General features: G+C 37.2%; 1 protein-coding gene and 2 pseudogenes across 7 annotated transcripts; all 3 read right to left on the minus strand.

The window, feature by feature from the left end:
- Positions 1–15,781: 15,781 nt before the first annotated feature.
- Positions 15,782–240,409, minus strand: ANKRD28 (ankyrin repeat domain 28). Of its 7 annotated transcripts, none has more exons than XM_037845379.1 (29): positions 240,090–240,409; positions 193,547–193,619; positions 176,031–176,114; positions 142,977–143,055; positions 101,603–101,673; positions 96,181–96,381; positions 94,729–94,816; positions 80,458–80,600; positions 78,199–78,411; positions 65,168–65,246; positions 64,214–64,328; positions 62,868–62,950; positions 61,372–61,435; positions 59,223–59,291; positions 56,658–56,798; positions 39,516–39,627; positions 38,728–38,754; positions 38,111–38,185; positions 34,991–35,192; positions 32,470–32,557; positions 32,091–32,208; positions 31,327–31,546; positions 27,026–27,113; positions 26,853–26,936; positions 26,048–26,193; positions 24,810–24,892; positions 24,302–24,384; positions 23,251–23,342; positions 17,391–17,677 (listed from the first exon to the last, which is right to left on the minus strand). In XM_037845379.1, exons 2-29 carry the CDS (start codon positions 193,562–193,564, stop codon positions 17,391–17,393), a joined length of 3,153 nt encoding a protein of 1,050 aa, XP_037701307.1. In that variant the 5' UTR covers positions 193,565–193,619; positions 240,090–240,409. The 7 variants fall into 7 exon arrangements, with proteins under 7 accessions (XP_037701287.1, XP_037701307.1, XP_037701293.1 ...); XM_037845365.1 differs by lacking the exons at positions 193,547–193,619; positions 240,090–240,409 and adding exons at positions 177,240–177,281; positions 177,806–178,757; XM_037845398.1 differs by lacking the exons at positions 193,547–193,619; positions 240,090–240,409 and adding exons at positions 177,240–177,281; positions 177,878–177,956.
- Positions 139,496–142,561, minus strand: LOC119510058 (annotated as a pseudogene).
- LOC119541438 lies at positions 148,879–150,042 on the minus strand (annotated as a pseudogene).
- Positions 240,410–288,358: the final 47,949 nt, after the last annotated feature.

Consider the following 288,358-nt stretch of genomic DNA (forward strand, 5'->3'; position numbering starts at 1 on the left):
TCTTCCTCTAGTAATTTTTGGTATAGCCCTTTAGTTCGAGATGCAAAAGAATCTATCCACAATCTACAGTTACCTACCAATCCCAGGAATTTCCTTAGCTCTCTTTTTGTTTGAGGAAGAGGCAACTCTACTATGGCCTGGATTCTTTCTGGATGGATTTTTCTTTTCCCTTCACTTATGAGGTGGCCTAGGTACTTAACTTCCCTTGCTACAAATTGCAGTTTACTTTTAGATACCCTTAATCCTTGATCCCCTAAAAAGTTTAGTAGCTTTTTCGTAGCTTGAGCCACCACTTGCCTTTTTTTACCCGATATTAATAGATCTACGTATTGCAGAAGGGTGATTTCAGGTGGGACTGGAAATTTTTCCAGTACCCTCTCTAACTCTTGCTCAAAGAAATTGGGGGACTCTGTAAAACCCTGAGGTAAGACCATCCATCTGTATTGCTGCTTTCGCCCATTGAAGGGATCTTCCCACTCAAAGGCAAACAGGTCTCTACTTTCTGGATCAAGGGGACAGGCCCAGAAGGCATCCTTTAAATCTACTACACTAAACCACTTATGATGGAAGGGAATTTTACTCAGGAGAGTGTAAGGATTAGGAACTACAGGGTGTCGAACCTGGACAATTTGATTAATGGCCCTTAAATCCTGCACCATTCTCCAGCTACCATCTGGTTTCTGAATGGGGAGAATGGGAGTATTAAAAGAGGACATATAGGTTTCCAAGAGTCCATCTCAAAGGAGACCCTCATGATGGGTTGGAGTCCCTGTCTTCCTTTAAGAGGAATAGGGTATTGTTTCTGGCACACGACCTCCCCTTCCTTTTTAAACTTGATTTTAATTGGGGGAATTCACAACCCTCCCATTTCCTTCTTTTACCCATACTTCCTCCTTAATGTCTTTTTCATCTTCTTCAGTGAGCAGGGCCAAAACCTCAATCTGTCCATTCCTTACCTCTAAATCCAGTCCCATAGGTATTATTAGGTCTCTTCCTAATAAATTACTCCCTCTGGGATGTGCAACAAGGGAGCTATGATTTGATTATTTTCCCAACAAATGTTAGTAGGCTCAAGAATGGGAACTTTAAATCCCTCCCCTTTTACCCCTGAGATGGTGAGGGAACTGCCAGAGAGCCTGGCCCCCTTTGGAAGATGATTTACAGAGGAGCAATCTGCTCCAGTGTCTACCAAGAATGTAATTGCCTCTTGATATGGGCCCACCTTTAAATTTACTAAAGGCTCCCGGTGGGCTTCTGAGATGAGGAGCCTCTGACTCTCCTAGTCTTCAAAATTCATTAGGGGTATAACTCAACCCTCCTTCTGTAAGTCTGGGCACTCCCTTTTGAAATGGCCAGGTTTTCCACAGTGATAACACCCTGCAGAGTTCTGCATTCTCCTTGCTCCTTTATTTAAATCAGCCCAGCCCACTCCCTTATCTCGCCTCTGTCTGCTTCCTCCAGTTTCTGCTTCTAATCTTTTCTTGACCAAGTGGTCAACAGTGGCTATCATGACTTTAGCCTGCTGCTTTTGTTTTTCATCCTCCCTTCTTACAAATACTTTCTGTGCTTCCCTTAATAACTCCTCCAATTGCTTATTCATCCATCCATCTATTTTCTGGATCTTTTTCTGAATATCAGGCCAAGATCCCTTCACATAGCTGACCTTTAACATTCCCTGGGCTACAGGGTCATTAGGGTCCATACCTGAATATTTCCTCACTTGATCTCTCAATCTTTGTAGATAAGCAGAGGGAGACTCATCTTTCTCTTGACTCACCTCAAAGGCCTTATCCAAATTTTGAGATTTGGGTACAGCCAATTTTATTCCCTCTATAATGAGGTCTCTGAGATCCTTCATTTGTGCCCTATCCTCTTGATCATTATTATCCCAATCGGGGTCAGTACTTGGAAATTCTTCCTCTGCTGCCATCACCCCTTGCCCTCGTGGGTGTTGCCTTTCCCATTCTTTCATAGCTGCCCCACTCACCATTCCTCTGTCCTCTTTCATAAAGAGGATGTTTAATATGGACATAAGTTCAGACCACGTGTATAGGCTAGAGCCTAGGAACTGATCTGTTTGCTCAGCCAGCCCCATTGGGTCCTCTATTAGTGATTTCATCTCCTTCTTAAAATTTCTTACTTCTACACTCGTTAATGGGGCATTTACATACCCAACTTCTTTTGGCCCCATAGGCACCTCCCTCAAGGGGTAAAGGGATTCAACAGGGTGATGTTCCCTTACTCTCTTTCCTTCAAGAGTTTTTGGAAATGGAAAATTCTGTATATCCCTTTTGCACTGTGTTCTTTCTTCAACCATTGATGGGTCATATCTGGTGGGGCAGTTGGTGCCAATGGGCCTCCTGGTTCCCCTGGAACCCATGTGGACTTTATTAGGTCCTCAGACTCTAACAATCTCTGCCCTGGGAGAGGAGGGGAATAGTAGGGAGGAGGAAGGCTTAATAAGGGGTCCCAGGGTTTAGATTCTACCAACTCATCTTCAGAATTTGGATTTTTATCTTTCACAGGGTAGAGGGGAGTTTTTTTGTTCTTTAGCCAACATGTGGCATAATCAGACTCCTCATTAGAAAAGGGTTTCTTCTCATTAACATAAATTACAAGGTTGGCCCAGAGCCAGTCCTCCTCTGTCCCATACTTTGGCCAGAATACATCTGGCGGTGAAATGCTTTCTTCAGTCCAAATGTAACAACAATATTTAATCATTTTCTTTTTGTCCTTTCTCTTGGTCCGATCGCTACTGGTCCAATATTTTAACATCCTACCTAGTGGACTATCTGGAGGGGTGTCCCCAAGGGACTCTCTAGGTGCCCCCTTTTCTTCTTCCCCGGCTGGCCAACTGCCTCTATTCCCCATTCTGAGTCTTGTCTGGGCTTCTTTCAGTTCCTTTCGCTTCGTCCGTCTCTAGCCCTTTCCCTCGCGGGAGAAGGGAACCGCAGATTGGGACTCCACACTCGCTCCATGCAGTATGTCGCACGTCTTAGTCACACAAGCAGCTCCAAACTCATCATGAATTCCCAACCACCAAGGTAATATAATATTTCTTTCCTTACCTTGGTCTGTGCACGGAGTTGCCTGGTCAACCAGAGGCAGGCTTTTCCTTTTCCCCCTTTTCTCATCCACAACTGGCAGATCCAAGCGTCTGGTCTCAGGACCTTTAGCTGCTGGAGATGGGCCCCCAATGGCGGAGTCTGAGACCGCTCAATCAGCGGGTCGTGCCTTCCCTTTGTCCACCTCTGGGGTCCCCATCTGAAGCTTCAGATCCCGGACAAGCCCCCAAGTTGTTGGAAATAAAGCAGTTAAGGGAAAAACGCTCACTCGGTTCTGGAGGAGAAAAGAATTTATTTACAATCTTGCAAGAAAGGGCACACAGCCAAACATGTGGCAGGCTGGTGCGTCAGAGGAAGAGAATGGCGATCTTTAAATCTCCTACTCCTAATGCGCAAGTCCCTCCCCTGTTTCCCCATTGACTGGGTACTACAGAGGTTACAGCCTATTCGAGAGAACTAATTCATCTTTTGAGATTTTAATTTGTACAGCCTATCCAAGAGAGCCAACTAGCTCATTATTGAGATTTTGAACTGATCAGCCTATCTGAGAGAGTTCATTCAGTTTAAAAAAAAATTTTTTTTTTTGCTGGGAGTTCCCGCCTCATATCTCTACATTCCAGTAACCATGGTTACTTTTCCATATAAGGAGCTGGCAGATTCTCTCTTTCTTCCCTTTATCACAGGGCTTGTTTAAGCTGGTTTTGCCTCCATTTTCCTTATTCCATGCTGTCTCTATGTGAAAGCTAAACTTACCCATTTCTTACAAATGTGGGGGGTGATTTCTGTTTTTGGAATTCTATTCCATTGATCTATGTCTATTCTGATGCACATACCACTCTGTCTTGATTACTACAGCTTTGTAGTAAGTTTTGAAACTGGGGAAGTGTGAGTTCTCCAACTTTGCTCTTCAAGATTGTTTGGCTATTCTGGGTCCTTTGCATTTCCATATGAATTTAGGATCACCTTGTCAGTTTCTGCCAAAAAGGCAGACGGAATTTTGCTAGAGATTGTATTGATCTGTACACCAGTTTGGTTGAAATATTGACATTTTAACAATTTTAAGTCTTCCAGTCCATGAACATGGGATGTCTTTTCATTTATTTAGGTCTTTAATTTGTTTCACCAATGTTTTGTAGTTTTCAGAATACAAGTCTTGTATTTCTTTTGTTCAACATATTCCCAAGCATTTAATTCTTTTTGATGCTATTGGAAATGGAATTGTGTTCTTAATTTCATTTTTGTTCAATGCAAGTGTAGAAATACAATTGATATTTTACCTTTTTTTTTTTCCTGATACACAAATTTTTATTCAGGGCTTGCTTACATAGTGGGAAGTTGGTGTAGAGATCATGATGGCTCTCTCACGCCAGGCGGAACCACATTCACTGGGAAGTTAATCATGCACTTAAAGAAGAAGTGGCCGAGCAAGTTATAAGGGTTTAAGACAAAAACATTCCTAAGGGTGGGAGAGCACAAATGTGGGCTTTGTAGATAACATTTGGGAGCCAGGAAGCAGATAAACTAGATTAACATTTGATGGCGGGAGATCTGGGGTACATTTACATCTTGCTCTTTAGTGAGACCAAGTTTCTCGTTTCTCACCTCCTGCCTACTTCCTATTTAAAATTACATTTTAAGGTAATTGACCATCTTCTTTTTACTGGTTTACAAAGATGATAGGCTAAACATTAGCTGCCCAGGTCATGCAGACTGCTGTGCAATGACAAGTTCCACAGGCCTGTTTTGCTCAGGCCAGGGGTTGCCACAATCTACCCCCCACAGTAATCTGCATTGACCAAAGGACAAGCATTACATTCACAACAGCAATATAATAAACAACATAGTATTAATATACCAATACAGAGAGATAATAAACCTATTAGCAAGTGGCACTATGGCTATAATGAGTTCCACCATTTAGACAAGAGGATCATTAAATAAATGATCGATACTTTGTATGTGATTTTGCATATGATTGAGTGTGTGTTACATTTTGTGAATTATTAGGCACATACATACAACATTGAATATTAAAGCACAAGTACTGCCTGGGGCTAAAATAGCTAAAGGATAAAACTACCAGGCAGTCTGTTTTATTCTATATCTAGTTTATACCATTTCCTAATTTTGACCACAGAAATAAATTTTCTTTTCTGCATCTTTTTGTATTCATTCAGGTTTTGTTCCACATTTTCTTTTCTCCTTCATTCTGAATCAACCAGTCATTTAGGACAAAACTACTTTTTTTTTCCTTTTAATAAAAAACATCCCTTTTATACTTAAGTTACCAAAATAATTTTGGAAACTGTTTTTAAAGCAAACATTTTACAACATACCATTACCATTAAAATTAAGCTTGTTAGAATAATGTTAAGTACTCAAAACACTTAAGTTAATGCATTATTGAAACAGTAATACACAACTTTTTAACAAGAATTAACAGCACATATAGGCATTAAACTAGATGGCTGAGTGGTTTAACAATATATAAGCTGAGTTTTCATTAGCAGAGAGAAGAGTTTCAGGTGAGGGTTTTTTTTTAAATGCCATATTTTTTCCCCTGCAGGGACCCCTTTGGGGTCAGATCTACAGTTAGTTTGGGGTTGCAAAGTTACACATACAGTTCCCTGGGGGATGGGGATCCAGGATGGGAAATACAAATAACCTCTGGCATCCTATGTAATTCTAATACATCATGGGCTTAGGATTTTCAACCAGCGTGGCTGCATGGTCCAGAACCAGAGCCAATTGACCTTAATTTCCCCGATTTCTAGTGTTTGTAGCACAGGTAAGAGCAGATTATTATCACTGCCTTGCTGTGGCTTGAGAGCAGCTGGTCCCTTATTTGAATTCATAAGGCCTGCATGGGCCCCACAGCTACCATTTCCACAGCAGCAGGAGCTGCTGCTTTGGGTCTGGAGTTAATGCTGATACAGTCTTAGGGAGTTTTTATCATCCTTTAAAAGGTCATTCACTCTTTCAATTAACCCAGATGCTATGGGATTATAGGGCAAGTGAAACATTCAAAGGACATTATGTTTTGTAGCCCAGTGAAGGGGGTCCCCCTATCACTGTTCATGTGTGGGGACCCTGGAAAAAGGCACTTAATTTTTCTAAGCTATGTATTGTAGCTCATTGGTTGGCCTTGCCCACTGGGAAGGCCAGCAGCAGTCCTGTAGCCATATCTACAGCAGTGAAGGCATATTCTGCCCCTTTGGACAGAGGAAGGGGGCCAATATTGTCTACTTGCCACTAGGTGACAGAGATCTGGTGTCCCTGGTGCCCAGTTTTCTGGCACAGCCATTCAGCCACTTCACGCATCACAGGCAGCAAAATTTTGCTAGGGCATTTGCTTCTATATTATCTGGCAACAAATTGGTGTTGTGGGCAGAGACATGGAAAACAGTTACCTTACACTTGCGGCAGGCAGTCCAGATGTCTTCCCACCAGATGGTGTCAGTACTGGGCTGGACAGTCACAGCCATCCAGGTAGCAGACTGCCCATGTGCCGATCCATGCAGAGTCAGGTGTATTTCCTTGTCCATCAGTGGTGGGCACGGGAGGAGCCACCTCGGGAAGATCAACAGGAAATGGGGCATGCTGCTCTTCCACATAGGAGACCAGTCCTAAAATTTCATGCGTCTCTGTACTTAAAGAGCTATTGTTAAAAATGATGCATCGTAGGAGGTGGGCTTTCAATTTTGTCAGTGTGCTCACCTGAACACTTCCCAAATGGGGCTTGTTGATGGTGTCCTGTATCCACCCCTGTATGGGTATGGTCATCCATAAGATCACTGGGCACCTTTTGAGTTAGACTTTCAACTTGCAACAGAGCATTATAAACTGTGCACAACTGCTTTTTCAAAGGGCTATATCTGAGTTCTGTACCCTTCCATAGTTGGCACCAGAATCTAATAGGTACACATTTAGCCTGTTGCCTTTGCCACAAACCCCACCCAAAGCCAGTATTGGCACTGGCCACATCTAATTCACAGGGTATATTAGGTTCCACCCCCCTTAAAGCCTGTGCTTGCATCATAGCTTGCTTAGCTTTTTTAAACATAGCCTGCCATGGAAAATCCCATTCCCATGCTTTTTCTTTTCTAATTAGGGTGCATAAAGGTTTTAAAATTTGTACTAAATAAGAGTATAAATAGTTTCCAATAACCTAATAAATCAAGAAAAGCTATTAATTGTTTAGGAGAAAGCAGTGTGGGATAACTGTATTTTAACGACAGCTGAAGGAATAGCCTTAGTTTTACCCAACCAGACAATGCCCAAGAACTTGACCGAGTAGTCAGGCTCTGCTGGAGGTTTCCACATTTGAAGGTATCCTTGTGGAAGCACAGCAAATGTCTATTGTTGTTTTCCCCACGTGAAGGCGAACACAGGCTGACTGGAAGAATCTAGAGGAATACTGAAGAAGGCATTAGTGAGACCTAACACAAAATGAAACAGGCCTAACTTTGTGCTAATATCTTGGAGCAATGTGGTGATGTTTAGAACAGCTGCAAACAAAGGAAGGGTTATCTTATTTCTCTCTCTATAATCAAAAGTCATTCTCTAAGAGCCAATAGACTTCTTTACTGGTGGGGCGGGAAGCTCTCTGCACATATCGCATGTTTGAGCAGCCCTTTCTTCCAAGGTTTTAGTGCCTAGCTTAATGAAACTTTGTTTCTTAGGTAATTGACTCCTCATGGGATAAGTTCCCTTCCTGAGACCACACTACTTTGCATTGCTTTACCAGCCAATTAAAAAGTGAATGGGTCTCAATCTTAGCTCCTAGCAGGTACTGCTGCGTGGGGAAGGGTACCTGGAGATTGTGGCAAGTTTGTGCATCTCATGCCTGGTAAGCAAGGTGGTATCTGCGCCACTATACCACAGCCGTAGCAACCAGTTCACCAATGGCTCTCTAGGTTTTTGTCAATACTGGTTACTAATATCTCAATTTGGCTGGGAAAAACTCCCGGGACAAGATGAGCACCTTTTGATCAGGAGCTGCTGCTATGGGGGTGGCAGCTGCCCTGCCCTCTTCCTTCATCAGGGGATCAGGGTGTTGAATATTCTGTTTTAACCTTCGTTGGACCAGAGGTTGAGCATGCTTATTTTCCTCAGCTTTAATTTCCCAGTCAGACTGGGCTCATCATCTTTTGATGAGAAATCAACAGGGTCCCAATTAGGGGAAGCTAGCATACACCTAAGTTTCCCTTTGGGCAGCTTATGCCCTCTTACTCTACTGTGCTGGCATGCCAGTATTTCTAAACTTTCATTCAGAGTGTCTTTCGATTCTGCTTATGCTAGCCTCATCTTTTTCTAGCTTTAATTCATCCTCCAGATGGTGCATGGCTGCCTTAGCTACTAAAGCTTCCTCAGTAGCAGCGCTTACAGCTTCTAACAATGGCCAGCCTACCACAGCAGCAATCTGGCCCTTTTTTCTTTCTGAATCCCCAGTGCTCCTGTGGCCTGTTGCAGGATGGCTACTAGTCCACCTGGAGAGGTGCAAGCACTGTTGTACTCCCTTGGCAGGCCCCATTCATCCAGGAGGGTAGCCACTCCTCCCCACATTGAAGTTCCAGGCCACCTGGTATCCCTCCCAGAGCCAATGCTCCTGCGGCCTGCTGCAGGATGGCCATTAGTCCAGCCAGATTAACATTTCCGTACTCCCTCAGCAGATTCCATTCATCTAGGAGGGTAGCCACCCTTCCCCATATAGACATCCATTCCCTTGGCGGAGTGGGCATTCCTCCCCACACAGACGTCACAGGCCACCCTGGTATCCCGCCTGGGGACTTCTCCTTTTCTTTCCCCAAGGTCATGTTGTCAGTGTCTGGGATTTCTTTAGTCTCCAGGCTGGTGGTTATTTGATCCTCCTGATAGGCTCCGCCAATTGTTGTGGCCCTTGAGGGCTTTGCCAGTCCGGAGGCCAAAGACGACACAGGGCATTTTCTCATACATGAACTTATATTCAGGGCTTGTTTACAGAGTGGGAAGTAGGTGTAGAGAGCATGACAGCTCTCTCATGCTGGGCGGGTACCACATTCACAGGGAAGTTGACTACCTGTTTATCTTTTATCCTGCAACCTTGCTGAACTTGTTTGTAAGTTCTAATAGGTTTTCTTTGCGTGCACATGTGTGGAATCCCAAGAATTTTCTACATAAAGATCTTGTGATCTACAAATGACAGTTTAACTTCTCCCTTTCCAATCTTTTAAGTTTTCTATTTTTTTATCCTGCATAACTGCTCTTGCTAGAACTTCTAGTATGATGTTGAGTAGAACTGGCAAGAGTGAACATCCTTGTCTTGTTTCTGATCTTAGAAGAGTTCAATCTTTCACCATTAAGTCTAATGTTAGTTGTGGTTTTTTCCTAGAAGCCCACTATCAGGTTAAAAAAGTCCTTCTATTTCTACTGGGAGTATTTTTATCAGGAAAGGTTTTAATCAGTACCTAGAAGTAGCCTTCCAGGGAAGATGGCAGAGTAGGGAGCTCTAGGACTCAGTCCTTCCAAGACAGTTATTAAACAGAATTTTCTGCAATAACTGTTCTGGGGCTTCAGAAACCAGAATGTTGTGCAGCATCCATGGAAGAGTGGGAGAAGAGACTGATAAACTACAGCAAAGAATAGTGAGTTGCTTTCTCCATGTGGTGGCTGCTGGTGCCGTTCCCCCACTCTTACAGCAGGCCACCTTGAGGTCCACTCCCTGGCTAGCTCACTCCTGGCAGAAAGGGACATAAAAATCCTCTTCCCCAAAACAGGGCAGGCATTGTCGATCACTGATCATGGCTTTTGATTAGTGAAATTTGGATTGCTGGGTCCCAGCTCTGAGTTTCAACCTGCCCTGGACAAAGACAGCAGAAGCCACTGTTTTAACCCTGCCCTGAAAAGGGGCAGAGGTGGCAAAGATGTAAAGATGCAGGGCTTCCTCAGGGATACAGAGAACAGTTAGCTGAAGGGTTGCACTTGGTAGGCAGGCCAGGAAAGCGCACTTTGAGGAACCATCAAAGAGGCTTTCAGTGTCTGTGCTGGTCTGGATGTATTATGTCCCTTAAAACACCATTATCTTTGATGCAGTCTTGTGTGGGCAGGAAACATATTAGTGTTGACTAGATTTTAATTCTTTGATTGAGTGTTCCCATGGAGATGCGACCCACCCAACTGTAGGTGATAACTCAGATTGGATAATTTCCATGGAGGTGTGGCCCTGCCCATTCAGTACGGGCCTTGATTAGTTTACTAGAACACTATATAAGCTCAGACAGAAGGAGCAAGCTTGCTACAGCCAAGAGGGACACTTTGAAGAATGCACAGGAACTGAGAAGAGAGTAGCTGCAGATGTGAGACAGTTTGAAGACAGCCGTTGAAGGCAGACTTTTGCTCCAGAGAAGCTAAGACAGGAAAAATGCCCCAAGAGCAACTAAGAGTGACATTTTTGAGGAACTGCAGCCTAGAAAGGAACCTCCTGGGAGAAAGCCATTTTGAAACCAGAACTTGGGAGTAGACGCCAGCCACATGCCTTCCCAGCTGACAGAGGTTTTCTGGACGCCATTGGCCATCCTCCACTGAAGGTATCTGATTGTTGATGCATCACCTTGGACACTTTATGGCCTTAAGACTGTAACTGTGTAACCAAATAAACCCCCTTTATAAAAGCTAATCCATTTCTGGTGCTTTGCATTCTGGCAGCATTAGCACACTAGAACAGTGTCCTTCCTATGTTAGATCAAATACAGACAGCCTTGCAAGAAGGATCTTCCAGGGAACCATCATACAAGTCAAATAATGACAATTCTTTGGGAATAGGGTCTTGAAAGAACTCTGTTTTGTTCTCTCTGGTGACTGCTAAGCTGCATCAGTAATGTGGGCTGCTAGTTTTCAAGGCTACTGCAAAGGTGGAGAATGGAGTATGGAACTAATGAAAGTAAAATGCCATAAAGTTCACTGTTCTTACCATGATTCAGTCATTTTTCTTGAATAAATGCTCTCTAGGTTGTTGCCAGCCTTTGGTTCATTTCCAGAATTCTGCAAAAGTTGATTCTGACAACTTTTGCCAGTGTTTTCACTGCTTTTATGGAGGAGTGAATTTTCAGAGGTCCTTATTCTGCCATTTTCACTGACATCCAGCAAAAGCTTTTTGACAATTTATAGCATCTTGGGTCCTATTCCTTTTACTTCTTGAACTGCAGGTGATGGTATTCCTTCCAGTGCTCTTAACAGCTCATTGATTACTCAGATGAAAGAAGAGACCAAGCTTTCCCTCAGAAGGCCCCTTTCCTTAAATTCTCTTCGTTCACATTCTCTGATTTGGCATTTGCTACCATGTTTTGAACCTCAAATATTAGAAACACAAGTAACTTTTCTGAAATGCATGCTAAGTCCTGCCATCTTTGTGGAATATAAGTAGGAAGTTAAATTTTACTGTTAATATAAAAAAAAGCATTTTGATTGTTTCTACTAGTACTGAGGCAGTATTATGGTACCTGCTTTTACTTTGGATATCAGAAATGATTTTTTTTTTTTTTGCAGTTGATTATGTTAGCATAATGCCCATGTTTTACTGCCATCCTATTCAACTCTAGAGGTGAAACAAGTTACATGCCATGGAGTTGGCATTCTAGTCAAATGATAAATGATGCTTGGGTTAACCTATGACATACTTTTGGGTTACGCTTAGCAGAATCCTGTTTGCTTTCATGGATTAACTCAACATCACTCTTTCACCTTTGTTTTTGAGTTGGGTCACTTCAACATTTTCCACTTAGAAAAATCTCTAAGTTATTCAGTTACTTTCACGAATCTTTTGTCTCTGCAGAGCAATCACAATCTGATATTTTCCATGTGTGTTTCCCCCATTAGAGTGTAAGCTTCCTGAGTGCAGGGACTTCATCTTGTTCAGTGCTGTATCCCGGTGTATCCAGTGTTTACCACAGTGCTTGCCACAAAGTATACACTCAAGAAATGTTTGCTGCATGGCTAAATGTCTCAAATGTGAAAATTTAGTTTTTTTTCTTAAAGTTTATAAAAGAGTAGAGAGAAAGAAATATTTATGTTGCTGGGTTTTCAAATTAAAGAAATACTACCTCAGCATGTACTTCAATTCTAATTATGAGTCAGAAGGGAGTGTAAGAGGGCAAGAGCCATGAGACAACCACAAGAAAAGGAGAAATAGTACACAAAAAGGAATGATACCGAGAGATGGAGAGTTTTACAAGTGCTGGGTGAGGGCAAGATGGAGAATGGATCTAGATAGAGCAGAGAACTCTATATCCGTCAGATTTTTCCTTTGTCTTAGAAGTAGTCATTGGCAAGCTCCTGATCACCAAGCTTTACTTTCTACCTTCCTTTACATTAGGCTCTGCTTTGGAAGGGATGGTCACAGTAAGGCACACGAGTGGGGACTGGTGCTACATTCTTCTGAAGATTGTGAGGCAAGCAAGAGGCTGGTTCTCCACACTTGTAAAGCACATAATCAGTTTTGAACCACAGAGGAAGAACTTTCCAAATTAAAATATATATTTACATCCCACTGTTTTATATCTGGACTATCTATACCAGAAGGGATACTGAAGAAGGGAAGGAGTAGGCAGAAAGTAATGACTACTAAGCATGCCCAGTGAAGACACTGGCACACTCACAGGCTCATCACTTTAGAGCTAAGTGAATTGTGGATGCTTAACTCAAATTGTCCTCCCTACTGAGAACATACTGCTCCATGCCACTAAATCAGGCTTAGCCATGTGACTTGTTTGGGTCAACGGAATTTTTGCAGATGTGACACATGCAGAGGCATGAGCCACGTTTGTATGGTCAGCCTTGCCTTCTTGTGCATCTAGATCACTATGAGCCCATCTCCTATACAACTTTTGTATTCCAGCTCAGGCCCCAGAATGAACAGAGAAGGAGCAGACCCAAGTCCAACTCTTAGTGAGTAGCCAAACCCAGCTTCAGCTTCAGCTTGAAGCAAAGTCACCCAGCTAAGTCAAAGTCAGACAACCTGCAAAGGCATGAGAATGATTATTTTAAGCTGCTAAGATTAGGGATGGTAAGGCAGTAATAGCAAATGAAACTTAAGTAGATGTTATCCTCTTAGGCACCATCATGAGGACAAATTGTGTCACTTCCTCTTTTACTGCTGTATGACTAGAGCCTAACATAGTTCCTGGCACAGAGCAGATGTTCAATAAACATCTGTTGTGGTCAGATTTGTACCAATTTCTTCCAAAAATAGTGACCCATGAGAATAAAACTGAAAGGAACCTGTATAATTGAATAGTCAGGTGTGTATCTCAACTTAAAATCACTGAATTCAACAAGGACCAGAAAGAAGGTTAGAGCTGACTAAAAGCACCGACTGTGGAAATGACTGCCTGGATATAAATCTAGGCTTCATGAATTACCAGTCATGTGACCCTAGACAAAAGTTACTTTACCTCTCTATGCCTATTTCCTCAACTGGTAAATGGCACTATTAATAGTAACTACCTCATAGGACAGTGGAGTGGATTAAGAGAGAGAATGCAAGTTACAACCTTGCCTGGAACACTTGATAAATGCTGTGTAGGCATCTGCTATTAATATTATTACCTGCATAAAGAAAGACTATTTTGAGTAAGGTTAGTAAAGTCCTCTTCACCTGCCCCTGTTTATATCTATTTGTTCTTACTTCTGTTATCTAATCTCTGAGCATATTTACAATTAGCTCTTACATGTTTTCATGACCTTTATATGCTCAGGAATACTAAGTTCTAATGTCCATTCCATGTCAAACCTGCCCCCTCCACCAACATTTTAAAGAACTTTTGGTTCCGTTCTTTCGTTCCTAGAAACTCATTTGACACCTCTCTACTGCCCAAATTTTATTTGTTCCTCAATGTCCAGCCTAGATGCTATCTCTTCCATGGAGCTTGTTCTGATTCTTCCCTCCACAAATGATCTTGTTCTCCTCTGACCTTCCTTACCACCTCTACTTCAACTACACTTCATTATTTTCTTCTTTCAGGTATATATACTTTACCCACAATCAAACTGTTAGCTCTTAGAGGGAATACCATACTTTCTAGGCTCACTTTCTGCCCATTCTCATCCATATCCAAGTATACAACAGGCAAGCAATAAAAATTTGTTGAATGAATATATTTGAAAAGCCCATTTAGATAAGTGCATTCAAATTCTAAAACAGCCTTACTGAAAAGTAACAAAATTCTTTAAGAAAGGTTTTAAAAAACAAACTATGCCTACTTGTCACACTTGAACATTAACGGTAAGATAAAGGAAAAGAAGCTTGCATGTAAAACACGTAAAAAGGAAAGACACTATTTATTGCATTAAAAATTTTTATTTCATTTAAAAGATCAAAGATAGGCCAAATTAACCCCTAAGTTTACAGCTACACTTAAGAGATCTCCTGAACTAAAATACTCCTGGATCTCCCAAATAAATGGCACTGGTTTGAGTTGAGTGTCTCGTTAAAGGAGGTCATTTGTTCATTACCAGTGTTTTCTCCAAAGTAGTTGTACAGCAGAAGCTAATATTAACACATTAGACATTTCAGATGTCAACCTTCATGTAGAAGTTAAGAAAGCAACCGGGCTTTTCTATTCCGTGTGAGGATAAAAAACACTGGTAGCAGTTTTCTACAGAGCAGGGCCTGGGTACTTTTGACATACAAGGTGTAACAATAAAGGAACTTACTGCGATGCTGTGTTCACTCAAGCTCATATACGTACCCTGACATTAATGTTGTTCAAATACTATTTGGGAGCATACTTCGGAATTTCCTCTTATCAGCTGCAGACCAAAGGAGGTAGGTGATCAAGCTGGGGGACAGACTATGGCAAGATGTGATTATAAAGCAATGAAATAATTTTCCTAGTGGGCTAGCAATCATAAGAACTACCTCCCAAATGTTTTCAGTAACAGCATAATTTACGTATCAGGATAAGTCCTGGTATGTGTCACGATAAATTAAAAACAGTTTGTTACTTTATAGGTACACCTTGGATTTCATTAGATGTGGGAAATCTAACAGTGTGTCTAAGAAGTCCTTCTGGAAATCACTTCAGCAGATGAGTCACACTGCCCATAACAGAGAAGACATGGCAGAGGGTGTGAGATCCATCCTTCCAACACTCTCTGAGTTCTTTTGGAGGACAGACCTGGGCCCAAGGACAAAAGTTACCGGAAGGGAGGCTTCAACTCCATCTAAAGAAGACCTTTCTAACAGTCAGAGCTGTTCAACAACTGAATGGACTGCTTGGTGAGGTAGAGTCACTGGAAGTGTTCAAGGTGGAAAGATCACCCTTGTGGAAGGGGACTCCTGAATTTCTTAAGAGGCTATACTGGATGAACCTCAGGTATCTTTCAATTCTAAGATTCTAGAAAATTCCCTCAGGGAATTCAGAGGAGAATTCCTAAAAGGAAAGAGAAAGCACACATATGTATACTTTTAGAATCCTCTTGAGGTGTTTTTTTTTGTTTGTTTGTTTTAAAAGGTACAATAGAAAATGTAGTTCACTGTCTTTAAAATGCATATTAACCTTCCTACCACTAATAATTAGGAAGGGTTCATATGACTTTTTCATATTATAAAGAAAAGATGGAGGATTACAGTTATAATTCTGTAAATATCTCAGAAAAAATCCTTAAAATCTACTAGTCAATGCCCTAGAAACTTTGAAGTTTTTAGATAATATGCAGATACAAATACATTATTCATTAAATACAATTCACATCTGTGTTTTATTATACTCTAAAATATACAGGAATCTTGATGTACTGAAAGAGTGCAAGTAAATACAGTATTCAAGCAGTCACTATTTCTATGTACATGCTCATTAATTCTTCAAAAAAACCCACAAAATTATCAAATAGATCAAAATACTGTTCTGTGTTTTCACACTTTATATTCAGAAAAACCAGCTGCTAATTTACAATGTCATAAAGTTTCCAGTTTCACAATACAAAAAGGATAAATTGAAATTGGATATCATTTTGTTGCAATTTATGCAAATTTACCCAGACCTATAAGACCCCCTACATGTATGATATCACTTTCCCTGGAAAAGTGACAATTACAGTAAAAGCAGAACCATATAAACTGTTACTTAAAAGCCAAAATGTCAGCCTTTTCCCTCTCTTTATTTTGTTATTTGAAAGGCAGTCTTCCAATTCTGTAGGCAATTGCTTCTTTTCCAAATAGTAGCATGCTGCAAACAAAATTTAAATCTGAACAGGATCTAAATGTTGCCCAAGATAGAAATGCCTTCCAAGACTTATGAATAACAAGGGATTTTTTTTTCATTTTGATTCTTCACTTTTCCTAACTCGATCAACATCAACAACGAAAAACCTCCTGACCCGCTGTGGAGGCACAAAAATAACATATGAAAAAGGTGTACCATCCAACGTAGTGAGGTTGAAAACTCCACTCCTGAGGACCAATTCTGCTGCAATAGGGTGAAAATAATCTTTCTGATTTCCATGAGATTTTGTTCTTCTAGGAAATTCTTTACATTTTTAAACAAAAATAGCTCAATTTTAAACCCAAGCCATTCAAAACTGGGCAACAGCCCCACCCCAACCCATCTCATGTCTGTCACAAGTATTTTCACCCTGACTGCACCCAGTCAGCTGGTTTTCAATTCTAACATTATAAAAGTTGGAATTTTAAAATTTTTATGTAAAACAAAAAAATGTAAAAATACATCTGCTTTCTTTCATGGTTTAATACTGTAATGGAAGGCTTTTGGATGTTTTCTTTTAAAAAATCAACATTTAAAACCAAATCTTAGCTTCAGTTTTTCAGAAACATTAGTTTGGTTTAAATAATGTCTCATTTCACCTTCTCCAGTTTCCACAAAATGGCATTTTATTTTAAAAGCCTTTAAGTTATTTGGTCCTTTGGCAATTTGCTGTGCACATAATGCCTACTGTACCAAATGTTTATTGCCTTTAAATTCAGTTGTAGTTTAATTAGATAAAATTTAAATCTAGTGTCCTTATCTCTTCTTTTACAAGTGTTGCTTGTGTAAGCAGATTGAGGTGCACAGTGTCCCAAATTATTCCTGGCACTGCAAAACCAAATTACAATTTTACATCAAAGTATTTTGCTCTGCTCAAGTCTATTTCAAGATTCTAGAAGCTCCTTTTGCAAAACTTGCCTTTAAAATTCTTCTTCTGAATGTCATCACATCTCTTATATTCACTCACTTTATGATCTTTCCTTTTAGTTCAAATTTGTATGTGAATAAGAATGTGCCATTTCCCTGAAAAAGCACAGTTTGAAGTTTTAGTGTTAGAACTCCCTCTTTGGACCTCCGGCTCAGCCTCTTAGTAGGTCTCGGAATCAGAGTCGTTGAGCTCATCCACATCGGTGTATAAATACTCCTGTTCCCCACCAATGTTGTTGAAACTGCAATAGGAGCTAGGTTCATTCCTCATGATGGGCAAGGCTTCAAAGCTGACTGTTTTTGAGGTGTTGGTGTAACGGTTAATGGCATTGAAAGTTAGCGATGATAAAGGGCTATTTGATGAGACAGGCATCATGGTGGCCAAAATGAGAGCCAGGCAATCAGCCACGTCCTTATTTGGAGCACAGGCCAAAGCTGGGGTATATCCTAGAATTAAAGATAAAATTTAAAAGTAAAATTTCCTGAGATTACAGAAGAGGAAACTGAGGCCCAGAGATGGAGGATTTCCCCAAGACTTCACAACTTATCTATACTACCTCCTTCTGAATTCATAGGAGATATTGGCCTAGAATGTAGGAAAAAAAACACAGATTGGCAAATATTGAGAATGGTGAGCAAAGGCTTACTGTTAAATCAGTTATACAAATCCTTACATAATGAGAAATCAAAATGTCTGCAGATTCATGATGAGGCTCTGAGTAGGTGCTCAAAAAAACACATGTTGAATGATACATGGCTGTCAATTTAACTTTTCTTTTGGAGTCACAGTCAAATAAGTCCACTGAAGAAAAACAGTGGATAAATTATACAGGTGAACTTTTAAAATTCTTAAGTCAAGACAAATGTTTTCTTTCTAAGGACTCCCTTTTTTAGCAGAAGACTGACCTTAACCATAAGACCCGACAAAGTATCAATACAGCAGAGGAAGGCAGCATTTGGTACCTCAGTTGGTACAAGGCCAATCTTGAGAACAGAGTGGGAGAGAAGATTGTGAGAACACTGTGTGTGATGCCAAGTTTTGATTATACTGTATGGAACTTCATTATTTTAAGCCATGTGAAACCAGTAACATATTTAGCAGCAAATGACTATATTTTAGTCTACAGCTTCACTGTTTTTGCACATCTAGACACTGTTTTCCCTGTCATTACATTTACTCATGTTTTAACTCTCACAAACATACATGCATTTCTTTATAAAAAACACATTTGTTTTTTAAACAGCTGAATGATTTACCACAAAAAATTTGTGTGACCACCATTCAGGTCAAGAAAGAGAATATTATCAGCATATCAGAAGCTCCCCATGTACCCTACCCAATCACTAACCCTTTCCTCTTCCACAAAGTTAAGTACTGTCCTGACTTATGCTGCAATCATAGCCTTGCTTTTCTTTCTACTTGTATTCACAGACACTCTAGTTTTGACTTTTTTTTTGGAACTTACTATAAATGGAATCATACAGTCTGCATTCTTTCCTATCTGGCTTCTTTGCTTAACATTATGTATGTGAAATTCAACCTTGCTGTTGTATATAGCTATAGTCTGTTCCTTTTCATTGTTATGTAATATTCCATCACATGATTATACCACAGTGAAGTTACCCATTTTCTTAATGGGAATTTGGTTTTTCCAGTTCTCCTATATATTTTCTATTTTCATCCATGCTATTAGCCTTGAGAAAGCAAAGATAATGTCTTTTTTCTTCATAAATTTCCTATTTTGTAAAGGGTTAAAGGGGAACAGCTGATGCCCTTGCAAGCTTGGCCAGAGTGGGTAAAGCATGTTCATATTTTTGCTTAGTGACTAGAAGAGTGTGTCACTGCCCACATTTCTTTGAAGGGCTCTTCAGAAGATCTGAAATGTGCCTGCTACTGTGGCTGCAGACAAGCAGAGCAACTCATCAGACAGGCCATGATGCCTAAGATGAGAACAGGGATGGGGAGTGAAGAGTGCCTAAGGAATGTTTCCTAGTCAGAATATGACCATCCAAAGGCTCCTCTCCTCTGCTTGGATTCGGTAAGGTCAGCTAAAGAGAAATGCAAGAGAAGCAAACTCCTTGAGAACAAGGGTCTTGTCCACCCTATGTAAATACAATATGTTCTACCTCCTCCAGAAATCCCATTGAAGTATCACTTGACTCCATTCTTAAAGTGAATATGAGGGCCTGGATATTCTGGCCCCTACTTTCTACTTAAGACTACAGAGACCAATCAATCTTCAACCCCTGTTGTTACTGGAGCAATTTATAACTCTCACTATTTTGAAGTCTAGAATCAATTATAAAATGAGATCAGTATATATGGTACCATGATTATTAGTTTCACACTGTACAAGTATTTAGAAGATACCCAGGTCACTAGTGACCTTCATTATGGTCTTTTATCATTCCTTCCATTTCTTACAAGGGCTAACTCAGATATATAAAATCTCAAAACTGATCAACACAGACTTGCCTATAAGCAAGTGTTAGCTATTGATACAGTCTCACATGTGGCCAGGTATCTTACATGGGTTATTACCAATTTAGGCTCCTAATTTTAATCTATATAGTAGCTATATTTTCATAAATGTAACATATTGATAATAAAAATTTATTTTAAACCTCGATGAGACTGAATTTGTCTTGATGCGTGATGTCACCGCTTTCATGGATTTTAATGCCACATATGCTGATGATTCCCAAATCTCTATGTTTAGTCATAATCCATATATACAATTGTTTAGTTGGATGTTGCAATGAATTTTTCTCATGTCACAAAATGAACCCAGTTCTTCCTCCTACATTCCTTTTTTCAATCAATGGCAAATCTATCCACACAGCTCTCCAAGCCAGTTGGCTGGCATGTAACTTCCTCACTCCTTCACCATACCTTACTCTTTCACCAAGTCCAAATGAATCTACCATCTTAAGATTTCTAGAAACTGTCTATATCTTTTCATCCACAAAGTTTTTATCTTAATTCGCTCCCCCAGCTCTTAAGTTATTTCCCTATTCTAGACTTGTTCCCCTTTAGAATAAATGCTATTTTCCTAATGCATAAATCCACTGCTGCTTGATTCAAAGGACTCTGGACAGCCTAACTTAATATTTGCAATCCACTGTACTGCAAATATACAGTAGTTGCAGTATTTTAGTATGCTACCTTCTGTTTAGAAAGCTCCCTCCCCACCTTCTACTTGTTCTTTAGATTTTGGCTTACAAGTCACTTTTTGGGGATACCTTTCCTGATCAGGAAAAGACAGGGTTTGAAGATCCTCTTACGTGCTCTCACAGTGTAGGTTTACTCCAGTGAAACTATTTCAAGTGCAACCTAACTGCCTGTTTATACTCAACTACGAACCATGTCATCTCAGAATCCTTCCATCTTCAGAACTTAGAGTCGTCCTTAACGACTCATTCAACACAATCACTCATTCAACAAATGTTCACTGAGCACCCACTATGTGGCAGGCACTCTTCTAAGCACTTAGGTTACATCAGTGAATGCAACTGACAAAGATCCCTGTTCTTATGGATTTTATATTTATTCTGGTGGGGGAAACACACAAAAATTTTAACAGAAACATATAAGTATGCCAGAAGATAAGCTCTCTGGATAAAAGAGAGCATAGAACAGGTAAAGAAGGACTGAGAATGATGAGGGAGGGGATCACAGCAAGCTGTATTATAAACAGGGGAGTGAAGCTTCATCAAGAATGTGAAATTTGAGCTAAGAGATGAAACAGGTGAAGGATTTAGTCAAATAATGCTCGGGGTCAGAGTGTTCTAGGCAGAGGACTGGCCAGAACAAAGACAACAATGCACACATATCCCTGGTGTGTAGGGACTGGCATGCAGAAAGGAATGAGAAAAGGGAAATGAGGTCAGAGAGGTCACAGAGTGGGGAATATATCATGGAGGGCCTTGTAGGTCATTATAAGGACTATGAGTAACCTAAGATTCAGAGGAATAATGTATTTCACATATTTTAAAAGGATTTAGACCAGGGTGGTAGTGGTGGAGGAGAAAAAAAGTCAGATTTTGGACATACTTTGGAGATGGAATCAATATTACACACAGATTGTATGCTCAGTGTGTGTGAGAGAAGTTAAGGACGACTCTAGGGTTTTGGCCCTGAGCAACCACAAGGATGGGAACTGCCACTGAGTGAGAACGAGACAACTGTGGGAAATAAGAAAATCAGCAGTTCAGTCTGGATGTGACAGGCTGGAGCTGTTCATTAGATATCCATGTGAAGTTGTCAGTTAGGCAGGTGGAGATACAAGTCTGGAGAATATGAGAGGTCTGGGCTGGAGATATAAATTTGGGAAATCTAGAATATAGGTAGTATTTACAACTAACAAACTGGATAAGCTTGCCTAGAGTGTGAATATAGATCAGGAAAGAAAAAAGAAGCAAGGACTGAGTCCTATCCTCCGATGTTATTAGGAAGTTGGGGAAAGAGGGAGAAACTCTGCAAAAGAAACTGACAAGGAATAACTAATAAGGTAAGAGGAAAATCAAGAAAGTGTGGGGTCCTGAAAGCCTAGTAAAGAAAATACATCAGTTGTGCCAAATAATACAGGTCAAGTGAGAGAATTGAACCGACTCTCAATATTGTGGAGGCCACTGGTGACCTTGATGAGTATTTTGCTGGGTGGTGGGAACAAAGGCCTTACTGGAGAGGATTTAAGAGAGAATGAGAGAAGAACTGGGAACAGCAGTAACAGTCAACTCTTGAATAGTTTTGCTGCAAAAAGGAACAGAGAAATATGGCAATAGCTGGCAGGGTAGTAGGAATAAAGGGTTTTTTTAAGATAAAGAGAAATAATGTTTGTATACTCTGGGAATAATCTAGAAAGAGCAAATATTATTTCAGGACACAAAAGGGAAGAACTGCTAAAAGTGATATTGTCAAGTAGGCAAAAGTGGACAAGATCTAGTGCATGAGTATAAGGGCTGGCTTTAGATAAGAAAATGGCACTCCTCTCTCTCTAGCTAAGCCAACTTGAAAGGTGAAATCACTGCCCTCCCCGCTATGTGGGATCAGACACCCAGGGGAGTGAATCTCCCTGGCAACGCGGAATATGACTCCCGGGGAGGAATGTAGACCCGGCATCGTGGGATGGAGAACATCTTCTTGACCAAAAGGGGGATGTGAATGGAAATGAAATAAGCTTCAGTGGCAGAGAGATTCCAAAAGGAGCCGAGAGGTCACTCTGGTGGGCACTCTTATGCACAATTTAGACAACCCTTTTTAGGTTCTAAAGAATTGGGGTAGCTGGTGGTGGATACCTGAAACTATCAAACTACAACCCAGAACCCATGAATCTCGAACACAACTGTATAATAATGTAGCTTATGAGGGGTGACAATGGGATTGGGAAAGCCATAAAGACCACACTCCACTTTGTCTAGTTTATGGATGGATGAGTAGAAAAACAGGGGAAGGAAACAAACAAACAAACAGACAAAGGTACCCAGTGTTCTTTTTTACTTCAATTGCTCTTTTTCACTTTAATTATTATTCTTGTTATTTTTGTGTGTGTGCTAATGAAGGTGTCAGGGATTGATTTAGGTGATGAATGTACAACTATGTAATGGTACTGTGAACAATCGAATGTACGATTTGTTTTGTATGACTGCATGGTATGCGAATATATCTCAATAAAATGAAGATAAAAAAAAATGGCACTTAAGGCCTTGATAAACATTTGTTGGAAGAATGAATTCTTTGTCTACTAAGATAAACAAAGACGGTAAACCGTAAACAAACTTTGGTTTAACAGATGATACTGGAATTCATGAGTCTCTCTGTTCATCTTTTATATGGACTTTTCCTGTTTCTCTTTGCCCTATTCCCTTTGCCACAAAATAACTTCTGTTCAATATTAATTTCAGTGCTCCTCTTCGACCAATAAAAAATATTTAAAAATTTACTTCAAATATGGAACATTAAAAGAAAAAAGCGTCTTCTAAAATGTAGACTGAGAAAAGAGAACAAAGAACCTACTTACCATTTTCATCTACTGCAAGCACACTTGCTCCTTTCCCCAAAAGTTCCTGAACCACCATTGTTAGCCCATTTCGGGCAGCAACATGCAGAGGTCTAGGGGAAAAAATTATATATATATGTACACATATATGCAAACAGACACAGAGACACAAACACACATCTGGTTGTCAGAGCATTTTTGCCAAGTTGTGAAAACCTGAGGCATCCAGACCTAACAGCAATGAAGACTGGTGAAAGCAGCAGAACCTCTGTGCAGTGTGCCGCCACACCTTAACAATGTGTTATAAACTCAGAATTGGGCCCCACCAGCAAATTCCCAAGATCCCCAAACTCTTGTTCTGCCTCTAAGATTCAATGTTTACAGATTTCACCAATTCAACATACCGCATTCTTAAGAATTGCTGTGTTTGAAGAAATGAGGTTAACAAATCCACAGAATATACAATAAAAACTGTAAATCGCAATAGCACAAATTCTAGTAGACTTTGAAAACAGCTTACAGGCCCCATGGCTGGGAACCAGTATTCTAAGATTTCTCTCTTTTTACCAAGTTTGAAAGTGGAAAAGCAAATGGAAACAGGGAGAGAACGACAGGCAATACTGATGAGTTAACTATGTCAGTGACCTGGAGGCTGGCTGCTCACATGATTGAGAACTGGATTTTTTCTTAAACTTCTTTAGCTTACAGACACATATGAAGCATCTTACCTTATTTACTGCTACTGTCAAAATGCCCTATTCCATTTTGTTTTCATAAAATACAGAGAGTAGTACTACTTTCCTTCAGAAAATTATGCACATAAATTGACTGAGGGGGAAAAACATTTTTTCTAATGTCCTAGTAAAGTTTCAATTCATAAACTTTTTTAGTAACATGACTTGATCATGATGATTTTAGAAATGAGACTGTCAGCTGTAAAAACTGTTCTTTACAACTGTTTCTATGACTAATGAGACTTATTTCAAAGTCGAATGTAAAAAACAAATAAGCCCATTTACCATTTTTATAACTATAGGTCACAATTATTTATACTAGGCAGTGAAGTACTCACGTTTGCAAGGCTGCATTGGTTGCATTGATGAGGTTTCTATCTGTTATCTTCTCCAGTATTAACAAGGCACTAGTTTCATGACCCTAAAATTATAGTGAATAACACCTGATCACCATTAAACATAAATTTATACACTAACACACCCAACTCTAGTCCATACAATATGTACAACACCATACATATTCCAGGAATTTTCTTGGCTAAAACCTTAAGTAGTTTGCCCAAACACGTGTTGGTAAGGTGGGAGAAGGGGGAAAGAACAAGAAGAATTAAGATTAAAAAAAACAATAATTATGTTTAGCTTTGTGTTCCAAAATTTACTTTTGCTTACTGGAGACTTTTATACACTATGGTCCTAACAAGTCAATGTTTTTGATCAAGAAACCTGATGTCAGTGATCATTAGAAAGGTTTGGTCCATAACTTTGTAAATTTCAGTGAAACGGAAAAACTTTTAACTCTACTATTGATAATAACAATGAAAACACATCCTGAAAATGTGTACACACCTTGCTGCAAGCCAAATGGAGGGCGGTGTTTTTACTGTTATCTTGTAAAGTCAGATCTGCACTAGCACTGCTAACCAGCATCTCTAGGAGGAAAAAGCACATCAATTCTTATGTTTACGAACATGTTTCTCAGCTTGCCAATTACATCACTATAAAGAAATGAAAATACAAAGCAAAAACATCTCTCCAGCAAGAACTTAAGTGCAAGAAAAATATTTTAATATATAACATATATATTATATTGTCATATAGCTCTATAGAATAATTTTATCATGTAGGCAACTAACATTTATTTCCTGAGTGCTTACTAAATGCCAAATACTGCTTATATTAACTTATTTAACCCTCACGGTAACTCTGCAAAATAGATACTATTATTTTTCTCACTTTACAAATGAAGAAACTAAGGAATAAGGTCACTTAGCTTGCAGATCTAGGACTCACTTTCAGGCAGTCTGACTCCAGAGCCAGTATTCTTAACCACTAAGCGAAACTGCCTTGCTACAAAAGAGACTATTCAATCAAGAAGGGCAAATGAAAACATTGTGGCCCTAAGTGAAAAAGTGGGTTGTAGGCACGTGTGGTGGTTTGAAGCCGTATGTACTTCAGAAAAATATGTTCTTAAACTTAATCACTCCTGTGAGTGTGAACCCATTGTAAGTAGGAACTTTTGATGAGATTACTTCAGTTAAGGTATGGACCAACCTCAATCAGGATGGTTCTTATCCCTATTACTGGAGTCCTTTATGAGTGGAATGAAATTCAGACAGAAAGAGATAGCCACAGAGAAAGCAGCCAGAGCTGAACTCAACGGAACCCACAAGAGAAAGGAGAGATGAGGAGATGCTGCCATGGGCCTTGCCATGTGACAAACTAAGGACCAAGGATCACCAGCAGCCAGTCCCAGAATGCCAAAGTCTTCAAGGAGAAAGCATTGCCTTGATGACGCCTTGATTTGGACTTTCTTTTAGTTATCAAAACTGTAAGCTAATAACTTCTTATTATTTAAGCCAACCCATTGCATGGTATTTGCTTGAGCAGCCTAGGAAACTAAAACATAGAGTAAAAAGGCTTTAAATCCCAGGAGTGGTGAGATACCTAGTGGAAAACACAATGAATAAGAGTCACAAGGCTTGGGATCTCAGTTATACATAGGCCACATGTATAAAATATATAAACGTGTGTGTGTGTGTGTATGTATGTATCTATCTGAAGAAATCCTTAAGTAGTTTATTTACCAACTGTATTTGTTTGTCCATTTTCTGCAGCCATCATGAGAGGTGTTTTCCCAGAAGAGTCCACAGAATTGACTTGAGCGTTATGGCTGAGCAGCAGCTGTAAACACTCGACGTGGTCTGTGAAGGCGGCTGCATGCAGAGGAGTTCTGCAATACAGAGAAACTGAAATACATGACTAAATCTGAATGCTATATACCCTAGAAAAAATTACTGCTTTAATTTATGACAAGCAATTTTCAAGGGATATATTAGGCTAGCCACTGCCTGCAAAGAAACAGGTTTAATGGAGTTTACTAATTTCTGCCACAGAAATTTGTGCTTTTGATAATATAAAAGGCCTTAATTAAACTAGAACTAGTATAACATAAAGATAAACTATAAAATTGCTAAAACAACATTATACCATTAAAGGAAATTTTGAAAGAAATAAATCCTGACCCTAATACTGACATCTATTACAACCACTGGGCTCTCTTCTAGCCTTCACTCTATTCCTTTTAGAGAACTGTTAACTCTATTAGCAAGAATCTTTGGGTAACAAAGGTACGTCTTAAAAAAACGGAAAATCTTTAGGTTTCAAAATAGTTTTAAAAGGGAGGAAGATTGGCTAAAAATCATAAATAAACAGAAACTCCCTTGAATAATGCAAAAATAAGGTTTTATAAAAATTTATACTTGCAAATATAAGAAACCAACTTTTCATTAATGATGGGTTCTCTGTAAAATCTCACACAAGTAGGCTAGTAGTGAAAATTTTTTTTTCCTTTTGAAAGTAAAACTATTTCCTATATAGTTGAATTCCTACCTTCCTTTTGAATCTGTAGAGTTCACAATGCTGGCACCTAGCGTATCAATTAACATCTCAGCAGCACCTTCATTGTCATTTATCCTGTGTGAAGTAACAAGGTGGTCACCCTCAAGCAGGGGGGTATTTCTTAAATACTCAAACCAAATTTGATTCATTCTAGTTTTACTTACACGGCACAATGCAATGGACTGAAGGCATTTCCTTCCATCTTCTGGAAAACTTCCTGTTCTAAAAGAAGTTCTACACAAGTCTCATGACCTAAATAAGTAAACAAAAAATCATATATTAAAACCAGTTCAAAGGACTCATAAACATCATAGTTTTAGGAGCTCCGGAATCTAAAGCACAATCTCAAGATTTGAAGTAGCTTCTTATGATAATTTATATACAAATGAGATTATTTTGTTCTGCAACTTGCTTTTCACTTAATCAACTATATATATCCTTCCATAACAACACAAATATCTTATTATTAAATGCTTCAAAGAATTTCACTGTATCAGAATGTATCATAAATGATCTAAGCTCTTTAATCATGGATTTCTAGTAATTGCTATTTTTTTTTTTCCTTTGTGATATTGTCAACAACGTGACAATGAAGCATTCTGGTTGATATGTTAATGGATAGGTATACTGACTACCAATAGTCATCAGGTCAACAGTTTTTAATAGCAACTTTGAAAAAGAAAAAATTCAGATCTCAGATTTTCTTAATCTAATTTTCAAAGCTAGGTTTTTAGTAAAATACAGTTGCTGTACTAACTGTTGTGGATATACTTGTTGCTTTTTTCCGTTTGTTTTGTTTTGTTTTTAATTAGAGAAGCTGTAGGTTTACAGAAAAAACATGCAGAAAATAGAGACTTCCCATATACCCCCCGTACACGCAGTTTTCCCTATTATTAACATTTTGCAGTAGTGAGGTACTTTTGTTACAACTGATGGAACAATATTATAATAACTATACCACAGTCCATAGTTTACATTAGGGTTCACTGTTTGTGTTGTACACTTTTTTTTCTTAAATTTTTATTCTAGTATCATACAGCTTCTTTTATTCTTAGTTACTTGGGATCTGCTTTAGGAACACAAAGGATTCATACATAGTTTCCTTATTTTCATAGTTTCATTTTGGCTAAGAAAGTGATGCTATGTTTTCTTTTTTAATCTTTATAACTGCTTTTACTAGGAAAAGAAACTTTTAGGAAACCTATAATCACATTCTATTTTTTGTCATTTCTTTTCCTTAACCCAGTGGTTCAGAATTAGGGTGATTTTGCCACTCAGGGGACATTTGGCAATGTGTAGAGACATTTTTGCTTATCACAAATGGCAGTAGGGTGCTATTGGCATCTAGAGGGTAGAGGCCAGGTATGCTATTAAACGTGTTTTGCAATGCACAAGACAGTTTCTCACAACAAAGAATTATCTGGCCCAAAATGCAAATAGTTCTGAGTTAAAATGTTGCTTTTATCCCATCTCTCTGAATGTTAAACTCATTACAAAGAAATAGCAATGGAAAGTTGTCCAATATTGATTTAACGTAACAGCCTTCCATTTTCCTGGTATAGCAGTTTCCAAGGCATGGTCTGGGGAATCCTGAGATGATAAGAATGCAGATATGGATATGAAAATCCAAAAATCTTATTTTAAGCCAGTCATTAAATTTCTCACTAAAATTTTTTAAATAGTTATTTTTCATAAAAATGTTAACATGTAATGAGTTTATCATTTTAAAATAAATTAATAATTATTTTTAAATTTCCCAGTTGTAATTTTGAATACAGTCAGTATCAAATGCTATAACCCACATAAACAAAAGTTCTTTGGGGTTCACAATAAGTTAAGAGTGTGAAGGGATCCTGAGACTGAGAGGTTTGAGAATGACTATCTTAGCAGAGTACAGTCTGAGAAAAGGTGGACTCTTAGGTCTTTTGATTACCTCCAGCAGTCCACTACTGGATGATATTAAGCTGACAATCTCATCATTCTGTATTCCAGTTTATGAAAGACAATGTTATAAAGTGGTCTCTTCATGTCTGGGAGGGATAGTCTGAGGATGCTTAGAGCTTCATAAAAATTGATAATGTTTTAAAAGAGGACCAAATATCTATTCTTAAGTTCTGTGACTGAATGACTACATACACTAAAATTTTGAAGCTTAGTGCGGAATGCCAGTTCTTTTCTAAAACTCGGTCATCATTTGAGAGAAAAGCTGTTTCCTGTTTTGTTGGACTGCTTCCCATTTTTTTTCTAGCTGCACAATAATTACCAAAGTAAAACCCTTTTACATATTCTGCTCTCAGAATGCCAAATTTATTAAAACAGGCTTTTGCCTAAAACTAGGTATTAATTTTAGACTACCTATAGAGTCTCTTATTGCATATTTAGCTAACACATTTAATTCCTTCCAGTTCAATTAAGAATCACAATTTTGCAACAACTGGGAAATTAAACACATCTGTTGTGATTTCTAAATGCAACCAGGCAAGTAAGTTTGTGTAAAATTTGGTCTCTTGTACAAAACGTGCTAAGAGTCTAAATTAAGCAGTGACAGAGTAAGAACTCACTTCAAGGAAACAATGCTTTTCATAGAGACCTGATAAGAAATGTTATAAAAGCAACTCTCCAAAAGACAGATACTGCTGAATATTTACAACAAAATGTTCTACCTTTTCTGAGAAAAAATACCCTTATTGCATAATTTGTCTAATAAGTAATTTTCACTGACATATATAAGCAGTAATAATCTTTGCTTCAAAGCAGCTTTATCTAACTGACTTCTTTTATAAACCAAATTCATATTTACGGATGTTTTCCCACTTTTAAATTAGATGTTTCAGGATTCCCTTATAAATGTCAAATCATATTTCAAAAACAAACCAAATTTCAAAAGCAAAATACAATATTTTCTCTGACTTAGGACTAATCTTTGGCTACTTCACATGCTAATTAAGTACCAATTCTAATGAGCTGAAAAGAAAAAAAGAGAGAAGTCAAAAGATTTTACAGTTTTCAAAACCATTATGGTTAAAGATCTGAGGTAGTAAAAATGAAATAGATTAAATTAAATCTTTTGAACTAGCAATACATCAATCTATTCAAACTTTTAATGGTACCATCAGTACTTAAGAGTTGAAGCATGGCCAAAAGAAATCAAAGCAATCCTCAAGAGCCCAAAATTTTCTCACAGCAAAAGAATGGAACTCCTAACCCTGACACAAGGATTATATGAAAATTGAAATAATGTACCTGAAAAATAATTATGGAAAACATTTAATTAAACTATAATTTTGCAAGATTCAGATTTCTCCTCCTTCACCACAACCTAACAATATTACATGCCATAATAGCTTCCAGTGAAAGACCCATGAAGCAGAAAGAGAGCAAACCTCTACTCTCTGGCAAGACAGGTAAATTTTAGTACAGATAATTATATCATTTTCTTTTTAATTGAGTGGCTAGTTATATAAAGGGACAATCTATATTTTTTATACATTTTGAGGTAAAGTTGTTAAAATAAGGAGCTACAGTTTTGTAGATATGCTGTCACAACTAATATAAACATTAATGTTACACTGAAATTCAAAACAAATTTTAAAAACCCTCAATTCCCCACTAGAGTCCTAAGCCCAAACTTTGACAGGCATGATACTTAAACTGTACATAATGTACCTGAGTGTTTCCTAAGATGATCAAATCTATGGTCCTACACTTGGAAAAATTAACATATCTCAACATGTTTCATTAAACTATTTTAATTAGTGACTCTTTCATAAGCCAAACTCCATTTTTAACATCCATACCTTAAAATTAGCTTTATGTTCTTTGAATGACCTTTGGTGAGTTGTAGAATGAATAACTGTGACTGTGAGCCTTTAGGAAGCTAAAAATGAGTCTGTTTTAACCATTTAAGTTAACTCATCAAAATTTCTACTTCTATGATCTACTAGGATTTTTATTCCTTTAAAACACTGAACACGCATGTTAGTGTCGATATAAGGATATTATCTTGTGATGTGCTCAGAAAACCTACCTGGATTTCAGTTTGGAATGTAATGTACTTCATTTCTCCTACCTTTTTCTTTTTGTCCCAATATAAGTGCACTTAAAGTAAAGGAATTTATCTAAATACAAACATACTATGTGAAAGACACTGGAGATAATATTACAAAAGCCTCTCGAAAATGAAAAATACTTATTAAAGCAAAGCTGTGAAAAATTTCAAACTTAGTCACGACTTATCTCAAAAACATCTTTGACAACTAGTATCTTGGCTTTAGCACAAGTAATGTAGTGAGATATAACTAAAGAGAACAATGTCCAAGGCTTGCTACTAACCTTAAACTTTAAGTATGTTTTTTATACATATATATATAAGCCTATCTTATTAGTATTCTAATGTATTATTGTTAGTTGTCTCTGCTCAGCACACAATAGGCATCTAATGTAAGTCTGTATCTGTATACTTAACCGTTGTAGCAAGCCCAGTGAAGTGCCGTATATCCATGATTGTCTACTGTGGCTGGATTTGCATCCACAGATGCTGCTGACTGCAAAAGGGCTCCAAGAACACCAATGTGTCCACAGGCAGCTGACAAGTGTATGGGTGTCCGGCCCCTGCTATCCCGAAGTAAGCACTTAGCACCATGTTGAAGTAATGCATCTACACATTCTTCATGGCCTGTAACTGCCTGAAAGAAAAAAAAAATTGCTTGCTAGGCACTACAAGTCAACTATAGATAATTCAAAATTTTTGAAGTCTGTATTTACCATATCCCCCCCCATTACAGCCATGTTGAATTTCTTCATTTTATCATTTTCTGAGTAAAACAGTATTTTTATTGAAAGCGGTTCAAAAAATTCAGTTAAAGCAGCAACTTTATATCAAAAAGAGTGATAGAACTAAAAAGTCAATGAAAAGAATGGCATTTCAAAGGTGAAAAGGTTAACACAAAAATGTATTAAGAAAATAGCTGAGAAAACTGTAAAAAGTCAAATTAACATAATTCTACTCAATGCTTTAGGGTTTTAAAAATCTGTCCCAACATTATTGTTCTCTGGATTAATTTGAGCTGTGTAGTGTTCAAAATTGGGGTTCAAAAGTAAGATACCAAAAGAAATAGTAAATGTTATTAGGTAAAAATTTAATGAAGAAAAATAACATAGCCTAGTTCAGTTCTGGTAATGAGTGGTCATAAGAGCTTCTTGAAAAGAAATGGGAACATTTCCACTTACCCCTCTATGCAATGCTGTCCGCCCCCATTTATCTTTGGCATCTACATTTGCTCCTTTGTTCAGTAGTGAGTAAACACAGTCTGTGTGCCCATTGAGAACAGACAGCATCAGAGGAGTCCTAAGCAACAACATGAATTGGTTCAGTGCTACCACTTACAACTCCACTCTATGAATGACAAACAGTATGATGGCCTGTTTTCTACAGATGCCTTGTGATACAACTTTAAAGTACATTTAGATTAAAAAAACAAAACAAAACAAAAAAAACGACAGTTGATGTTACTCAGTTATGCACTCTGACAGTTTTACTACTTACAGGGGTAAGAGTATGAAGATTAACAAACATCCTAAAAACTACTTAAAAATTAGTGAAACTTACTGTCCATTTCCATCTTGAATATCTACTGCATTCTGTGGTTCTGCATTTCCTATTAATAGCCGTAGGCATTCTGAATGACCATTTGTTGCTGTAAAGTTAAATTTAAAAATTTCAGTAATTATAATTAATGATAAAATTTAAAAGTCCATTTAAAGTACATTTTCCAGAATATAATTTTTGAAGAGTTTCACTCAGTTTAGTATGCAAGAAAGAAAAATGTCTAAAAGTACAACAAAGAAGATTTCTACCGCCTTTGGTGATAAAGTTAAGTATATACACATATAAATTTCTCATGGCGAATCACAGCAGGCATGTAGGCTGCCTACCCAGCAGCCATGTTTATCATCTGCCTTGCTAACAGAAGGCTCACTTTATTCAGGTCTCTGGTGGTGGCAATGTGGTCAAGGAGGGTGGCCAGCTTCCAGCCACGATTAGACTAAGTCAATCACAGCAACCCACTACCATATACTAGCAAATGGTTACAAAGGTGAACACATGGGCCAGTTCTGAGCACTGAGATGAAAAGTAGTCTTGAGAACTTCTGGGAATTGTTTTTATCTTTGACAATAAAAAGTCCCCTTTCTTCCCTGATTTTGGGTATGATTCTATAAAGAAATAGCAGTCATCCTGCAACATGAGTGCCAAGGCAAGCAAATAATGGAGAATCTGATCCAGAGCTCTGGTACCAATGCTAAATCAACCAACCCTGGAGCTGAGTCTATCTCTGGACATTTTATGTGAGAGACTCCCCATAACATTTAAGGTATTTTTAGTTAGATACTCTATTAATTATAGCTGAAAGAATTCCAATGGATACGTACACAATAAAAGAAAAATATGTTATATCAAAGAATGCATTTATGTGTTCAAGTACATAAAATTGGCAACGGTACAAGTAGAAGTGGCCTAAAGAAAACAATAAGCTTTTAAGATAAATTATATCTTCTAGTAAATTCAGATCCTGCCCATTATATGATAAAGTTTAAAGAAATACATAAACCACACAATGATGCAGAAAGGAATGTCTATCACCATTCTTCCTAATTGAGAGATTACTATACTAGTGAAAGCAAGCTGGGTGCCTAATATAAAATGCTCTGCCAGCAGCTCTCACAACTTAGTAATCAATAACAGTGTCATACCACTTGGGGGTAGTCCAAGGAGATCTTATTTGACTCTTCTCTCTTTTTTTTTTAATCAATTCACTTACCCTCAGTGTACAGCAGCTATTGAAGAGTTTTTCTGTCATCTAAGTTCAATATCCAAAACATCAAACATAACGACACTGTGGGAAAATATTATTGACCTCCAGGAAGAGTGATCTTTTCATGACTTATGAATAATAAGATGTTCCTTAGCAGATGCCCAAATTTGAAAGGCTTTATAGAAGAACTAAGGCTTGCATTTATTGAATTGATAGGCACTAACAGCACATGTACAGGGAAGCCAGACTGTATGGCATTTGTTAACCACTTCTGAGACTGGTTAGTATGTTAGCTAATTTCGTGGAGTGAAAAAAAACACTCCATAAAATTAGCTCTGCAAATGACCTGTGGTCACAATGTAATTTTTCTAGCTGTGGACTGATACATAACTTCACTCTTTTTCAGAATAAGATAGAACATGATAGAATTTAGAACTCTTATTCACACCATATAGCAGTTTACATACAAATGTTTATTAAGGTTGTTAATCCATCACTAAAATATTTGTCTCTGAACTCTGTTGAATACCTGATAGTTTCTGAAAGGCTATTAGCCAGTTTCCTAAAGGCAGGATGCAAGTTCCCCAAAGGACTAGAAATAAAGTCTAAGACCTATATCCAAATGCATTCTTAGGGATCACTTTATAAAAAGAGACTAAGTGAAATTAATCTAATCACACAAAGATAGTCTTATTGGGTGATGAAAAAAATATTTGGGTAGGATTTCTTTCTTCAGTTGTTAACAGTACTGGTTATTTGAAATGAACACTGCCTGGTATTTGTTTCACTACCTAGTAGTACTTTCTGTAAAGTACTTGTGAGTCTGCATCTGGTATATATATAGTGGTATATAGCTAGTACCAAGTCATCATGACTTAGTTACAGATCTTTGCATTTTTCACACATCTGTAATATGACAAAGTCACATCATGGAGTAGTTCTTGCATAAACTAGTGCTCTATAAATCTTGTCCGAACAAATGTTTATTGCAGTACACTGGTACAGAAAGTCACAATGCATAGCAATTGTTTAATGAAAGCATGTACCAATCCAAAATAACTTCCATCAGAAGGAAGGAAAAAATATTATTCTGTTGATAACTATTTCAGAAATAAGAGTGTTACATAAATCTAATTTCTAAGGCAAATAATGATTTTTTAATGACTATAATCTTGCTGTTGGCTTCTCCCTGAGAATATAATCATTCTACAATCTAAAGTCAAATTGTTAAGACAATTACCACAAATATTATATACTACAAATTGAAAAAGAAAATTAGATGGGGTGTAAATAAAATGTGTATAATATGTGGCATACCTGCAGCATGTATAGGTGTTCTCTTCAAAATGTAATCCTTTACTAAGATTGAAGCTCCCTGATTAATGAGTACATCCACACATTCAACATGGCCTTTAAATGCTGCAAGATCTAAAGGGGTCCTTCCACTACTGTTCCTTACATCAAGATCTAACAAAGACTGTACCAACACTTCCAGTGCTTGATGGTGACCATGATAGGCCTAGGAATAAATAAAAATATACATTAAAAATATGCATATTTAGACTGACTTTCCAAATACTTTAGAAAATGGAAAGGAAGTAAGTAAACTTGTCTTCACATTCTTACTATATTTGCACTAATCCAAAACTTCCATATTGAGAATTCAGAAAGTTAACTATGGATTTTTCTAATTAACACAGTAGGCTACAATGTTAGGGAATGGGTATTCAGCAAATAATACAAGTTCAGATGACAGCTGGATCTTTTCAGGAGTATACAATGCCTGGTTCATTGCTGATAGTCAAGGGATGTGTGACAGGGGTTCAATTCCAAAACTTGTGTTCTTAAGCACAGTACTGTGGGTCACATTAACTCCCTGATAAAATTTAGTATACTTAAAATTACAGAGACAGCAGGCAACAGTGCTTGAATCTTCTGATTTCTCAATTGATGCAACCACCCTCACCCCGTAACATGCTACATCTCAAAATTAATATTTTTTTAACGAAGAAATAGGTAGGCTGAGCCCCGCTTAAATATCTGCAACGTACCAGGCATTGTACCAGCTGTATAAGAGAGCAAGATTTGATGTTTTGTCTGATACCATTCTGACTTACAGCTTACCAGGTTGGTAACAACACATATGGACTTCCCATTGGGAACTGAAAAACCTGTAAAGCTCTACCAGTCTTGAGCTCTTACTTGCTTCTAATCTGAAAAAAAGATACTTAGCTAGAACAGGAAACTACAGTGCATCAAAGGGCTGTAAAGACATTTCTTGTGGAAAATGTCAAAAAGTAACAGTAAGAGGTAAAGTTGCTCTGGGCCTTACTGATCTTTTTGATGCTTCTGGGTAGCAAATATGGTTGATTACCTGAAGACTCAGGTGACTACAGATCACTGAACTGTGTTGTTCTGGGATCACATCTGATCTTATTCCTCAATACCAGGTTGATGAAATTATGCTACTAAAAGAATTAACTTCGAGAAACAATACATATAGAAGATAGTATAATAAGAAAAAGAAGAGAGAAAATATAGACAATTAGGAGCCATGATGATTTGCCACAGAGTTCTTCCCCTCATGGTGTCCCTGTATAGGACCGAGAGCAGAAACCCACACGCCTAGTACGTGCGAAGTCAGGAATCAACAGCAGGTTCCTTGAGCCCAGGCCAATGTATTTTCATTGTACCAAGCTGTCCTGGATAGGAGTCTTTGGAAGGAAAACCACTTCAAATAATTTCTGAAAACCTCCTAAGGATAAACACAAAATGAAAAGTGGTGGTATAATCACATTTCATTGAGCCTAATAACTAAAATTGTTTCCATTTCAACTTAAAAAACACTGATGCAATGTAGAGTACATTGTTAGCTTCTAAGCACATAAAGAGAAACTTGCCAAATTGAGTGCTGGGGAAGAGCACAGAAATGTAAATTTTCTAAAGAAACAACATTAGTAAGTTAATAAGATAGTCCTAGAGATCGCAGGACTTTTTGGAGCCTTAAATATGCTGATTATGTGTTGAATCTCCAAAAGGAGAAATAGAAACACTTTCAAACTTATTTGATCATGAAATCCTATTTTACTGAACATACTGAAGATCTAGTAGTGTTGGAAATGCATTGGAATACATTTCCAACACTACTTCGGAATATGATTAATGGAGCACTGCTATTTAATAGCTGTCAGATTAGAAAATTACTTAACTTCCCTGAAGTTCCAATTCCTTGTGTATATTACAGAAGATACTTATCCTCATAGAGTTTTTCAGATAAGGTATTCAAAGACTTGACAAAGTGCTTAATCTGGCATATAGTAAGTGCTCAAGAAATGACAGCGCTCTGATGATGATGATAATGATGGTGACACAAAAAGAACTGCCTTGTCATCTGCTCAGACTTCATTTCTTGCCACCAACAGCAAAATGGCTGTTTTCTCCATGCTAGTTTTGTCCTTTCAAATCAATTATTTACTATGCAAGTATAGAAAAGGTGGTAGTAATTCTAAGGACCCAAAGGGCAAGGAAGCAGGAAATTTCAGCCTGACTTCTTACTTATTTAGAAGATGATGCAAAGAGCTAGTGGTGAAAAAGCGACAAAAAGACAGCATAAAATTAAAGGTAGTGTGTTAAATGGTGAGAACATCTGTAGGGAGAATATTAAAATAAAAAAATTACACTACAGGTGAGAAGAAACAACTGAATAGATCATTGAACTTGTAAGGCTCCATATGTTAATTTAAGCACACACCCTTCTAATTATTTTACTATAGTTAAAATCACAGGTCTCACAAATAGCTAATGACTCATACCCATTCTCCCAATTCTCAAAAGTTTTATCCCCAACAGTAACATATTATGTTACATAAACAAATCCTTCTTTCAGCACAGAAAGAACTAGACTGGACACTGCCTGAAATTTTCTAAGGTAATTCATTCCCATATTTGATTTTTAAAGAACTGTCACATTCTCCTCTTAATGAGTGACACAGAGAGAAATATTTCAGCAGAATTTTAAGCTGGAAGGAACATTACAGATCATGTAGCCAAATCCTATAGCATGGACCAATGAACACATAGTTTGCATTCTAAGATCACAAAGTAAGGAAAAAGTTGTAAAACTATCACAGAAACTGTAGTGCTTATACCCTTGCTTAGCAGGTTAGAAGCCATTCCATTAGGGCAGAAGGATTTTTAAATTCACTGTCACGGGCATATTATATCCTTTAAGAGTAGGTCTTGGGAAACTCAAGGACCACTGTTTAAAATAAACCAGAGCACTAAAGAATTCTCTGAATTAAAAAGTTTTAAAAGTTTTAATTCCATGGTAATTACTACATAGACCAAAAATTCAAGATACAAGTTTGCTTCAATGCATTGGACAGATATTTTCAGTAAACCAGATATCAGGTTGGCAATGAAGGCAGTAGTACTCACAGCCAAGTGTAAAGGGCTTATTGTTGCTCTATTGTCTGAATCACTCAACATGTCTGTCCCCGAGGTTTCCATTAACTAAAAAAGAAAGAGACATTTTAAATATCATCAATAGCACTTTTAGATATATTTTGGCAGTTAATGCTTTTCCCCTCCAAGTTCAAATCCCTCATAGAGTAGAAATTGATACTTGAAAATGTATTTAATAACCCATTATAAAAACCTAACTCGGCAAGCTTAAAGAAGAGAACTGTCCTTAAAGTGTGGTAAGGACAACAACTTTGAGGGAAGGATACAGACTAGTTAGGGGGAAATGCTATTTAACTGCCACCAAGTAAGCACTCCCCACTGCATCTGTGATTTCTACCACCACCTTTGTTCTTGGGGCTAGGTAAAAATAGCTTCAGCACTAGTGAAGGTAAAGAAATAAAATTTACTTTCCAAATTTCCAGGTTTACAGGTGTTAGACCTCAAGAAATATAGCCATGTACAAAATAACAAGACTTGGAAAAGAAGGTTTACCATACAAACAGAAGAAATCTTATACTATTGTTTAGTCTATTCTCCAAATGTCAAATATAATATTCTGAATGGTAGGGGAAAAATCAGCTAATACTTACAACATCTAAGGGAGTTTCACTTGCAATCTGAAATAAAAATTCAAAACAAAAATATTTAGTTTACAAAGTATTAGTTATGTATGAAAGAGATAAATGTTAACTTGAAGGTTTCTACTTTCTATCTTTTAAACCCATTCTCCTTGAACTTTATTTCCCCTTGAAGGGAAAAAAAAGTTTAATATAATTCATAAAGTAAGTCCAAATAAAGGAATCTTTAACCTAAAGCATCTGTTACACACTTCAGTATCTTTTAACTCATCCCTTACTTTCCTTCTAGTTTAGCAAAGCGGGGTAAATGTTGTGTATATTCAGGAATGAGACCAAAGGTGAAATAAAAACTTACTATGCAAAATTAGACTCTCCCTTATCAGGAGGGAATGTGAAATGGATGGGCCTTTCAGAATTCCCTAAATACATGGAGGAATGCTTCCTCTCACAGGGACATTTATTTCTCACATAAGACATAGTCGCAGTTCTTTATAAACTTCTGGACAACATTTATTTGAGGGGTAGGGGAAGTAAATTCTACAGACACAGACATGGTACAATATATGGGAAAGACATAAGTATTCTTCTCCAAGGATCTAATTTCTTCCTTTCTTCTGTTTTTGAATGGGAAAAAGGAAACAAGAAATATCTTACTGAGGTTAAGTATGAATTTAAGACATACATGTACTCTGAAAATGTTAAAAAGCAAAACAGAATTTCTTATCCATTTATTTTCATTTGCATTACATTATTATAACGTAATTTGCCTTAACCCTTCCACAAGAATTCAGGATTCTTACCAGCTGAAGACACAGACGGTGACCATAAGCAGCTGAATAATGAACTGCATTGTATCCTTGCTTATCTCGGATCCCTGGATTAGCATCATTTCTTAATAAGTATTCCAGACACCTATATACAGTAACAACATATTCAAAATTCAAAATCCTGCACTTTAACTAATGATAAAAACACAGACTGAAATTAAAAACTGAGTTTTTCTTACACTTGAATAATGCAGAAATCATAAATATATCTATGCTATATAAATCTGTTATTTGAATGATATTGCCAAGAAGTATCATAAAAATACAAAATAAACGTTCACAGAGGAATCTCTGTTCAAAGCAGACACCTCCAAAGATGACCAACAGACTCAGTCTACATGAAGGCTATTTTTTACATAGTCTCTAACTATAATACCACCTACTCTATTCAAACAGTATTTGACAGGATTAAACTCTTAGTGGTGGTGAATTTGGGAATATTTTGGGAATATTACTGCTTATCTATCTAGAATACATAGTGAGTGGAATTTCTTATCAGGAAGCTCAATAAAGATGTAAAAAAAAAAAAAAAAACACACCAAGAAACCAAGGTCAGAATTCAATGACCTTGAAATAGAGGACTGAGAAGTGTGTAAAGAGAGTAAAAGTGGTATGCTGGTAACAGGGAAGAGGTTTCCATAAGATAAGCTTCATTTCATTCCTGTGCTATTTAAATATAACAAAAATAATTTTTTAATATTTTTTATTGTAGAATATAATATATACACAGAAGTGATAACTTTCAAAGTGCAATTAACAAGTAGAGAGCAAATTTCAATATTATAGACTACGTCCCAGTTTCAGTTATTTCATTATGAAACATAACATATATAAATAAAGGTAATATCTTTCAAAGTATGATTTAATAAGTAGATATATAGGAAATTTCCAAAGTTGTTATGAGTTATAGTATCAGCTTCAGTAATTTCCTTATTGTAAAATATAACATACTACAAAAAGGTATAGCTTTCAAATTATAATTTAACAAGTAGCTATAGAATAAATTTAAAAGGATGTTATGTGTTATAGTTCCACCATTTCAATTCATTCCTTCTAGCTATTCTAATACCCTAGGCAAATAAGAAAATTATATAGAGATTCAGTATTCATAATCCTTTGTTAAATTTCATCTTCTCCGTTGCCACCCCTACCCCTGGTTGATTCACTTTCCCAATCTTCAGGGATGTCTAGGCAGTGACCACTCTAACTTGTTCATGTTGAAAAGGCGTGTTGACATTATGGGATAAGGGGATGCATCTGGTTGATGTTCTTGAAGAGGCTAATGCCTCTGGGTTTTGGGACTGACTTAGCTGGCAGAGGAGCTCTCTAAATTTCTGAAGAATAAACTTAGTGTGTGAAACTTTCATAGAGTCTCCAATAGGTATCCAGATATTCTTGAAGGTTTTTGGGACTACCGTTAACTTAGGTTTATCATATTATGGTATTTGGCATACCTAGATGAAGCTTGCATAGCAGTAACCTCCAAGAAGCCTTTTGACTCTGTAAGAACTCTCTTAGCCACTGAAACCTTATTTTGCTGCCTTTCTGTTTTCCCTTTTGGTCAAAAGGCATTCTCAATCACTTGATGCCAGGGTCAGGCTCATTCCTGGAATCCATGTCCCACATTGGGGGGAGGGTGATGAATTTATTTTCAGAGTTAGGCTTATAGAGAAAAAGTCCGCATCTAAGCAACAAAAGAGGTTCTCTGGAGGTGATTCCCAGGCATAATTATAGGTGGGTTTAGCCTCCCCTTTACAACTGTAAGTTTCACCCAAGCAAGCCTCAATACCAAGGGCTTGACTTATATTTGTGTAATACTAATATGGTATTCCTATAAATTATAGTCCCTAGTATGCCATACATAGATTTTTCCCATATACCCTTCTGTTGTCAACTATGCTACTGTCATACCTTAGAAGTAGGTATTGTCATACCTTAGAAGTGTATCATGCAAGCACCTATCCATATTTGTGGTGCTGATCTGTGGGAAACATGCCTTTAAACAACCCCTTTCAAACCTATTCGCCTTCAATACAGCTATGATACTTATAATCCCATTAACAAACAATCGTCACCCCTATCCATTACCATGTTTGAATTCACCATCATTGTGCCAGTTTGAATGTACTGTGTCCCCCAAATGCCATTATCTTTGATGTAGTCTTGTGGGGCAGACGTTTTGGTGCTGATTAGATTTGCCTGGAATGTGCCCCACACAGTTGTGGGTGATGACTCTGATGAGATATTCCCATGGAGGCATGGCCCCACCCATTCAGGGTGGGACTTGATCAGGGGAGCCATATAAATGAGCTGACTCAAAGAGAAGGAACTCAGTGCAGCTGTGAGTGACGTTTTGAAGAGGAGCAAGCTTGCTAGAGAGGAACGTCCTGGGAGAAAGCCATTTTGAAACCAGAACTTTGGAGCAGATGCCAGCCACGTGCCTTCCCAGCTAACAGAGGTTTTCCGGACACCACTGGCCATCCTCCAGCGAAGGTACCCAATTACTGTTGTGTTACCTTGGACACTTTATGGCCTTAAGACTATAACTGTGTAGCCAAATAAACCCCCTTTTTATGAAAGCCAATCCATCTCTGGTGTTTTGCATTCCACAGCATTAGCAAACTAGAACAATCATTAACATATCTGAACATAAAAGATTATCATTCTCCATCACTAGCTACTGTCTATTAGTAGGCCCCCAATATAAGATACTGATTTTACATTGTTCAGATAGTTCATAGAAGTGATAACATACAATATCTCTCCTTTAGTGTCTGAGTTATTTCACTCACAATTATATCCTCAGGGTTCATCCATGTTGCCATATATTTCAGGACCTTGTTGCTTCTTACTGCTGCCTAGTATTCCATCGTATGTACATACCACATTTTGTTTATCCACTCATCTACTGAAGGAACCTGTTTCCATCTCTTGGCAATTGTGAACAATGCTGCCCAAGAACGCTGGTACACAAACATCTGTTCGTGTCACTGCTTTCAAATCTTCTGGCTATATACCGAGAAGTGGTAATTCAATATTCAGTTTTATGAGACACCGCCAAACTGTCTTCCCGAGTGGCTGTATCATTATACAGTCCCAGCAGCAATGAATATGAGTTCCAATTTCTCCACATCCTCTCCAGCATTTGTAGTTTCCTGTTTGTTTGATGGCAGCCATTCTTATTGGTGTGAGCTGATATCTCATTGTGGTCTTGATTTGCATCTCCCTAATAGCTAGTGAAAATGAACACTTTTTCATGTGTTTTTTTAGCCATTTGTATTTCCTCTTCAGAGAAATGTCTTTTCATATCTTTTGTCCATTTTATAATTTAGCTGTTTGTACTACTGCCACTGAGTTGTAGGAGTTCTTTATATATACAAACTATCAGTCTCTTATCAGATACATGGTTTCCAAATATTTTCTCCCACTGTGTCGGCCATCTCTTCACCTTTTTGACAAATTCCTTTGAGGTACAGAAGCTTTTGATTTTGAGGAGTTTCACCTTTTTTTTTTCTCCCCCCATTGCTTGTACTTTGGGTGTAAGGACTAGGAAGCAACCTCCTAATTCTAGATCCTGAAAATGTTTACCTACATTATGTTCTGGGAGTTTTACGATACTGTCTCTTATACTGACGTCACTGATCCACTTTGAGTGAATTTTTGTATAGGGTGTGAGGTAGGGGTCTTCTCATTCTTTTGGTCATGGCTATCCCAGTCCCATTTGTTGAAGAGACTGCTCTGTCCCAGTTCAGTGGATTTGGAGGCCTTATTAAAAATCAGTTGACCATTTATCTGGGGGTCTATTTCCGAACTCTTAATTCAATTCCACTGATCAATATGACTATCTTAATGCCAATACCATGCTGTTTGACCACTACAGCTTTATAGTAGGCTTCAAAGTCTGTAAGTGGAAGTCCTCCCACTTCATTCTTCTTTTTTAGTATGTTTTTGGCAATTCAAGGCCCCTTTCCCTTCCAAACAAATTTGATAACTAGCTTTTCTAAGTCTGGAAAGTAGGTTGTTGGAATTTTCATTGGAATTGCATCAACTCTGTAGATCAGTGTGGGTAGAATTGACATCTTAACAATGTTTACTCTTCCTATCCATGAGCATGGAACATTTTTTCCACCTATTTAGGTCCTTTTCTATTTCTTTCAGTAAAATTTTGTAATTTTCTGTGTGGAGGTCTTTTACAACCTTGGTTAAGTTTTATTCCTAGGTACTTGATTTTTTTAGTTGCTATTGTGACTGGAATTTTTTTTTTTTTTTTTTAAATTGCTTCTTCAGTTTGGTCATTACTAGTGTATAGGAACATTACTGACTTATGGGCATTAATCCTATATCCCACTACTCTGCCGAATTTATTAGTTCAAGTAACTTTGTGGTCAAATTCTCAGGATTTTCCAAATAAAAGATCATATCATCTGCAAATAATGACAGTTTTACTTCTTCCTTTCCAATTTGGATACCTTTTATGTCTTTGTCTTGGTGAATTCCTCTGGCTAGAACTTCTAGCACAATGTTGAATAATGGAGGTGACAGTGGGCATCTTTGACTTGTTCCCGATCTTAGGGGGAAGGCTATCAGCCTCTCACCATTGAGTACTATGTTGGCTGTGTGTTTTTCATTCATGCTCTTTATCATATTGAGGAAGGCTCCTTCAATTCCTACCTTTTGAAGTGTTTTTATCATTTGAAATTTGTCAAATGCTTTTCCACGTCTATCGAGATGATTATTTGATTTTTCCTTTTGATATGTTAATGTATTGAATTACATTAATTGATTTTCTTCTGTTGACCCACCTTTGCATGACAGTAATGAACCCCACTTGGTCGTTGTGTATAACTGTTTTAATGTGCCTTTGCATTCGATTTGCAAGTATTTGGTTTAGGATTTTTGGATCTATGTTCATTAGGGAGATTGGCCTACACTTTTCTTTTTTGTAGTGTCTTTATCTGATTTTGCTATCAGAGTGATATTAGATTCATAAAATGAGTTTTTCTTCCATTTTTTGAAAGATTTTGAGAAGGAATGGTGTCAATTCTTTTCAGAAATTTTGGTAAAATACCCCTGTGAAGCCATCTGTCCCTGGGCTTTTATTTGTAGGTAGATTTTTGATGACTGACTGGATCTTGTTGCTTGTGATTGATTTGTTGAGGTCTTCTATTTCTTTTTGGATCAGTCTAAGTTGTTCATGTGTTTCTCGGAAATTGTCCATTTCCTCTAAATTGTCTAGCTTGTTGGCATACAGTTGTTCATAGTATCCTCTTTCGTTTTTTTTTATTTCTTCGGGATCTGTAGTAAATATCCCTTCTCATTTCTGATTCTGTTTCTTTGGGTCTTCTCTCTTTTTCACTTTGTCAGTCTAGTTAAGGGTCTGTCAATCTTGTTGATCTTCTCAAAGAACCAACTTTTGGTTTTCTTTATTCTATTGTCTTTTTGTTCTTCGTATCATTTATTTCTGCTTTAATCTTTGTTATTTCTTTTTGTCTACTTGTTTTAGGGTTAGTTTGCTGATCCTTCTCTAGCCTCTTCAGTTGTTCAGTTAGGTCCTTAGTTTTAGCTCTTTCTTGCTTTCTGATATATGCATTTAGAACCATAAATTTCCATCTCATCACTGCCTTCGCTGCATCCCACAAGTTCTGATACGTTGTGTTCTCATTTACATTCGTCTCTAGATAGTTACCAGTTTCTCTTGCAATTTCTTCTTTGACCCACTGTTAGGGTTTGTTGTTTAACCTCCATATATTTGCGAAAAATCTGATTCTTTGGTGGTTGTTGATTTCTAGTTGCTTTCCATTATGGTCAGAGAATGTGCTTTGAATAACTTCAATCTTTTAAAATTCATTAAGATTTGTTTTGTGCCTCAGTAAATGATCTATCCTGGAAAATGTTCCACGGGCACTAGAGAAGAATGTATATCCTGGTACTTTGGGATGTAACGATCTATTTATGTCTGTTAATTCTAATTCATTTATCACATTGTTTAGGTTCTCAATTTCCTTACTGGTCCTCTGTACAGTTGTTCTATCTATAGAAGAGAGTCGTGCATTGAAGTCTCCCACTATTGTAGATGTGCCTACTGCTCCCTTCAGTTTAGCCAATGTTTGTCTCATGTATTTTGGAGCTCCTTTATTGGGTGCACAAATATCTATAAATATTATTTCTTCTTGGTGAATTATCTCTTTCATTAACATACAGTGTCCATCTTTATCTCATGATATCTTTGCATTTACAGTCTATTTTGTCCAATATTAGTACAGCTACCACAGCTTTCTTCTGATTTGCATACATTTTTTTCCCATCTTTTCACTTTCAGTCTCTTTGTGTCACAGGGTCTAAGATGAGACTCCTGTTAACAGCATATTGATGGGTCATATTTTTTATTCCATTCTACCACTCTGTATCTTTTAATTGGAGAGATTAATCCATTCACATTCAAAGTTATTACTGTAAAGGAATTCTTGAATCAGCCATCTTATCCTTTGGTTTTTAGTTGTTAGAATTTTTTCCCCCTCTTTTTTGTTTTTCCTTTAAGTTACCCTTACTCATAAGTCTTCAGTTCTGTGCTCTTCTCCAGACATCTCTCTCCTTTCTTTTTTTCTCTCAGCTGGCAGAGCTCCCTTTATTATTTCTTGCAGGGCAGGTCTCTTGTTAACAAATTCTTTCAGCATTTGATTGTCCATGAAAATTTTAAACTCTCCTTCAATTTTGAAGGAGAACTTGGCTGGATAAAGAATTCTTGGCTGGCAATTTTTCTTTTTCAGAATCTTAAATATGTCCTACCACTGCCTTCTTTTTTTTTTTTTTTTAATTCAGTTTTATTGATATATATTCACAAACCATACAGTCATCCATGATATACAATCAACTGTTCACAGTATGATCATATAGTTATGTGTTCATCACCACAATCTATTTCTGAACATTTTCCTTACATCAGAAAGAATCAGAATAAGAATAAAAAATAAAAGTGAAAAGAGAATACCCAAACCATCCCCCCATCCCACCCTATTTGTCATTTAGTTTTTACTCCCATTTTTCTGATTTTTTTTCAATTTTTTAACTTTTGTTTATCAAAAAATTAAAAACAAACAGGCAAACAACAACCAAAAAAACCCCACAACATTTCAAACAAAGCAATGGATTAAGGAAAACAAATAACCTAAAATAACTACTTTGCTTCCAGTATGTTCCTACCATACCCCAAGAAAATTAATAAACCATGTCCAAACAGAGGAGTAAGAAAAACAATACCACTGCCTTCTTGCCTCCATGGTGCCCATGCCAGTTTGAATGTATTATGTCCCCCAAAACACCATTATCTTTGATGTAATCTTGTGTGGGAAGACATATCAGTGTTGATTAGATTGTATGAGTGTTTCCATGGACATGCGCCCCACCCAACTGTGGGTGACAACTCTGACTGGATAATTTCCACGGAGGTGTTACCCAACCCATTCAGGGTGGGTCTAAATTAAATCACTGGAGCCATATAAATGAGCTGACAAACAGAAGGAATTCAGTGCAGCAGAGAGTGACATTGTGAAGAGGACCTACAGCCAAAAGGGACACTTTGAAGAAGCTGAGAGAGTAGCTGCAGATGACAGTTTTGAAGATGGCCGTTGAAAGCAGAAGGGAGGACAAATGCCCCAAGAGTAACCAAGAGTGACATTTTGAAGAGGAGCTGTGGCCTAGAGAGGAATGTCCTAGGAGAACATAATTTTGGAACCAGAACTTGGAGCAGACGCCAGCCACGTGCCTTCCCAGCTAACAGAGGTTTTCTGGATGCCATTGGGCATCCTCCGGTGAAGGCTCACTTTGTTGATGGACACTTTATGGCCTTAAGACTGTAACTGTGGAACCAAATAAACCCCCTTTCATAAAAGCCAATCCACTTCTGGTGTTTTGCATTACAGCAGCATTAGCAAACTAGAACAGTGCCCATTGAGTAGTCAGCGCTTAGCCTGAAGTTGTTTCCCTTGTATGTGGTGAACTGCTTCTCTCTTGCTGCTTTCAGTAGTTTCTCCTTCTCGTCAGCATTTGACAATCTAATCAGTGTATGTTTTGGAGTAGGTTTGTTTGGATTTATTCTATTTGGAGCTCATTGGGGATCTCTGATTTGCATATTTATGTCATTTAGAAGGTTTGGGAAATTTTCCTCAACTATGTCTTGAAACACTCTTTCTAGCCCTTTACCTTCTCTTATCTTTCTGGGACAACAATTCTTATATTTGTTCACTTCATGTTATCCATCCATCATTTCTCTGAGATCCAATTCAAATTTTTTTTATTTTTTTCTCCATTTGTTCTTTTCTGTGCTCACATTCATTTACTCTGTCCTCAAGTTCATTTATCCTTTCTTCTGCCTCTTCAAATATGCTACTGTACATCTCTGGTATATTTTTAATTTGAGCCCAAATGTCTTTTATTTCCATAAGGTCTTCTATTTTTTTAATTACTCTTTCAAATTCTTCTTTTTGCTCTTGTAGAGTCTTTTTGATTTCCTTTATATCTTTAGCCATCTCGCTGAAGTTGTTTGGAGATGTGTTTGTACTTCTTCAATTAATTGCTTCAAATTTTGTCTCTTAGGGCTTTTTATTTTTTTTCTTTTGGCTTATCCATATCCTCTAAATTCTTCAAGCACTTTGCAATTTTCTGTTGGCTTTGGGGTTTTATTTGTCTTGACAGGGTTATTTTGGTAAGTGCAGAATTATTTGAGCATTTATACGTAATTTGGTTTGCTGGAGTGCAGTTTCCCAATCCTATCAGCAGGTGGTGCTCTCCCAACCTACCAGCAGGTGATGCTCTCAAGTAGATCTTCCCCAAACTTCTCCTGTGCAGTGGGCAGAGTCCAAACCAGGTAGGGAACCAATCAGTGCACCCATTCTCCGTATGCAGTGGGGAATGCCTGTCCTGGGGCTGCAGTGTGGGCCCTGAGGAGGTAGGTATGGAGCCTCATCAAGGGCACCCCGCAGATGTAACATGGGCCTTGCCTACTGGTTCTCTGCCTGCCTTGCACCTGCAAGTTTCTGGGGTGTAGGAGGGGCAACTGATTGCCAGTATGGCGCCTCTCCCTTCCCTCCTTCTTGCTGTTGCACCAGGTTCCCTCATGGGAGCTCCCCGCTATCTGACTATGGCGGATCACCCCCCAGCAAACTGTTAAGGTAGGTGCATGGGAGTGGAGAGCTGCTGCTCACTCCCTTGCCCAGTGGTGGTTTTGCTGCTGCGGTGGGCCAGGAACACACTCACTGCGTCCCTCCAGCTGCCATCTCTCCTCTGTTTTTGTCGGTGTTCACTCCACGTACTGTGGGAGACCCTTTTTGGATGGTCACACCCCAAAACTGGGGTCCCTGGTGTCCTCTGGCCCCTTTCTACTTACTTACAGGGAGGAGAAGTCCATTCTGCCTCACCAATTCTGCCATCCTCTCAGAAGTTACCAACAAAAATAATTTTAAAAGGCACTATTAGGTTCATGATTTGTTACAGTAATAATAAATTTTATTTTTACACTAGGGAAAAAGAGAGTACTAAATTAGAAATTGAGAGATTTGCCTCTAGACCTAGATTGGTACCAGTGATCTTGATCTTGGGCAAACTTTTCCAATTTTATGGTGAAATGGCTTTTGTTCATTCAATTGATTAACAAGTACACAACTATTATCAACAGACATAACATCTAGAGAGAGGATCAATATGGAAACAGAGAACTTGAATAATATGATAAATGAACTAGACCTAACAAACATATATAGAACAATGCACACCAAACCCTCAGGATATACACTCTTCTCAACTGCTCAGGGATCATTCTTCAGGATAGACCACATGCTGGGTCACAAAACAGGTCTCAATTAATTTAAAAAGACTGAAATTATACAAGGCACTTTCTCTAATCACAATGGAATGAAGCTGGAAATCATTAACAAGCGGAGAATGGGAAAATTCACAAATAAATGGAGGTTACGAACAGACTCTTAATCAGTGGGTCAAAGTAAGAAATCGAAAGAGAAATTAGTAAATATCTCAAGACAAATGATAATGAGAACACAACATAACAAAACTTATGGGATGTGGCAAAGGCAGTGCTGAGAGGGAAATGTATAGCCCTAAATGCTTACATTAAAAAAGAAGGGCTAATATCAAAGATTTTACTGCATACCCGGATTAACCAGAAAACGAACAGCAAACTGTTCCCAAGCAAGCAGAAGGAAAGTAATAACAAAGACTAGAGCAGAAAATAAATGAAATTGAGAATTAAAAAAATAGAGAGAATTAACAAAACCAAAAGTTGGTTCTTCAGAAAATCGATAAAATTGACAAACACTTAACCAGACTGACAAAGAAAAGAAGAGAGAGGGTGCAAATAAATACAATCAGAAATGAGAGGTGGGACATTACTACTGACAATACAGAAACAAAAAAGATCATAAGAGGATACTATGAACAACTGTATACCAACTAACTAGACAACTTAGAAGAAATGGACATAAAAGTCATGCAAACTGGAAAGGAAGAAGTAAAACTTTCACTATTTGCAGATGACATGATCCTATATTTAGAAAATCTGGAAAAATCTACAGCAAAGCTACTAAGAGCAAAAAAACGAGTTCAGCAAAATGGCAGAATACAAGATCAACGTGAAAATCATTACTATTTCTATACAGTAGTAATGATCAAGCTGAGGAGGAAATCAAGAAAAAAAGATTCTTTTACAAAAGCAACTAAAAGAGTCAAATATCTAGGATTAAATTTAACCAAGGATGTAAAGGACATGTTCACAGAAAACTTCAAAACATTGCTAAAAGAAATCAAAGAAGACCTAAATAAATGGAAGGTCAGTCTATATTCATGAATTGGAAGACTAAATATTGTTAAAATGTCAATTGTGCCCAAATTCATTTACAGATTCAATGCAATCCCAACCAAAATTCCAATGGCCCATTTTGCAGGACTGAAAAAGCCAATTACCAAATTTATTTGGTAGGGCATGGGGCCCCAAATATATCCAAAAAGAAGTTGGAGGACTCATACCTCCTGACTTTAAAGCATATTACAAAGCTAGTGGTCAAAACAGCATGCTACTGGCATAAAGACAGACATACTGATCAACGGAATCTAATTGAGAATTCAGCAATAGACACATCTATGGTCACCTGATTTTTGACAAGTCTGCTAAGTCCACTCAACTGGGGCAGAATAGTCTCTTTAACAAATGGTGCTGGGAGAACTGTTATCCATATCCAAAAGATTGAAAGGGGACCCCTATCTCATACCATGTACAAAGATTAACTCAAAATGGATCAAAGACCTAAATATAAGAGCCAGGATCATAACACTCCAAAAGAAAATGTAGGGAGGCATCTTTAAAATTTTGAGGTAGGCAATGGTTTCTTAGACTTGACACCCAAAGCACAGCAATGAAAGAAAAAAAATAGGTAAGTGGGACCTCCTCAAAATTGAACACTTTTGGGCTTCAAAGGACTTTGTCACAAAGATGAAAAGGCAGCTGACTGAATAGAATATTTGGAAACTACATATCTGATAAGGGTTTAAAAACCAGACTTACAGAAAGAAATTCCACAACTCAACAATAAAAAGGCAACCCAATTTAAAAATGGGCAAAGGATTTGAATAGACATTTTTCCAAAGTGGAAATATAAACAGCCAGAAAGCACATGAAAAAATGCTTAATGTCATTAGCTATCAAGGAAATGCAAATCAAAACAACAATGAAATATCATTTCATACTTACTTAAATGCTCACTATTAAACAAACAGAAAACTACAAGTATGGAGAAATAGGAACACTTATTCACTGCTGATGGGGATGTAAAAATGGTACAGCCACTGTGGAAGACAGCTTGACGGTTCTTAAGGAAGCTAAGTATAAAACTGCCATATGATTCAGCATTCCAGCTACTAGGTCAATACTCAGAAGAAATGAAAGCAGGGATGCAAATAGACACTTCCACACCAATGTTCATACTGGCATTATTCACAATTGCCAAAAGATGGAAACAACTCAAGTGTCCATCATTTGATGAAAGGATAAACAAAATGCAGTATATAAATATGATGGAATATTATCCAGCAGTAAGAAGGAATGAATGCATGCGACAATGTGAGTGAGCTCACTAATACGAACTAAAGATAATGAGCAAACTCATGGAGTTAATATTAGAAAGCAGGTTACCCAAAGATCGAATGAGGGTAGAGAATCAGGAGCTGATGCTTTAATTTGTGCAGAATTTTTAATAAGGTTGATTTAAGTGTCTGGAAATCGACAGAAGTGATGGTCACACATTACTGTGAGTGTAATTAACAGTGTTGAATCGTGCATGTGATTGTGGTTCAAACGGAAGTTTAGGGTCCTGTATGACACTAGAAGGAAAACTAGAGGATGAAACATGGGATTGTATAACACAGTGGACCCTGCTGTGGAAGACGAAGGTGGTTAATTGTACAAATATAAGAATGTTCTTTCATGAACTAGAACAAATGTATGTCACTATTAAAAGGTTTTAATAATAGGGTGGTATATGTGAAAAAATACAATTAATGCAAATTAAGGTCTATAGTTAACTGTAACATTGTATCATTCTTTAATTAACTACAAAAAAGGAACTATACCAAAGCAAAATGTCAATAATAGAGGGTAAAAGGGGTATGGGATTTTCCTTTTGGAGAAAATGTTCTAAAATCAATTGCGGTGATGAAAGCACAACTCTGATTATACTGAGAGCCACTGATGACGTTAGATGGACTGTATGGTGTGTAAATAAAACTGCTTTAAAAAAAAAAAGGGTAAATTCATGTTTATTTTCTAAAGTAGGAGTATGTTCCAATGCATTTACAGTGATTAGTTTCAAATGTACAGTATTAATGATTTGAAATCATTTAACTATTATATGTGAAGTTCTTATCAAGCCATTCACTTTGTTTCTTTAATTTTTGACATTCACATTACTCAGATGGTTAGGTTTGGATAATAAAACAAAAGCTCTGAGCTGACTTATAGTGATACAAATTCATTCTATTAGCATGCCTTTCAAATTTTGCTAAGCAATATGAATTTTCCTAGGTTTCTTTTTGAGATAGGCTGGATAAGTATTATCTTTAACCAATGAAAACAATTACTGATGCTAAGGATAGTTAAATGAGTCGTCCCAAATCCTCTGGGTGAAATATGACAAATCAAGGACTAGATAGAGACCCATAGGTCTTCTACTCTTTGCCCAGTGTTCTTTCCATGCTACCACCATGTCTCATCATAGTGGTTAATGGGTCACAGTGATAATTTAACCTGGGTACCTATAAAATACTGATCCACAAAATTAATCTTGAAAATATGGACCTCAATTTTAATTTGCAAATGGGGGGTGTGTGTGTGTCTGCCTATTGTCATTTTTTTTTTTCTGGTTGTAAATTAACACTTGTTTTATAAAATCCAAACAATTAAGAAATGGAGATTCTCTGTAATAGCTCTCCTGCTCCTGACATATATATATATATGGAAAACCTGTAACAGTATTTATAGCTAAATAAGCTATACTTACTATTCTATAATTTTGTTTTCTTCATTTAATAACAAATTAAATATCCGTATACCAAGCTAAGTGTACAGTTTGAATCAGAGTACACTTCAAATTATTTAATTTAAATTTCTCCAACTCTTACCCTACCACTCATGAACTGTAAATGTTAAACATAGTTTACATACATAACTAACCCATACAGGAAGACTACAATGTATTAGGCACTATTCTAAGCAATTGATACACACCAATAAACTCATTTAAACCTTGTAAGGCCACATGAGATAGGTCAGACTATTACCCTCATTTCACAAATGGAATGGGCAGAGAGGTTAAGTAACTTGCCCAAGGTACCACAAGTAGCAGAGCCAGGATCAAACCCAGAGCTGTCTCATATACATATAACAAAATGAGTTTAACAAGGTCGCTGAATATAGCCATATACAAAAGTCAAATATATTTCTATATATCACCACAAACGAAATGAAATTTAAAGACATATTTATTTTGGCAATAAAAAGACCAAATACTTAGGAATAAACCTAAGGATTACAAGACCTTTATACAAAAAACAGTATGATCCTACTTCTGTAAAGTCCAAAATCAGACAAAAATAAACAATGCTATTTCAAATCAAATATGATCCTGTTTTTGTAAAAAATGCTAACCATCACGAGTGAATATATCCCAATGCGATATATCTATACATATATAAACACATTTATATACAATTATATGGATATGAAAAAGGTTATGGAAAGGCATACACTAGGTCTTTAACGACAATTCGATTCTGAGGGACATCCACAACAGGCATGTTAAATGAGCTGTACACACATACAGAAATACATACATTAATATTGCTTATCTCAGGATAGCAGACATGATGGGATTTCTTCCTTATATACTAAAAACAAAAACAAAGCAAAAAAACAAACCCAACTCCACGACTTCCCCATTCTCTTATATATACATTACCATACATGTGCATAAGGGGAGACCCTCACTATCTTGCTCAAACTCAGCCCTCTTTCTCTTTAACTGGCAAAGAGAATTTTAGTTATTAATATTTCTTATGTTTCTTGTATTGGCAACCATATAATTGTTTGCTGGAGTCTTAGTGTACAATAAAAACATACCAGAGCATTTGCTGGGTCATCACTGACTACAGCTATAAGGCAAGAATCAGCAAACCGGGGTGACTAGTACAATGAGTCAGGAAAGATTTCACGTATTTTATCAATATTTACTGAAAGCGAGGAAGGAAGGGCATAAGGCAGAATCGAATTGTAATTACTGTATGTCACTTCTGAACAGCAGAAAACCAAAGTCAGAAAGTCAAGAATTCCAAAATATAAACAATTTTTCCCAGGGAGATTTAAAGGCAGCAACTATGATGATGGGTGCGCACGCGTGCACGTTCATTAATGAAAAATAGTAATTTGAAGCTATGGGGGAGTTTTACTTCTTTTAGAAAATATTTCAGTCTTACTTTGGCAGAAGTATGAATTAATTATGCCAGATTCTCCTATTACCCATTCCCATTCTTGAGAATTTAGAAAAATTAATCAATCCTTTAATGCCACTATTTAAGCCTCCAAAACAATCACTGAAAAGATGCTTCTGGTAGCCTAAAATGGTTCCTGTAGCTTACAGCTTCCAGAAGGTTCCCAGGGAATGAATCATTGGCTCAGTAAATGATGGCATTAGACGGACTTCCTTAAAGATAGGAGACAGAGTCTCCAAGAAGCAATGCTACATTCGTTTATGCACATGATCTCATTTAATTTTCCCCAACACTCTAAGCAGATTTCATTCTAATTTTACAAATAAAAGAAATTTTTGCTTAGAGGATACTTGCTCAGGCTCAAACAGGTACAACATGGAAACCTTAAGGTTTAAACTCAGTCTTTCTGAAAGAAAGCTCATGTTCTTTCCAGTGTAATAGGTTGCTTAGTGTCGAAAATGAGAATTAAACGTTTAAATAATAAAAGTCACTAGCCTACTTGCTCCAAATAACACGAATTTACGTTAGATGAGGAAACTAAAGGCTTAATTCATTTTAATACCAGTAGTACACCTCTATAGAAAAAGTAAACTGGCTGAATACTCAATGTTATTGTTTTGTTTTTACATAAGAATTCAGATTTAATATAAATATCTGAGAGCAGGAGGACCATGAGGTAATCTGTGCATGTGGAAGAGGGTGAGGGAGGGGAAGTGGGTAGAAGAGAACCCTCTCAGTGGAACTTAGATCCCGCTGAGCTAGACCCCAATAATCAGTCTGTGGGAGCTCTGGTAAAGGACTGTAGATGATGATAAAAGTCATTTTAGTTATAACCTATTTTAAGAAAATCTATTAATTAAATCCCAAAATAACAAAATTGGTAAATTAGGGGATAATCTAGTTATTCAAGTTTACCAAAGTCTTTCTTGCAGATCTTATTTAAATAGCTACTATCCAAAAACATACTTTAAATAATTTGACTTCCCCCAAACTCTGTCTACATCTAACTTTTCTGGTAAATATCAAATTGTATAAAGTGATATATTCCTGCAAATAGAAAATATATTTTACTATTGCCTTCAAGATGTGAATTTTAGCCATAAATTTAAGGTAACAAAAAGTTACAGAAATGGCTTTGAAATTAGTTACAGAATTTGTGTTAAAATTCACAATTGCATATATCATCAAATTATACTTTTTATTTTGAGAGTAAAAAGTAAATATGAAAACACAAATAAATAGCTGTATGTTAAATGCAACTTCCTTCAAGTATATTTTCTAAAATCTTTCCTCAGAGAACATTATTTTTCCCAAAGGGCATTTTTACTCTTCACTGACCTAGACATAGGGGATAGATACCACAGGCATTGACTATTTCTTCTCTGTCTTCAACGAATTTATCTTCTTCCAGGAAGACAATATTTAGTCAAGTATTATAAACGGTTCTGATCAACTTAAGGTGAACATTACTTATGAAAGGGTTTGTACATCTCTTATTCTTTTGTTCTTAGTCATTCTTGGCCAACTTACTTACTTGGTCCCCTAATTTACTTAATTAAGCAATATTTATTACCTACTATGTGCCATGTTCTGCCAGTTCAACTACCCCTTTTTTGAGTACCAATTTATCCTTGCAAATCTGAGCTCTCTACCTCTGAGGGAAACTTGTATTCTAATCTCTGCGTGATCCTTTGAAGATACTGTCCACATATTTTTCTTCTCTCTCTTTCCCTGATATATTCAAGGCTGTAGCCTCTGGGAACAAGAAAGATGGAAAAAATATGGAGTAATATTAAGATGCTCTTTTGGCAGGGCAGACAAGAAGGGACCTTTATCTTTCTCCCACAAATGAGTTAGTGAGGCAGCTTGCTGAGTAGGAATAGGTTGTAATAATCATGATTTAGGAATAATTACGAAACCAACTGATTCCCCACACTAGAGACCCAGGGAAAGATAATCAATAATAAAAAATACTAAAAAAATATAAATTTGAAATAAAAATAGCCAGCCATATGGAAGATGTCAGTTTATACAAATAATAATCCTTCATTATCACCATGTGATACTTACTTGCCATCCGTGTCTGATGTAGCTGCATAGTGCAGGGGTGTGCAGCCTCTTTCATCAAGGTCATTCACACTTGCACCTGATCCCACAAGAGCAAACAGGCACTGGTAATTGCAGTTGGCAGCAGCATAGTGTAGTGGAGATCTTTTGTGCCCAGGTTAACATAAGAAAAATAAAAGTCAAGAACATACACGAGTAAACAAGAAAACATTTTACTCTTACTCCATTCAGTTACAAATATCACATTTATATTGAGCCTTTCAAGTCTTTCTTTTGGAAAGCTGGAGAGAAAGCTAGAAGGATTGGTAGAGAACCACTAAGGATAGAAAATGAGATTGAAGCACAGTTATTTCATGGTCTCTAGACAGTATAAACCCAATCCCTTGAGTGAATTGCAGATACCCTTCATATTCTGCTTAGAAACTTGAAATTTTCATTTTAACAAAGGTTTTCCTAACTAATGAAAATGTTTCACAGAGGCTATATTCCAGGTAGCAGTATCTGTGCATGACTTAGTAGAAGAGTAAAGGGTAAAAGAAAAATAGAAGCATTAAAAAGAATGCTCAGTTACAGCAACTGCATGGTAGAGCTGAACAGTAATAACATTTTCCAAGCAATTAATGCATGGTTTTGAAGACTGTTCATTATTTAGAATATCCAGAGCAGCCTATTTCTTTCTGGTTACTGAAGCAAAACAAAATGTTGCTAAATTTAGAAGTTCCTGTCTTTGGAGTATAAAATTAGGATAATTCCATGACTTTTCATGAAGAGAAGGAGAAAAAGGAAGGATCAGAAAAGTAGTGGTAAATTTTAGTTCAGACTCTTCATGGAATAATTTCTGCTGAAACATTTTCATAGTGGAGTGACAGTAAAATACTATATGGTCTTATAGGATAATATTATAGAGTTTTTTTTTTTTAATTGGTAAATCCTGAATTTAGTTTCAGAAACCTCTGAATTCAGAATATGCTTTAGAAGGCCTCTCTATTTGTAATTTAGAATGCCTGAGGTGCTACAAATTAAGTATTATATACTGGATTAAAATATAAGTAAAAAAGCCTATCAGCTATAAAATATTAAATTCCAAAGACAAAGTGTTGTTATTATTATTTTGGAACTTGAAAACAAAACAAAACAAAAAACAACTTCGTTGTGTTAGGCCACTGTAATTCTGAGGTTTACTACAGCATCTAGCATGACCCTAACTAACACAGGTTATCAGGGAAAAAGAAGTTCAGTATGGCTGGAACACAGTGTTGGGGGGAGGAAAAGAAGGGTATGCAACGGATCGTGGTGAGGGGAGAGCTGCAGTGGTAAACACAGAGAGGTGACTTGCATTTTTTCCATTACTATTAATTTCTGTTTGTTGTTAGAGAAGTTATAGGTTTACAGAAATATCATGCATTAAATATGCGAAATTCATAGTTTCCATGCACCACCCTATTACTAACACCTTGTATTAGTGTGGTACATTTGTTATAACTCATGAAAGAAACTTTATTATTGTACTATTAACCACCATCCATCATTTACAATATGGTTCACTATTAACAAAGTGATTTTTGAGTCTGTGGGTCATTAGTTCCTTCCATTGGCAGGCTCATGGCAACAGTCTGTTTTTCAAAGTAATTCTGGGGTCAAGCAGTAGTCTTTTGTTATATTAATTTCTGATTTTCTACCATATATAATTCTGTTTACTTCTACTGGCCCAATCACCTGTACTGACACACATCCCTCCCTGTCATCTACTTTGACGCAAACAATTCTCAAACGCTGACAGAGACAATTTTGCTTTCATCGCTACCTTCATTTTTCAAATCAGTTTAAACTGCTCTAAGCCTTTCTTACATGGTTTTAACACACTCTGGGGCAATTCTTACCCTAAATAACTTAATAAATAATGGTAGCTTTGAGTACTGCTACTCAGATGTTGATAGTAACGATGCTGGGAGCAGAACAGTAAGAGAGCATGGGCTGAGGAACTAAAAGGGATTCGTCATTTCGTCATTTCACAACTGCCTTCTGTCATTCCTGCAGATTATACTTACTAGCATATGTGGATGCATGTGTGTGTGGGTGGGGGGAGTTGTAGGGGAAAGAAAAATTACGTGCATATATTTGTAACCTATTTTCTCCCTCTTTCTAGGGGCAGTAACCAGATATGGGCAGTAGGTCTCTCATAAAGGAATGACTTGGGAAAAGCAGAATCAGACTACTGAATCCTTGGTGTAGGAGTTTCTAAAAGAAGAATAGGTATCATGGGGTTTTACATTTAAATGGCCATAATTATTAGAAGGGCAGGAGTGATATCAAGAGGTATACAGGCATTTACTAGGCTAAGGCTATGACTGGTCCTGGGGCTATGACATAGACCCAGGTGGAAGAAGATAAATGGGTGAAAATGAAAATTTGTGAGTTATCAACTTCAGTTGGGCCTCTTAATGAATCATGATCACAGTGCAAAAGATGCTAAGTTGTTCAGTTAATTTTGAGAAAACAGAATGCCAAGGAAGTCATTAAGCAAAAAAAATTAATTAAGCTCTTTAAAGGAACTGGATAGCAACATACCTCCCAAATTTGTCCTTTTTGTTGAAGTCTGCACCAGTATTCAACAGAAGGTTCAGGCACTCCAAATTCCTATTCAGGAAATATACAGTTAGAAACCTTAATTGTCAGTGGTTTTATAATGACATTCATAGGTTTAAATCAGTATAAAAGCATGTTTTCAAATGAGAGTTAAAGTGGACAAAAATTGCATGCTTTACACTATGAAGAGCAAAACCATTAAAAGTCATCATATCTAAAATGTAAAAATTATGTACATACATATTGGCACGTTGACAGGAAACAACAAATTAACTGTTGTCACTGCTTACACTTATTAAACAGATTCTGAATAATTTTTAGGAAACCTTAAAATAAACTTCATACAACATGCTTATAATTAGTTTACATTTAAAGGGGGGGGGGGGGACCAGGACCCACTCCAGATCAGTTTTCTTTTTACTTCCTCCTATACTATAACTGCCTTATATAGGAAGGCATGCTTACTTAACACTGCAGAAGAGCGCATTATATGTGTTGGATATTTCTATAATTTAATATTTATAAACCTCAATGTCAACTTACTAAGTTACTCATGTTATCTGTCATCCCTTTCTCTGGAACAAAATAAACAGCAGCAAAGTTTTAACTAGAAATTTCTCTGGTGAGCTTGGAAGAACAAAGGGAGCCACTCTGTTCCAGTTTCTTAAAGCTGCTGCTATGCAAAATACCAGAAATGGATTGGCTTCCACAAAGGGGATCCACTAGGTTGCATATCCACAGTTCCAAGGCCATAAAAGTATCCAAACCAAGGTGTCAGCAAGAGGACATCCTCAATGAAGAAAGGCCCATGTTGTCTGGAACACCTCTGTCAGCTGGGAAGGCACATGGATGGCATCTGCTAGTCCTTTGCTCCTGAGCTCTGGTTTCAAAATGGCTTTCCCCAAAATGTCTCTGGGCTTCTGTCTCTCTTAGTTTCTCTCTTTCTGCTCCTGTGCATCCTTGCTTCTTCTTTCAGGGTATTTCTCTCTGAGCATCTCCTCTTAACCTCTCCAAGATAAACTCTGGGCCTCATCTCCCAGCTTAGCATCTCCAAACATCCCTCTGTCTGCATCTCCAAGTGTCTGGGTTGGTGTCGGTCGTGGAGCTCTCTTAAGGACTCCAGTAAACTAATCAAGACCCATCTTGAATGGGCAGGGGTCACACCTCCACAGAAATCCAATCGAAAGGTCTCATCCACAGTTTGGTGGGCCACATCTCCATGGAAACAACCTAAAAATCAAAAGATCCTACCCACAATAGGTCTGCCCCCACAAGACTGCATTAAAGAACATGGGTTTTCTGTGGGACATAATACCAGCACACAGTCCATATGTTCACAATCCCTCTCTACAGTTAAGACTGGCCTGATGGTGTTTTGGGTTCAGTACATTTGTCCTCTGAAATCACTGTCATTTTTTTTTTTAAGTAATTATAACCAAGAATAAAATTTCTTGCAAAATGTCCTTTTGATAAGTCATCATGAAATCAAATGACTTATCATGGATCTGGGTTCTAAACTGTCAGAAGTGCTGAACTTGGCACATACTTTCAGAGACCAAGAGTTTTTTATTGTAGGAGTCTGTTATTCATTCATACTAACTGCCTAGTTTCCCACGGTAGTAATACTTAAAGTTTAGTCCCAAATCTTTCAATCTCAATTTTTCTTCTTCTTATTTATTAGTCCTAAGTAGAAACAAGAGATTATCAGCCCATCACATCACCTCCTCTCAAATTATGATGATAAAAAAAACACAAAAAAACCTATTTGTCTACTTAAAGAATACTAGTATTATTCAGAACATTCCCAATGTTTCTCATGTTCTGATTTGAGGACATAACCTTTCATTTCTTTTTTTTTTAAAGAAATCACATTATGAGTTTTTTTCATTAATCTAGGCATCATTTTTTCTTATAGAAAGCAACACTTCCTTTTGTAACAACCTAAGACCTAGGTGGAAGATTAAAAAAAGCAAATTCTACCATCCTAGATTTTTTTCTCCCAGACCACTCCTGTGATGTTTTGTTTCTTACTTTGTGTTAGCCCAAAACTAATAAACAGGAACAAATATGAGAGTAAATCTGCCATAACCAGCTATCTTTCTCTTAGGAAATAAAAATACTATTAACATACCCTCCAGCTGCAGCTGCATGTAGACAGGTCCTGCCAAAATCATCTGGGGTATCTATATCAAATCCTACAAGAATGAATATATCTTATATGAATGCATGTCATATTATGTCAAGAAATTTCAAGAATTACCTCCTCCCACCCCAAAGAAAACTATGAATTCTGAAGAGGTACACAATTACTGAAGAGAATATAGATTATTAAAATGTACAACATTACAAGAATTTACCACTAAAGGATTGGTGGCTTTAGGACAAGAGCTAGAGTGCTTGTTTAAAAAGTCATAGTATAGAATTGAATAGTATTTGGAAATAAAAAGAAATAATGTACTGAAACATGCCACAAAATGAATGATCCTTAAGTGAAAGAAGCCAGTCACAAAAGACTACATCTTGGATGATTCCATTGACATGAAATGTTCACAATAGGCAAATTTATAGAGAAAAAAAAAAAGATTAGTTGTTTCTCAGGGCTAAGGGAGGAGAGTAAGGAGGATTGAATATCTTTTGGGGGGGGGGAGATGAAAATGTTCTGAAGTTAATGGTTACACACCCCTGTGAATTTATTAAAAAGTATCAAATTGAAAATTTTAAATGGTTGAATTGTATGGTATATGAATTATATCTCAATAAAGCTGTTTTTCTTTTTTTTTTAAGTCACACTTTGCTATGTGATTTATTACCAACTCTGAGATTTTATTATTCCCTCTGGATATAAAGGTTAGGTGAATACTTGTGAACACACACACTCACTTAGACAAAAAATCAAAACAGAATAACTCACTTGAAAAATACCATTAGGAAAAAGCCAGAGGAAGTATTTATTAACTCTATTGTGCATTTTTCACTGAAATGGTCTCATAATTCTTTCAGTGAACATACGTGTTAATATACAAAATTTGTTCAACTTGAACATTCTGAGAAATAAAATATCATTTAAAATCAATTAGGTCTTATTATCTAATCAGTAATTCCATGCATTTAATAAGAGTTTTGTGGTAATATTTACAGAAAGCCACTGATCCTGTTTCGTTTTAAACCAACTATGCTTATGAGATTTTAAATGGTAATTAGATATGATAGAAATAATTTCACAGATCTAGTAGAAGACACTGCAGAATGGCTCTCAGCCTTTGTAAAGGAAGCCAAGTCTAATTAGTCATGAAAATGAAGATATTTTGCTTCCAGATATAAAGGGACAATCCAAAAAGACCAACATCCAATAAAAAGCAGCAGCTCTAGAAACACTCTACACCCTACTCTCCCCCAACTAACAAAAGGGAAGAAATCACCGGAAAAATAAAAAATTTCCCAAAGATGAAGAGAAAATTAAGGCTTGAAATTAAAGGACCCAACATGATCTAAGAGGGGTTAATAAATGATCCACACTTAGACACATCTATGTATAATTTAGGAAAGCAGGATAAAGAGATAATCTTAAAACGTTGGGTTGTTAGGGAGAAAAAGAAGGAAGAATCAGTTTGTGAAAGTTCCACTTACCTGAAGAAAGAAGTTTCCTGCAGCAATCTGAAAAACCACTTAAGGCTGCCAAATGGAGGGGGAACATTCCATGTATGCCACGCCTAAAGTAAATGGGACAGTACCCTGATTATATCAGAAGAAAATTACAACCATTTTAAAAATTACAAAAAAACTACTTAAATGATAGCTAGATTGAGTCCAAATCTCTAATTTCCGGAGAGCTATTTGGCAATATCTAGTAAGTTGAAGGTGGGCATAATTATTACCCAGCAGTTCTTCTCATAGTGTGGGAGGGTTTTCAACCTCAGCACTATTGCCATTTTGAACTTTGTTGTGGGAGACTGTCCTGTGCACTGCAGCATGTTCAGCACCATCTCTGGGGTCTACCTACTAGATGCCAGTAACACCCTCCTCCCCCAATAGATACAAATGAAAATGTCTCCAGACATTTGCCCAGGGGACAAAATCCACACTACCAACATCCTCCCCCGCTACTGAGAACCATACCCACAAGGAAACATGTTTAAAAAGGTTCACTCGGTATTTTCTGTAATAGCGAAAACTGAGAGGCAACTTATGTTGATAAATAAGGAGAATGAATAAACTGTGAAATCTTCATACAACAATTCAAATCTATAGCTGTAGAAATGAGAATAAAGCTGAAGCACAAATTCATATCTACAGGCTAAATCAGCAACTCAATGTAAAGTTGGAAAAAAAGTTGCATTTGTAAAAGGTTTAAAAGAAGATTTGAAACTTGTTAATGAATACATATAACTGTAATAGAAGTGTGAAAAATACATAGGAACAATGAACATTAATTTTGAAGGAGTGCAGGAGAACCTATCTTTCAAACAAAATCTTACGTGAACACATGAATATATAAAACAGGCAAAAACAAACCATTCTGACCAAAGGGGAGTTAAGGGCTTCCTTATGGCAGCTACCAAGGAATCCCTTAGCTCTGCAGAACAGTCCGAAAATCACGATCTACAGATAATATATGGATGAAAAGAAAAGCATGGGGCATGCACAATGTTTTTCAAGTCTTTTATTTACCTCTAGTTTAAAAATAAAGGACCACAAAAATTGAAAACCGCTTATCTAAACTGTGTATTGTTAATACACTGAAAGAACCGGGGCAAAAAATATATTTTCCACTGGCTTACCAAATAAAATCGTACTTAAAATTAATAAGTCTCTCACATTGTCCACACAAAGAGATAAGGAAAAAGTCCAAGCAATTTGTATAATATTGAGGACAAAATCCACATTTCAACTTGAAATATCTAGAAAACTGCAATTCATTTCCTTCTGTGCTCTACCTATCACAGCTATCAATAACTTGATAAAGTACTACTTACTTTGCAGTGTCAGCACCACTTGTAATAAGAGTGTTGATTAGTAGCTCGTGGCCATACCGTGCTGCTATGTGCAAAGGAGTGTTTCCATTCTTATCCTCACAGTCAATTACAGCTCCTGCAATAAAGGACATATTGTCAGATAGTGGACTATATAAAGATCAAGCCAAACACATTACATGGAGAGTAATAAAAAACGCTTTTGAAACACAAACTAATGGATACAGCAATTCTAACTACATTCCATTCATGACATATTTATTGGGCCAGGCACTGGGATTACAGATTTCATACTTAAAGAAGTTTTGTGAAGTTTAACAGATTTTCAAATAACAAAAGGGCTCTAGGGTCCAGTAAGTTTGGAAATCACTATATTAAAACAAACTTAAATTTCTTTACAACAAAACTTCTCAGAGGAGCATCAAAAAGACTGTATGCAGCACTTCACAAATTATTCAATGATGAACCTACTCCTGCTTTTTTCCTTGCAAAAAACATAATACCTATTTATCCTGAGGACATTAAAAAAAAAAAAAAGTTCCTTGACACATGGCTTGGGAAACAATGATTTAAAGTAATGCCTGGTACTAATTAAGATGAAAAAGAACACGTACAGAAAATAAAAATCCTGAATTTGTTCAAAACATAAAAAAGAGGAAAAATAAATGCAACAGAGGTCTGTTAATGTAAATAACACAAGTTGTAGTGAAAGCTAGAGAAATAATATTGATGGTTCAGGGAAAACAAAGCCAAAATAAATTAAAAAGAAAAAAATCCAACAAAATTCTGCAAGATACATATACACAGCATTTTGTAATATTCTTTGATTTTTAAGAGCTCTGAAATTAAATATTAAAAATGGAGACTGCTGTGAAAATTCTTCAATACCATTTATTTTGTGGATGTTTTCACTACATTTAAGGGAAAAAAAAAAAAACAAACAGAAATACTTTTTACCACTCTGGATAATGGTTTGTGATCTGGAGAATCTACCATGGAGGGCAGTCATGTGCAGTGGGGTTTTCCCATCTTTACTCTGAAACAATTGAAAAAATTTTAAATTACTCTATTATATCCAAAATATGTAATCTTTAGTCTCATTTTAATATCCTTTTGCATCTTTATTTGCAAAAATACTAATCAAACATTAGGTTTAACTGAAGCTAAAGGATGTAAAACAGCTATTAAACTATGAATTAATTTTTTTAGCATGTCTGTCATGAGGCACAAATATACAAAAACTTCAGTGCCTACAATTTGTAAAAAGCACTATGTGGTATGTAAAGTGCAATCTTAATATCAATCCTATTTCACATACAGGAAACGAAGCACATGAATATTAAGTGATTCAACAAAGGTTGTATGACCATGAAAGGTATAGCCAGGATGTTCTTCCTAGTTTCAAATTCAAAATTTCATCACACTGCTACAATGCTTTCATTCTAAGAAATTCTGAACCCCTCCTTCACTAAAGAAAAGTAAATATTAGGACTGAACTGCATCACTGCAATTTATAAAAAATTATATATATTAATTTCTTTATAATTATTTGTAAGAAATATTTATAGCTATTTTCTCAAATCATTTAAAATAATAAACCAGATAGACTGCTGAATGTATGTATATCATGCAGAAATTCTGACATTCTAAAGGAGTTCCAACTATGAAGAAAAACAATCCCTGAGTTAGGTGATATTGTCTTTTTCCCTAAAATCTTTCCGGTCAAATCAAAATATATACGTGACCAACACAAAGGGGGAAGGGACTGTTTCCCAATGCCTAACCCCTCAGAAATATTCAGCATGCCTTCTGTGTATATATTCAAATTGAAACATTACAAATGTCCTAAGTTTATACTAATACTAATTCTGTTTAATGCAGATCTCCTTAAGAAGTACCTCTTCCCGTTGTAATTATGAAGTGTTTTAGCAACATCATAAAAAACATATCTAGGTATTTGATCCCATTATTTTATATGATTTTTTTTTCAAGCAAGCAACCTATCCAATCGGCAAGTAATCCAAGAATTTTCCATCTTTTGGAGGCAGTGTGTGCACAGCAGGGGAAAAGAAAAGTGCAGGTGAGGGAGTCAGAATAACGACAGCATGAATCCCAGTTGTGCCACTTATCAATAAAAAGCAAGATTTTGGACTAGTTGCCTAGTCTGTGAACTTTTACTTCCTCATTTGGAAATGGGGTTAACACCACCTATACCTCATAGGTAGTTCTATTGTACAGAGTAAATACAATAATGTTTGTAAACATCCATATATCATAACAGTGCTTATCACAACACAAACTATTATTTCTATTTTGGTGTTTTTAAACTTATGTGTCAGTTGTTATTCTTTCCACTACAACAAAACAAAACCAAAAAACAGCACAAAAACATTTTAATAAAGGAATCCCAGTTTCTTGTATCTTTTCAAAATGCTCCCGATATGACGTATCTTGATTTTTAATGTTAATCTTCACCTATAGATATTTTTTAAATATTGAAAAAAAACCTTGTAGTAAAATTTTGAGTTCATGAAGTGATGAAATTTCAAAGAAATAATTAATTAACACTTACATATAGTAAGCACTACAGTTCCAGGAAGTTTTAAAACATTTCATGCATATTAGTCATTTAATCCTCACAACAATCCTATGAAATAGGTACCATTAACTACTGTTTTGTAGATGAGAAAATGTAGGCCCCGGGCCTAGGTAACTTGCCCAAGTTCCACAGCAAGTAAGAGGTACAGTCCTTTCCTATAAGCCTGGGTCAACATTTTAATTTTCTATATACTGATCATAAAAAAAAAAATATTCTAACGGTACAGAAGAAAAAGAGATTCAGATTATCAACTAAAGAGTCCCCCTTAAGACATGAAGGGAGGAAGGGGAGGGGCACATTAATTTTGTTTCTGAATTGCTGAATTGGGGGTAAAATGGGGACATTTTTTTCTTAAGTCACCTTAAATCATTGTTGGAGAATGAATCAGGCCCCCTCAAAAAAAGTCCTGTGGGTGTGAACCCACTTGGGAACAGGACCTTTGAAGACGTTATTAGTTAGTTGTGTCCAAACTGTCAAAGCAGGTCTTAATCCAATACAGCTGACATCTTATAAGCAAAGGAAAGGACTCAGATAGAGAAAGCCACAGGAAGCAGCTAGAAGCTAGAAGTCAGTGGAAGGGAAAGAAGATGCCATCATGCGCACTGCCACGTGATGGAAAAGCCAACAACCCAAGGACTGCCAGTAGCCAGCCCCACACCACCACAGTCTTAGGTGGGAAAGCACTGTTTGCTGATGCCTTGATTCTGGATTTCTCTTAGCCTCAAAACCATGGGCCAGTAAATCCCCACTGTTTAAACCAACCCATCATATGGTACTTGTTTTAGCAGCCAATAAACTACAACAGTCATTTTTAGAATCAAACTAGGAGTTTTAAACAAAAGAAAAAGTGAAAGACATGCCTAAAAATCTAAGAGTTGGGTTCAGAGGTGACCAAAACCACCAACAAAAAGCAATCACATACAATAGTATGCTTTTTACATTTAAAGTTTAAAGCAAGTATTTGGTGTACTTTGTTTTTCTGACCAAAATTTATTGCTTAGGAAGAGGATGGTGTGGAAAATATGTGCATGTAAGTAACGCAATGCATAGGATTCATGTTAAACAAGTTTATAAAAACTAGGTCTATGCTGCCTTTTAAACCCTATTCATTCTATCTCTATCACTTCGTAGGACAACCAATTAAAACTTAGAAACTGAATGATTACAAATGTTAAACTCACATTCTGATTTCTAGACATCCACAACCTGATCAATGACAGAAACAACGAAACGAAGAATTGGTTAAGAAGAGAAAATGAAGCAGGGAAAAAGGAAGAGAGGATCTGATAAGGAGAACATTGAGGGGTAGCAAATTTAAATTTTTTATGATACAGGGTAAGTGTGAAGGCCTCAGCCCCTTAGTCAAGCAACAAGTTAATAAACACCAGTTTGACAAGTTCAGGAAATGAAGATGTCAGGAATGAATATATATTCTTGTTATTGAAGATGACAGGAATGAATATATATTCTTGCTGTTGAAAACTAACAGCTATCAACAATTTTTATGTAATTTCAGAGTTGGAAAAGACCTCAAAAGTCATCAACTTAGTGATGCTCTAATTGTGTTCTAATGGAACTCAGCAATAAAATAATTGGATAATTGCATATAAATGGGATGTCACACAGGCAGGCAAGATTAAGAAACATTTTATGAAATCTATTTTTAAGAAACATCACAAGCTATTGCTTCTAAATCTGTTTAATGCTCACATTTTAACCACTTTGCTAAAAAATTCCCTTGTCAAGTATGAAATCCACCATTAAATCACGAAAGATGTAACTTCAAACAGGATAGTCAGCCTGAGCATTACACCAAAACATTGAGCTCCTCATATGACCTCTCAACTCTAATTTTAACTCTGTATTTTCTTTTGAAATTTAATCGCATAACACAACACTGTGTACATAATTAACAGCACTGAATATAAGTGAATATGGTTAAAAGAGGAAATTTTAGGTTGTATATGTTACTAGGATTAAAAAACACAGAAGTATGTACAACAGTGAATCATACTGTAAATGAAGGAGTATAGTTAATAGTACAACTATAAAAATGTTCTTCCATGAGTTGTAACAAATGTACCACACAAATTCAAGGTGTAATAATAGAGAAGGATATGGGAACTCTGTACCTTATGCATGATTTTTCTGTAAACCTACAACTTCTCTAACTAAAAAAAAAAAAAAAAAAAATCAATGAAAGGCTGTGAAAAAAATGATGCCAATTAAAAAAAAAATCACAGGTACTAGAGTCAACTATGTAGACACAGACATATGAATCAAATGTCTCATTATCATCTTACTATACTAAATATTTATGCATTAATGGCACTGTATAAAATAAATAGGGAACTTAATCTTTACCTTTTAAAGACAGCACCATAGAAATTGAAAAATGTACAACTGCTATGATAAGAGATGAGCATCCTGCATTACCAATGATAATATTTCAACATACAAAGATGAGTCTGAAAAAAACTGGGTTTGATTGCTGGTCTTGAGAATTGCTAACATAATTTAAAAATTTTATTTCTGAAATAGTCTAATCTCCACTGAAAAATATTACTGAACCTTCAAGGAGAAAGTTAACAAATTCTAACAAGAGTTAGATATATTTCTGAGCCTTAGTTATGCAAAGAGCAGGAATTTTTTCAAATTAAAATAAGTAGTTGAAATTATTATTAATAAATTTTTAATAATACCTCATGTCCTTCCTTCCTTGGATCTATTATGCATATAAATTTTGTCTCTTAGCTGGGAGAGATGGCAATTTAGGGCAATGAACTGATTACAGATGAACTTGCTGCTGCCACAGCTGTCAGAATGGGTTAGTGGCATCATTAAAGGCTTTGCTCAGAGGCGGGACAAGATGGCAGACTGGTGAGCTGTATGTTTTAGTTACTCCTCCAGGAAAGTAGGTAGAAAGCCAGGAACTGCGTGGACTGGACACCACAGAGCAATCTGTCTTTGGGCATACTTCATACAACACTCATGAAAATGTTGAACTGCTAAGATCAGCGAAATCTGTAAGTTTTTGCGGCCAGGGGACCCGCGCCCCTCCCTGCCAGGCTCAGTCCCGTGGGAGGAGGGGCTGTCAGCTCCGGGAAGGAGAAGGGAGAACTGCAGTGGCTGCTCTTATCGGAAACTCATTCTACTGATCCAGACTCCAACCATAGACAGACTGAGACCAGACACCAGAGAATCTGAGAGCAGCCAGCCCAGCAGAGAGGAGACAGGCATAGAAAAAAAAAAAACAACACGAAAACTCCAAAATAAAAGCAGAGGATTTTTGGAGTTCTGGTGAACACAGAAAGGGGAAGGGCGGAGCTCAGGCCCTAAGGCGCATATGCAAATCCCGAAGAAAAGCCGATCTCTCTGCCCTGTGGACCTTTCCCTAATGGCCCTGGTTGCTTTGTCTCTTAGCATTTCAATAACCCATTAGATCTCTGAGGAGGGCCCATTTTTTTTTTTTTTTAAATCCTTTTTTCTTTTTCTAAAACAATTACTCTAAGAAGCCCAATACAGAAAGCTTCAGAGACTTTCAATTTGGGCACGTCAAGTCAAGAGCAGAACTAAGTGAGCTCTGAGACAAAAGGCAATAATTCAGTGGCTGAGAAAATTCACTAAACACCACAACTTCCCAAGATAAGGGGGGTGTCCGCTCACAGCCACCATCCTGGTGGACAGGAAACACTCCTGCCCATCACCAGCTCCATAGCCCAGAGCTGCCCCAGACAACCCAGTGTGACGGAAGTGCTTCAAATAACAGGCACACACCACAAAACTGGGCGTGGACATTAGCCTTCCCTGCAACCTCAGCTGATTGTCCCAGAGTTGGGAAGGTGGAGCAGTGTGAATTAACACAGCCCCATTCAGCCACCATTTGAGCAGACTGGGAGCCTCCCTACACAGCCCAGCAGCCCAGAACTGCCCTGGGGGGACGGCACTCACCTGTGACATAGCACAGTCATCCCTCAACAGAGGACCCGGGGTGCACGGCCTGGAAGAGGGGCCCACTTGCAAGTCTCAGGAGCCATACGCCAATACCAAGGACTTGTGGGTCAGTGGCAGAGACAAACTGTGGCAGGACTGAACTGAAGGATTAGACTATTGCAGCAGCTTTAAAACTCTAGGATCACCTGGGAGATTGGATTGTTAGGGCCACCCCCCCTCCCCGACTGCCCAGAAACACGCCCCACATACAGGGCAGGCAACACCAACTACACACGCAAGCTTGGTACACCAATTGGGCCCCACAAGACTCACTCCCCCACTCACCAAAAAGGCTAAGCAGGGGAGAACTGGCTTGTGGAGAACAGGTGGCTCGTGGACGCCACCTGCTGGTTAGTTAGAGAAAGTGTACTCCACGAAGCTGTAGATCTGATAAATTAGAGATAAGGACTTCAATAGGTCTACAAACCCTAAAAGAACCCTATCAAGTTCAGCAAATGCCACGAGGCCAAAAACAACAGAAAATTATAAAGCATATGAAAAAAGCAGACGATATGGACAACCCAAGCCCAAGCACCCAAATCAAAAGATCAGAAGAGACACAGCACCTAGAGCAGCTACTCAAAGAACTAAAGATGAACAATGAGACCATAGTACGGGATATAAAGGAAATCAAGAACACTCTAGAAGAGCATAAAGAAGACATTGCAAGACTAAATAAAAAAATGGATGATCTTATGGAAATTAAAGAAACTGTTGACCAAATTAAAAAGATTCTGGACACTCATAGTACAAGACTAGAGGAAGTTGAACAACGAATCAGTGACCTGGAAGATGACAGAATGGAAAATGAAAGCATAAAAGAAAGAACGGGGAAAAACAATTGAAAAAATTGAAATGGACCTCAGGGATATGATAGATAATATGAAACATCTGAATATAAGACTCACTGGTGTCCCAGAAGGGGAAGAAAAGGGTAAAGGTCTAGGAAGAGTATTCAAAGAAATTGTTGGGGAAAACTTCCCAAATCTTCTAAACAACATAAATACACAAATCATAAATGCTCAGCGAACTCCAAATAGAATAAATCCAAATAAACCCACTCCGAGACATATACTGATCACACTGTCAAACACAGAAGAGAAGGAGCAAGTTCTGAAAGCAGCAAGAGAAAAGCAATTCACCACATACAAAGGAAACAGCATAAGACTAAGTAGTGACTACTCAGCAGCCACCATGGAGGCAAGAAGGCAGTGGCACGATATATTTAAAATTCTGAGTGAGAAAAATTTCCAGCCAAGAATACTTTATCCAGCAAAGCTCTCCTTCAAATTTGAGGGAGAGCTTAAATTTTTCACAGACAAACAAATGCTGAGAGAATTTGCTAACAAGACACCTGCCCTACTGGAGATACTAAAGACACAGACAGAGAAACAAAGACAGGACAGAGAGACTTGGAGAAAGGTTCAGTACTAAAGAGGTTCGGTATGGGTACAATAAAGGATATTAATAGAGAGAGGGGAAAAATATGGCAAACATAAACCAAAGGATAAGATGGCCGATTCAAGAAATGCCCTCATGGTTATAACGTTGAATGTAAATGGATTAAACTCCCCAATTAAAAGATATAGATTCGCAGAATGGATCAAAAAAAATGAACCATCAATATGTTGCATACAAGAGACTCATCTTAGACACAGGGACACAAAGAAACTGAAAGTGAAAGGATGGAAAAAAATATTTCATGCAAGCTACAGCCAAAAGAAAGCAGGTGTAGCAATATTAATCTCAGATAAAAGAGACTTCAAATGCAGGGATGTTTTGAGAGACAAAGAAGGCCACTACGTACTAATAAAAGGGGCAATTCAGCAAGAAGAAATAACAATCGTAAATGTCTATGCACCCAATCAAGGTGCCACAAAATACATGAGAGAAACACTGACAAAACTAAAGGAAGCAATTGATGTTTCCACAATAATTGTGGGAGACTTCAACACATCACTCTCTCCTATAGATAGATCAACCAGACAGAAGACCAATAAGGAAATTGAAAACCTAAACAATCTGATAAATGAATTAGATTTAACAGACATATACAGGACATTACATCCCAAATCACCAGGATACACATACTTTTCTAGTGCTCACGGAACTTTCTCCAGAATAGATCATATGCTGGGACATAAAGCAAGCCTCAATAAATTTAAAAAGATTGAAATTATTCAAAGCACATTCTCTGACCACAATGGAATACAATTAGAAGTCAATAACCATCAGAGACTTAGAAAATTCACAAATACCTGGAGGTTAAACAACACACTCCTAAACAATCAGTGGGTTAAAGAAGAAATAGCAAGAGAAATCGCTAAATATATAGAGACGAATGAAAATGAGAACACAACATACCAAAACCTATGGGATGCAGCAAAAGCAGTGCTAAGGGGGAAATTTATAGCACTAAACGCATATATTAAAAAGGAAGAAAGAGCCAAAATCAAAGAACTAATGGATCAACTGAAGAACCTAGAAAATGAACAGCAAACCAATCCTAAACCAAGTAGAAGAAAAGAAATAACAAGGATTAAAGCAGAAATAAATGACATAGAGAACAAAAAAACAATAGAGAGGATAAATATCACCAAAAGTTGGTTCTTTGAGAAGATCAACAAGATTGACAAGCCCCTAGCTAGACTGACAAAATCAAAAAGAGAGAAGACCCATATAAACAAAATAATGAATGAAAAAGGTGACATAACTGCAGATCCTGAGGAAATTAAAAAAATTATAAGAGGATATTATGAACAACTGTATGGCAATAAACTGGACAATGTAGAAGAAATGGACAATTTCCTGGAAACATATGAACAACCTAGACTGACCTCAACCAACCCATCACAAGCAAAGAGATCCAATCAGTCATCAAAAATCTTCCCACAAATAAATGCCCAGGGCCAGATGGCTTCATGGGAATTCTACCAAACTTTCCAGAAAGAACTGACACCAATCTTACTCAAACTCTTTCAAAACATTGAAGAAAATGGAACACTACCTAACTCATTTTATGAAGCTAACATCAATCTAATACCAAAACCAGGCAAAGATGCTACAAAAAAGGAAAACTACCAGCCAATCTCCCTAATGAATATAGATGCAAAAATCCTCAACAAAATACTTGCAAATCGAATCCAAAGACACATTAAAAATATCATACACCATGACCAAGTGGGGTTCATTCCAGGCATGCAAGGATGGTTCAACATAAGAAAATCAATCAATGTATTACAACACATTAACAAGTCAAAAGGGAAAAATCAATTGATCATCTCAATAGATGCTGAAAAAGCATTTGACAAAATCCAACATCCGTTTTTGATAAAAACACTTCAAAAGGTAGGAATTGAAGGAAACTTCCTCAACATGATAAAGAGCATATATGAAAAACCCACAGCCAGCATAGTACTCAATGGTGAGAGACTGAAAGCCTTCCCTCTAAGATCAGGAACAAGACAAGGATGCCTGCTGTCACCACTGTTATTCAACATTGTGCTGGAAGTGCTAGCTAGGGCAATCCGGCAAGACAAAGAAATAAAAGGCATCCAAATTGGAAAAGAAGAAGTAAAACTGTCATTGTTTGCAGACGATATGATCTTGTATCTAGAAAACCCTGAGAAATCGACAATACACCTACTAGAGCTAATAAACAAATTTAGCAAAGTAGCGGGATACAAGATTAATGCACATAAGTCAGTAATGTTTCTATATGCTAGAAATGAACAAACTGAAGAGACACTCAAGAAAAAGATACCATTTTCAATAGCAACTAAAAAAATCAAGTACCTAGGAATAAACTTAACCAAAGATGTAAAAGACCTATACAAAGAAAACTACATAACTCTATTAAAAGAAATAGAAGGGGACCTTAAAAGATGGAAAAATATTCCATGTTCATGGATAGGAAGGCTAAATGTCATTAAGATGTCAGTTCTACCCAAACTCATCTACAGATTCAATGCAATCCCAATCAAAATTCCAACAACCTACTTTGCAGACTTGGAAAAGCTAGTTATCAAATTTATTTGGAAAGGGAAGATGCCTCGAATTGCTAAAGACACTCTAAAAAAGAAAAACGAAGCGGGAGGACTTACACTCCCTGACTTTGAAGCATATTATAAAGCCACAGTTGCCAAAACAGCATGGTACTGGCACAAAGACAGACATATAGATCAATGGAATCAAATTGAGGATTCAGAGATAGACCCTCAGATCTATGGCCGACTGATCTTTGATAAGGCCCCCAAAGTCACTGAACTGAGTCATAATGGTCTTTTCAACAAATTGGGCCGGGAGAGTTGGATATCCATATCCAAAAGAATGAAAGAGGACCCCTACCTCACCCCCTACACAAAAATTAACTCAAAATGGACCAAAGATCTCAATAAAAAAGAAAGTACCATAAAACTCCTAGAAGATAATGTAGGAAAACATCTTCAAGACCTTGTATTAGGCGGCCACTTCCTAGACTTTACACCCAAAGCACAAGCAACAAAAGAGAAAATAGATAAATGGGAACTCCTCAAGCTTAGAAGTTTCTGCACCTCAAAGGAATTTCTCAAAAAGGTAAAGAGGCAGCCAACTCAATGGGAAAAAATTTTTGGAAACCATGTATCTGACAAAAGACTGATATCTTGCATATACAAAGAAATCCTACAACTCAATGACAATAGTACAGACAGCCCAATTATAAAATGGGCAAAAGATATGAAAAGACAGTTCTCTGAAAAGGAAATACAAATGGCCAAGAAACACATGAAAAAATGTTCAGCTTCACTAGCTATTAGACAGATGCAAATTAAGACCACAATGAGATACCATCTAACACCGGTTAGAATGGCTGCCATTAAACAAACAGGAAACTACAAATGCTGGAGGGGATGTGGAGAAATTGGAACTCTTATTCATTGTTGGTGGGACTGTATAATGGTTCAGCCACTCTGGAAGTCAGTCTGGCAGTTCCTTAGAAAACTAGATATAGAGCTACCATTCAATCCAGCGATTGCACTTCTCGGTATATACCCGGAAGATCGGAAAGCAGTGACACGAACAGATATCTGCACGCCAGTGTTCATAGCAGCATTATTCACAATTGCCTAGAGATGGAAACAACCCAAATGTCCTTCAACAGATGAGTGGATAAATAAAATGTGGTATATACACACGATGGAATACTACGCAGCAGTAAGAAGGAACAATCTCGTGAAACATATGACAACATGGATGAACCTTGAAGACATAATGCTGAGTGAAATAAGCCAGGCACAAAAAGAGAAATATTATATGCTACCACTAATGTGAACTTTGAAAAATGTAAAACAAATGGTTTATAATGTAGAATGTAGGGGAACTAGCAGTAGAGAGCAATTAAGGAAGGGGGAACAATATTCCAAGAAGAACAGATAAGCTATTTAACGTTCTGGGGATGCCCAGAAATGACTATGGTCTGTTAATTTCTGATGGATATAGTAGGAACAAGTTCACAGAAAGGTTGCTATATTATGTAACTTTCTTGGGGTAAAGTAGGAACATGTTGGAAGTTAAGCAGTTATCTTGGGTTAGTTGTCTTTTTCTTACTCCCTTGTTATGGTCTCTTTGAAATGTTCTTTTATTGTATGTTTGTTTTCTTTTTAACTTTTTTTTTCATACAGTTGATTTAAAAAAGAAGGGAAAGTTAAAAAAAAAAAAAAGAAAGAAAGAAAAACAAGGAAAAAAATGATGTAGTGCCCCCTTGAGGAGCCTGTGGAGAATGCAGGGGTATTCGCCTACCCCACCTCCATGGTTGCTAACATGACCACAGACATAGGGGACTGGTGGTTTGATGGGTTGAGCCCTCTACCATAAGTTTTACCCTTGGGAAGACGGTTGCTGCAAAGGAGAGGCTAGGCCTCCCTATATTTGTGCCTAAGAGTCTCCTCCTGAATGCCTCTTTGTTGCTCAGATGTGGCCCTCTCTCTCTGGCTAAGCCAACTTGAAAGGTGAAATCACTGCCCACCCCACTACGTGGGATCAGACACCCAGGGGAGTGAATCTCCCTGGCAACGTGGAATATGACTCCCGGGGAGGAATGTAGACCCGGCATCGTGGGACGGAGAACATCTTCTTGACCAAAAGGGGGATGTGAAAGGAAATGAAATAAGCTTCAGTGGCAGAGAGATTCCAAAACGAGCCGAGAGGTCACTCTGGTGGGCACTCTTATGCACACTTTAGACAACCCTTTTTAGGTTCTAAAGAATTGGGGTAGCTGGTGGTGGATACCTGAAACTATCAAACTACAACCCAGAACCCATGAATCTCGAAGACAGTTGTATAAAAATGTAGCTTATGAGGGGTGTCAATGGGATTGGGAAAGCCATAAGGACCACACTCCACTTTGTCTAGTTTATGGATGGATGAGTAGAAAAATAGGGGAAGGAACAAACAGACAAAGGTACCCAGTGTTCTTTTTTACTTCAATTGCTCTTTTTCACTCTAATTATTATTCTTGTTATTTTTGTGTGTGTGCTAATGAAGGTGTCAGGGATTGATTTAGGTGATGAATGTACAACTATGTAATGGTACTGTAAACAATAGAAAGTACGATTTGTTTTGTAAGAAAAAAAAAAAAAATTAATTGGAGGGAAAAAAAAAAAATTTCACCAGCCTATTACTGCTATTCCCTTAACTTTTGCATATGTTTTAAATTTTCCATAATAAAATAACTTAAGAAAAAAAAATAAAGGCTTTGCTCAAGTTAAGAGAGGAAAGAAAATCAGCTTCCTTCTCTACCAGTCTGAGAGATATCTGCTCATCATACTGCAAAAGGATCTGAAACCTCACGTAATTAAAGCTCTCTCTTAAAGAAAGACTAAATTTAAAAGCTTAGTTTTTTTACTAATCCTAACGGGCTTAATTTTGTTTGTGGTTTTGTTTTCCTAATACCCAAGATATTGTTTGGCAAGTGTTCAAAGGATGACTTAATGAATTATTACAGAAGCAATCAGTGAAAATATCCTGGAAAAGCTAAAATGATGATTATGTATTATAAAGTAGTAATGCCCCCAAAAAATCCATTGTTACATTGGCTTTCTCACAGAATTTACAGTGAAAGAACATTTATTTTCGCTCCAGAATTTCACATCTATCTGATTCATGATAGTCATGGTGATCAAATAAGAAAAAGCAATCTATCCCTCTTTCCCTCCTCCCAGAGGCAACCAACTGCTGTGATTTTTTAAACTATAGATTAATTTTTACATAATATTTTTAAGGTTCATCCATGTTCTTTTGTTGTATCAATAGTTTTTTCCCTTTCTATTAGTGAATAGTTATTCATTACTGATATTATTGATACTGTTTTAAACACTGAACTTCTACAGTTCAGTTGGATTCTAATTTTGTTTCATACCTTCATACTGACATCAGCCCCATTGCCAACTAGAAGCTCTAAACACAATGCTCCATGTGTTGAAGCAGCGGCAAAGTGCAAAGGAGTAAATCCTTTTTCATTCTTTTGATTGACATTAGCACCACAGTCTATAAGTTCATTCACTACAACATCTTGTCCATTATAGCAGGCTACATGAAGAGGTGTATTTCCAAAGGCATTTGGTTCATTCATCTATTATAAGAAAAGAACGTAAATGTTAAAGTAGTCTTGTTAATTATTTTGCTCTGTGCTATTTTAGCAACCTTACAGTTGCATTCAAATTATCAAAGTGAGACACAGACAGGAATAAATTACACAGATGAAGCTTATAACTCTAAAGGTCTTTTAAAATAATGAATATTAACAAAAAGCATTTTGGAGTCAAATGGATTTTGCATATTCAGAGAACAGAATTCACATATACAATGTCTTCTTCATGACAAAATTAAATGATTCCAAAAGAGATATTTTAGGAATATGAAAACTAAAACAATGTTTTTAAAATAGCCTTCTAGGTAAAGGGCTTTTAGAATTAACTTTAAGAATCATGAAAAATAAACACAAACTGAAAATTCTGGGGTATATTAAATAGAGTGCATATTTTCAGTTTTTTCACTTTGCAATGACAAAAGGCTAAAGTTAGCAATGAAGTAGAGATCAGGCTTTTAAAAAAATGAAAGGCATCTACTTCTATTCATTTAATTCATTTCTGCTCAAACTTGGTTTCTAGATATTTTCCAGCCTTACATGTTAACATTTTACCAAAGGCAAAGAAACATGCTCAGAATGAGAAATAAGTCATGTAACTCAAGTTTTTTTTTTTTCCTTCTCTTTTTTGTTTCTAGAAGAATGCTTGAAAGTTTAGATGATTTTAACCTTTTCTTTTCTCATATCTCTGTTAACAGAAATTGGAGGACATGGAAAAGTATTGAGATTTCACTGCTACTTATATCGTACCAGAATCTTTTCATCTTTCCAATATCTATAATCTCAACTCTCTAAGAAGTCCATTCAAATAAGAAGCTAGGTCATACTGCTTACCTGCCAAAGTACTAGAGATCCAAGAAAGAAGAAAGAAGTAATTTAAAGTAGACTGAGGATCAGCATGACCACACAGAGGCCTTATATGTCATTAAATGGCTCTAAGTCTGATCATATACTCAGAAGAACACCCTATCCATAATAGTTGAAAAATGTTATACTACTGTCATTAAAATAAGTTTGAAAAACGGCACCAAAATGGACTTGATATTGTGTGACATGATTAAATAGAGTTACAGGAAGTATTCAGCTGAAATGAAACTTGTGTTCATGTTCTACCATTATCTCACATAACCATGTGTTTGGATTTTTGCATCTCCTTTTCCTGATGCCCACACTTTAATAACTACTTGCTCGCTTCAGGGAAAGTGCTTCACATGGCTCTTAAATTAAGAGCCTTTCAGTTCTAAAGTTCTGTCATTTATTCTTTGTTCGACAAGGCTATCATTTACCATTTAAAATTTCTTCTTTGGCAGCTGATCTAAACTGCCTCCCTCCCAGAGCCTCATCCTCAATCCTCCTAATTTGCTGTTTGTAATCTGGGTTTTGAAAAACCAGCTAACTGAGTTTGTTAGAACTGTACCTAAAATAAGAGTAAATATACTAAGAGTGGGAGTAAGCATAAAGAATTGCCTGTGAAAGCTAGAGGTATTCTTAGCTACTTCAGGAATCAAATATATTCAGGATAAATCAACATTCCTTCCTAACTAAACAGATTCATACAGTGAGGGATATTTGTATTCTGATTGGCAAGAAGCCTCTTGTTTGCTGCCTAGCTTTTGCCAAGATCCTGTACTGTGAACTGCTACAGACATTTAAAGAGAATTTTAGATGAATTAGGCAAAAACAACTAACAACCTAGCCACCTGGGAAAAAAAAGCTAAGTGTGTCTGATCTGCTGGTCATCACAGCTGAAATGGAATTACAAGGCCTGGAACATGATGGAGAAGAAAAACTTCTGTCAATAAACCACTCCTCTTTAGAATATATTTTAACTATTAACACAGTAACTTGAATTACATGTCTTGGGCAGATATTGGTACACTACATATTATGTAAAAGACTATAAATATCTGGTTAAAAGACAAAAACAGCATATGAAATTGTCTTTGAAATGTGAAATAACTTTTGCCAACAATGTAATAACAAAATATAAAATAATCCATTATTAAAGTACTGTTCAATCCATATACCTACATCAACTCCAAGATCTAGAAGGTATTTGACTACGCTGATCATTCCACTAGAGGCTGCCGCATGAAGAGGAGTATAAGACTTCTTATCCTTGCATGTCACTTCAGCTCCGTGAGCCACAAGTAATTTTACTACTTCAATGTGACCTAAAAATGTATTTATGAAGAAAAAAATAAAGACCTGAGCATAAGGAAAATATTAAATATAGTCCTGTATATCCTGAAAGATAATTACTCAGATAAAGCATGACAAGTCATCAGTTAATCACATTATAAGCTGAGAGTATGAAACAAAAAAAGTAAGGATAATTTTGATAAATGACGGCACAGCTAATTAATTGAAAAAAAAATAATTTATTATTTTATCCAATGATAACCCTATGCTCTTTTGCCTGCATCTTGTTCTATTCAAGACTGTGTTAATACATTCTCAAGTTCTGAATTTAGCTTTTAATGTCTAACATTGACATTAGTTTGTGTTTCTCTCCCTTATTTTGCAGCCTTCTTCTACTTGCAAATCTGAGAGTGGTCACTTGGGCTACTTTTCTTTTTTATTTTTTTTAGGGGGTACCTAAATTCACAAAACATATGTTATGTCCACAATAATACATCCATATCTCATATTATCATCACTTAGTTGTACAATCGTCATCACTCTCCATTTTAAACAATTCTCATGACCCAAAACACCTTTTAGCTGTGTTTGGTCAGCCCTTAATTATTTATCCCTACTATTTCTGTAGTACTAGTATATGGTATTCCTATTAATTATAGTCACTAGTATGCAATATATCCTTCTGTTATCAACTCTCTATGCTAGGACTACTTCTTGAAAATATTAGGACTTTAAAACATTCAGCTGAAAACTACTTTTTCTTTATTCATTTCCATCAGGTATCCTTAACCAACTTTGCTTCTTACCCAGTGTATCAGTCAGGACAGGATAGGTTACACCGTGCTGTGGTTAACAATCAACTCCCACATCTCACTGGCTTAACCAACTAATGTTTTATTTCTCATTTACATTATCATAGGTTGGCAAAAGGGCACTGCTCAGTTAATCAAGGACCCATGCTCATGCAGTGGACAACTTCTCAAATGTGACCTATTACCATATTAGAAAGGGGAAGAGATTGCAGAGTCTCACATCAGCAAGTAAATGCTCTGGCCCAGGAATGATACTGCTTTCAATTCCATTTATTGACCAGGCCCTACCCAATCACAAGGAGGCTAGGAAGGGGGCCATGTATCTGGAAGGTACATGGAAGGAGAGAAACACTATTCTCATTTTTTACCAGATTAGATTATATAGTACCCCCCACCATGATTCATTCCACCTCTTGTGTTCATGAGATTCTTTCCTTGTATGGACTGTTCCGCTTAGAGGTCTCTTTCCAATCACTGCTACTAATCCTTCAAGAACCATATCAGCTCTCATCTTCACTAAACAACCCAATCATCTCTCTTCCCTAGAAGACCTATAAGCCAAAAACACCTATAAAACCTATCTAATAATCATATAATGCCTTGGAATTTTTCTAAAATTTGAATCACTGTTTAACTCTTTAATTACTTTTGTGTTATCAGCTTCCCAAATATGTTACATATCCTCAAAGACAAAGACTATATGTAATATTCTTGGTATATTCCACAGGGCAAAGGGCAGCACTATTTATAAATTAGGCACCCAAAAAACATGTTACCTTAATTAAATTGCTTATGAGGCCACTGTTTCTTTATTTTTTAAGATACTTTTCCCAATATCTTTTTATTATTATTAATTTTTAAAATTCAGTTTTATTGAGATATATTCACATACCATATAATCAACCACAGTATTCAATCAGTGGTTCACAGTACTATCATACAGTTGGGCATTCATCACCACAATCAATTTTTGAACATTTTCATTACTCCAAAAAAATACAATTAAGAATAAAAATAGGCGGGCGCGAGGAACAAAGCGCCGGTGCGGAGCTGCGGGGGCCGCGATGGGCGCGATGGGCGCGGCGGGCCCGCGGCGGCCGCGGCACTGCCCCGGCCGAGCCTCGCGGCGCTAAGGCTGGCTGGCCTCCGCGGGCGGAGGGCTGAGGGCGCGCGGAGCTGCAGGGGCTGCTCGGGCTCGTGCTGGGCTTCGTGCTGGCTTCGCGGCTGGTCCTGCCCCGCGCCTCCGAGCTGAAGCGAGCAGGCCCGCGGCGCCGCGCCAGCCTCAAAGGCTGCCGGGCTGGGCCGGGCCAGGGGCGGCTTCCCAGGCCGGCGGCGCGCGCGGCGATGCGCGGGGCTCACAGCTCTGGCCGCACGGCACATGAACTTTCTTTTCGTGGGAGTCATGACCAACCAGAAATACCTGCAGACCCGCGCCATGGCCGCATACAGAACATGGTCCAAGACAATTCCTGGGAGAGTTGAATTCTTCTCCAGCGAGGGCTGAGACACCTCGATACCAATCCCCATAGTGCCGCTCCGGGGCGTGGACGACTCATACCCGCCCCAGAAGAAGTCCTTTATGATGCTCAAGTACATGCATGACCACTACCTGGACAAGTAGGAATGGTTTATGAGAGCAGACGACGACGTGTACATCAAAGGAGATCGTCTGGAAAATTTCCTGAGGAGTCTGAATAGTAGCGAGCCTCTCTTTCTTGGGTAGACGGGACTGGGCACCACGGAAGAAATGGGGAAACTGGCACTTGAGCCCGGAGACAACTTCTGCATGGGTGGGCCTGGTGTGATCATGAGCCGGGAGGTGCTTTGAAGGATGGTGCCACACATTGGAAAATGTCTCCGAGAAATGTACACAACCCACGAGGACGTGGAGGTGGGAAGATGGCATCCGGAGGTTTACAGGTGTGCAGTGTGTCTGGTCTTATGAGATGCACAGCTTTTTTATGAGAATTATGAGCAGAACAAAAAGGGTTACATTAAAGATCTTCACAACAGTAAGATTCACCGAGCCATCATATTACACCCCAACAAGAACCCACCCCTACCAGTACTGACTTCACAGCTATATGCTTAGTCGCAAAATAGCTGAGCTTCGCCATCACACAATCCAGCTCCAACGAGAAATTGTCCTGATGAGCAAATACAGTAACACCGAGATTCATAAAGAAGATCTGCAGCTGGGAATTCCTCCTTCTTTTATGAGGTTTCAGCCCTGCCAACGAGAGGAGATTTTGGAATGGGAGTTTCTTACTGGAAAATACTTGTATTCAGCTGCTGATGGTCAGCCCCCTCAAAAAGGGATGGACTCTGCCCAGAGAGAAGCCCTGGATGACGTTGTCATGCAGGTCATGGAGATGATCAATGCCAATGCCAAGGCCAGAGAGTGCATCATTGATTTTAAGGAGATAGAGTACAGCTATCGTCGCGTCAACCCCATATATGGGGCTGAGTACATCCTGGACCTGCTGCTCCTCTATAAAAAGCACAAAGGCAAGAAAATGACGGTTCCTGTGAGGAGGCATGCGTATTTACAGCAGACCTTCAGCAAAATCCAGTTTGTGGAGCACGAGGAACTGGATGCCAAGGAGCTGGCCAGCAGAATTAACCAAGAATCTGGATCATTATCCTTTCTTTCAAATTCCCTGAAGAAGCTTATTTCATTTCAGTTCCCTGGGTCAAAAAATGAGCACAAAGAACCCAAAGATAAAAAGATAAACATATTGATTCCTTTGTCTGGACGTTTTGATATGTTTGTGAGATTCATGGGAAACTCTGAAAAGACATGTCTTATTCCAAATCAGAATGTCAAGCTTGTTGTTCTGCTTTTCAATTCTGACTCCAACCCTGACAAAGTTAAGCAAGTTGAACTAATGAGAGATTATCGCATTAAGTATCCTAAAGCTGACATGCAGATTTTGCCTGTGTCTGGAGAATTTTCCAGAGCGCTAGCCCTTGAAGTAGGATCTTCCCAGTTTAATAATGAATCCTTACTCTTCTTCTGTGACGTTGACCTTGTGTTTACTACGGAATTCCTTCAGCGATGTCGAGCCAATACAGTTCTTGGCCAGCAAATATATTTTCCAATCATCTTTAGCCAGTATGACCCAAAGACTGTTTATAGTGGGAAAGTTCCCAATGACAACCATTTTGCCTTTACTCAAAAAACTGGCTTCTGGAGCAACTATGGGTTTGGCATCACTTGTATTTATAAGGGGGATCTTGTCTGAGTAGGCAGCTTCGATGTTTCCATCCAAGGCTGGGGGCTCAAGGATGTGGACCTTTTCAACAAAGTTGTTCAGGCAGGTTTGAAGACCTTCAGAAGCCAAGAAGTAGGAGTCGTCCACGTCCACCACCCTGTTTTCTGTGACCCCAATCTTGACCCCAAACAGTACAAAATGTGCTTGGGGTCCAAAGTGGCCACATATGGGTCCACACAGCAGTTGGCTGAAATGTGGCTGGAAAAAAATGATCCAAGTTACAGTAAAAGCAGCAATAATAATGGCTCGTTGAGGACAGCCTGATGCCCAGCTCTGCTGGAAAAGACACTTTGTTAATTCTCTAATTTATTTTTAAAAAGTTTTTTGTATGATCAATTTTTGAAGTCCATACAAGGATATATTTTACATGTGATTTTCTTACAAAGGACTCCATTAAGATTAAGATTGAGCTTTCTGAACAAAAATGTGATCAATATTTGCCTTTGAACACATCTTGCTGAACGTTATGTAGCAGGCCTGCTTAATCATGACTTGAAACCTGATGAACAGAACTTTTTTTTACATTTCCTTTACAAACTCCCTTTGCTACAGTCCCACGGCAGAAAACATGGAGGCGCCTGCAAAGTATTACCGTAACAGAACACAATCACTCTGGCAAATATTCCATTGTGTCCTGTTTGCACAGATTCTACCTGTTGTCTTTTTTACAATGATTTTTATTTTTTAAAAAAAGCCATTTCATGTTTAGTTGTAAAATAAGGAAATATGGTCATAGCTGTATTGTCACCTTAGAAGAGCTTTCCAAAGTTGATTGTTTCCCTGAAACTGTGCTTCCCGTGGTCCTGTAGGTATTACAGCGAGGGGAGTGAGGAAAGCAGGATGCATATGGCCCTTCTAGTTGTACACACGAGCCATCACTGCGTTGGCCTAAATGGACCTGGCAATAAATTTCAAAAAGGATTTGGCGTTCTCTCTCTTTCCGACCCTTCTCTTTAAAGGGTAAAATATTAATATCTAGAACGGCAAAGAAGAATTATTGTAATAAATCTAATGTATGCAAGCTTAAAGAAAAAACACACCCTGATGAAAACACTGGGGAAAATCTTGTACCTGGTTTTATTCACTTCATCCTTCCTGTTTGTGTTATGTTGATGGAGGTGGTTATTTCATTCCTTAGTTACTGTTTTGTTTTCTCCTTTGTATCTGAAGTACCTTTAATTTATTTAATATCCATTGTTTTGAGTGCTGCCATTTCTAGAGGACCTATGAGTTATTAGTATTTATGTGTAACAGGAGCGTGCACTCACTGTTTAGTATGTTTTACTTGCAGTAAACTGATCTCCAAAGATTTCCTTTTGAAAACATTCCCCTCCTTAATTTTTACATTCCTTACCGTTTTACTAAGTATTAAGTGTTCTTTGACAATTTTGGTGCTCATGTGTGTGGGAGGGGTACAGAAGTAAAATGAATCTGTCACTACATTATCAGAAAGTTTGTTTTAAACTCACAGATCAAATGTGCCTTAATGAATTTTTTTTTCATTTAGATTTCAAACAATACATGGCATTGGAGATCTGCTTATTTGTAAATAGCCTATTGCTCATTTGGAAAAATAAACCAGTGAACAATATTTTTCTACTGTAAGAAAAAAAAAAAAAATAAAGTAAAAAACATCCAAAACATCCCATCCCCCCAGACTCCCTATTATTCATTTAATTTTTGTCCCCATTTTTCTATTCATCTGTTCATACCCTGGATAAAGGGAGTGTGAACCACAAGGTTTTCACAATCACACAGTCACACCGTGTAAGCTATATAGTTATACAATTGTCCTCAAGAATCAAGACTACTGGGTTACAGTTCAACACTTTCAGGTATTTCCTTCTAGCTATTTCAATACACTAAAAACTAAAAAGGGATATCTATATAATGCATAAGAATAACCTCCAGAATGACCTCCTGACTTCATTTGAAACCTCTCAGCCATTGAAATTTTATTTTGTTTCATTTCTCTTCCCCCTTTTAGTCATGAAGACTTTCTTGACCCCGCAATGCCAGGTCCAGGCTCATCCCCAGGAGTCATGTCCCACATAGGGGAGAGGGCAGTGAGTTTACCTGCAGAGTTGGCTTAGAGAGAAGGTCACATCTGAGCACAAAAGAGGTTCTCTGGGGGTGAGTTTCAGGCACAATTATAAGTAGGCTTAGCCTCTTGTTTTATAACAGCTTCATAAGGGCAAGCCCCAAGATTGAGGGCTTGGTCTTCTAAACTGGTAGTTCCCAATGCTTGTGAGAATATCAGTAATTCCCCAGGTGGGAAAGTTTACTATTTCCACATCTTTCCCCAGTCCTTCAAGGAGGCTTTGCAAATACATTTTTATACTCTGCCCAACTTACTTTGGGATGTATCGGGGCTTCATACTAACCTGGACAAACCAACAAGATCTCACTCCCTATTCAAGGTTCCATGTAATTATGGTGCTTGAATAAAAGACCATACAAATTAAATTATATAGTGTGCTACAAAAAATACAGATTTTATACCAAATAAACATCTCTTCCTTTGGTCTCACACAGAAGGTGAAGTTTTAAAACACCATCAAATACTGACCTTTATCCTTTAGTCTGATTTGCCTTAGTCCTAACCAGATAGCTTCATTCATATCTCTAATTGAGGTCTGAACTCTTTTTCAGCTTTTTTAACAGTTGTTGTATGGGGTAATACTGACATTCATCACTGCCAAACTCAAGCTCTGAGACTCAGGTGTCACACATATACCTGAGACGTTCCAGGGACAGACCAGGCTATACACAGAGAGCACAGCATCTTAGAATTTAGAGATAACCATTACAACTCAGGAATAGATGTGACTGCTGTAAGAGCTTACAATCTAGGGACTTTTACAATAAGCCTTCCCTTATAACCTATGTTCTCAAATTCAATTTTCAGAGTCCCTATTACTGAGGAATTATAGTTTGTCTTTAAGTTTCTGGCTTATTGCACTCAAAATGCTGTCCTAAAGGTCCATTCACCTAGTTGGATGCCTCACAATTTCATTCTTTCTTGCAGCCACTCAATATTCAATTGTATGCATACATCACAGTTTACCATTCCTTTCATCAGCTGATGTACTCCCTTAGACCACCACCTTCCATTGCAAATTTTGAATACTGCCACCATTAACACCAGTGTGGAAATGTTCATTCATATCCCTGCTCTCAGTTCTTCCTAGTACATATGCAATAATGGGGCTGCAGGACCTCATGGCAGCTTCATATTTAGCTTCTTGTGGAACCACCACCACACTGCCCTCCATATGGGCTGCACCATTCTTCTTCCCCACCAATAGTGAATAGGTACATCCATCCCTCACTCCACATTTATATTTTTTCCTGGCAATTTTACTGAAATATATTCACATACTTTACAATCATCCACAGTGTACAATCAACTGTTCACAGTATTATCAAACAGTTGTGCATTCATCACCACAATCAACCCCTGAACACATTCATTACTCCAAAAAAAAAAACTGGAATAATAAAAAATAAAATACAATAAAAAAGTTCAGACAACACCAGCACCACCAAAAATCCCATGCCCGTCCCTTACATCCCTCTCTTGTAGACATTCAGTTTGGTATATTGCCTTTGTTAACATCAATGAAGGCATATTACAATTTAGCTGTTAACTATTGTTCTAGTTTGCTAATGCTGTCAGCATGCAAAACACCAGAAATGGATTGGCTTTTATAAAAGGGGGTTTATTTGGTTACAAAATTACAGTCTTAAGGCCATAAAGTGTCCATCAACAAAGGGTACCTAAACTGGAGAATGGCCAATGGTGTCTGGGAAACCTGTTAGCTGGAAGGCATGTGGCTGGCATCTGCTCCAAAGTTCTGGTTTCTAAACAGCTTTCTCCCAGGACATTCCTCTTTAGGCTGTAGTTCCTGAAAAATGTCACCCTTAGTTGCACTTGGGGTATCTGTCCTCTCTCAGCTTCTCCGGAGTAAGGGTCTGCTTTCAACAGCCATCTTCGAACTGCAGTTCCTCTCTCAGCTTCTGGGCATTCTTCAGAGTTTCCCTCTTGGCTGTAGCAGCTTGCTCCTTCTGTCTAATCTTATATAGTGCTCCAGTAATTTAATTCAGATCCACTCTGAATGGGCGGGCCAACACGCGCAGCAGGGTGGTGCACATCTCCATGGAAACTCTCAAAGAATTACAATCTAATTAACACAGATAGGTCTGCCCACACAAGATTACATCAAAGACAATGGTGTTTGGGGGGACATAATACATTCAAACCGGCACAGCTATAGACTCCAGTTCGCCTTGATTGCATTTTTTCCCCAATATCATTCTGTTTTCAACACCTTGCAAAGTTGACATTCATTTGTTCTCCCTCATGTAAAAACACTTTTATACTTGTACATTTAATCACCATCATGGACTACTCTAGGTTTCACTAAGTTATACAGTCCCAGTCTATCTTTTCTCTTTTCCTCTGGTGTCATACATGCCCCATTCTCCTCTTTTAACTGTACTTACAGTCATCTTTGTTCAGTGTACTTAAAATATTGTGCTACCATCACAGAGTATTGTGGATCTATACAATCAATCCTGTTGGACATTCTATACTCCTTCAGCATCAAATGTCCAATGTCTACGCTCTTTCTATCTCCTGATAACCTGTGTTCTCAGCTTTAACTCTCAAAGTTTCCTCATTAATGTCAGTTCATATTAGTCAGACCATACAGTGTTTGTCCTTTTGTTTCTGGCTAATTTCACTCAACATAATGTCCTCAAGGTTCATCCAATTGTTATATGGTCTGTGACTTGATCTGTCTTACACCTGCGTAATATTCCATCATATGTGTATACCACAGTTTGTTTATCCATTCGTTCACTGATGGACATTTGGGCTGTTCCCATCTCTTGGCAATCATGAATAATGCTGCTACAAATATTGGTTTACAAATGCCCGTTCATGTCCTAGCTTTCAGTTCCTCCAAGTACATACCAAGTAACGGGACTGACATATCATATGGCAATTCTATACTTAGCTTTTGGAGAAACTGCCAAACTACCTTCCAGAGTCATTGTACCATGTTAAAATCTCACCAAAAGTGAGTAAGTGTGCCTCTTTCTCCACATCCTCTCTAGCATTTGTAATTTTCTATATTTTTGACAATGGCCATTCTAATAAATGTGAAATGATATCTCATTGTGGTTTTGATTTGCATTTCCCTAATAGCCACTGAAGTTGAGCATCTTTTCATATGCTTTTGAGCCATCTGTATTTCCTCTTCAGAGAAGTGTCTGTACATGTCTTTTGCCCATTTTTTAATTGGTTGTCTTTTTGTTGTTGAGTTGTAGGATCTCTTTATATATTCTGGATATTAAACCCTTATATGATATGTGGTTTCCAAATATGTCTCCCATTGCATAGGCTGCCTTTTCACTTTTCTGACCACGTCCTTTGATGCACAAAACTGTTCAATTTTGAGGAGGTCCCATTTATCTATTTATTCCTTCACGCTCGTGCTTTGGGTATAGGGTTTAGGAAACAACCTCCTATCACAAGATCTTTAAGATGTTTCCTTACATTTTCTTCTAAAAGTTTTATGGTCTTAGCTCTAATGTTTAGGTCTTTGATACATTTATGTATAAGGTCTGGGATAGAAGTCCTCTTTCATTTTTTTGGATATGGATATCCTGTTCTCCAAACAACATTTACTGAAGAGGCTGCTTGGTCTCAGTTCTGTTGGCTTGACCGCCTTATCACATATCAATTATCCATAAATGAGAGGGTCTATTTCTGAACAGCCAATTCAATTCCACTGGTCAGTATATTTACCTTTATGCCAGTACCATGCTGTTTTGACCAGTGCAGCCTTGTAACACACTTTAAAGTCAGGTAGTGTGAGACCTCCCACTTCATTTCTCTTTCTATGTCTATTTTTTAAGCAAGTATCATGCAGTTTTGACCACTGTGGCTTTATAATATGCTTTAAAGTCAGGAAATGTGATACCACCCACTTCATTCTTTCTCAAGATGTTTTTGACTGTTCGAGGCCCCTTACCCTTCCAAATAAATTTAATAATGAGCTTCTCCATTTCTGCAAAGTAGTCTGTTGAAATTTTGATGGGTATTGCATTGAATCTGTAGATCAATTTGAGTAGAACTGATATCTTAACAACGTTTAGCCTTCCAATCCATGAACATGAAATGTCTTTCCATTTATTTAAGTCTTCTGTGATTTCTTTTACCAGTGTTTTGTAATTTTCTGTGTCCTTTACATCCTTGGTTAGGTTTATTCCTAGCAATTTGATTCTTTTAGGTGATATTTTAAATGGAATTTTTTTCTTGATTACCTCTTTGGACAGCTCATTGTCTATAGAAATACCATTGATTTCTGTGTATTGATTTTGTATCCTGCCACCTTACTGAACTTGCTTGTGCTGATCTGGATATATTAGGTCTTTCAGAAAAGCCATATTCTCTAATGCAATCTTCTGACGGTGGACTTATTAGTCTTTCGATTAGGGTGGAAACTTTTGATTGAGTGTTTCCATGGAGATGAGACTCACCCAACTGTGGGCAAGACCAGTTGATTAGATTATTTCCATGAAGGCGTGGCTCTAACCATTCAGGGTGAGTCTTGATTAGTTCACTGGAGTACTTAAGAGAGCTCAAGAGCTGACACAGATGCTGATGCTTGGAGACACTTGGAGATGCAGCCAGAAGGATGTCTGGAGATGCTAAACTAAGAGATTAAGCCCAGAGTTTGCCCCAAGAAGCTAAGAGAGGACCGCCAGATGCTTAGAGAGAAACGTACTGGGAGAAAGAAGCAAGGACGCACAGGAAGCTGAGAGAGAGGGGTGAAGACAGAAGTCCAGAGATATTTTGGAGAAAGCCATTTCAAAACACAGCCTGGGAGAAAGGACCAGCAGCCTGATGCCTTCCCAGCTGACAGAGGTGTTCTGGACACCATCGGCCAGTCTTCAGTGAAGGTAACCTCTTGTTTTTGATGTCTTATTTTGGACACATTTATGGCCTTGGAACTGGAAATATGTGACCTAATAAATCCCCTTTATAAAAGTCAGTCCATTTCTGGTGGTTTGCATAATGGCAGTATTAGCAAACTGAAATATTGCTTATTAGCTCAAGCAGCTTTGCTGTTGTTTTTTCCTGGATTTTCTAAATATAGGATCATGTTATCTGTAAATAGTGACAATTTCACTTCTTCCTTTCCAATTTGGATAGCTTTTATTTCTTTTTTCTTGACTTATTGCTCTAGCAAGAATTTCCAGCACAATGTTGTAGAGCAGAGGTGACAGTAGGCATCCTTGTCTTGTTCCTGATCTTAGAGAGAAAGCTTTCAGTCTCTCACCACTAAGTATGATATTAGCTGTGGGTTTTTCATATATGCCCTTTATCATGTTGAGGAAGTTTTCTTCAATTCCTATCTTTTGAAGTGTTTTTATCATGAAAGGATGCTGAATTTTGTCAAATGCCTTTTCTGCATCAATCTAGATGACCATGTGGTTTTTCCCATTTGTTAATGTGCTGTATTACATTAATTCCTTTTCTTGTGTTGAACTACACTTGCTTCCCTGGAATAAAACCCACTTGGTCATGGTGTATAATTCTTTTAATATGCTGTTGGATTCAATTTGCAAGTATTTTGCTGAGGATTTTTCTAACTATATTCATTAGAGAGAGTGGTCTGAAGTTTCCTTTTCTTGTAGTATCTTTATGCAGCTTTGGTATTAGGGTAATGCTGGCTACATAGAATGAGTTAGGTAGTGGTCCCTCTTCTTCAATGTTTTTGAAGAGTTTGAGCAGGAATGGTAGTAATTCTTCTTGGAATGCTTGGTAAAACTCACCTGTGAAGCCATCCGTTCCTGGGCTTTCTTTTGTTGGTAGGTTTTTAATGACTGATTTGATCTCTTTACTTGTGATTTGTTTGCTGAGGTCTTCTAAGTCTTCTTGAGTCATTGCAGCTTGTTCATGTGTAGTAGAAAGTTGTCTATTTCATCTAATTTATCCAACTTGCTGGCATACTGTTGTTCATATTTACCCATTATGATCTTTTTTTAATTTCTTTGGGGTCTGTGGTAATGCCCCCCTCTCGTTTCCTATTTCATTTATTTGCATTTTCTCTCTTTTTGTCTTTGTCAGTCTAGCTAAGGGTTTGTCAATTTTATTGATCTTCTCAAAGAGCCAACTTTTGGTTTCACTGATTCTATTTTTTTATTCTCCAGTTCATTAATTTCTACTCTAATCTTTGTTATTTCTTTCCTTCCACTTACTTTGGGATTGGTTGCTGTTCTTTCTCTGGCTTCTCTGTTGTTCAGCTAGGTTGCTGATTTTAGCTCTTTTCTCCTTTTTAACATAGGCATTTAGGGCTATAAATTTCCCTCTCAGCACTGCCTTCACTGCATTCTGTAAGTTTTATACACTGTGTTCTTATTTTCTTTTGTCCTGAGATATTTACTGATTTCTTTGGCAATTTCTTCTTTGACCTGATTGCTTAAGAGCGTGTTGTTTAACCTCCACATGTTTGCCTATTTTCTGGTTCTCCGTTTGTTTTGATTTCCAGCTTCATTCTACTATGATGTGTAATTTCAATCTTTTTAAATTTATTAAGACCTGTTTTGTGCCCCAGAATATGATCTATCCTTGAGAATGTTCCATGAGCACGAGAAGAATGTGTATCCTGATGTTTTGGGATGCAATGCTCTATATATGTCTGTTAGATCTACTTCATTTATCATATTATTTAGGTTCTCTGTTTCTTTATTGATCCTCTGTTTAGTTGTTCTATCTATTGGAAAGAGTGGTGTGTTGAAGTTTCCCACTATTATGGTAGAGTTGTCTTTTACTCCCTTTAGTTTTGCTAGGGTTTGCCTTATATACTTTGGGGTGGCTTGATTAGGAACAGAAATATTTATGATTACTATTTCTTCTTGTTGAATTGCCTCCTTTATTACAATATAGTGTCCTTTTTTTTTTTTTTTTTTAATCTCTTATAACACATTTGCATTTAAAGTCCACTTTGTCTGATATTAGTATAGCTACCCCTGCTTGCTTTTGGTTACTACTTGCATGGAATATCTTTTAACATCCTTTCATTTTCAACATATTTGCATTTTTGGGTCCTAAGATGAGTCTCTTGTGAACAGCATATAGAAGGATCATATTTTCTAAGCCATTCTGCCAATCTGTGTCTTTTGATTAGGGAGTTTAATCCATTAACATTCAAAGTTATTACTGTAAAGACAGTTCTTGCTTCAAACATCTTATTTCCCCACAATGGGAGAAATCCTCCAAATTTCATTTTAATACATTAATAATTAAGAATCAATAATTATATAATTGAAACTATTCTTTATTTGGTAAAGACAAATTTTGTACTCACTTAAAATATATTTTAAAAGGGGGCTATTGCAAATTTACAATCTTAAAACTGACAGATATTTATCTGAGCACATTTCAGAAATATGAATAAACTTAAATGGACCACTGAAAATATGAAGAAAGAGCCTTTCCATAGCCAATTTGGGGCATCTTATTTAAAAGAAAAAAAAAAGGAAGAGAATTCTAGAGTGAAATATATGATACTGTTCCATCTAGGTGGTCCCTGGCCAGAACAATGGGTAAGTCTTCCACGTCAATTTACAGAATGAGGCTACCATAGGGGACCAGAATTCATTTAATCCATCTAGGTCAATTTTTATGATGACAACAACCTTTTTAAAAATTATATCCAGGCACATGTGAATTTGATAAAATACAATTACTATCCATCAGTAATTTGGAATTAAAAACAAAAGAATAGCCCTACACTTTCCTTTTGTTCATGAATGTGTAAGAAAAGTAAAATGAGCTATGTTTAGAATTTATGTTTAAATTAAATAAATTTAGAATTTTAAATGTTTCCTATTGTAGCAAACCTTCTCCTCTATCAGGCTGGTTCCACTTAGGCAGGTAAATAACTCAGGTATAAATTCTCCACTAGCCCAAAAGATGTTATGCCAACTGCAAGAACTAAAATGTACAACTTTTCCTGAATACATAATATAAAAGAGTAAACTGAAAAAGCACATACCCATATATGCCGCCCAATGGATTGCACGCCTATCTTTCTTGTCAAAAGCATTAATATTGGCACCTCTAGACAAGAGTAGTTTGACCATCTGGAATAAAAGTAAACACAGTTTCATCAAAATTCAGAAGTAGGACTGTTCACAAATATCTCCTGGGACAACTACCTACTTTCAGTCTCTCTGGTACTGAATTTCCCCATTTGTAAAAAGTAAGGAACTAGACTATATATTGAAGGTCCTTTAATATAATTTAATAAAGAACTGTACAAAATATGAAAAAAGGGTTCACTGGGGATGATCCTGAAATCAGGCATCAGTATCCTTTTAAGGTGCCCCTGTATGTTCTAATACTTTATGGACAACTAAGTACAAATCTGGAATATCTAAAGAGGGAATATCAAACAACATGTTTTATTCCTATTCAAAGTCCAAAGTGGTATCAAAATGTAAAGTGTATTCTCATCCCAGAAATGTCTTAAGTTTAATTCAAACCCATACCTATTATCCACAGTATGAACAGACCCAAAGGTCATTGCACAGTCTACTTACCTCATCATGTAAATAAGCCTAACACCATATTTACAATAGTGTTGCCATGGGAAAGGGCATTCCAGCTTTCAAAACGGGACACATCTTGTGACATAAAGTGCAGTGGAGGCAAGGGCTCTTTATTTTTATGCTTACAAAAGCAGAGAAGTACAGTGAAAAAAATACTGCAGCAACTAGCTCCCAGCTATGGAATGTTGGGAATGTCACCCTACCTCTGAGTTTCTGTGTTTGCAACAAAAATGAAGGATAAAACGGTCTCAAAGGCTCTTCTAACTCTGTATTTCATCCTTTCGTAAGTGTTCAACCTACCCATAGACCCCACATTTTGCTATGAAAATACCTAGTGTAGGCACTGCTTCTTATGCAGATAACTGAACACTAATCTTCTTAAATGGTTTTCTTTTAATGGTTCTGTGAAAAAACATCTAATCAAAGAAATCCTTTGAAATTGGTCTAATCAGAGAAACCTTGACTAAATGCTGTTATTAAACTATAAGAAAATACATGTTTTCTAAACTCCACCTTCTTTTGCTACTATTCTTCTGGGAGTACAATGAAATTGCTCTTCCCATCTTCCTAGATTAATTTTTCCAGAATGATGGAAAATATTTTTTATGTTGTGTTGTAGTTGGCAGTGTTCTCCTTTATCTCCACAGCTTGACTATGAAAGTCAATTGCATGGGCAGTATCTGCTAAATCAGTTTCTAAATTTGAGAATGTTACACTGTAAATTATCACAAGAAAAAATCTGAAGCCTTGCCACAGGACAGGCAAAATGAACACAGTTTTTTTTTCTTTTTCTATAGACTAATAAATAGCTTAAAAAAAAGGTTATTTCCTTAATAATTAGGGAACGGAGTGCAGTAGGAAGAAAGAAACACTCTCTAATTGAATACTACACCTACCTCACCATGTCCACTGAAAGCTGCATGATGTAATGCAGTTCTCCCTGCTCGATCAGACACGTTCACATTACTCAGCAGAGGTACCAAAGCTTCAGCACACTTTACAGCTTTATTAGCAGCAGCTATGTGTAAAGGTGTTTGCCAATTTTTGTCCCGAGCATTAACATCTGCAGAATGCTTCAAAAGTACCTGAACTGCTTCCTGAAAAACGTAGGAAGTTAAAAGTTATAAAAGACAAATGATTTAACAGCTAGAAATGTTATACATATATGTACATATATAACACATACATACATACCTACACACACACAAACACACACACAGGAAACAGAATTTTCTGAGGAAATAAAGTTTTGGTAGAACCTGCTATAAACAAATAGAAATTTACCTGGGAAAATAAAATATTTTGAACTAAAAGCAGTATGCAGAGCCACAGAAGACACATCAAGATAAAATATTCCCTTTTCCTATCTTCCCTATTAAAGTCACAACATCCCTTTCAAAATGTGCAAGAAGAAATGTTGGCAAATATTCTTTAAAAACATTCTTTTCTTGTCTTGATTTTCTAGATAGTGAGAAACAATTAATTTACACTTTTAACTTAATAGTTTGAAGGACTGGATTTATCACTTTGCCAATACATATAAAAATTAAAATCATACTATTTTCTAGTATTGTACATGCTACATTTTACAAAATGAAAAATAACTAAGATCTAGTTCATTAAGGAAGGAAAAAAAAAAAGGACATATACACGGTCCTTGCTGTGCTGCTACCTGGTGGAAAGATTGGTGTTAAAGGCCATTTAAGTTTACTGCCCAAAAGAAATGATCTCCCAGAAGGACATAGAAAGCCTCATAGTAACACATCTATAAATTACACCAAGACTGTAAGGAATCCAGTATGCCATCAACATTAAGCAATATAATCAGAACTAGACTTAGAAAAAAATGATCTATACACTGATAATCCTATCTTTGGTAGATGAATGCCAAACTGCATAAAAATGCAAAGGACCAGAACTACATAAGCTCTGTCAATTACCAGATACGCTATTCAAGTCTAGTAAAACTGACTCTATTTTCTTATCTGCAGAAAGAGTTGAAATACCCCCTACCCACCACTCTTCTCAAGGCAGCTAGAAGGCACAATAAACTAATGTACATGAAGTGTTATAAAGTTTAAGTAACTATAACCATGCAGAGTATCAAGAAGTCTAAACACAATACTGATTCACAGCTTTTAAAGTTTTTGAAATAGAAAGTAATTAGAACTATTTAAAATATGGCAAGTATTGCCAAGTGTTTATCAGAGTTTGCAAAAGACTGAGAGATTTCCAGTAATCCATTAACTTGTTAAGGAAACAGGCTAGCTATTCAAACATATGTAGAGGCCTACCCTATGACCCCACAATTTCACTCCATTTATTTACTAGAGAGAAATAAAAAGACCCATCCAAGAATGTTCACAGCAGCTTTATTTATAATATCCCCAACTGGAAATGCAACCGTCAATCAAATATAGGAGAATGGATAAACTGTCATAAATCTGTATAACGGAATACTACTTAGCCATAAAAAAAGAATGACCCAATGGTGCACATAACATGGACAAATCTCAAAAATGTTATTTTGAACAAAAGAAGACACAAAGAGTACATATTGTATGACTCATTTTTTATAGAGTTCTAGAGCAGAGAAAATTACTCTATGGTGAATTCAGAACAGTGTTTACCTCTGGGGACATGGAAAACTGACTGAAAAGGGGCATCTTTATTAGGGTTTAAGTTATACTGGCATATACATTTGCAAAACTCAGGGTGTACACTTAAAATTTGTACATTTTATTATAAATCATACTTCAGGTAAAAAAAGAATGAGGAGCGGGAAGAACACACAGAGAGATATGTACTTAAACTAATGGAGAACAAGATATAAGCACTATCAGAATTTCCATCCCATCCCCATCCCCAAGAAGGGTATATTGGGTGACTTAGGGGGGACTGAACTAACACTACTGGTAAATGTTAGCTATATTAGTGGACATAAGATAAAGAATTTATAAGCAGATGCACTGGGCAACCACAATATACTACAAATGCTATCCTTGCTTTATTTACACCTACTCTGGAAGTCACAACACTAATCAGATCAAAAAAAGCCTCTGAGCAGTTTGGGAAACATATTCCATTAGCCAGAGTAGAAAAAAATGTAAAACTATTCTTCTTTTGTTCTGTTCCTTCAGATGGAAAAGCAAAAATAAGTCTAGTTCATGGTAGGAGAGGGTGAGTAAGATGGCATCTACAAAAGGCTATAAACAGTGACTAAGACTCTAGAATCAAGATCAAGGTTTGAACCCTGGGTCCACCATTTACTACTCAGAATAATACATGTCAAATCACAAGGTAAGCCAACAGCAGTGATCTCTGAAAATTCAGAGAAAACTAGAGAAATCTCCAAAGACTGGAGACATTTTATAAAAACAGGTGAATTTCTAGAAACTACCAAACCAATGAATCGGATGTCATATCCTAGTAAAATTCTAAATATTATCAGCTGTTACAAGCATTTAGAAAATAAAGTGGAGATAACTAAGGACAAACATGCTTCACTATTGACAAATATTACCACAGTATAATGGTTAATTTTATGTGTCAACCTAGCTAGGTTATGGTGTCCAGTTGTATGGTCAACACTAAACACTGACCTAGTTGTGACTGTGGAGGTATTTCATAGAAGGAATTAGCATCTATAGTTGACATTAAGAAAAAGAGATTAACTTCCGTAATGTGGGCAGCCTCATCCAGTCAGTTGAGAAGAATTTCTGCCTCAAGACTACAACAACTCTTACAGGAATTTGCAGCCTGCCAGCTTCCTCTAAATAGTTCATACTCATTACTTTAACATAACCTTTACTGGAAATTTCCAACCTGAGGCCTGTGCTATCTCATAGCCAATTCCTCTCCCCTTCTCTTCTATCCTGTTGGTCCTGTTTCTGTTTTTTTTTCTGGAAGATCCTCACTAATCCACATAGTAACTTTAATTTCAATTTTTCAGTTCCTAGAGGATATGTATGAAATACTGCAGGTGTGCCTTGATTTCAAAATAACAGCTAAGTAAATATCCCATGACATCTATGTATATAAAATTATGAAATAAAGGATGATGACAAAAGGTTAAATAATTGTTCTCAAAGAGTTCTTATTAACAGCCTGGGGTCAATCTAGAAGAATCTCCAGGGCACTGGCTCTGTCCTTGGCTACTCCTTTTTAGCAATTCTTACCAATGATTAGAAGGAACAAACAGGAAAAGGAAGGGCTAACGCATTTGCAAATTAATACAAAGCTTGGATGGACTGCTAAAATCTTCACAAGATGATATAATTTAAACTCTAGATACAAAACAAAACAAAACAAAACAAAACAACAAAACTGTAATTCCTGAATTTAGGTTAAAAAAAACAAAAAACAAAAAACATAGCATACTCTCCAGAGGATCCAGTAGTATGATGTGGCTTCTTAATAAAATGAACAAAAACCCTAGTACTCAGAAATTGATTTATTCAAAGGAATATTAAGCACTTTCAGAGACAAGAACTTGAAGATCAAGGTCAACATTTTTGCTGTACTTGAAGAATGACACTCACCAATCAGAGTTGTAGGGATAGAAAAAGGCACCTAGTCAGTAGGAAGAGGAATATAAAGACCACATCCCTGAAGGGACCAGATGAGTAGCCTGGAATTTTTAACCTGAAGCAGTTCTTCTCAATCCAGGTTCAGTGAGAAATTAAGCCTAAGGTATCCTTTTTATGTGATGAACTAACTTCACTCCCATGCATCTACAATGGTTATTGCTATGTACATGCTTGAGAGAATTTAGAAAACAGTCACATTTCAATCATCTTCTGTAGGGCTTTCTTTACTCATGGTATCTCAAAACCATATACCAAAAACATAAAGCTACCTAAAATTTTGCCTTTCAGAGACACATTTCTGTGACTATAGCCATGTTTCCTATAAAGTGAAATAAGTATTGTCCCCTTTTGCTCTCAAGAAGTAATTAGGAACAATTAAAAGAACACCAGTGAAACCCTAAGTAGGTTTTTCAGCAGTTTTGCTAATTACGAGATTTTCTTTTTAAAAGAAAAATGATCCTCGAGGCTTACAGAAGTTCTATTTTTATGGAATTGTCACAGTTTATAGCTGTTCCCCATAATCCCGCCAGAGTATCAGCACAACATAGCTCAGAAATTTTTAGGCTGAGGAGCAGACTTAAGAAACTTTATCTACCACCTATTAGGATCATTGCTTTCTAACCTACAGCTAGCCTGTATTTCAGGCTGAGTGTATACAGTTGTTTAAAATCAGCAGTCAAGTTTCTGGGCAGAACCTCCCATCTTCCTCTAATAATTATTTCCTTTAAGAATTTTTTATCTGCTTTAAAACATCTTCAAATATACAAAGTGTCCCTTCTGATAATTTAATTTGGCAAAATCCATTATTTTTAATATTCCCAAGAGTCAAACTAAAAAATGGGTAGATATAACTAATTTATTTGGTAGGTTCCAATAATGATGATGATGATGATGTTCCTTAATTGCCTTTATTTCAAGTAGCATCTTTATGGAAAGCTAACCACAAAATTAACAAAGTTTCCACAGAAACTTTCATGATAACCCTTTGATTTACCCAAGATAACATAGCTGGAAAGTGGCAAATGATATCTGAAGCCAGATTCTCCAAATCTAAGTTCCACAGTTCATCAGCAATAGCACACCGAAGTCCCAAGCACACCAAGCTCTATCACACTTAGTAAAAAAGAAAAAAAAAAAAAAATACAGCACACATTGCTCATTCCTCCTCCTCTCTCCCAAATAGAAGGCTATAGCTAACGGATCTCTTCTGTCACATTGCAGAGTTTGTAATCCTTCCCAGTCACTTCTCCCCTCTATTACTTTGCTGAGCTCTTGTTCTGGGTTCGAGAAGTAGTTCATGATGAGGGATAGCAAAAATGAATAAAAGGGCAGGAGCTCCCCCACTTTCTCTTGAAGAAACATTCTCCTGTGTAATTAGAGTTCTCTTTCCCTTCTCCAATACTAGCTAGCCCAGTGATGAAGAGAAGAAGCAGTAGTTACACTTACGAGTTCCTTTCTCATCTCTCACAATTTGAGTAACTAAACACTGGACTTAACAAGGAGAGTTTTCTACTCTTTGAGATATCAGACTCTCCAAGAGGACTCACTCACTTACAAAAGAAACGGAATAATTAATTTGGTATGTACAAATTCTAAAGTAAAATAACAAGTGTAGTATTTTCAGAAGTCTTTTTTTATTCTTTTAAAAACAGAATTTGAATATGGCACTCATTGGCAGGCCTACTTAATGTTTTTATATGTAATATATTTACTAAGAGAAATTTCATACCTCACTACAAGATGCAACTGCTCTGTGTAAAGGTGTCAACCATTTGCTGTCTTTGGCATTAACTCTAGCTCCTGCAACAAGAAGAAAAAAGTAAATTTACATAAAATATTTTTAATAAATCTCCTGAAATAATTGTTAAATATAGTCCAAATTGGATAAAAACAATTGAATAAATAGTACCTCATTTTTCTGCATTCTAATAAATTACCTTTAAATTAAAAAGCAAAACTATCCTTTTTGTTAATTGATGTAATTAACCAATAAAGTATTAGCTCTTTCTATATAGTCATTCTATAATAGGCTCTAAAAGCCACCTTTATACAGAGCATATCCAAAGTTAAAAATCAGACCCCACTTTAGAATGTGTGCTGAAAAACTCTAATACTTAAATAAATGAACATAAGGATACCGAGAGATAAAACATAGACCATTCCAAAGTCTTCATTACATCTCTTTACTAATGAATGCAAAGTCATAAATACCAAATCTCCATCATATCTCTAGCTATGAGTAAAAACATTAGTACTCAAATTATTTTATAGAATTGATACAATGCGATAGACTTAGTAAAAAAAAAATGAGAAAGGAACCAGCCCACACGTATTTCCAAGTTATACCTAAAGCTTCAAAGAAGTAAAAATTAAAAACACAAATAAAACAACAAAAAATAAATCGACTATGTACAGTTGTTTAAAAGTCATTAAGTCAATGGACAAAAGTCATCCTGAACAGAATGCGAACACATTTAGTAAGACATAGGTGTATTAAATAATTTGTAAGGAGAAATCTCTCTTCTACAAAAAAAAGATATACTGATTTGGTGCCCAAGTCTCAACCAAACAGAAGCACCACATAGGAGTATCACTTTATATTTAAATAGAGAACAGCCATGGCTCTTAGAAGTGTAGAAGAGTATGATGATTAGGTCCTGCACTACAAACAATTAAAGATCTGTATCCTGAATCTTAACTAATGAGAAGGAGCTTTAGATGTCTAGTCTAATCTAAATTTTCTTAGATGAAGAAATACAGATAACAACAAATAGCCTAACTTCAGTCATCTAGAGCAGAACCAAGGATAGTTTAGGCTTCCAAATGCTTACATTTTTTCTATGTTTTGATGCGAGGTTCCAGAGAATAATCAAGTACAGTGACTTCAAGTTATGACTACTGGGTCCCTAACTAGTTGTGTGATCATTCTGAACTCAGTTTCTTTATCTACAAAACAACGCATAATACCTATAATAAATATGATAAACCTACCTACTACACATAACTCAGGTATATTTCAGGTAGAATTAAAAGCCTTGAGCATGAGAGGAAATAAAAGGGAATGGAGTTGTAGGAACCATCTACACAAATGCAGCAGTTTAAATTCTTTGAGTAGCTGGGTTCTCTAAGGACAGTGAACAATGAAAGAATCAAGAGAAAACAAGAGCGCTTTCAAGAATGCTTAGAGTTAGGCTTTGGGAGAAACAAGGAGAGTCAGCAAAATAAATACACATACAGAGATTGGCATACTAATGGAATAAATATTTGAACAATTATTTGCCAGGTACTGAGGAAACCAAGATGGTTAAGACACAGACCACCTGACCACAATAAGTTCAGTATTTGTTTTGGGGAGGGGGTGAAATGCAGGGAATACAAAAATTTGAAAATGTGTATGGATTAGAAGGGGGGATATAGAGGCTGTTCTCTGGTTCATCTGCTTGGTACTTCAATGTTCTCCATATTCCATATTCTTCTTTCTAGAAGTTTATAGTCATGTGTGCACAGAAGGGAAAGCACTGTTGGTAAGGCCTGAAGGGCAGTATATCCAGAAGAGATAGTAGCCTGGATCAATAAAAGCAGAGAAGAGGAATGAGGTCTGATAAAGGATTTTCAGTAAAGGGGAAGGGTCAGATGTCTGAATCAAATATATTAATTATAACAAGGGAATAGAATGTAGCTTCAATAAAAAATGAGGAGGAATTCTCTGAGCTGATATGAAAAGGTCTGAGAAATAAAAAGTAGGAAATAAAGTAATTAGTAAGAACTATATGAATATGATTTACTTTTATGTAGGAAAAGAAGAGATAAATACCTATATTCATATTGCTTTATATGCATAAGGAAACCCTGGAGAAACACCAAGACGTGAATAATAATAGTGGTTACTTAGCAATGTGTTGGTGTTGGTGGCAGAGGTGCACTGAAATTGAGCAGATGGGGTACTGGGGCAGAACAGCAACTTCACTGTATAATATGTACCTTTTTAAAAAATATGATTGTGAATGGACACTGAAATACTGCCTATTCAAAAAAATTAAATATATTTAAGATGAAACAAAAGGAGTGTTTGCAGAAAACAATTACAAGAATTTGGTATCAAATGCAAAGAAAAAAAAAATGACAAAGTAGCCAGGGATAGGGTAAATGTATTTTTGTCTTTCAGATACTGCTTATCAGATAAACAACTGAAGGAAGAAAATCTTATTTAATGGCACATTTGGGAGTCCAAAGTAGAAAACACTGCTGGACTCATTCTGCCATTTTAGATTACTGTAATTTTTCTTTCTGTTCCTTTTTTATCCCTCCCCCTTTTAATCAGTGCATTATTAAAAAAACATGAGTAACTACAACAAAGAAATCCATTAATGGTTGACTGAAGATCCATCATGCTGCTGCTTCTTACTAATAAAAGATTTGATTAAAAAATAGGCTTGTTCTTTTTAGATGCTATGCCAGTTTGAATGTATTATGTCCCCCAGAAAAAGCCATATTCTTTGATGCAATCTTGTGGGGCAGATGTATTGGCGCTAATTACATTGGAATCCTTTGGGTGTTTCCATGGAGATGTGACTCACCCAACTGCAGGTGATAACTCTGATGGGATAATTTCCATGGAGGCGTGGCCCCACCCATTCAGCATGGGCCTTGATTACTGGAGCAGTATATAAGCTCAGACAGAAGGAGGGAGGTTGTTACAGCCAAGAAGGACACTTTGAAGAATGCACTGTAACAGAGAGAGGAGCTTCAGCTTACAGAGACATTTTGGAGACGGCCTTTGAAAGCAGACTTTTGCTCCAGAGAAGCTAAGAGAGGACAAATGCCCCAAGAGCAACTAAGAGTGACATTTTTGAGGAGCTGAAGCCTAGAGAGGAACGTCCTGGGAGAAAGCCATTTTGAAACCATAACTTGGAGCAGACGCCGGCCATGTGCTTTCCCAGCTAACAGGTTTTCCAGACGTGATTGGCCATCCTCTACTGAAGGTAATGATTGTTGATGCGTTACCTTGGACCCTTTATGGCCTTAAGACCGTTACTGTGTAACCAAATAAACCCCCTTTTATAAAAGCCGATCCATCTTTGGTGTTTTGCATTCCGGCAGCATTAGCAAACTATAACAGATGCTAAAGATATTTATCTGCAGGAAGATTAGCAAAATGGGATTTTAGACATCTGATCATAATCTTTCTCAGAAGACACTCGTCTCATCTTCTGTTAAGTTACATGTTTCTTCCAATAGCACTAGTCAAACTTCTTAATTCCTTGGAAATTAAAAGTCAAATAAATGAGAAATGTGGTTAGGCTATCTCTTAAAGCACAAATGGAACAAATACTTCTCCCCAGCATTTAATCAGTATGTGTTTTGCATGTGAACAGACAAATGTGGCAAAGAAATGTACACCACAAAAGCAGTTGGCTGTGTTCCTGTAAAATGAAAAACCTGTAAGAGCAACAAACATGGCAGCACATTTCAGAGTTCAGAATGCCAGAACCAGTCTCATCTGAACTCTCTGGAAGTAACCTGAACTCTGTTATACACAGAGAACTCCAAAATTAGCTATTTATTCATATACACATCGAACTACAATGTCAATCCAGTAATGGAAAAGACATTTCCAGAATTTAGTTAACTAGTCTACCAGCTTTTCAGCTGGTACAATTATAAATTGTAATCTTAGCCAGAAACTGTTCTAGTGCTTTGCAACATCAGAAAAAGATAAGAAGGATTAAAAAAAGGATTAATCAGTTTTTAATTATTATAAACATAAAATTCTTCCCCAAAAGTCATACCTTGTATCATATACATGAGTGTTTTTCAAACTGTGAGTTACAACCAATAACCAATACCTAAAAAACGAAATATCTTTGCAACACTGAGGGTTTGTTACGGAACTTTTAATTGTGTTATTCTGGGGGAAAATCTAAAACTATTGACATATGTTGTAAGATACACATATGAAATAAATGACTTGGGAAACATGCATTAAACATTAATATATCTCAGGTACTTAACATACAAAAATAAACAAGGCGCGGCTCCCTTGTCTTCAAGAAGCTCCCAGAGTAGTGAGAAGCAAACTAACCATTAGAGAACAGTGTGGCAAATGGCAAAATGTTACATCCAGAGTGCTATGGGCAGGAGCATGGAGAAAGACATCCTTTCTGTGGGAGAGAAGTTACTTAAGACATGAAGGGTGAGCAATAGGGAGAAAAAGGGAAGAGTATTACTAACAGTGGGAAGAGGCAAAACAATATATTAAGCCACGGGGAGCACTGTACCCAAGATAACCATAATAACCAGAAACTGCAATGGGCCCATTAAAATGTCTTCCTTATAAACAAGCAAAAGTGCTGTTACAAGAAAGTATATGAACACAGGATCGCACCTCTTATTAGATTTAAAACTCATCCCTCCATCCACCAGCTGGCTCTCCCATCCCTGTACATCAGTAGAACTCTATCAAGACTATACTTGGAGGGCACTTAAGGGTAGCATTTCACCAAGGCTACCAACAAGGATAGTGACAGGAAAAAAAATTGCGTCAACTTAAAACACAAAATGAACTTCATAGAGTGAAACAAAAATTTTAGCAGCTTCTGGTGGCATCATGTACTCTATACATGGCAGAGTATGATATTTATGGTTTATAAGGATGAACTCGAATCATGAAAAAAATATTAATTTACTTAGTGCCTCTTAGTCATTAAAACAGAAAAGAATATAAAATAGGCCCATCTCATTGGTGAAGTTAGGTTACTGGGAGAGTATGGTAGGAGAAAGCACTGCTAAAAAACTAGAGACAATAAAGAGAGAAATTTAAGATGTCACCAATGGCTACTGCAAAGCAGTATTTACAGAAAGTCTCTTACGAAGAGCAAGCACATCTAGTTCAATCCAAGACAGTTATGCCCCAATTGTACATTCAAGTACATTTTCAATTAGATTCTCCTTCCCCCAACAAACCTATATCTACTAACTGAACTTTCCCTTAACTTAAACAAGCAGTATACCAAAAGGCAGCCAGAGCCTGTACTGCCACATCAAATATCTGAATTTGGATTCACCTTTCCAGATTGCAGATACAATTGGATTTCTGATAAATTATATGGAAAAACTAAATAAACATGCAAAAATCAGCTGAAGGATCACCTAAACAGGCTGTTTACATTTGATACAGTTAGATTATATAGAAAACGCCATATAACCACTTCCTCCCACCCAACCTTTTCATTTAATAATCTGCCTACATGAAAGGCACTCTGAGAGACTTTTAAAGGAGAAGTTATACTTAAGATTTCCAGAATCAGATAAATGCATAGCTCATTTAGAGACAAACCAGAAAGAAATTTTTTCAAAACACTTGATTTGCTTAGATGGGTCTATGCTGGGCTCTATATAGCAATGGAGCTGAAGAGGTCTGGACTTGTGAAGAGAAGGGGCTAGCGGAAAGATCCCAATAGCAGGAGGAGAGACCTATGATCTAACAATGACTCTGTAATTAGCAGGCTGTGTCACCTTGGGCTGTTCCCTGGAGTCCGGATCTTCATTTGATAATGATAAATGCGTGTGTGTGTGTGTGTGCGCGCACGCACGCAAACGCATATGGTATTGGTAGTGGGAGTTTCTCCAGCTTTAAGTAACACAGGTTATCTGTTTCTGCAAATTGAATTCTAGAGCAGGGCACTCAAAAGTCAGGACTGGACTCCAGATCTCATTCTGCAGATCTCTGATTGGCCTGTTCTCCTAATCTAATCAGTCTCCAGGTTCTGCCAATTCTTCCCTCTTAACTTCAGTTATCTGCAAGATAAGGGGTTGTGTAAATGATTATTACAATCCATTTTCAGTTATAACATTCTATCCTGTTCTGAAGTAGAGAAAACAAATTATTTCATACTTATTAAATACCTTGCTCTACTTTAGTGTTAAATAAATGAAGCAGTATTTTATAATCTAGGCAAGAGACTTTCAAACTACAGCCTTCAGGTTGCAAGCTATCTATTTTGTAAATAAAGTTTCACTGGAATACAGGTATGCCTATTCATTTAGATACTGTCTATGGCTGCTTTTGTTTACAACAGAAAGTTGAGTAGTTGTAGCCCACGAAGCCTAAAATATTTACTAACTGGACCTTTACAAAAAAAGTTTGCTAACCTCTGATCTAGACTAAGCACTTGACAGTAGGTATTACAAAAGTTATACTTCTATTTTCATATGTTTGTAATAATTATAAAAGGTCCTACTAATCATTTTTAAAAATTCAGGGAATGGTTCTCTTCCCTTCTCCTAAGCCACACAGGACATAGGCCATACACTAGTAGCTTGGTTAGGAGCCAAGTATACGTCCTCCTCCCAAACTTGAAATGATGCTATTTGTTGCCTACCTACCAAAATCAGTGGGAAAAGCTTCAAATTCTGTTTTCAGGTTGGGAGGCAAATCAGCCAAGGACAATTTAATTCCCATTCTTCCACCTAAAATCCTCAAAAAAATAGTTACTACATTGAAACTTTTAAGAGTGTGCTATGGATACCAGCATTGCAGATTTTCAGGGATAACATACTTCAGATCTAATTTTTAATGCCAGAAACATCAGAGTCATATTTCCTTATTAAGAGTATCTTCTATAAAACGTCAATCAATGAATGAGTAATGTCTTCCACAATGCAGTCATTTAACCACTTGATATATGCTGTAATTAGTCTAAGGCACTGCTAAAACATATGGTTTTGAATGCAAATAATTTGCTTACACAAATTTTACCAAATGCTAAGTAAGCATATGTTTGTGTGGGGGCATAGTATGGTGGAAGAGGAGAAAATGGGAAGTTCAGATTACAGCAGATAAGAACATGGATTCTGGACTCAGATTGCCTGGGTCTGAATTCTCACTCTAGTTTTTACTAAAAGTATAACTTTCAGCCAGTTACTAATCCCTCAAATGCCTTATTTATAATAACACCTTCACAGAATTAAGAGGATAAAATAAGAAGTAAAAATGCATTTAGTATAGTGTTTGGGATACAGCAAGCACTCATTGTTTGCTATTATTATTTCACCACACTCAAGAATAAATGAAATTAACTCCCCTGAACTATAGTGTTACTACAGAGTCTATGTAGGTAAAGAATTCACTTGTTTGATTTTACGTGCCATGTAAAAAATAATACCCCTTCACCCACAAATCTTGGAGTTGCATCATGTACAAATATTTGATTTCCAATTTAGATCTAGACTGCAGGTTAAAATTTTTTTACTCTAAAAATCTCACCAAAATATAAAGAAAATGAGAAAAAAAATACTAAGAAAACAAGGAAACAGCTACAACCCCAAACCAAACTATTCAAAATTTGTACCAATTACAGCAAAATATGTCTGTATGAAGGACACAAAGACAAGCAAAGTTTCTTCAAATCCTGGGCAGGCTACCGAGTCTTCCAAAAGAGTGTATTTATGTGTAGAGCCGTATGTTCCCCTTTCTCTGCTGTTTGTGTCTTAAAAAGCTATCTCAAGAGCTGTGTGGGCAATCCATGGGAGAAGATCACAATGGAAATCTAATCGCATACCAAAGAACAAGGTAAGAGTGCTGAAGGAGGGGCAAAGCAGGAATCTCTTTTATTTTTTACCCAACTGGAGATGAGGAGGGTAAGGAGCCAATCACCATCAGATCACGACATAAGAACCTATGACCCACACAAAACAGGTATCAACAAAATGAAAAAATTTGAAATTATACAAAGTACTTTCGTTGATCATAACGGAATAAAGCTGGAAATCAAAAACATGTAGAAAACTAGAAAATTCACAAATAAATGCAGGTTAAACAACACACTCTTAAACAATTAGTGGGTCAAAGAAGAAACTGGAAGAGATATCACTAAATACCTCAAGACAGATGAAAACAAGAATACAACATATCAAAACTTATGAAGCAAAGGCAGTGCTGAGAGGGAAATTTATAGCCATAAACACATAGATTAAAAAAGAAGAAAGCTAAAATTAAAGGCCTAACTATACACCCGGAGGAGTAGAAAAGAACAGAAAACTAATACCAAAGCAAGAAGGAAAGAAATAACAAAGATTAGAGCAGAATAAATGAAACAGAATTAAAACAACAACAACAACAACAAAAAAAAACGAGAGAATCAACAAATCCAAAAATTAATTCTTTGAGATCAATGGAATTGACAAACCTTTAGCTAGCCTGACAAAAAAAAGAGAGAAGGTAAAATAAATGGGAAGAGAGGAGGGACATTACTACTGACCCCACAGAAATAAAAACCAATTAATGTAATATATCACATTGACAAATCGAAGGGAAAAACCACATATTCATCTCAATTGATGCAGAAAAGGTATTTGACAAAATTCAGCATCCATTCATGATTAAGGGCATATATGAAAAACCCACAGCTAACACTTTACTTAATGGTGAAAGACTAAAAGCTTTCCCTCTAAGATCTGAAACAAGGCAAGGATGCCCACTGTCACCACTGTTACTCAACATTGTGCTAGAAATTCTAGCCAGAGTAGTTAGGCAAGAAAAAGGAATAAAAGCCATCCAAATTGGAAAGGAAGGAGTATAACTTTCACTATTCACAGATGACAAAAAGTCTACAACTAAGCCACTAGAGTAATAAACAAGTTCACCAAAGTGGTAGGATATAAGATCAACACAAAAATCAGTAATGTTTGTATACACTAGTAATAAACAAGCTGAGGAGGAAATCAAGGAAAAAAATCTCCATTTACAGTAGCAACTAAAAGAATCAAATATCTAGGAAAAAATTTAACCAAGAGGGTAAAGGACCTGTACACAGAAAACTACAAATCACTGCTTAAAGAAATTAAAGAACTAAATAAATTGAAGGACATTCTGTGTTCATGATTAGACTAAATACGGTTAAGATGTGAATTCTACCCAAATTGATTTACAGATTCAATGCAATCCCAACCAAAATTCCAACAGCTTACTTTGCAGAACTGGGAAGGCCAATTATCAAATTTATTTGGAAGGTAAGGGCCCTGAATAGCCAAAAACATTTTGAAAAAGAAAAACCAGGTTGGAGGACTCATACTTCCTGACTTTAAAACATATTACAAAGCCACAGTGGTCAAAATAGCATGGTACTGGCATAAAGATATATATACTGAACAATGGAATCAATCAGAGAGTTCAGAAGTAGAACTGTCACAGCTATGGCCAACTGATAAGGCTGCCAAGTCCACCTAACTGGGACAGAATAATATCCTCAACAAACGGTGCTGGGAGAACTGAATATCTATACCAAAAAGAATGAAGAGGACTCTTATCTCATACCTTATACAAATATTAACTCAAAATGAATCAAAGACCTAAATGTAAGAACCAGGACCATAAAACTCCTAGAAGAAAATATAAGAATGTATCTTCAAAATCTTGCGGTAGGCAATGATTTCTCAGACTTTACATCCCCAAAGTACAAGCAACAAAAGAAAATATAGATAAATGGGACCTTCCTCAAATTAAAAACTTCTTTATTTAAAGAAATCCTACAACTCAACAATAAAAAGACAACACAAATTAAAAATGGGCAAAAGACTTCTGAAATAGACATTTCAAAGAAGAAACACAAATGGCTAAAGGGCACATGAAAAGATGGTCAACATCACAAGCTATTAGGGAAATGCAAATCAAAACCACGAGATATCATTTCATAACTACTAGAATGGCAGCTATTAAAAAACAGAAAGCTACAAGTGTTGGGGGGGTGTAGAGAAACTGGAATAATCATTCACTGCTGGTGGGAATGTAAAATGGTGCAGTCCTATGGAAAACAGTTTGGTGGTTCCTCAGGAAGCTAAGTATAGAATTACCGTATGATCCAATATTCACTATAGGTATATACCCAGAAGTGAAAGCAAGGACTCAGATGTTGCACCCCAATGCTCACAGTGGTCTAATTCACAACTGTCAAAAGACAGAAGTGACCCAAGTGCTCACCAACCAAAGAATGGATAAACAAAATGTGGTATATACATACGATGAAATATTATTCAGCAGTATGAAGGAATGAAGTTCTAATGCATGCAACAACATGGATCAACCTGGAACACATTATGTTGAGTGAAAAAGCCAGGTACAAAAGGAGAAACACTGCATGACCTCACTAATATGAACTAGATACAATAAGCAAATTCATAAAGTTAGAATCTAGAATATAGGTTACCAGAAGATAGAATAGTGATAGAGAATGGGAGCCAATGCTTAATTTGTGCAGAATTTCTATTTACTTTGATTATAAATATCCATCCCTACTCTATTCTCTAGTAAATAGCTGTTCTGAAGAGAAGTATACCCCTCAAAGACATATAATCATCTGGATACAGCACAGGACTGGGGCAAAAACATATAGAAGCATGGTAAACTGAGCAAAACACAGTTGAAAGGGTTATGTGAAAGAAATCATCCCAGGAAAAAAAAGAGAATGAGTTTCTGAAAAGAATCTTCAAAGATGAATTCCAAAAAAGAAGAAATAGGGCAGTGCGCAAAGTGACAAAGAGGACAGGGTTTAAGGCAGGAAAAAGGAAAACAAAATAGAGATAAAAGCCACACTAGAGCAGAATAAACATGGCCCTAAACACAACTAGGAATTTAAAGCCACAGCCAGAGCCAGAGTGAATCTTTTAAAACCTAAGGCAGACCGTGTCACTCCACTCAAATCTCTCCATTAGTTTTCCACATCACTCTAAATAAATACACCATGGACTCCTGCCACCTCTACACTTCATCTTCTACTGCTCTTTTCACTTGCCTCCAAACATACTATCATTTCACAGCATTTGTTCTTGCTGTTCTCTCAATTTCCTCCAATTATCTGCAGGATGTTAAGGGGCTGCTCCCTCACTGCCTTCAGTGACATGCTCCAATATCATATTATCAGGGAGTCCTTTCCTGATAACCCAATATCAAATAGCAACTACCCCACCCTTCAACCCATGTGTTACTCCTTTAATTTTTCCATAGCAATTATCACTGTAAAGACAAACTATATATTCATTTGTTAATATCTATCTCTCTCATTAAAATACAAGCTCCATGAAGGCAGAGATTTGCTTTATTTTATTCACTACTATATCCCTAGAACACGAAACAGAGATGTGTTCATTATATATTGCAGAATGAATGGAAAGGCATAGGAAGTAACCTAACACTAAACAAAAAGATATAATCAGAGAAAAGCTGGTAAAGACAGATGAAGGGAATCCAACTGAGACATTACTGGTATTCCTGAAAAACACATGGAAATAAAAATTCAAAGATTCAATAGAAGATAAAAATGATGGCTTCCAAGACCACCGGTGGATTAGGAGACAGCAGGATTCCTTATCAAAAACACTAGATAAGGACAAAATGTGCTCCAGAACAGAAGCTCCAGGGTCCCACCACCTGAGCAAGGACTTCTACACCCATAGAGAGTGCCTACTTAGAGAAACCAAGAGGCTATGGTCAAAACGGGTGTGCTTCTGGCTTGGAATGCCGCTGAGCCAGCTGACGGCATGGAGGGAAGTAACCTTTTACTCCCTGGGCACCCTCCAAAGTACTAGTCTCAGAGGATAACCCCTCACACACCTATAGCTGAGAGCACTTGTGCTTGGGATAGGTAGTTTGAGTGGGTGGATGACCAGTGCAGGGGGGTGGGTGGTGGGCGGTTTCCACGGCCAGTGCAGCCATCTTCGCAGTTGCCTGGGAGATAACTTTTTACAGCCCAGCAGCTGGGAGTTTTCTTCAGGGAATTTGGGATTTGGTGGGCTTGTGTCAGCATATACTCTTCCCCCATGGATGCCCACAGTGCGTACAGCATAGAGGCAGGGGTGCCGCACGGAAGTACTAGGAGCCCTTCCCCAATTTCAGGGACTCATGAGTGCACGGCAGAGAGGCACAGTGGACCATCTGCTGGATGGTGAGACATGAGCTCTGCAGCCCCAGAGTACTCCACCCACTGACCCGAGAAAGGCCAGAATCACTGGGTCCTGGAGCGGACTCCCTGCCAAACTGAACAGGGCATGCCCCTCACCCATACAACTGACAGTTCCCAGTGCACATGGAAAACTGGTACACTGATTGGACCTTCATATGGTTTGGACTCCCACTTAGTATATAAACGAAGGTAAGGAGAACTGGCTTAAGGGTAAAAGGTGACTCAGGAGTGCCAACTAATGGTAGGTCAAGAAAGTGCACTGCACCAAGTTGTAGCTATGTCAAATTGCAGATAAGTGTTCAAATAACCCCGCATACTCTAAAAGAGCCCTATCAAGATAAGCAAATGTCAAGAGGCCAAAAACAACAGAAAAAGCATATGAAGAAACTAGAAGATACAGATAACCTAAACGTCCAAATGAAAAACCCAGAAGAGAGACAGAATCTAGAGCAATTAATCAAAGAAGCACTCACAAACATCAATATTATGGCTCAGGTTATAAAGGACATGAAGACGATCCTAGAAGAGAATAAAGAAGACTCTGCAAGAGTAAATAAAAAGAATATTGGATCTTATGGAAATAAAAAATACTGCAGATCAAATGAAAAATATTCCTGAGACACATAACACTAGATTTGAGGAGGCAGGGGACCGAATTAGTGAACTCAAAGATTGATGGCAGAAAGTGAAAGCATGGAAGAATGGTGGAAAAAATGTGAAAAATTTGAAATGGATCTCAGGGAAATGATGGACAATATGAAGTGCACAAATATAAGAATTATAGGTGTCTCAGAAGGGAAAGGGAAGAGTTAAGGGCTAGGAAGAGTATCTGATGATATTGTTGGGGAAAATTTCCCAACCCTTCTAAATGACATAATTATGCAGATCAAAGATGCCTGACAAACTTCAAACAGAATAAATCCAAATAAACCCACTCCGAAGCATATCCTGATCAGATTGTGGAATGCTGAAGAGAAGGAGTAAGTTCTGAAAGCAGCAAGAGAGAAGCAATTCACCACATACAAGGGAAACAATAGAACACTGAGGACTGAGTATTCAGTGGGCACCATGGAGAAAGGTGGCAGTGGTATGATATATTTAAAATTCTGAAAAACTGCCAGCCAAGAATTCTCTGCCCAGCAAAGCTCCCCTTCAAAACAGAAGGAGAACTTAAAATTTTCACAGACAAACAAATGCTGAGAGTATTTGTTAACAAGAGACCTGCCCTACAAGAACTATGAAAGGGAACTCTACCATCTGAGAAAATAAAGGAAGGAGAGAGAGGTCTGGAGAAGGGCACAGAACTGAAAAGTCTTAGTAAGGGTACCTTAAAGGAAATAAAGACTGAGAGTAAAAATAGACCTGACAAATAAAAATCAAAGGATAAGATGACTGATTAAAGAACAGCCTTCACAGTAATAACATTGAATGTGAATGGATTAAACTCCCCATTTAAGATACAGATTGGAAAAATGGATGAAAAATATGAACCATCAATATGTTGTTTACAAGAAACTCATCTTAGACCTAGTGACACAAAGAAATTGAAAGTGAAAGGATGGAAAAAAATATTCCATGCAAATTACAGCCAAAAGAAAGCAGGGGTAGCAATACTAATTTCAGATAATATTGACTTTAAATCCAAGGATGTTACAAGAGACAAAGAAGGACACTATATATTAATTAAAGCAACAATTCACCAAGAAGAAATAACAATCATAAATGTTTATGCACGCAATCAAGGTGCTCCAAATTATATGAGACAAATATTGGCAAAACTGAAGGAAGCATTAGATGTTTCCAAAATAATTGTGAAAGACTTCAATATGACACTCTCTCCTATAGATAGATCATCTAGACAGAAGACCAATAAGGAAACTGAGAATTTAAACAATGTGATAAACAAATTAGACTTATCGGCTATCTATAGAATATTACATCCCAAATCACCAGGATATACATTCTTCTCTAGTGCTCATGGAACTTTCTCTAGGATAGATCATATGCTGAGGCATAAAATAAGCCTCAATAAATTTAAAAAGATTAAAATTTTTCAAAACACATGCTCTGACCATAATGCAATACAACTAGAAGTTAATAACTATCAAAGAACCAGAACACTCACAAGTATCTGGAGATTAAATAATACACTCCTAAATAGTCAGTGGGTCAAAGAAGAAAATGCAAGGGAAAATGCTAAATATCTAGAGACAAATGAAAATCAGGACACAACATATCAAAATTTATGGGATGCAGCAAAGGTGGTACTGAGAGGGAAATTTATAGCTTTAAATGCATACCTTAAAAAGGAAGAAAGAGCTAAAATCAAAGAACTAATGGAACAACTGAAAAAGCTAGAAAATGATCAGCAAACTAATCCTAAAGCAAGTAAAAGAAAAAACAAGGATTAAAGCAGAAATAAATGATACGGAAAAAAAAATAAAGAGAATAAATATAACCAAAAGTTGGTTCTTTGAGAAGATCAACAACAGTGACAAACCTTTAGCTAGACGACAAAGTCAAAAAGAAAGAAAACCCAAATAAACAAAATAATAAACGAGAGGGGGGGAAATTACTAAGGATCCTGAAGAAATAAAAAATATCATTAAGAGAATACTACGAATAACTCTATGCCAATGAAATAGACAATTTAGAGGAAATGAATGATTTCCTGGAAACACACAACCTAGATTAAATAAAGAAGAAACAGAAGAACTCAACAAACCAATTACAAGTAAAGAGATCCAATCAGTTATCAGAAAGCTTCCTCCATTCCAGGCCCAGGCGGCTTCACAGGGGAATTCTACCAAAAAGAACTGACACCATTCCTACTTAAACTCTTTAAAAAAATTGAAGAAAATGGAACACTACCTAACTCATTTTATGAAGCCAACATCGCACTAATACCAAAACCAGATAAAGACGTTACAAGAAAGGAAAACTACAGGCCAATTTCCCTAATGAATACAGATGCAAAAATACTTGTAGCTATAAATAAAATACTTAGAAATCGAATTCAAAGACAAATTTAAAAAATTATACAGCCTGACCAAGTGGGGTTCATCCCAGGCATGCAAGGGTGGTTCAACCTAAGAAAATCAATTAATGTGATAAAACACATTAACAAATCAGAAGGGAAAAATCAAATGATCTCAATAGATGCTGAAAAAGCATTCTACAAAATCCAGCACCCTTTTATTATTTAAAAAAAAAAAAACAAACAAAAAAACAAAAACACTTCAAAAGTTAGGAATTGAAGAAAACTTCCTCAATATGATAAAGGGCATTTATGAAAAACTCACAGTCAGTATAATTCTCAATGGTTGAGAGACTGAAAGCTTTCCCTCTAAGATCAGGAACAAGACAAGGATGCCCACTGTCATCATTATTATTCAACACTGTGCTAGAAGTACTAGCCACAGCAATTTGGCAAGTAAAGAAATAAATGGCATCCAAACTGAAAAGGAAGATGCAAAACTCTATTTGCATATGATTGATCTTATACTTGGAAAACCCTGAAGAATTGACAACACATTTACTTGACCTAATAAACCAATTCAGCAAAGTGGCAGGATATAAGATTAATGCATGCAAGCCAGTAATGTTTCTATACAGCAGAAATGACATAACTAAAGACATACTCAAGAAAAAAATTTCATTCACAATAGTAACTAAAAAAATTAAGTACCCAGGAATAAACTTAACCCAGGATGTAAAAGACCTCTATACAGAAAATTATATAACTCTACTAAAAGAAATAGAAGGAGACCTAAAGAAATGGAGAGATATTCCGTGTTCATGGATGGGAAGGCTAAACGTAATTAAGATGTCAATTCTACCCAAACTGATGTACAGATTTAATGCAATTCCCATGAAAATTCCAACAATGTATTCTGCAGACCTGGAAAAGCTAGTCATCAAATTTATTTGGAAGGGAAAGATGCCTCGAATTGATACAAATATTCTAAAAAAAGAAAAACAAAGTGGGAAGACTTACACTGCCTGACTTTGAAGCCTACTATAAAGCCACAGTAGTCAAAAGAGCATGGTATTGGCACAAAGATAAACATATCAATCAACGGCATAGAATTGAGAATTTGGAAACAGACCCCCAGGTCTATGGTCAACTGATTTTTATAAGGCCCCAAAATCCACTGAATTGGGACATAACAGCCTCTTCAATAAATGGGGAGGGAAGAATTGGATATATATGTATTTAAAAGAACGGAAGAGACTCCTACCTCATACCTGACACAAAAGTTAATTCACCATGGATCAAAGATTTCAATACAAGAGACTCCATCACAAAACTCTTAGAAGATAATATAGGGAAACATCTGCAAGACCTAGTATTAGGAGGTCGCTTCTTAGACCTTACACCTAAAGCACAAGCAATGAAAGAAAAAATAGATAAATGGGGACTCCTCAGAATTAAAAGCATCTGTACCACGATGTAATCTGTCAAAAAGATAGACAGTCAACTCAATGGGAGAAAATATTTTGAAACTATCTATCTGAAAAGAGACTGGTATCTTGTATATATAAAGAAATCTTATAATTCAATGACATTAGTAGACAGGCCAATTATAAAATGGGCAAAAGATATGAAAAGACATTTCTCCAAGGACAAAATATAAATCGCTAAAAATCACATGAAAAAATGTTCATCTTAGCTAATTACTAGATGCAAAGCAAACCACGAGGTATCCTCTCACACCAATAAGAATAGCTGCCATAAGCAAACAGAAAACCACAAACGCTGAAGAAGATGTGGAGAAATTGGAACTCTTATTCATTGCTGGTGGGACCGTATAATGGTTCAGCCACTCTGGAAGAGTTCGGTGGCTCATCAGAAAACTAGGTATTAAGTTGTTACCCAACGATCCAGCAATTTCATTTCTTGGTATTTACTCAGAGGACCTGAAAGCAGTGACATACACACCAATGTTCAGAGTGGCACTGTTTACAATTTCCAAGAAATGGAAACAACCTAAATGTCCTATATCAGATGAGTGGATAAATAAACTGTGGTACATACATATGACGGAATACTATGCAGCAGTGAGAAAGAATGAGGTCATGAAGCATATGACAACATGGATGAACCTTGACATAATGTTGAGTAAAGTAAATCAGATACAAAAGGAGAGATATATAACACCACGTGTAACTCGGTAAAAAAACATAAAACAAGTGTCTTATATTGTACAATATAGGGGATCTAGAGATAGACAGCAACTAATGAAGGCGGAACAACAATCTAATAAGAACACATAAGATATTCAGGATAATCTTAATGAAAAGGGAATACTCAGGAATGACTATGGTTCGTTAATTTTCTTGGGGTATGGTAGGAGCATACTGAAAGCAATGTAGTTATTTTAGGATATTTGTTTTTCTTTTTCCTTTGTTTTGTTTGAAAGGTTTCTTTTTTAATTTTTTGATAAATTAAAAAAAAAACCTGAAATAAAAACTTGAATGTCAAAACCGAAAGTAGACATGCATATTATGTTACAGGAAATACAATGAACAGATTTAGCTTAGAGAAGTTAGTTAATGAATTTCAGGGATAAAGAATTGAATCTTGTAGGTATCTAGGTAAAAGAGGCAAGTCATGATGGCGGCAGAGGGGTGCAAGATGGATATGGTAAGGAGAAAGCCAACTTAAACCAAGATTTTCACTCAATGTTATAAGACACTAAAGTAATATCCATGAAGTTAAGAGGAAAAAGAATAACTTGAAAATTTTCTAACCAGCCAACCTACTCTTCAATTACATAAAATATGGAGCACTCTCAAGTAAGTGAGATTTAGAAGAACACGACATACATAAGCCCTTGCTGAAAACATAAAAAGAAAAACTACTTGATGATAATGTCTATTCAATCAAGAGATAAACCAAAGTAAAAAATATGGGAATAGAGAGGGAATAGAAAAGGACTGGGTGTGTGTGAAAACTAGGAATTATGATTACAAAAGAGACTGTAAAGTTTTAAATCTTGTAGTGAAAACATAAAAGAGTGAAACAGATTGGAGAAAGTGTAAGTGTCCCTATGTGCCAGTTTGGATATATTATGTCCCACAGAAAAGCCATATTCTTTAATGCAATCTTGTGGGGACAGACAGATTAGTCTGTTGATTAGGGTGGAACCTCTGACTGAATTATTTTCATGGAGGTATGGCCCTACCCATTCAGGATGGGTCTTGATTAGTTCACCGGAGTGAACTTTTAAAAGAGAAGCTAAGAACCGACACAGACCCAGATGCTTGCTAACGCTTAGAGATGTGCAGAAGAATGCTTGGTGATGCTAGGCTAAGAGATGAAGCCCAGAGTTTGCCCCAGAGAATCTAAGAGAAGACCCCCAGATGCTTATAGAGAAATGCCCTAGGAGAGAAAAGCAAGGATGCACAGGAGTGGAGAGAGAGGAGGTGAAACACAACCCAGGAGCAAAGGACCAGCAGACGCCACCACGTGCCTTTACAGCTGACAGAGGTGTTCCAGACGCCACTGGCCATTCTTCAGTGAAGGTACTCTTTGGTGTCTGTTCCAGTTTGCTAATGCTGCTGGAATACAAAACACCAGAAATGGGTTGGCTTTGATAAAGGGGGTTTATTTGGTTATAGAGTTACAGTCTTAAGGCCATAAAGTGTCCAACAACAGGGTACCTTCACTGAAGGATAGCCATTGGCATCCGGAAGACCTCTGTTAGCTCGAAAGGCACGTGGCTGGCATCCACTTGCTTCCAGGTTGCATTTCAAAATGGCGTTTTCCAAAATGTTGCTTTTGGGGTATTTTGTCCTCTCTTTGCTGTAGCTCCTCTTCAAAATGTCACTCTCAGTTGCTCTGCATCTGGGCCTGTGTGGCTCTTTTTAAAGTACTCCAGTGATCCAATAAAGACCCACCCTGAATGGATGGGGCAACACCTCCACAGAAATAATCCAGTGAAAGGTCTCGCCCACAGTAGACTGAGTCACATCTCCAAGGAAACACTGAACCAACAGGTTCCAACCTAATCAACACTAATATGTCTGCCCCCACAACACTGCATCAAAGAACACGGCATTTTGGGGGACATAATACATCCAAACCAGCACAGTGTTTTAGTTTGGACACTTTTATTGCCTTAGTACTGTAAATTTGTAACTTAATAAATCTCCTTTATAAAAGTCAATTCATTTCTGGTATTTTGCATAAAGGCAGCATTAGCAAACCAGAACACCTATTTCTGAATTTTTCATCATAGAAAGTCATACACTAAAAACCTGAAACATGGACATGAGTACTACTAAATGATCTCAACTTTTTTACATTCTTCATTTTTCATTTTAGGGAACTATATTAGGAACTAATAAACTTGTCATAGATATCAAAGTGGTTTATAAAATATAAAATTACAGTATTTGACTTTATGCATGTTCTTATTGAACATCTATATAATTCAAGAGCTTGATGGAGGTTAACCTTGCTTAATTTGCTTTTTTAGGATTACATCAGTTAATGCTACCCTAACTACTATCATACTGTGCTGTTGGTAATTAACATTGAGAACAAGAGCAACCCAAACTTTCGTACACTAACAGTTTTCATTACTAACTACTGACAAATTCATCCAATTTTGTTGCTTAGTTTTCTCTCTCTGTATTTTTCTGTCTTTTTTACCTAGGGAATTCATCAGTTCAAACATCTAGTTTCAAATCTAATTTATAACTCAACTTATTATGAAGTCATTTAATAAGGTTATCAGGCTGTTTTGATAAACCCAGAATTTGAAATCAGGGGATGGATATCAGTGAGTCTAACTTGGGGCTCAGCATCCAGGACACTCAAACCAAATTTAAGTAGAACCCTGAAGTGCCTCTATAAAACCTGAAGTGCCTACATATACTATATGAAGACTACTGTTCTGAGTTATACTTACTTTGAAATAAAATTTTATTATAATTAGTCTTTTATTAACATGTTATTCTAGAAATCTAAGAACTTGGAATTCAAAGTTTGTTTACATTTGAAGTTAATTTCTAAAATGTTTAATATAAACTTTCTATGAAAGAGCTCTAGTCATCTATCAATTTAAAGAGTTAACAGAAATTAAAAATTGATAACATGATTTAACATATTTTCTGAAATGTTATTTTTACAGAAATCAGCGTACGCCAACTCAAATACACAAAATCGTAAGATTGCCATAATCCATCAAACCAAAATTCCTTCCATTTCAGGTTTCAGTCTTCCTTAACTATTTAAAGATGTATTTTTATATAAGACCATGAGTTATTTTCTATAGTGTCAACTTTAAAAGTTAAGGACAAATTCTGATTATTCCCTTTCTTACTTTTTAGAGCTATCAATTATAAGAGTCCTTACTACTCATACAGCCTCTCGAGCCCTGTTCAGTAAGATGCCTTATGTATAGCTTTAAATACATCTATAAAAATAAATTTGCTCTATGTATACAGAGTATACAGAGTCTATTTTCTTTCTAACTTTGTTTTTCTAGATTATGGAACTAAACTCTTATCCATTTTTCCCTTATAGCCAGGTCACTCCTTCTACTTTTATCATTTCAGAATGTTACTGGATTACAACGTAGGGAGGAGGAGATTTTTTTACCTAAAAAATCACAAAAAAAGATAATTCCTGACATCAAAGTGGCAGAAACAAATAAAGCTGAGATAAAGACAGAATGACTGCTGAAAAAATAGTAGCCATAATTTTGAGTATTTATTAAGGGCCAGGTAATTTTCTAGGTACATTAACTACATCATCTCATTTAATTATTGCTTCTTCTAACCTATAAAATTTATATTATCCCCATTTTTCAGATGACAAAGCCAAGGCTCAGACATTGAATAAGCTCCCAAACATCACAGAGGTAGTAAGAGGTGGGCCAGGAGTGAACCCAAATCTATCTGGCTATAGACCCTGTATTTTTTTAGACTATTCTCTGTGCCTCTCATGGCTACAGAGGGCCCATTTATTTTTCTCATTTTTAAGTAGAAAACTGGGGTTCAAGTTTAATAGAAATCTAGCATTGGATTGTTTCATTTCATTTCAGACCAAATCTATGGAAGTTGTATTTATTTTATTTTGCTTAAATTAAAGTGGAATTGGTAGTGTGAGGAGAAACAAATTCTAAGGAAGAATTTGAAATGTATTCAGAGGAAACAAATCATTTGCATTGTATTCAAGAGAAGGGAAAAGATCCCTTCCAACTACCTGATTACCTTCAAGCCCACACTCCTGTCCCATCGCCACCTCTCCCATTCTCATTTCCACTGAAGACCTGGGAAACTGAAACCAAAATGTAAACAATTATCTGAAAAGACAGAGCCTAAATTTATATTGTTATAATCATACATTCATTCAGCAAGTGTCAGAGCCTTTTCAGCACTATTTCAGGAACTGGGAATAAGTTAGGGAGCAAAGCATATTACCTCCCTGCCCTCTAGGGAGTTTACATTCTACTTGAGAGAAAACGACAGAAAAGTGAAATTTTAAAAGGATGTCAGATGACAAGTACTATGAAAAGGATAACATAGAAGACAGAGTCAGGGTAGTGACGATGGTAGTGACAAGGATGGCCTCATTGATAAGGTGATACTTGAACAAAGAACTGACAAAGATGAGGGAAGAGTGATGTCAGCAAAATGTCACAGTAGGCAGCTCCAAACTCCCATCTCTTCACAGAAACATTAAACAACAACAAAAACACGCAAGCAGAAACTGTCAGAACAAACTTTGCCAGAATCCTAGAAAATAGCCCAACACAGTAACCATGCAAATGCTGAATCAAGAAAAAAGCAACTTAAAAAATCAGAAAGCTTTGTAGCATTTTTACTTTCTTCACCCCACCCCCTCCCATCCCAGGTTCAGGGGCAGTCTTGATGACAACCCGAATTCTCTGTTTGCCACTTTGGTCCCTGGGTTCCAGAGGGAGCAAAGCAGTCCTCTTTCACAAATTATTAGATTTGTCTATTCTAAACTGTCTGGGCCAAACACCACTTTGTCTAGTTTATGGATGGATGTGTAGAAAAGTAGGGGAAGGAAACAAACAGACAAAGGTACCCAGTGTTCTTTTTTACTTCAATTGCTCTTTTTCACTCTAATTATTATTCTTGTTATTTTTGTGTGTGTGCTAATGAAGGTGTCAGGGATTGATTTAGGTGATGAATGTACAACTATGTAATGGTACTGTAAACAATCGAAAGTACAATTTGTTTTGTATGACTGCGTGGTATGTGAATATATCTCAATAAAATGATGATAAAAAAAAAAAAAAAAAAAAAAAAAAAAAAAAAAAAAAAAAACTGTCTGGGGGCTACCCAAAGAAACAAAGGACTAACACAACGCACTTGTATCTGTTTGATTGAATTCAGAACCTACAAAAAGGGCACAAAAGCAGCAAGCCTTGCTTGAAAACATAGTCAGGTGAGGGGAAAACCCACAGCATCTAGAGCAAAAGATCACCTCTGAGATATAAAACAGACTGCATAAAGCCTGAGAGGAAAAGCTGGGGAGACGGTTTCTTTAGGAAATTAGGGCAATTAAAAGCACCCATGTATATCAGGGAATTTAGAAAGCCATGAAAGCCACACACATACCTTGAGATAGGACATATGCTCAGAGAATACCAAAGACTCAGAGCTTTTAACAATGGCTTATCTCTAGGCTCATGGCAAGCAGAAAGCGAAGACTGAGGCAGTTCAAAATAGCCTGGCTATATTGTAAATAGTGTCACTGAGCCAATCTGCAGAGACTGGGAAAGGCTGCCTTTTGTTGTTGTTTGTTTGCTTGTTTGTTGTTTTGTAAGCTCCTGGCATTCAAAGAAATCTATGTCAAAATGCTGGCTGACCAGCATTTCATTTGCAAGGCCGGGAGGCATTCTTGTGTGTGTGAATGGCCCATGTTAATGCAATACATGGAGAAGGGCGAAGGCAGCAGGGAAGCAGTGCTTTTGCCCAGGTATATCAAAGCCAGGTGTTCTGTGCTCTCCCCATTTAGGCTGTGAGATTGGCTGGGGAAAGGGCCCAGGAAAGCTGTCCCTCTGGTGGCAAGTCTGGAACTGTGCACCAGAAGCCCTGGACGTGTGGCCGCCTGGCCTCTACTCATTCCCAGTCATTCCTAGCTGCGCAGCATTTGGAAAGTTCTTGAAACTATCTGCCAGTTGGTTTCCTCATCTATAAAAATGGAAGCAATATTATTACTCATGAGCTCTTTGAGAGAATTAAATGAGTAAATATTTGGAAAATGTAGTTGTAGTATATCATATTAACTGCAAACATACATACATCCATTAACAGGGTAACGGATAAACAATTTTTTCATACAAACCACAAACAAGCATACATCCATAAACAGGGCAATGGATAAACCATTTTTGGGCTATTCATGCAATGGAATACCACTCAGCATTATAAAGAAAGGAACTACTTACCCACACAACAGGGAAGAATCGTATGGCATCATGTTGAACAAACACCACAAAAGGAGAACATATTATATGATTCCAATTATGTGTAGTACAAAACCAGGCAAACCTAACACATAGCAACAAACATCACAGCAGTGGTCTCCTGATTTAAAATGGCACAAGAGGAATTTAAGGATGACAGAAATAGTCTACACCTTGATTGGGGTGGTAGAATTATAGGTATATAAAATTGTCAGAACTCATCACTCTACACACTTAAGATTAGTGCTTTCTGCAATACTTAAATTGTACTCCAATATTAAAATGTTAAAAATGTCTGATTCAAGATTACTTTTTATGTTCATGATATTTCTCTCCAATAAATGATATATCTTTTATTTTAAAAAAATGCTGGCTGAACACAAGCTAAGCTTTTAACAATCAAGAACAACAAAGGCTGAGGATGGGAGAATCTCATTTCCTGAGTTACCATTATAATACTCAAATGTCCAGTTTGCAACAACAAAAAACCAAAAGGCACACAAAGAAAGAGAAAAGTATGGCCCATTCTAAGGGAAAAAAATTGACAGAAACCATCCCTGAAGAAGCCAAGACATTGCACTTACTACAAAGTCTTCAAATCAACTGTCTTAAATATGCTCAAAGAGCTAAAGGTAACCATGGACATAGAAATAAAGGAAATCACGGAAATGATGTATGAACAAAATAAGAGTATCAATAAGGAGATAGGAACTATAAAAAGGAACCAAACAGTAACTTTTGAAGATGAAAAGTACAATAAATAAATGAATATATTTCACTAGAAGCGTTCAACAGCAGATGTGAGCAGGCAGAAAGAAGAATCTGTGAACTTGAAGACAGGAAAATGAAATTACCCATTCTGAAGAGCAGAAAAGAAAAGTGAACAAAGACTAAGAGATCCATGGGTCACAATTAAGCAGATCAATATATGCATTACGGAGCTCCAGAAGGTTGGAAGGGATAGAAATATGTGAAGAAATAATGGCTGAAAACTTCCCAAATTTGATGAAATAGATGAAATTATAAATCCAAGATGATGAAATAACTCTAAGCAGATGAACTCAAAGAAATACTCAGACACGTTACAGTCAAAGAAAGAATTCTGAAAGCAGCTAGAGAAAAGAGACTTGTCCCATAAAATGGATCCTCAATAAAATCATTACTCATCAGAAACCATGGAAGCCAGAGGCATTGAGATGACATGTTTAATGGACTGAAAGGGGAAAAAAACCCTGTTAACCAAGAATTCTATATCTGGCAAAATCAAACATCAAGAAGAAGAAATTAAGACATTCCCAGATAGACAAAAGTTAAGGGAGTTAGACATTCACAGACCTGCAGTAAAAGAAAATTTATTTTACTTCAGGCTGAAATGAAAGGACACTAAACGGTAACTCAAAGTAATATGAAGAAATATAAAGAATACTGGAAAAGGAACTACATAGGTAAATATAAAAGCCAGTATCACTGTACTTGTTTGTCGCTCCTTTTATTATTCTATGTGACTTAAAAGACAAATGCATAAGGAAATAATTATAAATCTGTGTTAATGGGCAAATAATGTATAAAGATGAAATCTGTGGCAATTAACAATACAAAGGGGGAGGGACAGAGATGTTAGGAGCAAAATGTTAGTATACAATTGAAACCAAGTATCATTCAAGCTAGGTTGCTGTTATAAGTTTAAGATTACAATTATCAATTGTAATCTCCAAGATAACCACAAAAGAAAATAACTGAAAACTATACAGAAGAGGAAAGAAACGAATCAAAATGGTACACTACAAAAAGGGCAGTAATAGAAGATTTGAGGAACAATATAAGATGTACACAAGAAAACAAAAAGCTAAATGGCAGAAGTCCTTATTTATCAATAGTTATTTTAGAGGTAACTGGACTAAAATCTCCATTATAAGGCAGAGATTGAAAGACAAGCTAAAAAAATGATCTCTATCTACAAGTGAGTTTCTTTGTAAAGTGAGTCTCTATCCACAAGAGACTCACTTTACAAAGAAACAATGAAGTTGAAAGTAAATGGATAATGAAGGCCATTATATATTGATAAAGGGTTCAATCCAGCCAGAAATTAAAACTATAAACAAAAATGAATCTAAAATAGAGCCCTAAAATATATGAAGCAAAAATTGACTTAAAGAAACAGACTGTAATAATAGTTGGAGACTTCAATATTCTACTTCCAGTAATGGACAGATGTGCATGAATGTACATGTCATAGGTGTCCCAGAAGAAGAGAAGGGAAAAGGGGCAAAAAGGATAATAGAGGAAATAATTACTGAAAATTTCCCATCTCTTATGAAAGACATAACACTACAGATCGAAGAAGTGCAGAGTACCCCTATAAGAATAGATTTGAATAGACCTATGCCAAGACACTTAATAATCAGATTATCAAATGTCAAAAGCAAAGAGAACTCTGAAAGCAGCAAGAGAAAAGGGATCCATCACATACAATGGAAGCTCGATAAAACTACATGCAGATTTCTCAGTAGAAACCATGGAGGCGAGAAGGCAGTGGTATGATGTATTTCAGAAACTGAAGGAGAAAAACTGCCAACCAACAATTCTATATCCAGCAAAACTGTCCTTCAAAAATGTGGGAGAGTTTAAAATATTCTCAAACAAACAGACACTGTGAGAGTTTGTGAACAAGATACCTGCTCTACAGGAAATACTAAGGGAAACACTACAGGCAGATAGGAAAAGACAGGAGACAGTGGTTTGTAGCACAATATTGGGTGATGGTAGCACAATATAAGTTGCTTAAGGATAGAAGATAAAGACTGGGATTGTGTAACTTAGTGAAACCTAGAGTGGTCAGTGATTGTGATTAAAGGTACAAATATGTTTTCACAACAGGGCGAACAAATGAATGCCAACTTTGCAAACAAAAAACTTACTACAAAGCTACAGTAATGACAACAATGGGATGCTGGCATAAAGATAGTCATATAGACCAACAGAATAGAACTGAGAACCCAGAAGTGAACTCTCACATCTGTAGTCAGCTGATTTTTGACAAGAGTGTCAAGACAAAAGGGAAAAGAACAGTCCTTACAATAGTACTGGGAAAAACTGGATATCTAAAGGCAAAAACTAACTCAAAATGAATCAAAATAAGTGTTGGTGAAGATGTAAACAAAGTGAAACACTCATATATTGCTGGTAGTACTTAAAAAGGTACAGCTGCTGTGAAAAACAGTACAGCGATTCCTCAGTAAGTTAAACACAGAATCACCACATGACCCAGCAATTTCATTTCTGGGTAAATATCCAAAAGCAATGAAAACAGGGACTCAGATATGTGTACATCAATGTTTATAGCAGCATTATTCACAAAAGGCAAAAGGTGGAAGCGACACATCAACAAAATGTGTGTGTGTGTGTGTGTATAAAACAAGAGAAACAGAGAGGGAAAGAGGGAGAGAAGGAGGGCAGAATATTATTCCGCCATAAAAAGGAACAAGACATGAGGTTCTGATACTATGACATGGATAAACAAACCTTGCAAATATTGTTAGGTGAAAAAAACCAGACACACACACACAATAAATATTGTATGACTGTACTTATATGAAGGATCTGGAATTAGCAAATTCATACAGACAGAAAGTAGATTAAAGGTTACCAGGGACTGAGAGAGGGAGGAAATAGAGCTATTGATTAATAGGTACAGAATTTCAGTTCAGGGTGGCAAAAAATTTTGGAAACAGGTAATAGTGATGGTTGCACAGCACTGTAATTATAAATTAATGCCACATAATTATAAACGTAAATGTCATTAAAACAGATTATATATATTTTGCAAAAATATTTAAAAGGAGATTAAAAATAGTTTAAGTGTAATTCATGTGGCTGAGGAAAGAGGGTTTGAGGCTAAAGAAAGCAGTGCAAAGACTCTGAGGTGGGAGGAGGTCAGTGGGGTTAAAACAGTGTGAGGAAAAGGGAGGGTAGTAGAAACAGGAGTCAGAAAAAATGAGGGTTTGGGGAGTGGATGGGGTATGGGATTATGTATAGACTTAAGGCCAATTTTAAAACTTTTTTACTCTGATAATTGTAGATAACTGAATTCACTGTGAACCCTACTTCTCCTTTGAAAAATAGATACATGAGCTACATTACCTTGCTAAGCTGACAAAATAAAATGATTCCAAAAGCATTCTTCAAAGGCAGGTCAAAACAGCTCTTTTTACCTATGTACCATGCGTAATTTTACATGATTTTTATTTCAGTTATTTAAAGGAAACTAAGCATTCTCTCAAATGTTTATTCAAACCTGACATTTCACCTGATATCATACTTACAAAGACCAAGAAGTCAGTAAAAATAAAAATTCTTGATAAAAAGGTTCACTTTTAAAAGGAAGGGATTAAGTAAAACTTTAAACACCTGATGCTCCAAGGTATAGGAGTAAAAAATTAGAAGAAACCTGTATGTTGAGTCAGATAAAAAAATCTCTATGACAAAATGGAAGTAAACAAACAGAATTTTATATTAAAATGAAAAAAAAAAAATGCAGCAGCAGAGTTCTTACCCAAAATCCTAGACATTAAACTAACTAGAACTGCACTGTTTCTAGAATAGCTATTTTTTTTTCCTTTATTAGAGAAGTTGTGGGTTTATGGAACAACCATGCATAAAATACAGGATTACCATACATATCACCAACACTTCGCACTGGTGTGGAACATGCACTATCAATTTAATTGTTCTACCAATTAAAGTGCATGATGTAACCTGGGGTTCAGTCTGTATAGTGAAGTTCCATGGATTTAAAAAATTTTTTTATTCTGTTTCCATATATAAATCTAACATTTACCCTTTTAATCATATTCAAATATATATTTCAGTGGTGTTAACTGTGTTTACAATGTTATGCTACCATTACCACCATCAGTTACCAAAACATTTGCAATTCTTAAGTTTTCTGTAGCACACTATATAATTTAACTTGTATGGTCAGTTAATTCAAACACCATAATTAAATGGAACCCTGAATAAGGGGAAAAAATTCCCATTATTCCAAATAGAAACCCTCTATATCCTAAGCCTTAACTTTCCATTCCCTATCCCCACCTCATCCCCTAGTAACCAAGCTTCTGACACTATGAGTTCACTTATTCTAATTCTTTCAAATCACTGAGGTCATACAATATTTGTCCTTTGACGTATGGCTCATTTCATTCAACATGATGTCTTCAAGGATCATCCATGTTGTCACATGTATCAGGACTCCATTCCTTTTTACAGCTGAACAATATTCTATTGTATGTATATACCACATTATATTTATCCATTCATTGGTGGACACTTGGGTTGCTTCCATTGTTTGACAATTGTGAATAATGCTGCTATGAATATTGGTATGCAAATATCTTTTCAAGTCCATGCTTTCAGTTCCTCTGGGCATACACTTAAGTAGTGGGATTGTCAGGTCATTTGGTAGTTCTATACTTAACTTTCTGAGGAACCACCAAGCTGTCTTCCAGAACAGCTACATCATTTTACATGCCCACCAGCAATGAATGGGTATTTCTATTTCTCTGCATCCTCTCCAACACTTGGTATTTTCCATTTTTTAAATAGCAGCCATTCTAATGGGTGTGAAATGGCATCTAGTTGTGGTTTTGATTTGTGTTTCTGATGGCTAATAATGTTGAGCATCCTTTCATTTGCTTTTTGGTAATTTTAATCTTCTTTGGAGAGATGTCTACTCAAATCTTTTGCCCATTATTAAACTGGGTTGTATTTGTGCCTTTAAGTTGTAGGATTTCATTATATATTCCAGATATTAAACCTTTATTGGATACGTGGTTTCCAAATATTTTCTCCCATTGTGTAGGCTGTCATTTTACTTCCACAATAAAGTGATTTGAGTCACAAAAATTTTTAATTTTAATGCAGTCCTATTTATCTATTTTTTCTGTTGTTGCTTATGCTTTGGGTATAAAGTCTAAGAAACCACTGCCTAACACAAGGTCTGGAAGATGCTTCCCTACATTTTCTCCTAAGAGTTTGATACTTCTAAATCTTATATTTAGGTCTTTAATCCATTTTGAGTTGACTGTTGTATATGGTGTGAGTTTTCCCAGCACCATTCGTTGAAGAGACTGTTTTGAACAATTGAGTGGACTTGGCAGGCTTGTCAAAAATAAATTGGCCATTAACTGTGAAGGTTGAGTTCTTAGCTCTCAATTCAATTCCCTTGGTTTATATGTCTACCTTGTGCCAGTACCATACTGTTTTGATTACTGTGGCTTTGTAATTTAAGATTGGGAAGTGTGACTCCTCCAACTTTATTCTTCCTTTTCAAGATGGCATTGGCTATTTAGGGCTCCTTATCCTTTCATAGAGATTTGATGGCTGGGTTTTCCATTTCCACAAAGAAGTTTGTTGGAATTTTGATTGGGACTGCATTGTATCTATAAATTGCTTTAGGTAGTACTAATATCTTAAACATATTTAGTCTTCCAATTCATGAAAACAGAAGGTCTTTCCATTTTTTTTTAGGTCTTCTTTGATTTCTTTTAGCAATATTTTGTAGTTTTCTGTGGACAGGTCCTTTATGGCCTTTGTTAGGTTTATTCCTACATATGTGATTCTTTTAGTTGCTGTTGTGAATGGAATTTTTTTAATATTGATTTGTTCTTCCAATTGCTCATTCCTTGTGTATATAAACACTACTGATTTGGGGGTGCTGACCTTGTACCCTGCCACTTTGCTGAATTCATTTATTAGTTCCAGGAGCTCTGGTGTGGATTTGGAAGGATTTTCTGTATATAGCATCATATCATCTGCAAATACGGAAAGTTTTAACTTTTTATTATGTTGAGAAAGTTTCCTTCTAGTCCTAGTGTTCTGTTTTCATAATGCAGGAATGCTTTTATTTTGTCAAATGCCTTTTATGCACTGATTGAGATAATCATTTGTTTTTTTCCTTCACTCTGTTAAATTGGCATATTACATTTATCGATTTTCTTATCTTGAACCAACCTTGCATAACTGCGATAAATCCCACTTGATCACTGTGTATAATTCTTTTAATTAATACGCTATTGGATTTGGTTTGCTAGTATTCTGTTGAGGATTTCTGCATCTATAGTCCCAAGAAACATTGGGCTGTAGTTTCCTTTTCTTGCAGTATGTTTATGTGGCTTTGGTATGAGGGTGATGTTGGCCTTGCAGAATGAATTAGGGAGTGTTCCCTCCTCTTCAATTTTTTTAGATGAGTTTGAGCAGAATTGGAGTTAAGTCTTTTGGGGATTGTTTGGTACAATACCCCCATGAAGTCATCTGGTCCTAGGCTTTCTCTGTTGGGAGGTTTGTGATTACTGATTCAATCTCTTTACCAGTAATAGGATTATTCAATTCTTCTATTTCTTCTTGAGTCAGTGTAGGTAGGTTGTGTTTCTAGGAATTTGTCCATTTCATCTAGTTTATCTAACTCTATGACATACAGTTGTGCATAGTATCCTCTTACAGTCCTTTATTTCAGCAGGGTCAGTAGTAACGTCCCCCTTTTTAACTTCTGATTTTCATTATTTGTATCCTCTGTCTCTTTTTTGTTTGTCAGTCTAGCTAAAGGTTTGTCAATTTTGTCGATCTTTCCGAATAATCAAGTTTTGGTTTTGTTGGTTCTATTGTTTTTGTCGCTGTTATTTATTTCATTTATCCCCACTTTTTTTTTTTTTTTTTTTTTTTTTTCATTTCCTTCCTTCTGCTTGCTTTGGGTTTAGTCTGCTATTTTTTTTTTTTTTCCAGTGCTTCCAGTTTTGAGGGTAGGTCTTTAATTTGAGGCATTTCTTCTTCTTTAATGTAAGCATTCAAAGCTATAAATTTACCTCTCAGCACTGCCTTCACTGCATTCCAAAGTTTTGTTATGTTGTATTTTCATTTTCATTTGCTTCAAGATATTTCCTAATTTCACTTCTGATTTCCTCATTCACCCCACTAGTTGTTTAAGAGTATGTTGTTCAATTTCCACAAATTTGTGAATTTTCCGTTTCTGTTATTAATTTCTACCTTCTTTCTATTGTGGTCGGAGAATACACATTGTATGATTTCAATATTGTTAAATTTACCAAGACCTGTTTTGTGACTCAACATAAGGGCTATTCTGGAGAATTATCCATGTGCACTTGAGAAGGATGTGTATTCTGTTTTTGTTGAATGACATGTTCTATGTATGTACTGGTTCTAGTTGGTTTAGGGTATCATTCAGGTCTTGTACTTTCTTACTGATCTCCTGACTACATGTTCTATCCATTATTGAGAGATGTGTATTAAAGTCTCCTACTAATAATATAGAACCATCAATTCCTCCTTTCAAATCTGTCAGTATTTGCTTCATATATTCTGGTGCTCTACTGTCAGATGCACATATATCTATAATTGTTAGATCTTCCTATTGAATTATCCCCTTTAATAGTATATAATGACCATCTTTGTCCCTTGTAAATGATTTTGCCTTAAAGTCTATTTTATCCAATATTAATATAGCCAACCCAGCTTTCTTTTAGTTGCTACTTGCATGGTGTATTTCTTCCCATCTTTTTATCCTCAACCTACTTGTATCTTTGAATTTAAGGTGAGCCTCTTACAGTCAGCATATACAGTTGGGTCACGCTTTTCTACCCATTCTGCCAATCTCTGTTTTGACTGAAGAGTTGAAACCATTTACACCTGAAGTCACTACAGATAACATGGGACTTTCTTCTGCCATTTTGCTATTTAGCCTTTTTTGTCCCTCACTTCCATAATGCCTACCTTTATATTTATTTGATTATTTTATGTAGTACCATATTGAGTGCCTTCTCATTTCTATCTGGTTATATTTTTCATCTATCTCCTTTTGTGGTTACCATGGGGTTAAAAATTAACATCCTAAATATGTAAATTATATAACAATCATATCTGATTTGACACCAACTAAAATCATTAGCATGCATATGTACTTTTCCTATACCCCACTGCCCTACAACTATTTTTTTGTACTTCTTACCAATTATATCTTTGAACATTGTATGTCAAAAAAACAGATCTATCATTACTTTTTATGCATTTGCATTTTAGCACCTGTAGGTTATAAGAAGTGGAATTACATACCAAAGAATACACTACAATAATACTGGCATTTATAATTACCCAAATGGTTACCTTTACTGCCCGTCTCTATTTCTTTATCCCACTTTCAACCACTGTCTAGTGTCCTTTCCTTCCAGTCTGAAAAGCTCCCTTTAGCAGTGCTTACAGGGCAGGTATAGTGGTGACAAACTCCCTCAGCTTTTGTTTATCTGAGATTGTCTTCATTCCTCCCTGACTTTCGAAAGAAAGTCTTTCCAGATATAAAATTCTTGGGTGGCAGTTGGTTTTCTTCAGTACAGTAAGCATTTAAACCCACTGCCTTCTTGCCTCCATGGTTTCTGATGAGAAATCAGCACTCAATCTAATTGGGACCCCCTTGAACATACCCCTTGTACATAAAGTTGCTTTTCTCGTGCAGCTTTCAGAACTCTCTCCTTGTCCTTTGCATTTGATAGTGTGATCAATAGACGCTGAGGTGTATTTTTCTTCATGTTTAACCTGTTTTGAGTTTGCCTGCTTCTTGGCTGTGGATATTCACACCTTTTCTAAGTTAGGGCAGTTTTCTGTCTTTATTTCTTTGAATACTCCTTCAGCTCCTTTCTCTCCTCCTTTTGGGGCTCCACAATGTATATACTGGTTTACTGATGGTGTCCTACAGGTGTACTGGGCTATTTTTGCTTTTATTATTTTTTTTCTTTCTGCTCCTCAGCCTGAGTCATTCAAGTGTCTTGTCTTTGTGTTCACTAATTCTTTCTTCTGCCACCTCTAATCTGCTCTTGATACCCCCCTGGGCATTTCCCATTTCAGTAATTGTGGTCTTCAACTCAAGCAGTTCTGTTTGGTGCCTTTTAAAAATTTCTTTCTCTTAATTAAGTCTCTCATATTGCTCATTCATTGTTTTCCTGATATCCTTTAGTTCTTTCTCTATAATTTCCTTCATCTCCTTAAATGTTTTTGAGATCAATTTTTTTTTTATAAACAAGTAAAGTTCTTTATTTAAAGTACATTTCTCTGGTGCAAAGAAATGTTTCTTTAAAGCATATTTAAAGTGTCCTTTATTCACGCCTGCAAAATAATTCAATTTTACAAGTAACAAAACTAAAAGCCTATTTCTCTTCACACATTTACTTTTTTTTTTCTTTTTAATTTTTATTGGGATTGTTCAAATACCATACAATTATCCAAAGTATGCAATCAGTTGCCCCTGCCTCTGCTACCCTCATACAGCTGTGCATCCACCACTGCACTTAATTTTTGTTCAATCTTTAGAAACTTTCATTACTCCAGACAAGAAATAAAGTGAAAGATGAATAAAAGGAAAAAAGAAAAAAGAAAGAAAAGGAAACTCAAATCCTCCCATATTCCTAACCAACCCCCTCAATTGTTGACTCGTAGTGTTGGTATAGTACATTTGTTACTGTTTACGAAAGAATGCTGAAATACTACTAACTGTAGTATATAGTTTGCAATAGGTATATATTTCTTCCCTATATGCCCCTCTATTATTAACTCCTAGTTGTATTATCATATATTTGTTCTGGTTCATAGAAGAGTTTTCTAATATTTGTACAGTTAATCATGGACATTGCCCACCATAGGATTCAGTTTTATACATTCCTATCTTTTGACCTCCAACTTTCCTTCTGGTGACATATATGACTCTGAGCTTCCCCTTTCCACCTCATTCACACACCATTCAGCACTGTTAGTTATTCTCACATCTTGCTTCCAACACCTCTGTTCATTTCCAAACATTTAAGTTCATCCTAGCTGAACATTCTGCTCATACTGAGCAACCGCTCCCCATTCTTAAGCCTCGTACTACTTTTTGGTACCTTATATTTCATGTCCATGAGTTTACATATTATAATTAGTTCTTACCAGTGAGACCCTGCAATATTTGTCCTTATGTGTCTGGCTTATTTCACTCAGTACATTGCCCCTGAGGTTTTGTCATCAATCAATTTTTTTTTTTAAGATGGTTTTGTTCACACACCATACATTCCATCCTAAGTAAATAATCGATGGTTCTCTGTATGGTCACATATTTATGTGTTCACCACCTTCACCACTATCTAAATAAGGGCATTTACATTTCTTCCACAAGGCAGGAAGGAGAGTCAAAGAAGGCAGAGAGGCAAAAGAAAGAGGAAAAAAAAAAATAATAACAGCTAGGAAGCAGCAAAAGGAAAAGTAACAAATCAAAGTAGAGTCAAGAGTCAGACAACACCAATAATGTCTAACATGTCTCCTCTATCCCCCCCTCTTATCTGCATTTACCTTGGTATATCACCTTTGTTACATTAAAGGAAGCATAATACAATGATTCTGTTAGTTACAGTCTCTAGTTTACGTTGATTGCATCCCTCCCCCAATGCCTCCCCATTTTTAACACCTCGCAAGGTTCACATTTGCTTGTTCTCCCTTGTAAAAGAACATATTTGTACATTTTATCACAATTGTTGAACACGCTAGCGTTCACCAAGTTACACTGTCCCATTCTTTATCTTTCCTCCTTTCTTCTGGTGTCTCACATGCTCCCCACCTTCCTCTCCCAACCATATTCATAGTTATCTTTGTTCAGTGTACTTAATTGCTGTGCTACCATCTCCCAAAATTGTATTCCAAACCACGCACTCCTGTCTTCTCCTATCACTCTGTAGTGCTCCCTTTAGCATTACCTGTGGTGGGTGTCTTGTTCACAAAGTCTCTCATTGTCTGTCGTAAAATATTTTGAGCTCTCCCTCATATTTGAAGGACCGCTTTGCTGGATATAGGATTCTTGGTTGGTGGTTTTCTCTTTCAGTATCTTAAATATATCACACCACTTCCTTCTTGCCTCCATGGTTTCTGCTGAGAGACCTGCACATAGTCTTATTAAGCTTCTTTTGTACGTGATGGATTGCTTTTTTCTTGCTGCTTTCAGGATTCTCTCTGTCTTTGACATTTGATAATCTGATTAAGTGTCTTGGCATAGGCCTATTCAGATCTACTCTGTTTGGAGTACGCTGCGCTCCTTGGATCTGTAATTTTATGTCTTTCATAAGAGATGGGAAATTTTCATTGATTATTTCCTCTATTATTGCCTCTGTCCCTTTTCCCTTCTCTTCTCCTTCTGGGACACCAATGATATGTACATTCCTGTACTTTGTTTCATCCTTAAGTTCCTGGTGACGTTGCTCATATTTTTTCATTCTTTTCTTCATCTGCTCCTTTGCATGTAGGCTTTCAGGTGTTTTGTTCTCCAGTTCCTGCCTCTTGAGATCTGCTGTTGTATGTTTCCATTGTGTCTTTCGTCTCTTGTGTTGTGCCTTTCATTTCCATAGATTCTGCTAGTTGTTTTTTTGAACTTTCAATTTCTGCCTTATGTATGCCCAGTGTTTTCTTTACAGCCTCTATCTTTTTTGCGAAACATTCTCTAAACTTTTTGTATTGATTTAGCATTAGTTGTTTAAATTCCTGTATCTCAGTTGAAGTGTATGTATGTTCCTTTGACGGGGCCATAGGTTTGTTTTTCTTAGTGTAGGCTGTAGTTTTATGTTGTCTAGGCATCTGACCTCCTAGGCCACCCCAGTCAGGTTTTCCCAGGTGAGGACAGGTTCAGGTCACAGAAGGAGGAAATATTCCCTGATGGTTGTTCTTAGAGGATTGATACACCTGTGCTTTTCGCCTGGCAGATGTACCTGTCAGCCTGTCACTGGCTGGTGTAAGACGGTGTGGTCTGTGGCTCTCCTCCCCCAGGCTTTGGGGTCTGGTTCCAGTAAGACAGGTAGTAGAGCTGGGCCCCTCCCTTTCCTCTTGGGAAGCCATGCCCCCTCCAGAGAGGTCACTGCATATCAGTAAGTTCTTTGTTTCTCTGACTCTGCTGATCAAAGTGTTTTGATGTTAAAATGGCTGAGGCTGTCTTTACTGCAAAGCGCTGTGGGCTGAAAACGGCTGAGGTTTTCTCCACAGAGAGAGAAAGGGACAGAAAAGCTCCCAGGTTCACCCGTCAGCCAGAGACAGCATCTGATCCTCTGGGCTCCCCGTCCGGAGACAGATATGTCCCCCGAGTCTCCCAAGGTCAGCTGTCACCAAAAGCCTCTGTCTGCTTGTTGAGGATTCGTTGTTTGTATTGAGCAGTTAACAGTAAAACCCCAGTTGGAGCTGGGCTGAGAGAGTGCTGCTCTCTAGCGCCGCGAGGCTTCCGTGAGGGAGGGGCTCTCGGCTCTCAGCGCGGGTCCACAGTTTTACTTACAGATTTTGTGCTGCGATCTCAGGCATTTTTTCCCAATTCAGGTTGGTGGATGATGAGTGGACAGTCATCTTTGTCTCCCCACAGTTATTCCAGGTTATTTACTAGTTTTTTGGTCATTTATGAATTGTTCCGGGGGGGACTAACAGTCTTCCACTCCTCTCTATGCCGCCATCTTAGCTCCTCTCTACACATTTACTTTCTTCTTAGAAAAACAGTCTAATGCTGCTATAAACTGACTTCCATCATTATCAAGCCTAACTTTGTCTCTCTTGGTGAGATAACTATAAACATGAATAAAAGAGGCAAGGAGTTTTAAATCAAAGTTTCTTCATATACTGCTAGCTGACAAAAGAAGTCTGATGTAGGATAGTTGTCTTCCACTTAACTTTTTCATTTTAGATGATCTCAATTTGTCAAATATAGTTAAAAGATCCAGTTCCAAGGACTCAGTAACCTCTTATGACATTAAAAAGTATTTTTCTTTTGAGGAGTTACTTAAAATATTAACAATTCTAGTACCTGATTGAAAAAACAAATCAAGTATAAAGTCTATTCTGAGACAATTTGGCCCCCTGCTTGGAACCCAGCTGATACTGTGACCATTACTGTAAGCTCTGATAGGCTTTGTGCCTTTCATTAAGAGGCCTCATATTCTGAACACAGCATGCTTTAGTTTAAGTAGACATTAATATTTGGTCCTGAAATCTGAGGATACAATCCATGAAAATAAAGTCACAGGAAGATTTTCTTCTTTTACAGTGATCTAGTATATTAATTCCTCCATATTACTATCTGCCCATACAGGTAAAATTATATTTATTAAAATTCAGAACAAAACTACACAGTACATTTAAAACTCATATATGAAAAGCAGGTCACAATATTATATCTAAGCTGCACAGAAGACCCCAGTCATCACTAGGAAATCTACAGTCCAGTTTTTCCAACCTAAGAAGGTATAAACTTCAGGGAATAATGTAGCCCCCTTCTGCTGCTGCTCTGAAAAATAGTTGATCAAAACGAAGCTTACAAGTACCAGGTATTCTAAGATTAAAGTTCATTTGTATAGCCCATGTACACTGGCAATGCTCAGGCTTGCCCCCAAACTCCCAGACATCCAAAATGTTGTTGGGTAAACCACCACATTTGGTAACTTGATCCCTTAAACTTGTATTTCCTGCAAATATAACCGTAGCTGACTCTGGAACCTCTTGCATTTTCTTTAAAACCACTTTTAACTGATTGATTTGTTCCTTAGCATGCCTTTTGGTGCTCCCCAAATGGGAAGTCATAAGGCAAAATTCATTTCCCGACACACTCATATGCACTCACAAAAGGTTTCTCACCATTTTGGTACTTGGAAAAGGAATAATTTCTTGTTTTTTTAATTTTACTCTTGATTTTTTCAACATTATAGCTGTGAAATATCCTTCTTCATGGTTTGTAATACTCTCATAGCTTCTTGCTCTCTTCTTTAGGTAGCTATAGTATGGAGCAATAACTTCAAAGTTAAATAAGAACACACCCCTTGAGTCCTCTCTTGCAAGTTGTTTAGATCTAATCCATCAATATTCCAGGTAATTAAAGAGAACATACCTGCCATCTTCTTGGTGACTATTTTCAGATAAGCTAATTTTAGAATGAGTGGAATCAGTTGTATCTTCATTGCTTAGGTCAACACAAGTCTCAGGCTCAGAGGAGGTCTGTGAATGGCTTTCCAAGGCTCTCTGATCCACGCACGGCTCAAAGAAGGGAGTTCAACACTCTATCTCCCAGTTGTTCTCTGCCAGGTAGCACTGAGCCACAGTCATGTTGCACCTTGCGACTGAGGCAAACTCCAAAAACGAGAGTTGCCATTTCTTCACTGTGGGCTCTTCCTTATCTCGCACTGCTTCGGGCCTGGGGTCCAGATTGCTGCTTGGCTCCCAAGATCAATTTTTAAAGGCTTTGTTCGGTATGTCCACATTCTCTTCTTCTTTGTTGCAGTTTTCTGGATTTTTATCCTTTTTTGGTTGGAGGGGCCATCATTTCCTGTTTCTTTGTCTTACACTCTTTTGTTGCAGACCTTACATTTGAATATTTAAAAATGTTAACTCTGCAATTTATTCTCTTGAGATTTCTGTTCCTTGGTTTTATAACCAGCTGTCGATAAGACAGAGATTTTCTTGAGCTTCAGCCCTCCTATCAGGAAGGTCTGCCCAAGGTGAATGCAGGGCACAAGCATATACCTGTCTTTCTGGGCCTCTGTCTTGGCCTGTGCTTTTGCTTGCTAGTTATTTTGGAGTTCCCCTGCTTCCAGGACTTAGTTATTCCCTGTTTCCTAGGGACAAATATCCCTATCCTGGGTGTTTGAAGTTGGCAGGCCTTTGTTCCAGACTGTCCACCTCTACAGTTTTTTACACTCATTTCATTGTCTTAATCTGCAAATTCTGGGAGGAGAGCACATTGGAGAGGACTTTTCCAAGTCAGTCTTCTCCCAGCCAAAACGGGGCCAGGGACCCACGAAGGGTTGGGGCGGCTGTGGGGGGAGGGTAGATGGGCAACAAAGTGCCCTGGGGATGGGATCAGGAAGGACACCAAGAACTTCTCCAATGGCTCCCCAAAGCTGAGCTTTCTTGACCTGACCAGCAAAGCAGCCCTTCAGTTAACTGTCCCTCACAACCCTGAGGAACTGCAACAACTTTAAGTCTACCATCACAGCCCTTGTCCTGTGTGGGTTAAAACAATGGCTGTCCTCAGAGCCGGGCCCCCAGCAATATGAAGTTGCTAATGAAAAGCTGTGATTAGTGATTTGCCATACCCATCCCTGGTCTTAGGGGAGAGGATTTTTATGTCCCTTTCTGTCACCAGCAAGCTAGCCAGGGGCCGCAAAAATGCAGGACAGGTGCAGGTAGCTACTGCGTGAAGGGAGCAATTTACTGTTCTTTACTGTAATGTATCAGTTTTTTCCTCCTGCTCTTCCCTGGGTGCTGTACAGTATTCTTCTGGCCCCTGGAGTTTCAAAGTAGTTTTTTCAGACAGTTCCTGCCTGTTAAATAGTAGTTTTGGTGAAAGCACTTAGTCCTAGAGCTCCCTAGTCTGTATTTTCCCACAACCCCCCCCCCCCCATAGCTATTTCTTACTATAAAAAAAGAAACTGTTTCTTGATATATGTTTGTGAAGGAAACTCCATATATAAATCTATATCCCATCAATTAATATTATTATAGAACAGAAGATGCCTCAATTCACAGGAAATAAGATTTTTCTCTTGAAACTATCCTAACTCTTATCTCTAGTAAATTTCAGCTGAAAACTAGTGAGCTAGCATCCACAGAGAAACAAGTATCTTCAAAGAAGTACATGAATCTCGAAAAGTTATTCATAAACTAATATAAGAATATTAGCTGGGTCCATGTTTAATCATATTTAAATCTACACAATCATAAATTTTGTTAGAAAAAAGTTTTTAAAATTTTATGAATTTTCATGGTAAAATTATATTTTGGTTATTATTTGATGGGGACTTTATACAAAATTTCTCTCAATTTCTGTCTCCAAATTAAAAGAATGATACTGTCTCCAATTTCATTAAACATATATCTGTACTACTGGCAAAACAAGCTCAGTTCAAACACATGTATTCTTTTCCAATAATCCAGCTTCAAAATATATTTAAGCTCTGAATGACTACCTGTTTTAGGACTATAGGGAGTCTGATCACAACAGGAACTATTCAATAAGATAGAGTTCTACTTTTACTTCATAGTGTAAAATCTTAAACATTTTAGAAGAAATTAAAATACAGTACAATTTACTAAAATGCATTTTACAGGTCCTCAAACAGAATTAGATAGAAGCTATTTAAAGACAAGAAATCTTGCTGGCATCACCTTCAAAATCTACCCAGAATCACAAAATTGCTCACCACCACCTCCACTGCACTTGGTCTGAGTCACCATCACCTCCCAATTCAATGACTGCAATGGTCTCCCAGTGACTATTTGTTCAATGAGGCCTAGTATGAATATGAATACCCTATATAATTGCTCATCCTACCTCCACTATCCTGACACCTTTTCATTTTTCCACAACACTTAACTTCTAACATACTGTAAAATTTACTCGTATTTATTGTCTGTTTCTCCATATTAGAACATAATCCCCACAGAGCAGCAATCTTGCCTTGTTCTCTAAGAATCCAGAAGTACCCGGCGTATGACATGTATCAGTATTTGTAGAATGAATAAACAAGTAAGTTTCTGCTTATGAAACAAATATGAAGAACCAGGCCATTTAGTAACCCATTATTTTAGATAAATATTAATTACGACAAAACATATATAACATGTTCTTATTACTCAGCGCTTACCATACCAGATAAAACAAGCAGTTCAATGATTTCTGCATCTCCGAGATACGCAGCGGCATGCAATGGGGTTCTCTTTTCATTGTCCTATGATGAGAAGGAAAGGTGGAATATAAGTTTTAAAATAAGGCTTAATATATTTTAAACCCAGAAAAAAAATCAACTACCAACTTTTACTTCCAAAAATTCTAGTCTTGAACTGTAAATCCTATGAATAAAACAGGGTATTTCTTTGCTAGAAAAAGTCCATTAAAAAAGAAAAAGATTTTGGCCTTAAAATAGTAGTATAAAGCCCAGCAAAGAATTAAAAAATTCTAAGATGGCAAAGAAATAGTTTTCTTTGAATAAAGATGCCTATTCATGGGCAATTTTTTTTACTTCACAATGTTCTTTGCTTTTTTTGTGCCAATATATTTTCAAGTTTACACAGTTTAGAACTGTCTACCTATTAAGTAAAACAAACCTAAAAATTTACTTATCAAATATTCCCACTGGAGTTCCCGTAAGTAGCAAAAAGAGAAAACATCTTTGGAGATTTGAAAAACAACAACAACAGCAACAAAAACCTTAAAGCAGTCTAAGGATTTTCTTGAAATTCCTGCCAATTTTGCTTCAGCTCCAAAATATATTCATGTCTATTTTAATACCAAAATACATATTCCTCCAACTCTTCCTCCAGGAAGAGATGTTACATTTCATGTATGGCTTTCATGTACCTCTTCCCCCCAAACGACAATGTTCTCCAGTTTGAGAAGCAAGATCTCAGGGTAAAAACACATTCAGGGATTTTTAACTTACACTCCATTTAAGATTACAACAGAGTATTGCTGACTTGGCTGCATATAAAAGCTATTCATTTAGAAACAGTTATTTTGAAATTTATATTCAATTGTGATAAAGGATTTTGGCAGATGGTTAGTTGTTTTCCACTACTGTTTTCCTTTTTGTCAGTGGGAATACAGTTTTAACTGGTCATTTAGCCACCCAACAAGATAATTCACTTCTAGCCTCCTTTAAAGTTATGTTACTTAGTGTGACTCAAAGGTAAGTGGGTGGAAATAATGTGCACAACTTCCAGGTCATCACCAACTTAAAGACTTCCCTAAAGCTGGATCAATACTTTCCCACTTCTCACAGATAGATGTGAAACCAAGCCAGCTTTGATCATGTAGGACTGTATCCTAGAAGACTGTTAAGAAATAAGATCCTGAATGGTATCATAGAACACAGGTGCTCCACCAGCCTAGACCACACAACTCCACATATTATTAAGAGAAATAAACTTATTAAAATAGGTATCACATTTCCAGGTCTTTACCAATACCTTTAAAGATTTAAAAAATGAAAAATTTACTTTGTTGAGTGATAATCTTCTAGACGGGCCATGAGAACAAATTAGGAAAAACATTCCTAGGCAAAAGAGAGGTTTAAAATATCCACAGGCAATTGAAAAAAGCTTAGCTGTACTAGATAGAGGCATTATCAAAATGTATGCAACATATAACAATGATCTCGTTATACATTTAAAAAAATAATTTTAATATATTTGTGACATTGTTTTTGTACTTACAATAGTGATAGGTACTCTAGTAAGGAGAGGTTGGTATAGTAGCCATTAATGTTAAATTGTTGTAAGAGAAGCGTTCTTGTCTCTGTAACCACAATTAATTTCCATGACTATGATTTTTATTCCAATATATTTCCCAGCAAACAGAATGATGTGCACAGAAACTACTCAACAAATAGTTGTTGAAAAAGCTAACAGGGAACCACTATAACGTCTGGATTTATTTAAAGCTAAATGCCCAATTCAGTCCTTTTAATAAAAGGATGCTTTGTCTAATGCTTTTCTCAGTGTTACTCATTAGTACCACAAACTTCCCTAGAGTGTTTAACTATGATCAGACCTAGTCAAATTGAGAAACATAACTATTGCACAGGATAAGCCACACACAGCATACACACCAAGTGAGTCATTTATGTGTGAGAAATGCCTGGAATTCTCTGACTCAATGCCCTGAATCTTATTAATGACTCATATATGACTCATAAACATTATCTTCTACAAATGAAGTTGAAGGAAAAAAAAGGAAAACTGGGTTAATTTCTAAAGAAAAATTTTAATCATTTTTATTTCACCACTGTAGTTAAATATCAAAAATCAGGCAACAAAATATTTAAATTTGATTCACTTAAGCAAAATTTATTAACATGAAAAACTGGACATCCCCTTAGACACATTAATTCCAACTTGAGGAATTTTTCAGATAAAGACATTCCTAATGTGAACAGACAAAATGATTATGTATATGTATTTAATTCATGTAAGAAGCAAAAGGCCGGAAACAATTTAAATGTCCACCAACAGAGGACTGATTAACTGAAATTAGAGAACATAAGAAGTTTTTAACCAACCTTCATTAACTGACTCACCTGATTAACCAATATTTCTTGTTTCCTGAGTAAAGACTGGTGACTTTGGCAAGCCACATATTTTGACTAGGAGGCTACCGGTAATAAGCTCATACACTACTGCTCCAACCACTGGGTGTTTATCAAGGGCAAGATGTGTTTGTTACCACAACTGTCTGTATCAACTGTACCTGTTATAATACATGATTTAATTAAATAGTATTTAAATTTATGAAACAGAATTTTAAAAAGCAATTGTTTCTATGATCACTAGGTTAAATACTACAGAAGGGCTCACTGAAGAGAAGCTACACAAAAAGTGCTATTGAATTGGGTACAGCAAAGACAATTGAAACACTAAGGTAAAAAGTAAACATATGAGGAATTCTGCCCTGAGACTGTTTCTCTAGTGTCTCAGTTCTCACATAACTTGAATGAAACCCAAAATGAGTAATAATGCATTGTGGATATGGTCTACACAAGAAAAATGACATGGAACTCATGTCAGTGGATTTCCATTATCAACACAAAGGCCTTGCACCAATGTCAAACAATTGTCTAGTGAATATACCTTGTCACAATGAAAAGCTTTAAGATACGTACCACTTTTTTATGAATCCCTGAGTTAGACTTTCATTGGCTTACCAACTAACAGTTATGAGAACTTCAGATGAGCAGTCTTCTAGTTGTACAACCATACACATAAAACACTATACTTCCAATTTAAAATAAGGAATAGGGCTGTTTCATATTAATGGAATAATCTCTAAAGCACAGTATTAATTGAAAAATTCAAGTTTGGAGCAACAATATATAGGAGGTTCTATAGACATTTAAGCTTGAATATTCATAAAATATCTCTGAATGGATACTCAAGAAATAGAAAAGATAGCTGGCAGATTAAGGTTTAAGTGTGAAAAAGTTATTTATGGCCTTTTCTACTGTTTGCAGTTCTTAACATACAAATACTTCAAAAGTAAAAACAGAGAAATAATTTAAAATAAGTTATTTCACAATGAACTGAAAAGCATTTTAATAAAAATACTAAAATCCTAAAAACATTTCCCATACCACAAGTACCAGATGCTTTTAAAAAAGTTCTCAGATAGTGAGTCAGTATATTTTAGAAACTATTACACCTCAATGTAGTATTCCAAAATAATTCCAACTATAATTATTAAATACACATTCACTAGACTCAAAACAGTTTTCAAACTCATTTCATAACATGTTTTCTTATCACATACTTTGAAGGAGATACATTTTTCTTACAGTTCTTATGTAAATGTTTTGAAAAGATATTTTGTGCATATGATTAGGACTACCAAAAAAAAAAGTGATTTTAAGTCTTCCTCCTCTTCCAATGCCTCACCTCAAATAAAAGCAAACAAAAAATATCTATGGCTTTTATAAGCAATTATCCTTAAAGAAGAAACATAAAACATATTAGAGGGATTAAATGAGACCAGTGATTGCTAACCAATTTGGGCTTAAGCCACAGTCATATGCAGGAATGGTGTATGATGGAAGAGCTACACAAGAACATGAGGGAGTTCTCTGTTATGACAGAACAGTTCTGTAGCTTGAATGAGGTGCTAGGTTTACAAATCTATACATGTGATGAAATTTCACAGAAGTATACACAAAGATATCTGTTCCAACTACCCCTCAATGATTGCATACAAAAACTGCAATACAGTAAGGACTGTATTGTGCCAACTTCAATTTCCTGGTTTTGATAATATACTACTAGTTGTGTTAGATGTCACCATTAGAGGAAGCTGGATGATGGAAATACAGGGCTTCTCTGTACTATTTTTACAATTCCTGATGTGCCTATCATTTCTTCAAAACATAAGTTTAAAAAGTGGCCAGAAATACCCTGAATTAAACTTGAGTTTGTATGTTGTGCTATGGTGAACTCTAAATGCAGTCTGCAAAACATGAGGCCAAGTGTGGACAACCACAGAAGAGCCCATGAAGCTATGAGGAAAAAAGATAATCCATGGTGGATTCCAAGCACAGGGAAATAAAAGTATCAGATCTAAGGAGAAGTCTTAAACTTTAAGTTAAATCTGGACTAAGACTATATTTGTAACATTCTCAACATTTTCTGTAGAAGTTTTAACAATGCCAATTTCAGGATCAAGTTAGAATAGAGGATAGGAAATAAAAGTAAAGTTAGAAATGACAAAGTGAGACAATTTGTACAAGGAAAAATACTTAAAATCACCTACTTTTTAAAAAATGCCTTTTTTTCCATTTACTTGGCAAACATAACAAAGCTAACAAAGTGACACTGAATAAAATAAGAATACACACACACTATTTGCTAGAATGCAATATCCTAAAACCTTTCTGTGAAATACATTACCAAAAATTGGAAAAACTTCATTATTTCTAATCCAGGTAAGCCCACATCCATAAGTACAGTCTAAGGAAACAATAAAAGATGTGGACAAATATTTACATATAATCTTATTCTTCACAACATTATTTATAACCATGAAAATTTGGAAATAATTAAATGTTCAAAATTGGGTCATGGTTATCAAGTAATCAAATATCCAAATAATGGAAAATTATCCTGTCATTAAAACAGCATTTTAGGAAGAATACTTAGTAGCCTGGGGGAATGCTCACAAAATAATGTTGTCCAAGAAATATATATATGTGAAATTATAAAATTACTGAAACTATTCCTTTATTAAAATTAGTATTCCAAGAAAATATACGATTTTATCTCTGGGTAATGAAAAGTTGAGAGATTACAATTTTTGTTTTATATTTTATGTATTTTCTACACATACATACACTCCTAAAAACAGAAAAATAACACCAAAGAAAAGCTTTACCAAAAACCAAAGGCTTTTGAAAGATCAGAGTTTACCTGAGAGCTTTGTTATTTGGTTTCTCTCAGTATATTGCAGTATTGCTATAGATAATGTGTGACAAAATTGTATAAAATAACAGGAATACAGTCAAATACTGTCCCATTTTAATTTCAGGAAATTGTGCTGCTATATGTTAATTCAATTCAGTTGACTACTTTTTGTCATGTGAAACAAGTTTCCAAAGGCCACCAGCTATGAAGTTATATAATTACTTTTCCCTATTTTGTTCAGGAATACAAAAATCAAATACAAAGAAATGTTGACGTGAATTTGAAAACTGCCCTTCGGAATCTTTGTTGGGCATCCCCCCGCCCCCTGCCCCAAAGGGTGGCAATTAAGGATCAGGAACTACAGTGGCAGAAAAGAAAGACAATAACACAATACGTAAAAAGCAGACATAAATTTTTGCTAGTTTTCACTTTCAAAGTTTCAAATATTTTCAAAACATTTTTAAAAGTGTCAATACTTTTCCTTCCACGCTTGTCAACTTCAACCAAAGCCGCCTGAGCTGCTGTCATTTTGCTACTTTTTTTTTCAGTCTTAAAATCTTTAGTGTTTAGTGTAATAATCTTCTGCTTCTACAGGCTCATAACTTTAATTTCTTTCATGGAGGGTGTGTCAATGAAGGCAAGGGTTCTGGAAGCTTTAAGTATTTAGATGTCGTCACTTAATTCTTTAGAAATGTATGCAGATATCAGACCATGGGCATAACAAATATAATCCTCTTCCTTATCTCTGGACACCTGGTCACCAGTAAAAAAAAGGCAGCTGACTGTACCTGGGCTCTAACACTGATGTTACTGGCTTTTAATGCTGCTGTAGTCTGATTAACCCTTTTTTTCCAGCCACTTTAATGTCTTCTCTTTGCTGTATTTGTAACATTTTTTGCTGTCTATTTCTTTTTCCTCTATCACATAGCAAAGTAACGTCTCAAGTTCAGGGAACTGCAGCAACAAGACATAATTCAGAAATACGTCATCCACCACTACTTGATCTAGTGGCTGAAAGTTTCCCTCTTTATCAGCCTTTTCGAGATTGCGGAGAACGAGAAATAAGGGATCCAATAGTGTGGCAAAGTGGAGATGTCCTTCTGATTGAACCAACTGACTTATAAACCAAGAGTGGTGTTTTTCCTTGAAAACTTTTATTTCAAACAGCTACCGCAGACACATATTGAACAAGTACATGGCTCCTTTCCATGAACATGGGTTAGCCAATTTTACAAACATAAACCCAATTTTGATCTTCTTTGGAGCATCTTTCAAACATTCTGGGAGCAGAAACATGTACTGGTGGGGCGCCCCTGCATCCCTGTGCTCCCCGCTGGCCACCATGCCACAGGCTGCTCCCAGGGCCCTGGGAGCACAGGCCCTGGCTCAGGAGGCACCAATGGCAGGAGAAGGGCCTACTCCGGGCTCCAAGGGGGTGGCCAATTCATCTACTTTTATGGAGTCAATCACGACTTTCACAGCAGTGACTCAATTCAATAATTTGGCTCTTGCCCAGGTCCTGAAAGTGCTTGGGTATATTAGCTACAAAAGCTTAGGAAGAACAGTGATACTGCCAAATCACAACTAACATTTTTATATAGTGCTTTCTTTATGCCAGGACTCCTCTAAACATGTTACCTCATAGGTTTAAGTAAAAGAATGTATTTCCTTATTTTACAGATTAGGAAACTGAGACATAGAAAAGTTTTTAAGAAATTTACTCAAGGTAAGTCAAGGCAATCCTGATCCAGAATCAGGATTCAAGGACAGGCTGTTGCACTCCAGGGACCATGCTGTTAATTTACTATACTGCCTATAATTCTCCACTACCTGTTTATCATGGTTAGGATATATTATGTCCCCCAGAAAGCCATATTCTTTAATGCAACCTTGTGATGGCAGACTGATTAGTCTGTCAATTGGGGTGGAGATGATTGATTAAATTATTTCCATGGAGATGCAGGCCCCACCCATTCAGGGTGCATCTTAACTAAAATACTGGAGTCCTATAAGAGAGCTTACAGACAGAAGTAGCAGTGAGCAGCTGAGAGGGACATTTTGGAAAGAACCTAAGAGTTGACACTGACACTTGGAGTTGCTTGGAGACATTTGGAGGTGCTGGCCCAGAGTCTGCTCCAGGGAAGCTAAGAGAGACAAGCCAGAGACATTTTGGAGAAAGCCATTTTGAAATCAGAATCCTGGAGCAAAGGATCAGCAGACACCAACCATGTGCCTTCCCAGCTGACAGAGGTGTTCCAGATGCCATTGGCTGCTCTTCAGCGAAGGTATCCTCTTGTTGATGCTTTAGTTTGGAAACTTTTATGGCCTTAGAACTGTAAATTTTTAACTTAATAAACCCCCTTTATGAAAGCCAATCCATTTCTTGGATTCTGCATAACGGCAGCATTAGCAAACCAGAACACATGGCATGCTTAAAACTAATCATTCTCCCTCAAAACATTCTGTGACCTGACTTTCCTTTTTCTTATCAATATTGGCATAATTTTTTTGGTAAATTTTTTTCCTTTTTTCTATTTTCCCCATTTACTAACGGTCACTCTCTTTGTTGCCCCTCTCCACTTGGCTTTTTCTCTCCTAGTACTTAACAGATGCACTCCCTCTACCCTTTATATAAGTAATGATAAGACCCTGAACTGAGGGAAGCCCCATGGTGAACTTCAACCTTGGGAATACAGTTTTATATGGTGTTGGTGGATGTCTCTACCTACATCAAACAAGAGAAACTTGGATTATTTTGGCATGCTCTTTGGAAAATCCTTCGAGTGTGTTTTTAATTAACTTTATTTGTAAATTAATTACTTCTACCCTTCTAGAACCTTATCCCTCTTATCCTCAAATCAGAAACCCAAATGGTTTATTTTACTTGCATGCAGATTAAACCTGGAAGACAATTTCACGTTCATGGAATCATTTGCTACTTTGCTCAATCACACTCACTGCCACAATCACCTCCACCTCTTAAACCTGATGTTCAAAAGCCACTAACCTGTAGCTGAAACCACAATAACCTCTACTGCCAGAATAAACGGCACATTTTCATCTTCACATCTTTATTCCTTTTGTCCAGGAGTGCTTACTCTTATAGATCCCTCTACTGTTCAAGGTTGAGCCCAATTTCTCTCTCCTTCACAAAACCTACATGACCATGTCATTCCAGAAAGATATCTCTAGCCTGTGCTCCATTCAGACGGTAATCTTCTCACTGCTTAGTTTTGGGTTATATTATGGTTTCATACTTAGGTAATAAGGATCTAGAGAAAGCAAACTAATTTAATCTCCTCACAGCACCTCCTCATAGCCACATACCTTATAGGCACTAGAGAGGTTGTGATTGTTAGGTTCATGTGTCAGCTTGGCCAGGTGATAGTACCCAGCTGTCTGGTCAAGCAAGCACTGGCCTAACAGTTGTTGCGAGGATGTTTGTAGCTGGTTAATAAACCAACAGGCTGGTTTATTAAATCATCAGTCAATTGGCTGCAGCTGTGACTGATGACATCAACAAAGGTCATGTCTTCCACAATGAGAGAATGCAGTTAGCTAGATTTAATCCAATCAATCAGTTAAAGACTTTTAAGTGAGACAGACAGAGGACCTTCACTTCTTCGGCTGACCAGTGAAGCGTTTTCCTGAGGAGTTAGTCAAAGTTGCCAGTAGATTTCCTGAGGAGTTCACTGAACATATTCATTGGAGTTGCCGGTTTGCTGCCTGCCCTATGGAATTTGGACTCATGCATACCCACAGTTGCATGAGACACTTTCATAAATCTTATATTCATAGATATCTCTCATCGATTCTGTTTCCTTAGAGAACCCTAACTAATACAGAGGTCTAAACCAATTACGATGTTAGTGGAGAAATTCTGGCATGAATCAATGACATTCTAATGTGTTGCAGATTGAAGAAGGCTTCTATATTGATTTGGGGGCCCTAGAATAAAGCATATTCTAGAACTGCCTCTGATAGACAACTGATACATAAATGCAATTAAAAACCAGTTCCAAGATGTAGGCGATGATTTTTTCCCCAAGGAATACTTTGAAAACCTCCTGTGGAATCTTAAGGTTTTAGACTGTGATACAAAAAATCACTAGCATTTAGCGAACTGAAATAACGGTAAATTATTCCAACAAAGGAGTCTATCTTTCTATTATCATCCCTAAAAGCTACTATTTATTGAACATTTATAAGTTAGAATTCTTGAGTGCAAGTGACAAAGCCAAATTAATTTAGGCACTGGAGTGTCTCCTAGAATTAAGCACTGAGCAATCAAATTTAGGAAAGGAAAGGCACACATGACTAAGCCACAAGAACAACTGAACTGAAGACTTGAAAACATTCAGAACTCTGTCTTTTGTCTCTGTTTCTCTGTGTATCAGCTTCTTTTTCTGTGTACACCATAAAACACTTTATCCTAACGATAGGAAACAAAGCCATTAGAGCTCCTGAGATTTACTCTTAGAACTTCAACAGCCAAAACAGATGATTCTTAATTCTAACACCCCAAAAGAATATACTGATTGGCTCAATTTGGGTTAGATAACCATTTGTGTACTGATTAACTGAGTGTAGGGAAAGAAGTCATGTTGTACAAACATGGTAGTTTCCACAGTAAAGGGGAGCATATCTCAAAAAAAAGAGGGCAACCTTACAGATCTTTATTATGTTAGGTCCTAAATTAAGCACTTGACACATGTTACTTTTCAAAATTATCACATAGTTTAGCATGCATTATTCCTAGTTTAAAGATGAAGAAACTGCCTCCACAGTCCCTGCTCTTTACCAAAACACTGTACTGACAACCAACTAATTAAATGTAAACAATCAGTTCAAGTCCTGATTATCTGAGGCTTAACCACATGTAACTTGGGAATCTTGAAAGCAACAAAACTGCTGCAAGTAAACTGATCAGCAATTTGGGCTGACGGCTGTATTTTCCCTCTCTTGAAGAAGATGAAATCTAGCTTCACACACAGAAGAGAACCATAATTAGCCTATAAACTATATAACTCTATATTCTTTTTCTATATTCACACAGAGAGGAAAAGGTACAGCTAAGGAAAGTTATAAGCATGCTATCTTTCCTTCCACCCATTTAGATAAACTATACAGCTAGGACTGTATATATTTAAGTACCTGAGAAACTGCATAGGTCTGAACTTTGAAGCTTCCAACAATGCTTAGCAAAGAAGGCTTATACAACAGTAAAAGCTTTAAAACATTAGTGCTATGAGTTGGAAAGAAAAAAAAAAAGTGAAGAACAGAACAAAGTCCAGAACACTATACCAGTTGTGTAAACTCAAAATGATATGCTTACAGAGTAGTGCTACACTTTTTGTAAGCATTAGTGCTAATTCAAGGATACATACTAGATTGTCCCTGCAGGGATCCTAATTTTCCACTAAACCCAATCTGTGGCTGCTGGTCTTGATACCCATGTAGGAACTCCACCACCACCACCACCACCACCACCCCGGCCTCCCAAAAAGGCTTACACACCAGACAATTCACCAATGAATACATAACAGGTAATCAGCTATATTTTAAATACTATAAAATGATCTAATTCTGCTAGTCAAGCTAAAATTTTTAAAACATCAAAAAAAAACCCTTCATCTCAAATAATGACCTTAAAGTAATGGATGCTTTATAAACCCTATCCTTTTCACCACAGCAAATGCAATCTACGCTTTAAGGGATACCGAGCCAGAACCACAACTGATGCTCAAATATTTGCTGACTTGAATTATCAAAACCATAAAAAGACAGAAAAAATTAAAGTCAAATAGTAGCACAGTGGTTCAAAACCTAAAGCAATTGGAACATGGTTAGTTTTTAACACTGGATGACAGTAGACAAGGAGATTTTAGGTGACTCCTCAAACATGTCTGTAAAAGAACAATGCAATAAGTATGTATTCTAAAGAATTATTTGTATCCTTCTGTAGATTTTCTTTACAAGTACAGAAAAACACCGATTAAAAATGGCTTAATCCGTTCACTCCTAGAAGACATAAGCCAGAAAGTGGCTGTTTATAGCACCTGCTTGTAACAAAGGAGGAAGAGCTCTAAATAAAAGACAGATAATAACTAATGCTGGTGAAGATGTGGAGATAATGGAATCCTCATACACTGCTGGGATTGTAAAATGGTACAGCTACTTTGGAAAACAGTCTGCTCCTAAAAAAGTTAACACATAGAGTTACCATATGACCCAGCAATTCAATTCCAGGTATATATCTAAGACAAATAAAACATATACCCATACAAAAACGCACTGACAAATATTCACAACAACAGCATTTGTAATAGTCCAAAAGAGAAAACAATCTAAATGTCTATCAGCTAATAAATGGATTAAAAAATATGGTAAGTAAATGTGATGGAATATTTGCCAATTAAAACAAATGAAGTATTGGTATAGGCTACTACATAAATGAACCTTGAAAACATGCTAAGTTAAAGAAAACAGTCACAAAAGACCACATACTGTATGATTACATTGATATGAAATGTCCAGAATGGACGTATCTATAAAGTTAAAAAGTAGAGCTGGGTAAGGTGGGAGGTAATGGGGAATGACTGCTAATGGGTATGGGATTGTGTGTCTGTGTGTGTGTGTATATGTGTGTGTGTGACAGAGAGAGAGAGAAGGGGTAATGAAAATGTTCTAAAATTGTGTGATGGTTTGTAACTCTGAATATAATAAAAACCACTGAATTATACACTTTAAATGGGTGAATTACATGATTTGTAAATTATCTCAATAAACCTCTGATGATTCTGTGATATTCACTGGACTCAACTGAGTAGTAGTTCTACTCCTTATATTGTTAGAACATCTAAGATGGGTCACTCGCATGGCTAGCATGTTATGTTTGTTGGCTGTTGGCCAAATTCAGGCTGAAACTGTTGACCCTACATGTAGATTGGGCTTCTCAGAACATGGTACCTGAGAGTTCCCAAGGGGGGAAAAAGCTTTATTTAGTAACCTCCTAAAGGATAGGCCCAGGACTTGCACAGTGTCACTTCTGCCACACTTTATTGTTTAAGCAGTCACCTGACCACCCCAAATTCAATGGAAGAGAAAATAAGGGCCATCTCATAATGGGGTGGTTGACAAAAAGTTGCAGCCATTTTTAATCCGCCATATCATTTTTAAACAACACATCTATTTGATGAGTATACCAATGATCTCTGCCCTTGGATATGCTCCATCTCCAGCTCTTCACCATAACCATTTTGTCATCACTACTCAACTCTTACACTTGATATAGAAATTACCAACAATTCACATGGTTACTCCCCCAAATCACAGGAATCAACACCGTTGTGCAAAAAAGCAAGGCCTAGCACTTCAGCAGAACTAAAATGATAAAACAGGAGATTAAAAATGCCTTGCTTAGACAGCATACTAAATTCAACTTTTACTTATCAATTTGAAAATCAATTGTGCCCCCAAATTAAGCAGCTACCAAGTTAAATAGCCAGCATTAAACTGATCAGGAGGAAGATCCTCCAGTGTTGTAAAAATTCAAAAGCACAGGCTTGAGAATTAGGCAGATCTGATTTCAAATCCTGGTTCCCCCACCTAAAAACTGTTTGATTTTGGGCAAATGAAAGCATCGTGTACATCTGTTTCTTCATCTACGAAAAGCCTAATTCATGATGATTGAAAGTATAGAGAGCACTGTACCTGCTAAGGTGTATGATTAGGAATAACATGTTAACAATGGTTACTGAAACAATAACATTTTCATGGATTTCATTACCTTTTATTCCTTGCAGGGGCTAATCTGTGGAGTGACAGGAAAGTAAAATTATATAAAGCCATCCATCTCTCTATTTCATGAGAAATAGATTAATTTGTGTTCTTTCTCTTTCAAAGACATGGTTGATGACACAAAAAGCAAAAGAAAAGTGAAGCAATACAATTTCTCTTGGGAGCCAACTTTGTAGAACCAAGTTTCTATTTCTAGACTGAAAGACAAACAAGAAGCATCAAAATTACATGTTACTAATTACAGAATCAAGATATATTAGTGCCCTCTTAATTATTTCAATATTCAGATATTTGAAAATGGAGAACTCCAAAAACTGACAGACAAGGAACATACATTACCCACTTCCGCTTTAGCTAATAAGGCACTGGAAAAAACAAAACTTACTACTTATGTATTGTCATAAATGGCTAGGGAGACCAGCAAAATCAGATGTATAAACTAAAAATCAAAACTGGCTGAAGAAAAGAAAAAAGCAATAAAAAAAGACAAAAAGAAAAAACAAAGAACAAAAACTGGCTGAGGAGAGGAACACAGACTTCTGTTTTGGTCAAGATGGATTCATAGGAACTGAATTGAAACAACCTCCCAGAAAACCATACAAAATAAAAACACAACAGTTTTTATCATACTGGACATCAGGCAAAGAAAGATGATCATCACTAAGAGATGGAAAACAAACAAGGCAAATCCTACGATTCACCTAATTTAGTGCCTCGAGAATATCGAGACTGTGGGCGCAAGGAAGGGGAACACAGATGGAAACTGACATATTCCCCAAGTCTGAGGAGACAGAGATGACAGTTTGAGGACTTGTTAAAGAACTAGAATTCTCCAGAGTAACAAAGAGGAGAGTACAAGCAGTACAAAGAGAATCCCAGAGACTATCCCCTTCAAGTGTAGACTTGAGTATGGAGCAACACATGTCTAAGAAAATTAACTACCTAAAGGTGGTGAAAAAATCATTCAAAATGATTTAGAGTAGCTTTCTCAACATGTTTTTCATTATTATCCTCTGCCCCAGGAGATCTTTTAGACATTTTTTTTTCCTAATTGCACCCTCTTCCCCCGTGAAATTTTGTTAACAATATTTTACTGTTTTATCTATTTATAAACTTCAGCCCTTTGTAGGGCCATAAACCACTGTAATATCTCAGGTATTTTCACTACTTTCCTTGGGGGGAAAAAATAGTTCACCCATTGTGGGTAATATCAACCCCAAGAAGAATTCATGAATTAGAAGGATCGGTGCCCAGTGTGCACACAAGGCAAGGAACAGTGTCCTGTTCCCACCAAACAAGAAAAACTGTCTCAGTAGTAGAAAATAACTAACTTCATTGAAGTGATTAAAATACCACTCAAATGGTATTAAAAGATACAAAATAACTGGAATAAATCTGACAAAAGACATGAAAGGTCTGCACACTGAAAACTACAAAATATTGCTAAGAGAAATTAATGAAGATCTTAACAAATAGAGAGATATAACTTGTGCAAGGGTCAAAAGTCTCAATATTGTTAAGATGTTGATTCTTGCCAAACTATAGATTCAACAAAATCCCAATCAATTTTTTTATAGATACTGACAAGATGATTCTAAAATTCACATGGAAATAAGTGCAAGGGAACTAGAAGAGTCAAAACAATTTTGATAAAGAGTAAAAAAGTTGTTGACTTTAAGACTTATCGTAACAGTGTGGTATTGACATCAATAAACAAATACATCAAAAGAACATAATAGAGTCTAGAAATAGATCCATACACATGGAAAACTGACATCTGACGAAGATGCACAGGCAATTCGGTAAAAAAAAATACAGTCTTTTCAACAAATGAAGTGTATATATCCACATACAAAAAATGAACTTTGAATATACCCTGCAGCATGTATAAATTTTAACTCAATATGGACTGAAACTATGAACGTGAAACTTAAAATTATAAAACTTCTAAAAATATGAGAAAATCTTTGTGATATTGAGGTAGAGATTTTTTAGATACAACACCAAAACCAAGATCTATACAAGAAACTAACTGATAAGCTGGAGCCCATTAAAATTTAAAACTTCTGCTCTTCAAATGACACTGGTAAGGGAATAAAAACACAGGCACAGTGTTCTGGTTTGCTAATGCTGCCTTTTTGCAAAACAGCAGAAATGGATTGGCTTTTATAAAGAGGGTTTATTTGATTACAAAGTTACAATCTTAAGGCCATAAAGTGTCCAACGTAAGGCATCAACGTTAGCGTACCTTCACTGGAGGATGGCCAATGGTGTCCGGAAAACCTCTGTTAGCTGGGAAGACACGTGGCTGGCATCTGCTCCGGGTTGAGTTCCAGTCCCTCTCTCAGCTCCTGTGCATTCTTCAAAATGTTGCTCTTGGGGCATTTATCCTCTCTTAGCTTCTCTGGACTAAAGTGTCAGCAAAAGTCTTTCGGTGGCTGTCTTCAAAATGTCTCTCTTGGCTGTAGCAAGCAGTGAGCTTCTCTTCAAAACGTCACTCACAGCTGCTCTGAGTTCCTTCTATCTGTCAGCCCTTTATATGGCTCCAGTGATTTAACTCAAACCCACCCAGAATAGGTTAACACCTCCATGGAAATTACCCAATCAAAGGTCTCGCCTAGTTGATTGAGTCATATCTCCATGGAAACAATCAAAGATTCCAACCTAATCAACACTAATACGTCTGCCTCCACAAGACTGCATCAAAGATAATGGCATTTTAGGGGCCATAATACATCCAAATCAGCACAGAGAGAATGAAGACTTGTATCCGGAATACATAAAAACTCTCAAAACTCAAGAATAAGAAACAATCCAATAAAAACAAGTTGGCAAAAAGATTTGAAAGGACACTTCACCAAAGAAGATATACTGACTACCAATAAGCATATGCCAAGATCTCAATATCATTACTCATTACAGAAATTTACATTAAACTCATGAGATACTACTACACATGTATTACAATGTCAAAAATTAAAAAGACTGATCCTATCAAGTATCGGTAAAGATGTGAAAAGATGGAAATTCTCATCTCCTGGTGGTAGGAATGTAGAAATGATACAACCACTTTGGAAAACAGCTACAGCTGTAGCTTCTTAAAAAGTTAAACATACACCTACCTTATGGTCTGGCCATTCCAACTCTAGTTATTTTCCCCAAGAGAAAGAAAAGCATATGCTCACAAAAAGACTTGTAAACAAATGTACATAACAGATTTATTTGTAATAGATGAAAAATGGAAATTCAAATGTCTATCAACAAATGAATGGATAAATAAATTGTGAATATACATTGATACTACACAACACTACTCAGCAACAGAAAGAAATGAATTAATATATACCATAACATGAACGAATATCAAAGTAACTATGCCAAGTGAAAAAAAACAGACAAAAAGAAGACATACTCTATCATTCCATTTATATAAAACTGAAATGCAAACAGGTCAATGCAGGCACAAAATGGCAGAACAGGAAGTTTTACAAATTGTTCCCTTGACTAGAACAATGAAAAAGCAGGAAAAACAGACTGGAATTAACTAGGCAGTAATCCTGGAACCAGAAGGGACATTTACAACAACCACAGGAATCCCAGCAGAAGCCAGAGGCTGCTGAGAGTTCAGCTTTTCTCAGTGAAAGCACAAACCACTGACCAGTCCTTATTGTTCAGCCCCACAGCTTTAGGCGCATCAATGCAGCCCAGATTCTGGTAGCAGGGGACTGGGCCCAGGGCTGTCAGAGGAAGCCGCCTCTAAAAGTTGGAGTTGAGGGTAGCAGAAGATCTGGGGAATCCCTGAAAGACCATCACGGAAGCTGTCCTCAGTTTCTGCTGTCTATGTAACAGCAGCTTCTGTCCTCACAAAAATATCTACCAGGACTTGAAGACTCAGTGAACTTTTTCATTGGCTGGGTTTCTTTTTTCTCTTTCCTGTGGTTAGTCTGGCAATCCCTGAAGGCCTTGTGCAGAAGCTCATCTCAGTTTCTCTCAAAAGCAGCATCTTTGGCCTTACACCAGCATCTACAGAGATATAAAGAACCACTGCACCTCTTTTTCTTTATTTTTTTTTTTTTTATATTTTTGAGTCTGACAGATCCTGGAGGACAAGCAGAAACACTGGCCTAAGGTTTTGGCCTTGAAAGTAGCAGCTTTTGGCTTCATACTGGCACATAAGATTTGGAGAGGCAGTGAGCATTATTATTTTTTTCCCCATGTGTAGGTGTCTGTGTTGGCGGGGGGGGGGGGTTCTCTGCTTGTTAGTATTTTTTTTTTTTCTTTTCTTTATTCCCCCACTCTCTCTTTCTTTCTTTCCTTTTTTCCTTCTTCTTCCTAGTCTGGCGGACCGAAGAGTGGGAGAACTCGATTTCCAGAGTGACAACATAATAATCAGAATGTTCTCAACAAAAAAGTTACAAAACATACAAGGAGACAGGAAAATATGGCCCAGTCACAGGAAAATAAGAATTTGATGGAAAATATTATGGAGGAAGGACAGTCTGTGAAACTACTAATCAAAGGTCTTAGAACAAACCTCACAAACAAGAATGACGAAATAAAGGAAAACATGGACAAAGAGCTAAAGAAAACTGGGAAAACAATATATGAACAAAATGAGAACTTCAGTAAAGGGATAGAAATTACTTCAAGAACAGATTGGTGGAAGCAGAAGAAAGAAAAGTGAACTCACAGACAAAACAAATGCCATTGTCCAGGACAAGGAGTAGAAAGAAAATAAAAGGACCAGAACCTGAAAAGCCTGTGGAACACCATCAAGTGTACCAACATACACATCTTCGGAGTCCCAGAAGGAGAAGAGTGAGATAACGGGCCAGAAAAATACTTGAAAAAGTAAATGGCAGAAAACCTCCCAAATCTGATGGACGATAAGGACATACAAATACAGATACTCAAAGAATGCCAAGCAGAATGAACCCAAACAGACTGAAATAGGCACAATATGATCAAGCTATCCAATGCCAAGAACAAAAGACAAAATTTTAAAAACAGCAACAGAGAAGCAACATGTTATACAAGGGATCCTTGGTAAGATTAATATCCAACTTTTTGATAGAAACCATGGAGGCTGGAAGGCAGTGGGAGGTCATTTTTTAAAAGCGCTGAAAGAAAAAGCTGTTACCTAAAAATAGCATACCTGAGAAAAGTGAGAAAGGGAGAAATTAAGACATCCCAGAAAATAAAAAAAGTATGGAATGCAGAAGGCAGTGCTGAGAAGGAAATTTATAGCCTTAAATGCCTACCTTAAAAAGGAAGAAAGGCAAAACTAACGACCTGACTGAACTGGAAAAAGAAGAGCAAACTAATACCAAAGCAAGGGGAAAGAAAGAAAGAACAAGACTAGAGCAGAAATTTAATGGAGGAAGCAAACAAAACAAAACAATAGACAGAATCAATAAAACCAAAAGTTGGTTCTTTGAGAAGATCAATAAAATCAACAAACCCTTAGCCAGACTGACGAAGACCAAAAAATAAATAAAAAAAAATAAAAAAAAAAAGGAAAGAAAATGCAAATGACTAAAATCAGAAATGAGAGGGAAGCATTACCAGGGACCCCAAAGAAATAAAAAAGATCGTAAGAGGTTACTATGAACAACTGTCTGCCAATAAACTAGAAAACGTAGATGAATGAACAAATTCCTAGAAACATATGAGCAACCAAAATGACTCAAGAAGAAACAGAAGACCTCAACAAACCAATCGCAAGTAAAGAGATTGAATCAGTCATCAAACACCTACCAACAAAGAAAAGCCCAGGTCCAGATGGCTTCACAGGGGAATTTTACCAAAGCATTCCAAGAAGAATTAATACCATTCCTGCTCAAACTCTTCCAAAAAACTGAAGAAGAGGAAACACAACTGACCTCATTCTATAAGGGCGACATCACCCTAATACCAAAAATAGATCAAGATACTACAGGAAAAGAAAACTACAGACCAATCTCTCTAAGGAATACAGATGCAAAAATCCTCAACAAAATACCTGCAAACTGAATCCAACACATATTAAAAGAATTATACACCATGATCAAGAGGGTTTTATTCCAGGTATGAAAGGGTGATTCACAACACAAGAAAAGCAATTAATGTAATACACTACATTAACAAATCAAAAGGAAAAACCACATGATCATCTTAATTGAGGCAGAAAAGGCATTTGACAAAATTCAGCATCCATTCATGATAAAAACACTTCAGAAAGTAGGAATTGCAGGAAACTTCCTCAACATGATAAAGGGAATACATGAAAGGCTCACAACTAACATACTTAATGGTGAGAGACTAAAAGCTTTCCCTCTAAGATCAGGAACAGGACAAGGATGCCCACTATCACCTCTGCTATTCAACATTGTGCTAGAAGTTCTAGCTAGAGCAATAAGGGAAGAAAAAAAGAAATAAAAGGCATCCAAATTGGAAAGGAAGAAGTAAAACTGTCCTACTTACCAATGACAGGATCCTATATTTAGAAATATCTGAAAAAATGGTAACAAGCTACTTGAGCTAATAAAACAGTTCAGCAAAGTGGCAGGATATAAAATCAACAAGCAAAAATCAGTAGCACTTCTATACAGTAGTAATAAGTTCTATGAGGAGGTAACCAAGAAAAAAATTCCATTTACAATAGCAACTAAAGGAATCAAATATCTAAGAATAAACCTAATCAAGGATGTAAAATATGTGTACACAGAAAACTACAAAACATTGCTAAAAAAAAAAACCAAAGACCTAAATAAATGGAAGGATGATCTATGTTCATGGATTAGAAAGCTAAATGTCATTAAGAAGTCAATTATATACAATTGTTCTACAAATTCAATGCAATACCAACCAAAATTCCAACAAACTATTTTGTAGAAATGGAGAAGCTAATTATCAATTTTATTTGGAAGGTAAGGGTCCTTGAATAGCCAAAAACATCTTGAAAATGAAGAAATAGAAGGTCTCACGCTTCCTGTGTCTAAATCATATTATAAAGACACAGTAATCAAAACAGCCTGGTACTGGCATAAAGACAGACATATCCATCAATGGAATCGAACTGAGAGTTCAGAAATAGACATTCAGATCTATGGTCAACTGATTTTTGACAAGGCTCCCAAGTCCACTCAACTGGGATGGAATAGTCTTTTCAATAAATGTTGGGAGAACTGGATATCCATAACCAAAAGAATGAAATAGGACCCCTATCTTACACCCTATACAAAAACTCACTCAAAACGGATCAAAGTCCTAAATGTAAGACTCAGTATGATAAAACTCCTAGAGAAAATGTAGGGAAACATCTTCAAGATGCAGTGAAAGGCGGCAGTTTCTTAGACTTTACACCCAAAGTACAAGCAACCAAAGAAAAAATAACCAGGAGCTCCTCAAAATCGAATACTTCAGTGCTTCAAAGGACTTTGTCAAAGGGTAAAAGGCAACCTAGTCAATGAGAGAAAATATTTGGAAACCACATATCTGCTAAGAATATAAAGAAAGCCTACAATTCAACAATAAAAAGATAAACAACCCAATTAAAAGAAAATGGGCAAAAGACATGAGTAGATATTATTCCAAAGAGGAAATAGAGATGGCTAAAAGCACATGAAAAGATGGTCAGCTTCACTAGCTATTAAGGGAAATGCAAATCAAAACCACAGTGAGGTATCATCTCACACTTACCAGAATGACTGCTATTAAACAGGAAACTACAGGTGTTGGAGAGGATGTGGAGAAACTGGAACACTTATTCACTGCTGGTGGGAATGTAAATGGTACAGCCGCTGTGGAGGACGATTTGGTGGTTCCTCAGGAAGGTAAGTATAGAGTTGCCTTACAACCCGGCAATCCCACTACTCGGGATATACGCAGAAGGTCTGAATGCAGGGACATGAATAGACATTTGCATGCTGATGTTCATGGCAGCATTATTCACAATTGCCAAAAGATAGAAACAACGCAGTGTCCATCAACTGATGAATGGTTAAACAAAATGTAGTATATACATATGATGGAATATTATTCAGCAATAAAGAGGAATGAAGTCCTAAAGCATGTGACAACATGGATGTACCTTGAGGACATTATGTTAAATGAAATAAGTTCAGACACAAAAGGACAAATATTGTATGATCTCACTGATATGTACTAAATATAATATGTAAACTCATAGACATAAAATACAGTACATAGGTTACCAGGATATAGAATGAGGCTAAAGAATAGGGAGTGGTTGTTTAATAAATGCAAAATGTTCAACTAGGTTGAACTTAAACATCTGGAAATGAATAGAGGTGATGATAGCACGTTATTGTGAGAATACTTAACAATACAGAATGGTGTGTCAATGTGGTGGAAAGGAGAAGTTTAGAGTCATGAATGTCACCAGAAAGAAAGCTGCAGGTTAAAACATGGGAATGTATACCACAGTGAATCTTGTGGTGAATGATGAATGTGATTAACTGTATAAATATAAAAAAAGTTCTTCCGTGACCTAGAACAAATGTATGATACTATTACAAGGAGTTAATAATAAAGGGGTATATGGGGGAAAAATGTAACTATTGCAAACTATGGACTATGGTGAACAGTAATACATTAATATTCTTTCATCAACAGTAACAAATGTACCACACCAATACTATGGGTCAATAATAGGGGAGGTAAGGGATATAGGATGATCTGGGTTTTCTTTATTATTTTTATTCGTTTTCTGGGGTAATGAAAATGTTCTAAAATTGATCAGGGGGATGTATGCACAACTTTGTGATGATACTGTGAGTCACTGATTTTATACTTCGGATGGTTTGTATAGTGTGTGATGTATCTCAATAAAATTGCATTAAAAAAAGAAAAGGAATGACGTCCTGATAGATGCTGCAATATGGACAAACTCTGGAAACATTATGTTAAGTGGAAGAAGACAGATACAAAAGACTACATGATTCCATTTATACGCAATGCCCAAAATAAGAATATTCACAGAGACAGAAAGTAGGTAGTGATGTCAGGGGCCAGGGGAAGAGGCAGTAGAGAGTAACTGCCAATGGGTACAGGGTTTCTTTTTTGGATGATGAAAATATTCTGGAATTAGATAGTAGTGATGGTTGTACATGCTTGTGAATATACTAAAAGCCACTAAACTGCACATTTTAAAGGGTTAATTTTATGATATGTGAATTATATCTCAATAAAAATAGAAAGTAGGGGGAAAAAAACTGATGGAGATCATTACCAACTAGTTCTGCCTTACAGGAAATAGTAAAGGAAGTCCTCAATGTTAAAGGAAAGGACCCTAAACAGTATCTCAATGCAGGATGAAGAAATAAAGATATCAGGTATAAGTACCAATAATGATCCAAAATTGCTCCTTAGAAAAGACCATCTAAACAAAAAGGAAGGCACTGATGGAGGAAAGGAGGGACAAAAAAGATTTAAGACTTACAAAAAATGATTAGCAAAATAGCAGAAGTAAATTTTGCCTTATCAAATGGTAGTTTCCCTAAATGTAAATAGTTTAAACTCCCCAATTAAAAGGAAGATTGACAGAATAGGTAAAGAAACATGACCCAAATACATGCCGTTTATAAGAGACCCATCCTAGACGAATAGTACAAATAAGCTGAAAGTAAAAGGATGGAAAAATATTTCACGCAAATAGTAAAAAGACAGCCGGAGTGGCTATTTTAATATCTGATAAAACAGATGTTAAGTCAAAACCTGTTACAAGAGGCAAAGAAGGATAGTATATATCAATAAAAAGCTCAATTCAACATGAAGATTTAACAATTATAAACATACATGCACCTAAAAACGAATGCCAAAATATATGAAATGAACACTGGTATAAATGAAGGGACAAATAAACAATTCTACAATAACAAGTGGATATTTCAATATAACACTTTGAACACTTGAAAGAACACATAAACCGAAAATCAATACAGAAATAGAGGACCTGAACAACACTATCAGTCAACTAGTTCTGACACATACAGAACACTTCAGTCAACAATGGTGATTACACATTCTTTTCAAGTGCACATGGATTCCCAGAACAGACCATATGTTAGGGCACAAGAAAAGTCCAAATAAAATTTAAATAATAAAATAATAAAATTGTAAAAAGTAACCTTTCTGACCAAAATGGAATGAAACTAGAAATCAATGACCAGAGGAAAACTGGAAAATTAACAAATACATGCAAATTAAACAGGACATTCTTACACAACCAATAGGTTAAAGAAGAAATTACAAGGGAAATTAGAAAATACTAGACAGAAATGGAAACAAGGACACAACATACCCAAACTTACAAGATGCAGCAGACAGTGCTCAGAGAGAAATTAATAGCTATGAATGCCTGTATTGAAAAAGAAGACCTCAAATTAATAATCTAACTTTACATCTTGAGGAACTGAAAAACCAAAGCAAAGTAAACCAAGAATTATCAGAGGAAAGGAAATAAGTAAGATTAAAGCAGAGATAAATCAAATAGAGAACAGAAAAAAAGTGACAGAACAAAATGTTTCTTTGAAAAAAAAAATCAATAAAATTAACATACTTTAAAATGAAAAAGAAAAAAAGGAGAAGAGACAAAATCAGAAAACAAAACAGTGATCACTACTGATCTTACAGAAATAAAAAGGATTATAGGAGACTACTATGAACAACTGTATGCCAATAAACTAGATAATCTAGAAGAAATGAATAAGTTCCTAAACATTGATCAATTACCCAAATTGACTTAAGAAAAAATAGAAAACATCAATAAACCTGTAGTAACTACAGAAATTGAATCAATAATCAAAACCCTTCCACAAAAGAAAAGTCCAGGAACAGATGGCTTCACTGGTGAATTATACCAAACAAAAATGAAGAATAATTAATACCAATCCTCTCAAATTCTTTCAAAGAATTCAAAATGAAGGAACACATCCTAATTCATTTAATGAGGCCAGCATTACTCTGATACCTAAGCCTGGTAGAGACATCACAAGAAAGGAAAATCACAGACCAATTTCCTTTATGAATACAAATACAAAAATCCTTTAAAAATGCTAGCCAAGTGAACCCAATGGTATATTAAAAAGATTATGAACTATGACCAGGTGGGATTCATCCCAGGAATGCAAGAGTGATTGAACATACAAAAATGAATGTAATATACCAAAAAAAACAGAATGAAGGAAAAAAGAAACCATATGATGATCTCAATTGATGAAGGAAAAGGTGCAATATCCAGCACCCTTTCTTGATAAAAACACTCAGAAAAGTTAGAATAGAAAGGAACTTTCTTAACATGATTAAGGACATTTATGAAAAACCCACAGCTAATATCATACTCAATGATGAAAGGTAAAGCTTTTCAGTCACATACATTACAAAAGATCAATTATACAGAAAAGAAGGTTGCAATAAAGGGTAAGAGAGTTGGGGGAAAAAATGACATACAAAAACCAAAGAATAAAATGGGTGAAGTACTGCCATTATAATAACAACACAGAATGTTACTGGATAAACTCCACCAATTAAAAGACACAAGTTGGCAGAATGGATTAAAAAAAAAGCATGATCCAACTATATGTTGTTTACAAGAGACTCACCTTAGACCCAACAACCCAAACTGATAAAACGTGAAAGTATGGAAAAAGATATTCCATGCAAACAGTAACCAAAAAAGAGCCGCGGTAGCTATAATAATATTGGATAAAATAGACTTTAAGTCAAAAGTTGTTATGAGACAAAGGAGAACACAATATATTAATAAAAGGGGCAATCCACCAAGTGGAAAAAACAATCATAAATATTTATGCATCTAACCACAGTGCACCAAAATACATGAGGCAAAACTGGCAAAATTGAAGGGAAAAATAATTCTACAATAATAGTTGAAGACACTGCAATACACCACCACTGTTATTCGACATAGTACTGGAAGTTCTTATGGGAGCAATTAGGCAAGAAAAAGAAATGAGGCATTTAAATTGGAAAGGAAGAAGTAAAACTTTCACTATTTGCAGATGACATGATCCTATACATAGAAAATCCTGAAAAATCTACAGCAAAGCTACTAGACCCAATAAAAGAATTCAGCAAAAAGTGGCAGGGTAGAAGATCAACACTCAAAAATCAGTAGTGTTTCTATGCACTAGTAATAAGCAAACTGAAGAGGAAATCATGAAAAAAATTCCATTTACAGTAGCAACTAAAAGAAACAAATATCTAGGAATAAATTTAACCAAGTGTGTAAAGGAATTGTAGGCAGAAAACTACAAATCACTGCTTAAAGAAATTAAAGACCTAAATAAATGGAAGGATATACTGTGTTCATGGATAGGAAGACTAAATATCATCAAGATACCAATTCTACCCAAAATGATTTACAGATTCAATGCAACCCCAATCAAGATTCCAATAGTCTACTTTGCAGAAATTGAAAAGCCAATCATTAAACTTACATTGACGGGTAAGGGGCCTGAAAAAGCTAAAGCCGTCTTGAAAAAGAAGAAGGAAGCTGGGGGATTCATACTTTCTGACTTCAGAGCTTATTACAAAGCTAAAGTGGTCAAAACAGCATGGTACTGGCACAAGGAGAGACATATTGACTAATGGAATTGAAATGAGAGTAAGAAATAGACTGCTGCATCTATGGCCATTTGATTTCTGACAAGGCTACCAAGTCTATTCAATTGGGAAAGAACAGTCTCTTCAACATACGGTGCTGGGAAACAGGACATTCATACACAAAAGAATGAAAGAGGACCCCATCCCACACTTCATACAAAAATGAACTCAAAACATTTTTTTTTTGTCCCGGTTCAATAAAACTCCTAGAAGAACCGGGACAATAAAACTCCTAGAAGAAAATGTAGGGAGACATCTTCAGGATCTTGTGTTAGGCAATGGTTTCTTAGACTTTATACCCAAAGCACAAGGAGCAAAAGAAAAAAATAAATGAATGGGACCTTATCCTGAAAGTGAAAAGACAACCTACTCTAATGAGAAAAAATATTTGGAAACCACATATCCAATAAGAGTTTAATGTCAAGAATATATAAAGAAATCCTACAACTTATGAGTAAAAACACAAACAACCCAATTCAAAAATGGGCAAAGGACTTGAATAGCCACTTCTCCAGAGGAAATACAAACGGCTAATATGTACATGAAAATGTGTGCAACATCACTAGCTATTAGTGATATGCAAATCAAAACAACGAGATATCAGTTCATACCTTCTAGAATATCCACTATTAAATAAAAATAAAACAAGTGTTTGAGAGGATGTGGAAAAATAGGAACACTCATTCATTCCTGGTGGCAATGTAAAATGGTGCAGCCACTGTGGAAGAGAGTTTGGAAGTTCCTCAGGAAGCTAAACATACAATTACCATATGATCTGGCAATCCCACAACTAGGTATAGTCCCAGAAGAATTGAAAGCAGGGATGCAAACTGCTATTTTCACCCTGATGTTCATAGCAGCATTATTCACAATCGCCAAAATATGGAAGCAACCCAAGTGTCTATCAGCTGCCGAATGGATAAACAAAACATGGCATATACATACAAGGGAATAATATTCAGCAGTAAGAAGGAACAAAATCCTGATGCATACAACAACACAGATGAACCTCGAGGACTTTCTACTGAATGAAATAAGCCAGACACAAAAGGACAAATATTGTATGTTCTCATTGATACGAACTAAACATAATAAGCAAACTTATCGAGTTAGAATCTAGGATATAGGTTTCCAAGGCATAGTTTGGGGGTAAAGAATGGGGAGCTATGCTTAATTTGTACAGAATTTCTATTTAGGTTCATTATAAAGCTTTGGAAATGGATGGTGGTGATCACAGCAAATTACTGTGAGTGTAATTAACAGTGCTGAATTATATATGAGAATGAGGTTGAAAGGGGAAGTTGTGGGTCATGTATATTACTAGAATGAAAGTTAGAAGATTTAACATGGGGCTGTGTAACACAGTGAACCCTGTTGTGGATGAGGGACTAGGGTTAATTTACAAGTATAAGAATGTTCTTTCATGAATTATAACAAGTGTATGACACTAATACAAGGTTTTAATAATAAGGTGGTATAGGGAGGAAATACACACAATATAAACTATGAAAAAAAATGGATCAAGGACCTAAATATAAGAGCTAAAACTACAAAATTCTACGAAGATAACAGGGGCAAATCCTCATGACCTGGGACTCAACAATGTATCCTTACATAACGGCACCAAAAGCACAAGCAACAAAAGAAAGAACAGAAATATTTTATTTTATCAAAATTAAAAACTTTTGTCCAAAAGAAATTAAGAAAGTGAACAGACAACCTATGAAATGGGAGAAAACAGTTGGAAACCATATACTGGGTAAAGGTTTAATATCCAGAATATATAAAGAACCCTTTCAAGTTAACAACAGAAAGATAAACAACCCAAGTGACAAATGGACCAAGGACTTGAACAGACATCTCTCCAAAGAAGATATACATATGCCCAATAAATACATGAAAAGATGCTCAACATCATTAGCCATTAGGGAAAAGGACATCAATACCACAAAGAGGTACCAAGTCACACCCAAAAGAATGGCAATTATTTAAAAATCAGAAAATAAGTGTTGGAAAGGATGAAGAGAAATTGGAATGCTAGTGCATTGTTGGTGGGAATGTAAATGGGTGCAGCCACAGAGAAAAGCAAGATGGTGGTTTCTCAAAAAGTTAAATATAGAAATATATATGACCCAGCACTCCCATTTCTAGGTACATACATAACCAACAAGAATGAAAACAGGGTTGCAAACAGATACTTATAAACCAATGTTTAAAGCAGCATTATTCACAATAGCCAAAAGCTGAAAACTACCCTAGTGTCTATCAGCAAATGAATGGATAAACTAAATGTGGTAATACACATAATGGAATATTATTTGGAAGAAACAATGATGTTATGAGATGTTGCAACACTGCTCAGTAAAATAAGCAAGAGGCAGAAGGACAAAAATTGTATATCACTTATAAAAGATAACTAGAAATACCAAATTTGCAGAGACAAAAAGCATATGAGGGAGTACTGGGGGGAGGAAGACATAGAGGAAGGAGGAAGGGGAGAGTGTTGGCTTGTAAAAAAAAAACAAAAAAAACAAAAACAAAAACAAACCCAAAGATTCGTACCCCAGAGTATTACCAGGAATTGCCCCTATGCAGAACTTTCCAGTTCCAATTCCAGAAAGAAAAGAAAAAGAATATTCAAACGAATCTTTGGTGGCACAGTAGCCCTGGGGAGAGCTGGGAGGAAGGAATTACAAAGGACACATAGAATCTCTTTGGAGTATTGGAAATGTTAACCATCTTGACTGTGGTGATAGTTTCATAGGTGCATTCATACGTCAAAATTTAACAAATTGTACAATTTAAATATATGCAATCTATTGTATGTCAATTATACCTCAACAAAACTGTTTAAAGACCTTGGCTGAGATACTAGCTAAGATCTTTCAAATTAGTTACTAACTTTAGCTCAGTCTGAAATTTAGGACATAACTTATAACAATCGTACTAAGCCATATAATTATTGCTATTTGTTTATACATAATTAGAAGTATAAAAAATCAGCATTAATTCTGAACACACAAGATACTTGATCTCTATAGAAAATGCCATTATTTACTGACAACCAATCTACAGATATATGTCCAGAAAAATTGCTTCAAACATAGAACCTATAGGACATTTAGTCTATTTGGGAAGTTTATAATATTTAATAATTCATAATAAATACAAATGTAAAATTTTTGCTTGCCTGATGAAGCAGAGTTTTTGTTTACTTGGTCAAATAATTCCATCTTATTACCAATTAGCAAGATTAAAAAAACCCAAACACCTTTTAAGAGGAGACTGGTTAAATAAATTATGGTATAACCACACAATGAAATACTATTCACCTATAAAGAAAAATGAAGAAGTTCTCTATATACTAATATGGACTGATCCCCAAAATATCTTGGGGATGAAAAAAGGAAGCTGCAGTATATGTATATAAATAAAAATACATAATGTAATACAAAAATAAGTCAGTTTCTAGCTGCAGGAACAGCTGGTTTCATTAGACAAAACCTTCCTTGTTACAAGGCTATCATAACAGCCATTTAGTCACAATGACAAAGAATATACATATTCATAATAAGGATCTTGGGGTAAACCCTTTAAACTAGTAGAGAATATAAAAATAATTTCAGGCTAGAATCTAGAAGTACTGGCAAAAGTGAGGGAGAGGGTTCAATTTTAGGAATGGGAAGGCTACAGGGGACTCCTCTTCCTTGGTGAAAGGCGAATAGTTCTTCCCCACCATGTTTCATGAAAGCAAGCTTAAAGCTAGGTGGGTAGACGAGATGGGACTAGAGGGTTGTGGGCTCCAATATCAGCTGCTGTGAGAAGCACATAGCATTAGAAGAGAAAGTGCAAATAACCTCAAATTAATGAGTGAAGAGGTTTTATGAGCTCAGAAACATCAGAAGTCTGGTGTAGTGATAGCCACATGATGTGACATGTGGCCACCAGGAAAAATACGTGGAAGATTAAAGCACTTTTTGCTCATTTCCAGAAAACAACAGAGAATACTATGAAGGATGAAGGTGGGTGGGGTTCAGGCAACCTGTGGAAATTTAGGATTTACTACTTCATGTTATCTCCAAAAATAGTGTTACAATACTAAAGAAAACTAATGGTCCACTTGTGTGTTAAAAAAACAAAACAAAACATTTATTTGCAGAGCACTTCATCCAACAAGTAAAATGCAATATATCACTTCAGTGATTCCAGAAAGTGCATTTGATGATAACAATCTTAGAGACTACTTTGGCAAAACCAATCCCAAACATTTTGAATGACAAAGTACATCTAAATTCAGGAGCCAATAAGCAAAATATACAAGGTAGCATTTTTAAAAATATTAAATTGTACGATACAGGTAAGATCTACTGGTTAGCTCTTAAATCAATTCTTTTGAGTCTAAAAAGGGCCACTCATAATCTAAACCTTTTTCTGTTTTAAACACTAATAATCTAGTTTTAGCTAGATTATAATTACTCCCAGTTTAATACTACTTTGAATGACATTTTTATCCATCCAAAACCTATGGCATTAAGGGAGACGTGTTCATTCATTTGAAATGCTGAACTACAATAACACTTGGTACCATGAAAATGAGGATCTCATTTGTATCACAGCTTAAAAGGAAGGAGTCCACAGAGTGCAGACCTAACTATTGGGGGTGCAAGGAGTTCCCCTTTTGAGCCATTATTATTTTATGGCACTGTTGGGCAATAAAAAAAAAAATTTGTCTCTCTCCAAGTTACTTTCATATTTCCTCAATCCTGTATCTCTGAAATGGATTCAAATTCCTCTTCTGCTATACTTATTGATCCTGGAGATGTTTAACTTTTCTAATTTTAGTACTGTCACCCTATAAAATGGAAATGCTAATCTACTGATTTTACAAGATTGTCATACGAGTTAAATCAAGTAACAGAGGCTTATGCATACCACTGTCTCATAAATGAAATTCTGGAATTAACACCACTTTCTATCACTCTGGATAAAGAAAAACAATTTCTACTTGTAGAAAATAATTTTCTTAAAATGAAGTTAGTCCTTTCCCCTGAAATATAATATCATTAATCAAATTAAATTATTTGGGTTCTACAACATGGCATTAGAAGTTAAACTGATTTGTCGAAATTGTACAGCTAAGACATAAGAACCTAGGTCTCTTGATTCACGGTCCAAATATTCTTTACAGTATATATAACACCCTACCTATTAATAATTTTGACTATGTTTCACCTTTTTGTTTCACAGTGCTTCTTCCACATCCAGGTGAATTTATTTTCCAAAAGTCAACTTTTGGATATGTCAACTGTTTTCAGCCAACCTATAATTTTCTTCTGTTAAGTTACCCACCCAAACAACTATTTCTCCCTCCTTCCTATTAAAATTCTGATTTTCTCCAGCTATGAAAACAGCAATATAGTTAATGAATATAAGTGTCTACTTGTGATCAAGGAATGAACCATGATCGATCAAAGCAAAATATGCTAATCCCATTCTACTTTGATCATATATTGTATTAGATTAGGCCTGTAAGCAATGGTACCTCAGCAGGGAATTTTGTGGGGATTCTGGAAAAGATGTTTCTGGCTGATTATAAAAAGGAAGCATAGGGAGAATCCCCCTTCTACTTTCTTTGGCTGTTTATCATAAGTACATGATGCAGTAAGTCACCTGTTTACCACAAGGAGAAAGCTAAGAGTCTCAGAGATGCTTACCTACAGCCTTGACATTGCTGTCTTAACCAACCCAAGAATCACCTCGCTCTGGATTAAATTATTGCATATGCAATAAACCCCTATCTTGTCAAGTAGTCAATTACTCGTGGCCAAAAACCTCCAAATAAAACTCCAGTGTTTTCTAGTGAAATCATCTTACCTATCTTCTACCACAGAAGACAAAGATTTCCTTTTCTTATCAAAAAATACGAAAGTATAATTTTTTAAATTAGAGTTTGTTAAATATCAATTAAGTATATTACTAAGAAAGAGGCTGTTTAGTGGTTTACAATATGTAAAACTTCAGGATTCGACCAAAGAAACTGATTTAAAATAATACAGTGTTTACTTACCAGTATAGGAACAAATCTGAATTTTATTCTGATTCTAAAAATTTATAAAAATAACTTCAAAACATTTAAGAGTAAACTGGGCTTCACAAAGTTACATGTTAATCTCAAATATTACTTAAATTTATTTTAGAAATACACCAGTGTCACACTGACATAAAGCTTAAAAATTTATATGACCTACTAAGAAAGTTAGTGGATTTTATATGATAAAATGTCAACTTTTATTACACACACACAGCACCTCTTAAAACCCCATGTGGTACCTTACCAAAGACGACAAAAATAGAGAAAGAAAAAAACTTACCATCTTAAATTAGAAGAATGGCAAAGATACAACAAATTTTAAAATTATGATAATACCCTCAACTACTGAAAAAGAGTCACAAGACAAAAGGTCTCAAAGCAGCCATAAAAACAGCTGTCACAAACCCATGTTATCACTGAAGACAACCATCAAGGAGTCACCCTCGAGAAGGGCCTATTGATTGTGGGTACTAACCTAACCTATAATTCTGCCCTAAAGGGGAAGAACTGTTTCAGAACAGGTGAAGAATAAGATAGGAGACATTAAGATATGATGTTAGAAACAAGAGAAGAAAATAATCTGTAAATAGAAGAGTAGAGAGTAACAACCATAATAGTTATGAGGTCACATACTGGTCACATACATTAAGTAGCCCCCAAGGTCATCACAGCAGAATACAGTGATGCTCAGAAGTGGTGACCCAGAATATATTTTTCTTAAAGTAGGATAATTTGATTAATATAGAAAAAAAGCATTGTTGGCTATAATGAGACTTTGCAATGATGGAGAAATTAGCCATGGTAATTGGGATTATAGTTCAAACTTTCTCACCAAGGTAAGACTCATTAGTACTATAAAAAATAAAAATATATAATAAATTAGGATGTGTGTGTGTGTAAATATAAAGAGAAAACAAATGTGGCAAGATGTTATGAATGATGAATCTAAGCAGAGGGTATATAGGTGTTTGGAGTATTCTTTTAACTTCTCTATATTTGAAATAATTCAGTAAAAAAGTTAGGAGAATAAAGGACTCTCACTGGCCTCTAGCGCTCTTGTACTTTTAATTATCATCCTGAATACACATCTAGTCTCTTCCTTTTTTTGCCTCAGGAGTCTTCTGCTATGATCAAAAACAATGTAATACGAAATGTTACAGAATTGTGTTATGCCTTTCAAACAAAAATCACAATTCTAAGAGTTTTTAAAAGAAGGCTTAAAGACTGATATCAGTGAATAGATTGTTTTACCTGAAAGTTTACATCTTCTTTCTTAAATATTAGTGCTCGAACTTCATCAGGATCTCCATTAAATATAGCTTGCACCAGTGATGGCTAAAATATAAGAGAGTAAAGAAACATTAGTCACACTTAACACATGGATGATTCTAAAGATACTTTCACATAACTTCTAAATCTAAATTTTCCTCCTTGTAGCACCAATCATTTCATGACATTAGTAAGAAGTTTTATGAAGCCAAATCATACTAAGGTACAGGAGTTCTCTTTGGAAAAACAGGCTTAATTAAAAAAAAAAAAAAATTCAGTTTGACCAAATTTGGGTAGTATAATAAACACAGACTTTATTTTATTAGATATATATATGGTAATAAAAAGAAAGTCTCTTCTAAATACAAATGTGACACCCCCACATCTACTAGTGGGACAAAATTTATCCAACTAGTGCCCAGACAATGTTGAGGCCCAAGAAGTACAGCCCTTGGAAAAGTTCTCTTTGGGGCATCAAAATAATTTGTGTGAGTTAGCATTATAAGTATAAAAATATAAATTCCAAGAAAGCAAATCTGCAGTTGATGAAGATTACTATTCAAAGACAAAAAAAAAAAAAAAATACTGTGTAACTGAATGACATGAAGAGACAAACACATGCATGTCTAAATATAATAATTTCCTAATCAACGACACAGTCTCTCTGATAAGGTATCATATTATACTAGTCAAAAAAGAAGCCAGCTGACAAAAGCATTAAAAATAAGGCTAAGGATGAAGCCCGATTCATTTTCATATAAAGTCTTACATGCAAATACATAAAATCCATTACAGAAAAGGCTATATTTCCATCTTGCTGGTAGTAGTCAACCTTTCCTAAAACATGCAGTGTTCCTATTCTTGTTACAGCAGTTTCTAAAACCATGAAATGAAACCAAAAACGTGGTTGCCATAACTACTATTTCCCCAATTATTTAAATCTTTTTAACCGATTAAGAGAGAGTAAAGTCTGAAATGCTATCTAAGCATCTGCCAAAGTAAAAATCAGAAATGTCGGTATTTTATACACAAAAAAATACTGCATCATAGTTACCTATATTTGCTTTAATTTGGATTTATAATGAAACTAGTGAAACTAACATGATTATTCTTTAAAAATATAATATTCTTTAAAAATTTACCCTAATAGCTCAGTAGAATACAGTCAACATATAAACTAATATATCTTACCAACACATTTCCAGAAGATGGAGAATGAAGGGATTTATTTTCCTGTGGCAATTTAGAAATGAATGCAGGAGATTCATCTTCTACCTCCTCCAAAACAACAATACACACTCGACTCATTCGCTCTTTTAAAATACTAAACTCCAACTATATAATAAAAGTCACAGTTGAAAGAGCACAAGTAGTTTTTCCTCTTCTGTACAACACTTACAAACATTCTCTGTGAACAGCACAGCTGTTTTTTTAAAGTTAATAAGTACTATTGGAAAAACTGAAGTTTAAATTATGAGTACATAACTTGTAACTTCCTAAAGGCAAAATTCTAACGTTTACTATTAGATTACTGCAACACTTAAAAGAAATTTCACATCGACATTTCAATAACTAAAACTGAGTCCAGTACAAGCTCATTTAAAAATATTTCCTCTCTACCAAAATAGTCATATTGCTTTATCTAACAGACATTTACTTGCACAAAATGGTCATTGTGTTTGGTGACACACCACCACACGATGTAGAATGAAATGAGAAACAACTGCTGTGACAAGGATGATCACAGCTATACCCACTCTTGTCTGCAAGGTCATATAGTTACCAATAGCTGGCCTTCTTAGAATAAAAAATAAAAAATAAAATCTCACTATTCTGTTTCCACTTCTAATTTGTCTTCGTCTATTTGGCTTCACTGGTTTAATGCAGATACTATCCAGAATAAGGAAAAAAACATCTAGAGCTCAGCACAAATCCTGAAAATGACGCTCAGAGGTTGACAATTCTTTCTCTCTTTGGAGAGAGAAAAAAAAAACACTCTGCATTACTAGCAAAGCTGCAGTACATTTACATGCGATGAGTCAGACTACAAGAGACAATAGAACTCTTGGTACTAGAATGCAGCTTGATTAATCCAGAATAAACAGAGATGGCTTTATTTCCATCGATAGCATAAGCAAGGCATAGTGTTCATTCTTTCTCCATCAGGCAGTTGTCTGTAGCTGCTCCAGCAAAACGGCACAGGAACCAGGGAGAAATGGTGTTAGCGGAGAATCCTAATAGAACAAGCAGGATGAGAAGGAATTAGAAGGCATTTGAGCTCAAATTACTGCTTCAGGCTTTTCATTTAAAAAAAGAAAGAAAATAAAAACACAGTAGCTTATCATTCCAGTGTCGTCTTTGATCTCCACTTGAATATAGCTTCTATTAAATAGTCTTCACTCAGAAGGAAAAAAATATACTCTGCATCTTCTTTGAGCCAACTACTTTATTCAATCATGTGCCTCTGTGCCAATACAGTTTCCTTCCACTGTGAAAACTGCTAGTTATCCCTCTTAGTAGATTTCAGATGATTTCCTGTTTCTTAAATGATCTTGCAAAACGCCACTGACGTTCCCAAATGAGTGAGTCCTTAGAAAACATGTACAGAACCTCAGGATTGGTCCCACAGAAGCATTCCAACTGAGCAACAGTCTGAAGAGCAAAGGACTGCAGACCCGCAGGATGAAATGCCTAGTAATGCTCACATGTTACACTTACCAGAGATCTGAGTCGCTACTCAGGATATAACTTCCTCTAGCAGGAGAAAAAAAATAGTACATTTGGACAGCCTTCACAATTAGATGGCTCATGCCAGTTCTGTGACTAATCCAGATCAAAATGAAAAATTCTGTAACTGAAAAATGAGTGCGCTTTTAACATTTTCCACTAAAAGCCACAAGGAAATCTGGTGTACTGCCTCTGCTGACTAACACTGGTTTTAGCAAGTAAACAATTCCAAACAGCTTAACTGCTTTCCTATGTTACAAGATAGCAAATGCTTAACCCTGTGATGACAGCAGCAATAAAAACATGTCTGCTGTAAACTCATGAGAGAGATTTAGAGATGAAGGGGAAATATCAGAATGAAAAACCATGAACCTAAATTAAGGTTCTATTCTTATTTTTTACCAGCATCATTTTTAATCTACCAGATGTACACTATTTTCAAGAACCCAAAGAAGTTTAAACAAGAGATTTAATATTTTCTAATATTTTAATAGTTGAATTTAATCACTGATTCACATTTTTAAAGTAAAAAAATAAAAGTTTCATAATGTAGAAATCCTATATCTAAAATTTTATGAATCATTCGTAATTCAAAAAATAAGAAATTAATTTTACCTTCCCATCTGGTAAATGGAATGATGCTTTAAAATCTGTTAATAGCTTCACATAAAACAATTATTTAAAACCCTTGGTTCTAAATTATCTGTATGTCAAAGGGGCACAGGTTAATGCAAAGAAAACAAAGAATCTCTGTCTCCAACAAAATAATTTTCCCAAAACTACAAATATGTGCCTAAACCCACCATTTTGTGGTTGACACAACCTTTATCTGTTTACCAAATGATGGAATACCTACCAACAGAAAAATATGAGAAAATACCATGGTCCCCCTTCAATCTGTGTTCATTCTTCTGTCAACTAGTATTTTTATTAATAAACATAATAGCTATTTTTGAAAATTTATGTGCTAGATGCTATACATTCTCATTTAATACATTTAACCTTTCTATATTCCCACATTATAAAGGAAAAAGCAGACTCAGAAATTAAGTATTTTATTCAAAGTCATGCAAACTAGTAAAGCTGTATCTAACTCCAAACATGCTTTTTCTCATCTATTTTGCCTCCACTGTGTACACACACATACACATTCAAGATCTTTGCAACCTAAAATACTAGCTTGCAAAGGTGATCTTAAAAAACTGGGAACCTACAATAGCTGTGAAAACTTACAGCAATGAAGAAATACACTACTATCTACTGCAATAATATTCCAAAACAAGTTATTCTGGGATGGGTATTTCAGGGCCAGCATTAACTCATATGTGTTTAAGCTGGTTTACTTGTCAAAACCATAAAAAGAAAGAAAAAAATATATAAAAAAGCATGATATATAGATAAGAACACCAGAATTTAAGAACAAAAATCATTAAAACCTATAGAATATCAATCTATGAATTAATCTGTAACTCTAATGTACCAAGGTACTATAAAATATGCTAACAATTCACACAGTCGTAATACAACATAAAATGGCTAAAGCCAAAGTAAAGGCATGCAAATATTTTGACACACAAAAACATTAACCATCCCCAAATGGCTGAGTCAAAAACAGTCTCTTAATTATTCGATTTACCTGAAAATGAAACCACTATATATATTCCATCTTCAAGGCTTTTTTCCCCAAAGCTAAATCTTTTTTCACATGGACAATTTTAACTTATTCCAAAGTATCTAGTGCATAAGTTCACCTACTTAGACTTAAACAGGTGGTATCCTGTTTCTTCGATACTTAGGTCTTTCCCAACCATAGAGCAAGCTCCTTGAAGGCAGGGATTGTGTTACAAACGTTTCCTTGCACTTTCTGTCACATGTAAATAATTTCACCGAAATGTATTCTGACTGCAAGATTCTAGAATAGAGTGGCAGATTCTAAAGTCCAACAAGCAAGATTTTTTCAGTGGGGGAGGGGGGCATACATGCACTTTAAGGAGAAAACATTGGTAGCATTAAGGTGCAACAAAATGAAATTCATATCTCTAGTAAGTAAGCAATTTAAAATTTAGAAGTTGATAAAATATAAGTCAATGACACAGGTGATGGTTAAAAGTTAAGGACTCAGGAATTGGTGTACCTGGAGTTCAAATTCTGACTCCATTATTTACTAGCTGTTGTCCTTGGACAAACTACTTAAATTCCCTTACCCTAGTTTCTTCACACTTACAAGAATGATTAATAACCCCCAGAGATTTTATCGAGGAGAAATAGGATAATAGCATATCAGTTGAAAACGCAGGCTCTGTAGTCGTAATACCTGGATTCTAATAAAAGTTTCTCACTACACTGTATGAACTTGGGCAAGTTAGTTAACCTCTCTGTGTCTCATTTAAACATCTATAAAATGACATTAACATAATCTACTTCTTAGTGTTATTCTGAAGTTTAAACAAGATATTCAGAGTAGATGAACAATACTAGCCCTTGTGAAACCAGTAGACAAAGGGCTACTGAATCCCACCCCACTCCCACCCCTCTCCCCCCAGCCACTTCCTGGAGCCCATGAGGCCATTCAGACTGCTATCTGGGGATTCAGTTGCTAAGTATCCACACTTTTCAGAGACCTCTTGAGAGATTGCTAGAACCTTGTCTTAGATTCCAGTAACCAGGCAAGACTTTTAAGTGTTACTGGGGGGAGGAAGCAGTAAACTTAAAACCACAGGTTCTTTCTATTTTTCCACATTCCTCCTATTTTACAGTTTGGGGAAAGAGAAAGTATTGGCTCATGATAGGTAATCAAAGAAAGATGAAAAATACTGAGAGATAAATACTCGAACATTTTTTATTATTTAAGTTAGCTCCACAGTATAGCACTGTTTTAAATCCTAACTAATACTGATTAAGACAGGCTCCCTATCCTCAAGAAATTCACATCTTTAAAGGAGACAAGTGAATAAATATTTAAGAAATTAAGGAATGGAAAAAGTACTTTTGATGAAAAGTTACTGACAAAGACTGTGCAAATTTTAAGTTCAAAAATTTTTTTTTCAGTTAGGGAAATAGTAAAGGGGATGTGGTTTTTCTTCAGGTGGCTACTTTTCAGGCCAAGTTATTTAGTGTTTTTTTTTCTTTGGAGAATAAAATTAGTAAATTTTAATTGCTTTCCAAATCTCAACATCACCTACCATCATTAATTCCTCCAATGCTGACACTGTAAATTACACTTAATTTGAACCACATTCAAATATCTGCAGCCCTATTAAAACTGAGCTGTCTTCCACCTAACAGTATGTACAACAAAAACACACACACTTATGCTCATACATCATATTAACATACAGTGCTCAAGAATTCATGTGTTTGAAAAGTCCAGTATAAGTTCCTTTATGCAACTTCTTCCCCTTTTCCTACTTTTTCCTCCCATGCCTGAAGGAATCCCAAGTCAGTGAGCTGAGATCCATACTAGTCAGTGTTAATTCACAGCATTTACAGTGAACTATCTGCTTGGGGACGTGGCAAGCCCAGGGGCTGGAGAGAAAATTTTGGCTGGCAGGAAAGCGGGGCATTATGCCCTCTCTGGAAGCAATCTTCACCTGTTTCGTCATCTGCCTATCAAGGATTTCTATCATTGAACTTTTCTGTAGATATTAGCATAGTTTTGAATTTGCCCATCATTTTGGCACCAAGAAAGGCAGAGGATGATAAAATGAGTCTCCTGTGTTCCACCGAATCAAAGCAAATCCTCACTCAAGAGAATAAAATCCACTCGCAAATGCTAGAAAGCCAGTGATGGCAGAAAAAAAGACATCTTGCCCTCTTATTTCTGCTTCCACCCAGAAATCCCTTCCATTTCTAAAAAGTTCTCAAAGAAGTATACTAAATTTCTACTCCTACATATCTCCATCCCTCCCCCTTCATTTTATTGTCTCAGATAACATCTTTATACATTGTGTACCCATCAACACAGATTAAAATTTTTTTTCACACATTTGCCTGTTAAGTCATATAGAGGGAAAAAGTATTTACAAACCAAAAGTAAAACAGAGGATTTTATATTGACTTATGTAGTTACCTTTATCAATATTATTTACTTATTCTTATGGCTTCAAGTTACTGCATAGCGTCCTTTTATTTCAGCCTGAAAGACTTTCTTTAGTATTTCTTGTAGGGCAGGTCTTCTGGTAGTAAACTCTTTCAGCTTTTGTTTATCTGTTAATGTAATAATTACTCCTCCATTTTTGAATGATATTTTGACAGACATAGAATTCCTGCTTGACAGTTTTTTTCTCGAAGGACTTTAAATGTCATCCCACATATTTAAAGGGATCCTTTTTGGGGATCCCTTGTATGTGACAAGTCACTTCTCTCTTGCTGCTTTCAAAATCTTGTCTTTGGATTTTGACATTTTTGCTACAATGTGTCTTGGTGTAGATCTCTTAGAGTCTATCCTACTTGGAGTTCACTGAGCACAATGGATGTGTACAGTCATGCCATTCATCAAATTTGGGGAGTTTTGGATCATTATTTCTTCAAATACTTTTTATGCCCCTCTCTCTCGTCCTTCTGGGACTCCAGTGATGAGTATGTGGATATGCTTGATAGTGGACCACAGGTTCCTCAAGCTCTTTCAATTTTCTTCATCATTTTTTCTTTCTGCTCCTCATGATGGATAATTTCAATTGCCTTATCTTCAAGTTTGCGGATCCTTTCTTCTGCCTGTTCAAATCTGCTGTTAAATATGTCTGAGTTTTTCATTTCAATTCCTATATTTTGCAGTTCCAAAATTTTTTTTTAGTTCCTTTGTATAATTTCCACCTCTTTGTTTTATTCAGGCAATGTTTTCCTAATTTTCTTTAGGTCCTTGTAAATGGATTCTTTTACGTAATTCAATGAACATACTTAAGACAGTTGAGTTAAAGCCCTTGACTAACAGTTCCAAAGTTCCTCAGGGATGGTTTCTGGCATATTCTTTTACATGAAATGAAAAGAATACTTCATTATTTCCCTATTTCTTCCCTATTTCTTTGTGTGTTTTGCAATTTTTTCTTAAGAACTGAATGTTACAAGTTTTGTCTTTTTTTAACTTTGGAAATTTAGTGCTCCCACTCCTCTGGATTTGCTAGGTTTTGCTGTTGTTGAGGGATGAAGCCATCAATTTGTGACTTTTCCAAACCACTTTGGCTCCCAAATGGGGAATGGAAAGAGAAAAGAAAAAAACAGGTACTGTCTTTTTTTTAAGATTCCCCTGCCACTTTTGTCTGAGAGTGACATCCTCAGAGCAGGCCCCTAGCAATCTGAAATAGCTGATCAAAAGCATCAGACCACATACCCCTGGATTTTGGAGGACTAGGTCCTTATAGCCCACCCTGGCACCAGCAAACTGCACCAGGGGTGAAATTAATCAATATTTAGCACCATATTAAAAAAATTCCTAAAAGATGATGCGATCTAGCCCAATTCTACTCAAAGTCCAGTACTCTGAAATATTCTAAAAACATTTGGCAAAAGCACCTTATTTTTAACATTTCCCAAAAATACCATACCACCAGTTCAACAAATATTTAATATTCATATTTGTTCTCTACTACACAAACCATGCCAAGGGACTACAAAAAATACTGTATATCATCAGTATACTAACCAGAATACAAGAATGCTTCATGAAAGGGGAATACCAAAGTGGTGGCATTAAGCATGGATTAGCTTTTTTAAAGAAGTATGGCTGTGAAGAAGGATAAATTAAACAACGACTGAAGAGGGGTTGAAAAAAGTTCAAGATGAACAATGTTAAAGGCTAAAGAACTCACTTTCCAAAAAGGAAAGATATAGAAAAGGAGAATAAGTGAAAAGGGGAGAAGAGGAATAACTGATGAAGAGGAGTAACATCATGAGGATGCAGAAAAGGAAGGTCTAGAAAGGAGGTGGGAAGATTACTTGAGTTATGAAAAAGGGATCGTTTTTCTCTGAAACAAGAGGGAAGAGTTGATGTAGTTAACAGATGGAAGAGTAAGATAAAGTTGAAAAGGAGTAGGAGTAAGTGTTCAGCTGTAAAAAGTGGTGCTCTTGGAGTCTAGGCAGGATAAGAACAAAAAATACGGAAGTGAAGGTAATTCTTAATGGATGGCAGAAGTTGTAGGATACTGTCAATGGAGATGGTTAAAGTCAAGTGGAAATGGTCACTGGGTATTGAGGTTATCATCTTGTGAAGTATGATACTCAAAATGTTATCTACAAGGGAATAAAATCATCTAGATGACTGAGACAAATATGCTCCAGATGTCAAAACTGTGGAGATTTGACAGATAACAAGCAAGAGAAGTGTCTCTAGAGTCAGATAGCATGTGCCACAAAAGAAGGAAGATTTGTTTATAGTTATACAGACTAGTAACATTTTAAGAGCTATAATAAGGGATATTAAAAGAATTCTCATTCTGCTCCCCTCTCTCCCTCAATACACACAAAAGCATTCCCAAGATATACTGGATGTGAACATAGGAATAGCTAACACTTGAGCAGACCTTTGGGGAAGCATGCACTTACAAAAACATTGAGTGTCAGTAAGCCAGAAGGTAGATGGGCTTTCTGGAAAAGAATGTAGATTCAAGAGTTACACACAAGTTGGCATCTAAATCAATATTTAGATGACCATATTCAGACTTGAGTCTTGAGAGAAATAATTATTTTCTCTGAAAAGTATATAAGGAAAAAAATTAACAAGCCAAACATAACAATACAGGTAGTTTTCTAGAATATACCCAATATGCCACAACTAAGGGAATAAGGGGGGAAAAAACTACTCTGTTATTAAGTATGTAGTACCATATTTAAGCAATATTTTTAAAGCAGATTATTTCTGTCAAAATTTTGATTACATGGAAAAGGAGTTTGGAAATTAAACAAAAGCAGCCATCATTCAGACTGAAGACAAGACTAAATTAGAGGTTTTCCTCTTCTAAAAGTTGTATTAATTTCAAACATCCTATTTGACCTGTCTCTTATTAATATAATTCTTAGCTAGGATTTACGTGATTAGCTGCATCCCTGGCACAGGACTTTATGTCCTACCAGAACCAGGATAAACACATTCTGTGAAATCTAATTACATTACTATTCGCACAGTTAATTCTCTTTGTATCAAAGACAACTTTTAATAACAAATTAGATTTTTATTTTAAACAAGCTGAATTTCTGCCTTGCTATAAAAAAAAATAAAAAGGTTATTTGCAATTCATTCTGATTTCTACAGTGTGGTGACTCTGGAGTAAATGTAGTAACAAGTTACTGCACATTAAAAGCTGAAGAAGGAAAACAGTCAATTAAAAAATAAGTTGCTATGGTTACCCAATGTTTACCCTTATAAGCAAGAATTACATGAGGTGCCCCAGGAATTCCCACAAGTACAGTAAGATCAGTAGCTGAAATGTACACTAGTTGCTTCAGACACAAATTGGGACTACATATACCACTTCCGCTTCAAAGTAGCTATCTTTTGGGAAATACTAAAGAAAATGATTCACATCTTTCTGAACTGTAGAAGGGTGGAGACAAAAATACTGAATGTAACTATTTTAAAATCCAAGTGATGACTCACAGTTTAGAGCATTTTTCATATTCTTCAGTTCCCTTTATCAAAGAGTGCTATAATTTTACATAGTAACTTCTGTTGAGAGGAAAATATGTTTCTACTGTGTTTCAAGTGAGAAATTTCTTTTTGCATAGATATTCATATCTTTGATAAATTTCTAAAATAAACTTGCTAATAATTTAATGTTGCTCCAGAAAAAAAAATAATTGACTCCTTTAGATGTAGCAATTTTGAACTTATTAAATGGAAAGAAGGAGCCCTTGTAAAAACTGATAACTAGCCCCTTCTTGATTAACTAGGTAATTAAACTCACTACTTTTTTTTGCCTGTTTTTGTTCATATTCAGAACATTCTGTATTGGAAGACTACTTTATTATTAAACATTTGACCCAATACTATTCTAATGTGATGTCAAAGTTATGAATGTCTTTTTTCTGTGTAACAGAATATTAAATAAGTTTAATCTGTAATATTAGGCTACCCTACACAGAAAATGCTTTTATAAATAACCATGTTACATTCAACTGATGTATATAATACAGGGATTTATTATCACAAGAAACAAGAAAAAGTGAAATAAAGTGGCTCTCACGAGATACTTGTCATAGTTCAAGGCTTCATATCATACACATTGATATTTAGCAGAAAGGGAAGTCTTCTGTGTCTCCCTTTTTAGGTACTTCCGGAAGCCTTTCTTAGGAGCTTCCCAAACTGATTTTCCCTCACATGTCAAGGGCCGGGTTTAGATCACCAGCCCCTTCCAAAACAAATCAGTATCAAGCAGGGCAGAATTACTGTGATTAGCTTACACTATTCAGGATTTCATCAGCTCATGTGGGACAGAGGTAGACATCCAAACAAAACTGGTAAAAACCTACAAGAAAGTAGGGCTAATGTCCGGTGAGTAGGCAACCAACAGCATGCTAAGTAGTACACAGAAAAATTAAACCTTGGCATTTTTTTTCTTACAGAAGTTTGATTTTCCCACCATTATGAATTAACCACAACACACCTAACTGGAAGACACTGAGTGCTCTGGAAAGTTATTTTTCTAAGGGGAAAAATAATCAGTAATCAGTAATTCATCTTAAGCAGGCTAAAGAAAAACTCATTTTTGATAAGGTGTTGACATAGCAAGAAAAATGTCAAACATAAGACAACACAATACTATTAGAAAATGAAATAGGAAAATTACACCTTAATTTTGACCAGTTAAAATGAAATTTTTATCTCCAAAATGTTTCCTATTAATTTTTTACTTTTCTCCTTTATGAAAAGCAAGGCAGACCACATCTAGAGGAATGAGACTAAACACATTCAAGAAAGGCAGTCAATATGGTGGTGGGTCTAGAAACCAGGTCATAAGAGCCAATGAAGCAGAAGGTGTCTTTTGTCTAAAAAGTCAGGGAGAACAGTAACTTAAAAGAAAAATTTGAAAGACTGTCATTGTAAAGAGATATCAAATTGTACAGTACTAGAGATAAAAACTGAATCAATTAAAAAGTAGGAAGACAAAATATAAGATAGTACTTTTATCTAACATTTTTTCTGAAAATGGAGCAAGGTTGGCTGGTAATATAGGGCAGGGATGAACATCCTGGATGGGTAAGCTGAATATCTACTATGATTCTAGGCACATTATGTGCACTTATTTAATTTTAACAGGCCTGCAAAGTAGTTTTTAATCCCAATCCACAGATAAAAAATTTGAGGTGGACAAGTTAAATTTTGGAATGACTAAGAAGTGGAAAAATCTGGACTTAAACTCAGGCCCATCAACCTCCAATCCCTGGCTCTTTACACACATCACACATCTAAAAGAAGCTAAACAACCAATTGTTATGGAAGTAAAGGAGATTTCTGAGTTAGTGAAAAACCAAATATTATCTGAATTGAAGTTTCTTTCAAAATTAGGATGCCAGAAATAAAAAGTATTACTCCTTTCATTCGTATCAGCACTTCCCAGTTTAAAGAAGTGCTTCTACTTCTATTCTCCCATTGCTTCCTTAGAACATGGCAATGCTTTAAGGTAAGTTGGGGCAAGCAATATCCCCTGGCATTCTACAGAGAAAAATAGGACAACACATATGAATTCCTCAACTGCCCTCTTTTGTATCTCAAATATATTTGTATTTTCAATTTTTTCTCTCTGATCTTCAATAGTCATTTTATTAACTACCTCTTACATGCCAGGTACCAAACCTTAATGACCCTGCAGCCTGGTAGGGAGATCTATAAGATGAAAAAGTAAATTAATTCCAAATGTTTCCATCTTCTTATACACCTTACTTCATCAAATATAGCTTCGATTTACCCCCTCACTGCTGTCTCTGTTCCTCCCTCTGGGCCTACAGAAAACTTTCCTGCCTCCCTATCAAGTTACCACTCCATTGTTAACTTGTTTCAATCTATCATACTCAACATTCAATTCAAATTGCTCTAAGGTCACCAATGATAACCTATTACAAAATCTTCATTGCGTTCAACTACTCTATTTGATAGCAATGATCTTTACTCAACTCTCCTCTTGCTTCCTTCATGAAATTTTAGACTCTTTTTCCAAACCTTTTTTGGCCCCTTTCACACTTGGCTTTTCTTCAACCACAACCCATTCTTTAAAAATACTGGCTTTCTCCTCAACCTACTTTTATTCCTCTCAGTCTATAATCTCTTCCTGGATAATCTTGTCTATTTCTACAACCTCAGTCATCATCTATGTGATACTTCCAAGTCTACATATTTCCAGTCCTAACCTCCAGACACAACTCCTGAATTCTCAATGAGCCATTCCACCTGCATATTCTGTATTATCTCAGCCTCAAGATATCAAAATTCAACTTATCATTTCTAGTCTATTCCCCTAAACTGCTCTTTTTCTGAAATTCTCATTTTGGTTAATAGTAATGGCATCACCAGATACATGGTAACCCAAAACTCAAAAATAATTATCTAGAAGCCTTCCCTGACTTCATCTCCCACTTCTAGTTAGTAGCCAAGTTCTAGGCATTTTACCTAAAATCTTCCTGAACTCTCTTCCCTACAGTGACCTAGTTAGACACACTTCCGCCCTCACCTGGGTTATCAAGACACCTCCTAACTGGTCTCTCAACTCTTAGCTCTTTTTTCTCCAGTTCTAGCCATCCTTGTAGCAAATACAGATTTTCTCACAAGAATCCCTTCTTTTAGAAAATGTCTCTGGCTCAGAGATATAAAAAAGACCCAAGCCTGGCCAGGGTACCTACCACCCACCCTTGAGCACATATTTCTTTAGTTCAGAGATGAGCACATGACCAAACCCAGGCTATGCAGGGTCTTCCTTAGGACTTTACATTTTCCTGCCAAGGCTATCAGGAAAGATATTCTTTCTTTTGGGATTACAGTAAGGGCAATGTAAACTGAACTGCCTGCGAGAGATAAAAAGGACAAAGTTTAAAAGGGGTAAGAGATAGCATCCAATGTCAACAAGTCCTGGATCCAGCCCTGCTTGACCATCCCACCTCCTTGGTCAATAAATTCCCTTTTGTGTTTAAGCCACTTTGAGTCAGATTTTTGTCACTTGTAAAGCCAAGAGAGTCCTGATTAACAATTTTCTTTATCATCAGTTACTTTTCTAAACATAGATAAAATATTACTTGCTTGCTTCTATTTAATCAGTTAAAAAGTACACTGTTTACAGTATATTTATATATATGCAATATACAGTTTATGTTTAATACACTATTCTAAAGACCTCCACCACTACCTTGCCTTTAAGTTCCACATGAATCAATACTTTTGTTTTAACTGAAATATGCCATACCACTTCATGCAGCTGTGCCCTTGTATATACTGCTTCCTGTGCCTAAAATTCTCCCCTCCTTCCTCCTTATCCATAAAATATATAGTAGGGTTGCATAAAATAAGGCTAGAAAATTAGGGGCCAAATATGAACGGCACATCAAAGTATATACACTTAAATATGCAGAACGATGGGGAGGCCACTAAAAGATTTTAAGTCAAAAAAAATGATATAATCAAACTTGCATTTTAGAGGACTCACTGTGGATGCAGTGTGACAGATGACCTAAAAATGAGATGATGCTAAAACTCAGAGAAAACAAATAGTAAGCTATTGCAACAGTCAAAGCTAGAAGCCACTAGGGATGATGAGGTAAGTAAATTGGGATTTTTTCCAGAATAAAACTTTATCAATAGGTAGCAAGAGCATTGATATGTCTTTCAAACTCTTTAAGCAAGCATTTCTATTGGCAACAATGTAGACACCAGGAAGTAATCTGAGGCCTACAAAGATTTACATTGTGAGATTTTACTGAAGCATCATTTATAACCAAACATGGAGAACATAACTTCTCTCTTTTTTCTAATATTCTCTAAAATGACAACAAATTTAGTACATATCATATAATAAAATTGTATCTGTCATTTAGAAACCAAAATTTTAAAGAATTTCTAAAAACAATTAGTTAGCTTAGTGGAAGGATTATGAGTAATTTGTTCTCTCCTTCATATATTTACATATTTGTTTTTTCTGAGTAACAATATTCCTTATTAATGATGACGATTTGCTCAATGGAATCACCACTCTGTAAGTAAGAAAAATAAGGCTTAGAAGGCTTGAACAACAAAAGTTCACACTCCAATAAGTGGTAAGACTTAGGACCAAAACCTGAACAATGCCTATGTGAAGACACTGCTAAGAAGCAAACCTATGGGAACACAACCATTTAACCCACAGTTCCAAAGAGCCTAGCACAGGACAAGCTGAGCGTTGAAGGCAGGCTAAGGCTCTTGAAACTTTAAACTTGTTAGAATACAAGAGTCTCTATATTCACATCTCAAAAATTAGTGAAAAGGGGACTGTAAAGGGTAATTTAAGATGCTTGTTTTTATAACTTTTGATATAAACTACCCTTCAAAGAACAAAACACAAAATAATGACAGACAAGATTGGAAAAAAAAGGCCTCATGAAAGGTATTCTAGGGTCGGTTACTGATGTTCTAGAGTGTGCACTTACTTTGGTCTTTTAAAATATGGGAATGCTTTATTACACAAAATTATTATTTCTCTGAATTGGGATCTCCATAACCTTGCTACAAACCCAAATAAACTCTTTGGCCTTAAGTATCAAATCATCCAAATAGGACAGTTATCAAAAAAGTCATTCAGTAACTAACAAAACAGAAATAATATAATATCTGTGAAATAAAAGACTTCAAAGAAAGGATTTGGCTATTGGATAGGAAAAAAAGACAAAATGATCATTGAGGACAATTTTGTAAGTCTGAAGCATTGCTTTCTCTTTAACACTACAAGTTAAGAAACTGTGTTTTACTTACAAGCCATTTAAATTATAATACCACCTAAAAGATCAAAATATCTAAAATGTTCCTAAGGTGGTAGATCAAAGATTATATTAGAAAATACAGCCAGGTAAAGTTTTTAACCATTTCACACACAGAGATTCATCTTTTAAAAAATATTTAATTTGCACATTGTAAGTAATGATTATGTTTCACTAGTGAATCTGCCTATCTGTACAAGCTATATACCGCTACACTTTTAATTTCATTCTTCTCCATAATGAGTTTTTAAATGTTCCTTATGTAGATTTAGGGAAGTTTTACAGTAACTAATGCAAAAGCACCATCCAGTGGTAAGAGATGATCATTACAAAGATGATCATGGCAAATGTTCCGCATTTCTTCCTGATTTCCAACACAAATTACCAAGAGAAAAAAATAAATAAATGGGCTTTATGATATTGATAATGCCTGCTATTGCTACCATTTTTTCAATCAAATCTTATCCTTGCTATCTCACATTTGGCTTTTTATTTTTTATTTTTTCTGTCTTGCCCACTCATGACCCAAATGTTTGGTTCAGAACAGATTACAATGTGAGTATTTCAAGACTCATCCAAAGTCTTTTATATTGAGCCAGAGGTTAGCAAATGGTTTATAAAGAACAGGTATGTGAAGCGGTGACTTTCCCATGGAATTCTAGTCAACAATAGCCACCTCAGGTAGCAACAAATGAAAAGCATCCTATGTATTCGGGGGGGTGGGGGGTGGGGTGGCAGGGAAGGTGGTAATTCAGTAGGCAATCTAGATCTTCCTGAAAGGTCTGGTAAAAATTTACAAATCAGTTAATTCACACAGAATTCTGAATTTCTAAAGGCAACATGAGTCTGGAATGTGACCAAGTTTATTCCAATATGAAGAAAACAACCTTAATAATTTGTTCCCAGTAATCTGCTCCCCTCCTAGGAGAAAACAGATGAATAAAATCTCTCAGCCTTCTATATAACAGAGCTTTCTAATCACCACCTCTTAAAAAAAAATAGTTTAATATGATCAAAAACAAATTTAACCCAAACCTAGTAAAGATGACTTTTTTTTAAATAATTTTGTGTTAAGTCTGCTTAATATCAAATGGTCTTACTGCTTGGGATCACAAAGTTTTTAACAAAAAGTACAGCAGGCTGCAGCTTGGTAAGGGTGAAGAAGCAGCTAATTATTGGATCATAGTTTTCCTCATTATATTTATATTCTACAGAATCTTTCAACATGCTTGAAATTCAAAATAAGAAGCCTAACAATGCCAATGATACCAAACAAGCTTATACTGTCTTCACTAGTGACTTCATTTTAAGAACTCGACGTTTTCTGAGATTGTTTTAAACTACTTTCATTGGAAACATAAGTTACTCATATGATTGAGGTTCCCTGATTAATGAGTGGTTGATGTTTGAAATATGTACTACAAACATTAAACATGTAAGAGAATAAGTTGAGAAAAGTGAGGTATACAGCCGAACAACAGAAGAATGAAAACATCTAGAAATTTACTTGTTATTCAGAATAAAATAAAACTACTTGTGGTGCTGTTATTTTTGGCTATTCAGTATTTTCTTCTATAAGCTATAACATACAGATCTTAAATCAGACTCTTAAGACTCCTCCATTGAAAAAAATCTATTTGAATTACTATGCAAGTTTTTATACTTAATTTTTCACTAACACAGGGCCCATAACTATAAACAAAATATAGATTCTGGCTAAGACTAAATATTTATTCACATACAGTTATACATAAAAGCTAAATTAAGAATTATGAGAGGCACAAATAGCAACAAACTAATAAAAGAGCTGCCTATATTACTGCACAGACCACCAGAAAATAACCTACCATAAAAGGAATTCCCATACTATTTTCCTCTGGTGGAAGCAGTAGTTGTATTGTTTCAATTCCAATCACAGGCCTGTGGCAGAAAACAGATATCAAAAGCAAGAATTTGCTGACCCGAGAAATGAAAGGCTATGTTATACATAACTAGCACCTTAAGTAAACATTGAATTAGCAGATAATATTCAAAAACTTACTGTGGATTTTGCTAATTCAGACCTTAATTTTATCCTTCTATCAAGAAGGAAAATTGTTAATCTGTGTAACAAAACAGTTTTTAAGAGGCTTTCTTTAAATATGAACCAATCCTTATTGATTACTATAAAAGACCCAAAGAGTGAGGTTTGTTTTAGAATTGCCAGAAACAAGAAATCCTCAGAAATCTTTTTTTTAAAGGGGGGGAGCAATTCAAATGTATCTGCTAATAACATACCCGTCTACTAACTAATCAAATAACAATATTTCTCCATGAAGATGTCTTAATCTGAGAAACTGTCTATAAATTATGAAATATTCAATCTATTTAATTTCTGGAATATTTAAAACACGCTTATTTTAGAAAAACAACAGTTTTAAAAATATAATAGCTCCTTAAGATAACTACTGGCATTTATTTTCTATATATGTACTTTTTAAAAAGTGGAATAATATACATAGTGTAATAACTTGCTTCTCCCCCACCCCCATCTTAACAATATGGACCTTTACCCTTGTCTTTAAACATTCCTTTATAACATTTTGAATGACCATATAGACTTCTATTCAAGAACAGCATATCTTGATGTGTTTAACCAATTTCCTCTATTTTTTACTGTTACATAATACTTTTTCAGGATCATGCCCACCCTGTGCATTAGAAATCAAGAAAGAGAGTTAATATTAGTCAATTCTGGCTTGGTGAACAAATAAATTAGGTCTAAAATACTATGGAGCCATAAATTTTAGGTCCAATTGGAAAGAACAAATGTCAGAATTAAATTCCCTGTATAAAAGTATGCTGCCAAACACATTTCAGAAAGAATCATTAGTTTTTACCATCTTTGTCATAGTGAATAATTACATTGTTCTGTCCTTCCAATGCATTAGGAGATAGAAACCCTCCTATCTCTACTCTACTAGAAGGTTAACTAGTTTCAGACATTTTAAAATTTGTTATTTTTCCTCTTGTCAAGTCTTTATGAACAAATTAACCTCACCAAAAATATTAAAAGGACATTATTTTTAGTATGCTTGCCACAGCATTAATGTAATGGACATGGTAATACTATTATTTGCCATTTGGTGGCAGCAAATGCAAAAGGAAATATATTTCCTAAGTACTTCTATTATTGTATTATTACCAATACTAAAATAAAGTCTTCCCTGAGTCATGCATTTTAAACAAAAGTTTCCTGGAGACTATAATATAACAAAAGCTTTTCACTCAAAAGTCATCAAATGAAAGGGGATGCCTTAACAGGTTTAGTAGTTATAGTATAATCTTGTTATATTAATAGTCAAGCAATGGGAAGATTTAGACCATATATATGTTTCCACAATTGAAAAAGAAAAAAAACAAAAGAAAAAGACAGTCTAAATAGGCAATGACAATTAAATGCCAAGGATGAGCCTGGATGGGATGTGAGGATGGAAGAGAGAAGACTCAAAGGGACACAGTGGGGACATAAGAAAAAAAAAAAAAAAAGGAAATACAGAATATAAGCTTTGTATCAATGTTGAATTTCTTGAATTTCTTAGCTGCATTTAATGGGAATGCATAAAAGAATGTTCTTGTTCATGGGAAATGTGTATGTAAATTATATTGTTTGTTCAAGGATGTGTGCAGCTTGCTCTCATACGTTCAGAAGACAGAGTGACAGATGATGGATGATAGGGAGGGAGGGAAAGAAAGAAATGGTGGTGTGACAGGATGTTAAAGTTGGTGGAGCGGGGTATCAGGGGAGGGAGGTCGGGGTATGCTGGAGTTCTGTGTATGGGTTTTGTATTGTTTTTGCAACTGTTCCTGTAAGTTTGAATTTATTTCAAAATAAAATTTTTAAAAAGTCAAGCAAATTTCCAATTTAATGATTGAAAATAATGGTCTTACCAAGGCAATTTAATTGCCTCAAAACTATATGACACTCTTCATGCTTAGGAACTCTAAAGAGCACTTCAGCACTATGCTTGGGGGCCATTTTAAACAGCAAAACCACCAACAAACAGCACAAAATGTGAAAACTGGACTAAATATACTATGAAAAGGACACTTGTTTGCAGTCTGAGAGCTGAAACTACAAGGCAGAGCACCACCTTGTTTGACCTCGGCAGGGAACATGTGCATTGAGCTACTCAAATTTTTCATCATTCTGCATATGTCCACGAATTACCACAAAAGCACCCCGAGTACCGATTTGGGGGTTACAAATACATTTTAGCAAGTAGTTAAAAAAGCAATTCAATAAATGGTACTGCAACAATTAGCTAATCCATATGCCAAAAAAAAAATGAATAACTTAGACCCATACCACACACCACACACACACAAACGAAAAATGGATCATACATCTAAATATACAACCTGAAATTATAAAACTTGAAGAAAACATAGGAGGAAATCTTTGTGACCTTGGAGTAGGCAAAGATTTCCTAGCTGAGACACCAAAAATACAATCCATAGAAAAAATACTGATTCATTAGAATTCATCAAAATTAAGAATTTCTGCTTTTTTGAAAGAGAATGAAAAGACAAGCCAAAAATTGAGAGCCAATACTTGCCAATCAGTTATCTGACTTACATCTAGAATAAATCAAGAACTCTTATAACTCAATAAGAAAATAACCTAATTTTAAAGACTGGCAAAAGATTTAAAGAAAATATCAAAATAACAAATAAGCACATGAAGAAATACTTTAACAACATAAGTCATTAGGAAAATGTAACTTAAAGCACAACGAGATACTTCCAAACCTATTAGAATGACTTAAAAAGAAATCACAATACTGAGTTCTGCGGAGTATGCAGAGCAACTGGAACTCATATATTGCTGGTGAGAATGTAAAATGGTAAAGACACTTTGGAAACCAATTTGGCATTTTCTTGTGAAATTAAATGTACACCTACCATATGACTCAACAGCCCTACTCCTACGTATTAATCAAATGAAATGAAAACTTATGCTCATACAACAACCTATAAGTGGACATTTTTTACCCACAATCTCCACAACATGGAAATAACCCAAACATCCTTCAACTGAAGAACAGATGAATAAATTGTGGCAAATCCACACAATGGAATATTACTTAGTGTGCCGGTTTGAATGTATTGTGTCCCCCAAATGCCATTATCTTTGTAGTTTTGTGGGGCAGATGATTCTGATGAGATGTTCCCATGGAGACGTGGCCCCGCCCATTGGGGGGTGGGCCTTGATCACTGGCGCTATATAAATGAGCTGACTCAGAGAGAGGAAACTAGAGAGAGTGCAGCTGGGAGTGATGTTTTGAAGAGAAGCAAGCTTGCTAGAAAGGAACGTCCTGGGAGAAAGCCGTTTTGAGGCCGGAGCTTTGGAGCAGATGCCAGCTGCCTTCCTAGCTAGCAGAGGTTTTCCGGACGCCATTGGCCATCCTCCGGTGAAGGTACCCGATTGCTGAGGTGTTACCTTGGACGCTTTGTGGCCTTAAGACTGTAACTGTGTAGTGAAATAAACCACCGTTTTATAAAAGCCTATCCATCTCGGGTGTTTTGCATTCTCCAGCATTAGCAAACTAGAACACTTAGTAATAAAAAAACAAACGACTGAACACACCAACATGGATGAATTTTAATTACATTATGCTAAGTGAAAGGCTACATACTGAATAATTCAATTTACATGACATTTTGCAAAAGGCAAAACCTCAGGGATAGAAAATAGGTAAGTAGGTGCCAGAACCTGAGGAATAGGGAGGGGATGACCAAAAAGGAACACAAAGGAAGTCTGAGGGATGATGGAACTGTCCTATATCTTGATTGTGGTGGTCACTGTAAGGTTGTATGCATTTGTCAAAACTCACAGAATTGTACACGGAAGAGGGTGAACTGTATTGTATGAAAATTATATCTTAATTAAAAAAACTATAAAAGTACTATAAATAAATATACAATCCATCACGTGTGTGTGTGGGTGTGTGTTTTAAATAATCTACACTATAGGGAAGATTTTCCCAACTGACAGTTCAGAAGTCATAAAAAACAATAAATTTAACCACTTAATAAACCCTAGGTTAAACCATGGGCTTTATTAATAGTACAATTATAAAAATGCTACCATCATTTACAACAAATGTTTCACACCAATACAAGGTGTTGGTAATGGGGTGGTATATGGGAATCCTGGATTTTAGGCATGATTGCTCTAGAAAGTCACAACTTCTCCAAAAAAGAAAAAAAAATTGGGTCAATTAGCAAAAAAAAAAAAAATTTAACCACTTAAAACATTAAATTTCTACATGAAAAATAACCACCATAAACAAAGTGAAACAAATGACAAACATAAGGAAAAGGAAAAACACAACCCACTAGAAAAACAGACAAAGAACAGGAACAATTTATAGAAAACACAAATATCTCAAACATATTAAGAGATGCTCAACGTCCTAAAAGAAATTCAAATTAAAACTACACTAATATACCATTGTTCACCTCTCAAATTAGCAAGGATCAAGAAGTGTGGAATCATGTAGGTCCTAGAATGAATTAAACATTATTTAATACAATCTATATGGTAGAGCAATAAGGGGATATTTAGCTGAATTGTGAATGCATGTATTAGTGACATGGAAATGAATTTCCAGGATGTACTGTAAAGTTAAAAAAAAACTAGGTACATAACAATCTACATAGTATGTTACCTTTTGTGCAAGAAAGGGAGAAAAATAAGAAGATATATTTGTATTCACTTATATATGCATATTGAAAAACTAAGAATACAGGTAAAAAAAAAAACACGGTTATTTAGTGGAGAAGAGTTGCGCACATTTCACTTACGGAATACAAATGGGAGAAAGCTTTCTCAAAATACTGCTTTATCTGATTTTGATTTTTAAACTACGTGAAGGTGAGAAAGGAGGAGGCAAGGAGAAGTAGCAAAATATAACATAGATGATATATTTGCACACGTACAAAGTGATACATATACAGGTGGTTATTCATGGTAGTATTGTCAGAACCAGCAAAAGATTGGAAACAACTTAACTATCAATACGGAACTGAGTACATAATAATAAAATACTAAGCAGCTGTAAATAATGAAAAAATTCTTTAGGTACTGATGAGAAATGAGTGCAAGATATGGATGGGGGGGCAAACGAGATGTACAACAGCTATCTATTCTATAAAAGAGGGGAGTAATAGACTATTTGTGTATATAGGTGTAACATATTTAGGAATAAACAAGAAAATAATATTGGTTGGCTATGATAAGGGAAACAAGATGACTTGGGGGTGATGTGAACAGAAGTGGAAGGGGGAATTTAAACATTAATCTCTTTATTCCTTTTACATTGGGAACCATATGATACCTGTAAAAATTAAATTTCATAAGCTATACAAATGAATCAGATGCATACCAAGGATTAGGAATTTCTTAGAACAATGCTTTGCTTAATAAATAACTCAATTGTGTAGAGAGACAATTTATTTTACTCTACCAGTCTGTTTTCCTCCAACTCAAAGGTTACCAGATGAATTAAATTAGCAATATCTACGAGTAGGGTCTGGGAATTTATACTTTTAAATAGTAATTCTAATTCAGAGCCAAGGTTCAGAACCACTGATAGGGCACAGATACTACAGGCAGAACATTGTGCTAGCCGGTCTGAGTTGATACAATTAAAAATATTCCCTGCTCTCAAAGGCACAAGGCAAAATAATTAAGCTATACCCGTTTGTTAATGGAACCTTAATTTGGTTTCATGGTATTTCAGAGGAAATAATTTAAGAACAGCCATCATTTTGCAAACCCCCAATGAAAATGTTAGGTGAAAGACTGATGGGAAACATGATGGATGGATCAAGCTGACATCTGCACAGATCAGTATTATTCTTACAAATGGAACAACTTGTCACTATATGTCCCCCTGCTGTGAAGCAATGTTTGTGTACCTATGCATATGTGTGTGTAGGAGTGTGTGTGTGTGTTGACCTATATTATATACAGATCATGTGACAGGTTTCTACATGTATATTATATCTACTTAGGACATAGTCTTGCTTTAACAACAAAAAAGAATCTAATCAAACCCCCAAAACTAATTACTTACAGAAAAAGTAGGGGACAGAGGAACAAGTTAAATGACACCACAAGGATACAATCAGCCAAGCCAGATTGTGGGATATAATAAAGGACAAATGACCAATTTCTTCCACAAATACATGGATATTTAAAAGGCACAGGGAAGCTATTATAGTTAGAAAGAGACTTAAGAAACCAATCACATGCATTGTTCAAACTCTGTTTAAATTGATTCTAACCAACCAACTATAAAAAGATACCAGAGACAATCAAGGAAAGTGAAATGCAAGCAATTTGCTTTTTAAAATACTAAAAAAAAATGTTGGGGGAACGGTAAAATGATGAAAATTGTTGAAACTGGGTAATCAATTCATGGGGAGTCATTAATGTCTTCTCTATGTGGTTGAAAGTTTAAAATTAAAAATTAAAGAAAAACAATTATATGATGTTTCAAAAACAAGAATAATATAATGTAATAGTGGAATCAACATCTCCTTACTATTTGATTCACAGATATTATGTCAGGAAAAGTTTTTTAAAAAGTTAGTGGTTAGGCCCAAACTTAAGCATTAGTTTTTATAGGATCTCATGTACATCAACCAGTTTAGAGAATCTAAAAGATATGACATGTCTAAATCAATGTTTTTCAGTATCAGAACTACTAACATTTTAGGCCAGATGATTCTTTTTGTGGCAGGCTGTAATATGCATTGTAAGATATTTAGCACCATCACTGGCCTCTACCCACTAGATTCCAGTAGTGTCTTTCCTTCCCATTTCAGGTGGGACCACCAAATTTATCTCCAAATACTGCCAAATATCCTCTGGGATGGGAAAAATTGCCTGTAGTTGAGAAATGCCAATCCAAATATATGATTTCTTAAAATGGTGGCCTTATTAGAAAAAGCAAAAAGAACTTGGCAGTTATTTTCCTCAAAATCTGGCAAAAACAACCCGACTAAAAGCATTAGACTAGCCAGCATTAGGCAAGGTATTTTCTCCATTATTAATACTAATACATAAACAGAAACTTAACCTTTTGAAAAATGGAAAAAGAATGTACACTTCCTTATTTAAACAGAAAAACACAATATACTAAGCAAATTAGGCATTTTTTGATGATTCAAGATATAATGAACATTATATCCATTTATATTCAGTTCACTGAAAAGGCAAAAAGATGAGGTAGGAGTGATGTCACCAAAAAATGGCAGAGTAGGGAACTCTGAAACTCTTGTTCCTCCATAGAAGCAATGAATAAGCTCACAAAAACTGTCAGAATAAACTTCCTAATAAAAAATTTAAAAGGGGAACATTTAATGAAGAAAGAAGTTGTCGAATTTTGTAAGAGACAGATGACAACCCAAGCAGATCCGGCTCTAATTATTAAGGAGAGAATGTAGGCCCACAGGTCTAAGATGTCACCTCTCTGTTTCCTATCACAAAGTATTTCAATAGGACTCTAGGACCCTGAGGAATACCATATGAAATGTACTGCTCTTAGGCAACTACCAAAAATATGCTATGACCCTAGAAACATTTGTACGTACAGGTTCTTGTTCAGTTTAAATATTGAGGTACTGCAACTTTTGGAACTGAACACTAGTTTCTTTGAGGGTAGTCTGCTTATCAGAGCAAACTGCTTCAGAGAGACTTTACTCAGAAAAAGAGAAAAATGTTCTATTTTTACTCTCTGCTCTACTTGTGCTTATACAGAGCTGCTTTTCAGTTTGTAATGCCAAGGTCATCACCCTTCAGAAACTGCACACATAGGTCTTTTATTACATTTGAGACAAGGAAAAACAGTTTGTTTCTATTAACTCTGAGGTAGAAAAATAAGATTTCCCTAGTCTTTTGAGAATCATTCATTTTTAGAGGCAAACATGTAGGTATTATAACTTGGGCTGTTTGGTTGACAAAGCACTCCATGTTCAATGGTATGACAGAGATATACTCTCCTCCTGGGCATTGGTAGAACTGAATATAGTTCAATCAGTTATTCATATTGACCAAAAGTCGTTTTTGTATTTTTTTTAGTACTTTGTAGGACCATTTTTCCTCTTTTGTTCCTGCTCCTAATCTTTACCCTGCATTTATCTTGTACTAGATGAAATCAGATGCAACTAACTCTATTATTAGACTCACAGACATAAACTAACGCATGGATAACCAACCACTGTCTAGTAGTTAAATGAAATGGCCATGTTTTAGAGGTGAAGAGATCTAGGATAAGCCCTGTGATATTGGGAAAGTTATTCAGTCTCTCTGAGCCAAAATCTCCTTAATGTAATATGGATAATGCCACTTACCTCAAATACAAACTACTTAGGTCACTTTAAGCACTCAATAAACATAAATCTCTTCATATTTCCTCCCTTTCCCTATCCCTCCCCAGAGTAGCTGTTGTGTCTCTTTTCTTTAAGGAACACTGCAGAAAAGTAGAACTTTAAAAAATAATCTTTCTAGGGTGCCTCAGGTAGTAGCCAAGAAGACGAGGATAGAGAAGGGGTATGAGGAAAAGGGCAGGACTCCAAACACCACTCAATCAGAACACCTTTGCCTTTTTCATCATGGTATGCTACATTTGATAAAATGGGTCTGATGGTATTTTTAAAATGAAGTTTGAAAAATCACCAGTGTAAACAATCTTACCTTTCCCCAATGCAAACACACACACACACACACACACACACACACACACACACACACACACAAACTGTACCTTCTCAAAAGCCACTGAGTGGGGTATAAGACTCCCTGGGAATGTGGGATTAAGAATGCCTTCTTGACCATAAGAGGGAAAAAAAATGAAACAAAGTTTCAGCAGCTAAAAGATTTCAAATCAAGTCAAGAGGTCGTTCTGGAGGTTATTCTTATGCATTATATAGATATTACTTTTTAGTTTTGAGTGTATTAGAATACATAGAAGGAAATACCCGAAACTGTTGAACTGTAATCCAGTAGCTTTGATTACTGATGACTGTATAACCATGCAGCTTTTATGGGGTGACCATTTGATTGTGAAAACCTTGAGACTGACACTCCCTTTATCTAGTGTATGGCAGATGAGTAACAAAATAAAGACAAAAATAAATAAATAATAGGGGGATAAGGAGTATGGGATGTTTTGGGTGTTCTTTTTTATATTTATTTATTTATTTGTTTGTTTGAGTAATGAAAAAAAAAAAAAAAAAAGCCACTGAGGTAGTTGTCTTCCTCAATGATTTACTTCTTCCTTGTCAGAGGGTTTGCCACCATACAGCCCCCAGAACCACATTTCATCTGTCAAAATCAACAAACACTATTCAGGGCCTAATCCTTTTTGCAAGATTTATTGGAAAGCTACTGGACATGTCTCACATAGAAGTGTAGTGAGCATAATTCTCTCTTACTGAGACCAGCTTCCTTCCGAGTGTCAGACATGAACACAGACAACTCCAAGTGTTATACCATACCACAATTCTCACCAGAGAGGAGTAATTCTCTTCCCCGGTTTCATATGGAAAACTCTAGGGTTTTGGCCCGGCCCAGGCTGAAGGCACGGGGGTGACCAAGTACATGTAAGGGTGTACGAGGTTCTACTAGAACCACACAGCAGGAAGAGACAGAACCCAGAAAGCAAGGGGGTACTATTTCCTTAAGATAGGGAAACATGGCAGGTAGACAAAGCAATGTGAACTACTATAGTAAAATAGTAGAAAAGGCAGTTTTTGGAATCAAAGGACTAGATTAAAATTCTGTCTTCATCAGTTAACCAGCAGTAAATCTTGGGCAAGTCCTAATTTCTGAATTAGACTCCTCACCTGTAAAATGACACTAAAGCAAGATTTAAAAACATATATTCATAAAATTCCTAGTATAGTTCCAGTACATAATAAGCAAAAAGATAGGAATGTTTTATTAAATCACCAATTCATTAAATCTCATTTCACCAGTAAAGTGAGGAATGACCACTTAAATATTTTCACTTTCGTTGTATTAAATTTTATAAAAGTTCTTGGCACATAACAGGCATTCTGCTTTCACTAGAACTCAGAATTTCAGGGGAATGAAAAGAAACAGATGCTTGATTATCTCTAGGAAGTAGTACTCTATTCCACCTCTGAACTAGCATAGAAAGCTCTTCCATACAGAACTGAAATAAACTTCCTCTAGTTTTCATCTACTAGGTCCCACTTTGATATATGATAAAAGTCCATTACTGCTTCCACATGACAGACCTTCAAATATTTAAAGCAGTTGTGATGCCCCTCTTTTCCCTGGCCCAGCACAATTTTCCCAGCTAAAGATTCCTAACTGCCTTAGTCATTCCAAATAACAGGATTTCAATCGCATCCACCTTCTGACTATGCATCTATGTCCTGAAGTTTGATAATTCAGGTGTTACACGATCAGAATAATGGCCTCCTTGTCATTTCCCTCACATAAACCAACATACTTCTTTTTGACACATGCTGCTAAGCCAACAAGATGAACCCCATCCCCATCAACAATGCCACTGGAATTAATTTTGGGGTAGAAGGACAGGACCTTACATTTTTCCCTATTCATTTTCCCCTTGTCAGATTCAACTGACCAAGCCAGTCTATCAAGATCTATCCTCTTAGTTCTTTAATTTGTCATCCAAAGTCTTCACTATCTTAGGTGTCAACACTGCTGTTCACCAATATTTCAAGGTCTTTTCCTTCAAAACATACAGTAGGATTATACTTCCCTACACATCCAACACCCAGATTGGGCATGGCCATGTTATTTCCTTCAACCAATTAAATGTGAGTTGAAATGATATGACAGAGTCATTAAAGAGTGAGATGCAATTCATCAGGTTCCCTTTCTCCAGCCCTTTATCATACGGAGTTGCCCTATGACCCAGCAATCCCACTACTCGGGATATACCCAGAAGATCTGAAAGCAGGGACACAAACAGCCATTTGCACACCAATGTTCACAGCAGCATTATTCACCATCATCAAAAGATAGAAACAATTCAAGAGTCCATCAAAAGATGAGTGGATAAACAAAATGTAGTATATACATACCATGGAATAACATGTGGCAGTGAGAAGGAACGAAGTCCTGAAGCACATGACAACATGGATGAACCTTGAGAACATAACGCTGAGTGAAATAAGCCAGAGAGGAAAGGACAGATAGTATATTATTTCACTAATATGAAATAACTAGAACATGTAAACTCAGAGTCTTAAAATGTAGAATACAGGGTACCTAGAGATAAACAGAAGCTAGAGAAGGGGGAGTGTTTACCTAATCTGTACAGAATTGTTCAAGATGTTAAACTTAAATGTTTGGGAATAGATAGAGGTGACGATAACTCGTTATTGGAATTACAAGTAATAGTGCTGTAGTGAAGGTGAATTTAATTGAAAGTGGTTGTTTGAAGTCATTTATGTAAATAAGTTCTTGCATGAACTATTACAAATGTAAAAAAATATATACTAGAGGGATATATAGGAAAAAAACCCTATTGCATACCAGGGACTATAGTTAACAATAATATTTCAATATTCCTTCATCAACAGTAACAAATTTACTACACCAATACTATGAGTCAACAACGGGGGAGATATGGGGTATGGGAGGATTGGGGTTTTATTTTTTACTCTTATTTCTGTTCTGGAGTAATGAAAATGTTCTGAAATTGATCATGGGGATGTATGCACAACTTTGTGTTGATACTGTGAGCCAGTGGTTTTACACTTTAGATGTTTTCTGTGGTGTGTGAATATATATCAAGAAAATTAAAAAAAAAATCCATTGGTCTAACTTGCTCTCTGAAAGAATCTTTTACTCATGTGTGATTTCATAACATCAGGCATTGGCCATCTGGAAAATACTGGTTTAAGAGTTATGCAGGCCTTCCAAATGTTGACATATCTGAAAATACAGTATTTTAAAAAATCACATTTATTAATATCACTACCAATATAATCAGAAAAGTCTTTTAAAAGTTAAGGTATAGTCAATGCAGAATTTCCCAAAGTCTAATATTTACTTGAAAGCTTGAATTTTATCATTAGTAACATATACTAACTGCTTTCCTTGAAATGACCAATTCACTTTTTTCATTTTCAAGAAAATGTTTATCAATTATCCAAGTCTGAATAGCCATATTTTCTCAGTTGTTCTTTCAAGTAAAAAGGTAATCCATGAAAAAAAAAAGTGCCTTGTTCAATCACATGAAGGCAACCATCTAACTTCAGTATGCAACACATACCCAATTTATTACACAGATACTCAATGGTCAAGTGTAATACAATTAATTTGTCCTTAAGAAGAATCTTAATAGGGATTTTTTTTTTTTAACTGGAAGTGCGTAACAGTGAAGAATACAAAATATTGAAAAGTTTGGTGCCATTGCCTTGATTCCTGCAAAGATATCAGCAGTTTTACCCATCATTGCTTTTGTGCCTTAGTGCAAACGTCAACAAAGCGAAAAGGGCATTTAACATTTTAGCATTATTACAAAAACAGTTTTGATTTCCACTATTCCCATGGGTTTCTGGATCACACTTTGATAACTACTCGTTTACATGTACAAACAATTCTCTAAGATCCAAGATGTGGGCAAATTTAAACTACTGGTCCTAAATAAAACAACAGAATACTCTAAACTAGTCTCTAAGAATTGTTCAGAAAAGATCCTTGTTTCCAAAGAAAGAAAAAACAGCAGGCTCAATCAAAGTGCACAGTAAAGGATTAACCATGACCAAAAAAAGGTTTGCCATTACCCAGCTCCTGAGATGTAACCTCTAAGGACCTTGGAATATCTTGCCTGAAAAAGCATCTTTGTTTACCTGGGAGCCTTGGGCCAAGCCAGGTAGTCTATGTTACCAATGTGCTTTAGGGTGCAAGGTGTGGGCCACACAGTTATCAACTTGACCTCTGGAGAGGCCGAAGACTTACAGTCAGCCACACAGCCATGCTTATGTAAGACATCGCCAATAAAATCCCTAGACACCAAGGCTCAGCTGAGCTTCCCTGGTTGGTAATATTTGATGTGTGCTGTCACACACTGTTGCTGGGAGAAGTAAGCATTGTCCACATGACTCCACCGGGAGAGGACAACTGGAAGTTCATGCCTGGAACTCTCCTGGCCCTGCCCTATGGGCTTTTTCCTCCTGCTGATTTTAATCTGTATCTTTTTGCTATAATAAGCTATGACCATGAGTATAAAAGCTCTGCTGAGTTCTGTGAGTCCTTCTAGTGAATTATTGAACCTGAGGGTCCTGACCTACTGAACTGTACAAGGTTAGTTACAATTAAACCCCTAAGAAAACAGAAGCTGACTCCCACCTACAGGTTTCTTTACACTAGATACTCAGTTTTGCCCAAGGCCAAAAACTGGTGTGCGTCTGTGTGTATGTACACACATGCACGTGCAATATCCATGGATCCATAACTGTGCTGCAAACCCCACATAACTACCTGCCTTTTCCAACTTCTGTACTACTGACATTTTAGACCAGATGATTCTTTGTACTGGAGGTACATCACGTTTAACAGCATCTGTGACCTCTATCCAATAGATGCAAGTAGCAGCCCCCCAACCAACTGGAATAATCAAAAAATATTTCCAGACATTACTAAATTTTCCCTGGGGAGCAAAATCCCACTCCCCATCCCCTATCCATTAAAAACTACTGTTTTGGAAGAAAATCTTCTAGGAAACCTAAACTTGCCTCTTTCTATTTTTTAAACAACAACAAAAAGAATAAATTCAACTTTAACTCTATCTTCCCACCTTTCCTAAATTTAATTATTTACTTACGGAAAGCAAATGCCCATTCTGAGTCATACCTACAAACAAGTACTTGGATAACAATACTAAAGGAAACACTTACTTCTAGGGCACTCAGATCACCAATTTGAAGAGCAGGGGAAGTCTAACAGTGGTTAATTGCACATATATCTTCTTATTTTATGCACATTATTACACATCAGAAAGGGAAGGTAGACTAGTTTTCTAAATTTTGTGACTGCACATCAAAATAATATGAGGTGTTTATATAAAAATGACAAGAGTCCCATCTCAGAAACAGCAGATCAGAATTCATTATTCATCAGCAATTATTTGAGTTGTCCACTACATGCTGGACATTGCTATAGGTGATGGGGACACAGCAGTAATTTAAGTCATGGTCCCTTCCCTCTTAGACCTCACATTCCAGTAGAGGGAGACATACCATAGACATGTAGACAATTAAAAAGGCACTCTTCAGACAGTGCTATATAGAAAATAAAACAGTATAATGATACCAATTTCCTTGCATTCTCACCAATATCAGTAAAGATATTATCAAAGTACTGAATGCAGTAACATTTAGTATTCAGGATACAGTATAAATTCAGATTTCCTTGTTAAGTGTTTGGTGTTTGGGCAAAACTATGGCCCCCAGCTCTTTAAACTCAAGACTGAATAGTAAATTCCCTCACAATTTCAATTCCAAACTCCATTAGTTCAATGAAAATACTATGTTATACTCTTGAAAATGGCAGAATTTAATGATTTTATGAGTAAGGGGGGGGGGGGAGATTCTGCACTATCAAAAGAAACTCTAAGCAGACTGCCAACTTAGTAGGCCGAGCCTTCGATCTGGGGGCTTTCCCTTGTGAGGCTAGTTGCTGCAAAGGAGAGGCTAAGCCTACTTATAATTGTGCCTAGGAGTTCCCACCCCCACCCCCAGGAGAGCCTCTTTGTTGCTCAGATGTGGCCCCCTCTCTCTCTAAGCCCACTTGGCAGGTGAACTCACTGCTCTCCCTACTATGTGGGACGTGACTCCCCCTGGCAACCAATGCGGGAAATAACTCCTAGAGATGTGCCTGGACCCAGCACTGTGGGATTGAGAGGATCTTCTTGATCAAAAGGGGGAAGAGAGATGAAACAAAATAAGGTTCCAGTGGCTGTGAGAGATTTCAAATAGAGTTGAAAGGTCACTCTGGAGAGTATTCTTATGCACTATATAGATATCACCTTTTAGCCTTTAGTGTGTTGGAATGGCTAGAGAGAAATACCTGAAGCTGCAACCCCGTGACCTTGATTCTTGAAGACGACTGTGTAACTATGTAGATTGCATAGTGTGACTGTGTGACTGTGAAAACCTTGTGGCTCACACTCTTTATCCAGTGTAAGGACAGATGAGTGGAAAAATGGGGATAAAAATTAGAAAAAGAATAGGGCAAGACGGAGAGGATGGAAAGATTTAGGTGTTCTTTTTTGCTTTGATTTTTATTTTGGAGTAAGGAAAAGATTCAAAAATTGATTCTGGTGATGAATATTCAACTGGATGATGATGCTGTGAATAACTGACTGCACTGTGGATAACTGCAGGGTATGTGAATATATCTCAATTAAACTACATTTTTAAAAAAAGTAATGAACAATGGGGGGAGGAGAGAAATGGGATGTTTTGGATGTTCTTTTTTATTTTAATTTTAATTTTATTTCTTGGAGTAATGAAAATGTTCAAAGTTTGATTGGGGTGATGAAAGCACAACTATATGACGTACTGTGGACAACTATTGTACACTTGGAATGATTGTATGTTATGTGATTATATCTCAATAAAATTGCATTAAAAAAAGAAACTCTAAGCAATAATTGCTGGTAGCACATAAGCAAGAGACTCTTCTGTAGAAGACATTCCAAGGGAAGAAAAAACACTCATTGATAAGATGACAATCACAGGAGTGTTTACAACAGAATCTAGCAGGGATTAGAACAGGGTAAATTTTTTTTTTTCATTTTATACTCCTGTGAATAAATGGTAGCAAGAACATGAAGTTTATTGCTCTTGAAATTTTTCCCAAAAGCATTAACAAAGCCTCTTATATATTCTTTTTATGGTATTAAAAAAAAATTACGCGTACCAAATAAGTAAGAAAACATCAACTCCTTCCATATTAATAATAAAAAAATTTTAAATGTGCTAAGGGCCCCAAACCAATCAAAGATGGTGAAGTGAGAGGCTTCAGACTCTGTCCCCCACAAAAGCTCTGAACAACCAGTACAAACTGGCAGAAACAACTTTCTCAAAGTCACAGAAAACAGTTAAAGGATTTCAGTAAAAGCTAGCATCAAATCAAGAAAATGGCCACTTAAAAGCAGTAGGAACTTCTAGTGCCCTGGTTGGACCCTCCACAACACTTCACCAGCGAAGTGTGGAACTGGACCACGCTCCCAGTACAGATCCCTGGTTTTCACACAGGAGGGAGCACAGAAATCCTCAAGCACATACTAGGAGCAGGTATGTGTGGCCCAATCTGTCTGGTGGTAGTGTGAGGGACTTGCTGTCCCACAATGTGCCATGCTTTTGAAGGCAGCTCACAGAGTTCTCCCAAAGAGTGCTGTGAAAGAGCAAAGATGTGACTGCCTAAGGAAAGGGATTGCTGACTAAAGGATATACAGTGCAAAACATATAACCATAAGGAAACTGTTTCCCAAGGGAGAGGGAACATTTGTATCCATATAAATGAGGGAATTCCTAGGGTCAAATGTTCATACCCACAACAAAACCCACATGCAGAAAGAGCCACAGAGGTCCTTTGCCCTGGAGCTATGAAGGATAAGCTCTGAAGGAGATTACTCACAAGTACTCACACAGGTCAATCTGTAATGACTGGGAGAAGAGTTCTCTCCCCCTCCCCACCCAGTTCTTCCCAGTCAAAGAAAGCTATGTCATAACACTAGCTGGATAAAAGATTAAGGTACAAATGCCTCAGAGTCTAAATTCCAGCAGTAACATATAAGCATATCAAAATCTCCAGGTTTCAACAAAAGGCTATGAAATACACAAAGAAAAGAAAGTGAATACCCTGGCCAAGGAGAAGATTAAAGTACTGGAAACCATTAATGAGGAGGATCACATCTGGAACACTCCAGACTTAAAAAATGGTCCTAAATATGCTCAAAAAGCTAAAGGAAAACATAAGAGAAAGAACTGAAGGAAATCAAACAAATGACAGATTAATACAAAGAAAGTAACAGAAAGATGGAAAATATGAAAAGGAACCAAACAGAGCTGAAGAACACAGTAATAGAAATTGAAAATTATACAGCAGATTGGAGCTTGCAGAAGAAGAAATCAGTAAACTTGAAGATAAGTGAAATCATCCAGTCTGAGCAGCAGAAAGAATGAGGAAAGTGAACAGAGCCTGACGAACAAGTGGGACACCATCAAGTGTACCAATATACACCTTGTGGGAGTCCCAGGAGAAGAAAGAGAGGAAGGGGCAGAGAGAATATTCAAAGAAATAATGGCCGATGACTCTCCCAATTTAACAAGACATGAATATACACACACAAAATGCTCAACAAACTCCAAAAATAATAAACCCAAAGAGACCCACATCACAACATGTTATAATCAAACTGTTGAAAGCCAAAGATAAAGAATTCTGAGAGAAGCAACATGTCATATACAAGAAAGCCTCAATGAGATTAAGTACTGATTTCCCATCGGAAACCATGGTGGCCAAAAGTCAGTGGAAAGACATATATAAAGTGCTCAAAGCAAAAAATTGCAAATAATTCTATATCCCGCAAAATTTTATTTCAGAAATGGAGGAGAAATTAAGACATTCCCAGATAAACAAAAGTTGAGGGGATACATCACCATTAGACTGGCCCTGCAAGAAATGCTAAAGAGAGTTCTGCAGGTTTAAAGGAAAGGAACAACAGACAATAGATTGAAGCTGCATGAAGTTATTACGATCAGTGAGGCTAATGATGTGGGTAAAGATAAATACCAGTACTATTGAATTTTTCATTTGTAACTCCACTTTTTACTTTCTACAAGACCTAAAAGGCATATGCACAAAATGGATTGATAAATCAATAGCTTTGGCCTCATAATGTATAAACGTGTAATTTGTAACAAGAAAAACATAAAGGGGGCAAAGAGTATGAGAACATACTTTATGTATGCTACTGAACTCAAGTTGGTATCAAAGCACATGAGACTGTTATAGGTTTAGGATGCTAAATTTAAGCCCCAATGTAACCACAGACTGTATTAGAAAATATGCAAATTCACAGAGATAGAAAGGAGAGTACCGGTTGTCAGGAGTAAGGGGCAGGAGCAATGGGGAGTTATGCAAAATAAGTGTAGGGTTCTGTTTGGGGTGAAGGAAAGTTCTACTGATGGATAGTAGTGAGGTACTACAACACTGTAGAACCCTCACTGAATTGTATGCTTGGGAGCTGGGATGGGAAGATTTATGGTGAATATGTTTCCACAATTAATTAAGAAAAAAAGAACGGGAAACTAAAGAGATAATGACAATTAAAAACAATGCTCGATACTGGATGGGATCTAAGAATGGAGGAGAAAGGATTCAAAATTACATTTTTTGTACATAAGAAAAAATTGGCATACAGAATGTAAGCTTCTTGAACTTGTTAACAGCACTTAAGGTGATTACATAAGTGAATATCCTTATTTGTAGGAAATGTACGTGGACTTATTATGTGTTCAAGAGTACGATGAATGCAATCTGCTCTCAAATTTTCAGAAAACAGATAGATGATGGATAGATAGAATGATATGGCAAAAGTAGCAAAATGCTAAAATTGACGGCTTTAGGTATCTGAGGGAGTGGGGGTATGCTGGAAGTCTCTGTAAGGCATGTGTATTATTTTTGCAACTGTCCTGTAAGTTTGAAATTATTTCAAAATAAAGTTAAAAAAACAAAATGGGCAAGACTTGAATAGACATTTCTCCAAAGAAGATATGCAAAGGTCAATCTGCACATGAAAAGAAGCTCAACATCATTAGCCATTAGGGAAATGCAAATCAAAAGCCTCAGATACCTCACACCCACTGGAATGGCTACTACTAAAAAAACAAAACAAAACAAAATAATGCTGGCGAGGAATGTGGAACGGTTATGCCCCTATGGAAAACAGTCTGGCAGCTGTTCAAAAAGTGAAACAAAGAACTACCATATAACCCAGCAATCTCTCTTCTAAGTATATGTTTTAGTTTCCTAGGCTGCTCCAGCAAATACCATGAAATGGATGGGCTTAAACAATGGGAATTTATTTGCTTATGGGAATTTATTTGCTGGAAAATGTCCAAATCAAGTCATCAAGACAATGCTCTCTTTTAGAAGACCAGCTGCTGGTGATTCTGGGCCCCTGTCACATGGCAAGGCACACGCTGGTATCTGCTGATCATTCCCTTCTCTTCCAGGTTTTGGTGTTTTCAGCTTCTTCCTTTGGTGGCTTTCTCTTTCTCTGTATTCATATCATTTTTAAAGGACTCCGGTAATAGGGTTAAGTAAGACCCATCCTGAACGAGGTGAGGTGGGTCACACCTTAATTGAAGTAGTCTCATCAAAAAGTCCTACTTACAATGGGACCAACACAAATGGATGAGATTTAAGAAACTGTTTTTCTGGGGTACATATAGCGTCAAACCACCACACTCAACCCCATGGACCCAAAAAAAGATTCTTTTTACATGCAAAATATATTCGTTCCATCACAATATCCCAAAAGCCTTAAGTCATTTCAGTAACAGTGCTTTGTACAAAGTCTCATCAAAATCAGTTACAGGTGCAGTCTGTCCTGGAGCACAATTCCCCTCCATCTGTGAACCTGTGAAACCAAGAGAACAAGTTATCTGCTTCCAATATACAAAAGAGGAAAAGGGCATGGGATATACATTCCCATTCCCATTGGGAGAAACTGGAAGGAAAACAGGGATTATGGGTTGCAAACAATTCCAAAACTTTGCAGGGCATACTCCCATTAGATTTCAAGGTCTGAGAGTCATCTTATGGAACAATGTTTTGTCCTTCAAGCCTGATAGAGCAGCAGCCCCAACTCTTCCAAGTGCTTGCACAGAAGTCATGGTCTCCCTAAACATTGAGGTGAAGGTTCCACCCTCTGCAAGTATCTGGATGGTGGCCATGCTCTCCTGGAACACCAGGGCACACATTCCACCCTCATCAAGCACTGGGATAGACATCAGGCTCTCCACAATCCCCAGGGCACCGGCTCCAATCTCTGAGAACACCGGGGTGGTAGCACTTTTCTTGAATAAGCACCGGGACAGACTCACCCTTTCCACACACACAGGTGGGACTGCTCTCCTGGCCTGAGATGTCTTCAGTCCAGACCTCAGCTTCCATGGTTCTGCCCTTACAGTGAATTTTTATTTCAATCTGTCCCTTTTCTGTCCCTTTTAGTCCAGGTTGGCAATAGTTCCATTCATACAGATTTCACAAAAAAAAAAAAACAACTTGCAGATTTTGCATGTAGCACACAGGGGTCCAAACCATAAGACAGGACTTTCTAGAGAACCTTCCAGATAACCACATTTCCAATCCTGACTTGAATGGAAATGGCTGACTGGATTCAGTTAAACCCTCACATGGAACACTATTCTCTGGGGACTTGCTTTCTGGAATCTCAGAATTTTCCAAACCATCGATTTCTGGTTTCTTTGTGCCCAGGACTTCAGTTCTTGGCTTATCCCTTTCCTCTTGCATTTTACTATATGCTGCAAGGAAAAACCAGATTGTACTTTCCACATTTAACTTGGGAATCTCCTCAGCTAAATACCCAAGCTTATCACTCTCAAATTCTGCCTTGCATCCCACATCAGAACACAATTTGGCCAAGTTCTCTGCCACTTTAAAACAATGATTGCTTTTCATCCAGTTTCCAGTAACACATTCATAATTTATTTCTTAGGTCTCATCAGAAGCATCTTTAATGTCCATATTTCTACCACAAGTCTCTTCAAATCAATCCAGGCTTCCTCTACCAAATGCCTCACAATTCTTCCACCCTCTACCATTATCAATTCCAAAGCCATTTCCACATTTTTGGTATTTGCAATAGCAGCACCCCAGTCTCCTGGTACCAAAATCTGTTTTAGTTTCCTAGGCTGCTCCAGCAAATACCATAAAATGGGTTGGTTTAAACAATGGGAATTTATATGCTTACAGTTAACTCTGAGAAAATGTCCAAATCAAGGCAATGCTTTCTTCCTGAAGACTGACTGCCAGCAATCCTGGACTCCTCATGGCAAGGCAAATGCCGGCATCTGCTTGTCTCTCCCTTCTCTTCTGGGATTCATTCATTTCAGCTTCTTGCTTCTGTGGCTTTCTCTTTCTTTCTCTATTTATTCCATCTATTAAGACCCATCTCGATGAGGTGCATCATGCCTTAACTGAAATAGTCTCATTAAAAGGGCCTACTTAAATGAGTTTACATCCACAGTAACGAATTAGATTTAAGAACATGCCTTCCTGGGATACATACAATTTCAGACAACCAGAGTATATATCCAAAGAACTGAAAGCAGGGACTTGAACAGATATTTGTACACCAATGTTCACAGTATTATTCACAATAGCCAAAAGGTGGAAGCAACCCAAATGTGCATCAACTGATGGATTCATCAATAAATTATGATATATAAATAAAATGTAATGTTTATTCAGCCTATAAAAAAGGAATGAAGCTCTGATACATGCTGTAACATGGATGATCTTGAAGACATTTAGTTGAGTGAAATAAGACAAAAAGAAACGGAGGGATAGTGTATGATTCCACTTAAAATTAAATAGAATATGCAGTTTCATATAGACAGAAACTACAGCACAGGTTGCTGGGGGCAGAGGAGGGGGGAACGGGGAGTTAATGCAAAATGGGTACAGAATTTTTGTTTGGGGTGATGGGAAAGTTCTAGCAATGCATGGTTGTAAGTGTAGAAAAATATTGTTAAGATGATTAATCCTACTGAATTTTATCCTTGGGAGTGGTTGAGACGGGAAATTTTATGTTGTATATATGTTTTCACAATTAAAAAAGAAACTAAAAAAAGACAAATGAATGCAACAGATACTGGACTGGACCTAATACTGAAAATACCCAAAAGGACATTATTGGGACATTTTAAAAAATTGGAATATACCTTTATATCATTGTTAAATTTCTTGAATTTTCTTAAATTTCTTGAATTAAGGTGGTTACATAAGTGAATCTACCTGTTTTTAGGACATATACATGGAAGTATTAAGTGTTCAAGAAACATGATATGCAATAACCTACTCTCAAATGTCTAAAAAAATAGATGGATAAAAGGATAGAATGATACACCAAATGTGTTAAAATGTTAAAAGTTGGTGGATCTGGGTATCTAGGAAAGTGGTATATTGGAGTTCTGTGTTATTTTTGTATTTTTTAGCAACTATCATTTAAGTTTGAAATTACTTCAAAATAAAGTTTTTTTTTTTTTTAAAAAAAACCTCCCTTTCACGTCAAAATTATTTTTTAAAAGGCACCACTGATATATACCTAGCCTTCCTTTAAAAATCAAAAACATGGAGCAGGAGCTAAGATGGCGGCATAGAGAGGAGTGGAAGACTGTTAGTCCCCCCCGGAACAATTCATAAATGACCGAAAAACTAGTAAATAACCTGGAATAACTGTGGGGAGACAAACGTGACTGACCACTCATCATCCACCAACCTGAACTGTAAGGAATGCCCGAGATCGCAGCATAAAATCTGTAAGTAAAAACTGTGGACCTGCGCTGAGAGCCGAGAGCCGAGAGCACCTCCCTCACAGAAGCCGCACGGTGCTAGGGCACAGCACTCTCCAAACAAGCAAGTGGACCTCAGCCCAGCCCCAACTGGGGTTTTAATATTAACTACTCAATACAAACAGCGAATCCTCAACAAGGAGAAAGAGGCTTTTGGTGACAACTGACCTTGGGAGAGTCAGGGAACATATCTGTCGCAGGATGGGGAGCCCAGAGGATCGGGTGCTATCTCTGGCTGACGGGTGAACCTGGGAGCTTTTCTGTCCCTTTCTCTCTCTGTGGAGAAAACCTCAGCCATTTTCAGCCCGCAGCACTTTGCAGTAAAGAAAGCCTCAGCCATTTTAACATCAAAACACTTTGATCAGCAGAGTCAGAGAAACAAAGAACATATTGATATGCAGTGACCTCTCTGGAGGGGGCATAGCTTCCCAAGAGGAAAAGGAGGGGCCCAGCTCTACTACCTGCCTTACTGGAACCAGACCCCAAAGTCTGGAGGAGGAGAGCCACAGACCACACCGTCTTACACCAGCCAGTGACAGGCTGACAGGTGCACCTGCCAGGCAGAAAAGCACAGGTGTGTCAGCCCTCTAAGAAAAACCATCATGGAAACCAGATAATGAATATTTCCTCCTTCTATGACCTGAACCTGTCCTCACCAGGGAAAACCTGACTGGGGTGGCCTAGGAGGTCAGATGCCTAGACAACAGAAAACTACAACCTACACTAAGAAAAACAGTTACGGCCCAAAGGGACAAACGTACACTTCAACTGAGATACAGGAATTTAAACAACTAATGCTAAATCAATTCAAAAAGTTTAGAGAAGATTTTGTAAAAGAGACAGAGGCTGTAAAGAAAACACTGGGCATACATAAAGCAGAAATCAAAAGTTCAAAAAAACAACTAGTAGAATCCAAGAAAATGAAAGGCACAACACAAGAGACGAAAGACACAATGGAAACATACAACAGCAGATCTCAAGAGGCAGAAGAAAACACTCAGGAACTGGAGAACAAAACACCTGAAAGCCTACATGCAAAGGAGCAGATGGAGGAAAGAATGAAAAAATATGAGCAACGTTTCTGGGAACTTAAGGATGAAACAAAGTACAAGAATGTACATATCACTGGTGTCCCAGAAGGAGAAGGGAAAAGGGGCAGAAGCAATAATAGAGGAAATAATCAATGAAAATTTCCCATCTCTTAGGAAAGACATAAAATTACAGATCCAAGAAGCGCAGCGTACTCCAAACAGAAGAGATCTGAATAGGCCTACGCCAAGACACTTAATAATCAGATTATCAAATGTCAAAGACAAAGAGAGAATCCTGAAAGCAGCAAGAAAAAAGCAATCCATCACATACAAAGGAAGCTTAATAAGACTATGTGCGGATCTCTCAGCAGAAACCATGGAGGCAAGAAGGAAGTGGTGTGATATATTTAAGATACTGAAAGAGAAAACCGCCAACCAAGAATCCTATATCCAGCAAAGCGGTCCTTCAAATATGAGGGAGAGCTCAAAATATTTTACGACAAACAGACAATGAGAGACTTTGTGAACAAGACACCCGCCCTACAGGAAATACTAAAGGGAGCACAACAGAGTGATAGGAGAAGACAGGAGTGTGTGGTTTGGAATACAATTTTGGGAGATGGTAGCACAGCAATGTAAGTACACTGAACAAAGATAACTATGAATACGGTTGAGAGAGGAAGGTTGGGAGCATGTGAGACACCAGAAGAAAGGAGGAAAGATAAAGAATGGGACTGTGTAACTTGGTGAAATCTAGAGTGTTCAACAATTATAATAAAATGTACAAATATGTTCTTTTACGAGGGAGAACAAGCAAATGTGAACCTTGCAAGGTGTTAAAAATGGGGAGGCATTGGGGGAGGGATGCAATCAACGTAAACTAGAGACTGTAACTAACAGAATCATTGTATTATGCTTCCTTTAATGTAACAAAGGCGATATACCAAGGTAAATGCAGATAGGGGGGGATAGGGGAGGCATGTTAGACACCTGACATTGGTGGTGTTGTCTGACTCTTTACTTTGATTTAAGTTTACTTTTCCTTTTGTTGCTTCCTAGCTGTTATTTTTTTTTTTCCTCTTTCTTTTGCCTCTCTACCTTCTTTGAGTCTCCCTCCTGCCTTGCGGAAGAAATGTAGATGCCCTTATATAGATAGCGGTGAAGATGGTGAACACATAAATACATGACCATACAGAGAACCATCGATTGTTTACTTAGGATGGAATGTATGGTGTGTGAACAAAACCATCTTAAAAAAAAAAACGGTTGATGACAAACCCTCGAGGGCAATATACTGAGTGAAATGAGCCAGACATATAAGGACAAATATTGCAGGGTCTCACTGATAGAAAACTAATTATAATATGTAAACTCATAGACATGAAATATAAGGTACCAAGATATAGGACGAGGCTTAAGAATGGCGAGCGGTTGCTTAGTATGAGCAGAATGTTCAACTAAGATGAACTTAAATGTTTGGAAATGAACAAAGGTGTTGGAAGCAAGATGTGAGAATAACTAACAGTGCCGAATGGTGTGTGAATGAGATGGAAAGGGGAAGCTGAGAGTCATATATGTCACCAGAAGGAAAGTTGGAGGTCAAAAGACGGGAATGTATAAAACTGAATCCTATGGTGGGCAATGTCCATGATTAACTGTACAAATATTAGAAATCTCTTCCATGAACCAGAACAAATGTATGACAATACAATTAGAATTTAATAATAGAGGGGCATATAGGGAAGAAATAAATACCTATTGCAAACCATATACTACAGTTAGTAGCATATCAACGTTCTTTCGTAAACAGTAACAAATGTACTATACCAACACTACGTGTCAACAATTGAGGGGGGTTGGTTAGGAATATGGGAGGATTCGAGTTTTCTTTCCTTCTTTTTTTTTTCTTTTTTTCTTTTTTTTTTATCTTTCAGTTTATTTCTTGTCTGGAGTAATGAAAAGTTTCTAAAAACTGAACAAAAATTAAGTGCAGTGATGGATGCACAGCTGTATGAAGGTACCAAGGGCAACTGATTGTACACTTTGAATCTTTGGATAATTGTATGGTATCTGAACAATCCCAATAAAAATTTAAAAGGAAAAAAAAAGTAAAAAAAAACAATTCAGTGAGATGCCAGAAGGTGTCTATCTCATCTTTCAATATACACCACACTCCATTATACAAACAGTAAGCAATTTGTTCATCCTGTAACAGCACTTCTCAAGCTGTTGTTTCAAACTTCAGAGAGGTCCCATGATTTCCTCTCTACAAACTATATCATTCTGCCACAAATCTGTAAATATTTTATACCTGCAAGGAAGTAGTTACTTAGATACCAACTTTTCATTGCCCAAAAAAATGAAGGAGAAATTTCAGAGAAAATGGCAGATTCACCTTCCACTTAAAGCCTATGGTTTCTCGCTGCCATCTCTAAACAAACATTTGGAACCCAGTCTTTGCAAAGCCCTTTCCTCAAGGTTCAAATGTAACAACAAAATGCTGTATGGAGTCTTCCAATGGTTATCCCCAAAGCTATAAGAAGAAAGTTCAAGTCCTTAGCTCAAGGTACTCCAGGAACTGGCCTCTACATACACCTTCCCCTCCCCTCAGCTTCATCTCCTGCCATCCCTCTTCAATTCTTATTTAACTACTGCCATGTATAAGATCATAAAACATATGATCCCCAATTGTAAAGATGCGAGGTAGTTGGCCCAACACTAACTTGTATTCAAATACTACAGCAAGTTCCTTAGACTGAAAGAGGTAACACCACATGGTAACTAGAACTCATCTGAAGAAATAAAGAGCACTAATAAAAAGTATTTACAGGTAAAGGTAAAATGAGAATATAAAGGTAATTATAAAAACAATATAAATATATTTTCTACTTTTTCCTTCTCTTGATTTAGAAGGCAACTGCATAAACTAATTGTAAAATTGTACTGTTGGACTTAAATATGCAAAGGTGCAATATATGTGACAATAACAGTACAAAAAAGGGAAAAGAAGGGGGAAGGAGGAGGGAATAAGCTACACTGAAGCAAGGAAATGACACCAGATGGTAATTCAAATTCATAGAGTAAATATGTAGGTTAATACAAAAGACTATACTAATATTTTCCCCTTTCTTCACTTCTTTAAAAGACTTTAAAAGACTGTACAAAGCAATAATTAAAACACTGTTGTTGGGTTTATAATATAAATAAACGTAACATATATGACAGTAAGAGCACAAAGGAAAGAGAAGGAAATGGAACTACACTAGAGCAAAGAATTTATCTATTACTTGAATTAAGGTAAGAGCATGAAGTAAACTGTGATATATTCAGATACATATTTAAAAGACAACTACATAAAACAGTAACTAGATCAACCACTAAGAAAAATATAACTTCAAAATTCAAAGAAATTATAATGGTAAAATAGAAAATAAAAAAGATAAACAAAAAAGACATGAGACAGAGAAAACAAAGAACAAATGACAGACGTAAACCCACCATTTCAACAATAACATTAAATGTGAAAGGATTAAATACTGCAATAAAAAGACAGAGAATGTCAGACTGGATAAAGCAGCATCATCCAACTATATGTTGTCTAAAAAAGACACTGTATAGACACTTTAGATTCAAAGATGTAAACAGGCTGAAAAGGATAGAAAAAGATATACCACACAAACAATAACACTAAGAGAGCTGGAGTATCTCACTGTACATTAGTCTGACAAAACAGACTTTAAGACAAAAAAAAAAAAAAAGCAGAGACAAAGAGAACATTTTATAATATAAAAAGTTTCAAATCAAACAGGAAAATAACAAATATACGCATAAGCATCTATTTTTAAGGCTGCATCTATTTTTAAGGCCACACCTTAACTGAAGTAACCTCATCAAAAAGGCCTACTTACAATAGGTTCACAACCACAGAAATAGCTTATGTTTAAGAACATGTTTTCCTGGGGTACATATAGCTCCAAACCACCACAGCACCTAACAAAACAGCCCCACAATACATGAAGCAAAAATACATGACAGAAATGGAGAAATAGGCAATATAACAACAATAGTTGGAGACTTTGATACCCCACACTCAATAATGGATAAACAGCGAAACAAATAATCAGCAAGGATGCAGAAGATTTGAACAACACTATTAACCAACTTGACCTAAATTATAACATCTGTAAGAGACTCCACCCAAAAAAGCAGAATAAACATTCTTCTCAAGCCCATGTGGAACATTCTCCAGGACAGACCATAAAACAAGTCTCAAATTTAAAAGGACTGAAACGATACAAAGGATGTTCCTCTATCACAATGGAATTAAATTAGAAATTAACAGCAAAAAAAAAATTTTGGAAAACCCTCAAATGTTTAGAAATCAAACAACACTTCTAAATAGCACATGGGTCAAAAAAGAAATCTCAAAGGAAATTAGAATATATTTTGAGCTTAATGAAAATGAAAACAAAATACATCAATTTATGACACACGGGTACCATGCGCTTAGAGGTTAATTTATAACAGTATACACCAATATTAGGGGGGAAAAGATCTCAAGTAAGTTTTCCACCTTAAGAAACTATAAATAGACAAGCAAACAGAAGAAAAGAAATTATAAACATTAAGAGGAAAACAATGCAATAAATGAAAAAGCAGCAAACAATAAGCAAAAATTAGTTTCTTGAAACCATACAAAACTAAAAATTTTAGCTAGATTGACCAAGAAAAACATAATGAAGACACAAATTACTAAAATCAGAAACGAAAGACGAGTCATCACTACCAAGCTTTAGAGAAATTAAAAGAACTATAAGGGAATACCATGAACAACTTTATGTCAAATTACTGAAATTGACTCAAAAGGAAATAGAATCTGAATAAATCTCAATAATTACAAATCTTCCCACAAAGAAAAGCCCTGGTCCAGATAGCTTCATTGGCAAATTCTACCAAACATTTAAAGAATAATACTATCCTTCATGAACTCTTCCAGAAAACAGAAAAAGAACACTTCCTAATTCATTCTGAAGCCAATACTATCCTCAATCCAAAGGCCAATGTGTCGGGGTGGGGTGGGGTGGAAATCACAGGAAAACTAGAGACTGTATCTTTCAAGAAAAAAAATAAATAAAAATTCTTAACAAAGCATTAGCAAACTAAGGTGTTAAAAATAGGGTGGTATTGGGGGAAAAAATACAATCAATGCAAACTAGTGACTACAGTTAACAGAAACACTGTATTATGCTTCCTTTAATGTAACAAAGGCAATATACCAAAGCTAAATGCCTGTAAGAGGGGGACATAAGGGAAGGGTATGGGACTATTGGCACTGGTGATGTTGTCTGACTCTTTTATTGTACTTTAGTTGAATTCCATCTTTCCTTTTGTTGCTTTTCAGCTGTCATGTTTTTTTTTCTTTCTTTTTCTTTTGTCTCTCTACCTTCTTTGACTCTTCCTCCTTCTTTGTAGAAGAAATGGAGATATCCTTCTATAGATAGTGGTGATGGTGGTGAATACACAAATATGTGACTATACAGGAAACCACTGATTGTTTACTTAAGATGGAAAGTATGGTGGGTGAACAAAACCGTCTTAAAAAAAAAACAAAACAGGTTGATAAAGAAACCGTGAAGGCACTATATTGAGTGAAATAAGTCAGACACATAAGGACAAATATTGCATGGTCTCACTGACGTGAACTCATAATATGTAAACTCATAGACATGAAATATAAGTTACCAAGATACAGAATGAGGCTAAAGAATGGGGAGTGGTTGCTTATTATGAGCAGAATGTTCAACTAGGTTGAACTTAAGTGTTTGGAAATGGACACAGGTGACAGTAGCACATTACTGTGAAAATAACTAGCAACACTGAATGGTGTGTGAAGGTGGTGAAAAGGGGAAGCTTAGAGTCACGTATGTCACCAGAAAGAAAGTTGGAGGTTAAAAGACGGGAACATACAGAACAGTGAATCTGGTGGTGGACAATGTCCGTGATTAACTGTGCAAATATTAGAAATCTCTTTCATGAACTAGAACAAATGTATGACACTATAATTAGAAGTTAATAATAGAAGGGTATATAGGGAAAAATATATACCTATTGCAAACTGTGTACTACAGTTAGTATTTTAACATTCTTTCATCAACAGTAACAAATGTACTATACCAATACTATGAGTTAATAATGGAGGGGGTGGTGGTTAGGGGTACGGGAGGTTTTGAGTTTTCTTTTTTTGTCTTTATTTTCTGGAGTAAAGAAAATGTTCTAGAAATTGAAAAAAAAAATTAATTGATGTGATGGATGCACAGCTGTATGATGGTACCATGGGCAACTGATTATGCACTTTGGATCTTTGGATAATTGTAAGGTATGTGAACAACCTCAATAAAAATTATCTAATTGAATTCAGCAAAATACAACAGGAATTCTATACTTTGGCTGTTTTTAAAACAGGAAACATAAGATTACCATACAACCCAGCAATTCCACTCCTACAAATCTCATCAAGACATTATAATATGTCTACACAAAGATTTATACATGAATATTCACAGTAGCATTATTCAGAATAGCCAAAAATGGAAAACAATTCAAATTTCCATCAGGTGGTGAACGGCTTAAAAAAAAATGTGGTATATCCATACAATGGAACACTATTCAGCAATGCAGAACTGACATACGCTATAAATGAATGAACCACCCAAACTTTTATGCTAAGTGAAAGAAGTCAGGCACAAAAGGTCACATATAATATGATTCCACTTACATGAAATGTCCAGACAAGGCAAATCTAAAGAGACACCTGGGACATGGTTTCCAGGAATGAGCCTGTCCCTGGCATCACGGGATTGACAATGCCTTTTTGACCAAAAGGGGGAAAAGAAAGGCAACAAGATAAGGTTTTGGTGGCTAAGAGAATTCAAATAGAGTCAAGAGGTTGTCCTGGAGGTTACTCCTATGCAAGCTTCACCTAGATAGGCCAAATGACCACAGTATGATAAGCCCAAGTCAACAGTAGTCCTGAAAATCTTAAAGAATACCTGGATCCCTATATGAGACTCTATAAAGTTTCACTCACTAAGTTAATTCATCAGAAACTTAAATCCTTCAGAGTGCTCCTATGCCAGCTAAGTCTCAAAACCCAGCGGCAGTAGCCTCTTCAAGAACATCAACTAGATGTGTCCCTTTTGCTCATAAAGTTGACACCCCTTTGCAACACGAACTGGTCAGGGTGGTCACTGCCTACACTCCCCTGAAGATCAGGAAAGTGATTAAACTAGTGGAAGGGGTAGCAACAGACAAGATGGAACTTAACAAAGGATTATGAATACTGAATCTTTATATAATTTTCCTTTTCTTAGTTGCAAGGGTATTAGAATCGTTAGAAGGCAAGAATTGAAATGGTAGAAATGTAACCCACAGCATCCTTTGAAATTTGTTGTATAGCTACTTGCTAAATTGTAATTTGAGGGCTATACCTTTTTGTACATATGTTAGATTTCACAATAAGAAAATAACTGAAACTATGGTACTATAACTCATAGCAACTTTGGAAATTGGATAAATCATACTTCGAAAGATATTACCTTTTTGCACATATATTATATTTCATAACAAGGAAATAACTGAAACTGTGGAATTGTAATGTATAATAGTCTCTGAAATTTGCTCTCTAATGACTTGTTAAATTGCACTTGGAAAGGTATTACTTTTATGTATATACATTATATTCTACAATTTAAAAAAATGATTAAAAAAAAAAAAGGGAGAGAGAGAGACACCTAATCAATGGTTGCCTAGGGCTAATGGTGGAACCAGGAAGTAACTTCAAACAGGGCAAGGTATCTTTTCCAGTGATGGAAATGTTCTAAAACAGGACTGTGGTGATGGGTGCACAACTCTTTACATTCACCAAAAATGAATGAATGATACTCAGGTGAACTTTACAGTATTTATACCTCAATAAACTATTTAAAAAAGAAAGAAAGAAAGAAAGAAAGAAAAAGAACCACAAATCTGACCAACTTCTAGCTCCCTGAATCCAACTTCAAAGGTTATCAGCCACTAAAAATCTTAGTTGTATACAACACAACAGAAAACCAATGTGAACTGTTGCTGGAGAGAACCGAATTAGATAAAAGCGATTTTCTAACCAGGGAGGCTGGGCACACAGAAATGTGGAACTAGTGAAAGCTGTACAAATTCAGCACATTTTAGAATCAATGTAGTTTAGAGAAAAGTATACCTAAAAGGTGGCTCAGATTTCTGTCTCCAGTGATGATAACAAAAGAATACACGAAAAAAATTCACTTTTAAAATTTTGCATATTATTAGCCTTGACATATGCTAACGGAACGGAAAATGTTTTCACTCTCTCTGATCAAAGAAATTCAACACAAACAACTTTAACTTACTGCTTTATACGGAAGAAGGCAAGATTTGTTACATAGTAATTAATATATGGCACACTCAAACAGAAATCAGCCTTCTTTAAGTTAAATTCTGTAACTGGTGCTGCTTACTGGTTTTGCCAGATTAGAATCTTGGCTAGTAGGTAGTATCTATCTAAACCAGACACCAATATATAACAATATGTAGGAAAGATACAAAAAAAAATAAATAAAATTGAGATAAATAATACTGCTAAATCTCAGTTGAGGATAGGATTACAAGTGTAGGTAGAAGGACAGTCGGAGAAAGAAAAATGCATATTCATTCCTCTGAATCAAAAATAAGAGGAAAAAAAAGACACAAATCAAAGTATAAAAATACATGATTTGCAATTTAAAAAAGGGGATCAATGAGAAAGTTTGTGTGAGTAGGTATGCTTCTCTTTCCTTTGTAAATTAGGAGATATACATGCTAAAATGGAGAAAGATAGAAATTAAAGATTAACTGGTATAGAAAAGATATAAGGACTGTTAAACAACCATAATAATGCAGCTGATGTTAGGAAACAGAAAACTGGAGTATATTCACTTTTTTAAAATTATCTTTTCACCAATTTTCAGTGGCCCCAGGATTGAAACAGAGAATACACATAGTAGAAGTAACCCACTGGGTGAATGACATGGAGAATGGGTATAGAAGTTTAGATTGTTGGGTAACTCATCAACCACTATGTACTAGATATTTATAACATTCTCACAATCCAATGAAGCAGAAATTGCCATGCCCATTTTAATGTCTAAAAATACTCAGAAGATGGCAACATCCCAAATGTCTATCAACTGATGAACAGATAAATAAAATGCAGTATATATCCATTCAATGGAATAGTATACAGCAATAAAAATGTAATGAAATACTCATACCTACTAAAACATGGATGAACTTTGAAAACAGTATTAAGAAGCCAGTCACAAAAGACCACATATTAAAATATTTACATGAAATGTCCAGAATAGGCAAATCTATAAAAAGAGAAAGTAGATTAATGGTTGCCTAGGGCTGAGAGGAAAGGTGACTTAGGAAGAATGGGAAATGACTACTAAAAGGTATGGGTTTTTTGGGGGGGTGATGAAAATGTTCTAAAGCTAGACTATTGTGGTGGTTGCACAGTCCTCTAATTTTACTAAACAAAACAAACACTGAATTGTACATTTTTAATAGGTAAATTTCATGGTATGTGAAGAAGCTCATATTTAGTTTCTTGCCTACGATCGCACAATAAGAAAATGACACAGCTGGGCTTCAAATCCAGTTCTCTCACTCCACAGTCCTTTCCAATACAGTATAATGGTAACTACCATTTTTTGAGTGCCAACTATATGCCAGCAGTTTGACGGGCTCTCATGCAATTCATCACCGCTGGGAGAAAAGAAACTCTGGTCTCTTTTCTACGTGAGGAATAATCTGTCCAAGTTACAGAGCAGATTAAGTAAAGGAGCCAGAATTAAAAGCATGTGCTCGTGAAAAACTAAGATGGTGGCTAGGTAAGACAGGGCAAAAATACACCTCCGTGAAAAACACTAGATAAAAACTAGAAAGTAACCCAGAATACCGATTACAACGATGCGCCAGCTGGACGAGGTCTTCTAGTTCCACAGAGGCCATATACTTGGTGAAACCGGGAGTCTGCATTCTGAAACGAGTGAGTAAGCTGGCTGGAAGACCCGCAGCTGCACGGCGGTCTGGGAAAGCCAGGAGCAGCTGCAGCTGCGGTAGTGGGAACCACACAATAAAACACAGCAAGAGGGGGCTGGGCCAGCCTCTCGGTGTCTGGCCTGGAAGATAGCCCACTGCAGATACCCTTGGAGCCGGGGGAATGGAGGGGGGAGCCGGAAGCAGAAAGAAACCCTGCGGCTTGCAGCTGGCTCCCCGGAGGGCTGGATAAACTCCTGCCTGGGGCCGTGCCCACAGCCCAGAGCCCCGCCAGTTGTCCTGGAGCTGGGAAGGAGGAACTGTGCGAGGAGGGGGTTGTGGAGACGCCCCATTCGGCCATCCTTGCATCAGGATGAAAGCACCCCGGCACAGCCTGGCGGCCTGGGGCTTCCCTTGAAGGACGGCGCGCACTGGTGACATAGCACGGCATTCCCTCAGCAGAGGTCCTGGAGGATCGCGGCGGCGGGGAGATGGAGAACCCAGGGACACTACACCAAGTCCGGTTGTTTGTGGGACAGCGAGAGAGAGGGTTTGGGGCTGAAATGAAATAAAGGCTTAGACTCTTGCGGTGGCCTTGAATCCCCAAGAACCTGAGGGATTTGAATATTAAAACTGTCCTTCCTCCCTGGCCACCCATACATACGCCCCACATTCAGGGCAGATGGCTCCAGCAACACACCCAAACTGAGTTCTCCAACTGAACCCCACAAGAATCATTTCCCGACACACCATGGGAACAAGGTGGAGAACTGACTTCAGGGGTACAGGTGACTCACAGATGCCATCTGCTGGTTAGTCAGAGAAAGTGTACGCCACCAAACTGTGTTTCTGAAAAATTAGATATTTTTTTTTACAACTTGAAAGAACCCTATCAAGCAAAGCAAATGCCAAGAGGCCAAAAACAACAGAAAATCTTAATGCATATGATAAAACCAGACGACATGGAGAATCCAACTCCAAACACACAAATCAAGATATAGGAAGAGACAGAGTACCTCGCACAATTAATCAAAGAACTACAATCGAGGAATGAAAACATGGCAAAGGATTTAAAGGATATCAAGAAGACCATGGCCCAGGATATAAGCTACATAAAGAAGACCCTAGAAGAGCATAAAGAAGACACTGCAAGAGTAAATAAAAAAATAGAAGATCTTATGGAAATAAAAGAAACTTGGCCAAATTAAAAAGACTCTGGATATTCACAATACAAGACAAGAGGAAGCTGAACAATGTCTCAGTGTCCTAGAAGTCCACAGAACAGAAAATGAAAGAACAAAAGAAAGAATGGAGAAAAAAATGGAAAACATCGAAATGGATCTCAGGTATACGACAGATAAAATAAAATGTCCAAACTTAAGACTCACTGGTGTCCCAAAAGGGGAAGAGAAGGGTAAAGGTCTAGAAAGCGTATTCAAAGAAATTGTTGGGGAAAACTTCCCAAACCTTCTACACAATATAAATACACAAAGCATAAATGCCCAGAGAACTCCAAATAGAATAAATCCAAATAAACCCACTCCGAGCCATATTCTGATCAGACTGTCAAATACTGAAGAAACAGAGCAAGTTCTGAAAGCAGCAAGAGAAAAGCAATTCACCACATACAAAGGAAACAACATAAGACTAAGTTGTGACTACTCAGCGGCCACCACGGAGGCGAGAAGGCAGTGGCATGACATATTTAAAATTCTCAGAGAGAAAAATTTCCAACCAAGAATACTTTATCCAGCAAAACTCTCCTTCAAATTTGAGGGAGAGCTTAAATTTTTCACAGACAAACAAATGCTAAGAGACTTTGCCAATAAAAGACCTGCCCTACTTCAGATTCTAAAGGGAGCCCTACCAACAGAGAAACAAAGAAAGGACAAAGAGAAATAGAGAAATTTTAACAGACATATATAGTACCTTACATCCCAAATCACCAGGACACTCATTTTTCTCCAGTGATCATGGATCTTTCTCCAGAAGGGACCATAAGCTGGGACATAAAACAAGCCTCAAGAAATTAAAAAAAGAAAAAAAAATTGAATATACTCAAAGCACATTCTCCAACCACAGTGGAATACAAATAGAAGTCAATAATTTTTGAACTGTAACTCAACTATTTACTTCCTACAGGATATAAAATACACAAACTCTAATAACAAATCAGTGGTTTTGAACTCAATGTAAAATATGTAATTTTAGACAACTATATAAAGGTGGGGGAATGGAGGTGTATAGGAACATAGTTTATGTGTCCTACTGAAGTGAAAGTGGTATCAAAGAAAAACAAGATTGATACGGATTTAAGAGGTTAATTTTAAGCCCCACAGTAAACACAAAGAAATCATCAGAGAATATAACCATAGAGATGAAAAGTAGAGTTTGGGTTAAGAGAAATGGGGTAAGGGGCAATGGGGAGTTAAGAAATGAGTGTAGGGTTGATGTTTGAGGTGAAAGGAAATTTCTAGTAATGGATGATGGGAAAGAGCATTACTACATTCTAAATGTGATTAATCCCACTACTGGAATGCTAGGGAGGGGGTGGAATGGGAAGATTTAGGCTGTATATATGTCTCCACAATTGAACAACAACAACAAAAAAACAGTCTAAATAGATGACAATTGAATGCCAAGGATGAACTTGGATGGGATTGGAGGATAGAGGACAGGTGGCTCAAAGGGGCACAGTTGAGACATAAGGAAAAGGAAATACAGAATGTAAGCTTCGTATCATTGTTGAATCTCTTGTACTTCTTAGCTACACTTAATGGGATTGCATAAAAGAATGTTCTTGTTCATGGGAAGTGTATACGTGAATTATAATGTATGTTCAAGGATGTGTGCAGCTAACTCTCATATGTTCAGAAGACAGAGCAATAGATGACGGATGATAGGTAGGAAGGGAGGGAGGGAGGGAAAGAAATAGCGATGTGACAACACATTAAAGTTGGTGGATTGAGCTGTCAGGGTAGGATGGCATTCTGTGTATGGGGTTAGTATTGTTTTTGCAACTGTTCCTATAACTTTGAATTTATTTCAAAATAATAAAAAAAAGCATGTGCTCTACACCTCAGTCATTCAAATATGACTATCACAATTGTTTGCAATATCCATGTATGATCTTTATTATTTGCTTTTTTTTTTTTTTTAAGTCAGTCACTTCTCTTGCCTGACAAGTCATAGGAAAGAACGGAGATAAAACTGGAGGGGGTAGGACTGGAGCCAAGGATAGAAGTGGAGGATAAGAAGTGTAAAACTGACATTATAGCATCAGGGTGAAGAACTGCAAGTTAAGGATTCCACTGAGAAAGAAGGCTTGCTGAGACAAGGGTAGAGCCTGAGAAAGGTGTAGGAACTAAGGGAATGGCAAGTTGCAAGAGGCCAAGGCTGATACGAAGGGAAGGAAACTGAAAGTATTAGGTAGGAAATTGAGGCTCAGAAGGCTGGGCCAAAAGGGCTAAAGGAAGGGAGGTTGAAGAGCAAAAGCAGAAATGAGAGCCAAGTAGACAGGTGGATATTTAATAAAATAATCAGAATGTTAATTTTAACTATTTCCATTAAAATTATTATCAAGAAAACACAACATTTACCTACAGGGCCAAACAGCTGAAGACTAAAGGTATGATATAAATTAGTTTAAAAATACAAATGAACAACCAAGGGCAGTGGTTCCCAAATTGTAGGTGCTATATTGGTTAAAATAATAGCAGATGTTAGAAGAGAAAAATCCCAAAACCATGGTGTAACTCAAAAATCAGTGTTAATGTTCATATAGGAAGGAGGAGACAGGAGGGTGGAGACAACCCAGACTGACAGAAATTCAGCTCTCTTTAACCCATCATTCCCAAACACCACCAAGCCAGTAAGCAGGGGAATCATTCAAGGAGGTTTGTATTTGCCAGGGCTGAACTGACACTCAACACTTGTGCTTAATTTTCCATGGCAAGACCTCAATCACATGGCCTTCCCCAACTGTAAGTGGGGCTGGTAAATATAAGTTAGCTAAGGGCCAAGAGAAAAGGAAGCAAGCTCCATGAAGAGCTAGCTGGTCTTTACCACAAGAGGTTTTAATATACAGATTCTGGAGCATCACCCCAAGTGATTCTCATTTGTCAGGTCTGTTAAGATCCCCAAGTGATTCTGATAGATGCACAAGTTAGGACACACCGGTTTAGAAGTAAAGAGCTTGGGATAACTGGGAAAAGCATTTCTACGGAAAAATTTAAATCAATATGCTGGAAAAAAAAGAAAACTAGAAGGTGACCAAAAAAATTGAGTCTTTCTGCCTAAGAGATAGTCTTCCCTCTTTTGGCCCATGTAACAGTCTTTATGGCTCTCTTTGTAACCCTCTGGTACCTTCTTCTCAGGCTTCTTTTCCTCTTCTTGTAAGTCTCTAGTCTCCATTATACTCTCCTTGGCCATAACTTCTTTTCTTTCCTCCTTATTCAACTGTCTCCAGAAACACTTCTCTAGGCCCAGCCTCACATTCATAACAACACTTCTCCATATAGATTTCCCACTACTAGGACTTCAATATATCCAAAACTGAATTCATCTTACTCTCAAGTCATCTGTTCTTACACACCCTATCCACCTTGGCCCCCGGTCAAAACTCGGGGGGGGGGGGCCTGAAAATTCCTCCTTCTCCTTTAGCCCCTATAATCCAGTTAGCAAGTCTGATCAATTTTAGTTCCTAAATATCTCTGGAATACATTCCCACTGCTAGTCTCTTAGTGTATGTCTTCTCTTCACAAATGGATAGAACACTTCCAGCTCCCCTGCCTCCAACTTTACCCTCAATAACAATCCATATTCTACACTAACTTTTATTCCCCAGAATTCATTCAAATTGCAAATCTAACACTGATTCCTTGCATCCAATCTTTCCACAGCTGCCAATGCTTTCAGAATTGAATAAAGTTCCAACTCCTTAAAACTCAGTAAACAGGATCTTCAATGAAAAAGCCAATCATCAAATTCATATGGGAAGGGTCCCCTAACAGCCAAAACCATCTTGAAAAAGAACAAAGTTGTAGTATTTACACGTCAAGATTACAGAGATATCTTATTACAAAGATACAGTAATCCAAACAGTGACATACAGACTAATGGAACAGAAATGACAAGTCAGACATAAACCCTTACATACAGACAATAGACTTTTGACAAGGATGCCAAGTCCATTCAATGGGGACAGAGCCTCTCCAAGAAATGGTGCTAGGTAAATCAGATAACCATATACAAAAGAATGACGTCTGATCCCTACACTTCACACTATATATAAAAGTAGATCAAAGACCTCAATATAAGAATTAAAACTATAAAACCCCTAGAAGAAAACAAGAAAGGAACAGATTCAGGGCCTCGTATTAGGCAACTGACTCTTAAGACTTTACACCAAAAGCACAATCAACAAAAGAAAAAGTAGATAAACTGAACTTTATCAAAATTAAAAACATATGCAGAAAGGACATTATCAAGAAAGTGAAAAGACAACCTACAGAATGGGAGAAAATATTTAGAAACCATATATCGGATAAGGATTTACTATCCAGAATATATAGACTTCCTACAATTCAAAAACAAAAAGTTAAACAACCCAATTTAAAAATGAGCAAAGGATTTGAACAGACATTTCTCAAAAGACGATATACAAGTGGCCAATAAGCACATGAAAAGATGCTCAACATCATTAGCTATAAGGGACAAATAAATCAAAACTCCAATAAGATACCATTTCACATCCACTAGATAGGCTATTATTTTAAAAATGGAAAGTAAGTGTTGGCAAGGATGTGGACAAACAGGAACCCGTGTACATTTGATGGTGGGAATGTAAAATGGTGCAGCAGCTGTGGAAAAGTTTGACAGTTCCTCAGAGAATTAACTAGAGAATCACCATATGACTTGGCAATCCCACTTCTAGTACTATATCCAAAATAAATGAAAGCAAGGACTCAAACAGATATTTGCAAACCAATGTTCATAGCAACATTATTCACAACTGCCAAAAGGCAGAAGCAACCCAAGTATCCATCAGCTGATGAATGGGTAAATAAAATGTGATATATACATACACAATGGAACATGATTCAGTCATAATGGAATAAAGTTCTGATACATGCTACAACATGGATGAACCTAAAAATTATCAATGAATGAAAAAACAGACACAAAAAGACAATACACATCTCACTTACATGAAATGACTAGAATATGCAAATTCACAGTCAGAAATTAGAATACTTAAATGTAGTGCTCAACTGTAATAACTCTCAATTCTAGGCTTCTAGAACAAGTAGTTCTCTACCAACTGTTTCCTGAGTTCTTTTTAAGTATTTTAACTGTCCAGTGTCACATGTTTTAAAGTTATCTGTGGCCTTAAACGCTGAAGAATAGAAAGGATGTACCTTTAAGTTCATAATAACTAAACTTAGATAAGAGTAAAACATCAATTAAGAATTTGAACTTAAATTTATTAGGCAAAAATGGCTGTGGGAATAGTAATTCTATCCAGACTCCACTTTGGAATGCCAATCAGCAAACACACAGAAGAATCCTAGGAAATTTTTTTTTTTAATCATATAAGGAGGGTAGATGAATCACTTAATAGTATAAACAAGAAATGGGAGAAAGGGAGAGTGGAAATTAAACTTATTTGAGAACTTTGATCATTTTAACTTTAGATTTGTACACAACGGACTAGGAACAGTTTAAAACATATTGGAGGTTTTATGGTTAACTGTCCATAGGATACATTCTTCAGAACAAAAAGACTTAATCCTAAACTATTTCCCCAAGCACATAGGATTTTCCAGGGGCATTTCACCCCAGCCCACATAGAATGTATTCGCTGAATATAAACTTTACATTAGACTAGCACAATAAAAATGAACTAAGATAAAATGGTGAAAAACCTAACATAACCCAAATTTAAATACTTGGATTATCTGCTCTTTTTTCACTACCATAATCAATGTTCGACTGCATTTTCATAATTTAATTTACCCTAGTGGGACTATGTAACAAAAAACTGTTTAACAGTCATCTTCAATTGCCATATGAATATCTGAAAGTCATTCTCAATTGTACATGTAAGTGAACCATTAATTTGGCTACAAGGGACTTTTAAAGATATTCTCATTCCCATTCAGACTCCTGTTTAGCACTTAATGCACTCAGTTTATATATAATACATTACATATGTTGTGAATTATAGTAAAAGCCATCTAACTGGCCTTGGGTGCCCCCTGTTTATCTGTCTTTTATATTCTACTCTTCTAAAACCTGTAATGTAGTGGTTATTTAACTTTTGGGGGTGATGGCCCCCTCTGAGAATCTAACATACATACATATAGACACAATCCTCCTGAAGCCCTTCGCAGACCTAGTAAGAAAGCCCAGCTACAATGACTGTCCATCACCTACCAATCAAGTCCAAACCTCTCAGCCAGGTATCCAAAATACTTCAAAATGTATTCATAATGTAATCACAGTCAGCCTAGCTAATCTATCTCCCACTGCTTTCCAACTACACACACCAATCAGTGTTATCTCCTTACTACCCCCAACATATGTGCCTTCACGGTTCCCCTTTGTTGCTTTCATGAACAACTATTTACTTTCTACAAATCCTTCCAGGTGAACCTAAAACACCTCCCATGCCAGGCGGGTTTCCCTCTGCCCACAATCAGATCATCATCTTTGTGAATTCTGAAACATGTTACGGGCACCTCTTATGGAGGGCACCTTTCTACTTTGTATGGTATCCAAAAAGTCAGTAAACAGGATACACTTATTTTTAAACTGTATGTTGGTTACATTTTCAAATAATATGCTCCATATGTTTTTCTCCAACCTCCACAATCCTTTTCATGTGAATTATTTCAGATACCCTGAAGCTATGTGTGTCTTTTCTCCTCTTTTAGCCAATACAATCCTTAAAGGCAGAGATGGTAGATACTACGCCCTTGTGCCCTCTGCAGCCTCTAGCATAAAGCAGGAGGTTACTTGATAGAGCACTTGACTACATTTTTGAGGCATTCCATATCCCCAATTATAAGATCACCCAAGGATCGAGACATCATCAATTTTTTTTTTCCTACGGAAAGTTCAAAAAACAAAGACCATTAGTGGGTACTGGACCAAGTGAGAACTAACTATGCAAAATAGTTATTCTCATCAATGTAATACTTACTCACCAAGGTATGCCAACCCTGTTCAAAAAACCTTCAACTTACCTAATGACCATTAACATGAAGGGAGCACAAAAATGGTTCCCATACAAAAATAATCCAAACATAAAAGCTATTATCCTTTTTAGCACTAATGCAAAGTTTAACTTTAGTTCTAAAACAAATTCAGAAAATAGAAACAATTAGCACCCCCAAATCATACTTACGCACACTACAGGAGGCAGTGAAATAGCATAAAAGGGTAAGAACTTTTTTTAGAACTCTTAAACCTAACAGAAAAGTTTATTATAACCAAGTGATTCAAACTTACAACATGGATGAACCTAGAAAATATTATGCTAGGTGAAAAAAGTCAGACAAAAAGGTCACGTATGATACGATTCCATTTATATGAACCCTCCAGAATAAGCATAGCCATAGAACATAAGCAAATTAGTGGTTACCAGATGATGGGAAGGAGGAACTGGGAGTTATTGCTAATAAGTATGGGTTTGTTTGTTGTTGTTTTTGTGTGATGAAAAATGTCTGGAATTATATAGTGGTAATGGGTGTACAGCTTTGTGAATATACCAGAGAACAGGGATGAATTTTATAGCATGTAAATTAATCTCCATTTTTTAAAGTTTATGACCAATTGGTTATTTCATCTCGAAGAAAACTTTTTAATAGGAATCTCATTTTGTAGTTGGTTTTCTCAAGCTGAACTAAACTTGAAGTTACAAACTGGTCCCCTAAAAGCCCTTGTTTTAAACCACAGCATTAACTGATGTCAATTTGTATTACCAACTGACCAACATTTATAGTGAGGGAAATTTTGCATAAGAATCTGAATTTCTGCCATCCAGAAAAAAAAAAAAGGAGTTCTCAAAACACTAGGCACCCCTATACAGCAACAGTGGCCTGGAGCAGACCAGCAATTAACACACCTGCTCTTAATTGCCATCTCTCCATCATAGTGTTCTAAACACAGAAGCTAGGTGTCGCATGCAATTTAGCTTCTCACTTGCGGCATTTTGATACGGTCAACCAACACCCAAATAGCTTCTCTTATGTACATAACCTGCATAACTTGTAGACATTTGATTGTAATCTAAATAAAGATCTTCTACCTCTCTTATTAGAGTGTATTATGAATCATCAGTACATTAAAATGTAATCATGTATGGTTATATTTTTACCAACTGAAAAGACAAAAATCATGACAGTGACACCTGTTGAATAAAACCCTGCTATTGTTACATATTCCTGCTGTATAAACTAAAGTTAAACAATCTGGTGAAAAGTTCATGCTTCTACTCCTACAAACAGAAAACAAATTATTTTAGATTAAAAAGCAAAAATTATGTTCGTCTAATAACAGAGGTATAGTAAAAAATTTTTACCCCTATAATTAGGTGTTGGAACAAAATGAGGGAAAGCTGTCTTACTCAGATTGATTGGATATGAGAACAAATCGCTTTATTTACTCACTGATTTTATATATAAACCATCAACTCTCCTGATGCTTAAATGCACAAAGAAAAACAACCTCTTTTCACTTCTCCCTTCTACATATCAGGTTATATTTTGCAACCCTAAAGAAAACAAAATACAAGGTGAATATGGAAACAGACCTAGCAATGCGGGTTCTACTATGCCTCAAATGTAAATTAGGCTTTTGAGCTAAATGTTATGTCTAGTACTTTCCAGCTTTAAAATCCTGTGTACCTGGAATATGACCCCGGGGAGGAATGTAGACCCGGCATCGCGGGATGGAGAACATCTTGACCAAAAGGGGGATGTGAAAGGAAATGAAATAAGCTTCAGTGGCAGAGAGATTCCAAAAGGAGCCGAGAGGTCACTCTGGTGGGCACTCTTATGCACAATATAGACAACCCTTTTTAGGTTCTGATGAATTGGGGTAGCTGGTGGTAGATACCTGAAACCATCAAACTACAACCCAGAACCCATGAATCTTGAAGACAATTGTATAAACATGTGGCTCATGAGGGGGGACAGTGGGATTGGGGGGGCCATGGGGATCACACTCCCCTTTGTCTAGTTTGTGGATGGATGAGTGGAAAGGTGGGGGAAGGAAACAAACAAACAAACAGACAAGGGCGCCCAGTGTTCTTTTTTACTTTAGTTGCTCTTTTCACTTTAATTATTATTCTGGTTATTTTTGTGTGTGTGGTAATGAGGGTGTTGGGGATTGATTTTGGTGATGAATGTACAACTATGTAATGGTACTGTGAACAATCGAATGTACAAGTTGTTTTGTATGATTGCATGGTATGTGAATATATCTCAATAAAATGAATATTAAAAAAAAAAAAATCCTGCGCACCTATCCAGATCTTGTCCTCCTTTCCTCCAAATTAAATAATTCATTAGCTGAAATGCTTTTTGTGAAGATGGGGAAGGTTAAAATAGTACTTGCATTCCTTTTCATTTTTACCATTTCTAATTACCAATAAAATATCAGCATATAACATAACTTCTAACAGCAGCTATTCCCTTAAACTAGGCAAAAACAAACTCATTCCTCAACATCTTCCAAAAGAAAACCAGGTGGGATAATTACTTAGTGGTTTAGAGGTAAACTTCAATGTTCTTTTCCCTCTCTGACCCAGGCCATTTCATTAACTTGTGGCAGTACCCACATTATAGGTGAAAATTTAAAGCTCAACATTACTACTGAGTATCACTGCATATTATGTAAAACTGGAGTAGGATCAAAATTGCTTCATAATCTCAATTCCTAAGCATACAAATGCAAAGATGCAAATGGATTTTGTGTCCAACTGAAAAAATCCCATTTCGTTTTAAACCTGATAGTGAATAAAATGGGAAGCTCTCTCAAAAGTTCACCCAATTCCTAATGCACACGATCTGAATCACAAAAAACTTTTTCAAAGCATAGGATAGAAAAAAAATCAATGGTTACTTCAGTCATCATTTACAGAAACACTAAACGCCATTAGATTGGTAAAGATTAGTGTAAAACCTAGATCTTTAGTTTTGCCTGTTAAAAGAGTATAACATGAGTCAACTGTACAGAAATTGGTTTCCAAAGAGAAACCAATTTGTTTTATGCTTCAACTGTGCTTTCCTTGTTATTCTTTAACAGTGATGTCCAAAAGAACATTCTGTGATGAGAGATGTTCTGTATTTGTGATGTCCAAAAAGATGGCCAGTAAGCCACATGTGGCTACTGAGTGCTTAAAATATGACTAGCAGTACTAAGGAACTGCATTTTTACTTCTATTTACTTTTAATTAATTTAATTTAAATTGCCACATGAGGCTAATGGATACCATACTGGACGCCACAGTCCTATAATTTGAAATATAAAGTATAAACCTTTAATGATAAGAGCTAGAACCCTCCTGCTACCAAAGTATACAAAACTTCAGCCATCCACCTAAACAAAGAATTTCCTATGAAATGAGAATTCATTAAACTACTTACATGCAGAATTTAAAGTACAATATTCACTAAAAAAAACATCAAAAAACACATCTCAAGTTCCGTCCTCACTATTTTCCAAAAGAGGTACTAATTTACGGAATAGAGTCCCAACGAATGCAAATTACTTTCCCTTCAAATCTGTCCAGTATCTTCCGTTTGGAAAAACAATACTAATAACGTTTCCTGCGACTCGGTAAATTTCACAAGTTTCTTTTCCTTAAAAGAGATACATATGTTTCAGACGGTCTGCAATGTCATGGAAGCCTTATTACCTATCTTTCCATGTTTTTAGGTTACGAATTATTGATACAGTTGCGATTTCGTTACCAGTCACAAAGTATTTTTTCAGTCCAAGAGTCATGAGTCTTTCTGGCATTTCAGGTATCTTTGACCAGCTCTGCCTAAGTCAAGAAAAGTAACCAAGATGGTGTACAAAATGTCAAAAGAAAATAAGCCTGGGAAAGTATACGTTGAGGCATCAGCCCCTAAGCAGAATCAACCGCCTTTAACCCGGAGAGTGTGCCTGGAACTATCCGACCAAGCAAACAGGCGAGCAAGGTCGTGACCCCAGGTCAGGGCAGACCGCGACGCTCCCACCCAGCAGCGGGAAGCCACCTGTTAGGCCCGAGCCTCACCTGGCAGGCGACAGGAAGCGCAGACCCGGCAGCGCGCTGGACGCAAAGACGGCGAACGTGCGACCCGCCCATCTGGCGGCAGCGACCGGAGGCGGTGGCAAGACCCCTGGAGACACGTGGGCTTCACCGGGGACACGGGAGACGCTGACAGCCGGGTCGCCACATGCCCGCAGACCCTGACTGGTCGCCCCACCCCTGTCCCCAGGACCGGACCTGCTCCTCTTGCACCCAGTACACCACCTGCCCACGCTCCCACCCTACCTCCGCTCCCGGTCGGCGCGCTCCCGCCTGGCCGCCCTCACCTACCTGGTCGCGGAGTTTGAGAAACGCCATGGCGGACGCCTCCGCCGTCCTGGCCCGCTGCTCCCGCCCCGGTGGCCTCGACCGCTGCCCGGGGCCGACAGGTCGGCGGCCAGCTGCACTGAGTAGACCGGGTGGGGGGCGGCACCGCCTCCGGGCCGCCCGCCGCCGCCGCCGCCGCCAAGAGGTGAGGAGCCCGGCCGGTCCCGCCTCCTCTTGACTCCCCGCCCTCTTCCTTCCTTTCTTTCTGTTTCCCTCTGCTGCCTACACACGCTGTCTCCGCCGCTGCTGTTGCTGCCGCCGCTCTTTCTTCTGCTCCTCCTCCTCACGCCCCCTACCCGAAATACCCGGGCAGCCCCCGCGGCCGCGCCGCTCCAGCCAGCGGCTGCGGCGGCATCCAAACTCCACTCCACAATATTACCACCACCGCCCGCCGCGATTGGCCGCCGAGCGGGGGAGAGGCCAGAGTAAGCCAAGCGCCCATTGGCCAGGCTGCCGCGTTCGCTCGTGCCCCCCCTCCGCCTCCCAGAGAGGGTGGGGACAGGCAGGAGGAAACCGCGAGGGGTGGGTTCCGAGCTACCGCCGTGCGGGGAGGGGGAGTCGAAAGGGGAGTCGGGGGAGGGGCGGCCAGGTGTCCCGGCTCCCGGGCGCGCGGCCCGGGTGCGGTAGGCGGGGCCCAGGGCTGGGGGGGACTGGACTCCGGGAGGTAATGGTAACGGCCCGGAACTCGCACGTGGAGATCGAGTGAAGCGCGCCCCAGAGCCTGGAGAAGATGAAGGAGCGGAGTGAGGGGCGGGCGGGGCGCGAGAGGTGGGCACCTGGGAGCTGCGGTTCTCCCGGAAGCGGCAGAAGACGAACGGGACTCGCACAGAATAGTGAAGATGCGCCCCTGGGCTTGAGGAGGATGAAGAAGCCAAGCGGGTGGGGAAAGGTGGTCACAGGGAAGCTGCTGCCCTCGTTGGGGCGGCGGGTGGAGCCTGAGAAGGGGGCCAGTGATGAATTGGACAGGACTTGCACTTCGAGGGAGAATAAAGACGCTCCATCGCCCATCCAACCCTACCTGCACATGCCCCTGGACTTGGGGAGGATGGAGGAGGCGCGGAAGGTGTGAAAGGGGACAAGGACAGCAGCTGTGGGTGAGGGGAAGGAACATGCTGGCGTTCGGGACGGAAGGGCGGAGTCTTTGCAGCCAAACAGGTTATGGACGGCCAACCCTTTCTTTGCTCTCAGTCTCAATCCGAAGCAAGGCTGTGGTTCCGCACCCAAAAGCCTCCCTGCTAGGCTTGCCTTTTTTTTTTTTTTTTTTTTTTTTTTTTTGTCTTCTTTCGAATCTGAAAGGTTTTGCCTCCCGCTTGAGAAAAATCAATTAAAAAAATTTTAAAAGATGTGCAGGACTTCCAATAAATAGCATCCTTGGATGGAGGAGAAGAGGAATGACTCCCTCACCCTGCCACACACACTCCCACGCCACCCCACAGCTCTGAAACGGCTTTTCTTTCTTAGGCAGCCGCACACTGTTACCATTCCAGGCTTGTGTGGGAGAAGATCGTTGTGCGCCTGTGCCTATCCGCCCGGGTGGCACCAGCCCCTGTTTAATAAAAGGTACAGATGGTTAGAACACAAGCGTGTGACGTAAGTCTCGATTTGAAAGAGTCCTCTTTTCCCCACATCAGTTGTGTCCCTTGGGACGGACTTGATTAAGACGATTGATTTGTGTCTAATGGCTGCTTGGAGGAAAGGGGACCTATGCCAGGACTGTTTATTATAATGCTGCACTTAAAACAAAAAGCTTATCTTTAACCCCATAAAGAAATGAAATATCAAGTCTGCCAGATCAAAAACACTGCTGATTAATAGTACAATCCTTCCAGTATTCTTTGACATATCTTTATCTTTATGCTATAGAAACAGTTTCTTTCTAAAATTACATTCATCCTCATAAGTTGTATTTTCTACTTAAAATGGAGGGATTCTCATAACAGTGATATGTAACCATCCTGAAGAAGCTAAAAAGGAAGTCAGACTGCTCTTGCTTTACATTATCTTCAGTCCTCACTTCTTTCTCCTAGACTTCATCAACTGCAGCAGATAAAATAGGGATACATTTGTCACTTACCCTCTCCTTATCAATTCTGTAAGGATGAATAAGTTGATGTTGAGAAAGCATTTGAGTTCTCCAAAACAAAGGTATTGTGATAATATTACTAAGAGTACTTTGTGATTACAAGTCACCTTTGTAAATAATTACCCATGTGCTATGTCCAGTAGAATTCTATCTTAGAAAGGTGTAAGAATTTAACCTGATTCATACATAAGCCTTTTAGACCCTGTGCTATGCATGTCTAGTCAGGATTTAATAAATCCCCCCATCTCTTTCGGTTAAAGTTTTAAAATTTAAAAGCACAACAGGAACTTGATTAGGAACATGGCAAAGATTACTTTTTGGGAGAACACAAGTGCTTTTGAGAATATGAATTTAAATTACAGACCAAGTATGCATTTTAATAGGTTTTGTGATTGAGCTAATGAAACTTCTCAGGGCTCTTCTGAAGTTTTCTAATTAACAATAATTAATTAATATGCTTTATAATGCACTATCTCTGACAACCTTGGAAAAAGTAGGATCTAAGCTTTCTTGATAGAGTATAGTTAATATCTAGCTGGGTTCTTCCCCACCCTAATCACCATTGAACCTCTTTGCTTCTCAATTTTGCCTAATGTAAAAACCAAGTTTAACATTACGTGGCCTACTTATCTCAAGAATCAAATAATAATGATATGAAAGGCTGTGGGAACTCTGAAGGCCTGTTCAAATTTAATGTTACTATTTTAGCAATTACATTTCCATAGCTGGCAAGAGGGTAACAACCATTTATTCTGAAAAATAAGAATAAAAAAAGGTATGTAATTGAGTAATAAAATGAAATAAGGTTCATGTTCAAATTCTGATAGCATTTTTAACATCTTTATTATATAAGGCTTATTACAAAGTATTCAAATATTAAAGAAATCTATAGTACCAAAATAAAGTCCGTATTATCAAAGCCAAAGGGGCAAGGAACTTGAATGTTGTCAGTTATCTCTTTCTCTCCCCTTCTTGCCTCTCTCCTCTTTTCTGTACTTTCTGTCACTTTTATTCTTCATTACTATAGCCAGCAGCTCTACTCACACATTTGAAGTACTCTGCAATCATAAAAGACAAAAGTCAATATTCCTGACCTCAAAGTCGAAGAGTCTCAAGGAATGGCTAATTGAATGGGCTAAGGTCGTGTCATGTGCCCATGCCAAAGCCAATAGCTACAGCCAAAGAAGCAAGATCTTGGAATTGATGATGACTTTCATTTAAAATTCATGTCTAAAATGGTAGGAGGAGAGATATCGTAAAGATGTGACTACCAGGGAAATTGCTGTGAGTTGAGTAACCACTACAAATTTTATTTTTGGTGCTGCTCCATTTTGGACACTTGCTCAACACCTTATATGCTTTAGCTCATTTGAGTTTTTCAATACCTTCAATAACTTCTTTATGCTGGACAGTTGGGACCTGTTCTAGTTTGCTAATGCTGCCAGAATGCAAAACACCAGAGATGGATTGGCTTTTATAAAAGGGATTTATTTGGTTACACAGTTACAGTCTTAAGGCCATAAAGTGTTCAAGGTAACACATGAACAGTTGGGTACCTTCACTGGAGGATGGCCAATGGTGTCCGGAAAATCTCTGTTAGCTGGGAAGGCACATGGCTGGCGTCTGCTCCAAGTTCTGGTTTCAAATGGCTTTCTCCTTGGACGTTCCTCTCTAGGCTGAAGTTCCTCAAAAATGTCACTCTTCGTTGCACTTGGGGTATTTGTCCTCTCTCAGCTTCTCCAGAGCAAGAGTCTGCTTCCAATATACAAAGGAGGGACATTCATAGGATAAACATTCCCATTGCCATAAGGAAAAACTGAAAAGAAAACAGGGTTCACAGGACTGAAACAGTTCCTAAAACCTGCAGGACAAACTCCATTAGACTTCAAAGTTGCAGAGTCATTTACAGAACGACGTTGCATCCTTGGGGCTTGAGACAGCGGGAGTCTAACCCTTCCTGAGGGCCTCTGTGGCAGCCCTTTCCTCTCCAAATGCTTAGGTGAGTACTCCAACATATCCACACATTGGGGAGACCACCTTCTCGGCCCCACCCTCCTGAAATATCGGGGCAGCTCCCGGATTCCCTTCCATCTCCGGGGCACATGCTCAACCTCTTCAGAACAGTGTGGTGGCAGCCAGGCTCTCCCCAATTCCCTGAGAATGTGCTCCACCCTCTTTGGGGTTTGGGGGGTCAGGACATTTCCTGAGCATTGAGGCGGAAGGCCCGCCCTCGACCTCCAGGGCAAACTCACCCTTTCCATGTGTGTGGGCTGCTCCGCTCTCCCAGCGCTAGTCCTCTTGACTCCAGACCTCAACCTCCATGGCTCTGTCTTTGAAGAAATTTTTCCTTCAATTTGTTCCTTGTCTGTCTCCTCCAGTCCAGACAGGCAATGGCTCTGTCTATAAAGATCTCGCAAAAATTCTGTTGGCTTTGCATGAAGCACACAGAGGTCAAAACTGTCAGATAATAGGACTTCCCACAAATCCTTTCTTCTTAACTCCTTTTCCAATCTTGGCTTGTATTGAAATGGCTGCTGGTTTCCATGTTTGGTTACATCCTCACGTTGGGCTGTAGCTTCTGGGATTCCACCCCCTGGAAGCCTGTAATTTTCCAAGCCATCACCTTCTGGTTTCTTTGAACCCGAGAGTTCAGTTTTAAGTTTCTCTCTCTCTGCTCGCATTTTGCTATAAGCTGCAAGGAGAAGCCAGGGTAATCCTTCACTCATAGTCTGGAGATCTCCTCAGCTAAGTACTCCAGGTTGTCACTTTCAAATTCTCCCTTCCCCCTGACACCAGGACTCAGTTTTGCCAAATTCTCTGCCACTTTAAAACAAGGATCACCTTTCTTCCAGTTCACAACAACACATTCATCATTTCTGTTCAAGTCCTCGTCTGAAGTATCTTTAGAGCCCATATTTCCATAAACAGTCTCTTCAAAGCAGTTTAGGCCTTTTCTATCAAGCTTCTCACAATTCTTCCAGAATCTTCCCCTTATCCATTTAAAAAGCCGTTCCAACATGTTTGGTATTTGCAAACTCAGCAGCAAAAGCACCCCACTTCTCTGGTACCAAAATCTGTTCTAGTTTGCTAATGCTGCTGGAATGCAAAACACCAGAGATGGATTGGCTTTTATAAAAGGGGGTTTATTTGTTTACACAGTTACAGTCTTAAGGCCATAAAGTGTCCAAGGTACCATCAGCAGTCGGGTACCTTCACTGGAGGATGGCCAATGGTGTCCGGAAAACCTGTGTTAGCTGGGAAGGCACGTGGCTGGTGTCTGCTCCAAAGTTCTGGTTTCAAAATGGCTATCTCCCAGGACATTCCTCTCTAGGCTACCGTTCCTCAAAAATGTCACTCTTAGTTGCACTTGGGGTATATGTCCTCTTGTAGCTTCTCTGGAGCAAGAGTCTGCTTTCAATGGCCGTCTTCAAACTGACTCTCATCTGCAGCTCCTGTGCTTTCTTTGAAGTGTCCCTCTTGGCTGTAGCTCCTCTTCAAAAGTTCACTCTCAGCTGCACTGAGTTCCCTCTGCCTGTCAGCTCATTTATATGGCTCCACTGATCAAGGCCCACCCAATGGGCCGGCCAACACTCCATGGAGATTATCCAATTATTGTCATCACCCACAGTTGGGTGGGGCGCATCTCCACAGTAACACTCAAAGAATTACAATCTAATCAACACTGATAATGTCTGCCCACACAAGATTACATCAAAGATAATGGCATTTGGGGGACACAATATATTCAAACCGGCACAGGACCCAAAGAAATTAAATGCACCCAGAGTTACCCAGCTAATTAATGGAATCATGAGAGCCTTGAAACCAAGACAAGTAGCTTCTATGGTAGGTAACAGGCAACTGTTCATGGCCTTTGAGCAGCAGAGTGACCACAACAACATCTAAGTAGGCAGTGGTATGTAAAATTAAGGGTCGAAGGTAAAACCATAGTTAGGAATGCCAGCAGAGAGCCAATGCAGTAATTGCAGGCAAAGGGTAATAGGAGTCTTAGGTGAGAGTGGTGGTGGTAGAAAAAGAGAAGGAAAAATAAAATGTAAGACAGAAAGAATAATTGACAAGACTACACAACAAAGAGAATGAGGGACAAAGATATGTCAAAATGACTCCAGGCAATATTGTCTATGTTTTAAAACTTCAACTTCTGTGTGAGACCAAGGGAAGAGATGTTTATTTGGTGCAGGATCTATATTTTCTGCAGCATACTAAATAATTTAACCAGTATGGTCAGTTTATTCAAACACCATAATTACATGGAACTTTGAATAGGAAGTGAGATCTGGTAGGTTTGTGCAGATTAGTGTGAGCTCCTGATACATCCCAAAGTAATTTGGGCAGAGAATAAAAATATATTTGCAGGCCCCCCCTGAGGAACTGGGGAAAAATGTGGAAATGTTGGACTTCCCCACCTGGGTTATTGTTGATGTACTCACAAACATTGAGGACTGACAATTTAGTGGGATGAGCCCTTAATCTTGGGGCTTGCCCTTATGAAGCTTGTTACTGCAAAGGAGAGGCTAAGCCTATTTATAATAGTGCTTAAGACTCTCCCCCAGATAACCTCCTTGTTGGTCAGATGTGGCCCTCTCTCCCTCTCTCTCTCTCTCTAAGCCCACATGGCAGGTGAACTCACTGCACTTCCCCCTACATGGGACATGACCCACAGAAGTATAAATTTCCCTGGCAATGTGGGACATGACTCCCAGGGATGAGCCTGGACCTGGCATCATGGAATTGAGAAAACCTTCCTGACCAGAAGGGGAAGTGAAATGAAACAAAATAAAGTTTCAGTGGCTGAGAGATTTCAAATGGAGTTGAGAGGTCACTCTGGAGGGCATTCTAGTGTGCTATATAGATATCCCTTTGTAGTTTTTAGTGTATTGGAATAGCTAGAAGGGAATACCTGAAACTATTGAACTGCAACCCAGTAACCTTGAATCTTGAAGATAATTGCATAACTGTGTGGCTTACATGGGGTGACTGTGTGATTGGGAAAACCCTGTGGCTCACACTCCCTTTATCCAGTGTATGGACAGATGAGTCGAAAAATGGGGACAAAAACTAAATGAAAAATAAGGTGGGATGGGGAGCATGGAATGTTTTAGGTGTTCTTTTTTACTTTTATTTTTATTTTGAAGTAAGGAAAATGTTCAAAAATTGATTGTAGTGATGAATGCAAAAACTATATGTTGGTATTGTGAATAACTGATTCTACACTATGGATGATTGTAGGGTATGTGAATATATCTCAATTAAGTTGCATTTGAAAAAAATGACTCCAGGTCCATTTGACCCAAAATTCCACTTTTGGAATACTTACTAAGTAAATTATCCTGGAATTCATGCTGAAAAAGGATGTCTATTTAGCAACATTGGTAAAGGGGAAAGTTAGAAAACAATCTGAATCTTTAATTATAGGTGAAAAATTAAGTAAATTCTTCAATATCTACTTGGTGAAATATTGCTTAGCCATTAAAAATAATGTTTAGAGAAACAGTCAGTTTGCAAAGGAAGTTGATATAGAGAGCTTCCTGCTGCCATTTCACTCCATGGGATGGATGGATGGATAAAATTAAAAGAAGTTTTTTAATGTAACTGAACATGTAAGCAGAAAGGGGAAATTCCCCAGAGCTGGAAATGAAGAGGGAGCTCAAAGCCTGAGCAATGAGTATGTGTTGATTGCAAATGACCAGTAGGATATTGGAACCAGAAATCCAGTTCAAGTCTGGGATTTGATGTCATGAGGTCACCAGAACCTAGACCCATAGCCTATGTACAGCTGATACTAGGCTCCCTAAATAAATATGGGTGCCTGAAAGGACTGTCTTATTAGTGAAAGGGGAGTAGAAAAGCTCCACCAACTGCCTAGTAGAAACATTAAGAAAGCTGGACATTGCCAAGAACTATTGGTGTAATAGGAGTCCCCAGGAGAATTTGAAATCCCCAATTTGTACTGTACAAAATACAGTGTCCCATTTCAACTTACCTGTGTTGTGCTAGAAAACTGAATCAAAAAACATAATATAAAACTGGTCAGGAGCTCATAAAACCAGAGGCCCCTGCAAAGGCAAACATGAAACTGCCCCCTCAGGAATGTCTCCACAACCTGGGTCTTGTGAAACTCTTACAGAAAACAACTCTCAGTGAAGATGAACTTATACTGAAGCATTCTAAGTCACTCAAGGAAATGAACTACGTGTAAGAGAGTTAACACTCAGTTCTCATCCAGGAGCTAGTGAAAACTATCCAATCTGAAGAAACTTAAAATGGGTATCTTTAACAGTTCAAAGAGCTAAAGGAGGACTAGAATCTACAAAGTAAAAACAGTGTCATTGTGATAAACACAGATTTGAAAACATATCATCTAAAACTTCTAAAAATAAAAAAATATAGTCATGGAAATAAAGATCCAATAGAAGCGGTACACAGTAGAGTAAAAAATAAGAACAATCTGGAAATAAGATCTGAAGGGATTACCTAGGATACAGCAAAGAGAGACAAGGACATGAAAAAATTGGAAAATTAAGTTCAGAGGCCAAGATGGATTAGACGAACCATGATATATCTAAAAGAGTTACAGGAAGAGAGAAAATAGAGACTGAAGAAGAGGAAATATTTGGAGGGAAAATGACTGAGAATTTTTCTGGATCACAGAAAAATATGAGTTAACAAATCAAAGTATTTAAAAATTTGTGACCTATACATAGCAGCAAATTTACAGAATGCCAAACAAAATAAGAAAATGTTAAAAGTTACTGAGAAAATCAGTCATCCTATCAGCAGACTTACCAGCAATAATAGGGAACAGATGATGATGGAAAAGATCTTCAAAGTGTTGAGAGACCATAACTGAGCAACTAGAATTCTACACCTAGTTAAACTATCTTTCAAGAGGAAGGACAAAATAAAGACATTTTCAAAATGTAAGACTCACAAACCACAATGAAAAAAATACTAAAGAAAACTGAACCCAAACAAGAAAAAACTGACCCCACAAGGAAGAATGAGATGGAAGTAGAAAGGATAAGCAAATAAATTAGCAAAATCTTAATCTAAATTATTTTTTAACTACTTTGAAATTTAAAAACAACATGAAATTAAAATATTAGCCATTAAAAATTGGTAGATGATGGCAGAAGAGAATGAGTTAAAGGATTCTAAACTCCTTTATTCCTTTTTTAAGGCTATTTAAAAGATCATGGTAGCCTTTGACTATGGCAGAGGTCCATAGCTGATATGAATATTAAATACTTAAGGGTATTCACCAAAATAAAAGAAATGGAAAGTATGACTTCTGGCACTATAGAAGGAAAATGACCTAGAGAAAACTAACTTAATGGATTAGCTATCAAGGAAAAAAAAAAAAGCAAATTAAAAGTATGGTAAATATTCTACCATCATATAATAACATACTGATGATTCACTTGTAGTGTGAGGTCTTAAGAGTATACTCCCAATCTTTCCTTCTATCCTTTGTATTTTTTTGGTCATACATTTTACCATTATATATGCCATGAGCATGAAATATATTACTAGTTTTGCTTTAGAAAAATGATTTTTTTAAAGTATGGTAAATAGTAAACTCAACATGAGATTGTAGAAAGAAGTCCAAGTATATTGCTAATAGAAGTCCAAATATATATAAATAGATTAGACCTGTATATTTAAAAAGCGAAACAAAAAATCAGAGATTAAGGCTGGATAAAAAAAAAATCCAGCTATGTGCTGTTTGTAAGATATGCTGTTAAAACAAATTGCCAGGTTCCACAAAAAGTTAAATAAAGAAATACTATATCCATTCCTAGATGTATGTCTATCACTGATTATGGCTTTTGATTAGCAAAGTTGATCATTGGGTCCCAGCTCTGGCATACAGTTTCAACCCACCCCAGAATAAGATGGTGGAAGACTTGTTTAAACTCCACCCCAGACAGGGACCAAAGTGGTGAAGATTTAAAGATACAGTTCTTCCCTCAAGACTATTAGCTGAAGGTCTACATTTACTGGGCAGCCTGGAAAGCACAGCTGTGGAAAGCCATCAGAGAGGCTTTTGGCTCCTTCCTGATCCCCTCCCCAGGGCACTTTGGAGCTGGTCTGCACCCCTATCATGGGCCCCTGGTTCTGTTTTAGCTGGGAAGTACTGACTGGGAAAGTCCTCTCCGGGGTGATTCTCCTTTCAGAATTTGCACTCCAGGAAAAAGCAGCTAGAGACAATGAAAGGAGTGTAAAAAAACTGTAGTGGCCAAACAAAAAAAGCAGACTAGATAAAAGATTCCCACAGAAGAAACAGAGGAAAGGAAGCTTACTCCTGGAGGTGAAACAATTACACAGAGTGCAGTCTTAAAAATTGTATTGAATATATGGGGCAAGAAATAGATGAAGAAGAGTTGAAAAAATCTGACCTGTTAAATGTGGGCTATTCTAAACGTCTAGAATAAGTTGAACCAAGCATCATTACTGCAAAGCCAATCAACCATAAAACCATAGGCAAAAGAAAGAAACTGGCATGCAGAGGAAACTCTTCAAGATAATCAGATGCCTAGACATCAGCAAAAAAAATTACAAGCACATACTAAGAAGCAGGAATATATAGCCCAGTCAAGAGAAAGTTAAAACTTAAGAGAAGACACAGTATTTGGAACTACTAATCAAAAATGTCCAAAGAAAATACACAAATGGCCAAAAATATATGAAAAGTTGTTCACTGTCATTAGCCATTAAGAAAATGCAAATAAAAACTATTGTAAGATACCACTTCAAACCCACTAGAATGGCTGTTATTAAAAACATTTGAAAATAAGTGTTGGCAATGATGTGGAGAAATAGGAACTTTCATGAATTGTTGGTGGGAATGTAAAATGGCCCAGCTACTATTGAAAACAGTTTCCTCAAAAAATTAAACTTTTTGGTTCCTCTAAAGTTAAATGTAGAACTACACTATAACACAGCAATCCCACTTCCCAAAAGAATTGAAAAGAGGGGCATGGTCAGATATTGTACACCAATGTTGATAGTGCCATCATTCACAAGAGCAAAGGTGGAAGCAGCTTAGAACTTCCAGGGAAGACGGTAGAGTAGGGAGCCCCAGGACTCACTCCTCCTCCAAAACAGTTAGAGGAGGGAACACCACATAACTCATTCTATGAAGCCAACACCATCCTAATACCAAAGGGAATTGAAGATACTACAAGAAAAGAAAATTACGTATCAATTTCTCTAATAAATATAGGTGCAAAAATCCTTAACAAAATACTTGGAGGTAGAATCCAACAGCATATTAAAAGAATTACACACCATGATCAAGTGGGTTTTATTCCAAGTAAGCAAGGGTGGTTCAGCACAAGAAAACCAAATAATGTAAAACACCACATTAATAAAATGAAGGAGAAAAACCACGCGATCCTCTTGATTGATACAGAAAAGCCATTGACAAAATCCAGCATTCTTCTTAATAAAAACACTTCAAAAAATGCCCTCAACATGATAAAGGCATGTATGAAAAAAGCACAGCTAACATTGTACTCAATGGTGAAACACTGAAAGCTTTCCCTCTAACATCTGGATCAAGACGAGGGTGCCCACAGTCACCACTGTTATTCAACATTTTGCTATAAGTTCTTGCCAGAGCAATTAGGCAAGAAAATATAAAAGGCATCCAATTTGGAAAGGAAGAAGTAAAACTTTCACTATTTGCAGATGACATGATCCTATATATAGAAAATCCCAAAAGTCTACAACAAAGCTACTAGAGCTAAAAAATGAATTCAGCAAAGTGATGGGATACAAGTTCAACATACAAAAATCAGTAGTGTTTCTATACACTAGTAATGAACACTCTGAGGAGGAAATCAAGAAAAATCCCATTTGCAATAGCAAATAAAAGAATCAATATCTAGGAATAAGTTTAACCAAGGATGTAATGGACTTGTACACAGAAAACAACAAAACATTGCTAAAAGAAATCAAAGAAGACCTAAATAAATACAAGGACCTTCCATGATCATGGATTGGAAGACTAAATATTGTTAAGATGCAAGTTCTACCCAAATTGATTTACAGATTCAATGCAATCCCAATCAAAATTCCAACAGCCTACTTTGCAGAAATGGAAAAGCCTATTTTCAAATTTATTTGGAAGGGCTCCAAATAGGCAAAAACACTATGACTTCCTGACTTTAAAGCATATTACAAAGGTAGAGTGGTCAAAACAGCATGGTAATCGCATAAAGTTAGACATATTGACCAATGGAATCAAATTGAGAGTTCAGAAATAGATCCCCACATCTATGGCCAATTGACTTTTTAATAAGCCTGCCAAGTCCATTCAACTGGAAAAGAATAGTCTCTTCAACAAATGGGGCTGGGAAAATTGGATATCCTTATCCAAAAGAGTGAGAGAGGACCCACAATCTCACACCTTATACAAAAGTTAACTCAAAATGGATCAAAGTCCTAAGTATAAAAACCAGGACTATAAAACTCCTAGAAGAAAATATAGGGAAGCATCTTCAGGAGCTTGTTTTAGACAATGGTATCTTAGACTTGACACCCAAAGCACAAGCAATGAAAGAAATAATAGATAAATGGGACCTCCTCAAAATTAAAAACTTTTGTGCATCAAGGACTCAGTCAAGAGAGTGAAAAGACAACTGACTCAATGGAAGAGAATATTTGGAAACCACATGTATCTGATAAGGATTTAATATCCAGATTATATAAACAAAATCCTACAACACAACAATAAAAAAACAAACAACCTATTTTAAAAATGGACAGAGAAGAAGAAGATGGTGGCATAGAGAGGAGTAGAAGTGTCCCCCCTGGAACAACTAATAAACAACCAGGAACAACTAGTAAATAACCGGGAACAACTAGTAAATAATCTGGAATAACTGCTGGAGGAAAACTGTGACTGTCCACACATCATACACGAACCTGGATTGGGAGTAATGTCCAAGATCACAGCATAAAATCTGTAAGTAAAAACTGTAGACCAAGCGCGGAGCGCCCTCCCCAACAGCATCACAAACTGCAAAACCTCACTGTGGCAGAAAGCAGCATTCCTGGAACAAGCGAATATAGCTCAGTCCAGCATCAACTGGGGTTTTAATTAACAAATGTGGACTGCTCAATACAAGCAGACAGAGGCTTTTGGTGACGACTGACCTTGGCGAGCTGAGGACCTCTCTGGGAGGGAGGGGGAGCCCAGAGGACCACGTGCTATCTTTGGCTGATGGGTGAAACTGAGCGGGGCCACAGACTGGCCCAGAAGGGAGGGTTTCTGTCCCTTTTTTGGCTCAGTGGAGAAAGCCTCAGCCATTTTCAGTTCCCAGCACTCTGACCCAGACAAGGGTGGAGATAGCAGAGTCAGAGAGACTATTCAAATGCAAATGATATCTCCCCAGGGGGTGTGTCTTCCCTAAGAGGAAGGAGGTGGGGCCCAGCTCTACTACCTGCCTTCCATTCAGAATGAGACCCCAGAGCCTGGGGGAAAACAGCCATAGGCCACACCTCCTTACACCAGTCGGGAGTGACAGGCTGACAGATACCACCTGCTGGGCAGAAAAAGCACAGCAGCCTGAGGCCTCACAGGGTGTGTAAATCTTAAAAGACACACCCTCAGGGAAACGTGATACTATTGCCTCGTTCTGAGATCTGAGCCCGTTCTGGTCTGGGAAAACCTGACTGGGGTAGTCAAGGAAACCATATGCCTAGACAACAGAAAACTACAACCTACACTGAGAAAAATGACGTTATGACCCAGTCAAAGGAACAAACTGACACTTCAACTGAGATACAGGAATTGAAACAACTAATGCTAAATAAATTCAAAAAATTTAGGGAAGATATGGCAAAAAAAGATGAAGCATATAATGAAAACACTGGGCGTACATAAGATAGAAATCGAAAGTTCGGAAAACAACTGGCAGAATCTATGGAAATGAAAGGCACAACACAAAAGATGAAAGACACAATGGAGACATACAACAGCAGCTCTCAAGAGGCAGAAGAAAACACACAGGAACTGGAGAACAAGACACCTGAAAGCTTATACATAAAAGAACAGATAGGGAAAAGAATGGAAAAAATATGAGCAACATGTCAGGAAATTGAATGACAACATGAAATGCATGAATGTACATGTTATAGGTGTCCCAAAAGGAGAAGAGAAGGGAAAAGGGGCAGAAGCAATAATAGAGGAAATAATCAATGAAAATTGCCCATCTCTTATGAAAGATATAAAATTACAGATCCAAGAAGCGCAGAGTGTCCCAAATAGAATAGATCTGAATAGGCTTACGTGAACACAATTAATAATCAGATTATCAAACGTCAAATATAAAGAGAGAATCCTGAAAGCAACAAGAGAAAAGCGATCCATCAAATACAAAGGAAGCTTAATAAGATTATGTGCATATTTCTCAATAGAAACCATGGAGGCAAGAAGAAAGTGGTATGATATATTTAAGATACTGAAAGAGAAAAACTACCAACCAAGAATCCTATATCTGGCAAAACTGTCTTTCAAATATGAGGGAGAGTTTAAAATATTCTCTGACAAACAGACAATGACAGAGTTTGTGAACAAGATACCTGCTTTACAGGAAATACTAAAGGGAGCACTACGGACAGGAAAAGACAGGAGTGAGAGGTTTGGAACACAATTTTGGATGATGGTAGCACAGCAATGTAAGTATACTGAACAAAGATGACTGTGAGTATGGTTCAAAGAGGAAGGTTAGGAGCATGTGGGACACCAGAAGGAAAGAGGAAAGATAAAGACTGGGATTGTATAACTCAGGGAAACCTAGAGTGCTAACAATTGTGATAAAATGTACAAATACATTTTTTCATGAGGGAGGACAACTGTTGTGCCAGTTTGAATGTATTATGTCACCCCCAAACGCCATTATCTGTGAGGTAATCTTGTGTGGGCAGACCTATCAGTGTTAATTAGATTGTAATTCTTTGAATGTTTCCATGGAGATGTGCCCCACCCAACTATGGGGGATGACTCTGAGTGTATCATTTCCATGGCAGTGTTGGCCCGCCCATTCAGGGTGGGTCTGAATTAAATTACTGGAGCACTATATAAGATCAGACAGAAGGAGCAAGCTGCTACAGCCAAGAGGGACACTTTGAAGAAAGCACAGGAGCTGCAGATGAGAGACATTTTGAAGATGGTTTTTGGAAGGAGACTCTTGCTCCAGAGAAGCTAAGAGAGGACAAATACCCCAAGTGCAACTAAGAGTGACATTTTTGAGGAACTGCAGCCTAGAGAGGAATGTCCTGGGAGAAAGCCATTTTGAAACCAGAACTTTGGAGCAGATGCCAGCCACGTGCCTTCCCAGCTAACAGAGGTTTTCCGGACACCATTGGCCATCCTCCAGTGAAGTTACCTGATTGCTATGTTACCTTGGACACTTTATGGTCTTAAGATTGTAACTGTGTAACCAAATAAACCCCCTTTTATAAAAGCCAATCCATCTCTGGTGTTTTGCATTCTGGCAGCATTAGCAAACTAGAACAAATGTTAAAAATAGGGAGATATTGGGGGAAAAATACAGTCAATGCAAACTATAGACTATAATTAACGGAAACATTGTATTATGCTTCCTTTAATGTGACAAAGGCAATACACCAAAGCTAAATGCATGTAAGACGGGGACATAAGGGAGGGATATGAGTCTCTTGGCATTGGTAATGTTGTCTGACTCTTTATTCTACTTTAGTTTAATGCTATCTTTCCTTTTATTGCTTCCTAGCTGTCATTTTTTTTCTCTTTCTTTTTTCTTTTTCTTTTGTGTCTCTAACTTCTTTGACTCTTCCTCCTGCTTTGTAGAAGAAATGGGGATGTCCTTATATAGATAGTGATGATGGTGGTGAATACATAAATACGTGACTATACAGGGAACCATCGATTGATGGAATGTATGGTTTGTGAACAAAACTGTCTTAAAAAAAACAGGTTGATGAAGAAACCTTGAAGGCACTATATTGAGTGAAATAAGTCAGAAATATAAAGGACAAATATTGCAGGGTCTCACTGATGTGAACTAATTATAATATATAAACTCATAGACATGAAGTATGAGTTACCAGGATATAGAGTGAGGCTAAAGAATGGGGAGTGGTTGCTTATTATGAGCAGAACTTCAACTAGGGTGAGAGGGTGAGTTTAAACATTTGGAAATGCACAGAGGTTGTGGTAGCATGGTATGAGAATAGCTATCAGTGCTGAATGGTGCATGAATGTGGTGGAAAGGGGAAGCTCAGAGTCATATATGTCACCAGAAGGAAAGTTGGATGGTGTTCTGGTTTGCTAATGCTGCAGAATGCAAAACACCAGAGATGGATTGGCTTTTATTAAAAGGGGGTTTATTTGGCTACACAGTTACAGTCTTAAGGCCATAAAGTGTCCAAGGTAACACAACAGTAATCGGGTACCTTCACTGGAGGATGGCCAATGGCATCTGGAAAACCTCTGTTAGCTGGGAAGGCACGTGGCTGGCATCTGCTCCAAAGTTCTGGTTTCAAAATGGCTTTCTCCCAGGACATTCCTTTCTAGCAAGCTTGCTCCTCTTCAAAACGTCACTCACAGCTGCACTGAGTTCCTTCTCTTTGAGTCAGCTCATTTGTATGACTCCACTGATCAAGGCCCACCCCGAATGGATGGGGCCATGCCTCCATGGGAATATCTCATCAGAGTCATCACCCACAGCTGGGTGGGGCACATTCCAAGCAAATCTAATCAGCACCAAAACGTCTGCCCCACAAGACTACATCAAAGATAATGGCATTTGGGGGACACAATACATTCAAACTGGCATAGATGGTAAAAGATGGGAATGTATAAAACAGTGAATCTTGTGGTATTCAATGTCCATGATTAACTGTACAAATATTAGCAATCTCTTTCATGAACTAGAACAAATGTATGACACTATAACTAAAAGTTAATAATAGAGGGGCATATAGGAAAAAATATATACCTGTTGCAAACTATATACTGCAGTTAGTAGTATTTTAACATTCTTCCATCAACAGTAACAAATGTAATATACCAATACTATGAGTCAATAATGGTGGGTGGGTGGTTACTGGTATGAGAGGTTTTGAGTTTCCTTTTTTTTTTTTTTTTTTTTGTCCCTATTTCTTTTCTGGAGTAATGAAAATGTTCTAAAAATTGAAAAAAAAATTAATTGTGGTGATGGATGCACAGCTGTATGACGGTACCGGGGGCAATTGATTGTACACTTTGGATCTTTGGATAATTGTATGGTATGTGAACAATGTCAATAAAAATAATAATAATTTAAAAAATAAATGAAAGACTTGAATAGATATTTCTCCAAAGAGGACATACAAATGGCTAAAATGAAAAGATGTTCCACATCACCTTAACTTAAAATAAAATTTTCAAATGCAAATAAAAACCACAATTAAATATTATTTCACGCCTACTAGACTGGACAGTATTTTAAAAAATACAGAAAACTTAAAGTGTTGGAGAGAATGTGGAGAAATAAGAACACTTGTTAAGTGCTGGTGGGAATGTTAAATGGTGTAGCCCTGAGGAAGACAGTTGGTAGCTCCTCAGGAAGCTAAGTATAGAATTACCATATGATCCTGCAATCCCACTACTAGGTTATACCCAAAAGAACTGAAAGCAGTAATGCAAACAGATATTTGCACCCCAGTGTTCATAACAGCATTATTCACAATTGCCAAAAGATGGAAGCAACCCAAGTGTCCATCAACCAATGAATGGATAAACACAATGTGGTTTATACTTACAATGGAAGATTATTAAGCTGTGAAAAGGAATGAAATCCTGATGCATATGACAACATGGATGTACCTTGAGGACATTATGTTGAGTGAAATAAGCCAGACACAAAAGGACAGCTATTGCATGATTCCACTGCTTTGGATCAATTATAATAAGCAAACTCATAGTGTTAGAATCTAGAATATAAATTACCAGGAGATAGATTACAGGTAGAGAATGAGTAGTTGATGCTTAACTTGTACAGAATTTCTATTTAGGCTTACAGTAAAGGTTTAGAAGGGGATGGTAGTGATGGTAGCACATTATTGTGGGTGCAGTCAACAGCACTGAAATATATAGGTCAATGTGGATAAAATGGGAAACTTTAGGTTATATATACTACTAGAATAAAAATTAAAAGATAAAACATAGGACTGTACAACACAAGGAAACCCTTTTAGATGATGGACTATAATTGATAGTATAATAGTACAAGTATAAGAAGGTCCTTTCATGAATTATATCAAATGGACAATACTAATACAAAGTGGTAATAATAGGGTGGTATATGGGAAAAAATACACATAATGTAAATAATGGACGATAGAAATATTTTAAGAATCTTTCATCAATTGTAACAAAGGTAACTACTAAAAAAAAAAGTACAGTTATAAAAATAGTGCTATCATCAATTGTAACAAATGTTCCACACCAATGCAAGGTTTTGGTGGTGGGATGGTATACAGGAATCCAGTATTTTATGTGTGATCATTTTGTAAACTCACAACTTCCCTGAAAAAAAAAAAAAAAACAACTGATAGGCAAACAGACAAAAGGTTTGAATACCATAAAATCAATAAGCTTTATATTATGCGATTAATTTTATATCTGTAAATTCAATATTAAAAAAATAGACTGCATCACTCCCTCAAGACCCTAAGTCCCTCTACTGCAGAGGTGAATTTTACCAAACTTTCAAAAGAGATAATCCTTATCTTATAAAAATGATTCTTATGAAGAACCTTGTGCTAGATTGAATTCTGTATCCCAATTTAGACATGTTCTTAATCTTAATCCACATTTTTGTGGGTATGAACTATTAAATAGGAGTTCTTGAAGATGGTAGTGTAAGTTAAGGTGTAGTACCACGTGAATGAAGTTGGGTCTTAATCTAGATTTCTGGAGGCCTTATAAACAAAGAAAGCAGAAGCCAGAGACAAAGAGGGACATTTTACAACATCTAGAAGATATGGCAGTTATATATGTATATAACTGACAACAGACCTCCAAAATGGTTGAAGGTACAGCTGGCAGAAATGAAAAGAGAAACAATTCATCAATGAGAGTTAGAGATTCAATAACCCATTCTCAATAATTAGTGGAACATCTACAGGAGGTTTTAACGACACTATCAACCAACTTAGCAGATATTTTTAGGCACTCCACCCAAAGACTGCCAAATGAACATTCTTTTCATGCATACATGGGACATTCTCCATAGAGACTATATGCTAGAACCCAAAAGAAGTCTCTAAAAACTTAAAAAGATTGACATTATACAAAGCATGTTTTCTGATCACAACAGAATTAAATTAGTGAACCACAAAAGAAACAAATCCTAGAAAATAACAAGTATTTGGAAATTACACAACTCTCTTTTAAATAATATGAGTCAAAGCAGAACTCAAAAATTAAAATATAATTTGAACAGAATGACAACAAAAACAACATATAAAAATTTGTGGGATGCATGTAAAGAGATGCTTAGAGAGATATATATAACTTTAAATACCTATATCAGAAAAGGAGAAAACCTAAGCTTCTACCTCAAGAAAGTAGGAAAAAAGAGCAAGCAAAACCCAAACAAGTAGAAGGAATGAAATAGTAAACACAGCATAAATCAATAAATAATAGACATTATAACAGAAAAACATTAGAGAAAATCAAAGAAACCAAAAGTTGGTTATTTGAAATGATTTACAAAATAACTAGACTGGCCAAGAAAACAAGAGAGAAGACATTACCAAAATCAAGAAAAAGAAAGGACATCACTACAAACACTATATAAAATAAAAGAATTATAAGGAAATATTATGAACAACTTTATGCCAACAAATTAAATAACTTTGATGGAATAGACAAATTTCCTGAAAGACACAAATTGCCGAAATGAACTCAAGAAGAAACAAAATATCTGAACAAATTATTTCAAACTATTGAATTAATAATTAAAAATCTTCCCAAAAGGAAAAGCCCAGGCCCAAATGTCTTCACTGGTAATTCTATCAAATATTTAAAGATGAAATACTACCAATCCTTCACAAACTCTTTCAGAAAACAAAGGAGAGAACACTTCCAAACTCTCTCTCTGAGGCCAGTTATACCGTGATACTAAAGTCAGACAAAGCCATCACAAGAAAATAAAGTGACAGACCAAAATCCCTCATAAACAAAGATGCAAAGATCCTTAACAAAATATTAGCAAACTGAATTCAGCAACATAAATAAAAAGATCATATGCCATGACCTAGTGGGATTTACTCCAGGAATGCGAAGTTGGTTTAACATCTGAAAATCAATTCATTTAACACACCATTTTAATAGAATAAGGGTCAAAAACCACATGAACTTCTCAATAGAATAGGAAAAGCCAGAGAAGGAGACTGAATGGGATAAGAAAAACCAGAAAACAGGAGGAATGGGAGTGGTGGAAAGCTGTTGAGTATAAGTAAAGAAATGAAAATTGACAATTGGATTGAGTCATGTGGTGGTCACTGACAACCTGAGGAAATGTTTGAAGAGAATGATTTAAATAAAGACCTGATTAGAATGAGTTAGAAGTGATGTGAAGAAGTGGAGAAAATACAGAAAACTCTTTTAAGGAGTCTGGTTTTTAAAAGGCAGCAGAGAAATGGGCAGTAGATGAAGAGGGATATGAGGTATAAGGGAAGTTGTTTTTGTCTTTTAAGATGGGAGATAATGCATCATATGGTTAGACTGAGGAATGATACAGTTAAAAGGGGAAAATTGATAATGCAAAAGAGAGTAGATACCTGCACAAGCAAAGCCCTTGGAAGGCAAGAGGGAAGGAGATACAGTTCAGAAGTAGAGAGTATCAAAACTGTCAAGGGTCTGAAGCTAACAAGTTAGCCTGCCACAGTTTCATGAATGCAGGCCAAAAGCATGAGTCTCCTGGGTCAGAAACAAAGGATTTTTATTTTTCACAGCAATAGCAGTAGCCAGTGTATCAGAATTTTCTTCATCCCTGAACCGCAATCCCTACAGAACAGTATAAAAAGGGCCAGGTGACACCTGCACATGCAGTGGGTTGCTTTAAAAGTTAGGAACTCTGAGCTTAGGGAACCCAAATATTTGATACTGGGCAATAAACATGCCTGTCATTTGCTCTGGAGGGAGACATTGTCTTTACTACACTCACAGTAAGCATACTTGCTGTTTGTTCCAGAGGAAGACACTATCTCTGTCTTCCAAAACTGTTTGCTGTATTATCATCTTTGAGAAGATAATCTAGAACAAAAGAAATGTGAAAGACCCATTGTGATGGTTAGGTTCATGTGTCAACTTGGCCAGGTGGTGGTACCCAGGTGTCTGGTCAAGCAAGCACTGGCCTAACCATTACCACAAGGACATTTGTGGCTGGTTAAGAAACCAGAAGGCTGGTTTATTAAATCATCAGTCAATTGGCTGCAGCTGTGACTGATTACATCAACAAAGGGCATGTCTTCCACAGTGAGAGAATGCAATCAGCTGGATTTAATCCAATCAGTTGAAGACTTTTAAGTGAGACAGAGGACCTTCACTTCTTTGGCTAACCAGCATAGCGTTTCCTGAGGAATTCATTGAACATCCTCATTAGAGTTGCCAGTTTGCTGCCTGCCCCATGGAATTTGGACTCATGCATACCCACATTTGCGTGAGACACTTTTATAAAATCTTATATTTATAGATATCTCTTGTTGATTCTGTTTTCCTAGAGAACCCTAACTAATACACCCATAGAAAATTGTCTCCCAACAGAGTTTAGCCTTTAAGTAAGAGCATGGACAATTCAGCCACTGTATGGGATGGAGGTTGTGGGGTGGGTGAGATAGATTACTGGAAAAGATGCTAGTAGCCCTCTGTTGTTGAATTTTATGTTTTTCTCATTGAATCAATAGGTGAGAGTACCAGGTAAGAGTGAGGAACAGGCATTAAGAGTTTAGGATGTAAAGAGAAATAAAGTTGTCTGGAAGAGGGCTGACTAAAGACATGTGGTATTACTGAGCACTGCTGAAGGGCCTCCTATAATTTGTTATCATAATATTAAAGTATAAACAATCTGCACAGTTATGACTTTTTTTTATGGGTATGCTCTGCTGTTTGGGTGCAGAGAGAGAGTAGGCAGAGCTGGCTTTAACCAGGATTGGAGTTCTTTCAGACTAGTGTGATGGAGAAAGAAAGTGGCAAGGAAGTTGTTCATGTATATAAGGGAACAATTATAGTAATGGAGCATGGAATCTAGACTGGATGAGGAAGAGAGTCAGGACTGTAAAAATTGGTTGGGCCAAAGGATCAGAGTTCTTAATAGGGTTAAACAATTATTGGAGTGGGGATTTAGAAGAAGCAAACCAGAAAGACAGGAAGTAGTGGTCAAATAATGGAATGCTTAAAAATCAAGATCTTCAGGTTGTGGTGTATGAGCAGGAGAGTGGGTGGCTGAGATGGGATAGAGAAAAAAAAAATCCTTGGATGTGAAGTCAGGAAACTTGAGTGGCCAGAGTGTTGGATGGATCATTTATGAGGTTATAGAAGTCACCAAGAATAACTGGAGTTGCAGTGGAGAGAAAGACGGTGAGCCAGGTGCTAAAATTTTCAATGAATGAAGGGAAGTAACTGGAAATTCAGGAGATGATTGCAGCAGGGAAGGACGCCAGGTGGTAAAGGACAATGACAGACTATTCATTTAGTAAATATTTATTTAGTGCATACTGTGTATATATGACCAACTAAGCATGGTGGGAGAGATAGGTTATCATTATCCTCAAAAATTGTGTGAGATAACTGGATGATAACATATACACCCAGAAAAGCTAAACAACAGGGCAAACACTGCAGTACAGTGAGGCTGAAAGAAGATTGGCCTAAGGATCAAAAGACATGAGTTGTAGTTCCAGCCCTGCGAATGATTAGCTATGACCTTAGGCAACTCACTTAACTGCAGCCCTCAGTTTCTTCACTTGGATATAGATTAGATGATTCCCAAGATTCTTTAAAGCCTAACAGTTAATGATTTTATATCAAATAACAGATTTCATAAGGAATTTAGAAAGAATAAGTGTTATTATTCAGATTTCACAGAAACAGGAAATTGAACCACAAAGAACTACATAATTTGTCCTGCATAAGAACATAAAGCAAGGTTCATTGTTGGGTTCAGTCATTTAGGGTGCAGAGCAGGTGCCTTATTCTGTTGGTTTCCCTCCACTTACAAAAAGTTGTGTTTGTCTTTCCATTATCTCTATTTGGTTCTAGCTAGGTCATGATTGTCAAAGGAAAAAGGAAATGCCATCAGAACCCATAACTGGAACACCAATGCTTAACATAGTCCTCAAAGAAAAAATTTGAACAAGAAGCAAAGAGGTATGTTCCCTCAAGGAACTGGATTTCACTCTGGTGTAACTAGGCTGGCATGCATTTCTTTGCATGGTCTCTTCCTATCTCTCTTTGCTAATGTACATGGAATGGGGGAGATGCACAATAAACTTGAAAATTAGTAAGTGAGATATTTTTCAGAGCATGATAAATGCTATGAAGAATATAAAACAGGGTAACAAGATATCTCTTACCATGTCCTGCATTCCCCCACTTAGAATGTAAGTACCATAAGAGCTAGGACCTTGTCTATTATGCTCATCACTTGCTTACTGACTTTTGACTGTGGGCTTCTTTAGATGGGGTTGTCAGGAAAAAGGTGTATCAAAGGAGGTGCCATTTGAGCTGAGGCCTAAAAAATGAGAGGTTTCCAGCCATGCAAAGATCTGGGGGAAGAGTGAGTGCCAAGTTCCCAAGGAGGGAACAAGTACAGCATGTTTAAGAAAGGCAGTGTCGTTCAAGAGCAGTAAGGGAGGGAATGTGTAGCATAAGGTGAGGTTGATGCTGGAGTCAGGAGCTAGAGTAATATAGAGACTTGTAAACTACAATTAGGAGTTTGGATTGTAATTTAATTGCTGTAGTAAGCCATTGGGAAGTTTTAAGCAGGGAAGTTTTATGACCTTTTTCTTTTTAAAAGGTTACTCTGGAGGTGCAAAGTCCCGACTCGTGACAACCTGCATAAAGTGTGTGCTCCTGTCAGAGACCGGCCTGCCCGCCAGTCAGGAATTGAGGGGGTGGAGAACCTAAGATGGCAGCTAGGTGTGACAGGGCAAAAAAACACCTCCGTGAAAAATACTAGATAAAAACCAGAAAGTGACCCAGAACACCACTTTCAGCAATGCACCAGCTGGACAAGGTCTAAAACCACAGGGACCGTGCACTTGGTGAAACTGGGAGTCTACATTCTGAAACAAGTGAGTAAGCCAGCTGAAAGTCCCACGGCCATGCTGCAGTGTGGGGATGGACTAGTTCTTTTCTAAAAAAAACAACAAAAAAACCTCAGGAGCAGCTGCAGATACAGCAGTAAGAACCACGCAGTGAAGCACTGCAGGAGCAGGCTGTAGCCAATGCCTTGGTGTCTGGCATGGAGGATAGCCCTCCCCACACCCACTGCTGATTGTCCTGGGGCCAGAAGGACAGAGGGGAGAGCCAAAAGGAGAAAGAAACTGCGCCCCTTGCAGCTGGCTTTCCGGCATGCTGGTGACACTCCTGCCTGGGGCCAGACCCACAACCCAGAGCCATGTCAGGAAACCCAGTCTGATGGGGAGTATATCCCACAGCACTGCACACACGCCACAATATTGGCCCTGGACAGTGGCCTTGGGTGCACCCACAGCTATTTGTCCCAGAACTGGGAAGATGGAGCTGTGTGAAAAGTGGGGAGGGGGGGGTGGTTTGAGACACCCCATTCAGCCATTTTTGCATCAGGCTGGGAGCGCCCCTGCACGGCCCAGTGGCCCGGGGCTTCCCTTGAGGGAAGGCGTGCACTTGTGATGTAGCACAGCCTTCCCTCAGCAGAGGTCCTGGAAGATCACAGCTATCAAGCAAAGCAAATGCCAAGAGGCCAAAAACAACAGAAAATCTTAAAGCATTTGCTAAAACCAGATGATATGGAGAACCCAATCCCAAACAACCAAATCAAACGATCAGAAAAGACACAGTACGTGGCGCAATTAATCAAAGAACTACACTCAAAGAATGAGAGGATGGCACAGGATATAAAGGACATGAAGAAGAACATGGCACAGGATATAAAGGATGTAAAGAAGACCCTAAAAGAGCATAAAGAAGAAATTGCAAGAGTAAATAAAAAAATAGAAGATCTTATGGAAATAAAAGAAACTGTTGGCCAAATTAAAGACTCTGGATACCCATAACACAAGAATAGAGGAAGTTGAACAATGACTCAGTGTCCTAGAGGACCACAGAACAGAAAATGAAAAGAACAAAAGAAAGAATGGAGAAAAAAATTGAAAAAATCGAAATGGATCTCAGGGATATGATAGATAAAATAAAACGTCCAAATTTAAGACTCATTGGTGTCCCAGAAGGGGAAGAGAAGGGTAAAGGTCTACAAAGAGTATTCAAAGAAATTGTTGGGGAAAACTTCCCAAACCTTCTACACAATATAAATACACAAAGCATAAATGCCCAGAGAACTCCAAGTAGAATAAATCCAAATAAACCCACTCTGAGACATATTCTGATCAGACTTTCAAATACTGAAGAGAAGGAGCAAGTTCTGAAAGCAGGAAGAGAACAGCAATTCACCACATACAAAGGAAACAACATAAACTAAGTAGTGACTACTCAACGGCCACCATGGAGGTGAGAAGGCAGTGGCATGACATATTTAAAATTCTCAGAGAGAAAAATTTCCAACCAAGAATACTTTATCCAGCAAAACTCTCCTTCAAATTTGAGGGACAGCTTAAATTTTTCACAGACAAACAAATGCTGAGAGATTTTGCCAATAAAAGACCTGCCCTACTTCAGATGCTAAAGGGAGCCCTACCAACAGAGAAACAAAGAAAGGAGAGAGAGAGAGATAGAGAATTTTAACAGACATCCCAAATCATCCCAAATCATCAGGACACACATTTTTCTCTAGTGATCACGGATCTTTCTCCAGAATAGACCATATGCTGGGACATAAAACAAACCTAATAAATTAAAAAAAAATTGAATATATTCAAAGCACATTCTCTGACCACAATGGAATACAAATAGAAGTCAATAATTTTTGTTTTGTAACTCCACTATTTACTTCCTACAGGATATAAAATACATAAACTCTAATGACAAATCAGTGGTTTTGGACTCAATGTAAAATATGTAATTTTTGACAAGAACTATATAAAGGCAGGGGAATGGAGGAGTATAGGAACATAGTTTATGGGTCCTATTGAAGTTAAGTTGGTATCAAAGAAAACCAAGATTGTTATGGATTTAAGAGGTTAAATTTAAGCCCCACAGTAAACACAAAGAAATTATCAGAGAATATGACCGTAGAGATGAAAAGTAGAGTATGGGTTATGAGAAGTAGGGGAAGGGGCAATGGGGAGTTAAGAAATGAGTGTAGGGTTGCTGTTTGAGGTGAAGGGAAATTTCTAGTAATGGATGGTGGGAAGGTGATAGCATTACAACATTCTAAATGTGATTAATCCCACTACTGGAATGCTAGGGAGGGAGTGGAATGGGAAGATTTAGGCTGTATATATGTTTCCACAATTGGGAAAAAAAAAAAAAAGACAGTCTAAATAGATGACAGTTGAATGCCAAGGATGATCCTGGATGGGATCTGAGGATGGAGGACAGGAGGCTCAAAGGGACACAGTTGGTCATAAGAAGGAAAAAAAAAGGAAATATAGAATGTAAGCTTTGTATCAATGTTGAATTTCTTGAATTTCTTAGCTGCGCTTAATGGGATTGCATAAAAGAATGTTCTTGTTCATGGGAAGTATATACGTGAATTATAGTGTTTGTTCAAGGACGTGTGCCGCTTGCTCTCATATGTTCAGAAGACAGAGCAACAGATGATGGTTGATAGATAGGGAGGGAAGAGGAAGGGAGGGAAAGAAAGAAATGGCGGTGAGACAGCATGTTCAAGTTAATGGATCAGGGTATCGGGGGAGGGGGGTCAGGGTATGCTGTGTATGGGGTTTGTATTGTTTTTGCAACTGTTCCTGTAGGTTTGAATTTATTTCAAAATAAAATTAAAAAAAAAAAAAGATTAATCTGGCTCTGGTGTGGAGAAGACTAAGAGGAGCAAGAGAGGAACCAAAGGGATGAGTTAGGAGGCAAGAGGTGATTGTGACTGGTATAGTGGAAGAGGTATTGAGAAGTGGTTGAATTTGAGTTGTATATTCTAAAGCTAGAACAACACCAGGACTGGCTGGTTGGTTGGGTGTGGAGTATGAGAAAAAGAAAAGAGTAAAGAAAGTCTTCAAAGTTTTGCATGAGTAACTCCATGGTGGTGGCACCCCCTAACTGTGATAGGGAAACTGGGGAAGGGGCAGAGTTTTTCCAGGAAAATCAAGAATTCATTTTTGGCTGTGTGAAGCTTATGGTGTCTATCAGACCTCCAAGTGGATACGTAGATTAAGTGGGTGATATATGAACATGGCAAGATGTCGGAGCTGAAGATATCCTTCTATGAGTCATTGGCATTTACATGCTATTTATAGCCACAGGACTGGGTGAGATCACTAAGGGAGAGTGTGTAGATGTGAAAGCCAAGGACTAAGCCTTGCACATCTGTCATAAGACACTTTTGAATGGTAATCTATTTTACATAGAATGACATTATTTACCAGGTAAATCAGTCAGTTTTTAAATCCTACCTTATCTTTTCATCCTCTCTCCACAAGTAACAGGAGACCATCTTGGAGGAAAGCCATCTTGGTGAGAAGCTGACATCAGTATTTTATCAGATACCACAGAGAAAGACTCTAGTCCCCAGCATGCCTCTCTCTCCCTTCACGTAGTGTTCGCTGACTCCCCCAGACCATAGCCATCCTCTTTCTCTGAACTCCTCTAGTCCTCATTATTGTCTGTACCACTGCAGACACTCCTCCTGATATTGTAACTATTTATGCATAGCAGGTACCCTAATCTGTGTTTGTTTCCCTCTGCTAACAAAGTTGTGTTTGTCTTTCCATTATCTCTGTTTAGTTCTAGCTAGGTCATGATTGTTTAACATCCCCACTTTCAAATAAATTGTAACTTCCTCAAGGGCAGGATATTCTCATATCTTTCTATCCCTTACCATGTCCTGTATTCCCCCATTCAAAATGTAATTATCACAAAAGCTAGGACCTGCCTATTATGTTCACCATTATACCCTTTGTGCCTGTAACAGTGCTGGGCACATAGTCAGTATGCAAAAAAAAAAAAAAAATGTTGAATAAATGCAAACAGAATGAGTGAATACAAAGGCTGTTGATAGATTTACATTCTAGATGAGTGATTAAGTGCCCTGCCTCAGCAAAATTTACCTCTTTTTCCTTGGTAGATGTGATCTCCACTTTTGGTCCCCTTAAACTTTACCACTGCACTCATTTCTCACTGCTGAATTAGGAGATCTTTCATATCTCCCCACCTTTACGGACTCTTTCCACAGGTCCTGCTGATAATGAAATAGACAGGGTCAGGGCATGAACTTATCTATATAATGCATCTATATAGTTGGGATATGTGGTAGATTGTCTGCAAAGATGGCCATCAACAATTTCTTTCATCTCTATATGTGCATGTTGCTCCTCCCAATAAGGGGTAGAATCTCTTTCTCTTCCTCTTGAATCTGGGATAGTGTTGTGTCTTGCTTTGCTCAATAGGATGCAGTAGAAGTGATATTGTGTGACTTTGGGGCCAGGGCCATAAGAACCCTTGCCACTTCTGTTTTTGCTGCTTGGGATCTAGCCACAGTGTAAAGAAGCTTGGACTTCTGGATGATGTGAGATGATACGGAGAGAGAGAGGCCTAGCCAGCCCCCATCCATTCCAGCCACTATAGCTGAGTTATGAAACACATGAATAAAGTCATCTTAGATCCCCCAGCCCCAGCCTAGCTGCTCCAGCCAATCACAGAGCAGAGACAAACCATCCCTACTGGGCCCTGCCCAAATTGCACAATCATGAGCATTAACAAATGATTATTTCTTGTTTTAAGAAGAATAAGAAAACTAATCTTAGTTTAGGTGGTGGTTTGTTATATAACAGTGGATAACTTAAAAAGGATCTGTTTCAGGACTCATTTTATTAAAAAAATTGCAGAAACACATTTCATTTAAAAGCAGAGTCTCTGCAATTTCTAACAAAATTATGGACGTAATTATCCTTTGTCCCAGCAGTCTCCTTTCTAGAATCTATCCCAAAGATACCCTAACAAAAATACAAAAAGATGTACTTATAAGGCTATTGATTACAGCACTATGTATAATAATCACAAACTTCAAACAACCCAAATGCCTGTCAGTAGGGAGCTGGTTGAATAAACTAGGTAGCATCCACATGGTGGAATAATATGCAGCTGTGAAAAAGAAATGAAGAATAGCTCCATAAACCACTATTAAATGATCACCAAGATATAATGTTGAGTGAAACAGCAATTTTAAAGTTATAATGAATTGTCAAGAGATTCAGGCATGTTCATTATTTTGTTTTGTTTTGTTTTTTGTTTTTGTTTTTTAATAATATCCAGTGCTGTTGTCTCTTACTTGTAGGAAAAATTTTAACTAATGTGTGACTAGTCTCCCCTCTCCCCTTCCAAACATGTATCATTCATTCACTCAATCATTCAACAGTCTTTCAAGGTGCTGGTGTTAGGGAAGAGGTGCTGCTACTCAAAAGGAGTCTCCAGCCCTGGCCCACAAGGATGTCAACATGTGACCCCAGATGCTTACAACACTATATGGAATGATAGAGGGCTGTATTGGAGGTCTGTGAGAGGACAGAGGAGGGGCTGGTGCTGCTCCCAGGAGGTGGGGGGAAGGAGGGGAGAGGTGGCATTGGAGCATGCTAAGGTGACCTTCAGTTGGAAAAAATAACAGAATTGGGTTTGGCATATTTGGGAGGAAAGATGTTGCCTGCTGCTTTTCTGTTTAAAAAATTCTTTCACTTTCAAATACCTAAAGCTTCTCATCTCCTTCCCCCATGGAAATGAATGACTTATATCAGTACTTCTCAAAATGTGGACTAGTAACATCAGCATCCCCTGGGTACTTGTTAGAAATGCGAATGCTCAAGGATCCACCCCAGTGCTGCTGAATCTGAAACTTTGGGGATGGGCACTCCAAGCCATGGTTTAGCAAACCCTCCAGGTGATGCTGATGCTGCCTCAAATCTGAGACCTGCTAGTGTAGAAAAAAACAGTAAGGATTCCCCCTAATGCAGCTTAAAGAAGCCTGTCCTTTTAAATAAGAACAAGTTAAATATATATATTTGCTGATAAGGGAAATTTTGAGAGTATCTGTGCCAGTTTGGATGTATTATGTCCCCCAAAATGCCATATTCTTTGATGCAATCTTGTGGGGGCAGATATATTAGTGTTGATTAGATTGGAACCTATTGATTGAGTTTCCATGGAGATGTGACTCAATCAACTGTGGGCAAGCCATTTGATTGGATAATTTCCATGGAGGCGTTACCCCACCCATTCAGGGTGGGTCTTAATTAAATCACTGGAGCCATATAAAAGAGCTGACAAACAGAAGGAACTCAGAACTTTGAAGGACACACAAGAGCTAAGAGTGGAGCTGCAACACAACCTGGGATCAGCAAACACCTGCCACCTGCCAAGTGCCTTCCCAGGTAACAGAGGTTTTCCAGATGCCATTAGCCTTCCTTCAGTGAAGGTATACTTGTGTGGATGCCTTCGTTTGGACATTTTCATGGCCTTCAGACTGTAACTTTGTAACCAAATAAGCCCCCTTTATAAAAGCCAGTCCATTTCTGGTATTTTGCATAATGGCAGCATTAGCAAACCAGAACAGTAGCCAATGTAGAAAAACAGTTTAGCTTGGCTGAGGGCCTGATGGAACAGTGGCTGTAGAAAAACCAATGCTCCACAAAGAGAACCACAAACACCAGGCCGGGCAGCCGCTGCCTGCCATCCAAGAGCAAATGCAGACTAGAGAGATTTCCAGCTTGCGCAGGCCAGGCCCCCAGCATCCTTCTGTGAAATACCAGTCCTTGGAGAGTACCTGAGGCCAATAGTCAAGTACAAAGGTTACCCTCTGAAAGTAAGATTTTGTAGGACAAAGTGTAAATTGTGTGATAAAATGTTTGTTAAAACATATTTATGTTTGTTTCTTTTTTTCATGTGGCTACTAAGAAATCTAAAATGACCTGTGTGGCTCACATTTATGGCTTGTGTTATATTTCTATTACACAGTTCTGATCTATAAGGCATATATAAAATAGGGAGTAGACAGGAGACAAAATCTGACCTTTTGTTTTCCTGCTCTGACCAGGAGAATGGGTGTGCAGAACCACAAACCTGCATTTCTTATTCATGTGTCATTTATGTTCTTACTGTGAAGATAGCTCAATAATACCAGTATAGTGGTTTGGAACTATGTACCCCAGAAAAATATGTTCTTCAACTTAATCCATTCCTGTGACTGTGAACCCATTGTAGGTAGTACCTTTTGATGAGGTTACTTCAGTTAAGGTGTGGACCAATTCAGTCAGGATGGGCCTTGATCCTATTAATGGAGTCCTTTATAAGCAGAATGAAATTCAGACAGAGAGAAGGTCACAGAGGGACCAGCCAGAAGCTGGAATCAGCAGAACCCAGAAAAGAAGGAAGAGGCCAAAAGAGGCTGCCATGTGCATTGCCATGTAACAAAGGAGCTAAGGACCAAGGATCAATGTCAGCCAGCACCAGAATGCCACAGTCTTTGGGGAGAAAGCACTGCTTTGATGATTCCTTGATTTGGACTTCTATTAGCCCCAAACCTTGAGCAAATAAATTTCCATTGTTTAAGCCAACCCACTGTATTTGCTTGAGCAGCCAAGAAAACTAAAACAACTAGCCATAAAAATCTTGCAGAAAACATCTTTTCTATCCATGTTCACAAAACAGCTCTTCAATTCTAGAAATAGATTTCCCTATTGGGAAATAATGCACTGATTAGAACAAATTAGAATATAGAATAATACCATACCCATAATAACCAATCCCACTCCCCACTCCCCATGACTATTTCAGATAGACTTAATCAGGGCATTTTTTCCTACCGAGCCCAGACACAGCGTCATCCTCGTCAACAGAGTACTCTGAGAAGCTATGTAACTAGTGAGGGATAGAGCCATGTGCAAAAACACATCTGCCTGATTCCGAAGACCAAGTGTCTTCATTACACTATGCAGGTTCCCACTTAACTGGTGCACATTTATAGTTTCTTATTTCTATTTCAAATCAATGAACTAACTTTCTGATTTATAATCACTCTGTTATGAATTTGGTTGGCACAAGTTTGTCCCTGAGAGATCAAATAGTTTTTGATATGCTGGAAAACTTGAATATCTGACCCTATAACCTGAAAGCAAGACTCTAGATGAGGAATGGCCTATACACAGCACATGTGTTAACACTCTCCCCTCCCTTAACCATGACAGACATTGCTAATCAATTCTGATTCTCTTTTCTGTTGAGCCCAGACATAGACTCAAACTGCTTTTTAGCATAGTGTTCCAGGAAGCTCTTGCCAATTAACCCCGGAAATGGAACCTATTGATTTGCTGGCCTGAATGATAGTGACCTAACAAAACTACTCTTCCACATTGTCCACAGGTGAAACCCTGACCTTGCTCCTCTCTTTTCTTTTTCCCAGAATAGTAGATAGGTTGTAATAGGCAGAAGGTTTCTGGTGCACAATGGAGACTTGTGGAAAAAAAATGGCCTCATTTTAGAGAAGTCAAGACTTAATAGGACATGAAAATGCATATAACATGTTTTTCTACTTTTCCAGAGGCAAACTCCAGAGGTTTGTATACAGTTCTCTTTAAATTCCATTACTATACATGATTTAGAACTCAACCAGGAAGTTTTTGCTTGGAATTTGCCATGGTAATAACAATAGTTTCTGTATCAGTTAGGATTATTTTGGCTGCAAATAATAGAAATTCCCCCAAACAGTAGCTTGAATATGATAGTTTATTTTTCTTTCATGTAAAAGCACCTCAGAGGTAGACAAGCCTCAACTGGTATGGTGACCCCAAGACCATCAAGAACTCAGACTCCTCCTACCATTTTGCCATGTTTAGTGTGTAGCTTCTACTCCTAGGTCATTTCATGGTCCAAGAGGGCTGCCAAAACACATTTGCTACTGGAAGAAAGAAGAGGGAAAGTCGAACAGAACTTCCTCAGCTCTCCGTCTTCTGTTTAAGGAGTCTTCATAAGCAAAATAATGGCCCCCAAAGATGGCCACGTCCTAATCCCCAGAACTTGTGAGTATGTTACATTACATGACAGAAGGGACTTTGCAGGTTTGATTGAGTTAAGGATCATGAAATGGAAAGATGATCCTGGATTATCTGGATGAGGCCACTGTAATCACAAGGGTCCTTATAAAAGGGATGTGTGAAGGTAAGAGTCAGAGAAGAAAATGTAAAATGGAAGCAGAGGTTGGAGCAATGTGGGGACACAAGCGAAGGACTGTGGATAACCTCCAGAAGCTGGAAAAGGCAAGGAAACAGATTCTCCCAAAGAGTCTCCAAAATGAATGCAGCCCTGACAATCCATTTTAGACTTCTGACCTTCAGAACGGTAAGATGATAAATTTGTGTTGTCTTTAGCCAGCAAGTTTGTGGTCACTTGTTAGAGCAACAGTAGGAAACTAATACAGATTTTGGTACCCAGAAATGGGTGCTGCTATAACAATACTAAAAGATGTGGAGGTGACTTTGGAATCAGGCCATGGGCAAAGCTTGCTAGAATTTTGAGGAGGATGAGAGATGCAGCCTAGATTGCCTTGAACAGACTGTTAGTAGAAATAAGGATAAATGGATGTTAATGACCCTGCTAGTGAGAACTCAGAAGGAAGTGAGGAGCATGGTAGAGAAAATATATATCATCTTAGAGAACACCTAAATTGTCATGAACAGAATGTTAGAAATAGGGGCATTTGAAGGTGCTGCCAGTGAGAGCTGTGATGGAAATGAGGAACATGTGCTTATGTTTCATGGGAACTCTTTAACATGTGGCAGAAACTGCTATTTGCTTACCCAATATCCATGACCCTCATCTTTTTTGCTAACCGAACCCCAACAACAACAAGATAACCAGTTGAAAAAATTCTTTACCATCCCACCTTGCACCAGAGGATGTTCATGTGATTTGCTTCTACCAAACCAATGAAATAGTTAGAAATCATTGCTTGTGTGCTTCTGGGAAAGATCATTGAAGGGGATCTTTCTTTTATTATTTTTTTTCCCTTATTTGCTCTGCCCCTTCTTCCTCCCTGATGGGTGGACATGATGACTGGAATTTCAGTAGCCATCTCCCATGCTAAGGATGGCTGAATTATGGAGCCACTATACCATCCCTGGACTTAGCACTTTCTCCCCTTAGATGAGTAAAAACCAAACCCCTATCTAGTTTAAGGCACTGCTTTTCAGGTTTCTGTTACAAGCAGCTGAATGCAATTCCTCATGTGCTAGCTAGTTTTATCAACAAAATTAATGTCATTGAATATTGATAAGACATTTCCAAATGTGGCTAGAAATTAATGTGCAATAAGACCACTAGCTGGGTTGGTGAATTGGCATAATATCACACCATTTGTAATACACGCAATCCTTGCTTTCATGGTTCAGATATGAATGAGTTTCAGTTACCTAGTGACCAATCACATAACTTCTTTCAAAGCCTTCTGGTAATAAGTCCCTGCACTGATCACACATAGACAGCAAAGTGTGTAGTTGTGTTGCCTCCTTGATCCCAGTGATAAACCCATGTGATGTCTTACAAAACTGGATAATTGAAAGGGAATTGGCTGGCAAAGATGAAAGTGGAGCAGAGAAACAAAGAGTGTTAACACTGGAAGTGAAATTTGAATAAAACATAAATGGAGTTATAGAAGAAATAGCTGACTATGGGAATTTTGACACTGCTGCCATTCAAGAGATCTTGATATACAGCCAGGGTAACTTAGTGAAGGTGAACGTATGGACATACATGAGGGATTGTGATAGAAAGGATGAGGATGTCCCAGAAGAAGATGCCCCACCCCTAAACTTCACATTAAAGGAACTCTCAGAGATATTTCATGACATTGAAAGTGCAAAAGCTAAAATGTTGGAAGCTGGTCCAAAACAGAAAGGGATATGACAATTTGCCAAGGCATAGAAAAGACAACCCAAACATAAGCACTGCTCAAACTACTCTTGCTACATTTTTTACAAAGACATAAAACACTTTGATTATCAAGGTCTCTAATGTTTTAAATCAGTGTATTAAATAAATACTAGTTTTACTACTTAAAAAATTTCCCTATATGATTATAACTGAAAGTAAGACAGTTTTTAATATTTTGATAGAAATTTTTATGGAGTAAGTACAATTTTCCCCATTGATTATTAAGATTGCTTTGCATGGTTTCAGCTTGCATGGTCATTTTTGTAGTGCTGCACTACCATGCAAAGTGAGGACCATTTGTATATGGATGAAACAAGAAGAAATTCAAAATGATGGAACTGTACTAATGCTTTGGCAATGTACATGTATTTTAGAGTATAATTGGAATTTGAAAAATGATAGCAAGGTGCAATAATGTTGTAGACACATCTGCCAATGCAAACCAGTAATTTATATAGCCATTTCAATGCTGTGTGATACATTTGAGACAGAGATTATCTGGGTATTCATTTGCATGGAGGATTTGAGTATAAAAAAGAAAAGGAAGAACAGGTGTGAATCACTATATAATGTCTCATCTTCACAATAACATGGCAGCCAATGGCAAACCATCTTAAGCATAAACTTCCTTCAGTCATCAGTGTGCCCCAATAGCAGGCCATTGGCTACTGGCACATGAGAGCTCCAGCTCCTCTTATAGGGCGTTTCCTTTGGCTTTGCCTTCTTGCACATTGACTCTGTCTTCAGGCTGGCAGCAAGATTGTGACAGCTGTTACAGGCATCACATCTAAATACCACATTGTCCACAGGCAGATAGGGACTCTCTCTTCCAGAGTCTCCTTCTTAGGAGTAAGGAGCAGCTTGCCAGCAGATCTCCCTCACATCCTATTGGCCCAAACTATACCATGTGGAATCATCCTACCAGCTGGAACTGTGTCACATGAGGCAGGGTTCAGGCTGAAAAACAAAAGCCATGCTGTGCTTTCTGGATAAAGGAGTTACCATGGAATTAGGGGCTTAAAGACTGCTGGGAAAGCTGGGGAGGCAGTGGTCAGAAACTCTGTTCTTGGCGGTCAAATGAATTGAACCTAAAAGAGTTTAGCCTCAAGTATGTCCCAGGAAGCTGCTGGGAATCTCTCACCTGTACAACTGCAACATCTCCAGAGGAATAACAGCTTCCTCTTTCCGAATCTTGTCTGAGTTCTTCTCCTGAGCCACAACTTGGAACCCAGACAGAGACATTGATTTTGGGAAGCATGGACTTAGAAGGGAATAGTGGTAGGTACCACACTGCTGTTTAGACAGTCCAGGACCCCTCCCATAAGCCACCAGGATTGGCTGAGGCCCATTAGGATTTACTTCCCAGGAGGCAGTAAGGGTAACATAACTCTCTTACATGTCACACGGGGGAGAGTTAAACAAGCAAACAAACAAAAAAACAAAAACAAAACACTTTCCCCAAACTCAGGGCTCAACTGAGAGACCGAGGAAAAAAGCTGTTGGTGAGACAAGCAGCAGTACCTGCTACATGCTGTATCACACCTTTTCTTTGCAAATAGACATATTTGTTACCAAATTAGCTAGCTATGTATTTTTTTAAAAAATATGCTGCATAACATTTTCCATGCATACCTGTTATTACCCACAAGGTACAATCTCCTACAAGCAGTTCAAATTCTAGGCTAAATTGTAAAATACAGTCAACTGTTTTGTAATTTATATTGTTACTGAATTCAGTAAAAAGTTACAGCTCCTTTTAGAAAATTCCTCCATTAGCTCTCTCCTCCAAATAACAGCCAGATTTATTTGTCTGCTGCTTCTATATATGTCCTGCCAGAACTCTGAACACATCATCAATCTTACTTGTACGGCTCACGTTAACAAGGTTGGCCATCCATCCCCTCTTCCTGCTACTTTCAGTGTAGTGCACCCCGGTCTCCATTTGGCTGTGGCTTTAACATTCCAGTTAATTACACTCCAGTCTCCTCAGAGACTACCAGGACCTGTTTTCCCCTTGGAAAAGGAAAGCTGATGGCTGTGAATCCGTTTGGTGGCCCCAGGGAAGAATGCTAATGTCAAGGATTTTCTCACCAGGGCTGTTTACAGAAATCCCTTTTTATAAGAAAACCCTGAGGATGAGCCTTTCTGTAGGGGGTAGGGAGGGCATCAGGAAAGTTATTCATATGCAGGTGCCAGGGAGTGGCTTCTGTTCTAGAAGAGCCCCACAGCTCAGCATTTCCTCCCACATGCCTCCTTGAATATGCAAGCCGAATATGTATTTATAACTCTGCAATAACAAAGTGAACTTTATTAGCAGAGATAACTGTCATAATTTAAGCAACTATACTTTATAGATCAACCAGAGACTACAGGCATCAGGATTATGTATGTTCAGTCAAATCATGATGCAAATGTAGGGAAATTATGAGATACTAACTGGGGATGAACAAAGAAGAATGAAGGAATAGACTTGACTGCCCCTTGGGAGGACCCCGAATGATTCTTCCAGGGAGCTGTGTCCTTGCTTTCACCCAAAGTAGTAGAAGCCCTCAGTAAATGTTTGTTGAGTGAATGAGTGAATGAAATGTTGACCTTGGCAATATGCAATAACTCCTGAATTGTTCTATGTGTGTGTATATCTTCTCCCCTCCTATTCAAACATTTATTCTACATCAGTGAAGCCACAGCTGTACAATTGAAGAGCAACATTCACAATCACTATTAACCTAGGGAGCTTCTAAATCAGTGGTTCCCAGCCTTGGCTGCACATTAGAATCAACTGGAGATGTTTTAAAAATCTCAACACTAAGGCCTCCCCTCAGACCAGTTAAAATTAAAATCTCTGGAACTGAGACCCAGACATCAGAAGGCTGATGTTGAGAACCACTGTCAAAATTAGCACAGAAACTACCCAGGGTTGGAAATTAGGAGACCTCAAATAAATCCCTTGGTATAAAAACTGCTGTACCACTTTCACTGAAGCCCAAGGTGCAGATGGTCAGGAAAAGAAATCATTCTGATGAGAGTTAGGAATGTGTTTTTGAACTCATCTGGAATTCCAGGAGGGGTGGGTATGTCACATGACTAGGGACTACATAACATTTCAAACAACAAAATGATGCCATGCTGTGAAGAGATGGGAAATTATTGAGTATCCCTGCCTCACCCTGTTGGTGACCCCTAAACGTGAGTCTTTAGGTTGCCAGGACATGTGAGCTCTGCACTTTCTGTGTGCACCCGGAAACCTCATTCTGCAAGCCTCCTTCCCCCAGCCTTTTCTCAGGGAAGAGCTGGGGTAGGGGAGAGGTAGGTAACTGTTGTTTGGTTTGTAGGCATCCTGTGGCAGGGAGGGGCTGGGATGGACCTGGATGAAGGGAGCTGTGACTCGGGAAATTCTCCGTTGCTACAAGCTGCAGCAAGTGTGTGTTGGTGGGAGGTGAGAAAGGCAAACAGAGGGCTGAAAACCGTGCCAGGAACCTGCTTAGTGGATAATCAAAACTTGACTATAAATAACCAATGGAATGATGAACGTGTTTAGTAAAGTTATTTTCCAAAGCAGTGTATATAGCAAAATGAGTGCTTCCCTTGCACAAATCCTCAAGCTGTTCCAGAAGGCTGAGTAAAAATATAAGAACACCTGTCTGGCAGTGGTGTCTTACATAAATAATTATTTTCAGATAACTGAAAGCTATCCTTATAGATGCCAAAAAGAAAACAACACAACACAAACAAACAAACAAAAACCCCAACATTTTAACTGTGTGAGGGAACTCTTTCTAAAATGGATTCTATTCTTCCTAGAGGTGGTGAACAGAATGTATAGTCATTGTGCTGGTTTGTATGTATTGTATCCCCCAGAAAAAGCCATGTTCTTTGGTGCAGTCTTGTGGGGGCAGATGTATTGGTGCTGATTAGGTTGGAACATTTGGATTGGGTTGTTTCCATGGAGATATGACCCACCCAATTGTGGGTAATAACTCTGGTTGGATGGTTTCCATGGAGGTGTGGCCCCGACCATTCAGCATGAGCCTTGATTGATTTACTAGAGCACTGTGTAAGCTCAGAAAGAAGGAGTGAGCTTGCTACAGCCAAGAGGGACACTTTGAAGAACACAACAGGAGCTGAGAGAGGAGCTGTAGCTGAGACAGACATTTTGAAGATGGCCGTTGGAAGCTGATGCAGACATTTTGGAAAATGCCATTTTGAAGCGCAACCTGTGAGCAAGCAGACTCCTGACACATGTCTTCCCAGCTAACAGAGGTTTTCCAGATGCCAATGGCCTTTCTCCAGTGAAGGTATCATTTGTTGATGGACACTTTATGGCCTTAAGAATGTAATTGTGTAACCAAATAAACCCCATTTTATAAAAGCCAATCCATTTCTGGTGTTTTGCATTCTGGCAGCATTAGCAAGCTCGAACAGTCATATATTGGCTTTTAGAAGTCCAGGAGTCAGGAGCATAACCCAGATTTCTTTCTAACCCACTCTTCTCATGCACCCTCAGTCCTTGCTCCAGGAGTGGATCTCAGTTTGAAGCCATCATTGTTTCTCCTGGTTACAGGCCATAGGCTCTAGTGCATGGGCTTTGTGACAACTATTCCACTTGCTTTGGCTCTTTCTGGCTCCTATGCTCTCAGCTATGTTTTAGGTAGATACAGTTAGTAGACGTCTGGCTTCTATATAACTTGAGCGTTATTGACGTAAGTTTATTATTATTATTAACATCTTAAATTCCACTTTGGTGATTTGAATATTTTCAAATAATTCATAAAACTGCTCATATTCCATGACTTGAAAATACACAAAGGAGAAACAACAAAGGAACTTAATCTAAAATAATCTGTACCAAGTTCCAGTCACATTTCTCAAAATATTTTGTGCACAATCCTACCTTGCCATGGTACTCAGACATCACAGTACTAACATATCCAGAGTGACATTAAAAAGTAAAGTAAAGCACTATACCATTTATCCAGATTGTAAAAATATATTACAGGACTCGATGAGGCACCCTGTGGGACTGACCAGTGAGAACAGAACCAGAGAAGACAGGTTGGTGCTGCCTCAGCACCATGTGAACCACTATCACTGAATATTTAAAATGGACCCAGCTCTGTTCAAGATGGTGGAAAGGGAAGCTTCAGGGCTCTGTTCCCCCACAGAAGCTTTAAAACACCAACAAGAACTGGCAGAAACATCTTTTTCAAAGCTCCAAAAAACAGTAAAGGATTGCAGTAACAGGTCTTTAAGATAAACACCTCCTAAAAATGGTAGGATCTCCTGATACCCTGGTTGCCTCTCCCCCACCCTTCACTGGCTTCACATGGAGCTGGCCCTTGATTCTAGTGCAGATCCCCAGTACCGGTTCCGGAGGAAACAGAGTAATCCTCATGCATATACTGTGAGCATGTATGTCTAGCTCAATCTCTCTGGTGGTGGCCTGAGGGACTCACTGTCCCCAAACTTGCACTTTATGTCAAAGGCAGCTCACACAAGCTCTCCTACAAAATGCTGTGGGAGAGCAGGCAAGTAACTGCCTTGGTCAAGGGATTGTTGGTTCTAGGATATATAGCGCAGTGCCTGGGACCATGAGGAAAGTGTTTCCTAGGGAAGAGGGGTCATTCTTATCCATGTAAATGAAGGAATACCTAGAACTACACATGCATGCCCAAGATAAGATGCATGTGCAGAAAGGTTCAAGGTGGCTTCTGCACTTTGGCCTGGAACTATATTTCTCTGAACTCAGAGCATATGGATAAGCTCTGAAGAGAGCACTTGCACAGGTCACTCTGCAGAGACTTTTTTTTACCTTTTTTTTTTTTTTTTTTAACTTCCTGGCATCCAAAGAAAGCTCTGGCATCCCAAGCAATAGCTGGACAAGCTTAAGGAACAGGTGCCTCAGAGTCTAAATTCTAGCAACAGCACATTAAAATATCAAAATGTCCAGGTTTCAACAAAATATTACAAAACATACAAAGAAACAAGAGGCAATAGTCCAGGCAAAGAGAAGATTAAAGCATTAAAAGCCATCAACGAGAAGGATCAGACCTGGAACATTCCAGACAAAGACTTTTTAAAAAATGGTCTGAAAATATGCACAAACAGCTAAAGGAAGACATGGACATAGAACTAAAGGAAATAAGGAAAACAACAGATGAACACAAATGAAATACCAATAGAGAGATGGAAATTATGTAAAGTAACCAAACAGAACTGAAGACCACAGTAACAGAAATTTAAAATTCCCTACAGGGGTTCAACAGCAGATTGGAACTGGCCAAAGAAAGAATCAGTGAACTTGAAAATAAGACAATTGACATCATCCAGGCTGAGGAGCCAAAAGAAGAAAGAATGAAGAAAAGTGAACAGAGCCTGAGGAACCTGTGGGACACCATTGAGCCTACCAATATATGAATTATAAAAGTCCCAAAAGGAGAAGAAAGAGAGGAAGGGGAAGAGAGAATATTCAGATAAATAGTGACTGACAACTTCCCAAATTTAATGAAAGACAAGACTATAACTATACACATCCAAGATGCTCAATGAACTCCAAACAGGATAAACCCCAATAGACCTACACCAAGCCATGTTAGAGTCAAATTGTTAAGTGCCAAAGATAAGAGAGAATTCTGAAAGCCACAATAGAGAAGCAATGTGTCACATACAGGGGAGTCTCAATAAGATTTAGTGCCAATTTCTCATCAGAAACCATGGAGGCAAGAAGACAATAGAAAGACATATATAAAGTGCTGAAAGCAAAAATTGCCAACTAAGAATTCAAAACTGAGGAAAGGATTAAGACATTCCCAGATAAACAAAAGTTGAGGGACTTTGTCATCCCTAGAGTAGCCCTACAAGAAATGCTAGAGGGAGTTCTGCAGGTTGAAAGAACACTAACAATTAACTGAAGTCACATGAAAGAATAAAGAGCTCCAGTAAAAGATAATAACATAGGTAAATATAAATACTCATATTGTATTTTTATTTGTAACTCCACTTTTTACTTCCTACAGGATCTAAAAAGCAAATCCATAATGATTAATGATAAATCAATGGTTTTGGACTTGTAGTGTATAAATATGTAGGGGGATGCAGGGGTATAGGACCATAGTTTATATATGCCTTAACTGAAGTTAAGTTGGTATCAAAGCAAATGAGATTGTTATAGATTTAGGATGTTAAATTTAAGCCCCATGTTTACCACCAAGAAAGTATCAAAGAATATGCAAACTCACAGGGACAGAAAGTATAGTATAGGTTAACAGGGATTGGGAGCAGGGGCAATACAAAATGAGTATAGGGTTTCTGTTTGGGGAGAAGGGAAATTTCTAGTAGTGGGTGATGGTGAGGGTGTTGTAACATTGTAAATGTAATTAATCCCACTGAATTTTATGCTTGGGAGGGGTTGGGGTGGGAAGATTTTATGTTGTATATATACTTCTTTTTAAAAAAAAAAAAAGAAGAAAGAAAGAAACTAAAGAGTTAATGACAATCAATGCAATATATGATACTAGTGGATCTAAGAATGGAGGAGAAAAGCTCAAAGGAAGCATAAGAAAAAATTGGAATATAGAATTTAAGCTTTATGTCCTTATTAAATTTCTTGAACTTAACTGCAGTTAAGATGATGACATAAGTGAATATCCTTGTTCATAGGAAATGTACATGGAAGTGTTATGAGTTCAAGGAGTATGATATATGCAGCATGCTCTCAAATGTTCAGAAGATGATAAACGGGTAGATAGGTAATTGATAGAAAGACAATAGATATAGTTGAAAGAAAGAGAGAGAGAGAGAGAGGAAGGAAGGAAGGAAAGAAAGAAAAAAAGGCACTGTAAAGGTAGCAAAATGTAAAATTGGTAGATATAGATGTCTGGGGGTGAAGGGGTGTTGGAGTTCTCTGTATGGGGTTTGTATTGTATTTGCAACTGTCCTATATGTTTGAAATTATTTCAAAATAAAAATTAAAAAAAATAGACAAGAGATAAATTATGGGAGTTTATTTGAGCAAGTTACAATTCATGAATTGGGCAGCACCTGAACTGCATATGGATAGAAGCTCCATTGAGGGTCTGGAAAGGGGCAGCTTATATAGGGCAGACGTGGAAGCACGTGAGGCAAGGTTCTGATTGGCTGACTAAATATCATTTTACATAGGGGCCCCTTATAAGGTGGGGAGTGGATATATGGTTGATTAGTATGGTATGCTTCTCCATTCTGAGAAGCTATTTCTGCTGAGCTGAAATTGGTTTATCAACAGGTGTTGCTCATCAGCATCCCTCTGGGTTTTGTTCCATTGTTCCATTTTCTCCCAAAGGCCCTGCAGGTCAATTGTTTTTGTCTTCTGAAAAATCTGTTCTTTGAAGTGGGTCCCTCACTGCAATGCCCAATGAAGGCAGCCATTTTATTTTACTTAACACCAGCATCAGCTTTATGGAGACTTGCATCATTATATACCTTTAAGAAAAAAGCCAGTGCGTCGTGTAAAATTTGGAATTGTAGATACAACTAAGCCCAGTTGTTGGATCAAAGTCTAGTACTAGGTTTTTTACTGAGCTAGAGAAAGGGAGGTGGGTTGCTGTCAGAAGCTACTGCTCAGCATGGGACCAGGAGAGAGGAAACAGCCAGATCATTCCACAACTGTAGAGATGAAAGTGTAGGGAAGATGGCTCTGTAAGCCTTGCTAGGCCCTTTTCTGAGGGCAGCACTGTAAAACAACAGAGTGACAAATGAGGTTCAAAATTACTACTTTGTGTTAATAAGAAAAATACACAATTATGGCCACATGAGCTTTGTGCCAGTTTGAATGTATTATGTCCCCCAAAACACCATTATCTTTGATGTAATCTTGTGTGGACAGATGTATTAGTGTTGATTAGATTGTAATTCTTTGAGTGTTTCCATGGAGATGTGACCCACCCAGCTGTGGGTGATGACTCTGATTGGATGGTCTCCATGGAGGCGTGGCCCTGCCCATTCAGCATGGGCCTCAATTAGTTTACTGGAGCACTAGATAAGCTCAGACAGAAGGAGCAAGTTTGCTACAGCCAAGAGGGACACTTTGGAGCTGAGAGAGGAGTTGCAGGTGACAGACATTTTGAAGATGGCTGTTGAAAGCAGACTCTTTCTCCAGAGAAGCTAAGAGAGGACAAATGCCCCAAGAGCAACTGAGAGTGACATTTTGAAGAGGAGCTGCGGCCTAGAGAACATCCTGGGAGAAAGCCATTTTGAAATCAGAACTTGGAGCAGACACCAGCCACATGCCTTCCCTGCTAACAGAGGTTTTTTGGATGCCATTGGCCATCCTCCAGTGAAGGTACCCATTTGTTGATGACTTACCTTGGACATTTTATGGCCTTAAGACTGTAACTGTGTAACCAAATAAACCCCCTTTATAGAAGCCAATTCACTTCTGGTATTTTGCATCCTGGCAGCATTGGCAAACTAAAATAGGCTTTTCTCCAAGGCAGAGACATGTGTAACACATTTTAGGAAGCTTTACATCAAAGAATGGTTAGGTATAGAGATCTAAAATGGCAAATTGGAATTAGCTGGGAAAATAACTTAGACAGAATCCTTCAATTCCAATTATCAGTATAGAAAATTAAACAAGATAGGAGACCAGGATTTCAGTTCCAGTTGTGTTAGTGAAACAGTACGTTTCCTTATCCCTTATCTTTAAACTGGAGAGGCCTGGATTTGCACTCCAGTATGGTAGCCACTTAACACAGGAGCCTATTTAAATTTAAATTAATTAGAAATAAGTAAGATTAAAAATTCAGTTCCTCCATTGCAATTCAAGTGCTCCATAGTTACATGTGGCGAGTGGCTACCACATTGGAGAGTGTAGATATAGAACATTTCCATTATTACAGAAATTTCTATTGGTCTGCATTCATCTAGATCTTGAAGACAAAATATGTTTTATCTCTTGTGCCACTTCCTGTTGATTGGGAATAGTAAGTGGAAAACGTCTCTGGGTTGTCTGCTCAGGCCGTCCTTGCCCTCTCTGAGAAATGCTTGCCAACCCACAGGGGTGAGCATTAGATAGCCATTTTGGGTGCTTGACACCACCTTGTAGATTATAGCTGAGTGGGCCAGGAGTGGTCACCTGACCCAAGCACAGTCAGTCAGAGTCTCTCCCTCAGAAATTTGGTCATGAGATTCAGATACAGTCAGTGCAGGTGGCTATAATTGGAATACGTAAACATAGGTGCTATGGGGTGGCCACATGCCGTCAAGCAGATTGGAGAGGCAGAGAAAGCCAGACTGCAGAGAGTAAAAGTGAAACAAGCATGCTGAAAAATGCAGAGACAAGGAACAGAGTCCTGATAGCTTTCTGGTTCTTGGTTCCTGAGGCCTAGCTGTATTTCTGTGCTTGAGTTTTTTGGGACACCTTGATATGTTTGTGTGAATTTCCTTCTTATTTGCTCAAGTTGGTTTCTATTACTTGTAACTGAAGAGGCCTATCTAAATCGGTAGTGGTTTCCTACTGCTCTCAAGCTCTATCCTGCCTTAGCAGAAGAATACAGTGATTGATTGATGATGTCTGTCATGGACACAGGTTGGAGGAATAGAGACATCACATCTGTGCTGATTAGTTAATCTCTAAAATGATCTCAGCTTCAAATTCCTTTTGCTTCTCTGATGAATTCTTAGGTTTTTCTGATAATGGTGGGGGGATAACATATTGTTTCATTCTCTGTTGTTTACTGTTAACTGTTTCCATTGGTAAAATAAAATATAGTAACACTTTAAGACCTTAGGAAGAGAAATAATAAACAAGAGCTATTAAGCAGCAAAGTTTTGATGTTTTACATTAAATGTGAGCTCTGAATTCAACAAGCTTTCAACAAAATGTGATTTTTAGCAATGCCAGCCAAATTCCCTAAAGCTGGTTTCCTATAGCTTTTTAAAAAAGTTATCTAAAGGCTAAAAATAGATCTCGATTATGTCAAATGTAGCAAGGCAGTCAAGTAGAATTAATCTAAAATAGCTTCTTCTTATCCGAAAGAGATTTAAGCAAGAGTTGATTGTTTAAAAATTATAACATGTTATGTTTGACCCAGTGAGCTTTAGCCTTTTCCCATATGTCAGTTATGTTCAAATATATGAAAACTGAGGCAGGAAATTAACTGAAAAAATGTTATCAGTGTGGGACCAGAGGCAACTGCCGTAAGAATACAGAGGTAGGCAAGGTTATATAACTTGCCAGGGAAAGCCCAAGATTTAAACAGTAGTCAGGAGGCAGGTGGGCATGTATTGTCAAAACACACACAGAAATCAAGGTAATAAGAGCAAAACCTTTCAGGATAGGCACAAGAGAGACTTTGCTTGCTTGCTCTAGACAAGGCTGATAATGAAGGGAAGAGCTGGGACTAAGCCAACTCTTTCTCCTCCATAGCAAGGCTTTTACATTTTTCTCTGAGAGGCCTTAACTATCAAACATCCCCCTTCGTACCCACTGTGACAGACAGACCCTAGTGTAGACTCCATGTTCATACATGTATAATCCCTTCCCTTTGAATGTGGGTGGAACTTGGGACTTGCTTCTAACTGATAGAATATGGCAAAAGTGATGGGATGTCACTTCCTTGAAGAAGTAAGTTGCCATGACATGAGAGGGCCTATGGAGGGGCACACATGCAAGGAACTGCAGGCGGCCTGTATTTGCTGAGGGAGCCCCCAATCAACAGCTAGCAAGGAAATGGGGTCCACCATCTTATAACTGCAAGGAGATGAATTCTGCCAACTTGAAGGAGCTTGGAAGCCTGCAGCAATGATGAATAGAAGTAACCTGAATCTGTTCTATGAGAACCCAGAATTAATATCAAATATTGTGTGAACCTACATGGGCCATTTGATATGTTAAAAAGACGCTTATCAAGATGAGGTAAATTCAAGACAATGAGTTGGTTAGTACATAAGGCTTTTAAAAGACAGGCAAAAGCTGTCAGCAATGTATACGCCAACTCTTCCATCATCCTCAGAACCCTTAACGTTTCAGCTACCTTTGCTGTGTACCAAACTGCACCAAAACTTAGTGGCTCAAAGAAACAGCTGTTTTGTTTCTTTGTTCACGATTCTGCCGTGTGGGCAGAGCTCAGTGGGGAAGGCTCCTCTCTGCTCCATGTGGCATCAGTGGGGGTAGCTTGACTGGTGCTCGAGGATCGACTTCCAAGATGCCCTCCTGCCTGGCAGGCTAGTGCTGGCTGTTGGGTGGGAACTCAGCAGGGGCTGTTGGCCGCGGACTTGGTTCTCCATCATATGGCCTCTCTGCATGCTTAGTTTAGACTTCTCACAGCAAAGAGACCTCAAGGGTCTTATATGGTGGTGACTCTCCCAGAAAACAAAAGTGGGAGCTGCTAGACCTTCTTCAGCCTTGGGCCTGGAACTGACTCAGCAGCACTTCAGCTGATTAAAGCAGGTCAATGGCCAGCTCAGATTGCTGAGGAATGGACTCTATGAGAGTGTGAATACTGGAAAGCATGATTGATTTGGGGGTGAGGGCGGGGGCACCAAAATAATATTCTACCCTCCTTGACAGTGCTGCTAAGACCATTGATTTTGTTTATGCAATCTAATCATTAAGTGTAAAAGGAATGGCTAAAGAGTTAAATTTAGAAAAAATCTCAGTGTTAGTTTTTAGTGATTTTTAGCTGCTGGGGAATCTTAAGATCCCCACCAGAGTACAGAGTCGTGGAGGGCATGGATGGGGTATTGGGAGGCAAGTAGGAGCTTATTTTCTTTTTCCACTTATGCTTGCTCAGGCTGAGGTTCTAGGCCAGTGCTGTCCAATAGAAATGTACAAGGTGAACCACATATGTAATTTAAAATTTTCTAATA

The sequence above is a fragment of the Choloepus didactylus genome, chromosome 1 (assembly GCF_015220235.1).
Source record: "Choloepus didactylus isolate mChoDid1 chromosome 1, mChoDid1.pri, whole genome shotgun sequence".
In the NCBI taxonomy this organism is placed as follows: Eukaryota; Metazoa; Chordata; class Mammalia; order Pilosa; family Megalonychidae; genus Choloepus; species Choloepus didactylus.

Coding starts and splice junctions, on each gene's coding strand:
- ANKRD28 (XM_037845359.1), bottom strand. CDS start 177,356: ATGAGTCGAGTGTGTATTGTTGTTTTGGAGGAGGTAGAAGATGAATCT. Junction 38,755..39,515: donor ACCGTCTGTGTCTTCAGCTG/GTAAGAATCCTG, acceptor TTTTTATTTCAG/ATTGCAAGTGAAACTCCCTT. Junction 38,186..38,727: donor GTGAAACTCCCTTAGATGTT/GTAAGTATTAGC, acceptor TTTCTTTTTTAG/TTAATGGAAACCTCGGGGAC.